The sequence below is a fragment of the Alligator mississippiensis genome, chromosome 12, assembly GCF_030867095.1.
Source record: "Alligator mississippiensis isolate rAllMis1 chromosome 12, rAllMis1, whole genome shotgun sequence".
NCBI lineage: Eukaryota > Metazoa > Chordata > Crocodylia > Alligatoridae > Alligator > Alligator mississippiensis.
In genome coordinates, this window is record NC_081835.1 from 6,336,715 (window position 1) to 6,625,072 (window position 288,358).

At 42.8% G+C, this 288,358-nt stretch overlaps 2 protein-coding genes and 3 long non-coding RNA genes across 19 annotated transcripts in view; 4 read left to right on the plus strand and 1 right to left on the minus strand.

Annotated features, from left to right (window-relative positions):
* The first annotated feature begins 1,104 nt into the window (after positions 1 to 1,104).
* Positions 1,105 to 123,378, plus strand: MITF (melanocyte inducing transcription factor). 13 transcript variants are annotated; one of them, XM_014605147.3, is made up of 10 exons: positions 1,105 to 1,285; positions 71,686 to 71,932; positions 103,184 to 103,411; positions 104,478 to 104,561; positions 106,862 to 106,957; positions 108,600 to 108,717; positions 110,502 to 110,558; positions 111,441 to 111,516; positions 115,887 to 116,034; positions 119,127 to 123,378. In XM_014605147.3, exons 1-10 carry the CDS (start codon positions 1,182 to 1,184, stop codon positions 119,523 to 119,525), a joined length of 1,557 nt encoding a protein of 518 aa, XP_014460633.1. In that variant the 5' UTR covers positions 1,105 to 1,181; the 3' UTR covers positions 119,526 to 123,378. The 13 variants fall into 13 exon arrangements, with proteins under 13 accessions (XP_014460633.1, XP_014460630.1, XP_019355296.1 ...); XM_014605144.3 differs by having other exon boundaries at positions 1,106 to 1,285; positions 110,484 to 110,558; XM_019499751.2 differs by having other exon boundaries at positions 1,106 to 1,285; positions 71,689 to 71,932; positions 110,484 to 110,558.
* Positions 123,379 to 156,249: 32,871 nt separating this feature from the next.
* Positions 156,250 to 180,913, plus strand: LOC102560707 (uncharacterized). 2 transcript variants are annotated; one of them, XR_002094131.2, is made up of 5 exons: positions 156,250 to 156,435; positions 164,176 to 164,384; positions 164,922 to 164,994; positions 177,378 to 177,675; positions 180,824 to 180,913. It is a non-coding gene; the product is annotated as an uncharacterized LOC102560707 (long non-coding RNA). The 2 variants fall into 2 exon arrangements; XR_009456077.1 differs by lacking the exon at positions 156,250 to 156,435 and having other exon boundaries at positions 164,020 to 164,384.
* Positions 180,914 to 183,829: 2,916 nt separating this feature from the next.
* Positions 183,830 to 193,806, plus strand: LOC109286178 (uncharacterized). The gene is made up of 3 exons (XR_002094132.2): positions 183,830 to 184,575; positions 189,123 to 189,200; positions 192,434 to 193,806. It is a non-coding gene; the product is annotated as an uncharacterized LOC109286178 (long non-coding RNA).
* A 6,103-nt stretch (positions 193,807 to 199,909) lies between these two features.
* LOC109286205 (uncharacterized) overlaps positions 199,910 to 288,358 on the plus strand; it is a 372,088-nt gene continuing 283,639 nt past the window's right edge. Inside the window, exons 1-3 of one of the 2 annotated variants that reach the window (XR_009455937.1) lie at positions 199,910 to 200,134; positions 264,364 to 264,581; positions 266,201 to 266,260. This is a non-coding gene — a long non-coding RNA (uncharacterized LOC109286205). The remainder of the gene's footprint in view (positions 200,135 to 264,363; positions 264,582 to 266,200; positions 266,261 to 288,358) is intronic. The other variant, XR_009455938.1, reaches the window with a different exon arrangement.
* The window catches only part of MDFIC2 (MyoD family inhibitor domain containing 2), a 51,458-nt gene continuing 1,792 nt past the window's right edge, over positions 238,693 to 288,358 (minus strand). The window contains exons 3-5 of the mRNA XM_019499643.2: positions 265,181 to 265,219; positions 246,850 to 247,068; positions 238,693 to 239,435 (exon numbers count right to left, since the gene is read on the minus strand). Coding sequence (XP_019355188.2) covers positions 239,176 to 239,435; positions 246,850 to 247,068; positions 265,181 to 265,219 — 518 coding nt within the window. The 3' untranslated portion in view covers positions 238,693 to 239,175. The remainder of the gene's footprint in view (positions 239,436 to 246,849; positions 247,069 to 265,180; positions 265,220 to 288,358) is intronic.

A 288,358-nucleotide genomic window follows, 5' to 3' on the forward strand; every position in this document is an offset into this window, starting at 1 on the left:
GGAGAGGCAGAAGTGGGAGACGTGCCCCTCAGGGGTGTGTGTGTGTGCAGGGGGAACCCATGGGGCGAGAGGGGAGAGGCAGAAGTGGGAGACGTGCCCCTCAGGGGTGTGTATGTGTGCAGAGGGAACCCATGGGGCGAGAGGGGAGGGGCAGAAGTGGGAGACGTGCCCCTCAGGGGTGTGTGTGTGGGGGGAAACCATGGGGTGGAAAGGGAGAGAAATTAGGTGGGAGACATGCCCATAACTTTTGCATATGTGTGTGTGGGGGACCCATAGAGTAGGACGGGAGGTGCAGAAGTGGGAGATGTGCCCCTCAGGGGTGTGTTTGTGTGTGTGTGGGGGGGAACCCGTGGGGTGCAAAGGGAGGTGCAGAAGCGGGAGACGTGCCCGTGCGGGGTGTGTGCATGTGTGGGGAACCCCTAGGATGCAAAGGGAGGTGCAGAAGTGGGAGATGTGCCCCTCAGGGGTGTGTTTGTGCATGTGTGGGGAACCCGTGGGGTGCAAAGGGAGGTGCAGAAGCGGGAGACGTGCCCGTGCGGGGTGTGTGCATGTGTGGGGAACCCCTAGGATGCAAAGGGAGGTGCAGAAGTGGGAGATGTGCCCCTCAGGGGTGTGTTTGTGCATGTGTGGGGAACCCGTGGGGTGCAAAGGGAGGGACAGAAGCGGGAGACGTGCCCGTGCGGGGTGTGTGCATGTGTGGGGACCCCTAGGATGCAAAGGGAGGTGCAGAAGCGGGAGATGTGCCCCTCAGGGGTGTGTTTGTGCATGTGTGGGGAACCCGTGGGGTGCAAAGGGAGGTGCAGAAGCGGGAGACGTGCCCGTGCGGGGCGTGTGCATGTGTGGGGAACCCCTAGGATACAAAAGGAGGTGCAGAAGCGGGAGACGTGCCCCTCAGGGGTGTGTTTGTGCACGTGTGGGGAACCCGTGGGGTGCAAAGGGAGGTGCAGAAGCGGGAGACGTGCCCGTGCGGGGTGCGTGCGCGCGGGAGGAGCCAGCGGGTGCAAGGGGACGGGGCGGGGCGGGGCGGGAGGCGGCTGCGGGGCCGGCGGGAGTTGTAGTGCGGAGCGGCGGGCGGACTACAAGTCCTAGGGCCGGGCGCACGGTGCACACACACGGGCACGGTGCACACACACACACACACACACCCCGGGGCAGGGGCAGGGGCAGGGGCAGCAGCCGCGATGCAGGCGGAGTCGGGGATCGTGCCGGACTTCGAGGTGGGAGACGACTTCCACGAGGAGCCCAAGACGTACTACGAGCTGAAGAGCCAGCCGCTGAAGAGCAGGTGGGTGTCGCCGGGGGGCTGCGCCGCGCCGCAGAGGTCACCCCGCACCCCCCCGGGCACCCCGGGGTGCCCCAGCTGCCCCCAGAGCCGGGGTGTCTCAGGGGCGCCTCCTTCCTTGTCATTTCATCCCCTCCCCGATGTCTTCCTCGCCCTTGGGCATCCCCCCGTGCCCCTCCTGCCCCCAAGCTGTGCCCGGGTGAGGACCGGCCACAAGCCGCCCACCTCTTTTCCTCAGTCCTTATATTTGAAAGCTTGTCTAACTTTACCCCTTCTTACATTGGTCCTCCCCCCCCCCCGAAACAAGATCACCCTGAGAAAGTCTCGCATGGTCGTGGACCACGCGCTCGGCCGGTATCACGGCGTGGCCTCGTTTTTGACCGTGGTTGTGGTCGTCGTGTCTGACGTCCGTCCTTTTTTTGTTGTTAAAGAGATGCCTGCGCCGTGGCTGGCAGGCGCGCGCGTCGCGAAACGCGGCGTTAAAAGGGAAGGAGGCTTGTCTCGTCGTAATTAAGGTCTAATAAGCAGGTAAATGTACGTCCCAACCCTCCAGGAAAATCCCAAGAAAATCAAGTGTCCAGGTTGGTCTAGAGGAAAAAGCAATTGGGGTTCATAATAGAGGCAATATCTTTTATTAACCCAACAAGGTCTTTGGACTCCTCTTGTGACATCCTATGAAATATGAACTTTCATTTCTACCCGGGAGGATTTTTACAATCTGATGCCTGATGAAGGGTGTTTGTACCTGAAAGCTTGCAATTTAAATAATTTATTTATTTTTTGCAAAAATCGTGTTGGTCTAATAAAAGAGATCGCCTCTATTATGAGCCCTGAGTACATCAATAGGCTTTGCGCTATGCTTAAGGGGAAAAAAAATCGAGTTCTTTTGGGCCTGGGAAAAGTCCTGGAAAAACCTTGCTGCTGTCGTCACTCTGTTTTCAAATCAAGGGCTTAGGGATTGTCTCTTATTGCAGCGTTAAACTGAGTGATACCATGGATGCCGGTCTAACTCGAGGCCCTTCTGCACACACAAGCTTTCACCTTGAGTGTGGTGGTACTTTTAAATCAAATTGGCTGGCCTGCCAGGGCTGTGTGCTATACAGCGTACATTAGCCCAACACCCTCAGTTAATAGTGCAACCACTGCGCTATGGGAGCTGGGTTACCTGGAGAGGCATTCAGGCTGCAGCATGGGGACCTGATTGAGGTGGTCTTTACCCATCCCCTGTGGCGTCCCAACGTGCAGGTGAGCAAACTGGTAACCACAGGGGAAAGCAGAGACAAGGTCATCCGAATGTATCCTATGCTGTAAACTTCCTAAGGAGAAAATGGGCAAAGCTACATGCTGAGGATGACCCTACTCTTCAGTGTCTTCCTCAAACCATCTGGCTCCCCTTCCAACAAACTAACAGACCCCAGCAAAGCTAGGAACAGAACGCAAGACTCATGGGTCTCCATCCACTGCTTGTCTCTGTTCACAGTTCAAACTCTTGAGACAGCCAATCCAGCAGGCCTCCTTTTCTGCCTAAAGAGAGTTTATTTCCCTCCAGAGTCAACCTGAGGCCCAGGTAGTAGAAACCAGGGGGAGGATGAGCTGGAACCCCCATGGCCTACTCTTACTGTACACAGACAAAACAGCCAGCCCCAGATAAAACAAAATCAGTCCTCCCCACTCAAAAGGTTCCTCTTTGTTGCACAGTTTAACTCAGCACTTAAATTCCCCTTCTCTTTCCTATAATGACCACTCACTGTTGCTCACTCACTGTTTGATAATTCGTAGTCTTTCTTCCTGAGCTGCAAGGGGCCCAAAAATAATAGCTTTTTGCTGTAAATACTGTACTCAAAAAAACCAAGCCACAATACAAGGGTAGAGGCCAGTGAAAAATGAAAGTCTAGCAAAAAAGTTCTAACAACAAGGCATGATGATAGGATGCAGGGCTAAAATACACTTTTTCCACCCAAACTTCCCATTGTCCTTGGGGGATCTCACAGGAATTTAGTCTGTCAGGCTGAGCTGTACGGGGCATGTTTAAGGGTTCTCTGGAATTCACTGTGGTTAAGCTGTAGTCTTTGAAAACTAAATAGCATTTGCATGTACAGTTGTTTTTCTAGGGTTACTTTGTGGTGTGAGAGAACACTGGATTATACAATACGAGAAAAAGATTCTGAATCTCTGATTTGTATGGAGTATCAACTTGACTGGAGAATACTTTAGCGGATGACTCAAGTGTTCAACGAACACTAAATTGGGTTTCTTCTCTAATAGAAATAATAATGCACAGAGATATGGGTAGAACATTTTTGTACAACTGGTTGAATGGTTATTTCCAAAAGTAAGGGCAGATTCTCTCCTACCTTCTCAGATATCATCACATTTAGCTTAAATGATATATGCAATAATGCTAACATTGGTTCTTTTAATTACTTTAACGCGTTTTTATTGTATAGATTATTCAGTGTCTGAGAAGAAAAAGGAGTTACATTTCATATTAGCTTTTTCCTTATACCCAGACTTTACGGGCCGTAGCTTTCAGCTTGCCCGGTGTTTTCTGTTTCCTCCATGTTCTGTGCCATTTAGCATTTGAGAGCTCAAACCCTGCCCTCATATGTTTAGCTCCACTCCTTTTAATGAGTCTTGTACATGTGCCACCAAAGGCAGTATTTGACCTGCTGCTTGCTGTCAGAGGCTCTGCATTTAAATTAGATCAAGTTGCTTGGTAATCCAAGTTTACTGTTGATTTCAGTGTGCTAAAAACTGCAAAAAATGTTTAGGTCCATTTGCTTTTCTTTTTTCCTCCCTGTAACACAAACCTATTTACATGATGTGCTCAGTGTAGCAAGAGCCAGCAAATTGTTGTCAGCTATTGTAGCTGACAGTCTTGATCTCGCCAGTGCCGGGTTTTTTAAGAACTTCAGGCACACTTCTAGAATTTGTGCTTTTCAGCTACTGACCTTTTCTAGCTTAAATTTATTACCCAGTGGCTAGACAAAACCATAGATGATCCTGCTATGAGAAACATACTGTAATTAGGGGAAAATGAACAGGTACTTTATTTGTATAGCCACTTTTAAAGAAGCTTTTTAAAAAAAATTGGCAATAACTTTGAGATATAGTTTGTAATATTGATGCAGTGATGATATTTTTACAAAATCATCATCACTCTAGTTTTCAAGTGCTCTTATTAGCTCCATGTGTTTTCCTCATGTAAAGTCAGGACTTCATCTCTAGCCTGTCATGCATCCAGGTCTGAAGCATGTCATGTTGGGCTGCTCTCAGCATTGGAGATTGACTAGTTAAATTAATTTTTCTTCTTGTGAAATGCTCTCTGTTTGAAAGGGTAGTTCCTAATGCATGAATTGGAGGCATGAGTTTTGTTTTTTCTTGCAGAGAATTGTAAAACCGAAATGGAACTGGGCTGTTTTAAAGAGCGTTGCTCTGCATATGATCAAATTCAATTTTGTAAACTAATTTTGCAGTGTGATTAGATTTAAACTTGATTACATTAGGACACTCCAGATTGAGTTTGTGCTTTTATTAGAGGTAGTCTTTTTCTTTGGATCTTATTCAAGTGCTTTGTATTCTTGTTGAGTTCTGCAATGCAGTTGGTTCAGACTACTGTTTATATCTGTTCCAGTTGTGCAAGAAGTGGAAAATATCCTTTATTTAGAACAGGTCACATGTACTTACATCCAGGAACAGTGTCTCAGTGTAAAAAATGTATCTTAGAGGAACACACTAAAAATCTGGAAGAGTGCTGCTTGTGTGTTAGGGAAGGAGAAATGTTGCTTGAAGAAAAAGCAAGCATAGTACCCAAGCCGAACAGTATGCAGGCTGCATTGGTATGAATCTGGAGCTTGCTTTTGAGGCCAATGGGAACAGAGTTGGACCGAAGCTGTGTTCCTTTGAAAACCTTTCTGTCAATGAGTAAATCATCTGTACCTCCAGTTCACATGGCTGCAAAGAGAATCCTAACCACAGGGGATAGCAAATTAAGGTACTTTATTTTCTGGACAGCCAGCCAAAATAAATTTGCCAGTATTGGCATGTGTGATTGCAAAGGGGGTAGCTTGTATATAGAAGGCAAGGGAAAAGTAAGAAACCATCTCTCTCTCTTTCCCTTTGTTGCAGCTGCAGGTTCTGACTGCTCTTTTCAAGTAGCCTCTGATTTCCGATTGTCGAGTGTTCTTGTGACACTTTGTTTGAGAAATTTGCAGACCCTCGTTGCTTGCAGGTCCTTGGTATTTGGCAAAGGAAATACCTCGAGGCTACAGAGACGTCCGACCAAATGCTCTTCAATGTTTCCAGTGCTGCGAAACATTAAGCATCACCATTTCTCTGCTCTCCATGCCTCTGGAAAAATGTTGGTAGCCTGCCAAATGAATAACAAATCCCAAATATTCTGCAGCCAGGTCGATACTGTTGCCGAAACAGTACCAGTAGCGCAGCAGGTACTTACTTGCCTGCAGAAAGAGAACCAGGGTTGGTGGATGAGTTTGATGGAGTCTTTCATTACCTGATCACATACTGGTTTTCCATGATCCTCATTCAGTGCTGGGGGTGGCAGGACAACTGGAAGTTGCATTCCTGAATTTTTGAGTGCTTGATTTGGCAGCATACCTTGACTTGGCTCAGTAGCATACCTTATGTCATGATGCAAACTTTGCACAGACCTGCATGGATGTTACGCAAAATCCTTTTCTAGCTGAGTACCATAAACATTGAAAGGATGGAAGTGTTTGTGTAAAACAAACAAACGGAAAGCATCCCTGTCCTGGTCGTTTGGACTGAAAAGCAGTGTAGTCCTGTCGTCTTCTGCCGAGACTGCTGTAGTGCCTCTGCTACTCCTCAGTTATAGCAGGGAGGCAGGCGCAAGGTCCTGGACTGAAACCTTTAGGCTCCTGGGAACTGGCAAGGAACTGGTCTTTTTCCTGTTTTTGCAGAGTCCCTTCTATTCTATATACTTCATTCTTCACTGAAGTATTTAAGATAAATTTTTTAGAATATTAAGTAACTTGACTGTCACGTTGTTTGACCAGGAGATTCGGAGTGGTAATGACTTGCACGTATACAATCTAACCTGTATCGATGCTGTTTCCCACTGCGCACCCTACAGTCAACTTTACTGGCAAGATTTTGAGTTTTTTGTAGAGCATGGTTATGTGAAATACACAGTTGCTTTCTGGATGTGACTTCATACAGGGAAACACATTTAAGTTGTGAATGGGCAATTTGAATACTAAATGTCTTTGAATATTTTTACATTTCCCCTTGCATTTCAAAGCAAAACCACCTTTAACATTTTGAAAACCAACCAAAGCAGTAGTTTTCAGTTCCTCTTTTTAATGTTAAAAATTGACTTTGCTAATTAAAGCCTGTCCAGCATCCACATGCAATCTTTTAAGGTCAGAAGTAAAATTAGGAAGTTCTGATCCAGTTCTCTTAGTGGTCTTTGTTGAACTTCATTACTTTTAGATTCTGAGTGCAAAGTGATGTCCTGAACTTATTATCTTTGTTCCCTAGATCTCAGGCTGACTGTTGTAGAAGTTTTGCCAGAAAGAGGACTGCCTGATTAGGTGGTATAATAGGGTTAATTTTATAATGCTACCTGCCATATTGCATCATCTTAAATATTATTGCATTAGAGCTGTGACTTTTTTTTTACCTACTTCCTGGACTTTACAGTAGGACAGAAAAAGATAACAAATAGTTTGTGTGCAGTTGCAACCTTTAATTTATATTTACAGCAAGAGGCTGTAAATCACCTGAAAGGAATGTGGTTTTATGTAGAGATATTTGAGTTTATTAGCACCTATTGCTTAATTTGCATATTGTTAATCTCTGGTGAACTGTAACCTGGTATCCTGACAGTGTCTTTCTTCCATGAAGCTTGCTGTGTTAAGAGTTGTTGAAACAACTCCTTAAAACTTTTAAGGGCCTGTTTGCTCTGCCTTTTGGAAGAGTAGGACTTTGTCCAGGGGGTGTTGGCCAGAATTTCGCCTCCTGATCCTTCTGACTACTGTGAACTGCTTTTCCCTGAGCAGTTGGCTGCATTGCAGCATGGAGTGAACCTTTTATGCGCCTGGGCCCCAATCCATCAAAGACATCTACAGACACAATCTCCTGATGTCTGTGGGAACAATTTCAGGATGAAAGATTCGCTCCCTCCAAGAAGATCAGTGTAGTGCTGGTAGGACCTTTGCCCCTTTCCTTACAACGGTACAGCTAGGTGTATGGATTAATAATGAAACATTACCGTTTGTATCAGTAGATGCTGCAGGCCGTTATTTCATAGTATCATTGCTAACATGCTTAATAGCTTAAGTGTTAGCTCTGGTTTATATTTTATTCTAACACCTGGCATCTCTGCTCTAACTACTTCTGTCATATTTACATTTGCACCTTTTTGGACAATATCCATGCAAGAGTCCAGTGAATTTGTCCTTTTTGCTCAATGGTAACTCATTACTCTGAAACATTGTCGGGGGGGTGGTGGTGGAGGGGTGTCTTTCTACATTGCTAATAGCCGCTTTGTAGATGGGGCTGGCAGGTTGAGGGACAGAAACATGTTGCTGCCATATATAATAATTACTTCTAGTAGAAGTGCATGCCATGATGATTGTTACATTTAATGCTGTGTAAAGGAGGATAAAAGTTTAATACAGGGGTTTGGGGTAGTATTTTAATATTGTAATTAACACCTTCTAACAGTAAATAAGACTTTTTTTTCTTTTCACTTGGTTCCCACGAGGAGTCTTCACTTACAGTATAACAAAGCACACAGTGCAAGACAAAGAGGAGTTCATTTTAGGTATGTTCTGTAATGCATGAAAGTGGGGAACTAACAAACATCTCATTCAGGAATACAAGCGGGCTGCAGACATTGGTACTATAGGATGCAACTGAAGGGGTTGATCCTGCAACTGGTATTCTGCATGAATGGTCCTTACTCATTTAAACAACCCCGCAAAAGTCAGTAAGCAGGGCTTACAGAATTGGGTTTTATAAATCCTTTCCTAAAACACATATTCCAGATTTCTGGGTACATTTGGATGGACTTTCCTACTCTTCTGATGCAAAGGAGGCCCCGGCCTGGCATAACAGTTATTTAAGTTGTGTTGATGGCTTTTGTGCAAAACCATATACTAAGAAATCTCTCTCTCTTTTCCCCCAAATTGCTCTATAGGATGAACTGAAGGCATATGGGCCAGGGAGAAGGGTCACAAAGCGGCCACACCTGTCTTTCCTTCATCTCTGTGCAAAGTCTGCACACCCAGTTTTCACCTGTGATCACTTGCACTCAGAATGGCCATTTTACACATGTAGATTTGGGGGATAGGGTGGAGAATGGGTTCTCACTCATAAAATGAGTGAAAATGTAGTCCTTGTGTGCAGGAAGACGTTGAGTGAACGTTGCCAGGCTTCTCTGGTTTTCTTATCTTTAAAGGGTAGGTCTGTGTTAGGGTTTGATAGTTCCTCAGGAGTCAGTCATTTCCCTGAGGATCAGGCAAATAAAAACCCTGTGCAAGAATCAGGAAACCAAGGCAGCTTTGACTTACTTGGCAGCCAGTAGCAATGCAGACTGCAATAGAAGCAGCTGAAATCTAGCAGAGTGCAGTAGGCTTTGGCAAGGACATTGGGGAGCTTAGGAGCTGCGAAGGTTGTGCGCCGCCGTGGCAAGGGAAATGGAATAAAGCAGTGGGAACCATCCGAGCAAGACGCAGCAGAGTGGGTAAGGATTTATTACTAATATTTACTGTTTGTATTGTGGTCAGATTTGGAGGCCTGACCAAGTGCAGGGCCTTCTTGTGCTTTGTATTGCAAACATCTGTATAAATGGGAATTGTTGTGACTTTTTTTGGTGGGGGAGGAGAAACCAGCAGGGAGAGTAGGCATGGAGCCAAAGCCAACGGGGATGGCAGGCTGCAGTCGGAGCAGGGCCCACTTACACTCCCGGGAGTTGGGATGATGGGGTAGATGCTGGTGGTGTTTCCAGGTAGGAAGGGAAAACAGTGGGAGCCTGTGGGATGTTTCAAGGCACTGCTTAGAGCAGGAGAGCCAGGCCAAACCTGCCCTGTGTGTCTTATGTGTTTATTGCCTGCACTTTCCTTTCAGGATTTTACGCAGATGAACAAACCCAGGGCACATTTCCAAAGTAAATGACCTTGAATGGTAGTTCAGTTTACTGCAACACATGGAGATAAGGTAAAGGATTAGAAAAGAGGGGGAAAAAATCAAAAATTCTCTTTCCTGCTTACAAACATCAACCTCCAGAGCTTGCAGGTGAAACGGGAATCTGCGCCGGATGGTTCCTGAGGAGGGGACTCATGTAGAAAAGCAAAGCCCTGCTGTTCGCAGGCTGCTATTTTGCAGCCTTCAACTGAAAGGAGGTCAGAAGGAATGCAGCAGCCCTGCTTGTGCTTCCTTTGAGATGGCACAGTCCTTTAAGTGGCATCTGTGTGGTCAAGATTCATTTGGACCGGGGCATTTTGCATTTCCCGAAACCTCAGCCAGGCTCAGGGCAATCCCCATGGTTAAAAACTCTTGCTAGTAATAAAGGGATGGCGGCTATCTGCTTATTGTGGCTTAGAAAACAGGCAGGTTATAAACCAATTAGGCTGCTGTTTCTCCTTGTTCCAAGTGGCTTGGAAGTCCCAGTACATTGTGTAACTTTCCATCTTGTTACCTCCTCCTCCCACCCTGCTTGGCTGTGTTGTCTACAGATGCTGTTGGATGCCCAGGGTGCTTTTACATGGGAAGCCTAATTCCTCTTGTAACTCTCCCAATTTTAGCCTTGCTGCTTGTTGTAACTCCTGCATCTTGGGGTGTGCGTTGGTTCTAGAGGCTATAAGGGAAGGAGGGAAGATTTCTGCACTGGTGAAAGCTGTGGATTCGTAGTACTACGGGGGTTGTGGCATGCCAGAGTCTGTAGTTCAATAGAAGAGAAGGGGCCCTGTATGCAAGCAGATTATTTCTTCTGGGATGCAAATACTGTATTCCAGGGGGAGGTGTTCATGCAGGGGAGGTTCTTGCAACGGGAAGAGGTCTGTAATTCCCACCAGTTTGTTTCTAATTGGAGGGGGGTGGGGGGTACAATGAGCAGTAGTCACTATATGAGGTCCTTTTGAAATTGTATAATGACTTTTTTGCTTTGGCTAGTTGCACCACTAATAGCTTTGCCATTGCATGGGATTTGTTCTGTCAGTGGTAACCTGGTGTATTGGTACCATTGTGGCACCTGTGTGCCATTACATTGTGTTCACTAGCAGTGCTGATTGTGTAGGTGGAAGGGGCTCTCTTTGACCTCCTTGAGCTTAAATCGTAGCCCGACAGAGAGAATTTTGTATTTGCACCAAAAGCCTTATTGTCAAGATGGCTTGTTATGTAGGGCTGTAAAGATGCCCGGCATAGAAAATAGCCTTTCATTTTTCTACTACATCCAGTTGTTTGGAGGGGCATGAAGAAAACCTCCTTCTTGCCTGGACCTTGGTGTGCTGCAGGAAGCTGCCTGATGAGGGCAGCTAGGATTTGTTACTGAAAATAATGATCTGACATTTGGATTGTGTTCCTTGATGGGTGTAACAGGCCCTGGTCACCTCGGGACCAGAGCAGAGCCCCATGTTGGAGGTGGAGCAATGTTGGTAGGCCACAGGCCTGCATTTGGAACCAAAAAAAGGAGAGACCTATTGATTTTTGCCCTGATCATTGAACCTGCTGAGGGAAGGTGCTCATTCGAGTTGTATGGGGGTAGCTGTGACCTTCTCCTCTTTGAGAGATCTGGCTGCAGAACATGCCACAACCATGCTGGCACTTGTCTTCCTCATGCTGACTCTTGCAGGGTGTCAATTTTATTTTTTTTTTAATTTAACTATCTAAATTAAATCTTAATCTAAACTAATCTTCAGTGCCTTGATTTGTGATGCTATCTATCCTTTGGCCTTTTGCCTTCCAGGTGCAGCTTTCCTTGAGCCTATAAATAGACTAGTGGAGGAACAGCTCTGTGCCTCCAAGTGCTATGGTTGTTTCCAGGTGTTTGCTTGAATTCATCCTTTTGTTAATGATGGCGGTCCTCAGACTCGTTTTTGTGCCCAGTTAATTTTAGAATTGGAAATGCTTGTTTTGGTGTGGTTTTGGTTTATGTGGGCCCAAACCAAAAAAAACACCCAACAACAGACCTGTTTGGTTTTATTTAAGGCAACTTATTTATTTGGATCTGCATTTGTCTCTTCTTCCTTTTTGTGCCTGTTTACAAAACACAATGCTTTATAGCATTCCCAAGCATGGCCTGGTGGGCCCATCTCCACCTGCTCCATGACTGAGCATGGCTGTGGTGGTACAGGCTTCAATGTCCCTCCCTGCTGATTTTGCTGCTGTCCTGGTGAGGTGTGGAGGAAGGTATTCCTGAGATCCTTGATCCTGGTTCATTAAGGGATTACAAGAGGCTCAGCGTGCTACAAGTAGGACAGATGTATGTTCCTCTGCAAGATGATCTGGGTGACACAGCCCTGGCCCAGTCTTCCCAGCGCCTGATGTGCAAAGGCCAACAGTGCTGAGTATTTTTTTCTAAAGTTTAAACCTTGATGATGTGCTGCAGAAATTTGGCTTCATGATTTCCTAGAGTTACCTCATTATTTAAATATTGTATTGAGTGATCAGACTGCTGATGTGTCTGTGACCACCAGAATGGTTAGCAGGGTTCTTCCCCCCCACCCTGCTTTTTCCTGTCTTGTCTTGTTTGCTTGCTAGCTGCAAAACTGTGTTATGCAAATTGATGACATTTTGCATTTATACCTTTGTGGGTGTTTAGCATAGCTCTCTGCTTGCTGATCTTTCCAATCAGGTTTTTGAGTTGCCATGCATGGATTTGCATGGTATGCTCTGTATATTGTATCTTACTTCCCCTTCTAGAATCACTTTTGCTTGCTTTTGAGGGACATTGTAGCTCAGGCTACAGGATTGCACCCCTACCCTTGATCCTCCGTTTCCAACGGATGCATTTTCTGAGTGTTCCTTCCTAGCTCTTTAAAAGCCCTTTTCGGTAGTCGGGAAAAGTGGTTTTTTGGGGTTTTTTTTTCTTTACTTGGAAGCATTGGGATTATGAGTTTGGGAAGCGCTGGATTTATGACCATTTACCAACTCAGCTAAAGCCTGTGGAACCGTTTGGCCCTTCTGGTGTCTGGCTTCAGGTAACGAATAAGATGTGTGTGGCCTGGCAGGACATTGAAATGGAAGTGTAATTGATATTTTATACGTGTAACATTTTCAAACGTTGCTTTTGGAAATTGCTTGCACTTCAGGATTTTGTTGAACTTACAATTGGGAAGCATCCTGGATGGCAGAATGAAGGGTGCTATAGAACTGCAAGACTGTATTGATTGTATTGCAGTTCTGTTGGAACAAAAATATAATGGGCTCAGCATTTGCACTTTCCACTTGTGTATTGTTTTCTCTTTTATTTTGTGTATTTAGAAAATGCCATGCTCTGCAAACTGCTGACTTGGTATTTTCTGTGGAATGAAAACCATCTGGACAATTTAACTGAATTTTATCTAGGTTTTTGGTAACAGGCTCTGTGTTTGTTTTCTGGTACCCTGTTCGACTAAGACTAGAATTTCATCTTAAATCTGTAGAGGTCAATAGGAGTCAAGTGCTAGTCTGTTCTCTCAAAGGTTAAAAGGACATCAGACTTTTCAGAACTTTGTTTTCTCTTTGGATGTAAATATGAGTATTGAAAATGAATGTGTGATTTCTCCAAAAGGCATTTCCGTTTTGGATAGCACTTGCTACAGTTTGCTTTTCTTATGCATTTATTCTAGATTGCCCTTTTAATTAAGACCCCATTTAAGTTAAAGCTCAGCATGTGTTGAAATGCTTTGCTGGGTCCACTCAACAAAGCACGTATGTGGGTGCTTAATTTTTATCTGTGAGCAGCAATCCCACTAGTTTTAGACTCGCAGGTTTAAAGATGTGTTTGATCCTAGGTACCTTCTTGGATCGTAGAAGTAGGGCTCTTTTTTTTTTTTTTTAATTTTTAATTATTTATTTATTTATTTATTTATTTATTTATTTTGCAGCATGCTGAGCCCTGTCCTGGACCCAGCAAAAAGTTAAAACGCAAGCTTAATGTTAAAAATGAGAATTGTACCACTGAAGGCCATTCTTGTTTAAAATTTAAGTTTATACTTAAATTCCTCGTTGGACTGGTAGAAGAGTATTCAGCACTTGGCAGGAGAATGACTTAATGCATTTACATTTGACATTTTTGACTTAAGAATGTTCCATTTTCACTGGAGGTTTCTGATTAGAAATAACATCTTTGTTTTAAAAGATTGTGAAATCAAGTAAGCAATCCTTTCCAGAAGGGTGATGTATAATGTGTTTTAATATCAAGTCACAAAAAGGAGAGACCTTCAGTTGAGTATATTTTAAGGCAGCAACTCCATTTAAAGATATGTTTTCAAAGTTGGTCAGTTTTTTTCAAAAGCTGTCTTCCTGAGTGAGAGAAATTTTCTTTGCCTTCCTTTGTGGGGGGGGAGTTGGAGGGGCAGGCGGGAAAGTGGGTTAAGAGAGAAAGTTCTCCACACGGGGAAGTTTGATATGTTCTGGAGTTTTAGATGTTCAGGCTTCTAGATGAAAACAATGCATTTTTCAGAGACAAAAGCTACATTATTAATACAACACTGGGCTTGATGTTGTAATGGCAGAAAGGTCAGGAAAATTCAGAAGTAAAGCAGCCCGAACTCCATCCCACGCTTTTTTTTTTTTTTTTTTAATGGTAAAAATCTTCCATTATAGAAGAATTAAGAATGAGGTAAGACAACATAGTTGTCTGTGGGAATACAATATAACAGGAGTCGCATAGTTTTCAGTATTGATCTTTCCAAAAGTTGACTCTAGTAGTATCTTTTATCTCTACGGCTCTCATCTATCAGAGGGACTATTGGTGTTTGCCAGAGATTACACAGTCTATTAGATAGCAGCTCTTGGTTCACAGGCCCAGTCACAGGTTGGGCAGGAGCGTTTGCCGAATGCCTGCGCCTTCTTGCAAACTGCCCCCTTCTCTTGTTATTGCTGATTGCATCTTGTTTCAAATCTTTCTGCTCCAGATGGTATGCGAGGGCTTGACAAATTGATTAGCTTGTTGCTATAGCTTCCCATGTTGTGATAGAGAGAGATATAGTGTTACATTTTATATCACTCTGCTGTATAAGTATTTCACCTCCATGGGGAGGACATGCCTGCTGCAGCCAAACTGGGTGTCTGTGGCGTTGTTCAACTTCTGTGCAATATTTTTGATGCAATCTTGTTCTTTAATGTGGAAGTGTTGGTTAAAATTATTCCAGTGCTTTGATGCACCAGTGCTGACTTGTCTGTTAGAGGTGCGTACAGTAAGGCAGGAATTACTTTCTGAGCGGCAAACATGGACTTTGGCCCTTCCTGCATTATAGTGCTCATTCTCGTCTCTGCATGGCGGTATCCTGGATGCAGAACATGCCTTTTTGTAAAATGGGCAACAGTTTCTTTGGGACGAGGAGCACATTTGCCAGCTGCTCCGAGTTAAGCAAAGTCCATTACCCTAGTGACCTGAATGTAGGTTTTCATGCTACAGCGCAGCTGCTTTTCTCTGTGCTGTCTGGAAACAAGTACTTAATTGTAGTTTCCTTCCAGCTGAGAGCAAAGCCATAGTTTTCAGGTGTATAAAAGGCTAGTGAATTAAATATGTTCAAAAGGAGAACCATGTTCAGCATGAAGAAGCTTCCTTCGGTATGTTTGGGGTGGCTTTCAATTTTCCTAGGTGAAATAAGATGTCAGAGTTGAAGACTTCTGGAAACATGTCTGGGATCATCCTCATTTATCACTGCCAAGCAGACTCCAGGGAGACAGCAGGCCAAAGTGCTGTCTTGCCTGATTCATATGAAAGTGCTTTGGTGCACTCTGCAGACATGCATGCTGGATAAGTGCATAATTTGCCTAACGCTATGCAGTCCCAAATTTTTTGCTTATGTTGTAATATTGGCTATGGGCTTATCCTTTAACTGCATCAACTGCTTAAGTGTAAAATGGGTGAGACAGACTAGCAGCTGTCTTTTTATTTCCAAGGCTTGTAGAGCAGCCCTGAACAGATAAAGTCCTTTCCTTCTCAGAGTTGCTATTAGAGGCATCAGGACCTTTTGGAAGTAAAGTAACCAGCTCTAACCAGGTGCCAGAAGCTCAGCACAGGCTGTCCCGGAGTTAATGATTGTTGCTTACACTGACTTCTGAGTAAATACTTCTGGAAAGTACATACCTCTACCTTTTTTATTTCATTTATTTTTTTAGTCCTGAGTCTGTGCACTTCAACAGACCTTGTTGCGCCTGCTATTCTGTGGTGCAGCCTGCATTTCTCTTTACTGCCAAATTCAGATGTATTTTGGTGGTCTTAGTCTGTTGGCGTTGTCAAAATGTCTGGTATGGAAAGTCAGCATTGCACGCAGGTACAGATTGTGTTCCCGACAGTTTTCTAGCAGCTGCTGAGAAACAAACAGGAAGCTAATGTTGTTTCTTTTTCTTTTCTGAAATAGTACTCCTCTGCAGAGGACTTGCCTGCCAGCAATGCTGTTATCCAGAGTCTCCTAGGAAGCAATGTGGAAAAGATCATTCCACTTTGTATTTATAGAGGGCAATGGTGGTTTCACTGGGGAAGTCCTGTCGGGCGATGCTGTCTTCATATATTGCCTTTAAACAAGAGAATAACTGACTGGTACACTGGATGCCACAGAAACTGAGGTTTGGCTACCCATTCACAGGGTGTTGTGAGGCTTCATTGTAAGGCGCTCTGGAGATGCAGACAACACCTATGTAAGTGCTAAGCATTAGTAATATAATGCATTGGTGGGTGGCCACAAGTTTTGAAGTTAGTTGCTACTGCTATCTGCGTATGATTAGATTCATAAAAGAGGTCCTGAATCGCTGGGAATGAGGGTGATTGGTACCATGCAATGCCTCTACATCCCCACCCCCCCGCCGACTGTCCCGATTGCATCTCTGGGGCCTTGTTCCTCGGAGATGCCTTGCATGTTCCCATTCTGCTTTTCCAGTCACCAGTGCTGTGACAGGCGGGAGGAGGTATTTCCTTGAGCCCCAAGTGCAGGTGGCTGTTACCGGCTGCAAAGCCCCTGATATTTTCTCTCACCTTTTGTGGCTGATTGGTAGGGATATAAAAAAATAAAGGGTGGGGGGGAGTGAGCTTGCAAGCCTATAGCAGTCCTGCTCACCATGCTGTTCACTGCAACATATCTGTAAACTGCATTTCTTTTGCAAAACCTCAAAGCTCCCGTAGTCTCTTTATCAGCGAGTGCTTGACTTTGGTGCAAATAAGATTCCCACCTGAACATTACTTTAGGTTCTTGATGGAGTATTTTTGCTCGTACGAAAAAGCTGGTGTAGTAATTAATCTCTGTTTTCTTCCAGAGTTCATAAGGTGCCAGTTTAGTGCGGCAGAACTAATGTCATGAGAATTAAAACATGCAAGATGTTCGGTAATGAAAGGTATTGAAATAGGACAGCGCAGGAATGAACAGGGCACTGTGCTAGATCCCCGGCAGTGAATGTAAAGCATTTGAAAAGGGATCGTTTTATTTCTCCTTTTGCGTGGTGAAGGAATGTTCTGAATTAGAATAGGAATTAGTAATGCCGACGAGATTTTCATTGTAGCAAACTGACTTCTCATTGTAACGGGCTGCCCAGGGACCAAACAATTATACCCCTTTAAAAGGCGGGAGGGGCTTTAATGCTCATGAGCCCACGTCAGCTGATCCATTGTCACTGTTTCATGTAGCTGTTCCTGTCCTGCAGTTTGGGAAGCTAAATTGGGCCAGCTTACACCAGAATGAAACAGCTATTACGTTACTGCGCTTTAGCTTCCACTTACTGCGGTGCGGAGCAGACACACAAACCAAGGACAACAGACCAGCTGGAAACACGGTAAGTTCCCCATCCCCTCCCACCTTTCCAGTATAATCATTTTTGTCCGGCTGTACCTTCACAATAGCACACGCACGGTTATCGCAGAGCTTGGGATGGGGTGGAGGAGGGGGGTGATGTCCAGGAGTGCTGGAACGGTCTGGGGCATTCGTACCAGATGAAAAAGGTTTAGGATGGCTTGGAGGATGAAGGAATCAAAATTTTTGTGATGCACACCTTTCATTGAGGCCTCTGGGTTTTTAATTTAGGGCTACATCCATACTGCAGCTCGGGTCAGCCTCAAGATGTGTGTATGTGGGGGGAGGAAGAAGAATTCTCCTCGCAGGTAACAGCTGCGCCGTAACGTGTGCTGATCACTTCTGCCTCCCTCATTTCGCTCTGTCCTTAAGTTGCCCTCTCCACTGCTTGTATTGTATTGTGTAGGCTGAGCACTGACTCCATGCTGCAGCAGGGATGATGACCTCTTGAGTGGATTACCTCTTACCCGGGCTTCCCTTTTGTACAAAGGATCCCAGCTGTGTCCCGTGCCCCAGGGCCCTATGTGACCGTGAGCGTAGGAGGGAGCTTTGACCTTGTGGAGGTCACTCCAGAATTGTTCAGATGTCCTTTACTTCTGTGCGAATGACTAGTTCACAAAAGAGTACAGGCCTGGTAACAGGCACTCAAAGGCATTTTCAGATGAGCAGGATCTAGTTCAGTGGGGCCCAACCTTTTTGGCTGGCGTGCTATGTATTAGCCCCGCACCCTCCCTGAGTGCCACTCCTGTTCTCTTCCTCTGTGCCATCTGCTGTTTTCCTCTCTGCTCCCTTCTCTGTCTGATTTGCAGCTCTGCTTTCTGCCCTGTGCCTCCTGCCTGATCTCTTGCTTTACCTTATGCTTCTTGCCCTGTCTACTGCTGTACCACCTGTCTCCTCCCTGATCTGCTCCGTACCCCATAGAGAGTGGCACTCATGGTGCAGGTTGGCCACCCCATTGCAGCACAGGGGACACAAACTCCTCTGATTTATAATGCCCTGCTTATGGTGTTGTTGAGTATGCTTCATTAGACTTCACAGAAGACAGGTGTTGGAGTGGCTGATAGGTCAGTTCACTGCAGCTCTGACACACTCACCAGGTCTAGAGCAATCCATGTGCAGAGACAGACTATTTGATTTTACTGGTATTAGAAAAAGTTGCCTGTGCTTTGTGCAGCTGAATAGATAATTTATGTCCTGGGTAGTAACACAGGGTGATGCTCACCTTGTACAGGAGGCTAGCACAAGGCTGATGCAGTACTTGTTCCATTAAAATGAGGCTGAAGTGGAATTTAAATTATGTATGAGTCTCATGTTAATTCTCTATATGGTGGTGAGAATTTCACTTGTCCCTTACAAACAAAGAATGGGCTGGTGGAAAGTTAACAGCTCTTACATCTGTCCTGTCTGCATCTGAAGACACCTTCACCAGGAAGTTGTATTTGATGGCTTAATGTAGTCTAGCCACCCTGGGGTGCCATGAGATCCTTTCAAGGGTGTTGTGGTCTTTGCAATGGAAAAAATAACAGAGCAACTCTTCAAAGTCAAGAGATGAGTGAAAGCTTAGAGCTGGTATTTTCTAAGGGGTACCTTGAGTCTGGAAAGGTTGAGGACCATTGATATAGACAGACACCATGAATTTAACTTATGGCATCTTTATTTAATTAGGCTGTCAGAGAGCAAGGCTAGGGATCTTGTCTAGAACTAGCTGCTTGCTCCATAGCAGTAACTTTCCAGGTTTTTTTCAATCTAGTTGTCTAGCATCCTATGTTGCAAATACTGATTGCAGTTGGTTGGTTGATCCCTAGCATCTCCAGCATCTAAATGTTCCTATTTGTCCTTCCCATTTTCCAAACCAGATTGAAAATGTAGACGACAGGTCAACGGCATTAAATCCCACATGCACGTACCCATTGCTCATCGTTCTCAGGTACTTTTGACAAAGTTCGCTTCTGCGTCCCTAGCTTTCAGAAGACAGCATGCAACCCTTTTGCAGTCACTTATCCACTCGCAGGTTCTCTACATCAGTTAGGAGAAGCTGCTTATTCACGCTGTTCAAGAATCATGCCAAAAATAGCTATTGCATTATGTCACAACCCATAGTCTCAGAACAATTCATCTGATTCCAAACCTTGTTTCTTTGCTGCCATTTTACATTTGGGGACCTTAGTATGAAGTCATTTGGACTTGGGCTGGTTCAGGAAGCCTCCCTTCTGCTTGGCACATCTGCAGAGAAATTCTTGTGAAGCAGGAGATTGTTTTCCAATGATGTGTCTGCATGGGCCAAACAACAAAATCCAGTGTGCGCTGCTTTTGTTCGGCACACAATTGTTGCCTAGTCTTAATACCGTAGCATGGAGGTTCCCTGGTGGCAGAGCTGAACCCCATCGTGTCAGGTGCTGCACAGACCCAGACCAAAGCAGCAGTCCCTTCCCCAGAGAGAGAGTTTACTTGCTGCACCTAAGACATGAGAAACAGATGGGGACACAAATGAGATGGTGTTGGTCAGCATGTTGGCAGCAGTCATGGCTCATCAGCTGCCCTCAAACATTTCGGAGGAATCCCAGCAAGGGAGAGTTTTGGGGAAGGATTTGAAGGAGGCCAATACAATGGCTCTGGAGATGTTTTGGGGCAGCTGCTTCCCAGTGTGGGAGAAAGCCTAGGCGGGCACACATGAAAATTTAACAAGTGAGTGATGGAGGTTGGCATCCTGGCGGGTCAGCCAATTTTTTTCTTGGTACTAATGAGAGAGGACTGGTGACTGGGGTGAGGCTGTGAAGGGCTGTGGACTACAAGCATCCTGTGCTTGATGAGCTGACGAAGGAGGGGCCAGTCAATGAGGGTGGCGGTGGTCAAAGTGAGCACTCGGGGAGCAATCCTGGAAGGGTGCAAGCAGGGCAAGAGAGCCCTTGGCCAGGCCAGAGAAAGGGTGCTAATAGGGAACTAATAGTCCATTGAAATGGACTTCCTTCAACCCTTTTCTTGCCTGACCTCTTCCAGCGTTGGTCTCTCTGCAGGCAGCCCTGCACTGTGCCTTATCTTGTGTTTGCTCATGTTTCCGATGGCAAGTGCTTCAGCACCTTCTCTTCATTTCTGCCTTGCGTGTAAAGTCCTGTATGCAGCATTGGAAACAGTAATTCTGTGCACAGAGATCTGCTAATCTGCTCAGTGTTTTGCTAGCCACCACAAAATCCATTGGTGAAGTTCTGGCTCTGTTGAAGCCGATGGCAAAACTCCTGTTGACTTGAACGAGATCAGCATTTCACCACACACCTCAGGAGCATGCAGTTTTGGATCCTGATCCCGTGTTGTTGGCAAGCATTGTATGGAAGCACAGATATCCAGGCCAGCAGATCTTAGTAAGGACTGGGGCCTAAATTAAGATGCAGCATGACAAGGGAGTAGTGTCCTCCTTGGTAGGGATGAGACAAACCTCCTTTGTAATGGAAATAAAAACAAATCTTTATGGAGGCTGCTGACCATAGCCAGTGCCCTGGAGATCTCTGTGCCCCCAGCTCTCAAAGTCTAAACACAACTGCCTAGTGTTGCCACACTGCGTCTCCCAGAGTCCACAGAGACTACAAGGGTGCATCAATACAATCCAGTTGTTTGCACGGGTTAACAGTGCACATGACTTGAGGATTTTGTGGTTGAAAGAAGGATACTGTTCCTCTGGTGGGAAGATTAAGATTTTTTCTCTGTGCATTGATACTCTTCCTCTTTTCTTTCGTTTTTTGGTTTTGTTTGTGTGCCAGATACTGCAGGAGGATGGAGGGGGGTTTAAAAACCAAGCTAGTAAGTGGAGCAAGTAGATAAGTAGTGAAGATAGAAGCAGTCTTTATGTGAAGGGCTCAGTTTTTAGATATTGGCCCTCTCCTCTCCTCTCCAAATACTTGCCTATAGCATAGTCCCATTTTTCATATAGCACCAATTTCAGGGGACAAGATTTTGGATGAAGTCACTGAGAGTTAAAATATACAGTGTTCAGCAGCTCTCGGGATTGGGTCCAAAAAGCGTGCCTAGAATAGAAGGTGTGTACGGCATAACAAAATATCCCGGTGCTCACACCCATGGATCACCAGCACACCCTCAGTTTTATGAACTCTCCTCCATTTCTTCTTACCTAATGGAAAAATACATGGCAAACAGGGGTTGCATATCTCAGCAGGGACTCTCCAGTACAGGAAATACCTGTGTTGGGCTAAACGACTTTCCATATCTGTTGCATCGGATCTTCAAAGAGAGAAACCTCACTCTTTGGAGAGAGGGTGAAGGGAGCGAACAGAAAGAGGTAACGCTGATCAGAAGCAAAATTAGAGAAGTGGATTTGTTATCCAACAAAATTATGGTGAGGATAAAGGCTGTATCAAATTTAAAAAGAGGATTAGGATGGGATTGAATAGAAACGATGAAAGGTAACAAAAGCAGCAATTAGCCGGTGACCACTTGGTTGCCGATCTCTCTGGAAGGGTGGCTGTTTCTCCGGGCATCGCACTTCTGCACGTCCACGTGCGTGTGCACACACAAAGCTCCTTGGGGTGAAGACTTTCATTTCTACGATTGTACAGAGTCTTGGAAGAAGGATCCCTTCACCAAAAGGTACAGTTGGGCGGTTGCACAATGCCAAGAATACCTGATTAAAAAGTAAGTCCTGGCAGATCTGGCACTTCTAGTCCTTTCTTTTTGTGCTTCCTTCAAAGCTGTGAAAAATGCCTGGAGGCTGGGCTAATGAATCATAGCAAATGCGCTATGTGTTGGCAGCGGCATGCCAACCTGCTTTACATTCTGTTCCCCTGCCATCAATTTAGGAAACTGTTGGAAGCCTGCCGGCAAAAGTTTATCTGAGGATTTGGGAGCTGATATGCCGCCCTCCCCCCTGTTTATTTGGGTTGTTTGCATGGTCCTTGATACTCATTCTAGCTGGAAAGCAGGTTGTAGTTAGGAAATCAAAAAACCCTGTGAAATTCCTCTGATTTGAATAGATGAGCTGCCTAGAACAGAGCGGATGGGGAAGAAAGAGGCATGAGCAGGTAGAAATCATTCAAAGAAGTATAGCTGTGTTTTGAGACCCTAGGAGAGACAATGTGGAGTCTTGCTTTAGTTTTTAGATTAGTCATTACCTTCCTGGTCATGACTATTTGCTTTAGTTTGGCATTCATTGAAGTGCCATTCACTTTTTTTTTCATGCACTAGGATGTTTATTACTAGTGAATAGATAAGACGGTCATTTTAATTAATCTGCGTCACTATTGCATGCGGCTCTATTTTACCTATCCATTTGGTTCACCCAGCCATATTTTTGCAGACAGCGGTTTTGACCCATATACTAATGTATGGCATTTACAAAATACCTTTAGTCCTCAGGAGGAAATGTTTCTCGGATTATCTCGGTTTACCTGTTTGGGAAGTGGCATCATACCTGTTCTGCAGAGGGTGAGGGTAAGGCAAGGGATATAAGTGACTTGGTTGATACCACCGGAGGGAATTAGTGTCAATTCTGTGGTTTGAACGTTGGTTCTGGGCCCAGACTGCTAGAACATACCCTTCTCTTTAGCTTTTCCTAATGCTTATATTGAGCTTATGGCTGGGTTAAACCAGAGGACAGTTAAGAAATAAATAGAGTATTTCTTTGCAAACCCCACTTTGCAACTTCACAGCCACCCTGATATTGCATGTCTTTGAAACAGAGCACAGATGCATTTCGAACGTGTACACAAATGCTGTTCTGGTTCTTTCGATATTCTTCCAAGTGCAGACCCACTTTGTACTTACTACTTCTATCACTGTTTTTCCAGGCATCTCAGTCCTGTGCTAACTTCGCATACTCCAAGAACATAACCTTTTCCATTATTTGAGCGGCTGCCCAATAGCTTGTAGTAATGTTCCCACTTTTTTCATTTCTGCAGTGTCAGGAAGAAAAAAAATAAATCTGTAATCCAAGTAATACTCTAAATTTAGAAGTGTTAAGTTTCAAATGGGAAAGATTTCTGATGGCTCCCAAGCTGGTTTTGTAATGAAAGGAAACGTATTTGACGTTGCCAGAATTTACGGTCCCACCAGAGGCTTGTGAAATAACTGTTATACCAAACACTCAGGGCTGCAGCAAAGCTTGCTGACACACGCAGGTTACTGAAGGGTATTTCTGATGGTTGCCATGCGGATGGGTTAGTAGGGAAAATACTCTCTGCGTGTACTAACATAGGACCACCTCAGTGCCACCAGCTTGCAAACAGACCTCTGTATTGATTACGGGGAGCATTACACTTCTAAACTGATGCTGTGACGTGTGCCAAAAAGCCCAGAACGAGAAAGGATATGCAGTAATGTAGCCACGTGCTATTTAAATAGTTGGAAAAGGGCTTGCCTCAGTTGCCTGTGACATGGAGGCAGCTCCGAGCTACTAAAGTAAGGGAGTCATTTGCTGCATGTAAATAAGTAGGAGCTAGCTTGTAAATAGGCCCTGATTTACAGTCATGAAATCAATGGGAATTAATGAAGATGCGGTTAACGAACTGGGTTACATCACCCCCTCAGCCTTTTCTTCAAAGCTGCTCTTTACTTTATTTAATGATAGTATGGTGGCACGTTTTTAAAACCATCATTAATGAGTACAAAAGGTTCTGGGTTGGCTGACCTAAAAGAGTAAAGCCCTCCCTTTTATTCAGAGAGCAATGGGCAGTAGCAGTGTCCATCTGGGGTCAGAGAGTAAATTTATCCTTTGTCCCTTCAGTCCTTGACCCCTCTGCTGCTTTGGCTGTCACTATACATCTCAATTAATGTCGAGTGTCCTGGTGGCTTTCTGACTTGAACACTAGGACCTAGATTGTGACCAATTTAATTTTGTAATGGTCATTAGGTGGTGAAATACTTCATTGCCATCAGGGTCAGTAGGATTTTAGTGCATTTTGCACATAACTGTGTGCATGCTACAGGCAGCGTTCTCAGCCTGTGGAAAGGTATTACATAGCACCAGTAAATACTTGCATTATGGCAGCACCCAAAGGTCCCAGTTGGGGTCGGTATCCAGCACAACGTGTCCCCAAACAGGCAGACCTCGGCCGGTGGAAGAGTGGTGCGATGCATCAGTCTAATCCAGCCAACACCATGTGCCCCTGACAACGTGACGGGGGTCTGCGCAGCCCCCTGGATCAGGTGGCATCAGGGAGGAAAATGACATGCGGTGTTTGGAAAGATAGCTGATGCTAGGAAAAGGTATTTAATGAGCTTTTCCCTTTTTCTTTCCTTGGAAAAACTGCTTTCTGCCTTAAGAATGTTTTCTCTGACAGTTGAAAGAAAGTATGGGAATTAAAGAATACATCATATTTAACAGAAAAAAAAAATGTCTCATTTTCCATCTTGAATAGCTGAGTGGAGGCAGCCACTCTTGTCCAGTTGTAAAATTTATGACAAAGCTTCCTGATTGATATACCACAACACCCGTAGATCCAACCAGGTCCTGCTCCCTGTTTTTTCTTCTGCAGATCTCCAAGTGCTTTCACTAGTTTTAGTTTAACTGTGTAAAATAGTCTCATGCCCATTTACAGATGGGGGAGTGGAGCCATTAAGAGGCTCTGCACCTTGTCCAAGGTAGTTTTGGTCCCAATTTCGTAAATTGGTTGAGCACAAACTTAATTGTATTCCCAGGTTGAAATGCCAGTGGGCGCATCTACATGTCGCTGTACGGCACGCTATGGCACTGTAGTGATTGTGGGCGTCTACACATGATTGCTAGCTATGTCACTGTAGCAGCGTGCTCCCTGCTTATAGCAAGCACTCTGCTGTGGTGATGTAGCAGGGAAATTTTCATGTACGGCACAGTATGGGTGTTTTAGTACATCCAAAAGTTACTAAAACACGGCGATGTGTAGACATGCCTAGAGGGACTTAATTTCTTGCCTAAAGTTAAGCATAAACTTAAGTGCTTCAATAAATACCAATGCAAGCATGAATTGTGGTCTCAGTGACTTAGTGATTCAGAAAGTAGAAGAGACTTTTGAATCTAACTCCCACTTCTGTACTTTAGACTTTCTTCCCTGATGTAGCAGTCTACCAGTTCCCTTAGTCTAGTAGTCCTTTTTCTCACTGTTGTTGTCGTAGTATGACAATATCCCCCCAAAAAAGTCCAAGTCTTGAAAAAAATAATTTTTTAATGCAAATCTTCATCAGTCCTAATAATATCATTTTGCACAATATTGAAGTACACGTTGACTAGGGCACATTTTCTCTGTAGTGCCAAGAGACTTAGCGTAGCAAATACTATGCTTTGTTGCTAAGAATAGTGAGTGCAGTTATCTTTCCTTTCCCCCCCCCCCCAAATTTTCTTGCCAAGTGCTTATCTGCACTGCAAAAGATCATACGAATCTTCATTTTGTCTTTACAGAAAATAATCTCCAGCTCTTCTGTTTCAAGACATTTATCAGAAGACATCCTTTTTTTTTTTTTAATTTTGAAGAACTGTGAATCTAAACCCAACGGTTCTTCTGCAATAGAGAGCTCCTGATGTGCTTCAGAATAAGGCAACTTAACAGGAATCTCTTTTTATTCATACTTCTTCATTTTTAGCTATTCCAGTGGTAAACAGCAACACTCACTGGCGAGAAGGGGAACAACAGACCATCCGCTTATCCCCAGTGACTGGACTATAATACAAAATGATGCCATTCGGTGGGGAAATGGTTAACATTTTAGCAGGAACCTTGTAGCCAAGGGTAAGATAGGAGTCTGTTCCTGAGTCGTTATCTTGGCTTGATGAGTGGTGAGGCAGAGAAATCTGTAGCTCCAGAACTTGTTTGCATTAATCAAGTTGAGTTTAAGTGAGCTGTCCTATTGCTCCACATTCATATGAGTGAGACCAAACACGTTCTTACAAAACACTTTAAAACAACAACAGATACATTTACCCAGAGGAATGTCTCGGAGTCGCTGCACGGGAAGGAGCAGCAGTGTGACCATCAGCCCAATAAACATGTGTAAACCCATTTACTGGGGGCTGTCTTGCTGCTGTTACTTCAAGCGCTTACCCCTGTTTACCAGTATCTGCTTGAGCAAGACACCTGTTCATGGTAACGAGAGGAGATTTGCCCGAGTAAGGAATGATGAACAGGGCATGGAGAACTATTAGTCCATTTCTAAGGCATAAAGATGGATAAAATACCAGCAGCGTGCTAAAAAGGTCACATGTGATTTTTGTCTAATTCCTACTAATTTCAGTGGGAGTGCCTAAATACCTTTACAAAAATTGAGCCCTGTTAGTCTTGTACTGAACAAAGCAAGGAGGTTCATTAAGGGGAGGCTCATTGGAAAAGGGAAAGAAGAGTGAGAACCAGCAAGGGGGATCTTAATTTTTAAGGTAACTTCATGCCACTGCTGGATTCAGCCCCTGGTTTGCATGCAGCCAGCCCTGCCTTTGCTCCCCAGCTGATTTCATCCTCTGTGCCGCCTTTTGCCAGGTCAGTCGATGTCCAAGCAAGGAGCGGCAGCCCAGGTGCGGCTTTCTCGTTTGCTCCCCATAAAAGGTTACTGCCAAACCTCCTCCCTTCCTCGGATGCATCCCGTTATCAGCTGTGGTACTTGCAGCAAGGCTCAAATCTCCTGGTTTCGGTTAGGAACTGGGCTTTTCTTCCGAGGATGCTCTGTTCCTGGTACGTAGCTGTCAAGAGGGATCATTTTAAGTCTGTATGTACAGTAGGAAGGTTGCTGGCACTTGTGTAACCAGCCCTCAGGTAAAGGTCAGCAGAGCCTCGAAGGTGAAATGTGCTCTGGTCCTCATTGAAAAGCTGCTTTGTATCGTGCTCTGCAGGATGCTACTTGTTTCCATAGGTTTAAGAAATACACGGGCAACAAGATGTGTTGTGTGGGTGCTAAAACTGGGTGCAGTGGCCAGGCTGCTGGTAGCTCTTATGCTGAGCAGTCAGCCAGACACAGGCCCCACGTAATATCTGAGCATTTCAGGTTTTCTCACCCACTGCAGCTACTGTGCTTTTTTTACTCCTCTGGCTACTGGGTGGTTGACCTGGCAAATAAATCCCCGTGTTGTGGATTTCCTTCATTCTGTACATTGCATTTTTTTTTTTTTTTTTTGGTTCTTTCTGTGCTGCTTTATGCAAGAGGGGACACTTTGGCCCTAGGCATAAGTGGTCAAGTCCAAGAAGAGCACTAGTTAACCCTTTCCGCCTCCGTTCTCAGTCTTTCTTCATGTCGGATCTGTCTCTGAACAAATGACTTCAGCATCCTGCCATATTTTTTCCTAGCTTCTCAATTCTGAGATTTCCTTTAGGCCAACTTGTCCACCTGCTTTTAGAGGCCTGTGGTGTAGACTGAGGTTCGGTTTAAATTGGTAGATGAACAGTGTTTTCCTGCAGGGAGCTTGCAAAGAAAGGGTTCCCTAGTACGGTAGGAACGCCAACTGTGAGTTGGTTGGGCTGAGCCCTGTCTTTGCACGTGTGTGTGTGGTGCCTTGGGCGAGTCATGAATAGCCTTCTGTACAAATGCTCAGTAACAAATCAATGCACTTTAGGAATCTGACAAACACTGTTTTATTGAGGTAGCAAAAGGAAGCAAAGCACGCGCCTTGCTTGTAATTGAAGAGCATTGTTTAGACTGCAATTCAAATGAAGGAAAAAATAATCTTCTAAATGCCCCCAAAGGTCCTTTTGGAATGTGTAGCATGTGATTGCGGAGTTATTTTTATTCTTTTACAGCTTTTGTAGACACGAGCTAAAGGGGAGGTGCTAAAGTGGATAAAACAATGGATATTCCTTCTCTTGATCTTGTTGCGTGAGAAACTACCCAGAAAGAAATCCCATGAAGCTGAAATATCCTTGTGCCTCGGGTCCCAAACTAACCCCTAAATGATACGGTGATGGAGAGAAGCCTCTTTTGGTTAGCAGACTATCCTAGAATTGCTCCTGCCTGCCCCTCTACCTTGAAATAGATGGTATTAGGTGTAGGAGGTCTGATCTGTCCTGGCAATGCCTATGTTTCTAATCTAGCTATTCCCATTTCCTTTTTTGCATCCAGGAGCACTGCTATGCTTACCTACGCGAGATATTGGTAGTGCGCACTTGACAATTGATTGAATGTGAATAGCAAGAGAACAACACACTTACAAAGACCTCAAATGTTTCTTGTCCTGCTAAAGTCAGAACAGCAGTCTCATTAGTTGCATCCAGGATTGTGCTTTCTCTCACATTTTCTGACTATGGTTTGGTGTTGGCTTGTCATATTCAAAAGTGGGTTTGTTTCTTGGGTGGTTGGTTTTTTGTTTTTGCTCCCGCTATTACGTGACATGAAAGTGTTATCTTTCAGATGAAATCTAATAACACACTATCACTATTTCCCTTCCCCCAGCCTTCTCTAGAGTTGAGTTGATCACAACAAACTAGAGCAGACTTTGTCCCTAATGTTGTATGTTTTTTTTTTTTTTTCCCCCCTTTAACGAGTACTAGAGCATGGGCTGGTGGAGGAAACACTGGGAACTTCCTGTGTTGTTGTCCCTCCTTTTAATCGGTGAGTTTACACAGGGGAAACCGATTTATTTATTCATTGAGCTGTAATATAGGTGCAGTCTTGTGCCAAATATCACTGAAGGTGGGACAGAGAGGGCCCAGCACCTCTTTCTGGAAATCTGCAAGTAGGCTTCCATGCATCAAAAAATAATTTCATTTTTCTGAAGCCTGCGTATTGATTGCACCCACTGGCATAGCATATGGATTCTAAATATGGAGAGCACAGAAACAATACCTTCATCAATACATGCATTGTGTGTGGTCAGCTTATCTTTTTATAACCCTAATTCCTGGCTAGCAGCCAGCTCTCAGGGTAACTCGATATTTTCCATCTCCAGGAGAAAGTTCTGTTGATCTGCCCCGTCGCATCAAGTAGCTGCGGTGACCTATCCTGATAGCAATCTTTGGCCTGCGTGCTGCTAGCCTGAGATAATTGTTGGAAATGTTCACATTTTTTTTAAATTTCTGAAACGTGAGACCCGTTTAATAATTTATGAGGAACAGTCGCAGATAAGCGATTAGCGGGTGAGTCATACGTTCCTCTTGCGCTTTCTTTTTTGGTACGTCACAAACGAGCTAAAAGCTCATTCATGCCAGATAGTTTGATTTCATGGATACGATGTGGAGGGGTGCACAGGATGCCTGCTGCTGTGCTTTTAAATGCCTTGGTGTGGGGAGGGGGAAATCTATTCTGCTATAATTTGTGGGTGAAATGCTTTGGAGACTGAATTGGTTGCATACAGTGTGCATTAGTTAAGCGCTCGCTTAGTGTCCACGCTTAGCACTTGTCAGTGGGAGGACAAGGAAGGGCACGTGTGTGTATGGGGGGGCAGGAGGGGGAATGAGAAGGCTTGGCTTTGCAGATAGGGTGATTAGGGAAATAACTAGACTGTCAAGGGATAAAGAGGAAGTGGTTGGGAAGTGATATGAAGGAGAGTTGTTCCCTAATTTCCTTTTGCAGCCTTCCATCAGGATGCCCTGCTCATTTGTCTCTCTCCTCTTAGATGTCGCACTTTCTCAGTGTTGCCCCTCTAGTCCCTCGCCAGAGAGTGTGTTCATCGAGGAGGTGATCTTTTGTTTCTCCTCCTTTTCTAAAAGCCATGCATGAGCCTGTGCTCTTTCCTGGCTGGCAAAATTGAGACCACCTGTCTCAGCTTCCTTCTGACTACTGCCTATTCACCCTCTCTTTCTGCAGATCTCTGCCTTCCCCTGGTTTTACCACGCAGCCTGTCCTTCCCTTGCCCTGCATTTTGTTCTTCTTTTTCTTTTAGCAGCCCCTCATCCTCAGTTCTTCCGCTATATCTTCCTCCTTCTGTTCCTTCTTTCACTTCTCAATACCACAACCTGCCTTTTGGAAAGAAGCCAAGGAGAGGAAATTTGGGTCCCTCTCATTGCTTTTTTTGTGGCAAATCCAGTCCTTTTATCCAAAGCCATTAAGCTGTGCTTGGCCAAGATAAGTTCCCCTTGCAGCACCTGCTTAAGAAGGTAGTGGCTTTGTTTGGAGCCTCCTGACTAGTGGGTGAATCACTAGCGTAGTAGTTAGGTGCTCTGGGGCCAGATGTTCAGCAGCTGCACTGACTTTGTGCTGCCCTGTGCTCCCTGCTGGTGCCCCTCGAGCAGAGCCAGTTCTGCTTGCTCCTGGCTATCCCTGCTGCTGGAGGAGATTTGGGGCTAGCAGTTTGCTTACCAGCAATCCAGAGCTGGTGGAAGAGACTTCTTGGGGTCCTTGTAGCCAACATAAGTTAGAGCAGCCCTTTAACTTAGAGGATCCTTTTAACATACACCAGGAGAAAAACTGGCTTACCCTGTACTGATGGCTGGGAAACATAGAGCTGTATCTGCCTCTTTGTCCTTCCTTGCACGCTTCTTTTTGGGTCCGGTGTTTAGCCTGGCTTGGTGGGAACTGAGACTCGTCACTAGATTTATCAACTTATTATTTTGTCCAGGCAGCCTGGCTACTTCTGTGTACCTTTTCTGTATCACCTGGTTTCTTCCTCTGACATAATTTGCTGTGGGGAGGTGGGCTGAGATGCTTTGTTTTTCCTTGCCTATGGTTATCTCTGTCTTCATTCCCTTCCACATCACACTCATTTTTCTTTCTTTCAAGAACTTCACATTGTCCATCCCTGAAAATGGTCTCTCTTTTAAAGATATTTTACAGCAGTGGTTTTCAACCTTTTTTTGTTTGTTTGTGGACCGCTAAAAAATTTCAAATGAAGATGTGGACCCCTTTGGAGATTTCAAATAGAGGTGTGGACCCCTTTTGAATTGTAAGTGTGGGTAATCATATACTTTCGACTGGTCATGGCTATCTTTTGTGGACGCCTTCGACATAGTCTGTGGACCCCCCCAGGGGTCCACAAGTGGTTTTACAGCATTACTCATTCCTTGTGGAAACATTAGCTACGGTCAACTTTTCACTACAGATGGCCTTGAGGGGAAGTCCTGAGGAAGAGGTTGATGCTCCATTACTTGCCAACACTTTCACTGAAAGCACCAGATGAGTGCCATACACTCTTGCAGGTGAGGAGGGGTAGGAAGGTTACCTACTCTGGCCACTGAACTTCTGTTTTCCAGGTTTTGGTAGGGATAATAAATTTTTTTTACCATCAGCTTCAGTATGAAGAGCTGTAATCTGGTATTTCTAAATACCTAATCCTATTCACAAAACTCCCTTGACAAAAGGGAGAGATGCAGTGCCAATTGCAGCCTAGTTGATTTACTGCATTTACAAAAATGAAACCAGCCACCCCCAAAAAGCAGGTGTGTACTCATGATAGTGTTTGAGTGGTTGGAGTGCAGAGGCTGCTGCCAGCCTCTATAGCTAGCATTGCCTCATTGTTTCCCTATGCACTTCCTTTTGCTGCTCCTTTGGGGCATGACCTAGGGCCCTGTTTGCCCTTTGTACAGCGCCTAGCATAGGGTGGGGGAATTATGCACCATCATGAGTACTCCCGTATGCTATCATAATATAAATTGAAGGTAGTGGTGAAGAAGCCACTTACTAATTGCACCTACTGCTTGCTTAAACATTGCTTTAACATATCAAAAAGGGAAATAAATTGGTGGTTTTGTGTGATAGGCATGCATAAATTAATCTCATTTTCATTTAGTGAGATTAACCCTAGGGTAGAGCAGGAATGTGCTAATAAAATGTGTTCGTCAGGGTGGGTAGCAACATGCTGACTGATAATCAAATGGCTTTGGTCAGTCTCAGTTGAGGCAGTCGTCATTATTATTTTAAGTCTTATTTCTTTATCTTAAACTTCTCTACTGATTTTTTTTTTTTTTCTTTCTCCCCCCCCCGACCTTACTACAAAATGACTGAAATCTCAAATATTTCACCCCCCCTGCATATATATGACAAACTTTAAACAGTTCTTACTTTCACAAGATGCTATGCATTTGTCAAGGTCTAAAGTGAGAAGCAAAATGTAATGCGGTAGAATCCTCCATGACCCAAATTACGGCTTCTTCCACACTCTCTACTTAGCTGCTGCGTCTCTGGGAAATAATTTGCAGAAAGAAAGCTGTATGATAAATAGGAGCAGGTGTGTCAAGGGAATATATTAGAAAACCACCACTAAGGAAGAGTTAGAACATGCTGCTTGGCTCAATACATTTCTGACTGATGCTGCACAATGTTTGAGTCTATATTGAAGGGACTATGATTCATATTTATTTATAATGTGCATGAATAATTATTACTCAGAAAGGGTGAGCGTTATTTTCTTGGGAAGTCCCTCATTAGAAACTCTGTCTCATCAGGGGTGAAGTGGACTATTACTTAACGAGTTTCAGTTCGCATCTGGCTGAGGACTAGAGGAAAAATTGTGAAGCTAAATACTATAAATAAGAGGGCAAATGTGTCAGCATCCCAGACGGTGTTTTATTATGGTATATTTCTCAAATTTTGCAGCTTATTTTTCAGACTAATAATGCGTTCTTCTGTGTGCACGTTGTAAGTGTATGGAAACTATACTTAGTGGTAGGGGAAAAAGTCTCATTCTCTACCTAAAGGGGGCGGGGAGGCATCCATTTCACCCTTGCTGCTTCTCACGTTCGGCATCGTTCTTTCCTGGTGTCTATCTCAGTCCTGCAGACCCTGCAACTCTCACATCCTCTTCCTCTCTTCTACAGGGGAAAAGATCCTTTTTGTCCCTAAGGATCCCTGGCACCCTCCTATACTGCATAGGACTCCCAGTTGCGAACCAGGGCCACCGCTGTTGCAAGCCGTCCTGTCTCTGGTTGGCATCAGGAGTGGTCCTGGCTTGTGTACCATTTTCTGCTGGGCAGCCCATGTGGGTAAATGATCTGCAAGGCTTGGCCAAGCCCCAGATGAGTCGCTGCATGTAGCAACACATCCAATGCATGCTTGGCACCGTAGTTGCCTCAAGCCAGCTTGGAAGTGTTCAGTCCTGTCCCTTGGTATCAAACAGGCAGCCAGCTCTGCTTCATGCCCTTATTTTATGCACACTGTGCGCCTCTGTTGAGGTGGGGAAGGGACTTCAGCCATACGGACTCTCCTCAATGATGTTACGAGGCATGGGAAAACTTGCCGACTGAATTTGAAGCAGCACGTGAACTGCTTCACTACTTTTCTCCAGAAGCAGTAATCAAAACTAACAAAGTCTGTCTTGCTTCTAAAGACTGGGCTTTGGCAAAACCCTGGGAAAAGCAGCCCGTTAATGGTCTCCTGGAGTTTTCTGGATATCTTTACAGCTGATGGCATGTGAAGAGCTTTGTCATTTGTATGCATGCGTTGCTTCATCTTCAAGTGCGTTGCTGCTCCAGTAGAACAACACCTCTTTAGGCCGGGGTCAGCAATGTTTTTAGGCAAAGTGCCGCGTGCCAGGGGCAGATGGCGGGGGAACCATGAGGGGCCCGATCCTTGTTGTGGAAGTGCAGCTTTGGCCCCTTTTTTACCATTTGCCCCAAAGTGCACGCACCAAACAAAATGCCTTCACGTGGCATGCTCTGGCTCCAGTGCCAGGGGTTGCCTATCCCTGCATTAGACTTCTCCTACAATGGACCTACTGCCCGTGTGACACCTGTTCCCTCCAGGGCACTGTCCCTGTAATTAAGTGATAAACCAAGCTTTACAACTGGTAGGCCCAGAGTATGGCCAGGCTGTTCTTTTATTTCTTTTGTAAAAATTAATTGTGCTGTGGCATTTTTTTCCCCACTTACTCTTTTTATTCCCCTCCTTGCTGGTACCAAAAGCAACAGGCATGCCAAACAAGGTGGTGTTTCAGGAAGGAAACTGGCTTCAATTTAGAGTGTTTGGAGGATTAGAAAAGCAGTAAGATCAATGGAAAATGTTGCAGTGTTGGATAAATATCTTGACAATGCTCTGTTCAAGCTGTGGGTTTAGTGAGATTGGGTATAATAGCTTTTTATGCTCTCTTCGGTACCACCTAGTGTAGCAGAAACCGGAAGCTATTAAGGCAACATTGCTTATAATTTACACCCAGCTTGATAGCTTCCTGCAGGATGGCAGGGATGTTAATTGAAGAGTGGTGAGCCTTTATTGCAAGAGTATTAAATAACCATTTGAATGTCTAGTGGATGGGTTTCCTAGAGTTTTCTGTTCTCCTATCAGGTGGTGCTTCTTAACTGGTGCTCGCTACATATTCCACCATCTCTTCTGGTGTTTAAATCAAAACGGTATCAGCAAAAAATAAGTAAAAAAATATACATGTGTTTGTGGGAGAGACATCCCAAATCTACTTCAACACAGGGTGCTCATGCTTGGTACAGATGACTAGGGGTTTCAGCAGCCTATTTCTCCTTGGCTTTATGGAGACATATGAAAATGTTTCCAGTAGCCCATTACTTATTGATGCAAACATTTTATAATGGTGTTGTGCATTATGTTGGATTGGCTCTATGGAGTCCTTAATGTATTTTCATGGTACAGTGAACAGAAACCACCCATTGACCCAGTTTGTGTATTGTAAGCAGGATCTGAACTCTGATGCTTGGCTCTGGTAACAGTACTATTTAGCAAGTTTTTTATTTTTGTGACTGCAACGGGCTATTACTGTTACTTTGCTGTTATGGTGTACTATGCCTGATATGCGCAATCTCTGTGCTAACTGTTGAAAAGTTTTCTGATGTATACAAATAACAGGATTTCAGATATCTCTGGTTTGGTGCAGGGCAAAGACTTTCTTTGGTCTTGATCCCTCTGAAATTTGTTCTCTAAAAGGTATCTGAGATTCTTCTTGGAACTAGAAGTTTCTGATACTAGGGAGCTCCTACCAAAATGCCCACTTGTCTCTCGGAGAGAAGCAGATGTTAATGGTCAAGGAATATGAAAGCCTGGTAAGAAGGCAGAGTGAATTATTTTGACTCCCCTCTGCTACTTTCACCACTTTTTTGTTTCCTGTATTCTTTTGTTTTTCCAGCTACTCTTCTACTCTCTAAATCTCTTCTGTTTATTGGGAACATCTAACTTATGTCCCGTTCTGGGGGAGGAAGGTTTGTATCCAAGTGGCAAGCAGTGCAACAGTGGAGGAGCAGAAATGTTGACCGAAGGGGCAAAGTCAGATCCTGGCTTCTGAAAAACCAGTCACTTCCCTGACAAGAACTAAAGTGTAGAAAACAAATTTAAGGTTGCTGCTTCTCCGTTTTACATGCAGGGTGCTTAATATATACCCACCTTCTAAGAATTTAATTCAGAATTGTATTTGTGGGAGTTAAACACTATGGAAAGACAGGTTCAAAACCCTGGATGCATGAGTAGGGTTGTGATGGGTGATGCATCAGGCTGTGTCCTCTGTGTTGAACACATGGCTTGCACAAAGCTGTCACCTGGCCTAAGAGACATGCTTATTGCATATCGTGATGTGTGGAAAAGGCATCACAGAGCAATTGTCCACCTTGATTTCATCTCCACAGCTGGCCGAAATCCATGGAACGATGGCTTTGCCTACGCAGGGATGTTGGCGTGGCTCACAGCACAGCAGCTGTTCAGCCTGGCTTCGTGGCCAAAAGAGATTTGTGTTTTAAAGGGGATCTGCTTCAGAGAAGCAGATGACCAAGAAAGAAAGGGGGTGAAAGAGCTTCAACCCTGGCTGAAATACTGAGAATCTCTTTCTGCAAGATTGACTCCTTGGGCCATCCATTTGACTCTTCTTCCCTCCCCAAGGCTTGTAACTCGTGTATGTGTGCACATGCACCTTTTTAAAGAGTAAGGAGACTGGTTAAACTTTATTACTAAGCCTCTGTTCTTTGCTTTGCTATGGGTTATGGATTAAAAACCCAGAGGGACCATGGCTGAGGTGACATTTTTAGGGAGAATGTATAAACCGCTAGGACAGGAGCAGGTAATTTTTTTTGCTGGAGGGCTGCTTAACAAGTTTTGAGCTGTCGCGGGCCATCTGGGTAGCCCCGCCCCTTTGCAGTTGCCCCACCCCAAGTCACCATCTTTGGACTGGAAGTCCTGCCCCTAATGCCTGCCCATTGCCATCAGAAGTCCCTCTCCTTGCCCTCTGGAAATACTCCTTTTTTAGGAGGGGAGGGTTGCCAGAAAGAAACCAAATCATACACTAAAATTCAACCACCTACTATAACATATTTCATTACAAAAAATATTTTTGTCATATGTGTTTTTGCATAGTGTATGTAGAGGTGATTGCATGATAACTCAAAAATAAAGTCTTACTCTTGTATATAGAGTGTGTGGTGTGGTGCGGGGTATGCACGGTGGGGTGTGTGGGTGGCATAGGATATGTTGGGGGGGTGTGTATATGTCAGGTGGGGGGGGTTGTGTGGGTTAGGTTGTGCAGGGTGTGGCAACCCCCCCACGGTGCACAGCCCATGCTGCAGGCAGCAACAGCAGCAGGTGGGGCGCTCGGGGCACTTGTGCCCGGTGCAGGCGGTGTGTATATCGGTCAGTGCTGCACATGGGAGTGCGGAGTTCGGTCTGGCTGGCCTGCCTGTATTGTGTAGGGCTTCACACATTTCACGTGCAGTGCTCACACTTGTGTGCCATCGGTGGGGGGGTCCTGTGCAATGGAGCCACCCCTATGGCAGGGCAGCTAAGGTATCCAGCTCCATCACGTGGGACTTCCCCCCAGTAGCACGCAAGTATGAGAGCTGCATGTGTGCCGTGCAGAGCCCCGCATGATAGTGGCATGTTTTGCCTGCCCCTTCATTAGGGGCTTGGGGAGGTCCCAAACGAAGGGCTACACACTCTGCAATGGTTGGATACCAGCCTCATAGCACAAGGAGGGCCTCCCAGAAGAGAGCCTAGTGGGGAGAGCACCTCTTAGACAGTGCTAAGTGCTCTAACCACACCCAGTTAAGACTGAGAAACTCTGCTTGGGTTCACTTGCGGCAGAAAACCATCCGGATGGGGAAGGGGCCAGTCTGCACCAGATCTTGAAGGGATAAGTCTCATGCCTGACTCGGTGGTATCCGTTGCACAGAGAAAGGGGAAAAATGGGTGGACAAGGCAAAGCTGAGTTTGGAATGGGACTTAAATGGGAATGTGGCTGCTCTCCATCATGTTTGACGTCTTTGGAAACAAGTACAGTGAGAAATAACCCATTAGTGATTTTATGTGGTCCCTATCATGAATGGAACTGTTCTCAAATCCCTGAATGTCAATTTTATTCTACAAGAGTGAAACTAATTTTTGAAAGACAGAGTATCCTAAACCATTAGCTAGGCTTATTTCTGAAAGCTTTGAACCATCACTCAAATGGGATTATTTATACGCTGAAGGAGTGTGGTGCCTCCCTGTAATAAATATTTCCTGTTGATGGAAAGGAGCGTGTAACCTACCCACTGAGGCTGGCAGGATAGCACGGTCTTCCGACGTGCTTCTGTTTTCTGGTAGGATTTGAAAACTAGTCAGTAATCGAGTGGGGCATGAACGTGACTTAATGCTGCTGCGCTTGCTTTACGGGCTTTGTAAATTGAGGGACTGATACTTTTGCAGCTTGGCTTGTCTGAAGTTGCTGGGCCTTTTTGTGAGTGCAGGGATCCTTTTTTGACCAGTCCTGTGTGAAGTGTCATTTGGTATAAAGGGAGCCAACCATCCATGAGCTGTTCCTTCAGCCTTTCTGGAGGAAGGATGGCTTGGTTTGATCTCCTAAGAGATGACCCTTTACAGATCATACCGCGAGCGTACATCTCTCTGCCCTTCCTGATTAACGTCATAAAGTATGCAGCTAGGGAAAGAGGTACTCTTTCCCACCTGAGCCTTTGTGGGAAAGGATCACCTGTTACGGTATTGAAAGACCCTTTATGTACCACATCTCATTAGCTAAGACATCTGAATATAAGGCAGCTAAAGGCTGTAGTGTGCAAAGGGACATAGAGAAGGCAGTCGGCATTTAGTTTAATGTGTAGTTTCTCAAACTTTGGACACGCAGGACTGTTCCTTACAAGCGAGGCACTGCAAAGTAATAAATCAAGAAAAAGTCACAGGCTTTGCAGAAAGCAGCGGAATGAAGAAACATTAGGAGAAGGTTGGTAATAACTTGGCTTGCATGCCACGTGGTGCTGTAGCGGGCAGGATCCAATCAGATTATTAACACTGTTTTTTTTCAGAAGTGTTACCCAGACTTGCTGTCAAGATGCATCTATCGCAGTAGCTGATATTTTGAATGACACTGCCAGATGGACTCTACGCTCAAGTGGCTCTGACTACTTGCTGGGTAATTGCATAACTACAGAGTGAGTCACCTTTGGGATTAAGTGTTTAGTTAATTTTCTTCATTTTTAATTTCCAAATAAGACTCCTTGAGTTACTTGAACGCTCAAGGACAGTTAAAGTGAAGGAGAAGTCAAAACTGTCAGAATAAAATATGCACTGAGAAATGCTCCTCCCTTGTCATTGCGTTGCCTGCCGAATTTCTTTGCTGCTCGGCCTAGTTTTGAACCTAAACATGTAATTGAATACATGTGTTCAAAGAGCAGGGAGTGAAATTGCTCCTGTGTTTATTTTAAAAGGGTGAAGGATACCCAGATGTAGCAGGAGTAGCCGCACTGGAGGCATCAACAAGAATAAACAGGACATTATTGCATTAGCTTTGGTATCCCTTCAGCCTCTTGCGCTGCAGGTCGTGCACTGCACACTATTGAAGAACAAGCTTGCCTGGAGTATTGATAGCAATATTGAAACTCCCTAAACAAGTGTAATGACTTCGTGTTTGGGTTGCTTCATTGGTTTATGCTCCATTAAGTTTAGTTGTATTCTCAGAGGCCAGTTGTTTCCTGCAGCATCCTATTTTTGTCTTTGCGTCTTTCTTCACCATCCCTGACTCTGCTGAGAAACAGGAAGACACGCCTATTTTTACTCTGGTACATGGGAAATTTGAACAGACGCATGAGCTGTTAGCAAAAGCACCCTCAGTTAGCACCCTGTGTGGCAATGCAAAAGTATCCTAGGCATTGCTAGTGACATCTATATTTAGGCTGCACGATAACTTCCGTTGTGAATAGACTTTTGGAGCCTTATTCTGAAACTTTCTGGCGCCTCCATTTTGGGCAGCAGACCTTTTAAACTCGACGGGGTCAAAGCCCAGAGGCTAGAGATTGGCCACTGATTTGTCCAACGCTATTCCACTTGGGTTTTTGGTGGTGAGTTATAAAAACTGCCTTATACTTTCTCCTTGCTGCCCCCTAAGAACTGCGGCAGTTTGCCCAAATATTGGCAAAGTATGAACGTTCGAGAAAGCATGTCCACGCTAGTGATTTTGTTCCTCGTTTTAATGACTGAGCAGTTTTACCAGAGATTGAGGGAAGTCTGGGTTGGGTCAGAACCTATTCCCAGCAGCTAGAAAATGCATGTTCCCCTGTAGCTCAGGTGGAAAGGAGTAGAAATCCACTTCTGAGCGGTGGGATTGCATACCTGCAGTTGATATGTAACTGGGTAAAGGGGGTTATCCACTAACAGCACACACAAAGCTGCACCATTCAGACTGGAGGGTGAAACAGGTGAAAAGTAAGACTTGAGAAGCATTGCTCATTTAACTCTTTTCTTAATTCTGTAATGTCCTTGCCTGCGTGTTGGAAGGCAGTCTTTAGTTGCAGAATCGCTCTCGCCCCCGGCCCCTAGCCTCAGTTGGTGGACAAGAGGGATGCGAAGAGGTTTAATGGGTAGCTGAATTTTGGACTTGCCCATCTAAATGGCATGGTTTTAAGTGCCTTTGGGAGGCCTCTAACATCACCAGCCGTGCGGAAAAACTGATTAGGGAGCTGTCCTTTACTACATCTCAATAACGAAGTAAGGTGCACTCGGTGAAATGATATTAAGCAGCAGCTTAAACAAGTGAAAGAACTGTTTTTTCTCCCCACAATACACAATTAACAGGTGGAACTCAGTGCCAAAGGATGTTGTGGAAGCCAAAAGAATAGCTAACTTCAAAAAGGGCATTAGAAACATTTGTGGGGATTAGCTTCATTAGGGTCTGTTACATTCTTAACCGATGCAAATTAGAGTGATTCATCCGACCTACCAAAAGTCACTATTTTGCTTTTCCTCTAAAGTATCTGTTCCTTGCCATTGCCAGAGCAAGGATATTGGACTAGGCTGACCACCTTTTTGGTACGACTCAGTGTAGCAATTCTTATATGTAAAACTTTTCGGCATAGGAGCTGTTGCTAGCATGCCTTCGGAGCTGGGCTGGGTTTACCCATTTTTAAACAAAAGATAAGACTTCATGGTGATATTTTAAGGGGCATCATCTACTGGGAGTGCTCAGGACAGAGACGTTGCCACAGTACAACAGTTCTTACTAGCTAGCTTAGCCAGCGATGGGTTTTGCTTTCAGCTACATTGGAATTTGATATAAAGCTTCAATTGTGACTATTATGACTACGCCAAACCTATTAGCAGCATTCAAAATTTGGAATGGTCTTAAAATGGGTAGGCATTTTACCAACTTCAAATATTTAGCATGAATGATTTTTTTTTTTTTTTTAAGTTTGACCATACAGACATCTAATTGTTGTGCATGTAGTATCTGTATCCTGAAATGTGTTTCTTTTGCATAAGTGAGTTCTTACAGCTACAAACTTAATTCTCTTGGTTATCGCTTACTGGAAAATGTGGTAAAATAGTGTCCTTTTTTCATCTGATTTGCCAGTGACAGAAATCTTTGTACTTTTGACTTATAAAATATGCCTCTCCTGTGCTTCTGGTGCATGAACACACATGCTTGGATGCAATCCCCATATCAGATGTCTACTGAGCAGTGAGCCAGCAGCTCAATCTATTGTGTTGCCTATTTAAAAGCCTTGGAGGTCCTGGCAATCCTTGCAGAGTGGCCTGAAGCCCAGTGACCTGGGGACCTACTGGATCAAGTGGAGGACAGAAGGGCCATTGGCTTTTGCTTCTATGAATGCACTCTACCCGTCCCCGCTTCCAGTTCTTGCAACCAGGGAAGATGTCTGTAGAAATTCAGTAACTAAAACCCGCACAGAAGAATCGGCCTGGAGGGTTTCCAAGAAGTAACGTCCCCGTTCATGCACAGCCCCCATTGCTGCACAGTGTTGGCTTCCCCTCCAAGTTCATTGCCTAGTAGCTGTGTTGGGATGTCATGAAAAATGTACTCGGTTTTGAAATACAAAGTACCTGTAACTTGGTCCATACTCGTATGTGTAGATATACATTAAGGGCAAGCACAGCTTGTTTCCTACTTAAGGCCTTTTAATACCGTGTAATTTTCCACATTCTTATTTCTAGAGTTTTGTCAGTGAATATTTTCCAGGACCAAGCTTTTCCAGTAACCCTTTTGGTTGATAAATGATAAGTTGTTTTTATTGAAGGTGTGTTAAAAGCAGATGACAGTAGAGGAAGGAAACTGATTTCCACAAACCTTGAAATTTGGAGGTTAATTTTTTAATCGCACCCAAAGATAGATATTTAAATGCTAATCACCACGCTTATGTGCCTGGAAGCGGCATTTGGGTGCACACAGATTAAGCTCCAGCTATAAATAGTATCTTTAGTGACCCTGCTGGAATTTTTCTTCAGACCTCGGAAATGCTGAAGTGGTATTTTTTTGTCAAGCTTGAATCATAAGGCCTGGAGACGAGTTAATTTCCCCCCCCCCCACTTCTACCTTAAAAAAAAATCTAATTGGTGGTTTGCATTAGTCAAGATTGCAGATCTGAGACTGCATTGCAGGCTGCAAGTTTTTCAGTTAACTTATTTTGCAGTTTTGCTTTGTAAGGCTATTTGCTATGACCCTTTTCTGCATCGGTTGAGGTTAATCATGTTAGGTACCCAAAGCCATGGCACTGTAACAGTTGTCATAGTCAACAGTTCACACAGTCCTTCCTTCCTTCCTCCAGATTGTAGAGGGCTTTCCTGTTCTTATATTATTTAAATCTTATTCCCCAAATGAAGAACTCTCCCTTTGTCATGTAGATCTCACGTTGGGGCTGTCTTAAGGGAGGAGTGTAATTGTGGCTAAGCAGATGGAGGATAAAATCTGTTTGATATTGCTTGCCTGGGTGCAGTCTTGGCATTGGTGAAGGGGATGGCAAAACTCCCAATGACTCTGAAGCCAGGATTTCACTGTAGGGTTTGAAAACACTCCCTGGACTTGCTCTACCTGAACTGTTCAGCCTACTCCTGCTCCGCCTTTGTGTTCTCATCCTCCTGTTTCAGTCTCCTGTTTATTTTGTGTGGGCTGCTCTTGGTTTTATCCTACCCCGTATTTGGAGTTCCCTTCCTCCAAGTCACTAAACTATTCTTATATCTTGCTGCTTTCACCACTTGACAGCTGACTTGGAGTTTTGTCTCTGTGGGGACAACTAAATCTCTGAGCATGCGAACCAGCATTTTAATGCTGAAATGTATGCCAGCTTTCTCTAACTCTTACTATCTGCCTCTTTTTTTTTTTCCACCCCCCCTTTCCTGCTTCTGAGAGTCTCTCGGAAGATTCTTGTCTGGGTTAGATGGCTGCTCGGTAAAATGTTTTTTTTTTTTTTCTCCTAAAGCTGGCTAAAAATTCAGGAAACTTCAGATTTTTCTGGTCCGTGGGGAAACGCCTGTTCCCAGCCAAGTCTCTTCCTCCTCACCCCCGATGTTCATATGTGGATTGTAGCCTTTGGGAATAGAGGGTGTTTCTTCAGGGTTTTAAATTAGGAAATTCATAAAAAAGTAAAAGGCAAGACTGAGTGTCAGTTCAGACCTCTTGAAGTTTGGTTTTAAAGCATATTATTAAAGTTATTGCAAAAGTGTGCTAAAAGGAACTGATGTGTAAGATAGCAATGGGCTATGGCAATTTTTACTTGAATGCCCAACTGTTCAAATGTAGCCAGCGACTTTGTGACTTGTGGTCATTAGTCTGTCTTTGGAAGGAGTCTGTAGTCTCAGTGCAGTGCCAAGCTTGCAAAGTGTCATCTTGCGTGTCTGAGCACACGACGCTTAGCAAAGAGTGGTGTGTAGAGCTTATTCCTGGTGTTGAATAATGCTCGGTGGTTTCTATTCATTACCTTCATCTAGCTAGTGTGGCGATGAAGTCTGACAGGTCAATACCAGCACCTTCCTCTTTCCTTTTTAGATTTTATGTGAAGTTGTGGTGATGATCTTAGTATTCATATTATTTGGGTCCACAAAGGGGAACAGTAAACCTTTCCCACACTAGTTGTGTAAGGAATAGAGAAGTCTCGCTTGCTAGCAGTTCAGATCTAGGCCCTAAATCTGTTGGTAAAGTTCACTAGTTCTTGTTACATGTGTTAGTCTTTCCGATCCAGATTTTCACCAAGGAGTTCTGTCCTAGTCGCTTGTCAGTAGGCTAATTGCAATGACCACACCGATGTCTGTCTGCCTTTCCTGTCTGTTGTTGGCAGTCCATGTGTTGCTTTAACTGTCTGTAGGTGTCCGCACACTGTCCCTTTCTTCACATTGGCAAATTGTTCTGATAATGAACTCAAGGCCAAAATATTTTGGTGGTATTCAAAGATCTTAAACTCAAAATAGAGTAGGAGGTGGGGCAGTGTGACACCTTGTAGACTAACTTGTTATGAAGATGAAGCTTGGGTGCATGAGAGAGTAAGCTTTTATAGACTAACTTAGTAAGTCCATAACATACATCACTGCCCTGCCTTCATCCTAACTTCAGACTAATGTGGCTAACTCTCTCAAAATAGATGAGTTACTCTAAAAAACTGTCTTTGCTCGTAGTTTTCCCATGCCTCTACCTTTGCTGTTTGCATACTCAGACTAGCCAGGTTGAGAGAACTTGGCTCTGCTGTGTATTTTCTTGAAACACTCCAAAAGCAGCCTCTGGTTTTAAAATTAGTCTTTAACTTTTCTCCACTTGTTTTTTAAGCTCTTTGTGAAGTTATTTGTTGGGAATGTGCATATGCTGTACAGCACTATGGCCTTTGAATGGTCTAACATATTGTTGTGGCTTGCACCTATTGCTGGAAGGGACCTCCTAGGTCACTGAGTGCAGCCCATGGTGTCACAGACAAGGACGTCATACCCTTTTGTGCAGCATTTCATTCCAATGGAGTGATACAGCAACAAATTTAGCCCCGCAATTCAACTTCCTATTTTGCAAGAGTGGGTGTTACTAAGTAATTGCAGGGTCTCATGGCTCAAAAAAAAAAAAAGGCAAGGCGTTTAGGAATACAGCGTTCAGATCTCTGCAAAAGTGACTTTCAGAAAAGTTGTGCATCCTGCAGTAGCCAAGGGGTTGCTGGGCAAAACACTAAAGAGCAGAAATTAAGGTTTGAAATAAAGGAAGTAACAATACCCTAAGAAAACATAGTTCACTTTCTATAAACAGTGAAGGCCAAGACCATCAATAATGACTAGTGACTTCTCTTGAGTGCTCTCTTTTTTTCCCCCAGCTGCCTCATTTCGGACACCCATGTGGCCTGACTCAGTCAAGTGTCTTTTTAAGCATCAGTGCCTGCACCCAAATTACTTATTACTACTTATTCTTTATTTAGATGTGCATACACATTCTCATCCAAAAAGACCTGAGTCAAAACCAGTTAAAATGGATCATGGTTGTCCCTCCCCCTTATTTTCAGTAGACTGACTAAGGTCCAAACCTATATTGCAGCAAGTTGAATACATTGCTGGGCAAAAAGTTGTACCATATGGAATAAGGCTTTCTGATTGGGTAGTGTGTGGGTTGTGCTCAGAAATGTTGTAAGAGTAGATGGCAGAATACGATTCTGAAAGCTATATGAAATACTTCGATAGCCCCAGTTCCAGCCTTTTTAATTGACTTCAAAAAAGAAAAGGATTTGCTGTCATAGTGACGTAGGTTAAGAACGAAAAGTAAAACGTCTAGCTAGGTATGTCATTTGGGACCTTCCCCATCCTATGGAGGCTTTACGGAAGCAAGCTACAAGAACCGCTGGAGTAGATAGCTTTCTAAGCTGGGTAGCAATTGGAAATCACCTGGCATGTCACCTTCCTGCAGTAAAAATGCTGGTTCCCCCTATGCAATAGAGGGGATTACTTGTGCCTAGGCATTCCTGTGATTGAGTTGGAGAGAATCTGTACGAGCTTCACAAACGGCTTCTTCCCAGCAATGAATCAGGCCTATTGCTTGTGCAAGGAGATGTACAATATATTTTTGCGCATGGCTCTCCCACTGTCATTTCACAACTTCGGTCTTTCATCCCCCCCTTTCTTGCCTCCCCACTGCTGTCACTGGGCATGAGTGTGTGCGTGGGGGTGGAGGATAGGTTCAAATCACTGCCATTAGTTAAGCAGGCTTATCATTACCAGAAAAGCTGAGTTGCCAACAGGAACCCCTTTACCCCAATTGTTCTGGAAGGTGGGATAATAGCCCTGTACCCAGGCTGGAAGGCGCTGATCTGTGTCAGGAAGTCAAACTTTTGAGTGGACCCATTGTTAGTGCAGAAAAACTGATAAGGTTTGTAAGCGTATTCGTGCTTTCATCCACGTGCCTGCTCTGCGAGGAATGACGTCTAATCAACCTGTGAATGGACAGAAACTTATGCATAGGCACAACTGGCTGATCAGGGCCTGGTATAAAGATATACTGTTATATCAGAGAGAGACTCTCTATGTATTAGCTTGTGTTTTTCATGCAAGCATTTGAAAGTCTAAATCTTTTTTAATAGTAAGAGGAACAAGGTATAGGGGATGGGGCTTGGGAGTTTCACAAAGCAGATATCGTTACTCATCTGTTTTTTCATTTGCAGAAGATTTCTAACAAGGCAGATGAGCAGCGAGGGTTAGGAGGTGGCTAGTAGGAGGAAAAGTGAAGTCAGCTTTTGGAAGTTAGTGCTTAGCAAGATCTTTCTGTGTAGCTTTTGGTTTTGTGGCTATCTGAATCACAGCTCAGTGCAAACTTCTTGCTATCGTGGGCCAGAAGTCAAAAAGAATGACTTGCAGGGGTAAGTTTTATTTTTATTTTTAATTTTTTTTTTATTCATTTTAAATTCTGATAGCATGGTATAGAAAGTTCTGCTTAGGGGAGCCATTCTAGCACGGTATTATGTTTTTGCAGTTGGATTTCACGGAGGGCATTGAAAATGAGAGTGCACATTGATCATATGTTAAAGTATTTGGTGTAACAGCCATCTGTTCTATCTGGGTGGGGAAAACAAGGTTGATAAAACTCATGGACACGAGACGACAAGTATTTGAATACTAAATAAGGGGGTTTTGCTCATGTTAACTATGCATTTCTTTGTGACCTTTTTGTAAATGGAAATGTTCACCGAAAGTTCAGCCCTGTGGGTACCAGTCTGTGATTGTGTCCTTAACAGTATAAAAACCTGCAGACTTCAATAGATGATGCCAGGGGTTTGCTGTTTCACTGTGCACTTTTCACTGTTAGTATTTGAACATGCATTGTTCCAATATATTGGGTTTTAAGGGGTGCTGGTTGATGTTGAGGGAAAAGGAAATACTCCCTCTGATTTCAGTAAGTCTGGGACTGGGGCTAGAGTTGTTTCCTGCCATATAACATGCTAAGGGCTGGATCTTTTTCCACATCTGGATCCTGAAGTGTGATCTTGTTCAACCTTGCTTCCATCCCTGAGGGAACCAACACCAGATGTGGGTGGGTCCTCTTCCTGCTCACTGCTTTTTGTATCTTTGTTTTAAGGCTGCAATGAAGGCCTTTACAAAAATAGCTGCTTTGTTTCTTCCAGGGACTTGAGCAGGGTGGATTAGACTCATGCTCGGGTACCTGAGCCCAGGTAGGCAGCGACCAGTTGGAAGGGGATCTGGACTGGAAAGCTTAGTCTTTAAGCCCTCATTGGGCACTTGCAGTATAATTAAATGAATGTGAAAATTTAAGACATAGCATTTTCTCTCCCATGACAGTTAAGAATTAGCTTTACCTTGCAACTGAATTTAAACTAAAGGATTTGATAAACACTCTGGAGATCTTCAGAAGGAGAGCGGATGTGCACCTTGCTGGGGTTATTTGACCCCAATTGTCTTCCCTGCCCAGAGCCGGGGGGGGGGGGGGGGCTGGACCTGGACCTGGTGGTCTCCCCAGGTCCCTTCCAGCCCTAAACTTTTGTGAATCGGAGCGATGATGAGCAGGGAGATGCTTTTCATAGGCAATGCAAGTGGTGTGAGAGCTAATCCTTACAAATGGCTGTTTGCTTATAGTCATGTTCTCTACTTTTCACATAATTTTTTCTAATGTTTTACATTTCAAACCAGGGAACAAGTAAAGATTCTCTAAGCTTGAAATGAAAATAAAAACTATATTGAAGATACAGAAAGAACTCTTGGAACAATCAAACAGCAGCCCCATGGGTTTCAAACCCAGTAAGTCCAAAATGACGGTGTGCTTTTTATCTGTGAAAGGATGTACAAAGCAGAGATTTGAAAAACTGGGGTGTGAAATGGCAGGCCTGCTCATGTGAAACCAGTGGACAGTGTTTCACCTATGGTTATAGTACTCATGGCCTCATGCTGCTTCTGTTGAAGTTAGTGGCAAGACACCCAACATGGATGCTAAGGCATGTTTTTCACTTTTCAACATCTAGCATTTGGTGTAAAATAAACCAACACTTTTTAATATTGACCCTCCCCCCCAACTTTTTCTCCTGCTTTTTGCTAAACTATATGGAAGAGAGGGATTGATCATATAGTATACATGTAATATGTCCGTATTATATCTGCATTCCCCATTTCATGACTAAAGTACCAATTTGTTTTTTCCTGCATTCCCAAAGTTTGCATTTGAGTGAGTTCTGTTCACACAAAAAAGTTCAAAATGACCTGGCACTGAAGTGAACAAACATGCCACCACCCTCTTTTAACAAGTGTGGAGCAGAGAACTCCTATTTAATTTGGTTGGGTTTTTTTTCTATGACAAACACTTAAAAGAGATTTAATTAATCTTGGCAAAGTAGGTTGAAAGATCCACCCCCTCCTATTTAACATCCTGCTTATACAAAGTTAATATATTGTGTTATTAATTCAGTCCTTGTGAGTGTAGTGTTAACTTTCAGCAGAACAGTATTTAGTGTTTATTTTCTATATGGTTTTTTTTCTAGCTTGTCTGATAGATAGATAGATAGTTTCCCACTAGAAAACTTAAGCTGTCACTCTTTGCATTGGTGTCTCTCTCAGTTTGGAGAATACCATTTTTCTTTATTAGTACCTCCTTGTGCATAAAACCAGCCTTGAAACGTTTGTATAAACAGGGTTTATTTCCCGTTTTACAGGATTGAAGAATAAAATGGTATTTCAGGTTTTTGGATCTTCATTTTCCCCCAGTTTTGTTTCCCTGTTTATTTGTGCTTTTAATCTCGGATTTTTTAAAACGATGCTAAAGCAGGACTTGAATGTGTATAAAATGACACCTCACAGCTACTGTTCACTTCTGTGCTGCTCTTCAAGTGGAAAACATGAATGGATATACTCATTCTTTCCAGCTAGGACTTTTTTCAAGGGAGCAAATTTTGACTGGGATCTTACTTGGTGGAGTAATTATTGCGATAATTAATGAGGAACTGTTAAGCCAGTCTTTTAAAAAAAAACACAACAAAAAACAAAACCCAGAAAGAAGTAACATGATGGTTTTGTTTTTATTGTTGTTATTATTTTGTTTCAACTTACCATCAGTTTTGGGGCCTAGAGGCCATTTAAGGCTTTTACATTTTTTTCCCAAGTTTTTATGCTTCAACCTTAAGGGGGCAGCAAACAGTGTCATAAGTCTCTTTCCCCCACCAAAAGTTGTGATTTATTGCTTGTCCGCAAGAACTGGTGCTATAAATACACCAAGTATGGCAAGAGTTGGCAATAGGGCAAGTCTCTAACTTGGTGGGATTTTTTTGATTTTTAAAGCTCCTCTAGAAACATTTAAAGAATTTTTTTAGAACACTTTTAACACTTTGACCTTGAGCCTGCAAACACTAAAGGCTGCACTTATCTTTAAGGATATTACTACTTTTTTTATTGTACACCTAGGGTTCTCATTGCCTGCTATGGTCGTTAGATTAGATGAAATAAAAACTCTTGAGATCCATAAGTTATTCACATGCTTAATTATTTATGGGCTTCAGATCTAAAAGAAGCAATGATTGCTGTAGTCAGAATAACCTTTTTTTTCACCTCCTGGTTTACTGAAGTATACTGCTGTTTCTTTTACAGTATAGATAGCCAAGTATGTAAAATTCCTAACAAATTATGATAAGATTACTTTATTAATCTTCTTTTAAAAAAATGTTTGGTATTAGAAATAGCTGCCTTGTAATGAGTAACAGCCCAGCTGTTATCAGAGTTTTGAATGTCTCTGTTACTAGTACTTGCTAATGCTTCACATGTAATTCTTTTCAAGGCCATTACCTCACCATAGTCTTTGGCCCATAAAAAATGCTTTGGAAAGGGAACTGTTTTTTCTGGCTGCTGCTGAGGTTGCAATATGCATTTACCTAGAGCTGCTGCTGCTGCCATTTACCTATAGCTCTTTGCTTTTTTCCCTTTTGTTTCAGGGAATTTTTGCTTTCAGTATTTCATTCTTTCCAGACCTTGCATTCAATGCTCAGGCTCTAGTTGTAGAGCATTTCTATTTTTGTGTGGTTTTTTTAAAATAAAAATCCATCCGTGGAATCCTTCAAACAATTGGCATGCAAAATAAGGAGCTAGAACATACTTTTTGTGGTTGATATTGTTCTATTTTTGCCTTAAAATTTTGACTCATATCTTTTTTTGATATCATTAGTTCTCCAGAAATATACCCTCTCTTTAAAGTAGCCTTTTTTTTTTTTTTAAACAGACCTCTTTAAAAGATGAGGGTTAGATTTCTTATGAAAATGTATTTAGTGAGATGACATAATGGAAATGTCTTTCCCCCCAAAAGGCTCTGTTCTTATACCATGCATGCTTTTAAAAGAAAAAAATACACATTAAATTTGGCATCAGATAGTAGAGATGTATAGCATAGACAGTGAAGTTTTCTGTCTCCTTTTCTATCACAGCATCATAATAAAATGTTCTGGAACTACTAAAAGTGTTTAATGGTGAAAATTGTAGTAATAGTCTTATGGATTGGATGGGCTCTTAGGTATTGGAATTCAAGAATATCATTGCAACTGAAAAAATAAATCTATAAGTTAATTTTAGAAAATGAACTGTGATTGCTGTATTTTTTTTTTTTTAAATGTATCCAGTTCTGACTGTTTTGCTTTCAAAATGGATTAAAAAACTAGTCAAGACTAAAATTTACTCTGGAAGTTAAAGGAAGGTTTCTAACCATCAGAGGTTTCCAGTAGGGGTAATGAGAGCCAAAACCTAGCTAGCTTCAGCTGGCTCAGCTAGCTTCTGAGAAGGAGGTTGATAAATGTGATGATAAGACATGGTCCCCAGAGAGAGGAGGAGACTGGACTTGAAGATGTGAATTGGGGGTGAGAGGATATCTTCCAACCTTGTGTGAGACTTTTATTTCCATGCCCCAATCCCTCCCCTAAGAGCTTCAGTGCTTTTTCGAACAAACATTCGTGTGATTAAAAGCGAGTGAGGAATTGTTAATTTTTTTTCATAATTGGTACATGCTTCATCTGTTTGACCAGTGGTGTTCAACCTCTCCAGCCCTGCTGGATCCTGTGTGCAGAGGTCATGCGTGACTGTTACCCCATTCTTGTAAAAATAGTATCTGGCAACTCTTAACGACTTTATTTGAAACTTAAGATCTATACATGTTGAGGGGGAAGTGGGGAGTGATTTGATTAGGGTCCTATTCAACTGTCCTTTTGTTTTTTCCAGGCAAAGTTCCTATGACTTCTGATTTTTCGTTCACCCTCAGTTTTTCCAATTAAGTCTATTCACAATGTTGAACTTGTCAGACTAATTTAGCTTCTCGGGCCAAAGTAACATTTAGGAGGAGGTAAAAAAATTTCCAAAGCTCTCGGCACATGCCTGTCGGTTCTGTTTTTTGTTTTTGCCCCATGTGTATTTTGACTTGAAATAGCAAACATCTTCTGAGATTTATTGGTAAGCAATCCGCAGTTGTGTTGGTTAGCTGAACGCTTTGGATAAATCGTGTGGTTATTGCTTATGTGTCATGATTGGAAAAGCACTTAAGCATTTCTGTTATGAAAACATGACTGAGTCTAAAATCTGGGTTTGGCAAATAATCACCTCTGATATTTGCATTCCTGTACAACTCTCTGCATGAAAAGGAAAGGGACTAAAGCAACCGTTTTGAGCAGAGTGCCAAAAGCACCCGCAACCCCAAGTTGTAAGATGTTGGCATGCCGGGGCGGGATGGCGGGGGAGCTGCACGGGGCCCAATCCTAGTTGTGGCAGCGAAGCCCTGGCCTCTTCCTTACTGTCCACCCCAAGGCACATGTGCCAAGCAAAATGCCTTCGCATCCCATGCCTGGCACCCGTGCTGGGGGTTGCCTATCCCTGGACAAAAGGAAGTGAACATGGCTGAAGGAGAACTTTTTAAGAGGTGAATGCATAATGGCTTTTTTTTTGCAACATTTTTTGAGTCATGATCTGTCATGTCTCTCCTCATACTATACATCAGGATTAAGTAAATTTAAAAGGAGTTTTCATATGTTTAAGATGTAAGGAATAAATCCCGTTGTTTGCGTGAAAAGTAGGCTCCAAAGGGGGTTTAGTTCCAGATGGAGTTGTCTGGGATTCAGGCTTGACTTGGTATGAATATTAGCCACCTTATGGCTTCTGGGACTCAACCTTATTTGTCGCTTTGTAATAGTTAACCTCACAACCAAGGCAAACTTGAATGTCCAGAAGGATTAAAAGAGGCTTGCCACTTAAGTGTTTACATGGAGGAAGGGCAGTCTCAAGGTAGTCTCCTACTAAGTCGAATGGGACAGGTGTGTGCGTGTGTAGTGGTGTGGAAGGCATGGGAAAAGAGACGTGTGTACCCACAACCCCCATGTAGGTGTCTGGATGTTTGGGTGCCTGGATGGAGCCTGAGTGATGTTTTGAAAACTTTTACCCATACATGGGTTGAATCAGTAAGAGTGTCATGATGTCCCCCCTGTTCTCTTTGAAACTTTCTTGGTAATAAATGCTGTAAAGTGAATGCTCTCTTCCTGGATTTCTACCCCTGTCTCCAACTGATATGCCCAATTCTCCATAGTGTTCCCCAGTACAGTGTAAGTGGCAGAAATCTCAGGTGTACTCTCAACTGAGGAAGGCTGAAGGAAAAAAGTGGGATCTGCCAAAACAATTATTTATTTACAAAGCGGTGACTAATGGACTCACAGAATCCCAGGAACTCAAGTTATCTATAAAATGGGTGGGAACAAGAGGTCATCCTGGAGGAATTTTCTTCTGTGGTGCTTGAATTCAACACTTTTTTTGAACTTTGGTTCACTCAGCTGGAGTGCGTTGTCAATTCTCTTGTTACCCAAGAAAAATCCCCCATAGTTCTGAGAAGTTGCAGCTCGGCAGATGTTGACACTTATTTTCCAGAAATGTAGTGAATGGATGTGAAATGTCATAGCGTCTCGATCTCTTAAGGCCTCTAGATGTAAACCAATGTTGCTGTAGCAGAACTAGATGGAAAGCCCTTTCAAATGAGTGTTTCTCATGTCTACTCATTTTCCAGCGAGAGGGCAGAGTGGCCATACCGATGCACATGCCTAGACTTCAGCTTCAGACTGGTCTGGCCCCAGATGTGTCGGATGCTTCCTCAGCAATGAAAATGCCCGTTTCTTCCTGATTTAAGAACCAGTAGTTGTCCTTTAACTTTTTTGGGTAGCTGTCGACCACTCTTTCTGCAGTATTTAGAGGGAGCAATCCCATTTGCTGTCTTCCTTTTGCTAGAGGAAACAAGACAAGGTTTGTTTGTTTGTTTTTAATTCCCCTAACAAAATAGGCTCTCCATCCCTCTGGTCCTTTTAGTTGCTCTCTGTACCTGCTACTCCTCTGACTTTGTCTGTCTTGATCGTAGGGGACCAGAGTGACATAACACTGCCGAAAACCTTACCAGTATCTTGTACAGTAGCACCTGTACTTCCTCCTCTCTACTGGGCTTACCTTGCCCATAACATCCTGGGGTCATAGTGGTCTCTGTCACTGCATCACCTTGATGATGCAAACATCTTGTGACTGGCCATCATACCTGGGGTCTTTTTCTTTTTTTTTTTTTTCACTAACTGATGCTGCAAGCATTTCTACCATAACCTTGGATTTTGTCGAGCCTTTAAGGACTTCACTTTCTCTTACTCTGATCCTCAGGTGCTTCCTAGATGATATCCCTGCTTCCTCAGTATTAACAGTGCCTCCCAATGTTGTGTCCTCCAAGTCTCATTAAGAGACCCCACTTTGTGGCAAAGGTTATTAGTACAGATCTTTGTTTGGATCAAGATTAATCCTTGAAACTTCTCCAGTAGCTTCCTTTCAGCCCAATGTGTTGCTGCCTCTCTTTTCATCTACCTTGATGTTCTTGTACTCGTTCCTGCTTTTCTCCAGCTTCACTAATTTCCCATGTGACATTATAGTACATGCTTTATTAAAAACCAGGTAACATCCATCGCATTTCTTTTCCCTAGAAAAAGAATGATGTTTGGGTTGGAGGCATGATCTATTTCTAGTAAACCCTCTGTGTTGCCCTGTGTTTTCACTTATCTCTCCATGTCTTCAAAATTTATGCTCACCCCCATGCACGCTCAGGGGCCTGTAACGTCTTAATCCTCTGTATTGGCTATTCTCCAGCTACTAGGGAGCATCCAAAGTTTGAAGGATTTTTTTTTTCTCATGTCTCATCTTTATTTATTAAGCTCTTTGAGATTTTTTTTTTTTCCCCCCCCATCCTTATTTGTCATTTTTACCCTCATTCTGACAAGCTGTTCTGCCTTTGCCTCTGTTCATTAGTACTGTCACTGCAAGGCAAAATGATCAGTTAGTTTTTGGTCAATACTTAGATCTCAGCCCCATTCTCTGTCAATGTAATTTGTTTGTGCAAGATTTTAACTCTTCTGGACTCCTTGGCAGTTTTCATTCTCTGTTCATAAAGCTTTTCTTGCTGATCAGCAGTTTCCCATTGCTCGCACTGTCTCCCCTTTCTGCGAGGTGGCTATTCCTCTGCCAAAATCTGCAACCCGTCCCTACAAGATCTCTCTTCCCTACCCTGGCTTGAAGTATAATTTGCAAATAGTCCATGCTTCAAAAGTGCCAAGTCCTGCTCCACCTTCAAGTCCTTCCACACTTCATCTTTAATAATCGGTTACCTTTAATTTCCCCAATCTTACTTTTTTTGAAATTAGACCTTAGTTAGAAATGTCTTGTCTCCCTTTGCTGTTTATTTTAACAGAATCAACTTATGACTATTCTGTTTGAGGCTGTTTTCTACAACCACCTCTTTTATAAACTTGTTACGTGCCAAAGTAAAGTCTAAAGTGGCATCTCCTCCTGTTGGTTCAGTGACTGTTTGCTGAAGAAATCTATCGCCTCCAAGATTAACTTGGTCCTATTGTTAGTAGTAGCAGCATATGTTCTCAAATCTATATCTGGGAAGTGATTCTGTCATCATGACAAGTACTACTCAGAATTGTACCTCTAATAATGAACGAGTCTATATCCAAAGCTTGTTCAATTAAATGAGAATCCTTCAAAAAGTTCACATAGCTTTTCTGATGTACCTTTATTTTGGAATATGCAATTTTTTTTGGCTGTTACCTCTTGATAGCCATTACTGTATGTCTAGAGATGGCTTGCTTCAGATGATTTCCAGCTTTTGGAGATTAAAATCATTTTGTGGGGATGGCCTTCAATCTCAAGAATTAAAGTGAAAACATGAACACCCGCACACTTCTTAGTATAATTTTGAAGATTTATCCAGATTTTATGCGTCAGTGTGTTTTTTAAAATTCAGTTGCCTTCTCTCAAAGCCTTTAAAAGTTTTTAGTATCTGAAGAGAAGCAGCTAGGGTTTGTTTGTGATTTTTTTTTTTTTTTTTGCTTTTTTTTTCTTTTCTCCCAGCTTGCTTCTCTGCTGTTAGTGCCACCTCCTCTCTCACCCACTTACACAGAGTATCCTGTTGCCTGCTGAAAAATCCTAGTGGGAGAGTGCCAACTTGCCAGAAGTGAGGTTACCTTTTGTTCTGCCATAAAATGATGAGAATAGTTTGCATGGAATGAACTGTGGGCTCTTAAAGAACATATTTTGCTTTTCCTTCTCAATGTGAAAATTGACAGAATACATTTGCTGGAATTTGGGCCCAATTTTGAACATATAAGTAAAATTCACTTTCATCTCAAAGATTTTTTTTTTTTTTTTTGGATTCATCTGACTCTTAAAATGAAAAATTAACACATTCGGATCTATTCATAATGAATCTTTCAAATATCTGAAATAGAGCGAGGTATCAATATTGAAAAAAAAATTATTGTTACTGGATAGAAGGCAGGGGGAGGATTACAAGGATTACAGGTGCAGAAGAACAGGTTCACAAAATACAGATTAACAGTGGTGCTCTAATAGGCATTTAAACTATGATAGTTTGTAGATGCAGTAAAGCCTAGGTGGAAATTAGAGCCATGGCATAGTGGTTAGAGTCCTTTATCTTTTTAGTGGGATCTGATGCTTGATTCTCTGGAAACCATAGAGTCCTGTTTGCATTACGTTTTGGAGACTTTAAGAAAACAGGTTTTAAACCCTGATATATCTCCCTTGAAATCCTGACTCTAGAGAGGTCATTGATGTTTCTGGGGCCAATGTTTCCCCTTTCACCTTGCTTATCCTTGAGATATTCGTAGTGCAAAGGAAGTAGGGAGCGAGAGACTGTAGCTTGAGAGGCTGACTGAAAAGTTGCAAGACTCCATCTAGTGTATGAAAGTATGTCAATAAACTCGGTTTCACATCTTAGCCTACCTTTTTTGCATTGCTGTATACTCTACCATCTCTCATTATGCCCAACCCTATCAACTTTGGGGGAAGTGGTGTGAAACACTTGGAAACCTCCGTGCACCTGCAGATATTAGCTGGGTGTCATTTACTTGCCATTGACGACATAACAGTGCTTGGTAAGCACGTGCATGTACCAGAGTACCTTACACATTAACTTTAACGTCTGTAAATAGTTCATAATAACTTGGCTAAACACAAATCTGAATGCCAGAACTTGGCATTTGTGTTTCAGAAATGACAGCGGTGGGAATAAATGGATACTTGAATGAAGAGTGTCCGAGACCAGTGCAAAAAGCTGTAGGATTCTTGTCCATTTCAAACAAACCCAACGTAGATATTGATGATATATGCAAAAACAAAACCAAAAACTCCCCAACAATCCCTGCTTTGTCCCTCTTTGCTTTCATTCTTGGTCAAGCTATAGGATGCTTCAATAAGTGGGAAAGATTTGTGGATGGTGCCTGTACCAGCACTAGCCAGATGCAATAATGCCTCATGACAAATTTGGAGAGGTCTGTTGGCCGAGGTTAGGCCACCCTCGATCTATTTGCGTAGTCAATAATACACGCTGACAATGACCTTGGCAGCAGTGTTGGTGTATTCTTTTGTCCAGAGATGAAAAATTTCTCCAGCGCATTAGACATAAATAGGCCATTTGACATCAAGCATATGTGATGCTGTGTTCCAACTATTTTTGTTCTTCATGGATTTTTTTTTTTTTTTTTTTTTTTTTAAGGCAAAAAGGGACCATTGTGATGATCTAGTTAGGCCTCCTGGGCTGCTGTATAAAATTGCAAGGAAGTGCAATATTTTCTTCAGGTTTTAAATGCATCTATCTCTTGCCCCAGTTCTGTAATGTAAGGTGGTATTAAAAATTGCACTTTCTTTTTTTTCAGTCCTTTGACAGAAGTTTGGTGCTAAAGAACACTTGGGGCTGATCCTAAATATCCTTTTCCACCTCAAGCTTGTTTTAAATCTCTGAAAGACCACGAATGCATGTTCTTCCATCAAAAACCTGACCTGTAAAACCAAGTCATGTAAAGTAGTTGGAAGGAGGAAGATTCACTCCTCTTTTTATCAATAGTTTTTCAGGGACTTAAACGCGATCCCATTCCATCCTGTTCAAGTGCCAGCGTCTGCTTATGTCCCCAATAGCTGAAAACTAATCCAGCCCTCTAGCAACGGCCCATGTTTTTGTTACCCGAGGAGGGGATCCAAGGGCCTTTCTGTATGCAGAGGTGCACCTGTTCCTAGCTACCACCTATGCCAAGGCCACATCTGTGAAATAAAACAGGAATAATTTTATTAAGAACAATCAGAAAACCCTCTGATGAACAGGGATCCTGGTGTTCTCCAATTAAAAAAAAAAAAATAAAAAAAAATCCACAACTTTTGGTTTAAAAAAAGTAATGCAAAATCCATATCTTTCCATGATTAAATGAAACACCACTAATATATGGGTGTATGTAGATGAGACCAGGGCCCTAAATTGAAGAGGAGGGTTTTTAAAAACACGCTTTCATTTGGGGCCGATTTTAAACCCCCGTGTTGTGCACACACCAGACTTGCCTGCCTTCCTGGCGGGGAGGGGAGGGCGAGCTTCCAGCAGGCGGAGTGGTCCCTGGGTTATGGGGGGGAGCTGGTGCTTCCCTCCGTGGAAGTGGTGGGGTACCTCCCAAGCGGCACCCACCTGCAGGCACGTGGCTCAGGCAGTCCCAGGGGCCACTGCAGCTGTGAAGGGAAGCGTTGGGCCCCTGCGCAGCTCAGGCAGGCAGCCAGGCTCTGGGGGTCAGGGCTGGGAGGGGAGCAGGGTTAGGCTCATCACTTTTCCTGGGCGGAGCCTACCTTCCCAGGCTGCTGCCAGGCTGCCTGCACGGGCTTTCTGCAGAGCCCATGAGCAGCACGGAGCCCAGTGCTTTGCTCTGCTGCTGTAGGGGCATCAAACTAAAATTCTCTTCAGAGGAGTTTTAGTTTGCTGTGCCCCAAGTTATTTAAGAAGCATTACACCACCAAATTCCAGCAGCTGTAGGAAACTAATGTGCAATACTCCACCGAGCGTGTAAACACTGATGCCATTGAAGCAGTGCAAAAGCATTTAGCCGGCTTTAAAGTGTTGTGCGCACATGCGCCTCGTTTTGTCTACGTGTGGCCTATTAGTGGTGTTTCATTTAATCACGGAAAGATGTGGATTTTGCATTACTTTTTTTGAAAACCGAGAATTGGGTTTTTTGCTGGTGGTTTTTTGTTTTTTGGGGGTTTTTTTGCATTGGAGAAAACCAGGATCCCTGCTTATGATCTTGTCATAGTAACCAAGGCAGATGTGAACTTCCGAGACCAATGATATGTTTTCTGGCTCTCGCTCCTGTTTACATGATTCAGGAGTTGGCAACAGTTCCCCAGAAAATATACCAATAACTTGGAATAGAAATAGTCATTCAAGTGTGGTGCTGTTAGCCAGGCAGACAGGATTAAGTGTGCATAACAATAGGCTTGTGAGTAATTCTCACTTGGCTGCTTTTTTCCTCTTTTTAAAAGAAATTGTTGGCAGTTGTATGCCCTTTCAGGGGTAAGGAACAATGTTTCTGCAGCACAGACATGGGCTTTGCTAATGGGTAAGAGTTGTGAGGGGTACCGGGTCTTTATTTGGTGGGCTCTAGCCACCGTCATACTGGCTTTGCTGGTGTGGCTATCCATAGTAGCTAGTCCAGTGTTCGTTTGGATACGCCTGTGTGCTGTACCTTTATTTTAAAATAAAACTTGCCAGTTTCCAGTGTCTAGGGCTTTAAGAGAGGTCTCAGCATCATGCCTAGAATTAGAAACAAGAACTTGCATTGTGTATTTTTAAAGAAAAAAAAAAATCAAGCTCCCGCATTTTAGTGCCCGCTTTGTCTTGTCTCCCTGTCCTCCTCCCCCCCATGTAATATTCATTATCTGTTAATAAGTCTCATATACTGATAGGAGACTAGGACCTTAGAGTATTGAATATAGAGTTACCATTGTGGCTTTCATTAGGGTTGTTTGGGATTTGTTAATCCATTTAAAGCATGTCTTCTATAAATATTTCCTTCTCTTGCTAGTTTAAATCCTGTTTGCTCAACACACCAGAACCAGGATGTCATTTGTATAAGAGAAAAAATTTCGGAAAGCTATGTATTTAGAAAATATTATTCGATCCAGCTCTCAGCAGCCAAGTCTGTAAACACAGGCCATCCAGGATGAAGAGGGGGATGAAGATCCTGAATTACTCTGCCCCACAGTATGCCTTGGGAGATTTGCTTAGTTTTGTTTGTTTGGGGCAGCTCAGATGAAATGAGAAATAAGGGCAGAAGCGGCGAACGCTCAACGTGAATTAACCCTACTGTCTTCAGCAGGCCTGTGGGCAGTGAATGAGACCTTGCAGTGTGAAGCGATTTACTAATGAATATCATTTTCAGTTGGCTTTAATTAAAAATGACACGAGGTTAGACCAGGGGCCAGGCAATTGTAAAACATCAAACCTGTCGTGTAGTGAAATTAAGAAACTTAGTCTACTCCCTTGGCGACAGTATTAATCTCCCCTATTTATTTACCCAGATAAAGGTGGTAAACCGTACGTTATAGAACTCCTAAACTCCAGAGATTATCAGTGCCGTGTTATCTCCTCGCTGCTCCATTTTACCACCTTTGAGTTGTTCTAGTTGTTTGGCTTTCCTTGTAGTGTGAGTCCGTTCTTTGCAAACATGGCTTTTTATCAGTAAGTACTGATAATGGGAATGCAGTGTCTGAATTGCTTTGAAAAGTCTCTAACAAGGTGATTAAGGCTTCCAAGTAAAAGGCAAGTCTCTAAAGCTGGCTCATAGCAGATACTTATTAAGAAAGGCACAAGTGTGTTCGTGCCTGGCTTTGAAAGTTTATGGAGGAATATTGATTAAAACTTAGTAATGCTGTCCGTTTGCAGGTTTTCAATTTTTGATTTTTAAAACCCCTTGGCAATAAAGAAGTGTCTTGAACTTCTCCAGTTTTTACACTTTTTTTTTCGCTTTGTTTGAAAAGCAGAACCCTCCCAAAACAGAAAAAATAGGTTCTTGATTTATGCTAGCAGTCAAATCATAATCTCTGCACAGCCCTGGATGAACAGCTGGTTACTAGGGCTGTGCGAAACAGCACTGTTTCATTTAGACTTCCGGTTCACCGTTTTGAAGGGACAGTTTCGTTTTGCTGTTTCGAAGTACTGTTTTGTTTTGTCAAAACCGTTTTGATGTGCTTTGCCTGTAGGCTGTAATGGGGAATCAAGAAACTGCCTGTAACTCGGTCGTTTCTTTTCTGATTCAAATCAAAACAGCAGGGATGGTAGCCCCTGCTGACCCCACAACACCCATCAAGTTTTAAGGAGATAAGTTCAGGGGTTTCTGGGAAACGACACCTCAAACTGCTGAAAAGCAAAAATCGTGACGTGTGTGTGTGTTAAGGTGCAGCGGGGTGAAAACTGCAGGGATGATGGCCCCTGCTGAGGTCACGAAGCCTGCCAAGTTTCAAGGAGATAGGTGCAGGGGTTTCTGGGAAATGGCACCTCAAACTTCAGAGCAAAACTCATGTCACTTTTAAGTGGGAAGGCACAGAGAAAACTCTGTTCAAACAATGCCTTTTATGCTGTTTTTCTGTCCCTCCCCCAGAGCACTGGGATTGGAAGGGACCTCAGGGAAGGATCACGGTCATTGGCCAGCTACTTTCCAGTCCTGGGCTGGGCTATGCTGTCTGCTTCAGAGAGCAGGGCTGGCCCTAGCTGGAGCAGTGAGGGCTGACTGACAAGGGGGTGGGGGGCAAGCCTGGCCGGGGATGCAGTCCAATCTAGGGGGGGGGTGGAGTGGGCAGGAAGGGAAGACTGCGCCCCCCCCCCCAGGCAAATCCTAGCTGGGGTGTGGGGCCAGGGAGGTGGGTTAAATACCCTTTCCCCTGCTCAAACATACTGGTTGCCACTCTGGACTACAAATCCCAGAGGCACTTGGAAGCAAGAAGAAGTAATGAGCAACCCTGCAGAGTCCTGTTATTGTGATCCTGGACTGCAAATCCCAGAGACCTCGGGGGCAGCACATAGCCAGAGAGCTGTGCTCTAGTGGCTCAGGCCAGAAGCCAGGGGCCACTGCGGGCACGTGGCTGCCTTTCCTGAATCAAAGGTAAATTTCTGTTCGCTTCTGTTTCAATTTAATCTGTGCAGTTAAGACTAACCTGCAAAGCCTGACTTGATTCAGCCTCAGGCTTTTTGACTGTCTGTACTTAGCCCTAAAGTTTCATTGCAATCCATGGGTTGGGTAACGAGAATAAAACTGCTAGTGTGCGGGTTTTAGAGCATCGGTGCCCCATCCTGCTAACTCCATGCTTTTATTTCATGAATTATCATCAGAGTAGATGCATCTCCTCTGTTCTGGTCTGCCGTGGTCAAACCCTTTTTGTATAGCCAATGAACAAGTTGAGGGAGGTAAGTCTAATGCCCCGAGCAGGACCCTGATTCCAAAGGTCTTCACATCTCTTTCTGCTTGGAGGTCTCCCACAGAGCATGCTTTGCTGTGTCAAGCTGCACTCTTCTCCAGGTAGGCGCTGGATTGAACAGGTCTGCTAATGCAGACAGACACCAGGGCTCCACTCGAGCGCGGAGCTGTGCTTGGATTGGAGTTGCCACGGTCTTATCTGGAGCCACCCCTAGAGACACATCCCTTGCCAGGACTCGAGTTTGACTTTCACTCTTCTCCAAGGGCTTGCAGAGCACCTTAAAGGGGGGGGGAAAAAAAGATGGAAGCTTTTAGAGTTCAGATGTTCATGCCCTGCTCCTTTGAAAGCTTGTATCTGTAAGTGCCACTTTATTTGAGAATCAGCACTCTGAACAAATGGTATGATTGGGCTTTTATTGTAATGATTTTATTCTGCGAGTTAAAAATACTGTGCTTGTTAACTTGTCATTATCTTAAAGCTACAACAGCTGTGTGTGACTGCCTACGATAAAGATAGAAACGTTCAGGAGGGGAAGCAGAAACACTCCTTTAAAAAAAAACCAAAAACTTGAAATTTTTAATGCTAAATGAATGGGGATAAAAATAAAAGTAGTGTTTCTGGTTTTGTTTATACACTGGTTAATGCCTTGACACACAAGCACATGTAGGAGAAATGTTCTTTGTGGAATCTCCTTGGCATTGTATAGCTTACCTTGCTTTCCTTTCCTCTCCTCCCTCCAGATTAAAATGGGGCAAGAAAAATATTTCAGTGTATCATTTTCTACCGATTTATATTATTTTAACTAATGTATTCAAAAAGTCCTTTCCTCAGTATATTGAAGTGACAGTCCTCTTGCTCTCTAGTGGATACATTTAAAAAAAAATCCTTTTATTATGGTGACCTTTTCAGCTTTTAGTTGTATCTTCCTTTTTTGCATTTACCTTGCAACTCAGTGAAATGGTGATCAAGCTTTTCCAAACAGTACCTAAAGCTGTGTCCCCAAGTGAATAAGCATTCAAGCAAATCAACTTATAGCATTTTATTAAGTCAAGACTCATGCAAAAACCACCTCCAGAGCTTAATAATTATTTACTGAATGTTCTTGGGTCATGAGAGAGGTTTTCATTAAGTTGGAAATGCATTATGCTCACTAGCTTGTGAAGGTGTGTTTAAAGACAGAGGGGAAAAACGGAAAAATACTAAATGGTGCACAACTGCTTGCAGAATTTTAATTAAAAAAATCCATGCTTAACAGACTCTTGAATTGGCAGGTTCTGTCTCTAATTAAACAATTATGATGCAATGAACTTCTTGTTGCAATCAAAATTAATTTTTTTTTATCAACACTTAATTCTTGTATTGCAAACATTTTTTTTTTTTTGTCTTTTCCTGGACACTTCTTGAAGGATGCTTTTTATATTCACTTTGCACCATCTGACAAAATGCACTTTCGGGTAGAATACACTTGTTTGAGTGTATTGTTGCAAATATGCCTAGTGTTGGATTTAATCTTAAATGCTGATGCTGGAGGGAAAGGGTTCAGAGCAAGAGGGGTTTGTGAAAAGTAAAGAAAGGATTGAAGGAGAAAAATACGTTCAGGTCGGTGATGAAGCAAGTGCCACGGTAAGTGGCATTATCTCCAAGAACATACGTCACTGGTAGATGTGGAAACCATACTGCTGCTTTGAAGTAAAACATTCTGAAATGCAGTAGCAACAAAAAATAGTGTGTAGACTTTATCAGCCATTATAATAGAGTAGTTTTACCAGGTTTGCTGTTCTGTCCTTGGCAGGAAAGGACAGAGCTGCGTGCCAAGACCTTTTTTTTTTTTTTTTTTTTTTTTTTCCTACATTGATACTTTGAGCTCTGCCAGCCAATGGGAATGGCGAAAGGAAGTGTCACTTGGCGCCCCCGATCATTTATTAAGGTTTGGAATGAAGTACAAAGTGCTGCGAGTGGAGCACAGCGTAGAGATTTTAGTGTAGGTAACCACAACAGTGGTCTGCCGAACTAAAAACAGCAAGGAGGAGCCAATTTTTTTGTAATCTGGTTCTTTTTTTTCACTTTTTCCTGTGGGGCAGCCTTGCTTAGTTAAGCAGCAGAGCCACTGGCTGCTCATATGCAGAGGTTTCATTATACCTTTGTGTGGATTAAGTAGTAAGAAGTTCCTGTGAAGCTTTCTTTTTTCCTACGTAGAAAGAAACTGTAAGATGGTCTGTGTGAACTTATTTGATAACCGACGTTTTATCTTGCCAATATGAAACTTTGCAGGTACATTAATTAGACTTTTTTTTTTTATAAACATCGCACCTGTGAATGAAGCAAAGTATTGAGCTGAAAAGCTGCCAGTCTTGGATCTCTTCTTAAAGTTGTTTTTCTTTTTAAATTAAGCAACAAGGGGTGCATGAACAATATACGTGGGTATCCCTCACGTACTTTATCCACGGCACAAAGAAGTGCGGTTATTACACGTAAGCCGACAAACACCGGTTTTCAGACCTTGCATTCTTTTGCACCTGCCTTTCCTAAGGGAACTTCAGCTCGGTTGGCATCTTCACAGTGCAAAATCCTAGACACTGCTGCTGCTTCTGGTAGCTTTTATTTGCCAGCCTTAGAGTCCCTGGCCAGGTAATACCTCTAATTCCAAATCAATTCTTAGTTTTTGGAGAATGGCAGGTTACTTTGTGCTTGTGCTCCCCTTGCTAGCATGGCTTTTAGTGCTTTTAGTGTGGTTCTTGAGAGCCCCCTATCCTGCTCCTGAGCAGTAGGCAGGCTCTGCCCCTGCCTCCTGACAAGCAAGCTGTTTTATAGCATCTTTATTACTCCACTCCCATCCCCTCCTCCCAGATTTTGAGCAAGGGCAGTTCAGACACCTGTCCTGTTTTCGAAGCCACTGCCTCCCTTTCCCAGGTCTTGCAGGGGTGGGTTACATTTCAACCTTTCCAATTTATGTTTGAACAAAATCCTATCGCTGCTTTTGCCTGGATTAATAGATCGGCATGGAAGTCTACCATGTTGCCGATGAAGTGGCCTCTTCAGTACTTGGATCTCTCAAGGTCATTTAATTTTTTTCCCCACCTTAAAGACTGATTCTGTTCATTGCCTGCTTTTTAAACTAAGCTGTTTGGAAGGTAAGGTGCCAGATCCCAAATTAACTCTTTGGTCTGGAGCTGTTGTAGAGCAGGGTGCAGTTTTATCCTCCAGCATTCAAACACATGCAGTGTTTTGACACTCGAAGTATAACAACAGTAACTCTCCCCCCCCCGATCAGCTTCTTGTTCTGTTGATCAACTCTTTAATAGGATGAGAGATTAAATTGCAGCCTTTTAGGGAATCCCTTTAACACTCATGCTTTCTTTTTTTCTTTTGTTCTAGAGCCTTTTCATACTTGCTGGGCACATCTACACATTCATTAATGGGCTTTTGCTACTGTATATTAAATTTACTACCTCTAATGTGAGGTACTAAATAAATGTGCATTAGGCTGCCTTAATGTGCAGTAGCAAAAGTGCACACTTTTTTTTTTAGTGACACAATGCACAGTAGCCTATTTTTACTGCACATTTGCTTATTAGCTTGGTTTTTTGACGTGACACTTTAATGCACAGTAAAATAGCCTCCTGCACATGTGTAATGTGCCTGCTCGGTAGCAAACCCAGTTAAAAACTGAAATCTCATGCACGTCTCTGTGACTGTTCAGTTTGAACCAGACTAGACTAGCGCTGTATTTTGGGTAGGATCCACCCATAATCTAGAGTTTTCACCTGGTTTCAATTTGGGGAAATAAAATGCATCAAGTTTTTTGGTTTAAGGTTTTGAATGAATTCACAGCTGAACATCAGAGTTAGCATGTGAAATGAGGGTGGGTGAGTGGGGAGCAGAAACTGTGTTTGCTGTAACCGTTGTCTCCTAAACTTTGCTTCAGATCATGCTCTGGGCGAGGAAAAAGAAATGGAAAATATGAGTGGTGAAAGCTGCGGCTTCCAACTTTGTTCCTGTCACACTTCTAAATTGTGGGACAAATTGGGAACTAAAGGTGCATTGTTTGACTTAAAGTTTTAGCTGCATTTCTTGATAAGGAGTGGATGGAGACTTGAGTGATCCCTTTCACATGTCACCTTGCTCCAAGTGACACTTGTTGTTCCAGGATCAGGATGGTTGAATGATGATCACAGCGGTGTCCTTCATGGGTGTATCTCTTGGCTGGGTTTTTAGGATTATGATGACCATCTTCCACCTCCATTCTGTCATTTTGCATGCATGGATCAACTCTTCTATAAAGGGCTTCCCAGATTTGCGTGCCACCTTAATGTTTCAAATGAGATGGATGATTAACTAAAGTTTTGTTGCAAATTTAGATTGTTGTAAGTAGGGTTTTATGGACACTCAGGGTTCTAGTAATATATAGAAGCTGTGGATATATAACGTTTCTTGAGAGTTTTTTAATCAAAGAAACTCATCTAATCCAAAACTGTTTTGCAAACCAGCCAGCATGTGAGCGCCTGCAACCAAAATTGACTTGGTATTGAGTAGCGTTTTCTATCTAAACTGAGAAAAATATTTGTATCTGAAACAAACAAATTATTGAGAGATTAAATGTAGAGCCTAATGATGTAGTGTTATCAGTAAGAGAGTAAAGAAAACTTTTTATTGTCAGAATAATGTAACTTAATCTGACTAGTGTGTTTTCCATACAAAGTCCCTGTATAGTGAGTGATATGTACAGTCACTAACCTCTTCTAAAAAGAGAACAGATTTTGGACTCAATAAAATTTAGTGATTTATAGGTATGACTCCATCTAGACTGGCTTTGTATCATGCATTACACTTGTAGGAAGTGCCTAGTAATTGTGTTGCTCATTTAAATACTGTATCCTGGAGTTTACCTCCTCCTTTGTTTTATAGATTTCATGATCACATCCGGAATACAAGATGAAGTTTTTTATTTAGTTTGATTTTATGTTGTGTTGTGGTCAAGCATCCTCATTCTTGAGGCCCACATGACTAACTCAGTGCCAGTTTTGAGAGACCCAAAGAGCCCATTCAGATGATTGGAGATTGCTGAAGAAATGAATTTGCAAAGCCCCTCCATGGTCTGTGGCAAGCTGAATGCTTGGAGCTAGTTGCACACTTTTTTTTCAGCCAGCTGCTTTGATGAAAAATTTTGTGTTGACTGACTAAAGAGATTTTTTTTTTTTTTTAATTAATTTTTTTTCTTACCCTTGGGAGAGGGGGAGGACAAAACTGTTGGCTGAATGCTGTTCAGGGAGAGGCCTACCTCTTCTGTTTATCACCCTGCACCTTGCTGTGGGTTATGGTGAAGGAGCGTGCAGATGAACTGTGGGTAGCAGTCTCTGTGGTAGATGCTTGTATGTCTTATAAAGCACACATCCTCCGACTGGTTTAGAAAGTGGGATCCATGCGCTCTTCCTGCTGCTCTGGGCAGACTGCAAGTTGCATTTCAAATTGGCACCAAATGCAAAGCTTAGAGGACACTTCCACCCTTAACAAAGTTTGTAACATGTTGTTGTCGAGTTAATCGGTCCTTAGGGGAAACCTGAGAAGGCTTCTTCAGGATTTTTCAGTTGGACTCTGCTGCTTTCTCCTGTCCCTAGGAGGAGTGAATGCGAGACCATAGCTGTTTCCGTGGGGGAACAAAGTGTAGGTATTTCCGCTATACCTGTTCCCTTTGACTTGAACAAATCTTGCAGAAGTTTCAAAGCACCTCCATGCAATAGTGCATTGAAACCATTGAGCACCTAATGCAATGGTGCTCAACCTTTTTTAGCTTGTTGGGTCAGATTGGCCATCCATCTGCAGGTTGGATCCAGCTGGTCTCCCCAGTCCAGCCCCTGGGACGGCCACATGGGGGGCAGGCCTGTCCCACTGTAGCCCTGCACGGCTTGACCTGGCTCCATGGAGGGGAAGGGGATGTGGCCTGCATGGGAGTGGGGCAGGAAAGGGAGACATGGCCAGGTCCCAACCGAGCCCTACAGGGGAAGGAGGTGGGTCTAGTAAAAACTTATCAATTGCTGAATTTTACCTCTAGATATTCCTAATGCAAAGATGACCCCTCTGAATGCTGAACTAACAAGCACGCCCCAAACACTGCCGTCAGCTTTAGCACATAGGTGTGTTGTACAGTCGTGCAACTATTTGCCAGCCCTATTGTCATTCTCTCCAGAAGTTTGTGAGCCTTTTTCAAGCTGTTTGTCCAAGACAAAACAGGGGTTGGTGGTCGTGAGATTTCCAACTCTTAGGGAGTTTAGTGAAGTGTGGCTTGGACGCTGTCTCTGGAGTCTTTCCTCCTGGGGAGGATGGCTAGCTAAGAGCCCCATGCTCTTAGCTTATTTAGAAAACTGAATGCCAAAAATGCTCTCTGGTGTACTAGTCCAACTCCCATTAAGCTGCACTGAACAGCTTTTCAGGTGGTGAAATGGGGTCTGTGTTCAGTGCAGTTCCCCAACCCCTGTTCAGCACCCACCTGTATTGTAGACAAAAGCTTGTTTCACTGAAGAACAAGCACCGTGATGAATATAGGTGTAATTATGATGATGACACAAATGATGATAAATGACCACACTGGAGTTGCCGACACTGGCTGTGCTTGGATCTTGTAATATATATTGCTCAGGATGATGTCCTACAGCTGCAGTGCACTTTTCTTTAATTTTAATCAAGCTGTCTTCTTACTTGCTTGAATTCTGGCTTTCTAAGGAAATGTGTTTTTTAACCTGGGCTGCTTTGCCTGTAGTCTTGTGAGCTAAGCAGGTTCCTATTTTGGGTTAATAAAAGGCCCTTTTCCACCTGGTGGCACTAAGGTTTAGCACTGAGAAGCGACAGGATATTGTACTGCAGAAGTACCATCTTCCTGATGGGGCTGATGCATCTTTACTAGTCCTAGCTTCTTGCTTTGCTCTTGGTAAAGACTGCTGCATCCCGTCCTCCCCTTGGCCCATTTTGAAGTCTAGATTTGATTTGCTTCTGGTTATGCGAGAGGACAGCAGGACTCTCACTACAGCAAATACGAGCAGCATCAGTTGGTTTGCTTCTCTTCCCAAATTCATGCTCTTCTCTTGCCAAATTCAAGTAGAAATCTTTTGGGCTCTGACTCAGCGTGGAATTTTTTAGCTTAAATAAAACCCACTTCAGAAAGTTGCTCGTACCTGGGGAAGGTAACCAGACCAGAACAGAAAACTGCTGCAGCCCAGACTTTCATTTGGTTTGAACTTCGCAGTCTGTGCCCAGTGACAGGATGCTGGTTTTGGGAGCAGCTATTTTGGTTCCCCATAGTACAAAGCTGTTTTGTGCATGAGTAACTGAGCATCATGTCGTCCTAGCTCGCTAAATTCTGCTGCTGCTAAAACTGTTTCTGGCTTCTCTTTAGCTTTGGGGATGGCCAGAATATTTTGTAATGTTCAGGATCGCCTGCCTCTCCTGCCTTTTAACTTTGGCGTCCAATTAAGTGTTTGGGCGTATGGAAGATCAGGCTTGTCCCCCTCTTCTTTGATCTCTGTGTGGAGAATGCGCTCTGCTCGCCCATCCATCAGAGGTTGTTGTCCGGTGACGTAGAGACCTAGACGGCCTGAAGACTGGCACACGCCACCTGATCGCAGTTCATCCGCTTCTTATCTTATGTTTCTTTGAGAGGGCTTAACTTGGCAGAGCCAGGTGGCAGTGGCAGGGTTAACGCAGCATTTGGGGGGGTGTTCAAGGAATTGTCCCTGAAGACAACAGCCCCTTCTCTTTTTCTCTGTCCTGCTTTCCACGAGCCAAATGCTGGAGCCATGGCGTTGCTGTTTGTTGGTTTGCCATGTGCCAGCTCATGCCCAGGACAGCAGCTCTATTACAATTCCTCTTGGCATTTTTACCCTTTAGCTTTTTTCGTTTCACCCCTTAGCTTTTGAAAATGGGTGGGAGGGATTTTTTGGCTATCTGTTTAAACTTACTATGTATTTGCAAGGTCTGCCCCAAGGCCATTGAGCCTACAGATTGGTGTCTCTTCTGGAGCTTCTGTACAACTAAAATAAAGGCATATTTCCATTGGCCTCAATAGGAGCAGGATCAATCCTGGCATGGCTTTTTCTGCAGAAATCCAACACAGGATATTTTAACTCCTAACCTAACTTTTTTAGTAACCATTTTAAATAGAACATCTCAGCAATTTGGAAATGTGTGAATGTCTCAAGCTCTTTCAAACTTCAGTAAAGTTAGGGAACTCTGGATTTAGGATGTGAGAACACTTCACTGTTAATTGAAAGTTTTTTTTTTTTGTTTTTTTTTTTTTGCAAGTATCACAGTCAGTGACTTGTCTTGAGCAGCTAATTAGTGCGATTTATTCCCCAGCTGAATTAGTTTCACCACAAAGGTTTTTCTCTTGTTTTATCAAAAGGATCAGTCTCTCTGGGAATGCTTTAACCTGACAGGCCTTAAATAGCAAGACGGTTTTTCTTTTAATTTTTTTTTTTCTTCCCCCTCCCTTCTCTTCATACTTTTTTAAGGACTTAAAGGGCAAGGAAGGGTCCGTGGCACTTTCAGAATTGATGCCACTCCAGTGAAACCAGTCTACACAATCACACTCCTGTACTTGCTACCAGTTAAATACTTCTCCCCAGCCCCCAACTTGGATTCAAAGTTCTACATTTTTAATGGGCTTAATGCAGTTTAGTTTCTGAGGATATTAACTCCACTTGCTTAACTTTTAATCTTGTAGGAAAAAACATGTTGTTGTATAGCAGTGAGATGTGTTGGGAAATTTTAGGGTTTGGCTTTTGGCAAGAAGTTTGATACAACAGGTGTTAACGTTCATCTTTATTCCAGAGTTATAATTGTAAGGTCGTGTCATGTTCAGATGATCTAAACTGAAGGGTGGGCTTTTCACGAATGTCAAGCAACGGCTTAAAACTGGCGTCGCTTAAGTGTCAATGGGAGCTTTATCACTGGCTTTAGTGTGTGCACGGTTAGTGCTTTGGAAATCCTAGTCCGGCTGTCAAAATTTTGTGCCATGGATTTAGTAGTATACCAGTCCTTGGCAAAAGTGCCTGGACAAGAAACAAGTATACTGTGTCTGCCTACAGGTGTGAAGCTTCCTTCACTGTTTCATGCATTGTTTTTCAATCTAACCAGTTATCTGTTTGTTTGTTTGGTTTTTTTTGTACAGTGTGTTGCATACCTGCAGTAAGCGGCAAATACAGTTGTTCGTTAAGGACCTTAGGGGGTCATTTTGGATGAAAGACCTTATAAAAAAAATCATGGTAATAACTTCCATGTGGAATCTTTTATAGAAGGGGTTGATAAATGGCTTGTCACCTGTTGTAGATCATGATATGCATATTAAGAGACGGGGTTACAGCTTCCAAGAAATGGCTTAGAGCAATCAATATAATTCAGATGTGTACAATACTTGTATTAGCCATTGGGCTGTAGCTTTATAGGTAACCGGTAACAGAGGAATGTGCATTGCAGGGGCCTTCTCCCAACTCATCTCATACCTTTCACTTACACCACCTTGCCCGGATGCAGAGGCAGTCACTGTTGGCCGAGCCTGCCCTTCAATGTGGAGGGACTATGCACGGTTGGGAATTATTGGGCTGTGTTGTGGAACAGCCTTTGTTTTCTACCTTTCTCTATTTGGACTCGCATTTTCCCTCCCCTTTCCCCCTTTGCTGAAGTCTAATTACTCATGTAAAATCCTGTGAAATTTGAAGTGATAGCTAATGGCTCATAACCTAGATGGCAGAGCAGTGATGAAGTGCCGTCACTTAAGATTGGCAGCATGATAGAAATATGGTGTCTCTTTAAAAGAACCCGGTGGTGCGTGTCATGACATTATAGGGGCTCTGTAGTTCTGCTGGGCACCAGCGAGCATTAAATGGTTGTAAAACTTGGAACAAATAGTCGTCCTCTTCCTGCTAGGTATTGATAATGTGTTTACATGTCATCAGGACAACTTTGCTTAATTTTCCTGCTAAGGACCTACGGCAGATCAGCATATTGTTACTGATTGTTTTGGGGTTTTTTGTTGTGTTTTTTTTTTCCATGTCTTAACGTAATTTTGCAAACTTCAGAACACAAGAATAATGAATGGAGTGGTGGAAACTGAGCTGTCTGTGTCTTTCTTTTTTGGTCTTTCTACAGCAGTTCAGAGCATCCTGGGGCTTCCAAGCCTCCCCTAAGCTCCTCCAGTATGACATCACGAATCTTGCTACGACAGCAGCTCATGCGTGAGCAGATGCAAGAGCAAGAGCGTCGAGAGCAGCAGCAGAAGCAGCAAGCAGCCCAGTTCATGCAACAGAGAGTCCCAGTCAGCCAGACACCAGCCATCAACGTCAGCGTGCCCAGTAGCCTGCCCCCAGCGACTCAGGTACCAATGGAAGTCCTCAAGGTATGTAGGGGGGATGTTTCTCTGGACTTCTGACTCTCTTCCGTTTTATCGTCTCTTGTACTCGTCTAAATGTACTTCATGTGCTGGTGACCTAGTTACTGACACTTTTGCCAATTTAGCAAATAAGCTGCAGGTTTGGCTTCATTTTCAGTTTGAATTCAATGTATTGGGACCAGGGAAGAACGGGAGTTTTAAATTTTAAGTTCAGAAGAAAGCTTCGTTTGCAAAATGCATACACTTCCCTCCCCTCCCCTTTTTTTGAATCCTTCCCCCCCTTATTTTTCATGTGTTCAAATATCCTGATTCAAAAGTATTTCAAACTAATCTTCCACTGCATTTTTTTTTTTTAAACTGCGTGGAAACCCATTACAAAAGACCTCCTTATACAGGCTTAATCTGCAATACAAGTGAGTTTCCAGCTTTTTGCATCTAGTCATTGTAATCCTTTTGCTCAAATGATTTGTTTGGTATTAGTAGCTTTAGGTTCCTTGTTCTAGAAACTGTAGAAGCTTGTTAGTGTCTTTCTACCAAAGGATATGTAGCTTGCTAATTTTGTGGAAAAACTGTATTGAATAGAAGTTGTCTAAATTTCACACATGCAGGGTAAGTCTAATGAGGAAGACGGCAGTGAAATGTTTTGTTAAAAGAGCATGTTTGTAAAGGTTGGGGAACAATGCTATATCAAAGCAAAACTTTGCTAACAGTAAAAAGTTGCATGCTTTTAATTTGTTTGATCTGTTACATGTAACTGTGTGGGATTTATATTTTTCTTGTTTCATTGGGCTTTATTACAGCGTGAAGGTTAGCAGCTATCTTGAGTCAATCTGCAAAGACTAACTTGCTAATACAATTGAGCTACTTTACAATAGGCTCGTTTAGCGTGTTGTATATTGCTGCCATGGTTGTATATTAACTGCATCTTCAGATTTGTTTTAAAAAGTTGTGTGGGTCTAAAATAAGCCGAACATGCACACTTTAAGATGCCACGTGAATATAGTTTAGGTTGTCTTGTTGATGGATGCTATCTATGGATTATAGTGACGCTGGGCATCCAAGATGCAAGAATTAGCAAAAATGGAGCACTTATGCAAAAAATCAAGTACGTTTGGAAATGTATGGGTTTTTTTTTTTTTTTAAAAAGGAGCAAGAGAAAAATGGTAGTGATTTTTGAGATCCATTTTTGTTTCTCTACCAGTGTCTCACATGGAAGTTAAACTGAAGAAAAACAGCTTGTCTTCCAACCAGCAATTTGAAGAAACTTATTAGCTTTTCTGAAATACTGCAACATAGTTATGCAAACCTGACTGGGTATAAACTGTGTCGTTTAAACCTTACTGTAATGCCTGACTTAAAGAAAGATTTTCCTAAAATCTATGTGGATTTTTTTTTTGGGGGGGGGGGGGGGGTGCAGTGAAGGGGTTCCCTCATCCGTGGTATGAATTGTGGGTATGCAACAATTTTGAGGAGCATTATAGCAATGTATTACTTTATTTCTATCTTAAGTGTTTCACTGCTGGAAGAATGTTAGTAGTCGGGTGCTGTTGGATATGGGACTGCTAGAGTCCTAGCAGTATCAGTAACAAGCTATATTTCGTCTGTTTTGTAGCTACCTTCCCACATGAGAGCAGTCCATATAGATACATATGTGTGCAGGTAAACAAACATGTTATAATATGACAGGTAAAAGAGGATGTAGGTAAGAAAAATGGCAGGTGGAAGCCAGTGTTTGGTTATTTTATAGACTGGGAATGGTAAGGATTAGTTCTGCCTGGCTATTTGCACTGCGAAGAGGGGTACGAGGAATGCCAGGTGTCCTGCAGAGATGCCAGGAAGAACCTAGGTTAAGCCAAGAAAGGGAGTTGGCCACATTAGTGTGAAGTCAGCAAAGCCTCGCTATTTTTTTAAAAGGGAAAATACTGCAGACCCAAAGAGGTAGGACTCTGGTCCTGTTACCATACCGTTCTTTTCATTGGCTCAAATGGCAGTCGGCAGCCTTAGGAAAGGTAATAGCAGGAAGTGTTACAAGGCTTGAAGTCCGGGAAGCATTTTGCATTCCTCCAGCAGGATGTTGCGTGGTGTCTCAAAGCATGGAGCAGAAGAGTACCAGGCCTTGCCAAGGCAGGGGTGACTGAAGTCCTGTATGCTATTCCCTAGTGCCTGATTTGCACACGGGAGCAAACCAACTTGGTGTTTGCTCCGCCTCCATCTAGGTGAGGTGTTGCTTTGCAAGCTGCCTAATTATGCATGGAAGTGGAGAATGTATGGGTTGGTTTTTTGGTGTGTTTTGCTTTCTTACTTATAGAAGTAGCCAGAACCCAATTCAGCTGTCTGTCACTTCAGTTATGTAATCCTGTTCATCTAGAACCTGGAAACTTTTAAACATGGAAGCTGAAATCTTGGCCCTGCTGAAGACCGACCTCCCATAGGCTTCAGCAGAGACTGGATTTTGCCCCAGAAGTCAGTCTGGAAAAAACCTTGCTTAAAGCGTAGAGGAATGCCCACCAGCACCTGATAACAGAAACGGAGAGGCTTCTGTATATTGAGTATTTGCCAGATAGCAGTCTTATCAGAGCTGATATTTTACACTTTATCTGTTTTGAGTTGAAGGCAATTTCCATAAGGACTGGGCAGAAGCTTTTTAATTAGGTGAGTAAGATATTACAATAGGTAATTTTATCATCCAGATGGTCTGGGCTCATGACCTTGAAGAAACAGCTGGATCGAAAAAGGGATGTTCATGCTTTCCTAAATGCTAATCTGCAAGGTGACTTTTTAAAGCAGAACTTTGGAAAATTTGTTTTGTGAAAAAGAAAAAAAAAAAAAAATGGGGGGGGGGCAAAATGGATATTTGTGAGGAAGTAAGCTTATTCATATTCTTCATGCTTTAAAAATATGATTGTCTTGGATACACGTGCTAAACTTGCCTTCATATTTTTAGAGTGAAACTGATATTCAGGGATTCATAAACCCTGTCTCTGTCACCATATTGATGAAGGTAGTGGTATTTTAAAGGCCAATACACTTTTCTAAAAAAATGCAGAATGTTACAAAAGGGATTATTATAGCATTGGCAGAATAATGCCTGTTAGTTTCTCTCACAAAGTTGCATGCTCTTCACTTATATAAGATGCGCTACACTGTTCATAGCTAATATGATCTGGGTGCCTGAGTGTGGACTCATAATTGTAAGGCTTCTTTGAGGTAGGAAGTAAATTTAGCGTAGTAGAAAATGTGTTGGAATTGGTATTTGTGAAGAATAATTAATTGATTGTTCCTGGGCGGGGAGAGAATGCAGCTGCAACGATATTGGTTTGGATCCAGGAGCAATAGTAGGATTTGCTGTGGTATCCCATGGTGCCTCTGCAAACGCTAAAGTAATTTCACAGCTAGATGGAGGTTGCTTTAGGTTTCACCACTTCCTGCCACCTTACAATGAAACTGGGAGCAAACACTGGAAATATCACAAACTAAGTTGGAGACAGATGCAAAGTACTTCAGATAAGCTGACAAGGTTCTTTGGGTGAATCTGATATCTTTTATTAGACCAACTTAAGTAGTTGGAAAAAAAATAAGATAAGCTGTACTTCTGAAATAGGACAAAATAATTTCAAAAGTGTTGATTGTTGGAGGGTTTCCAAGGCCCTAAATTCCATATGTTAATGTCGAATCAGAATCCATTTTTAAAGCGTGACAAACTCACTTACTTAAAAGAATTAACATTGTTTTGTAAGCAGGTCTAGCATCTCTTAAAATGGTTTCAAATATATTTTGGTTGATTGGGTGTCAGCACTTTATTTTTTTTAGTTAAAAATAGCAGTTTCTTACATCCAGGTGTAGTATTATTATTATTATTATTATTATTATTTTATTTTATTTTTTTGTGCAAAGTTGTGATCTCTCTCTTTCTCTCTCTCTCTCTCAAGTATTTCCTCTGGTGTCTAGCAGAAGTCTCAATAGCAGAAAGGCTCACATTAATAACCTTACAAATATTCAAAAGCTAATGCTTAGTAAATTATGATCTTCCTTGTGCAATGACCTTGTTCCAGGTGAACTCAGATTGCACTCCAGGACATTTGAATCACGACCCTGCATATACTTGCCTTGGGTCTGTAACACAGCTGGTAAATCCCTATTTTGATTCCTCCCCTGTTGTCCTGCTTTTACAGAATAAATGTTAAGCTCTTGGTTTCTAGATCACAGCAAAATTCACTAATAGATTCATAGATGTTAGGGTCAGAAGGGACCTTAGTAGGTCATCGAGTCTGACCCCAGTGTCTTTGGGTAGACCCTGTCACTTAAATTAACTCTTCCCATGCATGACTTCCTTTCATCAAAGATGCCTCTAGTTCTAGGCCACCACTTTTTTGCTTCTCCCCCTAAAATATTGAAAGGTAAATGACAGGTATATGATGGGAATGGTCACTATGCAGCTGAATAGCCCTTGGTGCTGGTTTGCCGTGTACTGTCTTTGTCTTCTTGCTGAATATTTTATCTACCCCAAGTTTCATTCAGTTCCTGAGTTGCCTTCCAGATACCAAATTTCCAAACCATGAAACATATAAGAATTTAAGGTGTGTTAAATTTTTATTTTGTGCCATTTTTTAAATGTTTGGATAAGACCTACAGCATAGATAAACTTGAGATGATTGTAGCAGGCTGGTGTGGGTTATGGGTATTGACTGCTAACATCAGCTCTTCCCAACTTTTATCTTGCTCAGTTTTCCAAGGATACCTAGAATGTGTCTTGCCAAAAAGATTTCAGCCTTTTATTTTCTTTTTAAGCACCTTTTTTTAACCCATTGGGTTTCCCATGTTGGATTACTGTAACGTGAGTTAGTAAGTAGGGGTGCACTGATTAAAGATTTTATGGGTCAATACAAATGACCAATTATTAACCAGCCATATTGGTGGATACCGATCTGATTGCCAATTTATGCATCCCAGCAGCTTGGAGAGCAGTTTCTGGCTGGCAAATATGTGAGGGAGGGCAGATTGAGGCCCCTATGGTGAGGGAGGGAGTAGAGCTGGGGCAGGGGCAGAAGCAGGTGCTGCCCAGCCAGGGCAGGGCGTGGGACAGGGCTGCGGGTGGCTCATCCAGGAGGGTTGTGGGGGGGTGGCTCCTGGCACTGCATGCACTCCTTGGAGAGGCATGGGGGGCATGTGCCCCCCCGGATTTGCACGGGGCAAGGGCAGGCTGCGTGCTGCAGGCTGGGGCCAGGAGCTGCGCCTACCTCTTCCTGGTGGTGGGGCGGGTGATAGTGGCACTGGGAGGGGGGGGCTGTGAGGTGGGCTATGGGCACCCCAAAATTTGCTCTAGCCACGCTGTAGCCCCCTTCCTAGTGCCACTGCCATGCATCCTGCGCACCCTGAGGGGCAGCCCTGGTTCAGCCCCCCTGCCAGGAAGAGACTGGTGCAGCTCCCGGTCCTAAGCCTGTAGTGCTCAGCCTGCCCTCTCCCTACACACAAATCCAGGGGGCACATGCCCCCCCATGGGGATTCACGCAGCAGTGGCTGTGTGCATGCACACGGCATTTATTGGTGACCAGATCAGCCACATTGGCCAAAAAAAGCTGATTGCCGATGATGCCAATTTTCCTTTTATTGTGGCTGATGCAGTATGAACCGATTATATCGGTGCATCTCTATTAGTAAGGCTAAATCTTCATATTGTCCAGAAATTACGGCTCTCCATTTATTTAGTGAATTGCACCTACTGATGCTAAGGTCTGAGGTGGGTAAGGAGGGGGGTGACCCAGATGGTCTTAATCCATCATATCAAGTCATATGGTCCAGGTATCCGTTGAAACTGGGTCCAACATGTTCTCTTTTGGTTCGGGGAAACATGTTTGCAGTTTCCCGACACCCATGCAGAAGCTACTGTGAACTCTGCTGCTATGACTGACTCTAGGTATTATCTCTTCTTTTCCAATGCAAGATTCTCTTGTTAAATCCCGTGAATAACAGAGTAAATAATTTCCTGGCCTTCCTATTGAATCTTTGCTACACTGTTCTTCCTGAGGAGTTGAGAGTGGATCTTCTCCGCTGTCCAGCTGCCCATGTGACTCTCTTTGCTCTGTAGACAGCATACACACCGCTCAAAACATGTTCGGTCTCTGGTTTTCTTTGTTGCGTGGAGTCCCTCTGCCCAGGGCTTTAATCACTTTACTGACTTGCTTATACAGTAGCTCAGATCACATTCTGAGCATTGAACAAACATCTTCCTGGTGGTAAAACAAAAACGTCTTGCCCAACTATTGGGTGATGAAATAAGTTTCCCCCCTTCTTTCATGTTGTTCCCTGGGGAGGAGGAACAAACTTTTCCCTTACTTTAGAGGTTGTGAACAAAGCAGGTTCCTACTTTGGCAATGTGCAAAATAAGACAAATTTGAGACTATATATTCCTGCCTTTGTCTTCTGGGCAGCACCAGCTCTTCTCTGCCAAAAAGAGTAAACCCTAAAATGCAGTCATATGTACTTAGCGAAAGGCCTTTCCTTTTTTCCTGTTGCTTCTAAATTACTTGCTAGCGAGGCAGTAACTTTTTCTATTACTTTATTACTTTATAACACCTGTCACTGCTGTGTATAAATGTCCCAAGTAGAGAGTTTTTAATAACCCTTTCCTGCACTCTGCATGCAAGAACAGAAGACAGCAGGATAGAGTGAATCTTGTCCTTCTTCTCAAAGAGCAACGTGTGTAGATCAGCCCTCTGGGGCCACTCTTTGGCTTGCAGCTTTCCTCGCTTATCTGTTTTGGTTTTAGTTCTGCCTGTCCTTGAAGTCTTTAAAATAGTGGCTGCTTTTTAATCACAATAGAATAATGTGTTGAGCATAGTATGACTGTTCTGCATCCCACTGTGAACAGCTGAACAGGAACTCCTAAAGAGACATGAAAACTCAAATGTCCTACTGATCCTGAAAATATGCATTTTCTTCCCAATGTAACGGCTTCAACAACTTATTCCATGCCTTGCAGGTTTATTTTCCATATCATGGATGTTATTGAAACAGTAAATGAATGCAGCATTATTACTTTTAAACCTGTTTCGCGCTCATCTGTTCATTGTCTTGCATTCAGAACTTGCACGGCATCGGGAACAAGATTTTTCCGTCGTTGGAAATGCCTACTTTTTTGGATGATAAATTACAGAAATAGATACCAACTGCTCTTGCCATCATGCCCTACTACCATGGAATACTGTGTGCTCTTCATAGCCCTTTTTCTACTGATGTTAGAAGTTGGTGCATCTATGTGAAAAGAAGACTTAGAGTTCACCTGATCCGCTTCCATATGTTAAAGATTTATTTTCTAATCTTAAACAGGAACATGACTTCTTCTAATTTGGTATTTAGTCGGGTGTCCTGTCAGTGATATAGTAGTTGGTGACTTTCTTGTCTGCTTACAAGCTGGTTTTGGGCAGCTGAACTGTAACGCCAGCTTTTTGTATATGATACCTTAAGCAGTTGTTGTAGTTAATATGAAGGTGAAAGTGTAATGTCTGTACCTGGCCTGGGAGTCTGTGGACATGTGGTAGAGGCAAAGAACTGACATTATGTGCTGGCAAGACGGTGCCAGTTTTGGAGGGGCCGGTGGATGGGCTTCTTGATGCTGCCCAGGGGTTAAGATTTTGCAGTAAGCCCTGAGAGAAGTGGTTTGGTGGGCAGAGGCGGGTGAAAGTGCATGATAAATTGTACTGTTTCATCTCTGACGTTGTATCGTAAATGGAGATGTGAACCAAGTGCGATCACACCCGTGCTGGGGATCAGGTGGGACTTTACAGTACGCCCATGCAGTGCCAATTTTACCTGTTTATCCTAAAATAACATCCAGCAGAAAAGAGGGCAGACCTCACTCTTTCTTTCTTTCTTTCAATTCGTGAAATTCTTTCTTTCTTTCTTGCTCTTTCACTTTCAATCTTGCTCTCAATAGATATATTATTTACACAGGCTTACCTAGTCCTCTGGAAGGCAAAAATCTGTGTAGGTTCTTGGGTTAAACGGCCTGTTGGCGTGTTGGCATTACTACATGTCTAAGGTAATATCTGTGCCTGACAACAGGTCATTTGGGGAGAACAGGATGGCTCTAGCCCACTTCTGTCTTGTCATTGGAAGTCACTTGAGTTAGAGGCACTGGATGTTTAAGAAGTAGTGATGGGGTTTATCTTGTTTCATTGCTCTAGAAGAGGAGAGAACGCCTCCCCTCTCAGGCTTGGAAGTGTCCTCTCGCTGTGGATTTTAGAAGCATTGGAGAGATTCCATAGTCCATTAACGAAAGAGGCTGAGAGCGACTGCAATGAGCCTTTAATCCAGTTGGCATCCAGTTAATGCCTAAACTTTTGCTGCACTTCTCTGTCTGAGTGGAAAAAAAAAATCTGCATATCTTTAAAGCACTCATTGCCCATCTTCCTCTTCTGCAAGTGTTCCAACATTGATGTAGGGAACTTCTGACTAACTGGAAAAGATTATAAGTTCAGACATCCCAGGGAGCAACAGGAAAGGAGCAATGTGCGGTTGGGCATCTAGCATCCTGTGTGCTGGAGGAGATGAAAGAGGAAGTACAAGGCATATAGAAAGGGCACAAAGAGAAGAGCCTCAAGGAAAGTATCCATGAAATGCACAGAGTAGAGGAAGCCTCTAAACTGCAAGAAAGGGCACTTCAGTTCCATCGGAGCAAGATTTTCCAGAGATGTTTCTTAAACAGCGTCTGAATGAGCGCGCCCAAAACTTTGTGGGTGCATACAAGTGGCCTGACCTTCAGTGCTGAATAGTGGCTGATGGAGTCAGTCAGCAGTAGGTGCCTGACTCCCCAACCCTTCCTGAACAGCCTTGCCCCAACTTAGAGGTTGCTTCCAGAACCTGGGTTCGAAACACTTCAGGACCAACACTTCCTTCTTTCTGGCTCTGATTAGCAAACATTGCATTCGCTTCCTGCAAGGAGAGATGAGCTGAACATGTTTCAACTGGTGTACTGCATTGAGCCAGGTCAGGTTTTAGAATGATGCTTTGTCCTTCGATCTGTGCAGAAGATGGTTCCTGACTTCAGCTAGGCTAAGTACAGAGAGCCAAAAAGCCCAGGTTGAATCGATTCAATCTTCACAGGTTATTCTAAATGGCATAGATTGAACTGATAAGCAAGTGAACAGACATTCATTTTTGATTTGGAAATGTGGCTACATGCCTGCAGTGGTCCAGGCCAGAAGCCAGTGGGCACTAGAGCACACTTCCCTGCTTAACTGGAGCAGACACCTTGGGCCCACGCACCCTTTGTGAGGAGGGAAGGTTTGTGGGGGGAAGTGCAAAGCATCCTGGGGTGCTGGGGGACTGTGAGTTAACTTGTGTCTGGAGGGGATCTGGGACAGAAGTTCAATAAACTAGTTTAACCTAAATCAGTTAAGTTTGATACTACATCCTTCCAGGTTTATCTTAAACTACTTTCACCCACTTTGAAAGCAGTTTATGTGCACCGAACTTCTGTTGCGTTACAGATTTGAGTGGGTTTTTGACCACTTTTATACCGGTTTATGTGTAACTTCTGTCCCTAGTCCTGGTGTTGGCCTTGCATTAATTCCTGCTAAAGAGGGAACCCAAAGACATCAACACCCAGACACTAAAATATTGGCAGCAGGTAATTTTCTAATTCTTTGGCCATGAGTCATTAAGTTGTAGACGGGACCACCTGATTCCTGCAACTTCAATGTAGGCATGCATTTTTAAAATATCCAACTTAAGGCTTTGGGCAAGTCCTTTAAGGCCTGGTACGTTTTCAGTCGTGTTCTCTTGCTTCGGTGGTGGTGTTGATTTGGAAGCTTTATTTTTTTAGATGCTGAACCTGCATAGCGAGTGAATTAAAAGTGACAAGCTACAGACATTCCTGCCATTCAGGAGAGGCTTAAGGAATTTCTTATTGGCTAAATTACAAATATGTAGCATTTTGCCCAGCACAGCATGGCAACTTCAACCTGCCTGACTGTGACAAGATTAGCTATTTTTCCTCCCCCTGCCTAACAGTAATATATTTTAAAGAAAGAAAGAAAGAATAGATTAAGAAGTACCAGGCGGAGATGCAAATGCCTGAAAGTGTAAAAACTGAACCTTACCTTGAATGATTGTCTGCCATTTGATTGGCGCGTTAATTAGCCTGGTGTCCTTTAACCTTTTGAGAAATAAGTAAGGGATAAATTTGGGGATAAAGACAAAGACGTACAGAGATTTACCACACACCACTAGGTAATTCATCAAGGAATGTTGGTAATTAGCCCTGCCTCTTTCATTTCTGGCTCATTTAATAAAACCAGTTGATTTAAAATAATGCCTGCTGGGTCATTATCAACAAGTTTCAAGTCCATAACTTGGCTCCTTAAACAAAACTAATATTGTGCTATGTCTGTAACGTGCCCTGGTGTTTCTTCGTGTGCTGTTTCTGATGAACAAGTTCAGATTTCCCTCTTTGTTTTTTTCTCCTTCCCCCCCCCCTTTAACCCCTCCCCAACCTTGGTGACTAATTATTGCATTTCTTTTTTGTTGGTTTTGTGGCTTTTTTTTTTTCCCTTTTAAATTGTGCTTTCTGGTATCCAACACTGAGAGGTATGGGGCAGAGGGGAGAGTGAAATCCAAGATGCTGGAGAGGTACCCGTCAGATTGTATTAATTAATTGTGGCTTGATGGAATTTTTCTGAATACTTTGGAGGAGGAGGAAGCAGGTTGAGGTAATGGTTGCTTTCTCTTTTTTAACCCTCTGTTTGGAAATGGGGTAGCAGCGATTATATCAATCTTGTGGCTCTGCCTTGCTCTGTAAACAATGAGTCTTACACCAGATGCATCTGATTAACTTAATGGAAGTTTAGAGCCACGCAATGAGGAAATAATGACTTGTTTTGTTTGTTTCTGTCCAAGTACCCAGTCCCTGCAGCACTTGCTGCATCTGAAGATTCAGAGCCCTCCGTGAAGGGCAACACTGACATCTATTGTCCTCTTCTGTGAAAGGGCTTAGGTAAAAGGTCAAGATTTGGGGTTGAGTTAAGGTGGAACCCAGGTGTCCCGATTCCCACTCCTGGTCCTTTCAGTGGAAAAACCTGTATATGGCAGCATTTGGTTCCTTGCAGCCATTCTTAACTCACTTTTAAGATGAAGTCTTATGGTCTCTACAGCCATGCAGATTGGAAGACTTTTAGGATGAAGTCTTAGGGTCCCTACAGCTTGGGCAGATTGGAAGACTCTTTCTAAATGGGATGAAGACAGTAGAATTGAGCAGCCTAATTAATCCTACTCGTTAAGTTTGATATTCTGTAATTCTAGCCATAAAGTTGTCCCAGAAGTTGCTTGGTGCTGCTGGGGTCTTGTCTGTGTGCTGAAAGTACCTCTACAAGCCAAGCCTAGACTGGTTTCAAGAGCAAGGGGGAGGGAGTCTGAGCTCCTTCCCGCTTTGAGACCCCAGCCTTTTGGTCCATCATCCTCCCTGGTTTTTACACGGCCATGACTTAAGATATAAGCATCCATTTTCTCTCTTGAGGGAGGGAGTTCACCTCATCTTGGGGTGACCAAGCAGATGGTCCCTTTAGTTAAAGGCATTCATTGGAGCAAAGACCACTCTGCCAGGGATTCTCTGTTCCCTCCAAAGGGGTCAAGCAGTCAGTCCCTTTATTCCCCAGTCTAACCAGTACATCCCTGAGGACCCCCAAAGATCCTCAGCTGTTTCTTCCCTAGTCTTTGAAGCTCCCCAAAACTTCTCCACTTCTCTGTCCCAGCCTCTCCTTGCTCATTGCCAGCCTGCTCTCCCACTGTCATGCATCTCCTCTGCATTTTGGGTTTTGGGCTTCTGGCCTTTGTTTCTGCCAAGAAAGGCATTCAGTGGATGCTAAATGTTCATTTTGTCCGGAGGTACTTAATCCTTTGTTCTCTGTGCACAGGCTAAAGTAAACTGAGTCAGATGTCATAACAACTTGAACATAGTTAATACACAAATATCACTGAAAACCCATAGTCCTTCACAAGTGTTTGTTAAATTGATGACACACTTCACCCCAGATCTCAACATACATGTTGAGATGCACATAACTGAACTGGATATGGTTTTCCACTAATGGCATTGGTACCAGTGTTTCCCTGCTTTTTCCCAGTATCCCCTTGCTTGCACTTCCAAGGGTCACGTTGGTTCTTGGCCACAGTGTCGCACACGGAGTTCATATCCAGTTAGTTATCTACATTGACCCTGGAAATCCTTTTTGAATCTGGTTTTCCAGAATAGTTGCTCATTGCATAATTGTGTTCTTGAAGCTGAGAATGTAGATGTGTAACTTTACATTTGGCTATATTAAATAGGAGGTTAAATATAGGCTAACATCCTGAAACTCAGATTGTCTATTAGAACCATTACTCTACCAGCTTCTGTTTCTGCAGTGATTTCCCATTTGAGTTTTCCTGTCTTCTTGCAGGTCCTTGATAATGTTATTGAATGGCTGAGAACTTTCCCAGTGGGGTCCCTTTAGAAATACCCAGTTGGTTGATGATTGTCTGTTACAATTGTTTTGAGATTGTAAATTTACAATGCTACGCTGACTTTGTATCATTCTAAGTTTTGTGACATTGTGAAATACTAAGCCATAGTCGAACAGGAATATATTATGTCAACATTTGCTAGCAGAATTTGTGATCCCACAAATAGTATAATCCATAAAACCATTGATTTGGTTTAACTACACAACTATATAATTCTGTGTTATCAGCCGTTTCAGGCTCGAAGTCAAGTTGCCCAGGTCATACTATTAACCCTTTTAGGATATTGGCACAACGTTATCTTTTCCCCACACTCTTGTTCTGGGACCATCACTGTTCTAAGCCATGCTAACATGTTAACATTAATGGCATATAGCTCCTCAACTATTTCTTCCAAAACTTTTGGGTGCAGATCATTTCTTCCTGTAGATGAAAAAAATTGAACTTTTAATCTCAGCAGCTTCCATTTAAATAGTAGCCTGCCATTCCCATTAAACCATGCTTTGTAGGGTTTTTTCCCCCAAAAAGTTGCATATGGAACAAATGGGAACACTTGGTACAACTCTAGCATTGTACTTTCTTAAACTTGCAACAGATGGCCATACAATTTTCGGGAGTTCAAATAAATCTGTGTAACAAAGCCTTCCATTTGCCTATGTCTTGAGATGGATCCTTTCTTTGTAGTTTCAGAAAAGAGAGGAACAGGAGATGTGATTTTTATTTACTTAAATATTTATTTTTTGCTGCCTGCCAAATACAAGGGATAGTAAAGATGGTAGAGAGCTTACGCAAGTTTCTATTTAAGTTCGTTACCCAGACAAACTTACCAGGGTGGGATGATGGCAAGAATGAAGGAAAATGAGAATATCTATCTTTTTAATCCATTCCTGATATAAAACAAAGCTTCTGTATTTATGCCCATTGTTTAGGGTCTCGTTGGCGTCCATGCTGCAACTTGCTTTCTAGCCTCTTGATCTCTAGATATTTGGATTAGAGTCAGGATTGGTTATAAAGCCATTTAATCCCAGGCATCTGTGAGCACAAGCAGGAGGGCATAAGGAACTTGTCCGCTGACTTCTGTTTGGCTGTCCCTTAGGGACTGTTTCCAAAGAAGAAAGCCTCATCAATCACTTTGCAGGTGCATGCTCATAGTTTTGGCTCTTTCATCTTAAAACCATTTTATGTACCTACCATCTTGCTTTGGGTAAGCACTATGCGATGCATCACAAGCCATCGGCACTGGTTAAAAGCACATTCAAGCATGCTTTAAACTGTAGATTAATTTGTTTACTGATTGGCACGCTCTCATGCCAAGTGCATTTCGATGATGAAATTCCTGCCAGAATTGGTAAAGGCGCTGCAGCTTTTGGACAGTAACATGAACATGTTTGGAGTAGGAGAGGCATTTGCAACCAGGATTGAAAGTGTGCCAGGCTGTATCCCTGGTCTCTACGCTCTGTGCCTAATGAGTCATGTACAGCCTACTCCCATCCAGTCAAGAAGCTGAATCGTTTCTAAGTCATTCGAGGTGGATGATGCAAATAAAATGGCTAAATAGAATCCTAAATGCTGCAGGCTGCCAATGAACGAACATGGCAATTATAGGTGTTCTGGATATGAAGGCAGAATTAAGATAGTTTATCTGTTCAACTAGGATATTAAATGAACAATTCCCCAGAAACATCCCGTATCGAGAACTGTGCAACCCTTCATGGCGGGGGGGGGGGGGGGCAAGAGACAAGACACACACAGGCTATTTAAAAACAACCCTGAACCAAGCCACGATTGGTAATCAGAACTGGGAGTAAAGAGCCCATAAATGTAAGACACGGTGCTGATTTGAGATGCACAGGATAATCCTTTGCAATGAAAGTCTTATTCCTCCCAGTTCACGATGCCTCCCATCACCTGTGCAGTCTGTAACCATACATTCCAGGCAGACCTTGGATGTACGAGCCGCTAGAGACCCCATCACTGAATATCTTGATAGTGAGGTGAAAAATAGTCATTTTGGTTACACAGGAAGACTAACATTGCATTTTCCTAAACTCTCAGCAGATGGCACTCGTGTTTCCAGGAGCTCTAATCAGTCTGGTTAATAAAGATTTCTTTTTGGTGGTGCAGAAACTGAGACTGCTTTCTCTTTGCAATGCTAGGCGAACACATAGACATCAGGGTACTGTACCAAGAATTGAATAGCATTTTAGAAACTGCAGAATGAGTCTATCTGTCAACTCAGGGTAGGCCTAGACTAATTATTGCATGCTTGAGACCTGTGTGAATTCACATATACAAGTTGGTGGAGTGAATGGTTGGGAGAAATGAGCCAGAGGTGGGAAAGGAAATAGGTGGTATCTGTTGCCCACTAGGAAAAGGTAAACAGGAAAGACTCCTAAGGAACAGGCGTTAAATCCTCTTCCTTTCCAGTTTTGAGTGAGACGTGAGCAACGGCAGTGGCTTCCTGAAACGAGGGTAGTGGCATCTTCATTCAGAAGGACTGCTCGTGTGGAAGGAAGGCGCAACAGTGGCAGGGCACCCCTCCAGGAGGAGCTAATTTGCCATGCCAGGGACGTTGCTGCATGGTTCAGGTAGTCTGCTTTGGATGTGGTAGGTGATGAGTTGCACAGTTCTCTGCCTGTAAAGAGGGCTCTGCATGAACATGCCCTTTATTGCCTTCTGTGTCCAGCTGTCCGTGGGGTGCCACTGAATAGGGGTTGGTACAGCTTGAAGTGTTAAAGTTGATGCTAGACTGGCTGCGTGAAATCCTCTGTTCTGTCTTGAAGTTCAGACTAGGGCTAAGTACAGACCATCAAAAAGTCCAAGGCAGAATCGATCCAATCTAGGCAGCTCCCCAGTACCCCATGCTGGGCTGCAGGGGCAGGCATCTGGCCCAGAGGACTCCTCCCTCCCTCCTGTGGCAGCCACTGAATCAATCAGCAGCTGGGAAGGGAGAGGACTGCTGAAGGTTGAAAAGCCCCCATCCCAGGGGCTTTCCCTCCCACCACGTGCTGTGTAGACCCTGGCTTGGGGCATCTGGGGGTCTGTTTTTCTGCCCCTCCATCCCTATGGGCTGAAGGATGCAAGCAGGAAGGGAGCAGAGGGGTGAGACGGTCCCTACGCCACTGGAGCTGGGCTGCAAAGCATCCTGGGATACTGAGGGACTGAGTTAACTTGAACCAGGAAGAATGGTGAGGAAAGAATTAGTTCTCACCTTGAAAATCTGCCAAGGTGTTGTCTGACAAAGAGGATAGAGGAGCTCTTAAAACATCCTTCAGAACCAATGCTGCATTACAGACATGGCTCCCAGGAGGAGAAAACTGTCCTTAAACTCTGCTCTGCCCAGAATGGCTTGCAGGACGAGATGCTAGCACTGTCCCCAAAGCAAACCCCACACGGCGTGGCCTAGCAACTTTGCAGCGCTCTCCACCTCCCTGTGATGCTGTGCGGGAAGAGACCAAGTAACACATGCAGCAACACCATTGGTTGGTAACTATCACATTGATCGATTGTCTGCACTTTCATATAAAATCACAAAAAATATAAAAAGGGCACAGTTGCACTTTTTTTTTTCTTCTCCTCATGCTTTTTCAATGTAGAAGGAAAATCTTCCCAAAGCGTGCAGTAGCTTTACCAAAAAAAATAAATCAATGTCTTCCTACACATGTAAGTTCATGTGGGTTGAACATCTTCACAGGCCCCCATAGTCTTTTGCTGCTCTCCGGGAGCTCGGTAGCTTAAAGCTTCAATTGCTCACAGCAGAGGTTTTGTAACTGACTTGTTTGGAATCTGCCACGTCTTCGGCCCGAGCGCATTGACATCAGCAGGAGCGTGTCCTGTGTGTGTTAAACAAACCAACATTTCAAAGAGATGCTTTGCTGCCTTGGGGCAATGTACCCAGTGCAGCTCGCTAGCCTCCCCCTTTTGAATGGGGAGTGGGAGAAGCTACTTGCCTGAAAGCATCAGCAGACAATGGGCGGATTGAGCAGTCTACTTGTATTAGAAAAAAGAGAGCAGATATTGCTAGAACCAAAGTCCAGATCCAGGAAGGTATTTAGGTTCCCAGCTCCCGTTGGTTTCATAGGAATCGGACACCTCTGCCTTTTGAGTGTCAGGGACCGCTTATCTCGGATGTGAGCAGCTGGGCTGAACTTGAATGCAAGGACAGAATGATCGAGCAGCGCTGGACACACACAACCTTTTTTCTTTTACCTGAAAATTGATATTGGGGTTCACTGAAAGCCCCCAGGGGCTTTCCCCTGGGGTTTACACCACGGTGAAAGCCACAAAACGACATGCACAATAAAGTAGTTACACATGCATAAAAATGGTTATAGTAATATGGCTTATTCTGGTTTTGGAGAGTAGCGTACTTCATACTGGTATAATTGTTAGTTCTAGGACATATTTCCAATACAACTGTGTCCGTAAAAATCCCGTCCCTCAAGGACATGGTCATGCTAGTAACATTTGAAGCATTGACTGGAATAAAGAGTGACCGTAAGAGTTCACAAAGTGAAACTTGTGTTGTGTTCGGAGGATGCACCAAGAGGCATGTAATGGGAATTTCTCCCTTTCAAGCAATGCAAACAGTGGCTTGTCTCTGAAGACTGAAGGAGAAACAGGAGCAGCACATTACACCTCCCGTCCCCGGGATCTTTTAGGAGATGGCTGATAGATTTTGGAGGGGGGGGGGGGGGGGGGGGGGGGGGGAAGAAGGCAGTCCCTTTTTCCTATGCAGGAGCATAGAAATTCACTCCAGGCCTCTCAGAACCAGGTCTACCTGCCCTTTAAGATCTCACTTGCCACCTGCTCTTGGTTTCTGCTTTTCACCTTCCTCTTTATGTCCACTCTTTCAGCTAGAAACATCTTTTCCATTTTCTTTGGCCGCTTCTGGACTTCCCAGGTCTGTGATTTCTGTTGCTTAGACCTGATCTGGGCCTGGCTAGATTCATAGCAGTTTAGGGCTGGAAGGGACCTCGCAAGATCATGGGGTCAAGCCCCCTTGGTCTGAGCAGGAAAGACTGCTGGGGTCAAATAACCCCAGCAAGGTGTGCATCCTGTCTCCTTTTGCAGATCTCCAGGGTAGGTGCCTGCGCCAGCCTCACTAGGAGTCTATTCCAGAGTCTGGTCACATGAACCGTGAAGAAGTTTTTCCTTATATCCAGTCTGAAACTTTCTTCTAGGAGTTTATGACCACTGCTCCTGGTTTTCCCCTGGGGCGCTTTGGTGAATAGTTGTTCACCTCACCCCTGATGCTGTCCCCTGCTATATTTGTAAGCTGCCACCAAATCCCCCCCAAAGTCTTCTCTTTTCTAGGCTGAACAGCCCCATATCTGTCAGCCTTTCCTTGTGTGGCTTGCTCTTCAGGCCTCTAAATCATACGAGCGGCTCTTCTCTGGACTCTCTCGAGCTTCTCCATGTTCTTCTTGAAGTGTGGTGCCCAGAACTGGACGCAGTCCTCCAGCCGTGGCCTCGCCAATGCTGAATAGAGCGGGAGAATGACTTCCGTAGTTTTGCATGAGTTGCATCAGTTGATGCACGCCAGCATATTGGTTGCTCTGCTGACTGTAGCACCACATTCGTGGTATGGCTGGTTCCATGTCTTGCTTGATCTCGAACTTGCAGCCTCACCATAACTTCCAGAAGAGGCCCTCTTTCCAGGGGTCATTCAAACTGTTTTTCCCCCTTTTTTTTACTCTTTGCTTAGGCCTGGTAGGACTTGCCTGCTGGGGTGAGTTTGTAGAATGAATCTGCATTGCTCCGCTGTGTATTTGAGTTATAGTTTAAAGCTTTAAAAATGAAATGTCTGAGTTACTCGAGTTGGACTCTATTTCTAGATCTCAGGACTATTGCTCTGATATTCCAAAATGAATGAAGACTAGTTTTCTACCCATTTTGTGTGTATCTCCACCCTCCCCCTTTTTACCACCTCTGGTTTCCTTGTCTGTAGCATTGCAGCAATGTATACTAATTGGGCTGAATAGAGCTGCTGCTGCTACAGGCTGTTGTGTAGCTCACCTGTCAACTTTGGCAGTAGAGCCAACATTTGCTAAGCACTTTACCCCCAGTGATTTGACAGAATCCCTTAATATCCATTCTGTTATGTGCCTGAGGTGGAGGGAGACGATGACTCTAAATGTAGGCCAGCTCTGTAAGAATGAACTTCGCAATTTAGATGCTGATGTATATCTGCTTAGGTCTCGACAAGGATGTTGCAGCACCCTGGGGTGCCTTGAGATTCTTTCAAGGGTGCTGTGAGATGCCACACAATGTTAGCACTGTTAGGTTTACACACATGATTTACAAGATGATAAACGCAGAGATTTAGAATAGAAATCTGTAGCTGGGGTCTTTCTGAGTTCTTGTCAACAGGAAAAAACAAACTGCTCTATTTTCCTGTAATCAAAAAGAGTGAAAACTAAGAGTTCAGAACTCGTAGTAGAGGTGATCTCTTTTACTAGACTAACTAGATTTTTTGCAAGGAAAAAAAAAAAATCTTTAATTGGTAAAGACTTTTTTTTTTTTTCATAATTCTTTTTGCAAAAATCTAGTTGGTTTAATAAAAGAGATCACCTGTACCATGACTTCTGATTCCTTTTTCCTCTAGACCCGTACAGCTACAAGCTGGAAAACTAAGAGCTAGCATGCTCTTTTATGTTGTGTACAAGCTAAATGCTAAAAGACTAATATGTTGCATGGTGAATATGGCTTGACTTGAAGACGCCACTCTCAGTCTCTTTAATCTCTTGGTAAGAATTTTGAGGGGTTAAACATCTACTGGCTAGGTTAAATGCGGTTTAAAATGGGATTCTTTGTGAATGAAGCCTGGAGGCCCTGAATTTCCTTATCAAAAGCTGGTTTGATCTTCTGACAAAAATATTACTTTTGAATGTGAGCATTACTTATTCACTCCTAACCTTTTGGAGCCCTGGAATGATAACACACACACACACTTCTTTGTATTTCACAAATGTGCTTCTGCTTGTGGGGTCAGTGACTCTGTGTTCCTTATTGAAGTTCAGCCTCGACGATGTTAAAGGACGTTCTTGTACTTGGAAAAGGTGGAGTTTGCAGTATCTGGGTGGCATACTACATAAAAAGCTAAGCCAAGGGAGGCATAACCCTGACATTGGGACTTTGTGTCAAACATGCATGCATCCTTGAGGTCCTGTTTTTGTAGTTACAGGCTCAATACCATGCCTAGATATTGCAGTATTCGGGACAAGGAGTTTTGATATTAACGGGTGTACTTTTTTATTCTATTAAAGTACTCCATTCACACACTTTATTCATCCAAATTAGTTTTGAGAAATGTAAAGATATAGCATAATTTGTTATACCTGAACAAAAGGTTAATGAGTGAGGTGCAAATGGTGCTCTTCAGCATCCACCCATATTGGGACCGTACTTACCAGCATCTTGGCTCGCCAAGAAGCGAATTGGCTAATGCTGTCTAAAATGGTCCAAGGCCAGGTTCAAGAAGTTTGCCTGAGCCTAGCAACCCATTGGGCTGGCATAGTTAAGCTCATCCTTTCCCGCAGTTAATGGTGCAGTGTCACTAGCATCATATCCAAGCATCTTTTATCTTCCCAGACCTCTCTTCAGCCAAGCCGCAGGGTGCCTGTTGGAAAAAGTCCAGAGCAAGTCTTGAACTTGTGCCTTTGCTGCTGTATAAGGCTGTGTCACTGCATCCCAGTTTAACAAAAAGTGTAGTAAGAAGAGGTGAGAGCAACAGAGCACTTCTGGAAGAAGTGACTTTTATTTTATTTTATTTTTTGGGGTGTTGGTATGTGTTGCCCCCCCCCCCCCCCTTTTTCATCTGTGGGGATTTAAAAAGGATTTTCCTCTGTCTAAATAGCTATCCATTCTGTGAGAGGCAAGGATTTATTTTATTTGACCAATTGCATCATTGGCATAGAGTTAGACACTTTTTTGAATGCAAGACTTTCTTCCTCAGGGGGTTCTGTGCAACTCGGTCTGGCTGACCCAGCTCTGGTCCATGGCTTCATGCATCAGTGAGTCCAGAGCATGTAATGCTTGATTCTTCTATATATTGTGGCTGCTAGTAAAGTGCCATGCTGCTGAGTCTAGGCCAGAGCTCCTTTGACCCTCCATTATGTAGGGCCGACCTTGGAGAATTGGGGAAAAAAGCCTTTCTGTGCCATTTCAGTGTGCTTAGATTAGAGTTTAAAGGGGAGAACCTTGTCCAGGTAGCTGAGTAAGAGAAGCTAATGCAATGGTCCTTCCTCTTTTAAGAAGTATCCTGTTTGTCCTCTAGAATGGAAATCTTCATCGCCTAGGAATAAAGTAAAGAGAAAAACCCTAGATTGAGATGGGGAGGAAGCTAAGCCCTCAGATGGTTTTACTTGCCAGATGGATAGTTTTGCTGTCTAATGTGTGTTAAGTGACAACCGTGGTGCTGTGTAACATAGGGCAGCATTACATTCTCTTGCTGGAAATTACCTCTTTCTTCAGCACTGTTTGCTTGTTTGCTTTTTCTTGTATATGGACCATTCAGGAATGCTTCGGGGAGATGGAAATAGCATCTCTGCGACTTAAAGATATGGGAATGCAGCTCTTGGATCAGGAGGTGTAGAGAAAGGTCCTAGAAGAAGAGGAAAGAAGTTAAGAAAGAGACAGAGGCACGAAAGGGGAAAGAGGGCTGCCCAGTGACTGCCAAGGCAGCAGAATAGGTCTGTATGGGAGGCATTTCAGGGTTTGGCCCTAAACGTGCTGTCTCAAGTAACCTTTCATGTTTAAAGTGGGGAGAAGGAGGGAGGGAGAGAGACTAATTAGAAGTGACTAAATTTTACAATGGCAGTAACTTACTTTAACACTATTTTCTTTATTTTTCACTTTGGAAAAATCTTAAAATTGGGATATGATGCATTTTAACTGATTTCTCCCACTGGCTTGAAAAGAAAGGTACATCACTAGCTATTGAGGTGGGAGTTAGGGGCACAGACTTGGAGTCGGGACTTCCTAGACACAGTATGCTGGAGGGCATAAGTAGGGGAGGAAAGTGGTCCTACCCAGTTTACACTCCCTTTCCACATGTACCCCTGTGCCAGTGTGACACAGCATACTGGACAAGATGCATCTATGGCCTGACCCAGTAAATGGCGACTCTCATGGTTTTATGTTGTCGACTGCTCTGTGAGACGGTGGTTAAATTCATGTAGTGCTGCTTAAGCAATGATGACTGCCAGTGTGGGTTTTTTTTTTCCTGTTAATTGAGCATCAAGGCCTTGAAGGGCTCCTATACATGTGCACGGAGGCTGCTTCAATGTGTTGTAATTACAGCATGTTGGAGCAGACTTGATTAACAGAGTCTGCTGGAGCATGGTAATTAATATGCTCCAGCAGAATCCAGTGTCATGTGTGTCAGCATCGCCGTGCTGAAAAATGGGGGTCGCGGTGCTTTTAGCTAAAGCTTGTCAAATGAGCTCTAGTTAAAGTACCCCCCCCCAACCAATTTTCAGTGAGGGGACATTAATACACATGATGCTCCAGGTGTTTTAATTAAAGCACCCCCCCACCTCCCGGAGCACGCTTATAAACGCACATGACACAATTTACTTTCTCTGCACAGAGCCATCATTTAAAAATTGGCATCATGATATGATAGCGGGGATGTGTAATAGCAACAGTTCGGCATTTTGGATGAGCTCCTCCTTTGGAGCACCAGAGTCCTGCCTTTTTTGTGTGATGTCCCCCTCCTGACCCTCAAAATTAATTAATAAATAAATAAATAAACCCAGCAATATTTATTGGAACAGTTTTGGTAGTGGATAGTTGCGTTTCCATGAAGGTGACTTGGATAATCTTACTCTGAAATGCTTGCTCATCATGTTCAGCGGTGTATTGAAACGGTTTTGTGATAATTCAGTAGGTTTAACGAAGTTATAAATAACACTGCAGCCCATTGAGCAGAAGTATAAAAATCAAGGAATTCACTGGTAATCTGGCCTTTGTCTCCTTCAAGTAAACTAAATCAGTGATTCCTTTCTTTAATGATCATGTTAATAGCGTGATAAAATGAAGGCCTTTAAATTGTTTTGTGTTACTGCTTATTCAACCTTTCCATATTCAGGCTGACATAAAAGCCACTATAGGCTATGAGTGAAGAAGTATAGATTCTGGCTTGCTCTTTATTAACTGTGACGTGTGATAGCTCAGGGCACTTGAGCTGCACAAAACTATTTTGAATTAACAAAATCTTCATTCTTTGTGAAATGGTTCCCGTGGCAGTTACATTCACTGCAAAGCAGATAGCTTGAAAACAGACATATTTTAAAACAAGTGTTCTTTGTGCTGCAACCAGAGCTGGTAAAATGATTTGTTACAACAAAGTAAATGGTACTTCGAAAATAGATTAATTTTGTATTTTCGGCGTTTCTTGTAAATGTTCTGCTGGTGAATGTGACAAGTTGTTCCTAAGCTGCTTGGGTTTTTGCAGGCCTTGAAAACTGACTCACGTTTTCGGTTTTGATCGTCTTCAGTATGCAACTGTGGGGGAGTGTGTGTGGGAGAGTCGACCTTTCTGTGCCTCTGCTTAGTTGTGTGTGCAATGGGTACAGCAGTTCTTGCCCAAGCCTTTATGCAAGTCTAATGGGTTTAGAGATTTGTTGGAAGAAAGTTACTGCACATCTGCAAAATGGGTGTTCATTGCATTCTTATTAGCGTCAGAGGATGGTGCTTTGGGCAATGTAGAGACTTTTTTTTTGTCTGCATTTAGTGTGCTTGGCCCAATTATGCCTGTAGGACACGATTTCTCTACACCAAGCCGTTGCCCCTGAACATTCATGCACACTTTCATGCACTATGTTAAAATCAATGCATCTTTCTAGAGCAGTTGGACCACCACCTTTTGACAGCGAGGGCCAGATCCTGTTCTTCACCTTGGGGAGGGGGTGGATATGAGTGCATCCCTGTTGCACCCTGCCCCTGTCACTGAGACACAGTAATCCAAAAGGTGAGTAGTTGTTCTGTTCCTCGCTGCTTTTTGTAACTTCATCTGCAGGCTGAGATGAAGCTGTATTGCAAAGAGATGCATTAGCAACTTTTTCAGGGATTTGAGCAGGGTGGCATAGGCACTGCCATTTCAGAAGCCTAGAACAGGACTCTACCCCAAATATCATCCTATTTTGACTCCTGCCATGCTGTCATTTCGTAGGGCATGCGGTGGTAATATGTACTTCTTGTGAATGGAAAAGCTTCAACAATCAAGAAAACGGCAAAGATAAAAGCAACAGGGGCTTGTTTCGGCGCTCGTGGAAGTCTGTAGGGACGCTGTCGGTTTGACTCCCACAGGCTTTGGAACAGAGTCTGTTTTGCAAGTGGAAATCTACAAGTTAAATGTTTTTAATTACGATTTTCTGACTTATTCAGGCCACAGTTCTGGGCACTGCCTTTCTGTGTACCAGAATAGTGGATTTAATGCTTGAAGCAAAACACAACGGGCATGTCAAAACATGCAAGCCCATGCACTTACTCGCTTCTTTGTCCAAAAAATGAGCAAACTCCTCAATGACAAGCTTGTTGCCACTTTCATAATGAGATGGGAGAGGAGGCAAGTTTTCTACCCTTTTTTTGGTGGTCTATTTTTTTGTCTATTTTGTCCCACTCCTAGTTTTGGCAAAATAACACTTGTATTTTGCTTCTTGGTGGGATTGGTGGGTTCTGCATGCTTCTTGGTGGGGGTTAGGAGGGGGGTGTGTGTGTGTGTGTGTGTGTGTGTGTGTACCAAGGCAGGCTTGTATTAATGCACACTAGACATAATTCATATGCAGAAGGGGTTGGGATTGCTAAATGAACAAAGATTTTTGAATGTTCTGACTCTTGTGAATGTAAAATGTGAGCTTGATATTTGCGATGATTTTTGGAAATACTCCAATTAAGGTAAATGATGAACCCTGTTCCGTATGTGACTTGGGCAAACCTGGCCCAGCTAAGTATCCTTTCAGGTATCTTCTCCAAAATGTATTTCCTCCTTATGGCTTCTTATAGTCACGTCCTCACAGACTATGTCCACATGTGAGAAACCACCTAGAATTGGGAGTCTTGGGAAAAGGGCACCAATAAAGTGGATTCGAACCTGTAGAACAAATTGTCCTAGGCAGCACGCGGACAGATGTGATGAAGCTTGCATTCCTGTAGGGTCTTTCTGTAGCTCCCTTGAGGACTTTCAGGGCATGAATCCAGGGCCTCTTTCCCTTCCCCTTCATCACTAAATTCATTTTCTCCGTGTTTTTTGTGGGGAGGAGGTATTATTTTTTTATCCCTTCATATGATAAGAGTTGAAGGCAGCAGCTACATCCTTGGAACAAAATTGCTCCTACTGAAGAATTCAGATGCGTGCGAAGAAAACAAATTTGCTCCGCTTCTGAATTGTGCCTGAACTGTTGGAGACGCATCTGAGGAAAGCATGGTATTTCTGGGCTTTTGCTTCCTGAGGGGGTATGAGTCATCAAGTTCATTGACTAGCTTCATTTCTGAACCAGTTAAGCACTTGAAACTTCCCTAGCAGTGAAACCAGAAATACAGAGCCTTTCACCCCTAGGTTGCTGGTTCAAAGCCTTGGGCCGTTAGTGACTTAGTTATTTACTAACTAATGAATGTTCAGTGGCTTTATGCAAACTTTTTAATGGTTAGTCTCTTTCAGCCACAGTTGGGACGTGTCCTACCCTCACCTATCGGCATGTCTCGCAGGGCCTGCATACCAACGCATGCAAAAAAGAAAAAAAAGGGTTTTTTTAGTAGGCAGCTTTATGGCCTGACGCATGGCACACAGAGCTGTAGCATGAGTGAGACTATGTCCATAGATTAAAATAAGCATTTTGCTTATGGAAAACCTGGCTGGCTGCAGCCTTGGATTTCAGCTGATCATGTCATTTAAGGGCAGGCATTTTTTTGTACACGGGTCGTGATTATTCAGATTATTCAGGCTCAGATTATTCAGTGCCTTATTATCAGCGGTAACGGCATAGCCATCGTTGCCAACAGGCTATAAAACCCTTGCTCCAATGCAGCTTGGATGTGCAGGCTTGAAAGAAATAGGAAGAACTATAAGACTGAAGAGGCCGGTCTTATGAACAGCCACTTCTACCAAGAATTAAAATAGCTTTGAAATTATCCCATAGGCTCTGCATAAAAGTCTATGGCACTTACTTCAGTTGTTGACTTCCTGATGTTTCTCTTAGTCTCTTAATAGAAATCTGGCAGGTGAGAGGGCTCTGAGCTCTGCCCCAAAAAAAAAATACCATACTCTTGTGCTATGGTGCAAAGTTGCAACAAGTTTGTTTATAGGAAAGAAGTGTGTCTAGATAGAGAGATCCTTAAAAATCAGCAGAACGCAGCCCCTTGCTGTGTTTTATTCCATCTTCATGTGCTTCTGCAGCTGAAGTACAACTTAATGTCAGTCTGCTGTTGTGTTATGCTTATCTTAAATCTCTTCTGTACAACATGACTGCTCTTCTGTGACATGGGAGAAAATGCAGGCAATCCTTGGGTAATGGGCAACTACCTTTTTAAGAAAGAAAAGGCAAATCTGTGTACAGTAGTGATGATGATTTTATACTGAATACATAATAGTCGTGTCTGTGGATACCGAGTTGCGTCAAATAAATAACTTTTTTTAATAGATGTTTCATAATCACAAAATGTTGTCGGACCCTTTTGTCCATTGATAGCAAATAGGTAATTGGCCAAGAAAGCTTATGCCTGTGTGAATCAATTACTTAAAGGGCCACTTTGCCTTCCCACCTCCTGACTTTAGGCTAACATGGCTAACAACCTCCCTACTCTTCTGTGTAAGCGATGCGATGCAACAAAACGAGGGAACTTTTGCCTTTTGAAGTGATCCCAGAAGATGGTTACTGATTTTGTTGGAGCTGCAGTGGTGTTGCTCACGTGTACCTGCCCTGGCCTTAGTACTTGGGATCTCTTCAATGGTTTTTCATTAGTAGGAGAATTAAGCAACAAGGAAATGTTCCAGAAGGATTTTTCCTGCACTTGCTTGGTGTCTGTAGTTGGATTTTTAGCTCTCCTTCACGTTAAGCAGATGAGGTTATTTAACTTGCTGTTGTCTGACTAGTCTTGTTTCAAAACTCTGATGCTGTCTCTTTTAGGTCATCAATCTGAAAAGTAATAAAAACCTTTTCAAGTGGCTAAAACCCTGAAATCCTGTTTCCGGATGGTTTTGCCTCTCGGCCCATAGTCTAGCGATCTGGGCATAACTAAATCTTCAACTCGAGTAAAGTCTTTCCATTTGTGGGGTTTTGTGGTTTACCGTTTGGTCCCATTAATTTTAAAGTGATACAGTATGTTAACCTTTCTTCAAAATCCCATGACATTTAGCTTTTTGAGCAACAAGAACTGCTATTGAGCTGGGAAAACTGACCCCAAAAGTATTTATTTGTAATTATAAGCTGCAAGTCCTAGGGCAATATAGTTAGAACAAATGCTTTCTCTCTCTATTTGTTTTAAGCTTCCTCTCATTGGATTAGTACGTTCCCTGAACTTTTAATCTGTTCGGCCCCTGCTCCTCACTAACACACAGGCTTTTCTTTAATGGTAATGTTTAAAACATCGTATCTTCCACAGAGGGTAACAGCCTGCTCCAACTGTTAGCTCCGGTAGTAGTTAATCCTTTACTGAAACCAAACCTACTATTGTTTCGTCCCGGCTATTAGGGCAGTGATTGTTACAGCTACAACCTTGGCTGCAGGACCCCCAGTAGTCAGCATGACTAATTGCATGATTTGGATTGTATTAGCATATAACTGTAGACTTAAGTTTCTGTCATGCATGGGGTTCCTGTAATGTCTTTCAATCCTAAACCGTTTAACAATTCTTGTAGATGATGACTATCAATCTGTATGCAATATTCAGCAGTTTTTGGCACCAAGTTTCTAATAAGCCTTATGTGAACATATGAAGTTGGAACTTGCTTATGAGGCCAGTTTTTCTTAGGGAAAGCAAGAGTTACCTGCCCAACTTCCACCCCCAGCCAATCCCATAACTAATCTCAAATTAGAGCTTTTAAATATGGAGCTGCTACAATTCTTCAGGGAACTAATTAGGAAAAAATAACTTTTGTAAATCTGTTTGGGGGCCTGTGAATATTGCGAGAGGCGCGTTTTCTTTCTTTAAACCGAGTTTGGGCACCCTTAGTGTCAATACTTTTTCAAGTCATTCAGACATCCCGACCACGTTAGCTGTTGGCCTTAACAAATCCAGTCTGTTGTAACTGGAAGAGTGAAATTGTCCATTTCCACCCAATACTTCAAAACACTCTAATTCATTTTCTATGCCTAGTAAAAATAACGCAAGACCAGGCATGGTTTTGTCTCCTCCAATTGCTCAAAATGCTACTAAATTATCCTGTTTTATTAGGCATGTAAAAGTTGGGGGGGACCAGGCAAAGTTTTATATTCTTGTAATAGTAGAGTCCCTTGTTTCTGTCAGAATTGGAACATCTGTCCTGAAATCCATTAATCAACACAGTGTATGCTTCAGTCATTAGCTAATGGCAAGAGATGTGTGTTTTATTTCCTGTCCACGTTGACCATGAATCAGTCTCTCTTAATTCTTATTGTATTCTTTTACATAAAAGTGCAGCATGTAAACTTCAGCTAGGCCATGTCCAAATAAAATGGTAGTGATTTTATTCTGCTGATTGATAGACTTGGTTTAACTTTCCACCAAGTTTCTTTGAGGTTACAGGCTGGAAATTCCCGGATGAGCATTAAACACCCCTTCATGTCCTTGGTGGTAGTTGGTTCAAAGGAAATTTGGATTCAGGGTATTAATTGGGTCTCTGCATTCTGCCTTCACCCTTCATACACAAACCTAAAGAGTGAAGTAGTCTCCAGGAGTCAAGATTTGCCTATTGTGTAATGCACCAATGTCAGCAGCGCCCACTCAGCACGCGAGCTGCTCTGAGGATATGGACATATGTAACACTTCTTGTGTGTTACCCCTGAAAGCAAGGCGGCAGGTTTGAAAAATGGATTTTTTTTGAAGAGGTCTACGCAGATCCTAGCACAGAACTGATTTGGAGAAGTTGTCTCCGGATCTGTCAAGCTCCTCTACCATCCCCAAGAGGAATCGGCAGCCTGGACATCCGTAAATCCTGCCAATTTGCTCTGAATCCAAAAGCAAGCCATACATTGCACCACTGTTCCCATCAAAGACCAAAGTCCTTCCCCAAGGCCCTGCTGTCCCATGATCTCCCGGTAGGACCTTTTTCCAAGTACGGTACAACCAAAGTGGAGTTGCCAGATACAGTACAAGCATCACTTTGCCTTGGATACCAGGTCCTTCTCCAGCGTTGTGCACTGAGCACCAGCAGCTCTGTGCTAAATGGATGCATTGGAGGAGGTGCCTCATGAAATTGGATGGAAAGGGTCCTAACCCCTCTCCTTAACCCCACAGAAAAAGGGGGTATAAAACTATTACAAATGATCAACATCATAAACTTTTCACTCACTCTATATTCAGAATGGTCACTTTAACCCCTCTCCATCCTTGGACCCCAACTGCAGCTCTCCTTTGTATTGGCAGTATAATTCAGGTAGAATTTACCCTTTACCCACCACAGTCCCAAGAGCTTGCAAGACAGGAAGTAAGAAATCCAGGTGTAACCTAACCAGGAGAGTCACCAATGCAGAGCTGATTCCTTTGGCAATACTCAGACTTTATATATAAAGACTTCCTGGGCTTCAAAGTGAGAAATATCTACACCAGCCCCAATACAAAGCATTAGGGCAGTGTTTTGGTGAAGATGCATCTGTCCTTGTTCTAGCCAATGACTTTGTCCCCAATTCCATGTGTGTAGAGTCCTGGGGTAAGAAGTCCATGCAACATAGGTTGAACAGCTCTCGTTGTACATGCCTGTGTAGAATATTTTAGGTGAAATGGGCTGATAAAGAGATGCAGCTTTCTCCAGCAATAGTTTATGCCAAAGGACAGGGACATGTTTGGGGCATCTTACCAGAATGCATTCACTAGGCTACCTAGGCACATGTTTCTTTGGCAATTCCAGCACGAGGGGCCAAGATCGAAGTATATTGCATACTACAGTAATGGCTGAAGGGACATGAGGACATCTGAACATGGCAGACTTGGGAAAATTAAGCCTAGAAGAGGGGTAGCTGGTGCTGGTTGGCTTCATTCCTTCCACACCATTGGGTGCATAAGGCAGATGTGGAGATACATAAACCTGGAAGCCTAGACTAGGACTGGGCAGCCATGTACTTCTGTTCAGCACATGCCCCTGACCATGAAGAGTGCATGCAACTTGTAGCACTTTTTGTGCAGTTTCTGCTTTTTTTTACTCTGGGCTTAAAATTTGTAACCTTACTGCTAAAGAAAAATACCATTGTCTAGTAGTATGACTGGAACGAAAGATGAATAGCAAGCTGGCCTTGAGCTAACTGTCAATCCTGACTTTGATAGCCCATCACTTAAAAGATCCTTTTATGTTTATGAAAAAGCATGACGTCAAAGCTGGGGAAAAAAATCATACCAATATTTAGGGCTAAACTTGCTTCCAAGAAGAGTCCCTTGTGTGAACTGTTTGTTTCTCTACATGCGTAACTAATTAGCTTAGGTTATTATAAGTGGACGGTCGTAGTAAAGTTTCTTGTGCTGTACTGGGGTAGCCTGTTTATGATGCTTCTGTGTGCGAGTCTTTGAGCTGGAATAGCAAAAAATAAAAGATAATCGGTTCCTTAGTTAAGTTTTGAACATAAAAATAGTATGCTGGAAATGCTCGAGTATAATCATTATCAGGTGAGTTATTTTGTTATCTGTTTTAAAAATATTTACCGCATATGCAAAGTTGTTTTATCAGCATACCATGTCATATTTTACCTGGTCCGGGTACACGGGATAGCGTTTAACTGTTTGAAACTCATGAGCTCCTCTGTAGGGTATTGCATTTCAGTATGGCATAAAGGCAGTAGTAGCATTCAGTGTTAGGTAAACTTTGTGTTCAGAAATGGTGAAAATTTGCCTTTTAAAAATGTTGATTTTTTTTTTTCCTTGATTGTCTGCTTTTATGGTAGTATATGTGCAGTTGGTGTGGATTTATTTTTCACTTTTTTCCACAAAAAAAAACTATGTAGTATTAAGACAGCAGGTTTAAATAGAAAATATACTGCTAACAAACACGATTAATGCATGCATTGAATTTTTAAAAATCTATTAAGCTCTTAAAGATTTTTTTTTCTTTGTGTCCGCCACTTACAATTAGCATTTTAACCAGGCGGAGATGCCTTAACAAGGTTATTTTAGTTGCACACAAATTAGACCAGGAGTACTTACGGTTTGAATGTTTTTGTCTGCAGAAGAAAACTTTAATAATTTACTTAATTTCATACAACGCTCATCTTTTCCAGGGATTAAAACATGTTAACATTTTTAACTCTAGGATTCATTGGATCGTGCACCACAGCAAAGCAACCATAAGTAGTATGGTTTTGAAAGTAAAACTAACGCTTTCAAAAACAATCAGGTTATGAGTCCTGCCACAGCCTTGCAAACTGCAGTGACTCAAATGTAAGCAAAAAAAAAAAAAAAAAAAATTATCTGATCAGGTCTTCAGCTATTATAAGGTAGTGAAACTTCAGCAGAGCTGCACAGACTTATACCCGTCAAGGAATTCACTAAACAGTATCTGGCACCATGTGCATGTGCATGCAACCACTTCAGAAAGCAATAAACTCTTGTTCTTTTTTTTTACCGTGTGTTTTGCAGGTGCAGACTCACCTTGAAAACCCAACCAAGTACCACATTCAGCAAGCCCAGCGGCAGCAGGTGAAGCAGTACCTTTCTACCACTCTTGCAAATAAACATGCCAACCAAGCTCTGAGCTTGCCCTGCCCAAATCAGCCTGGTGATCATGTCATGCCATCTGGAACGGGAAGCAGCGCACCAAACAGTCCGATGGCTATGCTCACGCTTAACTCCAACTGTGAAAAAGAGGTAACGCAGCCTATTACGATAGTAATTGTTTGCCTCTTACGAAAGATGAGATTCACTCTTGATCTTAAGTTTGTTTTCTATTCTGAAGTCCTGGCTTGAATCCATAGTTGCCAGTGATGTGCATAAAGTTTTATATAAAATATTTGGGGTGGAAAGAATCTGTGTCCTAGTTTAGCCGTGTTTCTCTGAGCTACTTTTAGTCCACTTACATGTCTTAAAGGCTTTTCTGTGCCTGGTCAGCACAAAAAGGAGCGGGTAATTGACCTTTGGAGAGTACAAAGCCATTTTTGTATGCTGTAACTTTCTGGAATAATGTTTTTGTGGCTCATTCATAGTATAAAAAGCAAAGCAGAATAAATGAAAAAATCAGAAACCACAAAGCATTGTGAGGATTTTTTTTTTTTTTTTGCAGAAAAATAAAGTTAAGTAGATCTGTCACTTGAGTAGGACTCCCAAGTAGACACTTTTTTTTGATAATTTTTTAAAATATTGCTGATTGCCATTTTGGTTGCAGCCCCCATTAATACACATTCAGAATTTCACTTGCATGCCCCTTGCAGCTCTCAGGACCATGCGTTCACATGCGCAGCCCACAGTTCCCATGACTGGGGAGTGCTGATGCTAATGCTTATAATTGGATAGTCTCACATCTGCATCCAGAGCGTGTGCACACATGTAAATGTTGGTGTGCCAGAGGCCAATGTATGGACATTTTATTCTGTTCTCCTTTTTAGGATGGAAAAAAAAATAATGGCCATGTCTTTTCAGACTTGATTTTAGGTCTAGAGTTATTTTTATGCAAGCCAAGAAAGCAGAACTGTTTGTTCTTTCTTTTGCTCCGTGCTGTTTCAGTGCTTCAAAACAAAGGGAACTTAAATAGACCTGCCCCATAATCAGCATCTCGCCCAAACTCTGCTTTTCCTTTAGGGAGTTAGAGCTTCACATTGCTGTGTCATCAGGGATGTGTGTGCATGGCACTGGCTCACTTGCGCTCTCTTCTGACAGAGAGGTTGTGCTATCAACTCAGGTCCATGCTTTGCTTTTTTTTTCCTTTTTATTTTTACAGGGCTTATATAAATTTGAAGAGCAAAGCAGGTTAGAGAGTGAGTGCCCGGCTCTGAACACGCACTCACGAACATCATGCATGCAGGTACTGGATGACACAGGACTTGGGAGCACGAGACCCTTTATAAAGAGATGCTCTGATTCTTTGGGATCATTTGAAAATGCAAATTTGCCCCATAATTCATTCAAATGTAAAAGTAAAAGAATTAAGATACAGAAACCAAATCTTCCACTTGGTAATTTCTCATAGCAGCACCTGAGAGAGTTTAATCCTTGTTCCAATTTTAGTAAAAGAACCAAAACATTTTAACCCAGCTCTATGGCTGCACTGCAATGCTTGGTTCCTAAAGAAGTCCTAGGAAGATTATCTGTTAGACGGCTCCAAAATATTGTTCTCGTCATAGGACATTGGGGGGGAAAGGAGACCTGTCTTGGTTCAGCTATGGCTTCCCCCTTTTTAGTATGTAGCATGTCCTAGTCTAATGAACGATGCTCATTTTAAATATGACATCCATACAACTGCAAAGGGTACAACGAGAAAAGTTTTTAATATTTCCTTAGGAGAGGAGGCTGCTGCTTGAGGGCTGAGGAGCTGGTTTGCTATTTCCATCAACGATATGTCCTATAATTGCCAATGTGTCTCTTTATGGCATTTCTCTTTGATCTTCTACTCTTTCAATTCATGCCATCTTGTGTGAGTCACCCATACGAAATGCTCTATAGAAATGTTGGGGGAGTGAACCAGTTAGATGCCAGTAGAGATGGAGGCAACCATTACAATTCTGGCAGCAGTGATGGGAAAGGAAGTGAGGCACGGAGTTTTATAGGATAAAAGGGGGAAGGAAAGGTGAGGACAGCAAGTCAGAGGGAAGAGATGGAAGAGGACCCAGACTGAAAGTTCAGAGAAGCCCCCAAAACTTTCATAAAGTTTCGCATCCTTGTTACTGGTGCAGAAACTAGTCTTGAGTGCCATATGTGCTTGACTAGACTTGCACGACCATGCTCTGCAATGCATGAGCCATCACTTTGCATTGTTGTTATTGATGTGGTGGTTTTATACAATTCAGCTTGTGGGAATGTCAGCTATACAGCTGCAATTTAAACCTCATCTTGCCCAGGTGCCCTAGGAACAAAATGGCAAGCAAGAACAAGCTCTCTGAAGTGGCTACAGGGGATTATTTTGAACAGCACAGAGGTGCAAAACTGTCCAGTGTCTCGATCAGTGGCTTAGGTCCTTAAAAGCATTTGGTATTGGCAGTGACACGTGGTTGTGCACGTCCAGTATTTAGGTGCCACGGATTCTCAAAATCTTTGCTCAGCTACCATGCAACTCAAAGGTGCCTAAACTTGCTAGGGTCTCTGATTTGAGAGCAGTCTCCCAGCTAAAGTTCCTGCAGAGCCCTAGTCAGTGAATATTTTCAGACTTTGCTCACTAGATCGGGCCTGCCACTAAATGGTGCCCTCTGTTAACCAATATGGCAGTAACTAGAGCGCTCATTTGGGATATGGGAGAGCCAAGCTGGGGAATGTGAGCCCACATGCTCCAACTTCCCAGAGGGCCACCTTAACCACCAGGCTACAAGGTACTCTGTGTGGGTTGCCTGCAGTTCTCTTTTTCATAGAGCAACCTTTATTGGGTGGAGAGTGAGTGGATGCTATATTTTAGTAGGATGCTTGCCTGCAAGTTGCAGTCCCCACTCCAATAAATATTTAAGCACGTTGTAAAAATGAAGCAGTTCAGCAGATGAGCTGAGAGAGGTGCTTCCTCTCAGCCTGGAGTTAGATGCCTGGACCCCTGGAAGGAAGAAGGCTTAAGCCTCATTCCTCTCCCTGGCATTTCTTACTGTCTTGCTAAGGGTACATAATGCTCTGCATTCATTGCATAGGGAGCCTTGGCACCCAACTGAGGGTTGCTGGTTTCACCAGCTGATAACGCACCTGGAAGTTAGGGCGTTGCACATTGTAAACCCTTCTGCAGATCGGACACTGATTCCTGCGCACCTTCGCAGCCACATGCTGTGGCACAGCTGCCTTGGACTTCAAAGCCACCACCTTTTGCGTGTGTTGAGTTGAGTGGATGGAGTATGCGGGGAGCAAAGGTTGCATGCTGCCGGATGCTGACTCCTGCTGATTCGGGAGTGGTGCTGATTTTGAGTCAGTCTTGGCTGCTCCTGGGTGGGGGAAGTGGTGACTAGTGCCCAGGGACTGTAATAGATGCTTCATAGATGTGAGATGGTCCCTGGTGCACGAGCAGAGACCCGCATCCTTGGCAAAAGGCTGAGGGACACCAGGGCAGTGCAGGGCCTGTTTATGTAGAATGCAACCTGGGGTTTGCTTAAAAACAGCAAAATGATACAAACTTCTCATTCCTTTTTGTCTGCCCAGATGGATGATGTTATTGACGATATAATTAGTTTGGAATCGAGTTACAGTGAAGAAATCCTTGGCCTGATGGATCCGGCCCTGCAAATGGCGAATACGGTACTACAGCCCTTCCTTTTCATGTTCCAGTTGTACAGATTGCCAGTCTAGCTCTGTGAAATTCAGGAACAAGGCTTAATTCTAGGGATTATAAGGTGATGGTTGGTTGATTCAGTTACTCACTGGGTCAAAAGAAGGAAGATGATTCTCTTACAGTGGTAACGAGATATAATTGGTGATCGCTGTTAGTGTTTTACATTGCTGTATGCAACTAATCCAGAGACCATCCTGTAAAGTGCAGCTGAGACCATGGAAGCATCCTCTTCATATCCTACTGCTCACCAGGCATAAGGGAACTGGAGAGCTGGGCATCCTGCTTCATCCTGAATTCAGCGACCTTGTCTGCTACATGCTCTGAATTTGGGACAGACCTAGATAATATTCTCCCTCTTCCCACTTGGGGTTTCATTATTCTATTGTTTGCCCCTCTCATCCAGGATAAGAGGCTTCTTGCAGCTAGTAGCCTGCTTCCTGAATTATGGTACCTGAGGTCTGCAGAGTGGGCCTGTTTTGGAGGCTGGCTTTGCACTGCACAATAGAGGAGCGCTCCGAGGTCGCAGCCACGCAAAACTTAAGTGTGTTTTTTGCTTCATGCACTGGAAGTAGCCCCACTGAATTCAGTGCTCAGGCTTGAGTAAATGCACAGATCTGCAGAATCTGGGGCCATAAGGAGTTTATAAAAATAGCTGAATGTTAAGATAAAGGCTTACGAAGTGTCACAACAGCAGTAATCAGAACTTACTCAGCACCACCGAGTTAAAGAAGTGAGAGAGCTTATAACTGCTTTCTCAGTAAACTCAGTATGAAAAATTAAAAAGGTGTGGGTAGCGCTGTATTCAGCATGATACAAGAGTGTTAAGGAATTGTCTTGATAAATCTTGTTGGAATATTACCCTGGTGTGTCTGTACACATCTATTTTGCTTTTACACACCTACGTAAATGAGTACGAATAATTTAATGGATTAGTCATTAAGAAACCCGATGCTAAAAATATGTGGAAATCTGCCACCACCACCTTGTGTGGTTTTTTTTTAGATGTTGGAACAAGAACTAGGTATGCAGACTGCTTCCCTATGCAGTACATATCAGATCAAATGGAAAAAATGTACCTGGTTTAAACAGGTCTGTCTTCTGCAAGTCTAATTTACTAGTAACTCCATGCTTGAATGCTCATGGAAGAGTTTGGGGCTCCCTCTAGTGGTTGCATCTTGACTTTTGGGACTCCCTTTTTGGTGGTGGTAGGAAAGCATAATCAGTTTTTCTTGCAACAAACAGGACGGAACATTTAATTACTACAATTCTGACGTGTCCTAACATCCTAATATTCTTTTGTAGTTTAGAGACCAAATGTCTTAGGCTATTTTTCTCCCATTTTTTTTTCCCACCAAGTTTTACATTATCTCTATAGTTTCCTTTCCATGGGATCAGGCCTTCTGCAAGAACTGCAGAATTGTCTCAGTGTCATAATTCTTTGTATAGCTCTAGGCTTGAGGGACTTTCCCCAATGTTAATTGTAAGGTGGAGAAAAGAACAGATTTTTTTTTTTAGCAGATGTTGGCTTTGTGCTTCTGTATGAAGTCTCTCGTATGGATCATGGCAAACGATCTTCTGTTTCTTCCTTTGTTGTTTTTTCTGTTTCAGTTACCTGTATCTGGCAATTTGATTGACCTGTATGGCAACCATACAAGTATGCCTCCAGGGCTAAACATCAGCAACTCTTGTCCTGCTAATCTTCCCAATATAAAAAGGGAGCTGACAGGTAAATAACACTTGAAAGAATAATGTCAAGGCTTTGTTTTATTAAGATGACTTTTAAAAATAGGTTGGAAAAAATAAAATGTCCAGATGCCTTACTCTTTTGTTTGCCCTGCACTTTAATAGGCCTGTTAGCTTACAGAATACAGCATGCAACATGTGGTTTTTACACAAAGCAAAATGATTCAATTGTTAGGTCTGTAATCGGCTTCTATTGTGATAGACAAGGGCATTATTCTAACCAGGGTTGCCAACCCAAGAATTTTTTTACTGACAACCAAATTTTTTTTTTTTTTTTTACTGACTGTTTTACCTCATGTAAATGTGACTCTTCTGCCAGGCCCTGGATGACAGCAAGGTCAGATTCAAATTTAGGGAATGAATGTCAACTTTTAATATAGTTTTACTTTGTCTGCAGCATTGGCTTTACACCCTGCTGCCTCCACCCTTGGGGTTCCCTACTCATTCCCAACTGCACCCTGCACCTGTGCTGCTTTTCCCAGCCTTACCCCTGCCAGTCCCACTCTCCCCATCCTGGCAGGGTCTCATACCAAGAAGTTCAGGCTTCTTGGTTATTTTAAAGAATAGTTCTGGTTTTTATATCAACAGGCATTTTTAGCTCTGGCGCCCGCCCCTTCCGCTTCCCTTTTTTTTAATGGACTGTCTGTAAATTTATGGAGAGTTATCAAGAACATTTATGGATGAAATCTGTGTCACGATCAAACCTGTGTGGTGGAAGTGTGCACTTTGAAGGACTCCTTGCATAGCTCCTTTCTGGGTTAGACCTACTAGACATTGGTCTCACAATAGGCATAATAGTGACTTGAGCTGTCTTAATGGTGCTCCAGAGAAGTTGCAAGGGGGGAGTGCCAAGTTTGTGGCTTTTGTAGTGGACAAGATTCGTCATTGCACAATACTGCCAGTTTTCTTAACAATGTGAGGACTTGGAAGTATGACATCGCCTCTCATTGGCAAGGGCTATGGCTGTTTGTGTGGGCAGGCTTGGGTCAGCAAGCCCTGTATAATACAAACAGATTTTTAAAAGAAGCCTTGCACTGTGGCAGCAACACCTGTATCCTTTGTTTTCTTTCTGCATGGAGTTGTATTATTTCTCTCCAATTGCAGATTTTGCTAGATACAATTGCATCTGTCCCAGTTGCATTCACATACTCAGGGAAAAGTTATTTCTAGTGGTACAGATGCCTCCTACTTGCCCTGCACAGTGTTTCCATCATGTGCCCAGGCAACACAGAGTACATTTACTTTTATTGCCACAGAAGCCTGAAATGCAGATTTGGGGTGGGGAAGGGGTGGAAGCAGGTTGCCCAGATATCTGTGACAAACTGCCTTGGGGGATTTTAAACCCTTACCTTTGTTTTGCATGATGGGGATGAGCTGTGCAGATCCACTCCAGGAAATTTTGCATTATTAGAGAATGCTTTGTCTGTAGTGTACAGCAAAAGTTCTCAAACTCTTTCTTATTGCATAGTCCTTTCCAGCTTTACCACCTGTCCATGTACCCCTACCAGCTTATGTTTTATATTTTAACCCCTGAAATTCGAATAATTATAATCAACATTAAATCCGTCATTATATAATTTCTCCCGCATGTCTCGCGTACTCCCAGGGGTATGCGTACCACAGTTTGGGACCCCCCGGTGTACAGGATGGGTACTTGTCAGTTATTTGTCATGTTCCTGCTGTTTAAAAAACTGAAATTTTGTGTTTCCTACATTTCCTTCATTCTAATTACTTCATTCACATGCTCAGCATGTATTTTTCCTACAGAGTCAGAAGCAAGGGCATTGGCTAAAGAGAGGCAAAAGAAGGACAATCACAATTTAAGTAAGTTGATTCTGCTCAGCTAACAATCATTCCCTCAGCATTTTAATTGGTAGGTCAGTGATTATGAGGGTACATGGCTAATTAAGAATTGAATTTAATAATATTTTTATTTTTAAACGTATTTGGGAAGTTGGGCCTTGTGAAGCCTTAAGAGTACACATTCAATACTACTTAATGTTATTATATCCCCATACAAGCTCCCTTGAATTCTGTTATACTGATGGCTTAAACCAACTTGGAATTCAACCTTTTTTCTTAATTCTGATAGGTTTATTAATTGATTTTTTTTTTAAAGTATTTCAAGTGTGTTAGAACATGTGCAAAATTCAAAGGAGTTGCAATTTAAGTACCGTAACTGAAAATTAGAATGGGGCTAGTGGGTTCTTAACAGTAAATGCCATACTCGGTTTTACAAGAAAATAACCTTGTGGTTTAAACTTTTAAGAGATGGGCTCATCAACCTCTTCACTTAAAGTAATGATGCATTTACTCATGCAAATTCTAAAGGACTGCTTGCTCTAGGGTCTTTCTAAAAAGATGAAGCTATCTCATCCCTTTACTTACGGACCAGACTTTCCTGTTGGTTTCAGTAGCAACTCTAAATGAAACGTAATGCCGTCTGGAGCAAGATTTCAGAGCACGACAGCATAACTGGAGCATGAGACCAGCCCTCTTAAGTTAGTTGTAGAAAACGAAAGGGCGTGACAAATTGGACACTACTCTGGATGAGTCATGCATTGTCTCTGTCTCACTTATCTGTGTGAAAAGCAGATATATATTATTTACCTTCTATCCCAGGAATGTTTAATAGCTTAAATGGTGGTTTTAAAGCAGAAAGCATTCATTTATTGCTGACTGATATATTTGTTTGTTTTCCTAAAGTTGAAAGAAGAAGAAGATTTAATATTAATGACCGCATTAAAGAACTAGGCACTTTGATACCCAAGTCAAATGACCCGTGAGTATGGTAACATTTTATTGCAAATAGCAGTAGGTGTGAAGCATTGGATGTATTGTAGTCATGGTCTGAAACATAATTTAGCCCTACCGATCAGCTATTTATTTAATGATCTGTCTTCGCAAAAGAGAGTCTCTTTTGTTTTTATCTGAGTTTGTTATCGAATGAGAGAAGTTAATAAATGCCACCACGTTGAGTGGTCTTCAGGGCAGCAGGACAATGGAAAGGTGATGCATCTTCAGGGAAACTTGTTACTTCCCGGTCAGAAAAGAGAAAGAGTCCATAACTTTATCTCCGTTCTCTGTATCTTTTGCTAACTTGCCACAGGCATGCCAGGCCCATGGGCAAAGAGAAGTATTTGTTAAATGGTCTGTAGCTTTTTTAGCAACTTACTCTTTTTTTACCTCCACCAGAGTGACAGTGGAAAGGATAGGAAACTAGGCTGGTGTGAAGCAGCAAGTATTCGATTTGGCTTTGGATTTGGCCAGTTTGGAGGGAAAGTGATTCGATTCAGTGATTTGAATCACTGTTCCAATTTTATTTGACTGATTTTTGGATTCGGAGATTTGGCCGCCAAATCTCCTCTGAAACAAACAGGTGGTGGCAGCAGTGTTGGCAGCGGGGGCATGGTGGTGGTGAATGGGGCCCTGCCTGGCCCCAGCATCCAGGCACTTAAAAAAAAAATTAAAAAAATAAAAGCCCTGCACTCACCAGTTGCAGCAATGGCAGTCGGGGCCTCTGGGGGCCCCCTGTGCAGCACAGGGTAATGGGGATTAGTCCCAGCCTGGCACCTGCATGGCAGCTGTTGCATCGTGTGAGTGCGGAGTTGTTCGGCAGGGCACTGCAGTGCTCCACATGCTGTTCAGAAGCTGGGGCCGCTGAGGCTGAGTGCTGGTGGGCTCTGGGTGACTGCTGGAGCTGCAGCTGGTGAGCACAGGGCTTTTTTTTTTTTTTTTTTTTTTAAGTGCTGGGATGCTGGGGTTGCTGGAGTGGGCAGGAGGTGGGGCTGGGTGGGGGTCCCCCCAGAGTCCCCTCCTCCAGCCCCCTTCCCCCTACTTACTGGCATGGTCCAGCTCCCTATGGTGGCGAGTAGGGACCGCCCAAATCTATGAATTGATTCGGAGGCTTCCAAATCTATTGGGAAGCTTCTGATTCAACTCAGACCGTCTAATGGGTCTGATTCAATTTGGGAGCTGAAACTCTGAACCCGAATCGGGCCAAATCTCTTCCAAATCAAATCGGTTACCGAAGCTTTGCACGGCTCTATAGGAAACTCCTTGCTTCTGGACATAAGCATATCCCTAAAGGCTGATTTAGTGCCCCTGAAGCTCATGTTAATGTTTCCATTTGTTTCATGGGCATTTGAGGCAGTAACTGCTTGGGGTAGGAGAATTTTCTCCTCCTGATGTTAATACGTTATTGTCGATCACAGGAGTTTTGTTGTCCTCTGCAGTTGCTGCTACTAACCACTTTTCAGCAGAACACTGGATGAGCCTGACTATATTCTAGATGGAAAATAGTGTTTCATAGTTGGTAGGTTTGGAAGGGACCTGAGCAGATCATTAAGTCCGACCCCCTGCCATGGCAGGAAAAAGTACTGGGGTCAAACGACCCCAGCAAGGTGTTCGTCTAACCTCCTCTTAAAGACCCCCAGGGTAAGAGCCAGCACCACTTTGCTTGGAAGTTGGTTCCAGATCCTAGCCGCTCTGACAGTGAAGTAGCGCCTCCTGATGTCTAGTCTGAATCTACCCTCTGCCAGCGTGTGACTGTTATTTCTAGTCACTCCTGGTAGTGCTTGGGGGAACAGGGACTCCCCCAATGCCTGCTGCTCCCCTCTGACTAGTTTGTAACAGGCCACTAGATCCCCCCTCAGCCTTCTCTTGTGGAGGCTGAACAGGTGCAGGTCCCTTAGCCTCTCCTTGTAAGGCCTGCCCTGCTGCCCCCTGATCATGCGGGTGGCCTCTTCTGGCCCCTCTCCATGCTGCCCACATCTCTCCTGAAGTGTGGCACCCAGAATTGGACGCAGTACTCCAACTGTGGCCTGACAAGTGCCTCACAGAGGGGGAGGATCACCTCCTTGGACCTGCTCGAGATGCATCTGTGGATGCATGACAAGGTATGGTTGGCCTTCCTGACCGCATCTCCACACTGTCGGCCGTGTTCGTTTTGTCATGACTAATGATTCCAAGATCCTTTTCTGCCTCTTCACTGACGAGAAGGGAATTCCCCAGCCTGTAGGGATGCTGCTGGTTCTTCCTCCCCAGGTGCAGCACCTTGCACTTGTCAGTGTTGAAACCCATCCTGTTCTCATCTGCCCACCCCTGTAACCTGTCTAGGTCCAATTGCAGCCTACTCCTCCCTTCTAGCGTGCCCACATCCCCCCACATCTTTGTGTCATAAGCAAATTTGAATAGGGTGCTTTTTACCCCCTTGTCCAAGTCACTGATGAAGATGTTGGACAGCGTGGGTCCGAGGACCGAGCCCTGGGGGACCCCACTGCCCACATCCCTCCAGGTCGAAAATGACCCATCCACCACCACTCTCTGGGTGCGGCCCTCCAGCCAGTTAGCGACCCATTTGACTGTGTAGGTGTCGACACCACAGTCCCCTAGTTTTTTAATGAGAATGGGGTGAGAGATGCTTCTAGGTGCTTAGTCCTTTTAAGGACCACCGCACCCCCCCCCAACCCCCCCCCAAACCCCCCCCAAAAACAAACCCCCAAAAATAAAGGGAAGCAAGGCTTCTGCTTACCAATTGTTTGGTTGCATGAATGGACAGTTCTTTGGTCCCCACTGGAGATACCTGAATGTGACATTTACTTGACCACTGAGCTGACTTGGCTGATGCCTCATGAATCCTATTAAGCGCAGGAACATAAATCCTTATTCTGATATACCCCCCCTGTCCAGTACAAGTGAGAGGGAGCTGTAACCAAGTAAGGAATACAGATTTCTAGTCATTTGTGCTTGGATATCTCATTTAGTTCTCCATTAGCAGCCCAATGTCACGGATACTGAGGCTCTGTCCATTCATGCTGGTACCAAAAAGGGAAGATTGCAGATGGGCTTTCTTTTATAAACGATCACAAAGTGGTGAAACACTGTCACTTCATGTTTTGTTCTGTTACTGGTATAATACATTCTTGGCAGAGATGTGATAATGTAGAGGCAGCCCATTTACGTCCTTTGTCATAAAGGATGGAACTGCTACAAAGGATGGGAGATATAACAACCTTCTCAGTGCCATGCAGTAATTCATAAAGTACATACCTGTTTTGTGCATTATCTTGATAGGCATTTATCAAGTGGTTAGATATATAGACAAAGTGATTTTGCTGTGGTGATTAATACTATATCAATGCACTGAAGTTCTTATGAAAAGCCAGTCTGTCTTCTTACTAACAGCTTCAGAAGTGTGCCGAAACACTTTCTTCCAGTTCTGTTAATTCTTGTTCCACTTGTGTGATGTAGGGCAAATCACACATTTCCTACCCTTCCCAATGGCATCATCAGATGACTGTGGTATTCTGTACCATCAGGTTGGTTCTGAGATTTGCCATTGTGTACATATTATAATAGCTTGATAGCTATTAATATTGGGGCTAGATCCACCCCCCACCCCCAGTGTAATTGGTGCCATCACTGAGAGCAGGGAATATTTCCTAGGGCAACTTTTGTTTCTAGTGTGAAACAAGTCAGGGTAAAATACCGTGGGATAACTTACTTGCAAAAGGACTGTTGTGCTCTTCTTCAGGACACAGGTACTGTCACAGCTGGTAGTAGATATGACTGTATTCCCTAATCAATAGGTCACCATAATGTGCTGGCTTGGTGGAATTGGTCACTCTAATACCCCACCTGGGTATATTATTGAGGCCACAGGAATTTTGCTAAAGCCTCCTAGACTTTACTCCCCTTGCAGCACGTCCCTGCAGCACAGGTCCTTAGGAAATGTGAGTTTAATTGTGTGGTTAAAAGTTCCAAGGTGTGACAAGGAGCACTGGTTATTCAGAGGACATGACGCTTGCTAGAAGTGTTGTGCTCTTAGTCAAGCAGTCTTTTTACTGATGCTATAATTGGGCACTAATGGGCACGCCATTCCACATGAGAAACTGGTGGGGAGCAAACTCGCACACAGCTCGGTGTCCTTCAGTAATGCTGGAATAATGAAATCTCTAAAGCGCTCTGCTTGGGAATGAGTGACCTTCTAGCTCCCCCTAGTGTATTATTGCAAAAGGCTTTTTATTTTTTATTAAAAGCTGTCAAGAGCCTTGCTCTAATATTGGGAGTGTGGTTCACCCCTTCTTGTAATCTGTGTCCCTTTGCAAAGAGGCTCATGGCTTTTTTTTCTTTTCTTTTCTTTTCTTAAAGGGACATGCGCTGGAATAAGGGAACTATTTTGAAAGCGTCGGTGGATTATATCCGCAAACTGCAAAGAGAACAGCAGCGCACAAAAGAACTTGAAAACAGGCAGAAGAAATTGGAACATGCCAACAGGCACCTCTTGCTCAGAATACAGGTTTGCTGATGAATACGTTCTGAATGATTGATTTAAGATGCATGTCTCGTGTGCACAGTGTACTGCAAAGTGCCATTGTCATCTGTCTCTAACCCCTTGGACATCTCTGTCTGGTGTCCCCTCTGTCTGGTGCTGTAAGGAGACCCTCCTAATGGCTGCCAATCACTAGGGCCATTGTAGCAAGACCGAAGTAGAAGTCATGAATGCTGACAGCTCCTGTATGCAGGGACCTGGGCTGTGTTTCCCCTCTGAAGCCTGGAGTCTGCAGGGCTGGGCAGCTTGTTCTTCTCCATTTAAAGGGACACTCTGCAGGTACACCTTGTTGAGCATCTCTGCCCTGCTTTCTAGTTGATTTTGCCAGAGGACAGGATGCTTCGACTACATGATCTGCATCCAGAGTCCTAATGGCTTAAGTCCTCAACTTGAGGAGTTGGTGAGGGGTAACCCAATGTCTCCAGCTCTACAGGTCTCACCACAAGTCTCATTAATGAGCACATTGATATAGCAGGGGGGGTCAAGGGACAAAGAAAATGTGCCTGGCTTGGTTTTCTTCAGTGACAGGTCAGATACCTGAGCACAGCAGCAAACATCCTTAACAGAGAGGTATACATGTTGGGTTTGACTCTGCTTTCATGTAAGTGCATTAGCTGTTTTGCTGAACAGCCTCGGGATGCTCAAATGAGAGCACAGGAAGGCATGCTTCTCAAGAGCATGATGCCTAGTGGTTTGATCTGTCCCAGCCTTGACATAAGTCTAACAGTTTCTCTCCTCTCCTTTCACACTCTCCATCAATGCTTGATCCCAGGTGAATCAGAATAGTTTAAATAGCACACCCTCCCACAAGCCCAAATAACAGCCAGAAGCTAATAACCTGGAGATGCTTTCCCCTTGGGTTGGTTTGGACCCCTACATAATACAGTGCAATCTTTATCAAAATAAAAAGAGCAGCAAGTCCTCTCTTAATTTTTCTGCTTTTGACCCCTGGGGGTTTCTGCTTTTCCTTTTGGTTCTTTGATGTCGTCTTACAAAACTTTCTTGTTTTCAAGCTAAGGAAATAACAACCACCAGTCGTACTTGGGATCCTGGGGCTGCAGCTGCATTGTTCCTGCTGTGTGGAGCCTGGCTGGCAGCAGAGCACAGCTCCTGCTGGGCAGGCTCCATCTTTGCATGGCCATACCATGTGTGCCACTCAACTTTTTTTTCTTACTGTTTTTTTTTGACCCCTGGATAGTCAAGGGTCAAAAAACCCCTCTGAGCTGCTTCCTTGCAGCACTGAGTGCAACTGAACCTGCAGTACATGGCACCACAGACATGTCTGTGGAGCCGTGTGCTGGGTGCATCCAGGATGCCTTTTCCATTGACCATGACAGGGGTTGGCTCGGGTCCTCTGTGCAGGCAGAACTTGGTGCGTGTATTACATCAAGACTGTATGTCCATTTTTTTTTCTTGTTTTAACTGTTATGAGCCCAAACTGCATTTCCAACCTGAGGAAGGGTACCTTGTGCCTGAAACCTTGTCTAAAGTCTCCTAACTATACAATTGGTTCAATAAAAGATATCACCCAGGGAAAAAACCCCTCAACTCTTGCGTATTTCCTGAACTGCCATGGCTACAGCATTGCTTCAACACTACCATTTTCTTTTTCATATTTAAATGCCTTTTTTCCTTAGGCATAACACACCCCTCCCTACTCCCCACCTCCAACGTGTCACTACATACTTTGGATTAAAATCGAGGAGATAGATAGGTTTTTTATTTTAAAGAATTGGTAGTACATTAAGCAGCACACTGATGAAAACCATAGAGGTTTTTCCACCAAAGAAAATGAAATCCTGTAGAGACACCTCTGCTCTTCTCCAGACCTGCGATGAACAGCAGAACTTCACAACCATTGCTGTTTTCTCCCTGAGTTTCAGTTTCTGCATAGTGTTGATTCTAATAATACGTAGCAGTAATGGTTTATTTACTGCTTTTGCTAAACCAATACAGTAAAGTGAACAATAAAAATGATCAGTAACATTATGCTTTTAGCCATAAGTATAAAATTAGATAAAAGTAAGATTATCTGTTCTACCAATTGATGCAATTTATACACGGTTTACAGTACATGGCATGTGATGATTCAAAAATAGATAAAATGAAGCAATGGACAGTAAAATAAAACAGGAGAATTCTTCTTGTCCTTTATTCTTTTTGCAGGTAATAGAAATGCACCTAAGGAGTATAGGCCAGGCTCCAAATTGTTAGAGAGAATTTTATGTTCATTATAGCTCACTATTTAAATTTCTATTAATGGAGAGAGAATTTTTTTTCTCTTTTTTCTTTAAAGAATAAACAAATTACTACTTGTGGTCTTAACTTATCCATCTCATTCTTCCCACAAGACTATATAGAGTTTGAATATGGGATCTGACCCCAGCTGCCCATGACAATGGCTGATCTCATTAGAGTGAATTGTAGTCTAGTAGTGGCCCCTCACTGCGGTTTTTGTACCACAAATTGGTGGATTTATAGGCCAAAGGAATACTTAATTAACCACAAAAAAGGGGGAGTTTGAGTCTCACTGCTTGCATATCTGTCTATATGTTGGCATCTTTAATATTTAAAGCCTGAATTAAGTTGTTATAATAATGTGAGACGGCCTTGTGGTGCTGGCATCGTAACACATCATAGTAAAGCTTTGCCCTGATTTATTTTAGCCGCCCCCCCCCCCCCCCCCCCCCCCCCCCCCCCCAATCCGGGGATCTGTTGAGAACTTTAATTCATGGTTGGCTTGCAGATGTGCTGCAGGTCTTAATAGTATAGCATGTGAATGCCTTTTGGCACAGGCTAGATACCTGGGAGAAAGTCAAAGGGCCTGGAAAGGAAACCACTCCTTTTAGAGCATTAAAAGCATTATTGAAGAAGTGATCTCGAGTGAAATGAGACAATATCTTGCTGCAGGTGGTTTTTCCTTGGTGTTAAGGGAACTGCTGGGATGATGTTGTGTTCATCCATTGGAAATCAATCCTATATATCAGCATTGCCCAATATTTTGCTGGGTCTCTATATTCAGGGCTATCTCATTTGTATCTCTGTTTTCTTCTTCCTAGGAGCTTGAGATGCAGGCTCGAGCACATGGACTTTCCCTTGTTCCATCTACCGGCCTTTGCTCGCCTGACGTAAATCGGGTCATCAAACAAGAATCTGTTATCGACAACTGCAACCCGGATATCGTACAGCATCGCACAGATCTTTCTTGCACTACTACCCTTGATCTTACTGATGGTACCATCACTTTCAGCGATAACTTAGGAAACGTGACTGACTCTAGCAGCGCCTACAGCGTTCCCACAAAAATGGGATCCAAACTGGAAGATATCTTGATGGACGACACTCTCTCCCCCGTAGGCGTAACCGACCCGCTACTTTCTTCGGTGTCACCTGGCGCTTCAAAGACGAGTAGCAGGCGAAGCAGCATGAGTATGGAAGATACTGACCATACTTGTTAGCAGATGATGCTCAGCAGTCTTTCATAAACTGCACCGTTTCCTGATCAGTAGATGAAATAATTGACCTTTTTAGGTTTTCTTGATTTATTTTTTTTTCTTTTAATATAAAACTACTTGTGCTTCATCAGTAGCCCAGTATGTATGTATGTATATATATATCTATATATACACATATATCTACATACACAATTTCTTTTTTAGGATTTTGTGAAAAGACTTGTATATTCTATTTTAAAACTACCAATGCCTCCAAAATATTGTACAACACGTGTACAGTGTCTGTGAACTGGATTCACCGAGAACTTTGAACTGCTCGAATCTACTCAAGCAATAGAATTACAAATCAAGGGGCTGTTTCTATTCAGGGGGGATTTTAGGTATCGGTGTAATGCAGCCTGCTTGCTTGGAAACAAAATGTAAAGTTTAAAAAAAAAAAAAAAAAAAAAAAAGAATGTAAAGAAACCAAAAAATGATCCACTCCGTAATCATGTCGTGTTGATTTGATAGTGCTGCCTTAAAGATACAGTGTCCTTCAAAGTTAGTTTAGTCTTTATATCACAAGGTGTTTAAAAATATTACTATTCCACTCAAAAGTGTTTAATGCATCCTGATTGTGTTGATTCTGATATCAAATGTTCCTGATTATTGTTGCTAAAAAAGGAGAGAGAATGCAGGGAGATGTAATCGTCTCCGTTTCTTGGAGTGCTGTTATTTTTACGCTCGACTGAGTGGCTTTTCTTTCTGGTCACGGTTCGCTTTTTCTTTTTTTTTTTTTTTTTTCTGAGGCTTTTATTTTGGAAAAGAGATTTATAACCGTTTATCAACAATAAAGCATGAAGGAGCACTGTATAGCTGGTACACATTTTTTTCAGACAAAATTCAATGCATTTTATCAAGGGGGCACATTTTGTTGTACATTTCTAATTGGCTTTACTTTTTTAAAAAAAATGGTGTTGTACAGTTTATTTTGATTTGCATGGATTCTTCAGTTTTCCTCATTTTTGTTTTAAATATATTTGTATTTCATTTCTAGGAATTTTGCCTCTTAATATTGCAACGTTTTTAAAACTCACTGGAAGTTTTCTGCATTCTTTGCAAACACTTGAAAGGAAGCTTTTATGCAGGGTCCTGTGTTTTAAGAGAGATTTTAAAGAATATTTTGTATATTACAGTCTCACATTGGAAATGTTTTTAAACACGGTTAAGGTATAGCACAGATTTAGACTAGGAAACAAAGCACAGCTCTGTAGAGAAACTGAACTTACATATTTATTTTTAGTGATACAGAGAGAATAGTAATATGCTTGAGAACCTGATAACTATGTAGTTAATATGCCCGTTCTAGTAATTGGTGTTTTATTTCAGCAATGTGGCTGGTTTAAAAACAGAGCAAATTACTGTATCTGCAAATAACTGTTACTTGATAACCATGTTATTAATTTTTTTTTTAACATGCAACAATGTTGTAAAAGTAGTTTTGGTGCATTATCTACTCAAGTGTAGTCCTATGCAATACCAGTAGTTATACTTGTATTATATCAAGCCTACTTGTTTTTACAAAGATGGCCTATGTGGTGGTGTTACAAGCCAGACGGATTGAATGGATTTCTCTATAGCAGCCTACAATTTAACTTGCAAGTGGCAGAAAAGCATATCTCATTCAGAATGAAGTGCCTTAAATTCTAGTAGTAGTCTTCCTGGACTAGCACTGACTGAAGTGTGACATAGGAGAGAGTTTTGGGGTGATATTTATAGGAAATTGGAGTGTGGCCTGGTGCCCATGGAGGAAAGGAGAACTGCCCATTCTCCCTCCTTGTGTGCTACACTGGAAATATTTAATCAATCAATCATCGGACGTGGAGAGCCAACTTGGCTCTCCATGAGGAAACCTTGAGCGTGGTAGTTAGTGTTCAGAAATCAACTGTGAATCTAGTAGTAAGGAAAGATGGAGGACAAAATGTCAGGTGTTGGAGTGGCAGGTTCACATGGTTTTTAATCAATGCTGCGTCTGTCGCATGAACATCTGGTTATGAAAAATCCTTGAAACCACTGCCCAGTCCTGCTTCCATCCAAGTCAGCAGGGTTTTGTTGACGGGGGACTCTGGCTGGGCTTGCTTTCTGTTTTGCACCTTCTCATGGTACTTTGGCATTGGGGGCTAAAGTTGCTCTGGGCATTTTTGACGGTCTCCTTTATTTGCTTAGCTCTTCCAGCAGTTTGCTGTGCTATCCCATGTCTGTACTTGCACAGCTTGCTGTATGTTGGCATCAATACAATCAGTGTCGCTATCTTGGGGGAGGACAGGAGTCGGATTACATCGGCGCCTGTCTTTTTACATTGTTTTCTAGCCAGCTTGGGGATTGTTTGCTTTCTGAGTTACACCAGGAGTTGGCCCAGAGCACTTTCATCCTATGGGTCTCCAGCACTCTACATCCAGCTCTTCATAGTACTCAGCAATGCAGTAGAAACCTCTTTATGTACTGTGTGGCACTCTGCCCAGCATCTGTGCCATAGTGTAGTGACCATGTGTGCAGTTGCGTGCTCCTCTTGCAACATGTTAATGGTGCCAGATGAAAGGAAGAAAGGGCAGTCTGAACAACGATTCATATAACAAAGGGTCACTTGCTTCCCTTGAAATGGTAGAAGTTGAGCAAAGGCAGTAACCACAGCGCTGTACGACAGAAAAGGATGCACGTATTAATGCACGCAGGTTAGTAACCGTTAAAGATGACCATGGTGGTATCTGAGGTGACCAAGCTACTCAAGTGGGAGCTTGGATGAAGGTACGTATGCATGTGTCCAGCTTATCTGATCTCTCTGCTGCCTAGAAGATGCAGTCCCCTACTTGCATGCAGTTTGCAGCTGGTCCTCATACGCACAGAAGTCTGAGGATGCTGGAGCTTACCAGAGGCTGGATTTTCTTGTTAGAAGATCTGTGGTCTGCAGCAACTAAAGCAGGCTGCAGTGCTGCACCTGTATGTCGTGCTCCTCCAAGATAGCAGACCATGCTGAACACTGCACTTCAACCGATTCCTCTCTTTTATCCCAGACTCCTTTAGCAAACACCGCCGCACGCCCAACTCCAATTTTCTGCATGGAAACATCTGAATGTCCCAGTTTGGGGTGTCAGTAGCAGTTATGGCCGTTTCAGGAATGTCTTAATTTCTGACGCATTTATTCTCTGTACAGCATGTGTGTCATGGAGCTTATGGCCTTCAGTGTTTTTACATAGAGAGTAACCAGAGTGAATAGACAGGCAAAGTCATTGGCCTGAGGCAGGACATGGCATCAGCAAGATGAATAGCAGCCCAACGATAGCGATTTGTGCAGACGTTTGATGTGTAGCGGCTGTGGCCCGCCTGCCAAAAAAACATGGGTCAGCCCTGGTTAGCTGGCCGGGGAGTTGGAATACCAAGCAAGCTTCACTTTGCCAAAACCGTACAACAAACGTGATCATCCTGGATATGATGAAGTGCTTCCTGATTGTTTTTAGTCTATTAAGCAATATTAATTCTGCAACCTATAAAAAGCAAGAAAGGAAGTGAACAAGGAAAAAAAAAAAGAAGCAAAGCACAAAATTAATGCACTTACATTTGTTTGACATAAGATGCACTGGGGAGAAGCTGATGTTGATACTAGTATAAAATGACCTATATTTCTTGAAAAGGTGACATTAATTACTGCCTCTTGCTATGATGCTTGGTACTGTAATGTTGTTATTCACCTGCTGTTGACTACAGCAATAATTCGTGTCTGGTCCATAGCACTGTAAATTATGGATCAATATTAATGTATCCAATGAAATAATTTGAACTGTTGTTCTTGAGAGATGGATTAAAGCATTTTGGTTTTTCACATACTGTGTGTACGCTACGTGTGTTCAGTGTGAGTTGGTCCTAGTTCTGAATGTCTTTTCTTTTAAGGATTCCAGCAATGCATTTCATTCTGTCTTGTGATTTAGTCGGTGACAGATTCGCCAAAGGTATTTAAGCTTATAATTAAACCTCCTTATGTATTGCCTGTATTGCAGTAGCACATAGGAGCCCTAGTCGGGGACCAAGGCCCCTTTGTGCTATAAATGCAGGCGCCAAAGAACATGCTTGTCCCAACCGTGCCACCTCTGAGCCTACTCGATCTTTCCCATGAGAATGGAAACTTGTTTTCCCAGGTTTCCCCTTCTGCCTGGAGGAATATTTCCCATCAAATATGTTCTCTTTTTAAAATTACAAGTTGCAATTTTTCTTCTATGCATTTCAGCATTGGGCAAATGATGCACTGTGACTGCTTACAACTTTGGTGCACGGTTTGTTTAAAAAAATCCTGTCTCTGCCATGCCGTCTTCCTGTCCACCCTATCCACCACCTGCTTTTTTGCTTCGTTTACTCATGATGGTTTTGTCTTTTGCACTATGAGCTCTTTCAGGTATCAGCTTAAGCCTGTATAGTTGATGGCCCCCAAACGAGCCTCTGGATGTCACTGCAATATCAGTGATAAATATCATAACCCTTCTTCTACTATTGGAAAACAGTAAAGGGATGCCCAACTGCAAAGGGATATGCTATAAGGGTCCTGTGCCTAAATATGCAAGAACACTGAACCATTAAGAAAAAGTTACTGGATTAAGTCGATTAATGTAAATAAAATCAATCTTCTCTTTTTATGTTGTTGCATTTAAGGACATCACTTCCTGTTTTACCTAGAATTGCATTTCCCCAGGTTTGTAGTTTTCTGTTTTGTCTTTGCATGCTCTCCTTGATTTGAGTCTGGATCCGTTGGAGATTAAGTCAGACTTTCTTAAGGAAGCTGCTCATACTGTGGCATGTTTGAAATGGGTAATATTACAAGCTATTTTAGCAAGATCTAAATATTCTTCTACTCTGACCTAATTGATAAAAATAAGCCAACCCAGTATAACACCTTAGAGCTGAAATGTTCTGATTTATAGGTAACAATTTTGCTGCCCTTTCTCTCCTGACTAAAGGATTTTGCCTCTGGTAAATTTGATCCTTCTCTTAAAATTTAAGAGAGCAAATATTGGCAGTTTGCCAGTGGGAGAAACTGCATCCTCAAGATGAAGTTGCTTGCCCAGAGCAAGTCGGTAGCAGATGTGGGAATTGACTGGGTTTCCTGGTTTTCAGTCCGAAGCCTTGCAATGAGATCAGTAGTTTTCTCCGAAGATCATTCAACCTGAGCAAAGGAAACCTCTGGAAGCATTTCTAGAATTAGTTTGCCTTTTTGTGTGAATAGCAATAGAAATACATGACTCTGCAAAGTGAGACTTATTTTGTGTGTGCATTACAGCTGCTTCTGGAAGTCTTGGGAAGCTTGAATCCTCATGAAGTAATCCTAGATGGGTGGGTAGCAGTGACAGTAACAGTGGTTTATGGACTGGCATAGCGGTATTTGATTGCAGAAACCAATTTCCTTTCCAAATAATTTAGCATGAACCTATGTGGTCTTGTAACTGTCACCTGCCAAAGTGGGGCTCGGTGTACATTGGGATCTAGGTTAAGAATGAGTTTTGACTTATGCTTCAGTGTTAAATATTTAAAATGCTTCATTTTCTCTAGTGAGCGGTCAAGTAATAATCCCCGTCAGCAAATCCAGCCCTTTTCATGAGATGTCCAGCCACCTTTACAAATGGCAAAGGAGGATCTCCTGTCACAAGAGGTCGTGGCAGCTATAATATACAAGTAGAAACCAGTTTCAGGTGAGGAGGATGAACAGTTCTCTTCAAATACCTTTTTCCTTCAGACGATGTCTGAAAAGCTGGCAGGGGCTAAGCTTAGGAAAAATGAGAGCTTTTACTAGCTGCCAGCTGACAAAAGGTCCTGTGAGATGAGTGGCTTAGACCTTGCACCTAAACTTGGTGCATGGCTATGAAAACAGGCCTCTGTGTGGTTCCCAGGTCTAGGATGATGCTATGGCCCTTGCCCCTCTGCAAATTTCTGACTCGGTGCATCCCAGTGCAGATCTGGGCTTGCTTTCTCACTCGCCACCTCTTACTCTATAGGATGAGGTGGTGACCTCTAAGCCAGACTTGTCCAAACCTGGGGTTGAAAACAGGTACACGCTTCCTCTACTTCTGGCAGGTGGGGGTAACAGTGCTTTTTTCCCACCAGCTTTTCCCTTGCTGTAATGTGTGCCTGCAATCTAGACTGCAGGACTCTGAAATACCTGGCTTTTCAGATACTTTTTGAAGTACAATCTCTTGGTGGTATGCTAGGGTTTCCTGAAGGGCATCCTAGTACGTTGAAACTAATGTTTGAGTCCCTTTCCCGCACACCTTAGTCGTAACATAAAAGATGCGGTGTGTTTCTGATCGTTGTCTTTTGCCATCTCGTGGACGTGTGTGAGAATTGCACCCATGCTCCAAATTGTTAGCTAATTACTGTGCTATGATAGAGTAGGGCATGTGTTTTTGTATGTGAAGGCAAGTGGGGAATGGACACCGGCTCAGACTCTCAAATCTGCCGCTGAGCTGATGTGTGAACTGAGGCAACTTCTTCTTCTTCGTGGGCCTCAGTTCTACTTCCAGGTCCCAATTTGCCTTTCTTTAGACAAGTGCTTTTCAACCTTTTTCATTCCCTAAACAATGTTGAATGAGGTGTGGACCCCTTTGAATTGTAAGTGTGGTTACTCATGTACTTTTGATTGATCACAGTCCTCTTTCACGGACCCTTTAGCCATAGATTGAAAACCACTGCTTTAGATTATAAGCTCTTGGGGGAGCAAAGACCCTTAGTACAAGTGTATGTAGATCATCCACCACTGGAGGTCCTGATCTCCGTTGGGGTGGTCACTACTGCTACTGGAATTGTGATTATATACCTTTTTCCCTCCCCCAACGTGCCACCGCCCCTGGCATCCTGAAGTAGAAAATGCTGCGGTAAATCTAGAATAATGGCAGATATGTCACAGTGGATGGTGCCCCTTTTCTCTGAGATTCTCAAGAAATGAGCCAAGCCCAGAGCTTGGATTGCCCCTGTGCCCAAAGTGATTTCTGTTGTTTGTATTGCAGTCGTGTCTGGATCTTGCTGGGATCGGGAGCACTGTTGCACTGGATCCCGTACAAGCATGCAAGAAAAGATGAGACCAAGCATGCTTGCAACCTATATGAGGATACGAGCAGACTCGACGGAGGAGGGAAGCACAAGGTAACGATCTCTTACAATTACTCTAATAAGCAGTAGTCATGGCACACTAACCACCTGGTCCTTGTTGAGATGTGGAATAGCCTCATCCAGGGTTTTTGCCTGGCAGTTGATTTTTCTGTTTTGCTTAATCTCTAAGCACTATTGTATTCAATACGGCATTTGAGCCCTGTAACCCTTGGAATAACTTTATACGTTGTGTTTTGAAGGCTGGAGCTACACCCTGGGTGTAACACACCAGCCATGGGTCAACCCAGTCCCATGCCACAGACCCTGCCTGGAGGACACTCTAAAACAAAGGAAAGAAACCATTAAAATGTTACTGACTCTGCTTTAGCCTCCCACCACGATGTACTAAGAAGTATGCCTCAGAGGGAAGAATTGGGTTTTTCCAAGCGATTCCCAACAAAGAATCCAAAAAGCTACAATTTGGGACAACTCTTTTAAGAGACCTGCAGGAGACTTGGATGGGGTGGGGCAGCACAAGGAGGAACAGCTTGACCAGGGCAATGAGACCATTAGAGGTGGGTCTGAACCTAACATCCCACTCCTTTAGCTTTTGAGGGTCGTCTGTCAGGCTGAGAACTTCACCCATTTTCTGGTGGGGAAAACATTCAGATGCCAAAAGACCCGCGATAGATTTGAGAACAAAGACTCTTTGTGGACAGAGAGATCTATGTCTTGTGAGATGATCCTTATGAGAGTGTGCATTGCTAGCAAAGGGATGATAGGTTTTGAGGGCTGACTATACCTACTGGGACCCTGTGTCCAGGAAAATTCAAGCGATGAAGGTTGGTTATTGTGATGGGCTGAGGCATCGTGTTATTTTAATGTTAATACCATTATTTGGGAAACCCACCTATCTATGTGCTGTTTCCAGTGACGTTGCTATTTTTGGTAATACCTAGATCCCTGTGTAGTGGATCAAGCCATATTGTACCAGATGGTCTTCAAACAACGTAGAGAAGATCCCTGCCTCAAAATGTTCTCAGGGTAAGGTCCTGGACAAATGAACACATTGCAGGACATTGAAAGGGAGCAGGGTCTTACCAGGCATCAAGTGGCCTGTGGCTACTGCCGTGTGCCCCCTCTTTATCACAGGGTAGGTGAAAGTAATGTAACCTTGCTTTATTGAGAGCTAAGCCCACAGAGTTTAGCTTTCACCTACTGCACAGTAAGAGCAGGCATGTAGCGTGAACTGGAGAATGCAGTAGACCACTTCCTTGTAACACTGTATAACTCATAGGTGTGTCTCTAAAGTATGGCTTGTCTTTACTGCTAAAGTCAGGCATGTCTTGCTGTGGGATAGCTAACATGGCTATATTTGTCTGTGAAACTATAAGTAGAAACCTAGAATCATAAAAAATGAGCATTAAAGGGAGCTCAGGAGGTCACATCTATTCCAACCCCCTGCTCAGCGCAGGACCAGCCCCAACTACATCATCCAGCCTAGGCTTTGTCTAGCCAGGTCTTAAAAACCTCCAAGGATGGAGATTCTGTAATGTGAATAATGCAAGGTCAGTTAGAAAGGAGGTTGTAGTGCTGGTCTTGCCTTGCCACCGTGCCATCAACAGAACAATTGCTTTGTTTCTACTTCAGGGTTTTGGAGTAGGACAGCTCTGGGTTAATCTCGCTGTAAGAAAGACGCTTTTTTCAGCAGGGAAGAGAGCCGAAGCAGACAACAGCTCTCCTGTCCAGCTACAGCCAACGACTTTCCATTTCCTCTTTGGTGAGAGGACACTAACAGGCTGATGTTCATTCAAGAGGACCGACGTCGAAAAACACGCAGGCTTGCAAACTTCATTGCAGCATGCCGAGCTTTAACGAAGGTCCATTTTCCCTGGGCAGGTTTAGATCCGTACGCCACTCTCCCGTGTTTATTATTTCTATTGCAAGCCGGCGCTTTCGGGAATCCTATAACAAATGCATAACTAACGTGACATCCACACGCAACATTACATTAGTTCCATACGATCAGTTCCGTTCGGATGAAGACTGAGTGAATTCATGTTGCTCTAATGTGAGCCAGGATTTAATACCATAATTTGCAAGTAGTTTTGCCTGAATGTAGCATGTAATTTGCATCAGCGGTCGTGGCTTGAGACAGTCAGCCAGCGAGCGTTTAGCTGGGTTACATAATACACGGGAGAGCACGTATTCTCAGTTCAGATTCTCTTGTGTGCTCTACTATTTTCCTCCTCGCTTAAAAATTTGAATCAAAATCTTTTAGCATCCAACCTGCTAATCTCTGGCTTGACTCTCATTTATCCTAAGGTACCTCTCTGCCATCACAGCCCAGCATTGAAATGTCTCTCTATGGATCCAGGGACATGAGTTTGAATCTCACCAAAGGCTGTTTCCAGTTTGACCTAGGTGTAAATGAGTACCTGATCCTTTAGAGTCAAAGTCGGCTAGACCTTAGGATGTCCGTATCACCCCCAGATAAACCATTGGCATGTCCTAGCCGCACCAACCCAATGGGCCTCCTCGGTTCAAGTAGGACTTTGATCTTCTTTTGCTATTTTAATAATGCTGTGAAGTGCCTGTGAAAGACCAGGCAACTTGATGAGGCTTCCTTATATTGCTAAATTTCTATCCAGTGACCTTGTAGTAAATGACAATTAGCGTCCAGAATCTTTTCTCTGTAGGATATTGAATTCATATGACAAAGTTGCTATTTGCAGACGAGACGCTTGCAGAAAGTGTAATTCTGGAGCCCCAGCACAAGTGATATCAAATATCAAAATAATTTCTCATTATCTTTGAAGAAATATTTGCCACAAATGAACGTGCTGAAATTTCAGCCGATCAGCACCTTGATGGGAACGGGTGATACTTTGCATTTTCTCAGTGGTGTAATATTTCCTTGTGGGTAATAAGGGAATGAGCTGAGATTTTTAGGTCTGGCAATAATAGCTCCATTTGAAAAGCAAGAATTAAATCAAAGCTTTAATAAATGGAAAAGAATTACATTGATGGTAGACTTAAAAAAAAAAAAAAAAAAAAGTCTTGCAAACAATGGGAGGGTATTTTTAAAAGTCTCTGCTTTATTAATAATATTTTCCACCTCCTTTCCTTGATCTTTTGATGACAAGCCTGGCAGAGGCACTCTTTATCAGACACTAAAGCAATTTAGTTGCTGTCATATGCCTTTCTTGATATACATGTATTAGTCACACAGCAGTTTTATGTTCTTTAGCATATTTTAGTATATAATTAAAAATGTGGCTGTCTGCTACTAAGCAACCAAGCATGGCAGAGGTTGATTGTATTCTGTCACCTGAGGTAGAAAGAAGGGAAAAAATAATAATCATGTGTTCAGTTTTCAATCTTAACTGTGCTCTAGCTCCTTTGATATGTTGTTATACCCATTGTTGCCTCGAGACTGAAGCAAACCGTGCATGTAAGCAATGGCTGGGAGATCTACAGGTGACCACAGCAGCAGAGTTGACAGTGTATCTGGTCTTAATGGTGGATCCAAAATCTGTTGAAATCAATGAAAGTCTTTCTGCTGTCTTCAGTGGGCTTTCATTCAGGCCTTGTTTTTTTTTAAAACAGGCTTTTCCTAACTATGATTGTCCTTGGCAAGCTTTTTAGTTTAATTTCAAAGGAGTCATGAGTACCAAACTGCAGTTTGGCTTTTGGAGAGTTGGGTGTCAAAATATCCATTGTCCCTCTGCAAATCCTTTTGCCAGCATTTAATATTTTAATCCTTATGCTAGTGCCTGCTATGTACCTTTTCCTGGCTCTGCAAACCAGAATTGGCTCCACAACTATTGCTTTCCAAGATGGCATGAAACACACCTAAGTACTTTGCTTTACAGCCCAGTAATACACCTAGTTTATGCATAATATACAATTTTATGTGACGGCATGAGAAGCTGTATCAACCAAAGCCTAGGATGGTCACATAACTCCTAACTCACTTGTAGCTGCACTGTATATGCAGGTAGTCCTGCTCCAGAAGTAGGGAGACTATAGTATTCACTTCCCCTAAAACTTCCTGACTCTGGTGAGCATAGACCTTATGCTACATCATTGACTTAGAGAAGCATAGAAATGACCAGACTGGCTCTACCCTGTGCCTCCATCTAATCCAGAATCCCATCTCTCACGATGGCCAGCCCACATCTTTTGGAAGAAGATGCAATAAACCTGTCAGGAGGGTGATATAGGCCAACATGTGCCCCTTGCAGCAGAACTGTCCTTCCCCCTCCCCACCAGGTAAGAACAGTTGGTTTAAAATGAGCATTATAAGTTTTTCCTGTCTTTTTAACATTTCCTATATAGTATTCATGGTTATGATCCTGGTTATTATTGATCACTATACATGCCCAGTCTCTCTCAATGAACCTGGCTAAATATTTGGCTTCCGTAGCCAAGGGTAATGAATTCTTGTGGTTAATTAAGATCATTTGCAGCTGCCTCATGTTTTGGAAGACCTTCAGAACCCGGCGTGGACCTAATGCTCAGTCCAGAAACAAGGACTTTTAGGCAGAAACCTTCTCGATGTCCAGCATCCAACCCTCCTGAGCTCCGTCCCTGGGTGTCATTAACATTAAGGATCCAACCGAACCCCCACCAAAACCAGTAGTCTTGTTTCTCTTAACTTTTCAGTGGGCATTGGCTGAACTGGGCCCTCATAATCATGATATGTGGTTTTGGGATATTGTTTCAGCCTTCTGAAGGCGATGTCAACACCAGGGTGAAGAGCTTGAAGGCCACCAGGTAGCATTGTAAATGGACATGAGTTCACTGGGCTCTTATAATAAGGGCCCATCTGGGCTCTTATAAGCCTCCACGTCCTTATAATTGTGAGCACTTGAATGCATGCCTGCTCATTTAAATGTTTTAATGTAATGGGCATACATATTTTATGATCTGGCTTAGCAGTGCTGTTTCATCTATGCTATGCTCATCGCAGCTTTTCCTAGTCAGGAGTATAGAGAATTGTTTCTCTGTTGGATGAGGTGGCTTTCTGAATTCAGGCTGCAGCTGAGGAACTGGAAGTATTTCTGGAAGTGTGCACCACGTGTGGTTAATGCGCAGCTTCTTGCTGCCAAATTAATTAGCGGCCTGCACAAATACAGACAGCTGATTTATTGCTAAACCTAATAGAGGCAGCAGAGATGATGGGGGCAGTATGCATAACATGCCTATGCTTCTCAGCAGAGTAAAGTAGCCCCTACAGAGCTCCAAATTGCCAGGGTAAGATGGCTTCTGGTATCCAACCTAGCCTGTGTACTTCTGCACTACAGTCCTATCCTAAGGTACTACTGCACCCAGTGCAAACCTATCTTAAGTGTTATCTGCCCCCTGTGCTCACACTGCTGGTTATAGTGCTTTCTGTGAACATAGCATATTGGAGCTACACAGTCATAGTGGCCTGCAGCTATGCATTGGGAGACAGAAGTGACCACCGTGCAGGGACAGGTTGAAGCTTTTCAGTGATCAAGTCCCTAGTTAGACCTCCGTCTTCTGGACTTCATCCCCACCAGATTGACCTAGGACTCGTTTCTGGAGGAGAGAGACTATGACATTTGCTTCCTCCCAAAACTTTCTGGTCCTGGCAAGGTTCCAGATCCTTGAGTTATTCCGTGGTTGTCAGAGGGAAGTTCCTCTGCTTTTACCCAATGATTCAGAGAATCATCTCACAGCATTGGTAGCCCTACCTCCCGTTCTGCCATCCAGCTAGTCCTGTGTAGATTAGCTGCAAATAATTAAAAAAGCCAATTAAATGTTGATGACATTTACATTGCATTGACTGTCTAGAAGAAGCAATAAGCCCCTTACATTTTTGTTATTCATTGTCTCTCTCTCTATATATAATATTTTCTCTGACTGCCAAATAACTTAGACATGTTAGGCATTTATACACATGCTCCAGGAATGGGGGGCAGGAAGGAGTGCTTTAATTAGAGTGGCCACTCTGAGAGCCACTCTAATTAAAGCACCCAGAGCATCATGTGTATCAGCATCCCGTTGCTGAAAAATGGTGGTGGGGGTGCATTAATTAAAGCTTGTCCAACAAGCTTTACTTAAAGCACCCCCATTGCTATTTTTCAGCGTGGAGACACTGATGCATGTGATGCTGGAGTCTGCTGGAGCGTGGTAATTAAGTGTAGTAGACTCCAGTCTGCTCTGGTGCGCTGTAATTACAGCATGTCAGAGCAGCCTCTCTGCACATGTATAAGTGCCCAATGTTGTTGCTGTTCAGTGATGCTAATCTTCCCTGGTGTTTTCCAGTTGCCAAACTAATAACTACTGGAGAGCTGTAAGTATGAATGCTTTATGACTTAAAATGAGCCAAATCCATCCCAGGTGAAAGTGGGTGTACAGCTACCCCTACTGATTTCAGTGGGAGTTGTTTTGGGGTGTACCAGTGCTCTCTTCCAGGGTTTCTTCTTTTGTTGTACAGAAATATTCAATGATACAAGAGTCTGAGTTAATCTGGCATCCAGAGGCCCTTTTATTTTACCTGGATAAATTAACTTCTTTCCAAGTGCAATTCAGTCTCTATAGCTCATGAGAGTTAACTGGATTTACAGTGCTGTAATTAGGGTCACAGGCTCACTCTCTCTATTGTTATTACTTTACTTATTGTTTTTACTTCTGGATATTATCACTCTGGGCAGGCATTGGTGATATTCAGGATATATGCTATTTAGTTCTAAGCATGTTCGCTGCATATTACGCTAGCTTCCTTTTTGGCAAGAATTACTTCCAAATGGTTTCAAGCACGACAAAGGAAAGTAGCAGGAAATCTTCCTGCTACTATTTTTAAAAACAGATATAGCGCTGCATTTGGATTGTCAGCTGACATACTACCAAGTACGCTTTGTAACGTGTTTGCAAAGTGAATTAGCCAGCCGTAATGCAATTAATTAGCGCTCAGTCCTTAATTAAGTTCTGGCGGTCAGACGATGGAGATGAATACTGTCTCTGTCGAGGTTTATTAAGACATTAAAATAAAAGACTGACTAAAACCATAAATGCACAAATGCAAACTGTAGGGCAGGTGTGTTAGCATATTTATGCTATGTTCTTCAGTGGGCTTATTAGCTTTATTTTTCCCACTTTTGCAATGTTGCCAGGACAATTGATCAACAAAAAAGCTGGCAAAGTTCCTGGGGGGGGAAAAAAAAATAATAAAAATGTTTATATCTCCCAGGTTTCCATGAGGACGGCCTAATTCGAACCCTGCTGGAGTTTGCGACAAGTTCAACAGGCATTTGTTCAGATGCTCCAGACCACAACTCTACAGCTGTTTGAAGACCTAAAAAATGCATGTGGCTGCCTGGTGGGAGTCCAGAAGTGCCTAGATATTTCCTTCCTACTGGATTGCTAGGAGGGGTTGATGTCACCAGGTACCTAAATTATGCACAAAATGCAAGCATGTCTGGGTTGCTCTTTCACTTGGGAATGAATGTGGAAACACCCCTTCTGCCGGCGATTCCTGGTTTGGTTGGGCGTTCTTCTCTGGCCTCCCCAGTGTCTCAGCCTTTCCACCAAGACCTTTTCGACTGGAAGCTTATTGCAGTCAACGTGCCATACTGAAAGGTCTAAACTCTTCATGCAGTGAATAATCTTGGCTTTTTCTTCAGCGAGGAGAAGCCCTTTTATATCGGCCATGTAAGTCATAAATGCCATGTCTCTGTTTACAGCTTCCCCATACAACAGTGACGGTAAAACTCTCTGAAATGGAAATGAAAATAAATAGTTATTTTCCTGAGAATAAATAATAATTATTTTTGAGTTAAGCTGACATTGCTAATGGAAATTACTATGTTGTTCTCAGTAGCAGAGCTCAAGATATGCCAGATGGCAGCATCTTATGTATTTGTGAGCAGCGGGAGGAAATGGCTTTGTCACATGATGAATTGTACATAAAACCTCCCACAAAGATTTGGAACTAGATTCTGCTCCCATTAAAGTCAATGAAGTCAAACTCTCAGGACCACCACAGAGAGGGAGAGAAAGTTGCTGAGTGGCAAATGCTTCACGAGACTATTTCATGAAGATAGTCTTCCTGATCTCCCATGCTAGCCATGTCCAGCAACAGGGTCTGTAACCTTGAAACCTTGCAATGTTAGACTGGTGGAGCAGAAATGGTGGTTTACATTATGGTCCTGCCTAGCAGTTTCACCCAAATAAATAACAAAGCTATTTAACTGGCATGTAAAATATGCATGAAAATTGTTCCAAGTATATTGTTTGTTCTTATGTTTAAAAAACATCTATTTCTTTAACAGAGCACTGGAATATCAACCCCATAACTTAGCATTTCCATTTCTGGGCTGTTGAGGTGACCAAAATCTAACTAGTCTGTCCAGGTCATCCTCCCAGAGGTTGAGAGCAAGCTATTTTAACATTGTTTCTGTGGCAGGGCTGGTTATTCTGAGTCCAGCACCATTGTGATGAGCCAAACTATAAGAGACTGGATTTTGTGTCGGGCAAGTATTTTCCATGGCTCTTGAGCAGATCAAATAATGCCTTGTGTTTCATGAGCACCATCTTGGATGAAGACTGGAAAGAAGGAATAAAAAATAATTATGTAGATGGAGTAAGTTGTTTCAAGTTGGTTAACTTGAAAGGCTTATTGGAGCCTTGTGAACTACTCCAGTGCAAATGGTTTGTGAAGGGCTTTTCTGCCATTTGTATCTAGCAAGGAATCTGAGGCTTTTGTAACAGGATGTTCAACCTCCTTAGGATAATTGAGGCCTATTTCCCAGAATATTTTTCAGGAAGGAGAGGGGGAAGATGGAAGTATACAATAAAACAGTGTTTGGGGATTGATGAAGTCTTTTTAGCTTCATGATCACTGTTTACATTGTATAGATCTTACTAGAAAGTGCTCAGAGTAGTTTCTTTTTTTAATATACTTGACAGTATATTTTGAACTATGTTTCCTCAGATGCATTTCAAAACCTCATTTTTGTTTGTCTTCACTGAAAAGCTAGAGAGGAATAGCTTGTTAGCAACTGGTTCTTCAGTAGATTTCAACTTGACCATCAATCAATAGCACGATGGTGGGATATATAAATGGGAGTAACTTATGTAAGAAATATGAAGTAATCTCACCACTCGACTCAGTGCTAAACAAGACCTCAGTCGAAGCATCGTGTTCAGTGGGAGTACTGTGTTTGGAGCATCACACTTCAAGAAGATGTGGGCCAAATGGATAAGAAAGCAGTAAAAATGGTTGGTAGTCTAGAAAGTGTGATCAATGAAAGAAGTGGTTTTGTTTAACTAAGCGAAGAGAGGAGATGTGGTCAGTCTTCAAATGTGTAAGAGGTTGTTGCAGAGAGGAAGGTTATGACTTTTATAGGCTGTTCTCCATGTCCACTGAGTACAGGACAAGAAGTAACCCTCTTAAATTGCAACAAAGGTGATTTGGTCAGACCTCATAAACTTGCTAAGCATTGTCAAGCACTGGAATAGATTACCTAGGGAGGTCATGGATTCACCAGCACTTGAGAAGTTTAAGAACTGATTAGACAAGTATCTGGGTAGGAGTGGTTTAAATAGAATTGATCCTAACTCAGAGTAGGGGAATGGACCCAGATGACTTCTAGATGATATCCCCTCAAAACTCCTGTTTTCTAGGATTTTTGTCTTCATAAAGATACAACAAGGTGCCTACTGCCTACATTCTCTTAATCAATGTTACAGGTGTGTAACGTGTGTGGAAGAGTCATACCCTTAAAATTTCAACAGACCATTGGAGATATGTTGCTATAGAATGGTTTTGAGGAAGATCTGTCCAGAAAATTATCCTGCAGGAGGAGTACAATCTCCAAACTTATTCTTACACTGGAAAAATGTACTCCATTCTTTGCTCCTACACTGGCACTGACATAAGACAAGAGGGTTGTTGGGGCACGAATGTAAATGGTACGTCATCTTCCCTGGGAGGCCACTAGCCCTTCCATATCCAAACTTACTTCTCCTTCACTCAGTCTAATAAGCAGTGTGCATCTATCAATGATAAAGTTGTGAACTTCTTGCAACCCACTTAATACCTGATCCATGGATGCTGTCTCTTTAGAGGAGGGCAAGGAAAGGATTTTATAGTAAATGCTATGGGTCTCAAAGCACTTTCTTACTTTTGAGCTATAGGGTAGGGACAAAAATTACACAAAAAACAAGTAGAAGAGATTGGAAACCAGTTCAAATCTGGAACACAACAGAAGTTCAGCGCACATAAACCGCTTTCAAAAAGGCTGAAACGGGTTTAAGGTAAACCTGAATGGATAAAGTATCAGACTTTAACTGGTTTAGGTTAAATCGGTTTATTGAACTTGTGTCTCAGATCCCTTGCAGATCCGAGTTAACCAAGTCCCCCAGCATCCCATGATGCTTTGTACCTCCCCTGTAGCCCCTCCCCCTTCCCAGCCCCCTACAAAGTGGGCGGACTAGCCTTGGTCCAATCTGTCTGCTCTAGCTGTGCAGGGTTGTGTGCTCTAGCACCTCCTGGCTTCTGGCCTGGGACATCGTAGACATCTGGCTGCATTTCTCGAATCAAAAGTGAATGTGTGTTCACTTGCTTATTGGTTCAATCTACGCAGCTTAGACTAACCTGTGAAGGTTGAATTGATTCAGCCTTAGGCTTTTTGACTGTCTGGACTTAGCAAAAATGTTCATCAACTCTTGTATCCATGACAATAATATATCTCAGCTTTCTTTTAGTGTTAATAGTCCTTTCTAATTACTGGGCACCTGTTAAGTGCCCCCAAAGGAATCTAGCATTAAAGGGATCCAGAAAGTTGTATGTTTCTTTTACTTTGTAGTAGAAATAGATATGAACTTCAGTTGTCCTGGAAATCCCATCACCTGGAACACTTTCACCCCTGTCAGGGATCAGAAAGCAAGGTATGAGATCATTACAATAGTACCTTGGATGTCTGAAAGAATGTAAGTCAGGCTGCTGATAGAGATATGGAAGATCTCATTAAAGTTGACTGCTGTATCAGAAATCTGTAGGGTTTCCAACGCTGTCCTGATCTTTACAATAGGCTCTATGGATGACCTAGGAATTACAGATGAGTTGGCATTGCTTCAGGCCCAGGAATCTTGGGTAACGTTATAATTAAAGCTATTACAGACTGTCTAGTCCCTGGGTACAAAAATCCTAGTGAACTGGAGCTTGAAATCACCGATTAGTTTTTCTTTTTAATTTCAGTTCTTCTTTGCGGGCTGTGCACTAACTCCATCAAGTCACTGTCTGGCCCTGATCCTGTCAGGTCTGCGTGTATTTGGGCCTAGATACAGCCCCGTTATATTCAGTTTGCTTTAACCATGCTCACCGCTTATGATTTCAACCTGTTCTTGGTTAAGTCAAAGGTTTGGTATCTTGTGGGAGCCAGGCAGGTGGCCTGCTCTGCTGTTCTAAGACGGCAGTAAGGCGTTAAGCACCCCACATTGATATGGGCAGAAAAACCAGACCTTATGGAGTAGAAAGCAGAGTGCAGCATGGACTGTGAACAGGAACAGCAGCCTACCATCTCTGGTAGCTGCAGTGAGGAGCTCTTCCTTCAGTTTAGCCAGAGCTGCTGTTATAAAACGATAGGAACAGAGCTCTCCTGCTTGGTTTAGCCCCAAGTATTAGGAAATCTGATCATGCAGAACCATGTACTCGTGCTACCTTCTCTCCCAGCTTCAACCCCCTCAATAGGTCAGGGCCAGGGAGAGAAGGTTGCATGCCTGATTGGATTCCTCAGAGTTTCATTTTGCTGAGCTATTCGCATGCTTACCTGAACTTGTATCCAATCCTTCTGAGGTTGATCCATCACTAATTTGAACTGTGTTCAAGGCAAACCCCAGTATAATGACTAGCTCACTGTCCTGTCCAACTCATACTCCATCAAGTTTCTTATGATGGAGCAATACAATTAGAATCCAACCTGAGCACAAGGCATAAAGTGAGACCAGCAGAATGCAAGAACAAGTGTGTACATCTGTGTGTACATGTGTATGTATAATGACACAATTAAGGCAGTGTTTGAGGACTTCTCTTCCTTGTTGTCTCTAACAAACTTACATCACCACTTAACCTATGGTCAAATTCTGGTAGAAACAAAGTAGATACCCTAAAGCAGCATAGATATATTAGAAAAGGACCTGGCATGCAGTTTGCAGAGAGAGGGGAAATTAAAAAATATAACCAGGCAACTGCAGTTCTGCTGCTGAAGAAGGAGGAACCAACTCAATAGGGAAATGACAAATAATTAGCAAAACAGAGCAGGCCATCTGTGTTACCAAAAGGTTTTATTTGGAAAAAGAAGCAATGATGACATCGTATAAGAGATGGGGGGGTTGCATAGCAACTTAGTAAACAGAGACCAAGAACGTTCAAAACAAGCAGAAATGCGCAGACTGGGAAAATGGGTTTTCAAGAAGGTGTCAATTGACAACTGCTTCACAGCTTGGGGAAAGCTGAAAGCCTCCTGAACTCAACCTGGAAAAGCCTGTTGGAATAAGGATATTGTCCAGGGCAAATTCATCTCGAGAGGCTTGGCAGTGCCAACGGTCTAATGGGACAAGTGGAAGGGCCAACTGACTATCGCAGTAATTGATGAAACCCAGCTCTCATAGTGCTTTTGCTTCATTGATCTTAAAGCACTTTCCATCGGTCCCATTTGACAGGTGGGGACATTGAGGCATGGGGAGGAGACATGACCTGCTGAATGTCATTTAGCAAAGCAAAGTGGGGAGAGAACTGGAGGAACCACAGAGGACATCAGCTCTTATCCCCTCCCTGTTTACTAAACCCTACCCAAAAATGTGTCCGGTATTTCATACTGCATAGCTATGAGGGTATGTCACCACAGTCATCTGCCCCAGCACTTGGAGCTTCACCAGGCCCAGACAGGACCACTCAAGCTAGCACTCAACTTATGTAAGAGAAAGGTACACGAGCTCAGCTGCTTGCTGAGTGGTGCTGTTTGCTCTCCCTAGCCCATGTTACAAATGTCTGGAGATGGGGGGGTTTAGGCTAGCCTGCCTTGTGCAGCTGGACCTGCAAGTCCAATCCATGCTTGTGGCCATCACTCCATAACCAGCAGTTGTCTCAGCCTATGTGTTCACAGTGCCAGCCCTACCCTTGTGTGGAGAGAGAAGCACTTTCCCAGTGGGATAGCTGAACCCTGCTGAGATGGTAGCAGCACCAGCGCTACCCCTCCTTACCAAAGCTTAGAGCAAGCTGGAAAACTATGCATTGCCACATAGATAAGCTCTTGTCGTAGCTCTTGGCCCAAGCCTTTACCTGCATGCAATGGCAAATCTGAAGAGGTAATGAGATTCACTTATTATGTGCATTTCTCCAAGATGTTAAAGCCAGAGCAGATCGTTGTCTCAGGGGCTGGCTGGAGACAACACTGGGGCTTGGAAAGGTTGCTTGAACTCACGGCACTTTTCTGTAAAGTGCCATGAGTTACAGCTGCATGTCTATCAGCGCCCACATAGTTTTACCGATTTTTAAGAGAGTTGTTTCTTTCCTTTGCTTTTAGATCTAGATGTCTCCGGTCAGTCTCACCTCCATCCTTGGTAAAGTATTTGAAAAAATTATCAAGGCTCACATTTGTGAGAGCCCAGCAGGACAAATTATGCTGAGGGGAAACCAGCATGGGTTTGTGGCGGGCAGATCGTGCCTGACCAACCTAGTCTCTTTCTATGACCAGGTTACGAAACGCCTGGACACAGGAGGAGGGGTGGATGTTGTATACCTGGACTTCAGGAAGGCCTTCGATACGGTATCCCACCCCATACTGGTGAACAAATTAAGAGGCTGTGATGTGGATGACTGCACAGTCTGGTGGGTGGCGAATTGGCTAGAGGGTCGCACCCAAAGAGTCGTGGTAGATGGGTCGGTCTCGACCTGGAAGGGTGTGGGCAGTGGGGTCCCGCAGGGCTCGGTCCTTGGACCGATACTCTTTAATGTCTTCATCAGCGACTTGGACGTGGGAGTGAAATGTACTCTGTCCAAGTTTGCAGATGACACAAAGCTATGGGGAGAAGTGGACACGCCGGAGGGCAGGGAACAGCTGCAGGCAGACCTGGATAGGCTGGACAAGTGGGCAGAAAACAACAGGATGCAGTTCAACAAGGAGAAATGCAAAGTGCTGCACCTAGGGAGGAAAACTGTCCAGCACACCTACAGCCTAGGGAATAACCTGCTGGAGACATGGAGGTGGAAAGGGATCTTGGAGTCCTAGTGGACTCCAAGTTGAACATGAGTCGGCAGTGTGACGAAGCCATCAGAAAAACCAATGGCACTTTATCGTGCATCAGCAGATACATGACAAATAGGTCCAGGGAGGTGATACTTCCCCTCTATAGGGCGTTGGTCAGACCGCAGTTGGAGTACTGCGTGCAATTCTGGGCGCCACACTTCAAGAAGGATGCGGATAACCTGGAGAGGGTCCAGAGAAGGGCAACTCGTATGGTCAAGGGCCTGCAGACCAAGCCCTACGAGGAGAGACTAGAGAAACTGGACCTTTTCAGCCTCCGCAAGAGAAGGTTGAGAGGCGACCTTGTGGCTGCCTATAAGTTCATCACGGGGGCACAGAAGGGAATTGGTGAGGATTTATTCACCAAGGCGCCCCCGGGGGTTACAAGAAACAATGGCCACAAGCTAGCAGAGAGCAGATTTAGACTGGACATTAGGAAGAACTTCTTCACAGTTCGAGTGGCCAAGGTCTGGAACGGGCTCCCAAGGGAGGTGGTGCTCTCCCCTACCCTGGGGGTCTTCAAGAGGAGGTTAGACGAGTATCTAGCTGGGGTCATTTAGACCCAGCACTCTTTCCTGCTTATGCAGGGGGTCGGACTTGATGATCTATTGAGGTCCCTTCCGACCCTAACATCTATGAATCTATGTCTTATGTTCCCAGAAATACTCCAGGTACAATGTTATTGCTACAGCTCTGCAAAACAGTACAAGAATTCATGTCAGTTGTACCCATTTTGTTTTCAGTTGGGATTAAAAGAAACTACAATAATTTTGTTTCAGGAAAAGAAACCCATGACGCTTTCTTTTGAGCATTTTCAAAACAAGGTGCTTCAATTGCGGTAGATTGCATTTGGAAAACAATCAAGTATTCAAAACATTTTGTTTTGCGACGGCCTAAAATGTTTCTTTCAACCCCAAATAATATATATATATTTGTTTCACTCTCAGGTCATCAAACACTTCCACTGCAGGTTAGCACCAAACTCTTTCTTGTGATGAGAAAATTAATCCATTCTCAGCACCCAAAATCCTGCTGAGTTCTGAGGCAGGGCTAGGAGCACGACAGCAAACCAAGAAAGGTAGTTCCCATATGATTTTCCCAACCCTTTAAAATAAAAAGTAAACCTCCTATATAGGATCCTTTCAGGGCCTCTGAGCATGAAACCTGACCTTTCACCCATGCGTGTTTGCCTGAGTGAGGAGAACCTGGCAATTCCATATTACAATAATAGCCTTCATAGGCACTGGAGCTTTTATCTCCAATGTGCTTTACAAACATTAATTAATCTGCTAACTAAATTACTCTAGTAACTAAACTAATTAATTAAAGTAATTTTAGGTATCATTAATTCAGAAGTCCAATTGATACCCTCATTATTCGTCTTTGAACTGCACTATATTACCTGGGCACGTGAGGTCTGCTAAGCAGTTCTCATTTATCAGTGTAAATTTTGATATGTGGGAAAAGTTGGTTCTTTCTGAAACCGACAATGTGTAAACTGTTCCAGTCTGTGGATTATGGGAAGGCTGTTGCTGAAATAATAGCTGATAGTTGTTTGACTTAAGCTAGCTGTATGATAATAGCTATACATTATCTTATTAAAGTTGTTAAAGCATTTGTGAGGGGCAGAAAGAAGGTTATAGGAAATGTTCTGCTCTTCAAGTCTCGGATTATTGGAGTGTGTCTGATACAGGTTCTGAAATCTTTCTCATTTCACTGAAGATTGGTCAGGGGAGAACAGATTTAAAAAAAAAATCAAATGGCTTAAAATGCTGATGTGCAGAAGCATCATGAATGTTCAGGGACTGAGAGCTGATAGGGTTGCTTTCTTCACATGGGGACCTCGAACCTGTCTGGAGGCTGGTGACTACTTCACCATTCTGTGTTGTCTTCCCAGAGCACAATCTCTCGTTTAGCTCAAACTGATCCCTATATGCTGTACCCTATGGAATTGCTCTGGAGACCCCTTGTCTTGTGATTCAGGTTTCTTCTGCTGATCCAAGTAGTTCTGGATGGGAAATCCTAGAAAATGAGGGTTGGAAAGGACCTCAGGAAGTCATACATAGTCCAACCCCCTGTTCAAAGCAGGACCAGCCCCAACTACATCATCCCAGCCAAGGCTTTGTCTAGCCAGGTGTTGAAAACCTCCAAGGATGGAGAGTCCACCACCTCTCTTGGTAACCTGTTCCTGTGTTTTACTACCTTCCTAGTGAGAGGTTTTTTTCTAATATCCTACTTAACCCTCCCTTGCTGCAACTTGAGCCTGTTCCTCGTTCTGTCATCTGCCCCCACTGAGAACAGTCCAGCTCCATCCTTTTTTGAACCACCCTGCAGGGAGTTAAAGGTTGCTATCAAATCCTCCCTCAGTCTTTTCTTCTGCAGACTAAATAAGCCCAGTTTCCTCAGCTTCTCCTCACAGGTCATGTCCCCAAGGCCCCAAAACCATTTTTGTGGCCCTCCTCTGGACTGTCCCCAACTTGTCCACATCCTTTCTGTAGCAGGGGACCCAAAACTGGACATAGTACTTCATATGTGGCTTCACCAGTGCAGAATAGAGGGGAAAAATTACTTACCTCCAATGTAAAATGTTTTTTCCTGTCCCATTACACTTTTCAGGATGTCCAGAACGTAACCTGTCTGCATCTTTGGAAGTGTTTTCGTGGGAAAACCAAAGACCCAAGTCCACTTCTCCCTTCATAGCAAGCAGCCTTGGGTGTTAAGACACTGACCCGGGGTAGATGTGGAATGTGGCGGAGAAGTAACTTGAACCTGGGTCCTTTTACATCCCAGGTTGGCCACCTAGTTATCAGACACATTTGAGCAGGGGCAAGGATGGAGGGTGCATGTATGGGAGTGCAGCCAGACTCGCATATTTAGTTGCGAGTACATATACCTGTGGGTCTCTCACACTTTCAGTAGGAAGTCCATCCTGGAACTGAAAAACCTTCCCAAAGAACTCTCTATGCCCATAAAATGTCTCTGTTTTGTCAAATAGATTTTTTTTTACTCTTCCCCCCCCCCCCCCCAAAAAAAAAAACAACCCAACAACAAACACAAACAAAAACCCCCATTTCATTAAAAAAATCTTGATCAACTCTTGTCCTAGCATGTAGCATGGACTCTTCCCTGGCTACGGGGAGAATCTCACGTGAGTTCCTGCCCAAAGGTAATTGGATATTTTTGACCTGAAGCTGTCAACTGGCAAATGCAATGAGCTATTGCAGTCACAAACGTAGTATTACATCGGCAATTAGGAAGGTCTTTACAGAAGTTCTTAGTGAGGACTCTCCCTTTCTTCCTAGATGTCCTGTTTTATCATTCAAGGCCAGTGCTTATCGTGTGCTAAGAGAGCTCCTTCCAATAGCATTGCCAGATTGTCTCCCACGAATGCTGCGGCTCACAGTGTATGAGAGGCTCTGGACTATACTGCAGCTGAGAAGGGTCTACCCTCTCCCTTCATCTGATTTTTCTTTTAAATGCTGTGAAGTTGAGATGTTTCAGAGCCCTGAGCCCTCTTTGAGATCCAGTTCAGAAAACCTGCTCTTGTCTCATCTCGTTTGCTTGCTCATCATGCCAGGCTTTCTAGGGTTTCTCTGTTTCATACTGTTGTGTTGGGGGAGTCAGGTAGAGGGGGAGGCATGGGAATAGGGGGAGCTTTGCAGGTATTGTGCAAGACTGTAATGTCGAACTGTTTGTTTCCTGTTTAGAATAACCTCACCTGAAGGCTGGTGTCTGCATGCTGAAGGAGTCGGAAGGATGGCTAAGCCTCATAAAGAATGCACCTCTGGCTATCAAAGGCAAGACCATCAGGATGTGTAATTAAATGTTACAAGATTTGAATAACAGTTGCCAGTGAGACCGTGATGCTTGTCCTTCCCTGTCCCATCCATTCAGAATGGGGTTTTAATGGCTAGTGGGTGGACACCATGAAAACATCTAGGATCCATGGAAAAAAGAATTTAAAATGAGAGATTCTTTTTATGGCAGTGTTCTGCTTCATTTTGCATGAAAAGCTAATTCTCCATGCGTGACCTGTCTCTTCTGCAAACAATAAAGAGATCAGATTAATGAGGTGAACTGGAGGCTTTTTTTTTTTTAAATGCCAAGTTTGAAGGGGTTGTTTGTAGAGGTTTGCGGCGCGTGGTATGAAACACTGTTCTTTTTCAAAATAGCAACACCCGGCTTTGTGTTCACATGGAAAGCTATTATATTATATCTATTCCCAGACTCATTCTTCCCAGATGTTGCCATCTTTTGAGTAATACATCATCACAGAAAGTACTCTTATAATGTATTGCACTAATACATTGTTCGAAGGACACCAGTGATGATAAATTCCTTAAATGCTAGTGCTGTCTGGGGATAACGACTCTAGGAGCAAACGCAAGGTAATGTAATGATTTTTTTTTTTTTTTACTTGGTCCCGGAAAGAATACAGGAGGCATCTTAAAGTCATTTTCACATAGGAGGAATATTAAAATATGCAATATTTCAAGCACTATTTAACAAGCACTTGAACAATACCAGTATTAACGATAAAGATTTCACATTTAAAACCATTTGCTTTATTCTGTTGTCTTTACCTGCAGTTCAGTTGAAATTCTGTCTAATTCTGTTGTTTAGCCCCAATTTTAGTGTTTTGAAATGGGATTTTTTTTAAATGACATTTGTTTAGAGGGTAGATTTAATGTTCACTGTGATCATTGTGCAATGCAGTGTCTTTATTATGGCTGTATTTCTCACATTTTATCCTTTTCCTTAAATAGGCCAGGTTTTCAGGATGTTAGTTCATATCATTGGAGCCAATAGGATTTTATTCATTGGCAGGCTTAAAGGCTAGTGTCCTTGCTATGGCAGAGGCAATGCCAGATGATGGCAAAATAATTGCATGTGTAGAAGTACCATATTTTGGAGTGAATGGCCAAGAAGCTTTATATGACGCATCTCATGGGAAGAAAATACTTGAGACCAATAGCAGTCTGGAAGTCAATTCGTTTGGGGGGATATTCATGTTGAAAGTGAGTTGAATAAATTTACTTCTGTCTTCTGTTTGCAAACTGTTGGCCAGTGACCCTGATTTCTTTGTTTGCATATTTGTGAGCAAATATTGCAGCCTGACATGGTCACAGTCTATTTGTTTCAACCATTTATCTGGGCCTGTTTATGAATGCTTTGTTAGTAGACAGCTACATAATATGGTATTGTTTCTTCTTCTTAACTAGAAAGCTGCAACTGCTTAATCGAGAGAATGATTAATTTCTAAATCCAGCGGGGTTGAATCGGGCCCATAGAAATCCAAGCTTTTTCATTGACTTCAATTGTCCTTGGATCAGACCCTGTAATTCCTAGGTAACGCATAAGATGACTAGCTATGTGCTTCTCCATGACTGTCCCCACAGAGATCCACCAGCTACTGTTAATCATTGATACACAAAGCCTTGTGGCTACCATAGCTCGTGCATTGAAACACAACCTCTTGTTGTTTCGCCACTGATTTAATAATCAGGGAAATGGTTCACATTTCCCACTTCCTGGGTGACACACTTGCTTAGATACGCTTTGCTCTTTCTGTTGGCCTATTACCAATAGCCACTAGTAGAGTTATTCCTTTCGCTCTAGTGTTAGGGACCCTGGAAATAAAATCACAGACAATGAGGGTTGAAGGGACCTCAAGAGGTCACATCTAGTCCAACCCCCTGCTCTAAGCAGGACCAGCCCCAACTACAGCATCCCAGCCAAGCCTTTGTCCAGCTGGGTTTTGAAAACCTCCACGGATGGAGAGTCCACCACTACCTCTCCGGGTAACCTCTTCCAGTGTTTTACTACCCCCTTAGTGAGAAGGTTTCTCCTAATATCTAACCTCAACTTCCCTTGCTGCAACTTGAGCCCACTGCTCCTTGTCCTGTCATCTGCCCCCACTGAAGACAGTCCAGCTCCATCCTCTTTGCAAACTCCCTTCGGGAAGTTGAAGGCTGCTATTCAATCCCCCTCAGTCTTCTCTTCTCTAGACTAAATAAACCCAGTTCCCTCAGCCTCTCCTCATCAGTCATGTCCCCCAGCCCCCCAACCATTTTTGTTGCCCTCCACTGGACTGTCTCCAATTTGTCCACATCCTTTCTGTAGTGGGGAGCCCAAAACTGAACACGGCACTCCAGATGTGGCCTCCCCAGTGCTGAATAGAGGGGAATAATCTCTTCCCTTGACCTGCTGGTAACACACCTACCAATGCAACACACCTACCAATGCCAGACATGCAGTGTGGAAGCTCTCCTGGTTTCTAATCTCAGCTGATGACCCCTTGAAACGAATCCGACCAGACTCCCATTTTCAACTTGGAAGTGTCAGTGTGGGCTCAACTAAGTTTATTTGCACTCACAGGTGCTTGTGTTCATTTCTAAAATTATATGGCTTGGAGCTTTCTGACCTCTGCCTTCTGTGACCTCTGAGACTGCTCGGAAACAAACAAAGACCGGTGGCAAATAGCCTGCGAACGCGGTGTTACAGATCACCTGCGATGTGCGGTGCTTAAAATCCTTGCTCCCTGCAGTGAGTGTGAAATTAATTGAATTGCTGTTGCTCTCTAGTGCTCGTTCTGTGCAACTGACTTGCTGTGACCAAATTAAAATATCTAGAGGCAGGCAGAGTCCATGCTGGGGAGAGATTAAAGAAGGGACCAGCGCAAGAGTAGAGACATGGAAATTAAATCCTGAAAACGTAATGCTGTGCTGGATTTTATAGCTGATTCAAAGGCTGTGTGAAGCAAAAGAAGACTCTGAGCCCGGTCCTTCATGGTACTTGAACTCCTTTTTAACTTAATGGGTGCGCAGGACATGGCTATTGGCTCGTTGCTTTGTTGCAGAATGATTGCAGCATGACTGTAAAAGGTCCCACCCTGCACCACTGTAGTTCATGGATGTTTTCTCGTTGGCTTTGGCAAAACCAGAATCTGCTGGAAGATGGGCTTCTACTTCATTTAATCAACAGGCCAACCAACCTGGCCAAGGAATCCCAAGCAACAGGGATGACAGTAGCATTCCTGCTACCACAAGAGCCTGGCAGCACTACACGTGTGGAAGGAAGGACTTGTGATAGGCTTTCCACATATGACTTCTTGGACACAATAGGCCGCAGCTGAATGTGTGCTGATCCTAGGTTGCCTTTGACACTCAGAGTAGGTCCTAGTTGCTGTTTCTAGAGCTAGGAGCTGGCCCAGTACTATGCAAGGGCTATGCTGTGATGAGGTTCAGGGTGACCTGGGAGTGAAATTAATGCTTTTCCTCCCCGCCGTGGCTGCAGGAGGCCTTGCTGGTAGCAGAAGCACTGCAGACCCTCTGGTTGAGAGAGTTGTTGACATCTGCTAGGATGTGGGGAGGGGTTTGGGTGTGTGTGTTGGGGGAGCTGTATCCTTTTATTCACCTGCAGACTTAGTTCTGCAAGCTCAACTTCTCAGGGCCCAGCAGAGCAGGATAAGGGAGGAGAAGTCAGTTCTTCACCAGTAATTGCATAAGCAGATTGAGGTTGTAACCTCAGTAGTGGCTACCAGCGCCTTCATGCTATGGACTGGCACACTGCAAGCCCTGGGAGAAGTGGATAATTCCTTCCTTCCCAAAAGCTCCTGGCACCAACTCAGGTGGTTATTGAGGGGGAGGGTTTGCCTCCACTGATTCTTGTAAAGAACCATCTTAGTGCATAACTAACTCCAGGTAAAGCCAAAAGACCTCCTCTGTCAACCGCAACAATCACTCCAAAAAGTGTGAGGAACCGATTATATAGTCATATCACAGGTATCATGTTTTTAGCAGCTGCCAGGCTTGGCCATCTGGGAGCTGTGTCTGTAAATGCTACATCCCCTTGGCTGCATATCGGGTGCCAAGCAATTGATGCCAAATGCACGCTGTGCTGCATCTCTAGCTGGCACGCAAGTTTGACAAGGAACGTTGCCAGCTGTTGCAGCAGCAGTCGGCAGAGTGTGATGTAAGCATCCTGCCACATCTGGGCCAATGCAGCTCAAGCTGCAGGTCATTATAGCCTCCATGTGGTTCTGGCTCCAGCACAGAGTAGTGTTGTGATGAAAGGGGATTAGAACAGCAGTACCAAATCAGTTAGGTATGGGCTAACAAGGATCTGAAGCAGTGTCTCCAAAGGGAAATGATACCCTTGCTGTTACTGCTCCGAGTGCCAGCCCACTGCATCAGCACGGTTTGTGTTTTATTGACAGCAACCGAAGAAGCCTTTTCCTGCGTTCTGCTGGAAATAGGAAGGATCCTTGAGGCAGCTGCTTAATGCTCAACATCCTGAACTGTGCCCCAAAACAATGCTTTAATACTGCCTTTTGCATACAGCTGAGCACAACGACTTCAGTCATTTTAGTGCATTAATGTTTGGGGGCTTCTCTTCCTTATGGTCAGGATTTTTGGAAGCACGTTTGCCCTTTAAGGCTTAGACCCATTGATTTTAATGGGAGCTAGACTAGAAAGGAGTGTAAGGTGCTTCAATGTGTTTGGGAATCAGGGTCCTAATGCTTATTCCATATTTTCTCATGTATAAGACACTCCACTCCCAATAATACATAAGATAAAATTGTGAAATGCAACTTCTTTTGCATCAATTTGATCAAATTTTGGTCTATTTTAATTATAATGGTTTGGGTCTGGGCTGGGGCTGGGGTTGGTGTGGTTTTGTAGCTTCACTGTACACAACACACCTTCATTTTAAACTTCCATGTTCAGGGGGAAGAAAATGTGCCTTAATCCCCAGAAAATATAGCAGTTGTCTCTTCTGGGTAAACCTTTTAAAATAAGGTTTGATTGTCAGTAATGGGCCCAATCCAGCATACCAGTGGCTACTGCGGATGTTATTACAAATTAAATGCAAGATCAGGATCTGTATAAATGCAAAGTCCTGGGAAATCATCTGAGTTCATTATTTTGACCCTTCTATTTTAAGATCTAAAATACAACGTAAAAAAGAAGATAATGCACTTGCAAAGATCCTGCTGATTGCAGGACATCATGCAAACATGTAGGAGTCTTTTTCTTTTTCTCTTTTTTTCCCCTCCTTTTACCAGACAGAATAGGTGAAGAGGTTGAGTTGCAGATCTCATTTCCCCTGTTTTGCTGCTTGTGAAGTCTGCCAACAGAATCCACCTTGACAAAGTCAAGGACTCTGCGTTTAATGTTGAACTGAGTGAATAAATTATGCATGAAATTGTGTCGGAGTCTCTAGTGTGCAGAATTGCTCCTTTTGATATGAAAGGTTAATTCAGAAAGGAGTCCAAAATAGCTGGAAATTGTGGGGATAAGTGGATAGTATTCACTGTTGTGAGCTGTTATTACTAGAAATTGCATTCCCTCTCTAGCTTCCCCAGAGATTTAGCTTTGCCAGTGAATATAAACTGTACTCAATAGAATAGCATTTAGGAGTAACAAGAGTGTATGTCCACATACAGTAAAATATTCTAATGGTGTTTTAAAAAGAAGCTGTACTTTTTCATGTATACCATGTACCCTAAGGATAGATTACTATTACATTTAGGTCAAGAACAAGGCATAGCAAAGGTAATAGGTTTTGAGCACATCTTTATTACCCTATACTGGCTGTATGATCTATTCCAAAGGAATTGGACCGTCATTCTTATGATTGGGTTTGGGTATGTCTAATGCAAGTGGTGGTTCCAATCAAGACTAAATCAGATTTTCCTTAGCTTTGGCAGAAGATTCAGTTTTGTTTTGCCAGGATGTCTTGTCCCTAGTCTTCTCCCATAACCTTCATTAGCATTGTTATGATCTTCAACCCATTGTCTTTTTAGTGGGTATTCTACGTACAACACAGCAATATGATTTTATTAAGGAAGTAGGGATTTGCTGCAAGTAAAAGCATAAACTGTAGCCAGGTTATCCCTGGGTGAAGACAGTTTTTCTTGCCATTTATTACATGTATGATGCTTCTGTGGTAAAGGATGTTCCAGTTCTCTGCCAATGGAGAGATGATCCAGCCCTCCCTCTTTTGTGGGTTTAGCAGCGAGCATAATTCTCCCTTCTCCCCTATCTTCTCTTTTTAGGGTGCCAGTATTTCTAATACTCTACAGGGCTACCCCTGGGGCTCCTTCCTTGTGCATGGATACTTCTCGCCGGTGTGTGGAGCAGGCCAAAGAGAGAAATCAGAAGGCTTCATGTGTGCCCGGGGCCTGCTAACAGGACATGACAAACTAGGTGTCCATCCATGCACCTTTACCTCCAGCTTCTGAACTCCTAATTTTGTGGGCAATGCTGGGACTGAAGGAATTTCATGGCTTCCTCTTACAGGTCAAGAACCATCTCCACCTACAGACATAAAGAGAGTCCCCTAGATGTGTCCTTAGGGATGACAGGATCCTCCCTTCACAACACAGACCCCAAACTTCTGATTAGAGGTCCCAGTATTTCATGGGAAACAAAGAGCACCACCAGATACAAGGCATGTAGTTGGGATGAGGGTCTTCAGAGCACCAAATTCTTGGGGATGGAAGTGCTTAGGCTGACTGCAAGAGTTGAGGAACCGGTGGAGGAGGAAGCACGTTTTTCGGTCATCCAACATGATGGCCATGATAGGCATGAGTGGACAAAGGAACGAAGAAGTCCTAGATGCAGAGCCTTGACCATTGGGTTACCGAGTGACAAGCTTTGGCAAATTGAGATGCTCTAACAAAATCGTTTAGCTTTTCCAAGCCTCCTGAAGCTTTTCCACCAAATCAGTGGATCCATGCTAAGAGTGAAGCTCAGCTTTCTGACCTCTCACTGGACTGCTATGCCGTGAACTTTCTCAGCCTATCTGTTCACATCCTGGTCATCTCATGCCCTATGCTTCTTTGCTATAAAGACAAGCTCTGTGCTCCTAATCACCTCATTAAAATGATCTCCAGTAACCTCTGCATAGAGGTTACTTCACATTCCCCAAGGATAAATGAGGTCTTCATACACCAGAGCTACTTGTTACTGCAGTTAGCTCTTCCTTTCATACATCAAGGAAGGATCACTCTTCCTTCATCATGCCCAAAGCTTCAGCACACAAAGAAAAAGCTGGATGTGCAAAGTGCTGTTAAGAGACATAGCAGAAACAATCCATCCAGGAAAACATCATTATTTGTCTCCTCTCACTCTGAATGTCTACTCTTGAGAGCATTTAAATCTGCCACAGACGGGTGGATGAAATGTTGCTCAACAGAAACACATGCTGCTTTAGTTAAATGATCCCAGATGGACTTTGAAATGTTCCAGAGATGTCTCTTGAGCAACAGGGGCATCAGCCACTGTCAGGGGAGCGCAAAGCCACCCACCTGGTCATCCATCAACACCTTTTACCTGGTGTTCAGCAGCTTACTTGGAGGAAAGGTGCTCCATGTTTTTGAGGATGCAAATAGATCAGAGCAGCCAGTTCTCTTTCATCCTCTGCTTTGCTGAGCTGTCCAAAGACGTTTTTCTAATCTACCAAAAAAAAAAATAAATCATTGCCTTCATAGAAGCTGTGCGTCTTTAGCCTCTCTCCTGACCCATTTTTATGCATGTTATAATTCCATCATTAATTAATATTTCAACCATCCTCCTAGTACTTGGAGTGTAAGGCTCACGAGCCTGTTCCCAAGATCATACTTCTTCCTTTTGTTTTACAGATGGATATAGCATTTGTGCCTCTCCAGTCTTCTAGCATAGTACCGTATCTTGATGAGAGCTTATATGCGATACAGCTGCTTCATTCTTAAATTTCCACATAATGTCTAAGGGTGTCCTATCTCTGTTTCCCCCCTTTCCCCCCTCTTGATTTAATTCTCTTGGACTCTATATGCATTTCTGCTGTAATGCAAAGCAACAGAAGTTCAGTGGAGTGATCATCTGACCAGTTCTTGCAGCCTCTGAGTTTCCTCCTGGGTTCTTGTTGGAAGGCAGAGGGATTTGCTCACCACTGGAAGTGACAGGATTGCTTCCTAAAACCCAGGAATTCCTCAAGGTCTTGGGGTGCTACTAGAAAAACCAGAGCCCTTTCCCTGTGCACCTTTGCTCGTCTTTTAGGCTCCGTGGCAGCACAATTCCTCCCTGCCGTCCAAAAGTCATTGACAAAAGTCCCTTAGGAAGATGCCATAAATGAAACTGAGGCAGCCAACTGCTCTCACTTGAGGCACAAGACCGCATTAAGTTTATGACAACTTTTGAGCCCTGCTGACACGGACCAAATTGGCTAGCAAAAAGCTTGTCATCCCAGTAGCAATCTCTTGAGTTTTGCCTCTTTACACAAACTCACATGGTGAGTGTACAATATTCTGCACATACATAGAAGAAAAAGCTAGTTACCAGCTCTTCAGATTATGGTAAGGGATTGAAGTCTTTGGGGTTGAGTTGAGGTATTCCTTTGTTTCATACATTTTTTAAAAATATTTTTGAAAAAAAAAAGAGGTTGTTTAAAAAAAAAAAAGCAAAAAAAGCTCTCTTTTCATGGTAGTGCACATAAGTTGTAAGTGGGATTTTTCAAAAGCATTCAGCCTGGCCTTCCTCTGCTACCCTTGAAGTCCATGGTAAAACTGCCATTTGATTTCAATAGGAATAAAGTTAGAACAACACAAAGGAAATCTGAAATGTTTACCTTATATACAACTGTTGCACTCCCCTTTTGAAATGTACTGAATATAAATGCAGAAGCCCTCCTTAGTGAAGATGTACCGATTTATTTTAGAGCAGTGTAAGATATTTGGCCTTTTATGGGGTGTGAAAATACTCTACCCTGAGTGGTTCACTTGGCTCTAGGCACTGGTTTTGGTGGGTGACCAAAGTGCTTGACCTCTCTCGGGTAAGCAGACAGTCAAATATCCAAGAGAATCTGTATACAGAAGTATCCCACCCAGTTCAATCTTGTTTGGTGTGAAGCAAATTGTTTTCAACCAGAAGTGACCTTCAATTAACAATGCTGCTTTAAAAACATGTTTTCTGCTCTGTGTTTTCCTGAGTTTCATGTGTAGGATGCTTTATTGTACAAGATGCTCAACCTGCATGTAAACAATACTGTTTTCTTTGACGCTATCTTTCCAGGGTTACATGCTGTGGGCAAACACTTTGATACAGTTTTTATTGATGCTGATCAAAGAGAGCCTGCTAACTACTACAATTTTGTCCTGGAGAACCACTTGCTGAGAGAGGATGGAGTGATCTGTATGGAGAATACACTCATGAAAGGACAAGTCTACCTGGAGAACATATCTGATGAAAATGTATTAGCTGTCAGAAAATTAAACACAGTAATTAATTCAGATCCTTGTGTTGAGCAGGTTAGTGTTATGCAATTAGTTAAGGGTAATATTGGTATTTTAAGCACCTCTGGAATTTCATCAGCCTAAGTGTTTTGTTAGGGACTTGGAAGGAGGCTGTCTCAGTTATCACAGTTATTTCTAGAGAAGTCATCATACTCTAACACTGTTCTTTTATTAGTTGCACCAGGTTATGCCAGCAAAATGGGGGGAGAAAAGCATATTATTACAATTCACTTCATGGAAAGCTAAGTATGCTTTACTAGATCCAAAAAGATTCATAGCATGCATCTTCATCATCTGTTTTTATATACAAAATAACTGTGAACTGAAATATCAATAACAGATGCTTAAGTTTAGATGGTAGTATTGCATCTATAAGGATAGCCTGGATTTTTTTGCTAAGGTATGGTCTCCTGATAGTGCCTCTGGACCACTAATTCAGGTGCACACATCATACCGATGGAGATCAAGCTGTAATGTGCGAGCAGAAGTATATGAACAAGAGTAGGAAAAATAGTTCAGGGAATAGTAGATGTCACAAAACCATAGTAATAGTATGATTTTGAACCTCCAAGGCAGATTTGGGTACAATATGCAGTCAAGCCAATATCTCAAGGAACTTAAAACTCCATTAAACCGATAATAGGAATCAAATGCACTCGAAGTCGAGAGATTGAGCCTTGTTTATAAAACTGAAAGGAAAAAATGGCTTTTGTACTGGCCGCACATTGTAGAGGTAATGAGTCTTGAATAGAAGTCTACAGAAAGATGGGGACCTGGCATGTTTGGATAAAAAGTCCACCAAAGTCCACTGAAATTCATGGAAAGACTTCTGTTCTTTTCAGTGAGCTTTGGAGAGGCATGAAGTGGTGGTCCTCATTTAAAAAAAAAAATGATAGCACTTGTTCATCTGGGCACATGTCTTATTTTCCAGGCTATTTCAGCCATGCAAGGTAGAATGAGTGGCATTCAAAGGAAGTGAACACCTTCAGATGTGGCAATTGATTCAAAGGTGAGAATTTCCTCCCCATAAGCCTGTTGGATGACAAATATCCCATGATTTCCCGGGGACTGGGAATCGGCTCTGTTTCCATCCCTATGCGCTAGGGAGAGGAGTTGGATGAATGGCTTCTGTTTGCATAGAAGTAAGAGGCAATAGTGAGAGAGATCAAATTATTGTGTGCCCAGGAAGGGAGAGCAACTAGCTATTTTCCTTATACTATTAATTATGGTAATTCTTTCCCTTTCCTACTCTGCCCCTTTGAAGGTCACCTCTAATACTCCTCAATTTTCCTTCCCCTCCCCAGAGATCAAAGCTCAATGAAGTCAATGTAAGGTGTTTGCATGAGGCCCAGTTTCAGATCCCGCACCCCTTAAAAACCTCAAGTCAAATTATCCAAAGAGTGGAGGGTGCAAATCCCTCCAACACCCGCCAGGCTTAGCGTCAAGCTAGCTAGAGGGGTTGCAGCGACGGTGGTTTGCCAGTGTTAACACTGGATGATGGTCACAAATAGTGTTAACACAGTGTTAACACTGTTTAACTTAGTGTTTTACTTAGTGTTTAACTTAGTGTTAACACTGTTTAACTGTTAACACAGTTAAACAGTGTTAACACTAGATGATGGTCACAAATAGCAATAAACACAGAAGCCCCCTGCATGGATCCCAGAACTTTTTTAATTAATTTTTTTTTCTACACAAATATTGGGATCTGTATTCTATGTTGTCTGGTAGCCTGTGCCAACACATCTCTCTGTCTAATTCCACAATGAGCATTGTACTCCACCCTCTAGATGCCACTTGTGCTGCAGAAAGGGGAGAGTCCACGTTTTATTCAATGGGCCACCGTACTGAGGCATTTGAACAAGAGCAGCCAGTATGTCTTCCAACAACACAGACGCTCGGCTCTATTGCCAAATCCCCCTGCGAGTCACTTGGGGCTAAGACTTTTGATGCTGTTTGTGTTTCCCAGCACTGAAGCGCACATGTGCGTGCACACATTTAATAGTTTTATACCACTGGATTTTTCATCACTGCATTTGGCTTTCCTCCTCCAGAAACAAGTGGTGAAAAGCAATGTCTTTTGGGGCTACAGAAGATATTGCATTCTTGATCACTTGCGATGTGATGGCAAAGCGGCCGATGTAACAGGCAGAGGCCGGAAGAGCATGCATTGCAGAGGCAGGTGCTAAGATGCCCAGTGTGAATCTGGTACTTGCAAAGGTAGAAGCTGTTGCATGTGAGCTAAGCCTGAAAGGTAAGCAGTGAACTACCAGTAGTTCAGATGTTCCTGTTGTGCAGACACCCTACAGGGCTCATCACTGGTCTATCTGTTACTGTAAGCTCCGTACACTTCTTGTTGGTACAGATATCTTACTCGTATCTTGGTGGAAAATAAGTCCAAAGAGCAAAACAAAGATTTTTGCAAAGAACAAAGTAGTAAGCCACAGGAGCAGAGCACAATCTCAGCGCTGCCTCCACAAACAATAACCATCCTCACATTGTCTGCTCATGTTACCTAGCAGAGTAAGTGCAGCCAGGAAGGCAAATTACCCGGGGGGGGGGGCCACGGGAAGGAGAAAACAGCATACAATGAGCCATGACTGACAGGAACAGAAGAGATCGATCTTTTGTAAATAAGTTCCATATAATATACATCAATCAGGGAGAAAAAGAGGTGTTGCATACCGTAAATCATGTGGCAGCTGAGGCACTTAAGACTTCACTAACAAAGAACAGCCAGGTGCAGCCCACAAATGCTTCAGCATGTCCCTCCCTTTTCATATGCAGCACCCATTGTGGGGCTGGGACACATTGGTGGCTAGCATAACACTCCACATGGCACTGATCTCTTTCCTGCGTATTGAATACCCATGCCCCAAAGTCTTCAGTCACTTGGGACCCATTAGCTTCATTTGTTGCCTATGGAGAGACTGCCAGGATTTGGTTCATTTGAGTGCCCCCTGCTTCTGCTTGCTGGGTCCGCAGAGCTGCCTTCACTCGGGGAGTTTCTGTTTTCTGGACAAAGAGTAAGGCAAAAGAGCTAGAGAAGAAGCTTAAAGGAAGCAGTGCTGGCCACTTCTGGAATTTTTTAGTGGGCCTTTAGCATCTAATTTTCCATGTCAAATGCTTAAAAACCAAAGGCCAAGACTTTCAAGGGTGACTAGTGATTTTGGATTCCCGACCTGTGATGGGTAGGAGCATAATTTTTCCAGAGGGCGAGAATTCAAAAAATCTGAACATCAGGTCTCTAAAATCCCGGGCGCCCAAAGCCTGAAGTATGCAAGGCCTATGTCTTTGGAACAGGTTTTGAAACCAAGCATAAGCAAAAGCCGTAGGGCCTGGATGTGAAAACAGAATAATAATCTACATCATAACGTAAACTGCAAATAAGAAGTAAAAATCTTCCACAAACCATTTCTGTTTTAGCTGTAAAAATGTAAAACGTGGCATAAAAGTCAATTTTCCCGAAGTCATTTTCAAATAGGTGAAAGCATAATTATAGCTTAAGTAGACCATTGGAAAGCTAGTTGTGACAAATGTGACTCATTTTGTAATTCCTCTTGTGAAATTCTGTTCAAGTCATCTGCTAGGCTACACCCTTCACATCACTCAAGACATGGCTTCATTCAGGAAACTAGTATAACTTGGACCCAAAGATTAAAGTTTATGTCAATGGATAGATGTCTAAGCAATCTGTTGATGGAGATATTTTAGCTGACCCACTGGTTGGGAAATAACTACTGTTTTGTTACCTGGTGTGGCTCTTTCCCTGACTAAAATGACAAGTAGTTGTGAAAGGCAAATGTTAGCCCGCAGAAAACAGTTACAGCACAACTGGCAACTGTAAAACTTTCTATAGCCCTGCCATGGCACCCGCAACTGACTTCCTGGGGAACTGCTCTGCAATGGTCGAGGGTAACTTAGCCTCCATGTGAATATTGTTCTTGGTCTCTGCAGGGACTGTCCTGAGTGACTCTAGTTTGTGCAGAAGTAGCTGTAATAAGCAGCATGCGGCTTATTCCATGGAGGCCTCTGACCACCGGTTTAATGGTACGGGCTCTGTAGGTTTTGATCCCCAATCCATAATAGTGCCCTGCAACTGAAAGCTTCCAGCTCCTATTACAAATTCTCGAGTCATCCAGTTTCTCTTTCCCTGAAGCTTCTCATTTCCTATGCACTTAAGCCATATGGTCTCAGTCCACAATAGCTATGCCCTGTAGGTTAACTTGCCTTTTGGACATATTGTTTCACAGTTAGATTCTGAATATCAAGCAGAGCTATTCTGAAAGAAATGAACTACTTGAAGGAGACGCGGCCCTTCGGCAATCTATTGGAAGTCTAGTGTAACTTTTCTCCAGGGCATTGTTCTTGGAGGAGTTTGAATATCCATCCTGCAACTGGTGCAGTATAGCAACGTTTCTCAGCTGGTGGGTAGCGAGCCCTGGGGCATGTCATGAAAGACGGTCAGAGCCGTTGAAAATGTTCTTGCAATCCAAAGCAATTCAATGCACACCTTTACCCCTCAAGGTCAAGTATTCCTTGTCAACCTCTTAAACAGAGTTAGCCCTACAAGAACAATTCTTGTTCATGACAGTTTTGGAAGGTTTAAAATTGGGTTGCATTCCACATTGGAACAGAAGCTTTTGATTGCTTTTGTGAAATAGAATTGAGTTCAAATATCTACTCTTTTTCATCGGAAAAGCCAGGCTTCCATTTTTTCTCAGTCTTGCTCATCAGAAGTGACCACAGAGTCCACCCGCACCCTCAGAAGTGTTCCCTGTCAAAGAGTTAGACTAAATCAACGTCTTGATGGGAAATTTGGCCTCCATGAAATATCAAACTTTGGTCATATTTTAGTGAAATGAGAGTTGTTTGCACCATTTTTCTGCCACTGCCCCCTCCCACATGCACATTCCAGACCTGTCATTTTTCACATAGATTTGTAGATGTTAGGGCTGGAAGGGACCTTTACAGATCATCAGGTTCAGCCCCTCTGCACTTGGGCAGAAAAGACCGCTGGGGTCAGATGACCTCAGCAAGGTGGGCATGAAGATGGTTTTTGAAGATCGCCAGGGTAGGTAACCGTACCGCCCACAGCTGACCCAAGCAGGGTGCGGGTCCTGAGGCAAATCAGCCCATATGGGGCACCACCCCAGCCCTGATCCTGCATGCCCCAGATGTGAAGAAGCCACCGCCGCCATTGGTGGTGGCGCCAGTGGCTGGGGAGGATAACGAGTGGCCAGACGCAAAGCAGGTGACATGGAGTCACTGTGGCTCCGGGGCCCCCCAAAGTGTGGGGCCCAGGATGGTAGCCCTGATTCATTTCCCCCCCCCCCCCCCCAAGGGACAGCCAGGGTACCACCGGGGGGGGGAGGTCTGTTCCAGACCTTTGGCGCTCAACTTGTTAAGAAGTTGAGTGCCAACATTGATACATTTTTCACTAGTACACTAAGTGGAAAAGGTTTATGAAATACTTTCACATTAAAAAAGGAGTCAGCACCCTGAAAACCTTAAAAAAACACTTGATTATTTCAGAATATTTTATTTGGTTCCCAATAAGAAGAGCCCCTTACACTTGCTTAGTTTGTATATTCTTTTTTCAGGGAACATGTTGTTGTCTTCAGTGATGGTGCCCTCGCCAAGAGATGAGCTTTAAATATTAGAAACACGGTGATCCCAAATTTGGACTTGGGCAAACAATAAGATTTATCCTTGGTGTATCTTCATTGACTTCTTGGTGTCTATAAATGTCCTTTTTTCCTTTTGTAAAATCTAAAGTAATATGTATTTTTCCAAACAGCTGCAGATGTCGCTATATCCTTGTAGAAGAATTGAAAAAAGAAAAATTCGGAAGCTTAATTAAAAATCCCCAAGGGTAGTGTCCTCTGATACCTGCTACCAGTAATTTCACTGGAACATATCTGCTTGTTACTGAGGGAAAAAATTAGCCCAGTATATTTGGAACCTGTTTAAAAAGGGCATCTTCACTGTAACCCCGCGGGGGCCTTTTCCACAGCTTTGCTTTTAGATCTTCTTGCCTTATGTGCATTTGATAACACTTTTGTTATTTATAGCAATAGTAAGGAATATGGCCCAAACCTGGTAGGCGCTGTGGGCATCAAACACCTCCCCCCATATGCCAGTTCCTGTCGTAAGGAGCCACCGGTCTAAATAAAGTGCTTCGTTCCTTTCCAGCTGCATGTGTTTCACCTGAAAACTGTTTCTGCATAATTAATCCACAGGGGGGGAAAAGCATGCAAAAATACTGCAGTGCAGATAGTATTCAAGAGTTAAAAGAGAATTTTGCAATACCAGCCCATCACATAAAATGTAAGCCCTCCTTTCTATAAATACCGACTCCTATGAGTGACTTGGTATGTGGGGAATGTCCCACTGATGGCCTCACATGAGAAATTCGATGTATTAGATGACCAAACACAATGGGTCCTCTCATAAACAAGCATTTGCAGTATCAGGGCCTAAATATGATGCATTCACTTGAACTGCTTTGGGTTGCATCCTTAGAGCTGGGCTTCCACTTTTAAATAAAGCATTTAACTTTTTAATATATCATTTTAAGGGCTTGTTTGCTCATTCCAGATCTAGAGCCTGGAAATAGATTTAATCAGTTCTGACTAAAATTGATGCATAATTTTGAATGAGCATCCATTTACCAGACTTCCTCTAGATGCCTATATGCAAATCCCATAATGTCTAGCAAAAGCTACAAGTACACAGCTAAGGGAAAATGAACCCCCTTCGTTGTTTAGTACCGTACTTGGGTGCCAAGGAGGACTCTTCTCTCTCCCATATATGTGCCCAGTCCCTATTAACATTAGCAAGAGTTGCATGCATGCATCAATGGGAGAACAGACCCAGATGTTAGTCATTTTTTTTCCCTGCCTTTGGTTTGTCTTTGATAATATCTGTTATCAGCAGTCACTGGGGAAAAAAGTCCATTATTTTATTGTTGATTTAACATGGCTCTATTGCACGAATCCATTATTTCTGAAGCAAAAGCAGATGTATGGATGGAGCTGGTCAGCATCTTCTCTTTGAGTTTTCAACAACATTTGTCCTAAAAAAAAGAAAAAAAAAGTGCATTTTGATGAACACGTTCATTAGTCCATGTGGATTTAGCCCAGCTCGCTAGTACATTAACACTTTATTGTCACCGAACACGAAAAGTCATTACAATTTTGGAAATTCTCCCCATTTTTTGTAGATCCATGTGCTTGATGGAGCTATCGGCGAGAGCAGAGCTTAATCAGTCTCATTCTATTAGCACTGGTTATATAATCAGGCCAATTTTGTTCTATAAAATTAATGGGAAAGTTTACTGTAATACTCCATTATTTATGTGCTTAGAAGACTGTTAGGAGGAGACAGGGTGTCAGGTATTAATTGTTATTTTTTGGTGTATTTGTGGCACTCGTGATAAGAGACAAATGTGTTGTTTTGCAGCAGGTACATGCATTTGTCTTTGCAGGTTCTCAGATGGTAAAACAGCCCTTTTTCTGCACTGATACCGGTGCTGGGAAACATTGAGACACTAATAGTTTAAGGCTAGGAGGGACTATTAGATCGTGTAGTCCGACCTCATTCCTGATTCTGGTAGGAGGCTCACCGTACTGGCAGAAGTGGAGGGGGATTACCCAGAAAGCCATGCTGAAATGGCAGCCATGGCTGAGAAATGCCCTCTTCGTTCCAGCACTCGGTGTGCTGTCACTTCATCTGATAATTACCCTTTTTATTTTTTGCTAAACTTTCTTAGAAGTCTCAATCCAGAAGCTAAATTTCAGTACAAGTTTTCATAAGAGTACAGGAAATGTCATTTACTGGGTCAGACCATAGGCCCATCTTGCCCAGTATCCTGTGTCCTTCTAGGATGGTGTTGCACTATTTTATTTATCTGGAAATCACCTGGGCATGCAGGGAGATGATAACGTGCTAGCGAAAAAGTCCCTGTTGTCTTTGTATTTGATTGAATTGGAGAAAGTGATTTCCAACTTCATGTGTACAATATCTTGGGGCATTAAGAGCAGAACTTTTCTTGGTCTTGTTGAAAGATATTGGGTTTTCAAATAAACCTCTATGGAGTTGCTGTGTCTCCAGCAGTTTCCTACACTTTCATGTTAAGGCTGCTAAATGAGGGCTTGATTTGGAGCTTGCTGCAATCAGTGGGAATCTTTCCCTTGACTTTGGATCAGGTCTTAAACTCTGCCAGATGCTACACACAGATTTTAAGGGTGGAGTGGGGATGCAGTACTCACCTGAGAGTTATGAAGAAAAGGGCATGCAGAGACGGTCCTCCTCACCTCTGCACCTAGGGATGAGATGCAGGGTCTCTGCTGGAGTGGAAGTGCTGATGAGGTCTGGAGTCACGTGGAAACAAACTTCAGAGCTTGCTCAGTGAAACACCCCGTGGTCTGGGTTTAACTTTTTGGATGGCTGGCTGATGATTTATGGCTTTGGAGACTTTCACACACAAATATCCAAGACGCTGGAATTCATCATGCAAATCTATGTGAGAGAAAAAGAAAAAAAAGAGGGGAAGAGATTAAGGGCACTGTTCGAATTCCACGATGCTGAATTGATGTCTAGCTCCTTTTCACCCTCCTGCACATCCTGTGCAAGCCAACAGTACTATTCACGTGCATGTACTTTAAGGGCAGGCTGGCCCAGTGGGGTGAAACAACGGCACAAGCCATGGCAGAGTATGAGCCAATGAGTTTGACTTGGGACAGCATGTAAGGACAGCCCTTGCCCTCTATCATATAACCTTTCACTTTCAGCACGTGTTGCATTTACATCTGTGCCTCTACAATTGTGTCGTCTTTTCTTGGATGATGGCATAATATATGGACCAATATGCATTGCTACCAATGTGAAACCCTTTGCACGTATAGAGGAATAAAGAAGTCCAATATTCTTTACAGGACATATTTTTGATGCTGCCTTCCCTGCCCTCTGGATTTGGCTTCTTGACCTCTGAGCAGTGCTATAACTCAAAAGGTCACCTCCCTGCTTGTCAATGAAGGCTCAGTCCACCATGCTTAACCTTAAGCACATGTGCATCCCTATTGATTTCAAGCACTTTGCTGGGTTAATTGGGACCTTATAAAATATAGTTCTATATTTTTATTTAATAGAAACAGATTATATGCAGTAATAAAAAATTAAATGCAATTTAATTGGGACATTGGGGATTTTTTTATTGATATTTTACATGGGGAAAATCAAGTTATTATTGGGAAAGCAAGTGTATCAGTCCATTGTTATGTCTGCAGAGTATATATTTTATTTTATATCTGTATATTAGCTTTTATTCTTTAAATTGGGAGCTCAGTGAGACTGAACATGTTTCTATGGGAGCCATAATTTTTAATATTTTAATTTTCATATTTCAAGCGCAACTATTATTCTGGATAGATTTTCCTGTGCCATCATGCATTGTGGCAAGAGAGCCCTTAAGAGCTTGACACTAGTTTATTCAGAATCGGATAGCCTGATAAATTGCTGCGATTTCCGTGGCATCTGGGATCCGACGTAAAAATAGATCTACTTGAACAAATGATATATTTTGTTGTATCTTGTTTATGAGCTGATACCAGTCGTCTGAAAGTGATACCCCTTACGCTCCACAGGACTCGGAGAACTGCCGAATGAACTATATAGGTAGTCATTGAGCTGCAGTTAATCTTTTGACCAGAAGATGGTGTCATGTTCACAGATTCGTTCAATTTGGAGAGCCAGAACTCTTGGTTTTAAATGTCGATTGCATGTTAGATTAGAGATAATTTAATGTTCAAGAGTTAAAGGAAAATTTCCAAAAAGACTCATTTTTTTAAAGCTTTGTGCTTCTATAAGAAGCGCATAACTCACTATAGTCGGGGGAGTGGACCGGTTTGTTTTTTGTTTAAGTTGCACAAGAAAGAACACTTTATTTTCTGTGAATTCCTCTCTTTACTTAATCCGTCTCATTTTAATCTAGGGATTAAAAGCAATGCATTGGCAGCAGATGTAAGCAAACCTGAAGTTGTGCAAAGGATAGCTGAGGCCGTGGTAGCTCGGTGGGGCACAATTCATATCGTGTGTAACAGTGCTGGGCTCAATGTGAATTTTGCAAGTGAAGGGACTCCATTAGAAGAACAAGACGAAACTTTTAATGTTACCTTATGAGGCTTGGTTTTATGCTGCCAAGTAAGTATGAGACCCTGTATTGTTTTCTACAGAAAAGTAGCTGTTTTCTGAGCATTTCCCTCGTAATATGGAACTGTTGCTAATTATCATCATAAAATGCATCACAGAACGGTGGGTGTTAATAATGGTTTTGTGGTGTATTGAATCTACATTTAAGTCAAGATGTTCAGAAGTAACTAGTAATTATTGGATCCGAGAGGCTTTGGGGGGAAAAGTCCTGATTTTCAGAGGATGAGCACTCAACACAGTCTGAAAAACCAGACCTTGTACAGCTCAGGCCTGGTGACCCCCCCACCACCAAGTCCCGTCTCACTTTTCGGTAAACCTTGCCAATGTTGTAGGTGAATTCAAATGACAGTGGAAGTTTTTCTGCATCAGCCACTTTTATATCAAGTTTTTATATCCAGCACTTTAAATTAAAAAAAAAATGTGTTCGCACATAAACTCTTCTGAAAAGTGAAGACTAATTTATTATCATGTCATTATTAGCACAATCACAAAAGGGGTCACTGGTCTTTCCTTTAATTTCTGTCACAGGCTGCAGGCCGCATTATGCTGAATCAAGGATATGGGAAGATAATTAACACAGCATCTATGGCAAGTTTAATAGGTGAGTGATGAGAGCTAACAGTTGTGCTTCAGAATCCATATTTTAATTACTACCAATGCTATTTGAATCAATTAAACCTGTATTGGGAAGGAGTAAATCACTGACACTTTGTATTAGGGGAAATGTACTACAAAATTTTTATTGATATCATTTTTCAACATTTATCTGTCCTCTCTGTTTTAGAGCACTTATTACTTTTTATAGAAGAGGTGGAGCTTCTCTCCTCGAGCCTGACACGTTTATTGTATAAGAGAGGTGTTAGTTTAAGCTCTAATAATTTCAGGAAAATGCATCAACTTTCAGAAAGCGGTGCCCTTTCCGTGTTTACAGTCCTTCCAAACGCTTTTGCTGGAAGACCCTTTGTTAGATTTCATTATTGCTGCCAACAGGTGTCTCCACTAACGCTGCTGGATCAGCAGTGTCGTCAAAAGAGCCAATAAACTATTGTAACATATGGAATGAAATCCCAACTGCTGAGCTAATCTGGAAGGCAGTTACATGCTGGTGAACTGAGGCCCATGTAACAAAAATTGATCAATTACACAAATTAAGCATAGCCCTTTAGGAATTTATTTTATTGGTCTGGACATCTGTTGCAGTATTGTCCAAATCCAAAAATCAAATGGTGCCTTGGGTTGCCAAGTTAGGCAAGAAAATCTAGTAGCTATAAAAGTACAACTGAAACCCCTCTATATTAATATCAGGTCCATCTGCTGAATGTTACATAAATATTCAGCCTTTTTATTTTCCTTGGGAATAACATTTATTTTTACGGTGCCCAGTTTGACATTCTATGACATTCTGTTCAGTTTATTGCACAGTAACTTTGAATGTTTCTTCAAAAATGCCTTTATAATGTTGTTGTTAATCTTTTTTTTCAAGGGTCTTTCCCAGCTGTTTTACTTATGGCTCTCCAGAAGAGCGGCCCCTTTTCCCCAAGTCGGTAGGGTTGCAAAGCTCGCAAACAAAAACACCAATAATAATAATAACGGCAAGAATTTACGGCGTTTAAATATTTTCAACTTTTGCTCTGGGTTACGTGCAGTGCTTAATACAATGGGGGTCTGTTCTGTACCTGGGCTCCTCTAATTCATATTCTCTTAATAAAGTATAATTTACTGGTTAGCACTGGATATGGTTAAATGTTACTCAGCGCCTCTGGGACAGATCCTCAGCGGGCATCAAGTGCCAGAACGCCAATAACCTGGCCCAGTGAGGGCTGGAGTATTTTCCTCTGCTTTGCCTCTTTGTTCTGAGGCATCCATTATTTAAATAAGCAAGGGATGTTCATTCCCAAATAATATCCCATTACAACAACCTTACTGAAATAGTGACATGAAGGTCGACTGCTTAGTAAGTGTAAATCAGCCTAGTTTACTACATTACTACAGTTTTATATACAACTATATGCGTAGTTATACAAATTAAGGTCTGGGCCTCGGTATTACTTCTCTGAGTCTGGTTGCCCATCTGTAAAATGGGGCTAATAGTACTGACCTCCTTAGTGAAGTGCATGTATAAAACTACGTATTATTCCGCCTGTCACAAAAGAGTATTTCTAAATGATGCTGGAAATAGATTGAAAAATGCGATGGAAGGTGCACTGAAATGTCAGTTAAAGTTAATCCAAGTGGGCACGATTAGATCAGTCGTTAGGACAAGGTGGAATGTGTTTACCTTGTGAACCTGTTTGAAGCTCGGCATTAAAAAAAATTCTAGCAGTTATAAAAGTACAACTGAACACCATGATGTTCATATCGTGTCCATCTGCTGAATGTTAAATAAATATGTTGGTTGGTTGGTTATTTAAGTATGTTGGCCAACTGGCATAGTATGGAATGTTACTAGAAATAGTTAGTCAATGCTTCTTATTTTATTTTTTTTCTTGGTTGAGTCCTTCTGTATTGATGCAAAAAACGAAGAGAAGCTTAGTGGGTTCATTCGATTGCATAGGTTCTAGACTGGTTTCCCCTGTCTGTTGCTCTAAACCAATCTAATTAGCTGGAGATAATAGAGGCTGAGATGCTGCCTGCAAATTTTGAGCAACGCCAAGCACTTCACTGCAATTATTCCATATATACAGCTGTATGGCAGAGAATAAGTGCTGCTGGATTTATATAGGGGTCACTGAGGTCCTTAATATTTACAGTGAATAGCTTGATTGGTAAGAATATATGTGTGTACGTGTGTATATATATGTTATGTATGTATACACACACATACACACACACACTTCCCACTCATATTAGGTGACTATGATGAGCAGGACAGAACCCCTCCTTTATTGATCCAGGTTTCGGTAGCCCAATGTCAGGAATTTTAAAGTACAACACAGCTGATGTGGGCTGTATTTTTCTAAGCTTTGTCTTCCTATCTCTGCAGTGTGTGAAACGCAAGTGAATTTCCCCTTAGTGCCTGGAGTGAGATTTGAATATTTCTTAACTTTCTTTCCTGATACGCTGGTCCAGAGGACTTGGTGATCCTAAAGAGGTTTTGTCCCTTTTATGATAGGAGTTTGGGGCAGAGGAGGACGGTAATCCTGGTGTCCCTGGGCCCACAAGAGATCCCATTGAAGATGATAGCATAAGTAAGGAGGTTGCAATGTGATGCTCTAATAGAAAAAGACTGCCCAGCATGTGAGCCATCGGCTTTGTAACATCCTTCGCCTCATTCTCGAGTGTTTTCAATTAAGTGTCTCAGGAGGTGTATACTTTATCTCCTAAATTACCTTTCGGCACCATTTTTGTGAAGACAAAAGGCAGTTACAAGAGGGGGACTCTTGAAAATATCAACGGAGCTCCTTTCCCAAAATCAGAAAGCTAATACTGATATCTTGCAACCATGCTCTCTTTTATCCTATTTGTACAACCACGGCAAAACCTCTGCTGAGGAAGCTGTGAAAGCCCTTGTCCTCCTTGCAAAGTGCAAGTGATTTATCACAAACAGGCAAATTTGGAAAGTTTAGCAAATACCTGCATTTGGGAGGTGATGAGGTTAACTACCAAAGTTGTACGTAACTTGGAGCTGCTGCATGGCAATTAATCAAGAGTTTATATCCCACTCCTTTTCGACAGCCCACACAGAGTGCTGCATCTGTGGTGTGATAGCCAAAAATAAATAAAAAAATAAGTAAAATGTAGTATTTTAACTAATAAAACCACTAATACATTTTAACTGTTTTGTTTTGAAAAAACCCTTAATATTTAATGGATGTAGGTTTGAATACAAAATATTTTGTGTGTAACAAGTGAGTTAATCATAAGTCATCTTTACATGCTCGCTATGCACATGCTTAAATCTAATATCACATTGAAAACAATGGACTCTATGCATATATTTGAGTCTTTTCAGGATGGGGCCTATGCCATTGCAGTGCTTGTATAAAATTCTGCAGCATTGTCACTTGTTTACCACCTTCTTCCCATGCTTTATATTGCAACACTTAGACTCAGTGGGTTTAGACAGCCAAAATGCAGCTGTATAGGGGAATTTACCAAAGATGGTGATGTAAAACTAAGCCAATTCCACTCTTCTTTTCAAACTCTGGATGGTTTGCTGTATTTTCTGTCCTGTATTCTCCAGTTATTGCCATTCCTCCCATGAAACTAAAGCCAGTTTTGAGACGTCAATACGACCAACATAGTGATGCGCATACCTTCGAAAATACAATGTCACTGCGCACAGGCTGTTTAAAAGATATGTTTTGTTATCTCATGGATGATATTTAGTGCTGGTTCTCTTTCCTGTGTGTGTACAGTGTGTGTGTGTGTGTGTGTGTGTGTATATAGACAGAGAGAGATGTCTATACATAGACAGATAGATAGACATCTCTATCTATATGTATAGATAGATAGATATAGGTATTGATTGATCGATAGCTTGATAGATGTAGGTATCGTTCAATAGATATAGGTATTGGTTGATAGATGGGTAGATATAGGTATCGATCAATTGATACAGGTATCAATTGATAGATATAAGTATCGATCAATAGATAGATAGAGATCAGTAACATCTAATATTAAAAACCAGGTATTTACATTTCATGGCTTTTTAACAACTTTTAAACAGGTCACAATGACAGCCAGGGAGCTGAAACCATGAAGCAGCAGCAGCTCTTGGGGGATGCAAATTGTGCTAGGCGCGCTGACTTCATTTGAGCAGGGTGGAGTTGTGACAGTCGACACCAACTCAGGATCCGTCTTGAAGGCACTTTCTTGGGAACAATGCAAGTCTGAGAGCTGAGGAAAGGGGTAGAACCAACAGAACACGCTGCGCTAACAAGTTTGAACATTGTAATTAGCAAGCCGATCATTTTCCTGTGTGACTGACATGTGACATCTTTGGAACAATTTCAAAAGCTTCAGATTTTAGTGCTAGGAGTTTTGAATTTTTTGGGACACCCATCTCCACACACACCTGATCAGATAATATGGTGTATTCACATCAGAATATATTTGGAAGCTATATATTAAGTAGGGTAATTGGTTCCAGACAGTTACTTGAGTGCATGTAACGTACATGTGGGGGGCTGTTTGTGCCTATTTTATCTATATTTATTGGATGCAGCAAAATGTTTGGAGTTTGTATTTTTAATCTCTCTTTTTTTGCTGCTCCAAAATCTGCATCTGTTTTATTTCTCTTGTTTCTTCAGTTTCTTTTTCACTGTCCAGCTGTTGATGCAAAAATACTAGAATGGGGAGAAGAGAAAACCCAAAACAGATTTAGAGGTTTACTATATGTTAACTGTTTTCTTTATGATATCTACCAAGCACCAGGGGAAAAGGACAAATCTTTCATCTCAGTGTTGACAACTCTCCTTGCTGTGGTCATGGTCCCCTGTACACAGTAATACACGGAGAAAATATCTTTTATGTGCCTGAATTTCTTCTAGTTCCTCACCCACAGAAGCAGTTGGCATATAATGCATCAAGAGCTGGAGTTGTAAAATTAACACAGACATTAGGAACTGAAAGGATTGACAGGGGGTAAGAGTCAACTGCATTTCCCTGTAAGTAAAATGTAGTCTCAATTTATAAAGTACAGAGGGGAATGAGATGTTGTAAGAAGTGTTCGCTGCTCAAATTAAAGGAAAATATCTAGGAAAACAAAGTTCCTAATTAGCAGGTGGATTGCATCCCTTTTTATTTTGTCTTCTGCTTAACAAAGGTTTAATCACTTGGAACCCGAGTCTGTTCCTTTGCTGTGTATACTCCGGGATTTGAGAAGAGGTTTTAGCATTTGATAATAGGTTTTCCAAGAACATGAAGGGTGGTTTTTAGCATTTCTCTTCCAGATGAAATATTTCCTTAGTTCTGTCCAAGCCTTCTGTGGTGAAAGAAAAGGCTTTTGACACTTAATAGACAATACTTTTTTTCTTTCTCTTTAGACAAATATATGTGCACTTTAAATGCTGCATTGTAGTGCTGTAATTGAGACAGCAGTTCTGGCAATTACAGGATACCTACCAATAATTTTGTTTAAAAAAATGCAAATGACATTTTACCTAATTTTTGAAGGCTCAAAAATGTATGAAAGTATATGGGTTTTTTTAAAAAAAAAAGGAAAAAAAAGAAAAATTGTGAAGCATAATTCTTTGCCTCACTTCTTTCTCACGCACACACACATCACCCATACATATTATTAAACAATTAACGGTTCGTGTTAGTACTAAGCAGAAACCCAAGTGAGTAGCGTTAATTGGAAGTGGTCATATTATGTAATCCACTGAAGAAAATTGGAGTAAGAAGGAAAGAGAGGATTTTAACCTGGGAGTTAAATTGCAATAATGGAGATTATAATATACATCGACACAGGAAAAATAAATTAAACATCTTAATCTATAAACTAAAGAAAAACATCACAGAGCTCAGTTGCCGATATCTTTTATTTTAACTGTTTGCCTGCTCTAGTCAGAGCTGAAACCGAAAAATATTTTGGTAACCTTTATTAATGTAGCTGGTGCATTAATGTCACATCTACAGTAATTATGGTTGGAAAGGCACCAAAGTTAGAGGTTACTTTGTTCTAAAAATTCCTGTAAAGTCTGTTTTTTTGTGGGGGGGAGTTGTATATCATGGCAGGGGGTCGGACTTGATGATCTACTCGGGTCCCTTCCGACCCTACAAACTATGAAACTATATCCATAATATATTTGTAGTTAAATGGATTATATTTTTGGAGCGAGTTTGGAAAAACCTGGCTTTGCCACACATGGTCTTAGCACGGAGAAAAAGACAGTCGCCCTTTTCTTCTACTTCTTAAACCAAAGTAGGGGTTTAATTTTATTAGTTCTTATTTGTACTAGACTAATGGTTGTCAACCTTTCAGCTTCATGGGACCCCTTGATAGACCCAAGGCACCCACTGGAAAATGTCAGCTCTTAGTTTTCCCTTGATTTTTTTTTGACTACAGAAAAATATGAGAGCAATTCTTCCCTGGTGATCAGTGAGAAGACCTGCAGAGAGCCCTGCTGTAAAGCTAAATGGTTATAAACTATTTGACAGCCACATAGGCAAGACCAGAAACCTGTTAAAGAAGTTCAGTGGGCTCTGGTTTAGGCCTGTATCTTCCACAATTATCCTGGACACTTATTAACAATATTCTAAGGCAGTGGTTTTCAACCTTTTTCCATGTACAGATCCCCAAAACATTTTGCACAGAAGCACATACCCCTTTGAAAATTTCAAATAGAAGTGCGGACCCCTTTGAATTGTAAGTGTGGGTATTCACAGATTGACCGTAGTCATCTTTTGCAGATCCCTTAGACATAGTCTTCGGACCCCCAGGGGTCTGCGGACCGCAGGTTGAAAATCACTGTTCTACAGTAAGGAGCAATAGACACTTAAAACTGCTGGTGCCGGCATGTTTTTGGAGCACTGCCCATCAAAAGCAAATGTGCACATGCTCCTTTCAGTGATTGGATTTCTGAACTCACTTTACCTCCCTGAAAATGTGAACAGATACACCGTGGCCTTTAAAATAAGCTGTAGGTTCAGGCTTGTACTCAGAAATGCAGGCACAGCTAGTGAGGGAAATCTTGGAGTCCTGGCTTTACATGGCCCTGGACATTTCGAGGTCCCCAGTGCATAGTGTGAGGGCTCAGTAGCTAGATAGACCTGTCACTCAGTGTTTTGCTGCTGTTGGGGGTTGAAGATTTGGTCGACTTGCACAGGTTTCTCTGATTGCTGCAGCTGAAATCCTGGCACAAAGTCCTCATTATAATGTACAAAGAGTTCAATAAAAGAAATTGTGGGAAGTCCCTGAACCATTTGAATTGGCCCAATTCAGCAAAACACATGCACATTCTTGGGCAGATCAGTAGTTGCATTGAAATGGGACAGTTTGCAGGTTCATAGTCAAGAAAGTGGTCCCCATCTTATCCACTGTTTTTCCTGAACAATGATGAAGATGTAATTCGAGTCAGGGCTACCCCAACTTTGGACTCTATTGTATTCAAATCTGACCTTCAACATCATTTCAACATGCAAATGTTGCCTCCCCCCTATTTCTTGTCATGTTTTATCAACTTAATATTCTAGTGAGTGCATAAAACTTGGGCATTGCAATACATAAAACTTATCAATGCATAAAACGTTATGGCAGAGACCTTAGCATAATTTATTGCATTTATAAAATTTAACATACAGACCTTTCCTCCTGATCAGGTAATCCTCTCATTTTAGATAATTCTCTAATACACTCTAGTTTGGGTTTTTTTTAGAGAGAAACGTTCATTTCTAGCTTGGGGGTATTTGTATTGTGGAACTGGTTAGGCAAACTATTTTTGGATTTGAACCAAATCAGAAATGGCCAGTGCTAGTTCACTAGTCCACAAAAGAATCTGTTACTTAGTTGGCACGTCTACATGAGCTGCCCACTGTGCAGTTGTTACTGCGCAGTCATTTAGTACTTGCTTACGCACATGGTTTTTGCCCAACGCTACTGCGCGGTAGCATCTCGCCCAGTAGTGTGAAGAGCCATTTAGCTCTATTGGTGGAAGGCTGACATCTTATCAACAATTTAAGCTTTGATACAAAATGTAACAATGGTGACATAGACTTGATCCTGATGGCATTGACATCAGTGGTCAAATTTCCGTGGGTACCAGCAGATATTGAGCCATACCATTTAAGGTATTATACGTTCTTTGAATTTTAACTTTAACAAGGAAGACGTTGATGGAGAATACTGGGCACGTCAGCATGTGATGCTATGTTGCCACAGCAATATGCCACGGTGACATAGTGTCCATAGGCAAGAACCATGATGCTGCAACTACATTGCCGTAGCAACGCACGACCTTGTTATAGTGTCACTATGCCGACATAGAGCCTAAAAATAACCTTGCACGGCATGCACGGTGCAGTATGGGCTATTACTGCACCATCATTTAGTACTTCCAAAAGGAAGTACTAAATGATGATTCAGGAACAATGGCGCCATAGCAACATGCGTAGATGCACCCACTGAGTACGTGCAATTTCCCTGTTGGTTCCTGAAGGAAGAAGGCACTATGTTCCGAAGCTCCTTGATTTGGGCAGGGTGAGCTCACAATCTGTGTTCCCCATTACCTGGATTATCTGATCCCTGGTGAAGGGCTAGTTTTGGTCATCCTGTGCCATGCTAATCTGTGCTCTCCCTGTGGATTGCTCAGGTAACGCTGGATTGCTAACTGTCCCTGGAAGACCTTGTCAGCTCCTTCAACGGGAGCACCATGCCCCATGTAGGGTTATTCTACTAACCAGCTCTACTTGCTTCCTCCATGGTATCTTCAACTCCTTGCTCTACAGCTAATGTTTATGAAAAATCCAGCCAGCTCTCTAGCCTGGAGCATTTACAAGCTCTATCACCCCCCCAGGCATTGAGACTCTCAAGCTTTTGACCTCCTTTTTCACCTGCAATCCAGCAAGTGGTAGAGTTTGTTATATTACTAGATTAGCTAATGGAACCACTTCCTGCTCAGTGTTGGAGCAGGAGCAAACTGTAAAGATAACTATTGGGTATAAATGGGCAGAGGTGAAATCAGTCAACATTTTCCAAGTATGGAGGGACTGACGACCATGCACAGTGAAGAGCCAAAGGAGAACAGGCACAGAACTGTAGCAGGGGAAGAGCTAGGAAGGCCTGTATCACCTGAAGGCGTCGCAGTTAAGCAGCATTACTGGTCATATACAGACATTACACTTGGACTGGTCTAAGTGATCGGAAGTTGATCTAAGCCCGTAGCTGTACAGAAGCTTGGTGCACACCGACCAGTCTAAAAATGCACAAGCAGTCTAAGACGGACCTGTTTCGAGGTACACTAGGTTGATCTAGGTTAGACTGGTGCATCAAACTTCTATACCAATTCGCTATCCCTATTAAGCAACAGTCATTCCTGTTACGAGTCTTTGGACTTAAATCTAATACCTTGGGAGATGTCCCAATTAAGTGGATTTCTTGATTAAACACTTCCCTATTAAGTGGAGTGTACTTAACTCATTCAAATTAATAACCCATCTGAAAGAAATCAGCTTACATGCAGATGGAAACTTCCCTCCCTCCCACCCCCATATGGGGATTGAACGCACGTAACAATTCAAGTTAAGTATCTAGTAAGTGATATTTTTCCTAATGTGTCTCTCGGAGTGGAAATGTTTTAGGCAATTGTTTTTTTATCCTAATGTCTCAAATTGTCCTGTATATCAATAATGGAATATTGATGCTCATGTCTAATGTTAAGGAACCAGCAGTTTGATATAACATTGACAAGCAACAGAAAGTACTGATAGGCTCAGCACAGCATACGAGATGAGGTAGGGAATTAATGCATTGGCACTTGTCTTTGCTGGAACTGATCGGAAGCCAACTAAAATCTGCCTAAAAGGGTTCTACAACATTAGATTGCCCAACTTGGCACCAAACCTTTTCCAGAAGATGTCGTATCAATGACATGCCTAATATTTATAGTGTCATCAGTATGTGTGTTTGCAACTTTAAGTTTTCTGCTATATTTTATTCTCATTATAAAAATTGTCAAGGCTGTTTTCTTTAAAAGCAGACCTTTTACTACTTGGAACAAAACCAAAGAAAGGGCAGCTGAAGGCAATGCTCAAATAATCTGTAGGTTGACATGACTGTGTATGTATTCTCCAGACTGTTTTTCTAAATGGATTAAAAACATATATATATTTATATTTGAAATCTATATTTTCTTTATGGATATCTGTAATGACACATATATATACCATGAAAAATGAAGCATATATATATACTATGTTTCTTTGATCTCTGTTTCTCTTTTTAGAAAAAAAAGGTTAAAAAAATACTTGTAATCCAGAAGAGCAGGACATTTAAACATAGGAGCTTGAGGCTGCACACATTTGCCATGAAATTTAGTGCTAACTGTAGTAGTCCTGCTTGAATCAATACAACTCTTCATTCTAATAAGCACTTTGTAGGCAGTAAATGCTGGCAGGATCACGGTCTTTTACTTCTATTATAAAAAGGGTGGAAAACAGATAGGGCCTTACTATCATCTCACTTACTTGGGTTTCCATCCAGAATAACCTCATTGCGTTCAGTGAGCCTAAAACTAGAGAAGAGTTAGGCCTATAGATGTCATTTCTATAGATAAAAGCATGCTTTTTCTCTGCAGAAAACTGGTTTTGAAAAGGTTTGTTGGCGAGGGACAGATTGCGCCAGGAGAAATAAGGAGACTGTCTGCACGGTTATATTGGAATTTATTACGGTTTATTACATTGCCAGAGTGCAATTGAGTTGCCATTGCTCAGCATTTCCGAGTAGTTACATTGCTTATTGACAATTACAATAAAAAATAAAGCTGGCGTTTAACGCGTGCCCTACTGGGGAAGTTGGAAATATTTGGGGGAAAGTCTGAATTAGTTCCACTGAGTAGCATGGTAAATAGAAGATTTCAGACTTCATTTAAAACAAAAGGGTAAGTCTCATACCCAGAATCCCGTGCGTCTCTAAAACCTATTTCCTTGGAAGTATAAATTGGGATGACGAAGAAGTTTCAGAACAAAACGGTATTTTTATACTTTGTTCATTTCATATTTATCACTAGCTTGTTTGCTAATTTTCATTTGCAAGAGGCAATTCTTCCAGCTAACTGGGTGCCTCAATGGGCCACTGATTTCTTTGAAGTGACAGTCTGTAAATATGCATAAAAAAGAGATGCAATTAGCGTGTGTGTGGTTCAGTGCAGCCTGATTTCATTGGCAAGTTTACCCACAGTGTTGATAAGCTACATTATCTAGAAAATTGGCCGCTGAAAAACAGCACCTCTGATTGCCAGCAAAGGTTCCAGATAACAGGGTGCTGAAGAGAAATATAATTGAGGTTGAATATGTTAACCAAGGTGTCACATGCTCCTTAGAAGCGCTAATTTATCAGCATGTTGGAATTTTTATTAACATTTGGAATGCATTTCTACCACACTAATGAAGTAGAATTGGCAGTTCAGGTTTTAGTTATTGTCATTTCTGAGAAGTTAAATGTAATTTCTCGTTAGACACAGTTATGTAAATATATTTGTTCAGGGTCTGAAAAAAATTATACATTTCACAAAATACAAATATGTTGTTAAAGGAAGAGTATGACAAATCAGTCCTAGTTAGAGTCATAAAAGGCAGCCAAATGTTAGCATTGTATTTTGTTTTCTACAGGTTCAATCATTTCAGGGCATTTGAGGGAAACAAACTTAGCAGAGTTTTAATTAAATTTGTAGTTGCCTATTAAAGTGAAACAATCAAGATAGGTAAATGTTTTGTCATTTGTCATGTTATTTATTTAATGGGACTTCTATTGTGCTATATATTTTTTTTTTCCTTTCCTCCGTCTTCATTACCCTTCATTTTGAACTGAATTCAGAGCTTTTGTGAAAGACTCTGGGTTTTGTTTTCAATGTTTTTGACATATGGAAACTTGGACTGTTTTCAGTTTCTGAATTGTATGCAAAACATGCTGTGCAACATTATGCGGTGCATTGATGAAAAAGAAATTGGTAAGTGGAACAGAGTTGCAAAGATTATAGAGAGAGATGGTTGTAGTCGCTTTCAATTTTTATGACGCGTTTGTTTTCTGCAGGAAAATGTAAATTGGATGTTATGGTAAGTAACCTAAGTGAAATGGGACACCTACCTTAGCCAAGGATCCAATCTACAAACACTCACTTCAAGCGGAAATGGCAAAGTCTGCCAATCGACAGTAAAAGAGAAGTTTGCGTTCATAACTTTTAGTACATCTATATGAGGTCTGATTTGTGTGTCATTTCTTGGTTTTCTTTTCTGGCTAGCATTTCACCCTCCTATCAGGTCTTGTTTTATTATTACAAGTGCTAAATAAAAAGCCTGTAATGGGGTGCGTTGTGTTTACAGGGCAATTGTAGACATGGCGTGCGTCCACACTGAAGATCTGAAGCCTCTTCGGAGGTGGTGCCTTGCTGATATTCCTGCTGGAAAGCTGGCTCAAGCAGTGGATCTGCAGGCTGCCGTAATGTGCTTGGCCTCCAAAGTTCCAGATGACATGACAGACCATAATTTGGCCTTTGTTGGTGGTCAGAGCTTGTGGTAGGAAGGAGCAAAGAACTTCCCTGCTTTGTGGCATTTTCCAAACCTGAAAATGAGGTCTGTAAGCAGCCAGAAAAGACCCTTCGTTCCAACTGAACTTTGCAAGGTGAGTGTGCTTAGCTATACCCAGAAAAAAAGCTCAACATTTCATAAGATTAGGCCTCTTATGTCACAATAAACAGAATTGTTATCTTAAAGTATCATCACACACACAACACTTCGCCACGTATTTAACAGAGTTTGTATTAGTGTCGATTTTGGCCCAGATGGTGTAAATGACCATCTTCGAATAAAATGATTGCTTGCTTGTTTCAAATCTTGCTTGAAGACCTGTCTTCTCATTTAGTACACAGATAATATTGTAGACAATAACATATGTCATCCTTCATTTCAACATTTAAAATTTTTTTTTGCACTTTGCATTCAAATCTGTTACATTAGTCTATATAGGTATGTTTATTGCAAGTAAGGTTTCAGCTGTTATTTAGTTTAACAGGGGCACGCTTTTTTTTAAAGCAAACGATATTCCTTGGTCCTGGCAAAACACTGTTTTTTGGCTGTTTTGTTATTTGAGGCATTTCAGTGACATCTGCAAAAGGTAAAAACAAACATAAAAAAGAACAAAAAAACCCAGTTGGATATAGCATTAAGAAAATAAATCAATTCATTGCATTTGATCCTGAATGTTACCAGTTTATATTCACTGGTTCTCTTCTAGTTTTTGATTTTTATATACACACCCACAATATAGGTCCCTGCAAGAAAAGTGCTACATTTAATGGAGAATTATGTTTAGTAATTACAATGGCTCAGATCCAAAGTCCACTGAAATAAATGGGGAATGCTTACATACTTAAACATATGCCTAATGATTGGTACAATTGGCCCTTTGTTTTTGGGGGGTTTTTTGGGTGGTGGTTGGGGGCGGGGGGGTTGGTGCTCTAACATTTGCAAAAGTTTTACTTTAACATTTTCCTGTGAGTTTTTGGAGAATTGCCAGTTATCTGGTGTAAATGGGGAATAACTCCAGTGAAATCAATGTAGTTGAACAAAGGGAAAAACCCATATGGATTATAGAAGGGGGCTTGTTGTTTAGAGGCAGTAACGTACAGCATAATTATGATGTCGGTGATGATACTCTGCATTTCTGTAGCTTTCCATCTGAGGCCCTCTAAATGTAACCTGTTCAACCAAGGAGAAGTTACTGGAAGGAATTTCCTAGCAAGTCCTTGTCATTTGCTTTTCATTTGGCAGCCATATGTTACCGTAACATAAATAACGGTGGATGAATGTCATTACTTTTATTAAGTGCTGGAATTCCACACATTGGCTGTCTGTTATTGTGGTGAATTGCCATAATTGTTTCAGACGTAACATTCAGCACCACATTGTTAGATATGCATCTTGCTTGACGTTCCATCACCCTTTTTTGTGGCTAAAATGCAAGAAGATACTTGTCTTTATTAAGTTTTCTATTATGCCACTGATAATTAATACATATCGCATGTTTCATATGGAGTTATTTTTCTAGGGCCTGTTGTTAAGCAACTTAAAGCTCGAGGTTTTTTGGCTTGGAAATCTTGATTCATGTGCATGATCTAATTTATTGACAGTGTTCTGCAAACGCACAAGCTTATGCAGAGCTTAATTTGGGAGAAATCTTCAAGCAAAACAATTAAGGGTTTAAGCGTTTTATTGCTTTTCTGGGCTCACGAAACCTCTTCTCTCTATTAGCTGCCACACTTGCATCATTTTGTGTCATGCTCTGGAGGACTTGGTACAATTCTCACATCTCTCTGGCTGGCTTTTTATCGCAAGGTTAATGCGCAAACATTGGTGAACTCATCAGGACCTCTTCCAAGTGATCCTAGTGGGGCTTATATACCATGACTTGGACAGCAAGTGAACAGTGCATTGCAGTTCTTAATGCCTAAAATAGCAAATTTTAGCTAATTTGAAACATGAGCCACTATCACAAATGACATTATAATTAAAACCAAGGTTCTCACTTTCTCACTAACAGGAGGAAGGACTAAGCAGGCTATCAAGAATGAATTAAGCTTTCCTGCCTAGAGATGATCATGCCAGTTCAATGCTGGAGCACATTGTCAGGATCATTGTGGAAAGCTTGATCTTTTACCGCCTAAGATGTATGCATGTTAGGGAAAGGAGATGTCGGTGAATAAAGTGGTCACTCTGACATTTTGCACTGGCTACAAGCAAATTTTAAAAAGAAAATTAAGGCACCCAGAGAGACTTGGTCTCTGCACTAGTCAAGTCCTCCTTTGTACTTGTGGGTATGGAGATAGGAAGAGGTGCGACCACGTGAGGTTTATCTGAAGCTGGTGCGGAAGCTAGAAATAGAGTACCTTAGGCTGGCTTTTGTAGTCTCCTCCGTTTCCAATTCTAGACATCCTAATAGGGTGTAGATCTGTCTTTGTCAGCTCACTTTTAAGTCTGAAAGGCTATGGGAAGCTGTCCCAAAGCAACGAAAGGCATTCTTGTTCTAGATCCCAGTTAAAGGAGCTTGCTGGGTTTGGTCCATTTTTCCCTGGTCTAATTAAAGTAAGACCCCCCCCTCCCTTTTTTTTTTTTTTCTTTCTCTCTCTCTTTGGGTCTATATAATCTCATTAGTCTGTGCAGAATGGGGTTTCTCATTTCAGGGATCTTGGCTTATGTTCTGGATAGGGAGTTTTCCCCAGGGTGCAGCATTCCTCAATGGCTTTATCGCCTAAAGGGGTTTGGTATCATCTTACATTTTTTGGGAGATCTCCTGAGTCCTTTAGGTAAGAGTCTCCCTTATCTGTAGGATCTGTCACGTGGAGTTTCAGGGGGAGTGGTCTCTTACTGGGGCTTTTGCAGTGGGCTTTAATAACACCCAGCCAAGCTCTGAGCACCCCATTGAGTGTGACCCAGTAATGATTGTCCCCCAGGAGGATCTATTTTACATGCCTACGAGTTTACAGGTCAGGGTAGGGGACCCACTGGGATTTGTTCTACTTTATAGGGTTAACCGAGTACTAAGTCAGTCGTGAAAGTGGAAGAAAGTCCTGAAGCCTAGAGGCAATGGGGAGTCGAGGAGAACATGTTCCCACTGGTTTGGATTTGCACAGATTCTTGCTTTCTTCTGTAAAAAAGCAGGTGTCCCAGAACAGAAATGTTTCTGGTGCTCCCCCCTGCCAGTTGCTTCGTTACCTGAACTTTAATATTGAATGTAATAAATGTAACTTGCTCATTTATACTGCTCCTGTTAGGCTTTATCCTGATGTGACCTGACTGGCTCCTGCCCCCGCTCCCTTGTTTATCATCTGTGCTGGTGGCAATGCTACATGGAGAATCCTTGAAAGCAGGCAAGTTATCTTCATGGTCTGAGGAATAGTTTGGTAAGGGAAAACAGCCTGTATTCAAGGTCTGCAGTAGCTAGGTCTGCTGTGACTGTCCTGTTGTGCAACCATGAAGCTGCCACTGACCCCCGCTAAGCCCCCATGTCCTTAGGGGGAGACGCAGGACCTCCAAAGTTCACAAGGGGCAATGACCTCTGGGTGCAGCCTCTTCAGGCCCTGTCCCTCAAAAAGATGGTTTTGGGATTTGGACAGGGGGTTGGGGTCTGGAAGAAGTGGCTTTCATCCCTTGCTCTGCCCAGCATTACTTACGGTATGCTAGTTAGCTCATTTACACCGGTATTTCCGAATGCAGTTCAGTGGCTTGGAAAACGCAGGAGTTAAGGTCAAATGTTTGTAGTCCCTCCTGACCTAAAACAGCCTTAGATTTAGTAGCAAATCCATGTTTCCTTTCACCAGGGAAAAACTGAAGCTTAGATGGGATGATAAGAAATGATTTTTCCTTTAAAAAGAAAAAAGAAAAAAACCCAAAGCGATGGAAAATTGCTAAGCTTTTGGAAGAAGATGCCTATATTGTAAATGTCAGTGAGTTTGCAAAACAAAAACAGCTGCATTTCAAGTCGAGATATTTATGAAAGCAGCCGGTGTTCTGTTTCTCCAGCGTTCGGTCTTTAAGATATATGCTCTGAATTGGTGTATGTAGCCAAAGCCAGGTGGCGTTGTTCCTTATACTACCTCTAGGAGGAAACCTCAACCTATGTTGTGTCTGCAGCACTGGGTTTCCCATTTTATCTATTCAACTTTTTATATTGTATTTAAGTTAGTACTTTTGATATTTCTAAGTTTTTTTTTTTAACATTTATGTAGAACACCACATAATTGCAGAAAAGATAATAGTCACATACCCTAGGGCTTGCTGTACACTTATGTTAAAAGTACAGCTTTTATTGGCAACTGAAGTAATAACCTTTCCATGTCAAATTGCTTTAAATTAAACTTAAAAAAAAAAAAAAACACCGGCTGATACCCACACTTAGTAATTGTCAAACATTAGCATAATGTGGAATACTAAAGCTGCTTAAATCTTGGGTTTAAAAATAATTATTTACTTAGGTAAATTCTGTATTCAGAAGCATAATATTAGATTTTTTTTGATTTTTTTTTTTTTTTTTGGGAAACGCATTCTCTTTGACGCATGTGTTAAAATCTAACTTAAAGTTGACATGAAAGTGGAGCTGGATTTTATGCTGGCCTCTGAGGCACAAGGTATTCTTGCATCTCTGCTCATCCATCCATCACTGGTCACATTGAAAGAGCATGTTAAACTGACACCTCCGAATGCTATCGATACCAAAGGTGACATCTAGTGACCTGAGACCAGTGACGTTGTAGAAGTCTGAATTCTGATTATGCTGCTGTCCTGAAGTTTGCATAATTTCCAACTGCTTTAGGACACCCAGGAATGGAGCTTTTAAAGAAGGGCGTAGATAAAGTCAAGAGACTACAAGTCAGTAAGATGCTTCATATGTATGTTTTCACCTTCCTGTTTCCACACACTTCTTAAACATGTATCCTGAAACCTATTTAAATCTCCTGCACAGAACAGGAGAGACAAGCCCTGGGCTCAGGCCTCCCAGGCTCTCTACTGTACAGCTATCTCCTCCTCGGTGGGCACGTCTACATGTGACGCTACATTGCAGTAGCAATGTGCTATGGTGACATAGTGACCCCATGCGTCTGCATGTGACCAGCAGCTACTTCGCTGGAGTGGTGCACTCTCTTGTTATAGTGCGTCGCTATGGCGAAATACCGGCTAAAAATAACCGTGCGCCCAGCATACGGTGCAATATGGGCTACTACTACACCATGCTTTAGTATAGGGGTTTTCAACCTTTTTTAATAAGTGTACTCCTGGTGGCCCTCCTCTTAAGTGTACCCCCGGGGGGAGGGTGGTGAGCGGCTGGATGTGGAGCTGGGGGTTGGCGAGCAGCGGCAGTCCTGCTAGTTGGGGCAGCGGCGCAGGGTGGCGGCGCTCCATCCCCGCATACCCCCGAGGACCTTCTAGGGGTATGCATACCCCCAGTTGACAACCCCTGCTTTAGTACTTCCAAAAGGATGTACTAAAGCAGAGCTCAGTAGCAACATTGCTGTACAGGCACGTGTAGACGCAGCCAGTGGTCCTGTCACAGCTTTGCCTCTCGGGCCTTGCAATGGCAGGGAGCCTGGAAGCTCCCAGCCTCTGACTCCAAAGCAGGGAATACCCCAAAACTGGACACTAAGAAGCTCAGACTCCTGCACAGGCTGCCAGGTGAGCTAGCAGGACACCAGGAGGTTTCTGTAGAAACCTTGCCCATGTTTCACTGGTTAAAACAACATGAAAACTGGGCGTTTTTGATGAAAAGTTCCACTGGCCATTTCCCATCTACCTCTCATTATTGGCACGAGGTTCTTGGGCTCTTCCTTTACTAGCAAGGAGAGAAACTTAAGGGAAAGGAGATGGCCAAGCTGCCACTGTCCTACATTGTATGAAAGCTTTTAGTGTTGGCAGGTTTATACAGCAAGTGCACCTCCTTAAAGCACATCTCTTCCCTAGCACCGAGTGATTCACTCCTTAGAGCACATTACTCTATGTTCATTTTCAGTATATTTGGTCAATTAAATTAAAATTTCAGAATTTGTTTGAGTCAGGTGTCCAGGTTGTAGCTATATTGGTCTAGAGGCAAAGGAAATCAGAACTTGTGGTAGAGGTGATATCTTTGATTAGACAAACTAGATTATGAAAGGTTTTTTTGCAAAAATCTAGCTGGTCTAATCAAAGATATCACCTCTACCACAAGTTCTGATTCTGTCATTTCAAATTTTCAATGTTTCAAATAATTTTCCACCAATTATTTTTTTTTTGATTGGCTCTCAATTTGACTCCCTCAGCCCTCCTGTTATCTGGCTTCCTCCCTGCAACAGCCTTATTCTTCTCCTCAGACATCCTTAAGCCTCCATACATGAGATGGTTCTTGGAGTCACGTGGGAAGTTGCATCATTTTTACCTTTCTCCTGGTCTCCTGCCTTGTCTTGCTTTGGATGTTTATCTCATCACATCATCCATCTAATTCTCTGATGGGACCCTCCCAATTCTCAGAAATGGTCCCTGGACTTACTTCAATATTTACCTGTTGACTTAGCTGTTTGAAGGGCCGAGGTGCCTTTGGTGTCCCAATGCCTCTGTACTGCTCTTCCCTACACTGTTGACTCCTTTGCAATGGTCAGCTTAGTTGTGAGACTGCTTTCAATTTATTATTTATCTTCAGACAACAGATAGAACTAGTTGCTATCACAAATAAAGCCACGTTACTGGGTCAAATCCAGAGCTACTCTCCCAAATAATCTAGATGGCTTATCCTGGTGAACCGTTTAAAATGAACCACAAGCCTTTATCCTGATGACAGACTCTAGTTTTCTTTAAGTCTTAAACATGGAACGTAAAGGATTTAACACATCATGCTAATATTGGCACATAAGTGGCTTTTATTAATTTTAGGTGTTCAGTTTGAATGCAATTTATTCTTTCAGATGTTTTCATTTGATAATTTTCTCTTTCTCTTCCAGAAACCTTTTCTCCAGGAAGTAACTGAGAACTCAGTCAGGAACTTGGTTCTGCTAAATTAAGTGTACGTACATATGTGTATATACTTATATATTACACATGCACACCCCCTCCCACCCCACCTGAAGGATGGTCCCAAAGAGGATGGAGCTGGACTGGTCTCAGTGGGGGCAGATGACAAAACAAGGAGCAATGGGCTCACGTTGCAGCAAGGGAAGTTTAGGTTAGATATTTGGAAAAACTTTCTCATTAGGAACAGGGTACTTGGAGAGAGATTCTGAAATTTCCCTCCTTGCAAGTTTTTTTCAGCAGATTTGTCCTGGTTAGACAATGCCTTGGCTGGGATGATCTAGTTGGGGATGGTCTGCTTTGAGCAGGGGTTTAGACTAGATCAGGGTGAGCAAAATATGGTCCAGATCTGGCCTGCCAAGCAAGTTCATCCAGGGCATCTGCCCACCAATTAATTGTACCCTGCCCTGCCTGCACAATTCATTCCTATGCTCATGCATGGGAAAGTCCTGGCCTCGGCCAGCACACGCACCTGCCAGGCAAGGCTGCTGCTACCACTGCTGCAGCCATCGGGGGACTTGCTCAGCTTCCCTGGCCTCCAGCAGCTCCTCGTGTCCTCGCTGCAGCGCTCACTCCAGGCAGCAGGTAGGGAAGCTGCAGCTGGGCAGGAGCATGGGGCTGGGGTGGTGGGAGCAGAGAGCCTGGGGCCCCACACCCAGCCAGAGTTGAGGTGGGCAGGGTGTGGGGATCCCTGCCACATGCTTTCCCCCATGGTGTGCAGCCTCCATTGCCAGCAGCGGCAGCAGCAACAGCAAGTGGTGAGCTCCCGGGGTGATTGTGGCCCATGCAGGTGCAGCTGCAAAGTGGCACATGGCTCCAGACAGTTCTGGGAGCTACATGTGGTGTCAAGGAGTAGAGTCAGGCTGGCCTGTATTTATCATGTAGAGCTCATGTGCAGCTCCCAGGACTTGTGCACTACTTGGGGAAGCCCTGTGCAATGGATCCAGCGGCCTTCCCTGCTCCCTACTGCCACGTGCACCACTTGGGACTCTGCCAGAAGTGGCAGGGAGCTCTGCTTTCTGCTTCCCAGTGAAGTCCCATGAACTGAACATGGCAGCAGGGAGAGGGGCCAGGCCACCAGCTCCATCATGTGGGGCTTCCCCCCCAGTGGTGTGCGAATCCCAGGAGCTGCACGTGAGCCCCACACAATAGAGGTGGGCCAGCCTGCTTCTGCTCTATGCTGCCACGTGCAGCTCCCAGAACTGGCTGGAGCCGCGCACTGCCTGGTGGCTGCACCTGCACAGCCCACGAGCACCCTGAGGGCTTGCTGCTGCTGCTGCTGCTGATTCAGCTGGCAGGTACTTTGCACCATGGTGGGGATGTGTGTGGGGGACTCCACACACCCCCCACCCTTCCTTACACACAACCCTCACCCCTCAACATACCCTACACACAGCCACACCCACACACACCCCACCATACATACCCCACCCCAACCACACCCCACACTAAATACAAGAGTGAGACTTGATTTTTGAGCTATTATGCAATCACTTCTATATACACTACACAAATGCACACACATCAGGACAAAAATATTTTTTGAAATAAAATTAAAATACTTTATAGTAAATGTTTGATTTTTAGAATATGTTGTGGCTTTTTTCCAGTTCCAAGATGGCAACCTCCGCAATAAAGGAGTACTTCTGGGGGCAAGGAAAGGGATTCTGGTGGATTCTGGAGTTAGGGGGTGGAAATTCCAATCCCAAGATGACAACTAGTGGGCAGGACGCGTGTCAAGGGGCAGGGCTACTGCCCTCCACAGCTCACCAAAGCTCATTAAACGGCCCTCCAGCCAAAATAATTGCCCACCCCTGGACTAGCCAATCTCCTGAGCTCCCTTCCAACCCTAATGCTGTATGATTCTAATAGGGGGGTGTGTGTGTGTGTGTGTGTGTGTGCGCGCGCGTGCGTGCGTGCGTGCGCGCACACACACACACACACACACACACGCTTTAAATTCAAAGTGCAAATTAGCTCCTTTACTAAATGTGTGATTTGTTTGCTTATCTAAAAGGATTCTTCCAAAACAGCTGACAACAGCCCTGGCTGGAAAGAATTTATAAACTAAGGCTCATAACCTGTTAACCCATTTATGTGCAAAATCAATTAAAAATATGTAATTGGTCCTATTCAATTCAACGGGGCTTTTCACTATTAAGCTTGGGCACAAGTACAGGCTCAGTGCCTAATATTTTATATGATGCAAGAAATAGGGTTAGCAAAAATTAAGTAAGAAAGAGGGCTCCAGGAATATGATCTCATGATTATTTTATTTAGGCATGTGTTAAGCATTATAATAGTCAAATTTTTAAGACATGCTTGTAGCAAATGGGCTTTTAAGCAACATACAAATTTCAGCTGGGACACACTTCCATAGAGATCATTAGGGTTATTGCTCTTCCTCATTTTCCAGGGTCTGCTCCGAATCATCACTGAAAAGATGACAAAGAGCAACAACAGAAGAACTTGCCAAAGCTGCCCCCAAAACTGAGTGGCTCAAGCCATTTCTCTAAAGAGCTTTCCTAGGAAGTTTTTAGGACAGGTTCTTCTGTTGTTGCTCTTTATCATCTTTTCAGTGATTATTCAGAGCAGACCCTGGAAAATGAGGAAGAGCGGTGCCCCTCATTTGATCTCTATGGAAGTGTGCCCATGAATTCACCCCCTTTATCCTCCTCTTTTCAGTCGAGCACCTCACAAGTACTGTTGCAGCTAATATGACTTCCCTCCCAACAGACTTTGGATTAAGAATGCCTTGCAGTCTTCTTAGTTTCATGACTGTATATTTCTGATTATGGTACATCCTGGGGAATTTTTAGATTTTTTTTCCTGTATTCCTTGGTGGGGGAGCCTGGAAATTTCAATAAAAAAAACATTCTGCAATTTTTGGGGGATTTCTTCAAAGAAACCAAAACATTTTCAATGAAAAAAAAAGATTAAAAAAACCCCCCATTGGCCACTTCCATTTGCCTGCTGCTCATAGACAAGAGCAGAAAGAATACAGGAATTGGAAAACAGGGTAAGAATTCCTCGCTGAATTTTTTTTTAATGAAAGATTAATCTTTGACGCATCCCATTGTTTCAATAATAGACAAGAAGTTAGTACATGTTGATAAATATTTAAACACAAGTATTGACACTGACTCATTTCCTCAATAACATATTGATTACATTGCTTCAACTATGCATAGGAATTATTAGGAGCTTTCCACAGAGTCCATCCACATCTTAATGGAGTTATAGGAAGGAAGGTAGTTGCACAAATATTTTTTCAAGTGTTGGTCTAAGAACACACAGCATACTTAATCCTCTAAAATGTTTCTCCAATATAGAGGCTGTTTTGCCTGTCGATCCTTATAGCTAACCCTTGATATCACACTTAATTATAGTGTGTAATAAGTTAAAAAAAGAAAAGAACAAAGGTTGGTGTTGTAATGCAGACTTCCAACCAAAGTTTCTGAAAGGTAAAGTTGGTTATCACTTGCACTTAGAAACAGACAGTTTCAACCCCTGGTATAATTTGGGAGGCTTTGAGAAAAATCTCAAACACAGACTTAGTTCATCATAATGCTCAAAAATCAAAGGAAATACGGTTTGGAGAAGACAGTAGTCAAAAATAGGCCCTGAAAGTAAAAATGGGTCTGGTATTGTAATGTACTGATCAAAAGTTGGAGGCGTTATTTGCCCAAATGAAGATACTTGTTTTATCCTAGGGCAGGTTTTCCTTATAGTGTTGATTCCTTTTGATAGCCAGTTCTATTAATTCCCCCATGCTTGGGTAGTTTTGGGTATAGAGTACTTGTACGAAAGGCTATAGAGTACTTGTAGGAAAGTCAACCTCCAAGAACTGTCTTTAGGCCAGAGACAGGAAATCCTTGTTCCAGCTATGCAGGCCCAACCTTGGAAATGAGGCAACGTAGCCAACTTTACAGTGGCCCCAAGTGCATGTGTGTTGGCACCAGTCTGTCTCTGGTGCTAGCCAGACTTGTTCTCTTTGATGCCATGTATCTTATAAACATAGCTGTCAACATATCTCCCACAACTCTTGCTTTGCTTTGAGTGTGTCTATAGAAACACTTTCTTTGGGGTACAGCTATGCAGGTTTGTAACTTCTAGAGCATTTTTTTTGACATCTGCCTCAAACCCCACATCTCAAAGCAAAATCACTTGGTATCACACTGAAAACCAAAGACATGAAGTTGTGACATTCATTCAGTGCACATGCATATAGCTATGCGGGTTTGCTTTAAATTAAATGCAGGCCCACTTGAAAGGTTCCTGAAATTAGAAGATTTAGCAAAGACTTATTCACAAGGTTCATGGTCTGAGTTTCATAATAGAGCTTCCAAAACAGATGGGTTTTACACGGCTTTGGCTTTTGAATAGTCCGTAAGGACAGAAAAATGATTAAGTATCCGTACATTTTCTTTAGCGAATGTGCGTGTCTGGGTATAATGTATGTGTGTATATATGTGTGTGCAAATACAGTCACACTTAAAAGGACATCCCGAGCAGTTTGCTGAGATTCTCCTTGTATTTCAGTGACTTGTCAGTTGTGTGTCAAGATGCTTTCCAAGTGAAGTGTATGATGAGCTGTACGCTACGGATGTAAAAGAGCAGGTAGGACTTCTTTATGTACAAGGTGTTTTTAGCAGCTGGATCCCAGCTCAGTCCCGGTGAAGCTTGATGACATTTCATCCTTACAAGTGCACGAGAATGCAAGGATACGTTTGAGCAATTTTACGTCAGGACATCAAGAGCCACAATTATAGGTGTTAGTACAAATGGGACGCCATGTTCTCTAGGCCCCTCAGCTCTGTTTGAGCTATCCTTCCTTTTCTGTTTGAGTTTAGAGACACACTTTCCTTTCCTAGAAGGTTTAGATCAGAATATTTGAATTTTATGGCCATCCCTCAATGCTTCTGCTGTTTAGATTTTGTAAAGTTTTTTTGCTTTTGTGTGTGGGCGGGGATGGGGTGTGGGGGGGGGGGGAAATACCACATTCCCATTGTATTAGTTACTATATGATTTAAGTCATGATCTGTTGTCAAATTACTGCATATCTAAGGAGTTGTCAACAAACTGAATAATTCGTTTTACTTTTTGCAGCACATGGGTTGAAATGTGAACTGGTTTTGTGTATTAATCAGCAATATTAATATACATTTGTCAAAAATTAATATTGAACTGGAATATTAGGAATTCCCTACGTTAGTCACAGTCCCAAGGTTGCACCGATCATTGGGACACCTTTGATGTAGCAATAACTTTCCTCCATTCCTCCAAGTCTCTTGCAATCCCTGTACAATCGGTCAGGTTTAAAGTCCTTGGATTGGCTTGTACACACGTTGCTCTCCCAATGAGGGTTTAGTGAGCAGCTAAATGCACTCTCTCTCCTCTGCTATTGATTCAATTATGCAATCTCAGGACAACCATTTGATCACGCTTTGTCTCAGTACAAACTGTTCACACTTCTTATCCCATGAATCTTTTCATGGTTTGTCTTGGGATGATGGACATGGACATCTGAACAATCACGTTTCTCCCAGGACAGATGTGATATTTGTAGCCTATCAGGTGCAAATTGATCCTGCCTTCTAGTGATGCACTGTCTAGTGAGCCAAGGAGCTGGTGTTTATACTAGCTTGCTCTACCAGTCCTGGTTACCTGTGAAAGTCGGATCAAGCTGCCACCTGAGATCCTTTACAAAAACAATGAGCAAGAAAAAGCACCAAACTGTGCCATTCAGTGCATAGACTTGGTTGCTAGTGACTCTGGTAGACCACCGCTTCAGTGTACATGAGTTTGTGCTTCCTCAAGGGTCGTCTGTTTTCAGAGGGCAAGAAAGCTCTTGCACAGTGTGAACTGCATGAAATAAATGAGACACGCAATGCAGAAAAGCAGTATGCCGTGGTGCAGGAACCAAATTCATGCTTCTCTTGCACAGAGCCAAGGCTGCATTGGAGATATACCATACTCTTAAACAAAAGGCCCATTTACCTTCCTGTGGCAATGTGAAGTTCTCATTGTGGTTGACCTCTGCAGTGGTATAAAGGAGCTGTGCTGGAAGGGTGAATCAAATTTGATGAGTTCACTATACCACTGGAGCCAAGAGCTGGTTTAAAATCCATGACTTTCCAAGGGTCTCTAAGGAAGAGCAGTTAAGGATCCATCTTTCTGGGCTGGGAGGGTATGGGTGGGATCCTCCTTCTCCTGGAGATCCTGCTGGAGCGGTGCATCTCTGTATTGTCCCTACCGCATATCTCCCAGCTATACACCACTATCAAACCTTAAAGGCATAATTATGCTAAAACTGATTCATAAGCAACAAAAGCCTGTAGGCATTGAGCCGGGTGTAATCTGACATTAGACTAAACATGATAAAGAAGTTGTTTTCTGCAATACATGGATTTAACTTTACATAGCAGGTGGTAAATGTTCCAACAAATACATCTATTTCAAATCTGTAAGTGCCCAAATATTTACATCTTCAGCCAAATAAAGGCTGGAGACTCCTGCTGCCTGAGGGAAAGATTGTTTGAGGAAAAGAAATGGGGAACCAGAATTGCAAATCTTCTTTTGGAGTGCACTGGACACATTCGGGGACAGTGCTGCTGGGAAGTGCTGGCTTGCAGGGAGCCATCATTCATTGTGGACAGGACCATCCATCTGCTGCAGTCCTGCTGCTTTGAGGGCAGCGCATGTTCTCCTCCAGTATGGGGCACCTGGGACCAGCCAGGGTGGATGTGGCACAGGTTCCCTCAAGGTGTCCTGTCTCCTTCAGGGGCCAGTACCAGTTGCTTTTTGAGGAAGTGCGAGAAGCCCACAGTAGGCAGATGTGGGCTATCTGCCTCCTAAATTCATCTTCATCTCTACCAGCTAGAACTTGGCTAAAGCCCTGAAGTACAAAGGGTTATTCAACTTAATAAACACCCAGGGAGCGCTCAGGGGTCCTTGAATAACTGTTCCTGCCAAAAGTGCATGGGTGCTCCTCCTCACTGTGTTTTGTGACTTAGTCTTGAGGCTGAGAGGAAGACGTGTTAGTCTTTCGAAGTCTTGAGCAGGGGGCAGGTAAAATTATGTTTTGGGGCCAGAGACCTAGAATCCATCCGAGGTTCCAAAACTAGTTGTTATTTTTGATAACTCTGGCTATTTGTGAAATTTATATACACCTCCAGCTCCTTCTTGCATTTTGGTGACGCTCTCTTGGCCTCAATGACTTCTTCCATGGTGGTGTCTTCCATAGTTGAGTATGTGAGAACTTCTCGACTTGTACTGATTTGTCAATGTCCTGCCTTTCAGTCTCATTGAATGTCTCTCTTGTTCTTTGGGTAAATCCGATATCTTTTGTTCTTGGATTTTGAGAAGACAAAGCCAGAAAGCCCGGACTGACTTGCCCTGGGTCATTCTTTCTTTTACAGACTTCTCTCTTGACCCTTCTTGCTTGCCTCGTCTCAGGTAAACTATCACTTTTTTGGTTCTATAGTTCTTCATACGAGTGGTTTGGGGTTTGTTTTTTTTTTTCCATGCACTTAATCTTTCTCACCCCTCTTCTTTGGGCTCATTGTGCAGGTTTCCTAATACTAGTCTTTTTGTTTATTCTTTATTCCATCATGATGTCCCATCAGTCCATCCTGGAGGAAATCCAGTAATTCGGACCTGGAGACAGATGGCATATTACTTGGACTCCTATTAGTCTCCAGTTGTGATTGCTATACATCCATGTTTCTCCTGCAGAGCATTAGTGTAACGCAAATACACATTTTCCTGAAGAATGGAAATTGGGATCGTGATGCCTTCTCTCTGGGTGGCTTTTTTTCATGTATTGTCTCTTTTTTTTTTTTTTTTTACAGCTGAAGACAGCTGTGCATGTGGCTGGGACATTTTTGCCTAAACTGAAGGAAGCCAAGACAAATGCTGTTGGAATACCAGCTGCAAGGGACAAGGACTATCTCTGTGTTTGTAGACTATTTAATTATAACAACCTATCGCAAGACTTGCACATGAACTGCATCCTTGAGGCTGAGCCAGGAACAAGAGGAAAATTGCCAGGAAAGAAACAAATTCTTTGCAGCATTCCAGTTACATTCGCTAGTGGAAGCTGACAATTTAGGGGACTGCAAGGACTGACATGGCAGGCTGCAAGTTGCTAATAGGCTTTGGTTTACTTTTTAAGTGCAAAGAGAAATGTAACTGTAAGGAACTGCAGAAAAGCCCAGCAGAAGCAGCATTCCTCAGAGGCCAGAAGAAGAAAAACTTAATTAGTGAACAGAGCTAAGTAAATTATTCAGAGTGAATTTTTTGTAACCCTTTTTTGGCCATTCTTCACTCACCCGTGGCTCTGAACTCTCACTTTGTGTCTCCGATTCCATCCTCTTCCCTTCACCATCGTCCCCTCTACTCACCCTTGGCTCTTTCTTCCACTTTTCTACTGCTTACTGTCACCTGTCTACCATTCCCACTCATGTCTCACCTTGCCATTTGCCCCAACCCACCTCATCTTCTGTGTGGACCGTCTTGGAGCCCACTCTTACCGGCTTCCACTCTCTCCTGGACATCATAATTCAAATATGATTTTGTTCCTTCCATCCTTAAAAGAAAAATGGGTCTTGTCTTGCCCCCACTAAGTCTCCCAACTGCTGGCTTTGAAATGGTATTTAAAGTTCTGTTTTTTGGGGAATTGGCTTATAGGGGTGTGTATATGTGTTTGCATTATAAGGGTTCGGAGATGGGCAGCAGGGTTTAATTGATTTCTAAAGAGCTTGGGTCTAACGCGCACAAAGCTTCTCATAGCCCTGGAAGCAGACTGGCTGTGTAACACAACAAGACCAATGGATGGACATAGCCTAAGAATTGAGGCTGGCATGCCATAACACAAGATCACAGCCTTCAAGGCAAACAGGTTGTCTAACACAACAAGGACACACAGCCTGGGAACCAAGGAAGTATGTACCATACTGTCCCATAACACAAGATAAGTGATACCAACTACAAGGCCTCGGAGCAGAGTGGGGCCCAAGTCCCAGTTTTGGGGGAACAGACCAAATTAGGAAAAGGCCTGGAAGGCTATGTAGATATGTGACCACACAGAGACAACCAACTGGAGATAGCCACAGATGAAGAGTCATCAAGAGAGAAGGAGACTGGAAGATATAGAATTGCTTGATTGTTTGTATTGTGGCTTTTCTGTTATCACTCTGCATCAATAAATTTGCCTATTATTGAATGGAAAAGTGTGGTCGGTCTGAGGGTTGTGCTCACCTGGTACAAAGGTATAAAGGTTGGGTCCTAAATGCAGTGCAAACACAACTACGCCTCTTCCTTCTCCCTTGCATCTTTGGGCTTGTTGAACGTGTTGTCTACAACTGTCTCTAGTTTCTCTCCTCTTCTTTCACCCATAAACCTTCTCCAATCTGGCTTCCCACTCTTGTAGTCTACTGTAACTGCTCTGGCCAAAGCCTCTAATAACTTCTGAGTCAAAGGTGAGAGAGCCACCTTTGACTTCATCCTCATTTTCCTTGACCTCTCCGCCACCTTTGACTCGAATGACTTTTCGCTTCTTGAAATCTTGTCATCTTTTGGCTTCCATAACTCTGTCCTCTTCCTGGTTCTCCTTCTTCCTCCCCATTGCTTATTCAGTAGGTCATTCAGAGAAACCTTCAAAATTATGGGTGGAGCCCACAGGTTTCAGTCTATGGTTGCTTTGTCTTTTCCCTACATTATCTCAAGGTAATCTCATCCATACACTGCAACTGGGGATAGACTTCAGAGACCTCGCCTCTTGCTTGTCTCCTTCTGTCCAAAATGAAATCTCAGCCTGTCTCTTTGACTTCGGCTTTGGCTTGTAGATGCCCGGCACTCTGCTCCAGCTCAACAGGACTAAAACTCTTAATCCATGTCCCCATCCACCAAAATCTCCATCTCATTTCCTTTCTCAAATCCTATTGACAACATCCTATTATTGAGATCCATGATAAAGGGATCTCCGTCAACTCAAACCCCTGTCTATGTCTTCATATCCAGGCTATGCCTTGCAGCTTGTTTCAGAGCAAAATCCTTACTATCAATCTGCCCAGCTAAATCTCTCATCTAGGATCCCATTAAAGCAGTTTTCAGTTGCTTCTTAGACTTAAAGCAATCAATTATTGTATCTGTCTGAAATTAGACAAAAAGCAACACGACTGTACAAGTCAACTGTTTCTTCATTTTTATTTTGTATTTCTTTTCCTGTTTGCAAATAATATTCAAGTCTTTTGGTATCTTTATGCAAAGAAATATCCTGGAATTTATTCTTTTAGTTTGTCACATTTGACTATATGACTGACTTTTAATGCTCTGGTGGATTGGATATGTTTTTTTCCCATTGAAAAAGCTCTTGTAAATGAACTATTTACTTACATGAAAGGAAAAGATCCCCAGTGAGCCCTCTGATACATTTTCCTCTAAACTTGCCTTGAAAGAAGGCTGCCATTTCTTATTTGGCTCTAGCTCTCATGTTCTGAAAAAGAAAAAAAAAAAAAAAGTATTCTTAAACTAAATACAAAATATATCTCAGGATTTCTGGCAGTGAATGGCAAGCACTTTCTCTGAATAGACCTACTGGAGTGGCCTCTCTCTGTTTTGTTAGGAAGTATATTAAAAAGTAGAAACAGCATGCTGAATGAGGTAAGGGACTGAAACAAACTATGAAATATGCCATCAGGAAAGAAAAGGCACCTTATCCAACAAAATCTTGGTGCAACTCTAAATGGAAAAGTGACACTCATCAAAAGATTTCTATATCGTCTTCACTGAATAAATTACTTCTGGGTGAGATTCACTAACATCATTGCAGGGAAAGTGTAATTGAAAATTATAAAGCTGTATCTTCATTGTGTATTGCAGCACATGCATTTGATACTGGGCTACGTCTGTCAGAGCCTTATGTGTTTCTCAGGGGAAGAAGAAAAATCTGTGGGCTGAATTTTCAGTGGATGTGAGCCAGTGTTACTCCATTCGAATCCTCGTGGGTGTACAAATGCCTGGCCCTATGACCGACTCCTCGTGCTCTTGGTCATAACTGAGCCACATCAACAACTTGGCTTTGGAGAAAGCTGTGCATTAGCATCATGTAAATGAGGAACTTCAGGGTTGGCTCTTAACGAGCTACTCCAGTTCTACGGAGAAAGAGACGCTCCCCTTTAAGCATCCAAAAATCTCTCCTGGGAGGTTTCAGAAGGCATGCTTTCTAAAAGTATGATTTAAGTCATTATTGGCATTCATAAGTGTACGTGGCATTGTGCTGGTGGCCCTCAGTGCATCCTTGTCCTGAGGAAACTGCAACCTCAGGCTTTGCTCCTGCATTTGATTCAATAGCCTGGACACTTCCAAGGGGATTCATAAAAGCAAAGGTTAGTGCCAAACTGTTCAAGATCCAGGTAGGCACACGAGTTATCCTCAGGTACTTTACTGTTCTCCAGTAGGAAGTGCGTGCACATGGACCCACTGCGGCTACTTCTCTGATCTTTTCTTTAGATGTGCATTTTTCGGTTGCCTGTACCGGGAGCCGTGGAGAGATGTTGTGCATTTTAGATTACACCTCAGTTGCTCAGTTGTGTTAATATATTGTACCATGTAATGAAAGAAAAACAAAAAGAAGTAATTTTTTTGCAATGCTTTTTGAAGGTTTGCATAATATGTCTGTACTATTATTATTTATAGAAGGCCAACAAGTGCTTCGTTACAAGGTCCCCATCCATGACAATCTGGGACACTATCTAAGTGGGATGTCTAGTCATTAGAGCCAGAGGGCTGACAGCCAGGACTCCTCGTGGTTTATTTCTGGCTCCTGCAGTGACTCACTGTGCGACTGCATGCATTGCCACAAAATGAGATTCAGAAGGAGTTCCACCTTTGCATGGATAAATGTGTTCATCCTGCAACACCTGGAATGACTCGGTATGGAAATGGGACACTGTCCTGAATAAGTGGCAGTGCAGCTGTGCAAATGGCCATTCACTGGCACACAGCCTTGATATTTGTGCATTCCCTGGGAGGAGTTTGCTACCATATAAATATTTTGGTCAGGCAAGAGGATATTCTTAAGAGCAGCCGTTAAGCAAGTCTTTCTGTTTGAGCTGTACTCCTCCCAAACATACTGCCCAAATCTACACTTCAGTGTTTTGCTAGCTTAGCTATGGTAGTTAGGAAGGTGAAAAAAATCACCCCTCTTACTGACATGGGCATGGTAGCAGAAAATCCCATGTAGGTGCCGCTTATGTGACACAATAAATCCTTTTGCCGGTATTTCAGTTGAAGAAGCAGTTCAACTATCCCTGCAAAGCAATTCTTATAAGCGGTGTCTTCACTAGGGGGCATTGCTGATACATAGCAAGGCCTTTATGCTCTCGTCTAGCCAACGACAGTAGGTATGTTAGTCTCTTCCAGGAGTTTTTGAGTCTTAGTCGATGTTTGTGCAGAGCTTTGGGATCTTTGGAAGAAAGGTAAAGTATTATTATTACTTTTAAAGAATCATTGACTTTTTTTAATAATAAATGTTTGTCATGTACAAAGACTTTCCTTGTTGGCTCGGTGTCAGTCACAACTTCGGTCTTTATCATTAAACTATCAACATTTGCTAAGAGATAACACACAGTCACTAGACGTATTTCTTATCCTTGCCATGTGGGTGAGGGTGATGCAGGAGGGGGGTTAACTCTTTCAGGGGAGCGTGCTGCAGGACTAGGGGCTTCAGTATTTCTCCATGGTAGCTACTGGCAAAGTGTGTCTTTTTCATTGGCGATCATTGCCTGTCACATAGGAAACTATATCTCACATGTTTTCCTGCGATGCTTTTAATTCGTCACCACAACTGACTTCATCATTTCGTAGTTAAGGCATCGAATACTGAAGGCTTCTATTTTTTAACTTCCATTCTGCATTCTGTATTGCATTTCATATTCTACCCATTGGTCTAGTCTTGCTTCAACTGCAAGGTCCTTGGGACATGGACTTTCTTCATGGACTCGGCAAAGCGCTTTCCACAACATGCCACATCCATTGGGAATCTCTGGGCATTACTGTAATATAAATGACAATACTTGAAAGAGTTTGAGCGTTTTGCTTTTCTTTTAGATGTAACCGGTTTTGAAGTTTTCGGTACTGAATAATTTCTCACTGAGCATGTCTGCTCCTTAAAAACTTTCCAAGCAATTAAATGAGGTTTGATCAACAATGACAAATTGTTATTTGTCGAGACTCATGCAAAATGCCACCCCATCTCTATTCCAGCCCCTGAACTGTTAAAAACATCTCATAGGTGTTTTTTTTTTAAATGTAATACATTTTCAGATGCCATTAATAAATGTCCAGTGGATAGGATTTTTTTTTATTATTTTTTTTAATTTCCTTCATCTGATCTAGGTCTTTGATAAATACTACAGACAAACTGAGTGCTGTAGGATCAATCTTGACAGTTCTTCAATAAAAGGCTGTGTGGTTCTTCGTCAGTGTCTTCCTTTCAGTGACAGCTGCTTTGTTCTTTTTCAGTCAGATTTTCTAGTTAACACATCAAAAGTGTATCTGTGTACACGCAGTACTGAGAAAACAGTTCAAAGAGGCAGGAGATTCACTTTTAACTCTTCATTGCATCTTCCCTGCTCTTGTCGCCGAAGATAGCTCATATAGAAAGCTCCAGCGAGAGGTGAGGAGTTCACTGAGGAGCACTGTGAAGTATAGCACATGTGGATTAAAGTCTTAAAACACAAATTGGTCAGTCAATCCACTTACCATCCCAAATTAGCTCTAAGCGATAAGAAGTTTTGAGTTTTCAGCAGCAAAGGCTCGCATTGGAGACAGATAAAGCTGTGCATTTGATCGAGTGCTGAAGTTTGGTCTGATGCCTCTTATTATAGTGCCAGTACTTTGGAACTAATTAAACTGATGGCGGTGTTCAGCTTAACCTGATTTAATTGAAAGGTTGCTTCAATTTCCACAGCAAGGTAAATAGGCGGAAAATAAGTTTTGGAGCATCCCGTTTCCCTCCCTCATTGCGGTGAAAACTTTCTTCTCTCTATTCTTTTTTTCTTCGTATTTTTTCATGTTTTTATCAGTCATTCCACCAAGCAACTTCGAACGCAGTTCATTAGCACGTGGCACTTCCGTGTAGCTTGGGAGAAACAACTAAATCCATGAAGTTCAGGTCCAGGAATGCGTGTGCTTATGTCGAAGCTAATTGAGGATGTCTCTCCAATACAGACTTGTATCTTCACTGGAAGCAAGTGAAGGTAAACCCTGCTCCGAGTTAAGCACGTGTGCTAGTGTCCTTCCTGGATTAGGCCTTGGGAAAGGGAATTGGTACTGCATGGTATCCATGCAAGTGTTCTTAATGGCCCATTCGTCTCTGTCCCCCGGTGCCACAGCATTTCATTTAACATTGCTATCGTTTGCAGCCTTATGTATACATCATCCATCAGTCTCGAGTGATGTTTGGATAGGTGGATATAGTACATAGACATCAGCGGAGGCAGTGCTGACACGTTTGCTGCTTGTGCGTGCCTGCTACAGCGGTGAATCGCTCTCAGCCTCTGCTGATGGCGCAGCTCTTTGAACCACGATGCAGCAGCAGTAGAGCAGTCTTTAAGGGGGATGTTAGGTCCACTCAGCTCTCTGGGCTGAATCCCATTTTGCTGGGGTTATTCTTACCACCACGTGAACTAGCTCAGTTAAATCAAGCTCATGTGCATGTATGCACGCTGCAATGCACCTCCAACAGCAGTGCAGACATAGCCTTAGTCTGCCTTAGTACCAGGCAGCAGGAGGCTCTTTTTTTCCTCTCGTTATTCCCTTTGCTGATCATACTTCTTCCTCTCGGCAGTTTGTTGCACCCGTTTGCTTGTGCAGCTAAGTTGCAATTCATTGTGAGCCAGAGGGTTTGTCAGAGGGTTCGTTCTGGTTTGCCCTTGGTTTCTTTTTCAGGACTTGTAGCCTTCCCGAACATGGGGCTGTTTGTGGATCCTTGGTACTTAGCACAGAGCTAGGCTTGTGAAAGACCTGGGTATACACCATGTGTTCGCTGTCCCAAGGCAGGCTAAGCTGCTGTGGTTTGATTCCTGCTCAGGGTCCCAGGGGAGAAAGCTCTGCCAGTGGATCTAGTCCTAAAGTTGCTAAGTTCCCAGTCCTTGGTATGCGATCTCTCAGCTTTTTCTCACAGCTTCTCTGTGCTTTATTGCTTTCTTTCTGTAACAGGAAACCACTGCCCCATTTACTATGGGAGGCTTGAGAGGGTAGGAAAGTTGGGTTGCAAAAAAGGCAGTTGGAAATGAGTGCAGGTGCATCCAGCTTGGGACTGATGAGGCCAGGCAGCTAATGGAGCAATTAGCTGCACCTGGTGACTGGGTGGGGGTGACTGGTCTGGTGATGGGAAGGAGACTACACTGAGGGATTCAAGCTGAGCAGGGAGCCATACTGGGGGAGCCTGGGCTGCTGGGAGAGGGGCTCTCGAGAGTGCAGGTGCTGCTGGAGACGAATGGGCATCCAAGCTGCCTAGCGAAGCTGGGAGGAAGGCTCCCGGGAAGGTAAGGTCTGCGAGTAGCATTTACCCAAGGAGGAAGACTGCTGTTTTTGTTTTGAAGAGGCTTTGTGTTTTGGTTCAATTTGGACTTGTAACTGGAGGGCTGGACTGTAGCTCTAGGGGCAGAGGAGACCACGAACCAGGGTGCTGGGGTGTGCCCCGTTACAGGGGCCAGGAGACAGCCCCGTGCTTTTTTTTTTTTTATAGCAGAAAGTGGTATATTGAGGCTGAACCCCAGGGCTGAGGTTTTAATTGGTGGACCAAGGTGGGGCACAGCCAGAGAGGAAAAAGGGGCCTAGTTTATAATAGCCAAAGCCCTGACAAGCCCTCAGAAACCTGTGAGAGCAAACCCTTAAATGGGGAGCGCTGTATGAGATGATGGGGTGACGGGCCTGATTGGATGGGCTGCTACCGGGCCAAGGAGTCCCCTCTTCCCTTTCACTCCCAACAAACAACATCAAAGTTGTGGTAGGTGATAAATGGGAGATACAGGGAGGCTGGGAAAAGGAGCAGGCAAGTTGGGTGGACCCTATCCTATATCATACTCTCCCCTGAGAGCCTCAGATGTGAAGCCAAGAGAGAAAAGAGAGATCCACAGTTTGTAGGTACTATAGGTCTGGTCCAGATACCGAGGTGTGCACCCAGGGGTGCATCTTCTTGGCAATGAGCTGAATCCTCAGCTGGCATGAATGACTGTATCTCCAATGAAGGTACCGCGAACCAGCCAGGAGTCTGGCACAGCAATTCAGGTAGGCAGGAATTGCAGATGAGATGAGTAGGTAAGCAAGGAAAGGCCTGTGTGCAGGACTGAGCACAAAGCAGCAAGGACTTTTGCAGAGTTTAGGGGAATGAGGACCAGGTAACAGCCATTTATTTATGCAAGAGGAAAATCAGACAGACATTTGTTTAGGGAGAGTAAAAAGTGAAGAGCTCCGTCAGAAGAGGTTGTTAGCATGTGGGTTCAGCTCTTCATCGGCCCGTGTCAGAAGCAGCAGAACCTGGAAACTGCAGCTCCAGATTCTGGGGAGAAAGGAATCGGGAGTCGCATCATGCTACAAACATCAGCAGAGTTTCATCTGTACGTGGTTTAAATACCATGTCATGGCTTCAGGGGAAGTGGGTGCTCCCCACTTTTCAGTTAGGGAGATTGAGGCCTAGAGAGTATAAGGGACTTGGCCAAGGTCATAGACTGACACAGTTGCAGGATCTGGAATAACTCCTCGGACCCCACTAATGGGAATTCTAGCTGGATTGCTCCATATTTTTCCATAATGAGTTTTCATCATCATCTAAGGGATCCTGAATGAGATCTCTCTGGTCGCAATGGCCTGTTCTGGCAGCCAAATCTGGGTGAGCTGAGTTCAGCTGTATGAAGTTTGATCCGCTTCGCATGTCACAGCCCCTCACATCCATTGGAAATAATTCCTGCAGTCTAGAAAACTTTGCAGGTCCAGGAGCATTTTTGACATGCTAGTGAACGAAGGGCAGGGGTCTGAATGTTTACAATGGTATCTGATTTTTACACTTGGGCTCTACAAAGATGCAGAAGCTGATGTTGAGATTTGTCTCTAAAAGATGAAGACAGAAGGTCCTAGCAGGGGGTTAACTTTGCAGTTGATATATGTATACAGGGGGTGTGCGTATCTCTTGCAGCTATAATGTTCCCTTCCTGTGGTCATAGTAGAAGAGGTGTGTAAAAGGAGGGTGAAAGGTTGGCAAGCTGGAATAGAGTAAATATATTCCAAGCAATGTGGAAAACTTGAAGCAATAGGGGGGGAGGAGAGATTCAAGCAGCACAGCTGACCAGGTCTGAATGACAGCCTATGAAATTGCTTTTTCTGGGTGAATTTTGGCTAGGACGTAGGGAGCAATGCTACTATCGGCGAGAGCAAGACATTGCAATAACAAAGCCAGGAGATAATCGGGGCAGGGATGCGTGTTGAAGCTCTTGGGACCAAGAGGAATGGTTGGCTTTTTGAGAGTCTGAACTGCGAGAGATGCGGATAGATTTAGCTGGACGGTTTCTAGCGTAATGCTTTAAGAACGTATTCTGCTAACTGATCGGTAAGCACCGCTCCATGAGCAAACCGCTACATTTTGTAGGTGCTAATGCGCCATGAAAATTTTGCTAAAATCAATCCTATAAAATGCACGGTGAGTTCAATTATGAGTGGAAAGATTGGCTTCAAACAGGCGGTACAAACAACTTTCAGGTGAGAATGGCCCAACCTAAATTGTTGGTTACCCTTCTTTGCTCTTCCTCTCATGTGGTGTTTCTTTTCCAAATGGAAGGATCAATTTGTGGAGGGCTGATGGAGACCGAGAGTTGCTGCTTGAAATACAGCGGTAAATCTGCAAGACGGATAACTCCTTTAGCCTCTATGTGCAATTGCCGTAGAGTAGATAATACATCCTCTTCCTAGCAGATGGACTGAATAGCAGATGGGACCCGTGGAGGTGAATGAGTACATTGCAGTGACCTCTTACTGAAGCTGTTGTAGCAAGGAGTTGGTCTGCAGGAGTTGGGTCACAGCTGCCCCTCTATAGATAGTGTGTTTGAACAAGGCACGGTCTCCATGAGCCCTGCCATTCCTTGTTTCCCCTGCCCTGAAAATGCCTTGTCCATACTGAGAGGACCTCTGTAGAGCTGGCTATTGTGTGGGATACTGCACCTGCTCGGCAGGCTCCTTGCACCCTGCTCCCACAAGCAGTAGATCTGCACTGGTTTTGACCTGCTCAGAAATCCTCAGCACTAGCTCTTTCATAGCCAGATTGCTGGAAGCCTTCCTCCCATTGGAGAGAAGCTACAAGAGTAATCCCATTAGCTTCAGTGGGACTCCTGGCCTGAGTTAGCACTCTCAAGGGTGAGTAAGAGCTCTGCAATTTAGCACTAACTTCTCATAGATTGTCAGTCAAGTAGAAAGGTGGCAGGAGGAGCGTATTTACCATTCTGCATTTATTTGTCAATATAAAAGCGTGCACTATCGGTGACCTCTGGCTTACGTTGCTTTATCATGTCAATATTTCATAGCATCATAAGGCTATTATACGGCTGACTAATGGGGATGGCTATTAGCAGTGTTGATGTAGTTTGAAAATAGCAATCCATATTTTATGGACCAGAAAGAGACCAAGCCTTTACCTTAGATCTTAGCAAGCGTAAAAAAAGGAGATAATGTAAATGAAATTTACCTTCTCATTTCCATCCTCCCACAATTAGTTCATAATTCACATATTGTTCAGCTGCTTTCATGCTTTGAATATACTTACGCACATTAAACTATCCTGGTGAAACCTCATCCCCTTCTAGCCTCAAAATAACAGGAGGCTCAAACATGTCCCCTTCCTCACTAGTAGAGCTCCATATTAAATCTCCCCTTTCCCCTTCCAGGGTGAGTCAGATTATTTTTTCAAGAGATTTACCGCTTGCAATAGTTCTCTGCAGCCGATCTCCACGCCCCGACACACCAGACAGCAGAGTCTCCGGCCATGTAGGGATGCAGGGCTGAGCTTTTTCCCCACAAGAGGAAGATGTGGTTTCTGTGACAGCTGAGTCATGTACATCACACTTATACGTGCATTAATGTGCTTTAGTTAACATGCATTAAATATAGTACTAGATTTAGTAAATATAGTACTAGGGCAGTAAATATAGTACATTGTGAGGCGCTATAAAAATGCGCATTGGCCTATTTTTATGCCCATTAACTAAACAGCATGTTTTTTTTTTTATTGGGCGCCTATAGACGTGCAGAGAACCTGCTCTGATGCATTGTAATTGCAATGGGTTGGAGCAGACTCGATCAAGTCTGCTGGAGCGTGGTAATTACCGCACTCCAGCAGGCTCTGGGGTCATGGGTATCGGTGTTCCCGTGCTGAGAAATGGTGGCAGGGGCTCTTTAACTAAAGGTGGTTCAATGCGCTTTTGTTAAAATGCCCCTGCTGCCATTTTTCAGCGCAGGGATGCTGACACACGTGATGCTTTGGGCACTTTTAATTAGAGCGGCTCTTGAAGGCACTCTAATTAAAGTGTCATCCCTCCCCACCTCCTGGAGCACATCTATAAATGCCTATCATGCAGGCGCGAATGAATTTGTGTTAAATGAAAGCTTTCCATGCTGAAGGAAAGCAGCAGCATGCCAGCTTCTGATCCGGCTAGCCTTACTGAGCCAATACCACTAGTTAAATAACATGGGATCTCTTGTCTTGGCTTATCCGCCACCTGTCTCGGGGCTTGAATCCTGGTGTGCTGAGGCACACGGGCTGGAAAGCCAAGCTGTTCTCTGGAGAGCTCCTCTACTGGACATAATCTTCATCTCCTGGCCAAGAAATGACAGCATAGTATTTCCATGTCTGCTTTCCTACCTACGGAGCTGCAGCTGACTCCTTTGCCCCTCAGCACATGAAGGAAATGCACGAAGAAGTGATCCCTCCCGTGGCAGATGAATTGTGCCTGTCCCAGGGCTGCAACCTATGCTAATGAGTTAGATCCTTATTCCCAACTCTTCGCTCCGCAACCTTGGAGCGTAGTGGAGCTAGTTTACGGAGGTAAAGAAAAGAAGTGGAACTGCAAATGAGCCTGCCATTGAGGAAGGTGTCGTCATGCACAGTTTTCATATGGGCCGATTAAATATATTTTAATAGTTACCTAATGGAAAAGTGAATTAAATATAATCTGTGTTAATTGGCTACCAGTTAACGCAATTATTTCACTTCATTATTCTTCATGCTCAAGGTAAATGTTCCCCTCTTGAAAACTGGGAAGCCATCTTCTATTTCCTCAGACTGAAAATCATCCTAGCGTAGGTGGCCTGAACAAGACCCCGTGCATCACTTATGCACCGCTTTAAGCGTGTCATGGGGCTTAAGCTCTCTCACTCCTAGCGAACAATTGGAATAACACACCTGAACTCTGCTCCTTCAACAATTTGTAGCATATTATTAGTGCTTTATGAACTTGTACTTTTTTTTTAAAGAAAAAAAAATCCCTCTGAAGTAGGAGATGATTAATAAAGTATTTAGAAAAGGTGATGAGGACCTTTCATCGAGCCTTCCCATTAAGATGTTTTACATTTTTACCTTGGCCTTTATTGTCCTCATTACACAACATGCATTATTTATTAAAAAGGCCATCCACACAGTGATGGGCAGCAAATTGCCCTTTAAGCTAAAATGTTAATGAACAAGCTTAACTGCTCAATGGGAAGGAGAGCATTTTGCATCTTTGTTGTTATCCTATTTAAACCTGTAGAGGGACATATGTTGTTCAAGCCAGTTTTGTAGGTAAGGACACAAAGTCAAAATTACCTCCGTTTTTGACCTCAATCATAAAGTAAGCTGGCTGAAAAACAGATGTCAATGATAAGGTAGAATAAACTGGAGAGAACAGGATTTGCTCCAATTATCTTTAAAACTCCTTTTCCATTTCCACTTCTCATTTTCAGATGCATAACATATGCAAGCCACTCCTTTTTGAGCAATTGCTGCATGTTGAATGAGTAAAAGTCATGCATTGGCACTCGAACCAGTTGGAAATTGGAATAAAAACAGTTGCAAAGTTCAGTCCTTTCTTTCTTTGATGTAATTGGGATTTCCTTTTTTTTCTGAGAGTTATCTAGTGCATTAGCATAGCATGATTTTAAGTGGCATTTTCCACATCAGTGTGTCCCTTTCAACATTTTGTACCTGGTTTAGTTACCATCTTTCTCTTAACTTACACTCAGAGGTCTGCCTGAGGTTACCATTGGGCCAGCGCAGCTTTTTAAGTAGATGACAGCACACAAAGGACTAATGTCACATCTAGCTGCCTTTGACTCTCCCGCCTGAATGACCAGGCACCTGTTTATGGCTGGGTCTCATACAGGCAGCCTTCAGTGCGAGTCCAAACAAGACTCAAACTAATGTCCCTAGAGCCCTAGCAAGGCCACCATAGCCACTCTGTACACCTCCTTCTAGCCTGGAAACCCTCAATCAGCTGCTTCCTGACCCTGTGGGTCCCTACATTCGGGACGTTTTTCAGGTTTTGACTATTAAGTTCCCCCTTGCCATTTCTTGGCATGCCCAAAACCACATCATTCCTGATGGGACTGAGCAGCTGAGTGTGGAGCCCATGCCTGGTTACAATCCAGAAGTGAGGCATGCCCGTCTCCCCCAAGGGACGTTGCTCCTCTTGAACCCGAGTCTCTCCACCTGCCGGCTGCGTGCGGTAGCCGCTGATGTACTCTTCAAGGAGGAAGAGCAGCAACAGCCTTCACCAGTGGCTGCATTTAAAATCTGGTCCTCTTTCTAAAGACAGAGGTGCATCCTCTAAAGAGGTTTCTGGGCTGTGAATCCCAAGGGAGCGGAGATGCCCCCGGAGCTCTGCAGCGAGGGGTGTCACTTCAGTTGCACGCTGTTTGGCATTAGCTTTTCTTAGTGACTTCCTTAAGCAGTTGCTCTCTCTGCATGCTGGTTTGCCAGTGCTGTTCTCAGGTGCTCAGCTCTCTCCATGCTCTGCATAAGGAGCCAAGGTACCCAATACAGGGCTCTGGATTCCCTTACAGAGCCAAATGCCTCCAAGTTACTTAAGTCCCTTTTTCTGGATCTAGGCCAAACTGAGTTAAGTGCCTTTTTAAATTTTTTGGGTTGAGGTCAACCCAGAGGAGACTTGCTTATTTTCTTCCATGTCCATTTTATTATTAGACCCACTTAAGCAGTTTTGATGTTTATAAATTATGTGGCCAGACTCGATTTCCTTCACAGACTTAATCACAACCTTCTTGGCATGCCTTAAATTTCAGTGTCATGGCACTCGCCAGGCTAATTCTAAATCTTTCCTTTGTTACTCGGTGTTTTGTTTGAACATTTTCGACTTGTCCCTGGGACAGAGCTGTAAGTCATCTTAAGCAGTGGTTTGCAGAGTCAAAGCTAAATACTAGTGTTGCCTCGGTGAGGAAGGCTTAATTAGGCTTTCATAAATTAACAACTGTATAAGAAATAATCAGATCAGGTGTATATGTGGGTTTGTCCAGAGGAATGGTCAATGCCCGCTACTTCAGAGCAAGAAACCCTGTAGGAGTGATGGACTAATGCACTCAAAGAGAGAGTCTCTTCCTACTGCACAGTAGCAACAGATTGACTTTTGTCCTGTGATTTTCCCTTCCAAACTCTCAAAGTTTTTTGGGGTTTTTTTATCCATGTTTTTATAACCCTAGATTCTCTGCAGCTACTGTAGTTTTAGTGATATTTTGTAGCAATGCGATCCAAAGACTACCTTAGATGTATGGAGTAAAAAAACCCCATGTCCTTCCCATCAGTTCAAAGTATGCAGCACCATTTATTGCCGTCTAAAACTACTGAATTGCTTGCAGTCTATCAAAGAGTTGATAGTCTATATGGGAAAACTTGTCTTGGTCATGGCATGAGACTTACAAATTATATAATTCCTTTTATGAAATATAAGGAATTTGAATGGAAATACTTACAGTCAGTAGTTCTACTTTTCTCTCTGGACTAAAAGGAAATGGAAAATGTTAACAGAGCAGAGTGCAAAAGAGCAGAGTGCAATATGAATATCTCTACAACATAGGCAAATTATTACCATGTCTGCTCTGTGAAACAGTATTCATACGGTTTTTAAGAAAAAGAAATTGTGAACATGAATTTATATTCCGATACTTACTGGCCTAGGCTTCCTTAAAATATACAGCTTCCAAATTTGTATTTAAATATTTATGCAGTGGCACATATTCCTGTTCTAGCTAATATAAGTAATATATTTATCTTTCATGGCAGCAATATTTTTTCCACTCAACTTTGACTTTGTGTTTGAATATGTGGATAAGGAGAAGTGTTATCTCAAAGTTGTTGTCACTTATTGCTATGTACAAATCAAGATAATTCAGGCTTCTATTTTAAGAGGTAGCATTTTTATTTCTGTACTCCAGCTGATCAACCAGATTATGATGATGAATTATTGTCACTTCACTTTTCTTCCTTTGGTTAGGGACATTTCTGTGGGTAATTCAAGCATTTTGGGGGAACCTCCATTGCAAAGGAGGCAGAAAGTCTGTCCTAGATTTTCACAGTGAATCGGATGCACCCCTCTAAAATACTGGCCTAGAGGCTTATTTAGGTTAAGGTTGCTTTATGCCACTCAGGCCATGTGAAATGGGTGGAAATATAAGAGAGAGGGGAAAAAAGGGGCTTTGTGTAACTGAGAATCTATCTTGTTCCTCCCTTTTGGGAATGCATGTGTATTTTAGAAATATCTTCAGCAGATCTTGGACCAAATCCTCCACTGACCCCAGACATGACCATTTATCCCAGCTGAGGATCCATCTGACCCCTGTCCTCTTCCATTGCTTGTTCAGTGGGTTTTTCATTCCTGTATTTTGAATCTACGTTGAATTTCCTTCCTACTAGATGAAATCAGTAGGTGACACATGGTGACATTCATTTTCACTTTATCTTCTTAAAGCTAGAGTGAGTCTGGGTAATTTATCTTTTATTCCAAGTCTTTTATTCTCCCTCTCTCTCTGTCTCTGTCTCTCTCTCATTTCCCTCTCCCCAAAGTATAGTAAAAGTGGGTGGCAATAGAGTATTTTCCCCCTCTGGGACATCAGGGAAATAGGCTGCTTTTGTGCACATCCATTTCTTAGTGGATGGGTTTTGAAGACAGGACGATATCTATGTGACTTCTGCTGACTTCTTTCAACAGGGAATACCTTTCAGGGAATTAACTGGGCTTCTAGAGCATTTCTTCTGTAGCCTTTTCTAGTGAAAATAAATAGGTCCGTGAGGTCAGCTCTACCATGGGACATTTTAGTGGAAATGCTCCAATGAATTACTAAAGAGAAATGTGACTCCTACATAGATCCTTGGCCTCATTCTCCTACTCACAAAACGCAAACAGGGCCTGTTTATCATAGATGTGGGGTTTTCAATGAAAGTTTTCCTTGGCTTCCATTGACTTCTGGGTACACAAGCACCCTGGAAATCGAGTCCTAAAATTCAATGTGGTTTAACTAGAAAATCCCCATCTGTGGCCGAATGCCAAGGCTGTGTCACTTTATATTATGCATCATCCATAGTGGTTCCATTGACCACCGTACCCGGGAACCGCTATGTGCTGAGGACAACGGGAGACTTTTCCCCCACCTCCCTCAAAAGGAAGGTATCTCGTACACTGACATTGTAACAGAAATATTACTCTGTCGATACAATTGCCCTTGGGATGTCACTGGGAGGAGTTAAAAAATCTGAAGGAGCTGTTACAAAGTCAGGGAAGAGCCTAACACCGTAGCACTGACATTGCATATGCTTTCAATGAGCCGTCAGTGTCAATCAAGTGTCTAAGACTGAGAAATCTCACAATGTCAATGCGAGTGCTGTGCTCAAGTCAATGGTAGGGTTCCTATTAATATTTGGAATTTCTATTTTCTGAGACTCTTAAAGTTATTTTCATATCTTTTGAATATTCAGTAATGCAGGTTGGAAACACTGCTGCTCTTCAGCACTCTCTGCTTTCTGCATTGCAAGTGGTACGATAGTAAAAGATTGCTTGCCAGTTACTTTTTGAATAAGGATTCTTTGATAAGAGCCCTGGCTAGCTCTAGGGATGCCTAGACTCCTGTTCCTGGCCATATAGAGGGGATAGAAATATTTCCCTGAGCATGCATTTTGCGAACAGGTCCCTAACCTCAGACAGCATGAAGGTACTATGCCAGCACTGCTCCCTGCCCCCAGGGCTGAAGGGTAGAAATGCATCCCCGTACTGTTTTCTGCTCTGCTGGGTCCATAGATTGCAGCATGTTAAGTCAGAGCATTTAGGGATGCTTTAGCTTGCAAGGGAGTTTGGCACTGCAGGGGACACGTGGTTAACAGCTGTTTGTCGAAGCATCTACAGACAGTCTACCGCTCCTCCATCATGTCCCAGCAATATTTGTAGAAGCATCTTTAAAGCCCCCCTATTTCACATTGCATAGGTCTCTGAATAGTAGCAGAGTGATCTTCGTCCTACTGTCATCTCCCTGTGTCCTACTGCACGTTCCAGTCCCAAGCACGAGGAAGGAATAACTGAGAGTCAGGCCCTGTGTCTTTTCTTTAAAGAGCTGCAATTCATATTGCTGTGCTCCTGAGGAGCACAAACTTCTCTCTCAGCATGCTGTACTCAATGAGTGAACTTAATAGACTGGAATTATCTGACTTCTCCTGTAATTTTGTAAACTATAGGAGGACTTATCAACGGATTTAAGCCATTATCGTTGCTCCATTAAATCCCACTACCGTTGAGTTATAAACCAGGAAATAAGATGTGGCAAATGTAGAATCTCATTCCTCCATTTGGGATAGCCACTTACTGTACTGAAAGATCAGAAGGCAAGGCAGGAGTGGCTTTCTGAAGATAATGCCAGTACATCAGCATTAGGCAATAATGGAGAATATATTCCTCATCCTTCTTCTCTTGAAGACAGCCATGGGTGATACATCTTTTGGCACTGTCAGCCTAATCTAGGTCAGTTCTATTGTCGGGCTCCTCAAATAGTACCTGTCCGTGGTGGGAATTTATGTTGGAAAAGCATTAATGCAAGCTTTTAATAAGATGAAGAATTTAACAGTATGCTGCTATCTGGAGATGATATATATTATGTACAGGAGACTTATTTAATTAGCTTTGTAATAGTCAAATTGGCTTGTGTGCTAACCGCGACAGCCTGCTCTCCTTCCCTTTCCTGTCTTGTAATGAAAGGCAGCAAATGCAAGGCACATATTAACTTTCCTGGTAGCTGAGCTGCCTTGAATAGACCTACAAATATCCTACTGTGCCAATGTAATTTAGCTTCTGGAAATCAAGGTTGTTAGATAAATAAACTGGAGCTCCCACCTTCTCCCAAAGCATCCTATTGTTAAGGTAACAATAAATTAGGGAGAGGCCAGTATGTGCCCATCTCTTTGCACAGCACAGGTGGGAGAAGTTGTCTTATAGCACATGAGGGTAGCAGGACAAATGGGGAAAATGCCCATGTGGTAGACGTGCCCTTGCCTTGCTTTCATCCTCATCACTGTTATAGAGGAGGTGAGCTCTGTAATAGAGGGATTTTGCTGAAAGCAGTATGGATGCTCAGCCTAACTTTCCAAGGCATTTACATCATATCTGCTACTTCAGCAGCAGAAGCATGACATCTCTAACAATGCTGCTGTTCCTGAGGGAGCCCAGGGCAATGGGGAAGGCCTGGTGGAGTTCGATTTCTTCGGAGGCAAATCTTGTGCATGGAAAAGGGTATAACATTTACATAAGTCCACTGGAGATCTGAATATAGAAGCGATGTAAGGTTGGTCAGCTTGCGTGATGGAGGCTACTTGGAAAGTCTTTCTCCTCAGCAGCAGAGCCACCAGCAAGCCTGTCTGAAGGTGGCAATGAACAGACCAGTGGTTTTCCAACAGCAATGGACCTGATGTCCTGCACAAATGTATGCAGAAAAAAGAGAGTATATTGTCCAAGGTAACAAATATGACACCCAGCTCCTGTATGCACTGCTTGTCAGCAGTACTGTATTTATATTTACTTGAGACTATAGCCATGTTTACTCAAATAAATAGATGACCCCCCTCCCATAATTAGATTCTATATATGGAAAAATGATAAATTTGTTATAATTTTACAGGTATAAAATCCATTTATTGGAGGTTTGCCTTGAATTTGTACAGCTCCCACTGCTATAGGAGGGAAAATAAATCTGGGGGCTCGGGTAGTCCTCTGTCTTCTGCTTCCCCCGCAACTGTTTCACCTGGCAGCTCTTTCCCTTTCTCCTTTGCTCTCCCTAAGCATGTGGAAGTGAGGAGACAGTATGAAAACAATAACCTTGAAATTAAACATGGGTGTAGCAATTTGCATATAGTATTCCTAGATTTAATTCATCCTGAATTGCTGCATGTTGCCTTTTTTGGAATTGCTGCAAGTTTTTTGTACAGGTGTTTCATAAACACATGTTTGAGCAGCATTTTAGCATTTACTTATACCTAGTCTGTATTGAATCCCATCCTCGGCCCACCTCTGTAACCTGTCCAGATCTAGTTGTAGCCTGTCCCTCTCTTCTAGTGTGCTTACTTCTCCCCACATCTTAGTGTCACCTGCAAACTCGAACAGGGTGCTTTTTACCCCCTCGTCCAAGTCACCAACGAAGACAATGAACAGTGCAAGCCCAAGGACCAAGCCCTGGGGGACCCCACTGCCCACGTCCCTCCAGGTCAAAAACGACCTGTCCACCACCACTGTCTGGGTGCGCCCCTCCTCCCCCCCCCCAGAGGCGAGGGGAGTTGGGAATCTAAGAAGAGAGGTCGTTCCTTAAGGAGACGATCCTCCAAGCCCAAAAGATGACAATCCCCATGCAGATCAAAGGGGGCAAGAGCGTTCAAAAGCCCCCATGGCTCGCCAAAAGCATCCAGGAACATCTCAAAGCCAAAAAGGAAGCATACACCCAATAGAAGGGAGAGGCCATCATCAAGGAGGACTATACCTCTACTGCTTGAGATTGTAGGGGGGCTATTAGGAAGGATAAGGCAGAGATGGAACTGGGACTAGTGACCCGCATCAAAGATAACAAGAAGTCCTTTTTTAAATACATAGCGGGTAAAAAGAAGGTACCAAGAAACATGGGGCCTCTGCAGGACATGCTTGGTAATCTGGTGGTAGCACCAGATGACAAAGCTAATCTCTTTAACAGATTCTTTTCTTCCATTTTTCTGAGCAGGGACAGGAACATCCCCACTCTGGGAATCTGGACGGACCCAGGGGAGGCACAGCCAGGCCCGGGGTCAATGAGGACCTAGTCAGGGAACTTCTGGAGGGACTGGATGTGTTCAAATCAGCAGGTCCTGATGATCTCCACCCCAGGGTGTTGATAGAATTGGCAGAGGTCATTGCGGGACCCCTGGCACAGCTTTATGAGCACTCATGGTACTCTGGTGTGGTGCTAGAGGACTGAAAAAGGGCCAATGTGGTCTCCATTTTCAAAAGGAGGAAAGAGGACCCAGGAAACTATAGGCCCATTAGTCTTACCTCAGTCCTGGGGAAGCTTTTTGAGAGAATTATCCAGGAGCACATCTGCGAGGGACCAGCAGGGGAGATCATGCTTAGGGATAATCAACATGGGTTCATTTGAGGCAGGTCCTGTCAGACAGACCTGGTGAACTTCTACAACCAGGTCACACAAGCCTTGGACACGGGTGTCGTGGTGGATGTAATCTTTCTGGACTCTAGGAAGGCCTTTGACACTCTCTTATCCCATCCTCATTAAAAAATTAGGCAACTGGTGTTGACGCCTACACAATCAGATGGGTCGCTAATTGGCTGGAGGGCCTCACCCAGAGAGTGGTGGTGGATGGGTCTTATTCGACCTGGAGGGATGTGGGCAGTGTGGTCCTGCACGGCTCGGTCCTCGGGCCTGCACTGTTCAACATCTTCATCAGTGACTTGGGCAAGGGGGTGAAAAGCACCTTGTTCAAGTTCGCAGATGATACTAAGATTTGGGGAGAAGTGGGCATGCTGGAGGAGAGGGACAGGCTACAACTAGATCTGGACAGGTCATAGAGGTGGGCAGATGAGAATAGGATGGGATTCAATACAGACAAGTGCAAGGTGTTGCACTTGGGAAAGAAGAACCAGCAGCATACCTACAGGCTGGGGAACTCCCTTCTTGTCAGCACAGAGGCAGAAAAGGATCTTGGAGTCATTATTGACTCCAAGATGAACATGGGCCGCCAATGTGGGGACGCAGTCAGGAAGCCAACCGTACCTTGTCATGCATCTATAGATGCATCACAAGCAGGTCCAAGGAGGTGATCCTCCCCCTCTATGCAGCACTGGCCAGGCCCCAGTTGGAGTACTGCGTCCAGTTCTGGGTATCGCACTTCAGGAGGGATGTGGCCAGCCGAGAGAGTCCAGAAGAGGCCACCTGCATGATCAGGGGTCAGTGGGGCAGACCCTACAAGGAGAGGCTAAGGGACCTGAGCCTGTTCAGCCTCCACAAGAGAAGGCTGAGAGGGGATCTGGTAGCCATCTGTGAAGTGGCCAAGGGAGACCAGCAGGCAACGGGAGAGTCCCTGTTCTCCAAAGCACTACTGGGAGTTGCAAGGAATAATGGCCATAAGCTGACTGAGAGTAGATTCAGGCTACATATCAGGAGATGTTACTGCACAGTCAGGGTGGCTAGGAGTTGGAACCAACTTCCAAGGGAAGTGGTGCTCGCCCTTGCCCTGGGGGTCTTCAAAAGGAGGCTAGACAATCACCTAGACAGGGTCGTTTGACCCCAGTGCTCTTTCCTGCCCATGGCAGTGGGTCGGACTTGATGATCTGCTCAGGTCCCTTCCGACCTGACCAACTATGAAACTATGAGGGGAAAAAACCTTGTCTTGTATTTGAATAAAGATGGTGAGCTATTCTAAAATTTTTGCTTTGCCTGATTGTAGTCCTCCATTGCTTTTTTGTCTCTTGTTTTGTGATGAATGTCAGAATCTGCCGCCATCACTCACATTATATTTACTACTGCTTCCAAACAGTGGGACTAAACCTCCATCAAGTCAAGCCTGTTCATAGATGTTGTGCTGGAAGTCAGTGGGAACAATCACATGCTTCAAGTAAAGCGGGTGTGAACATATTGGTCTTGATTAAGACCTAATTACAGACCAAATTATATTTCAACTGAATCAGAGTTTTGAGGTGGGAGGATTGGGCCCAGATTGCTGCTGGACCCCTGGAGCAACCCATTGCCCATCTCTGATCCCCCATCATTTGTCAGCTCATAGAAATACCTTGCCAATAACAAGATACCTCTTTTTTGTTGTGGAATATACTTAAAAGTCTTAAAATGCTTGGTGAGGAAGGAAACCTCTATTTAGTATATTTATTAATATACCAAGACTTATTAAACACTGGTAATAAATAGTTTGCTTCACAGGAGCAATATTTGCTAATGCCTAAAAATCAAACATTTAAAAAAAAAGGGCAAATAACTGCTTTATTTCTCTCCATAATAATGATATAGCTGAAGTTAAACAGATAAACAGGCTTTATAAATATATTCTTCTTTGCTTTTATTTTTTTTCTGGCTGGAAAAATAGCGGAAATCACCACAAGCTAACTAAATTTAAATCGTTTCTGTTCCAAAAAACAATTCACTATTAATAAGTTGTTGAATAACAGGCATTTAAAGGGAGCCATAACGATGATATTAAATAGATAAATGTAAAATACCCTGTGTGCATTTAAATGTGAAGATCACATTAGGAGAAGAAAATTATGAAAATTTAAATACTGTAGGAGGTTGTTATGTAGGCAGTCTATAAAAACAACAGGCAATTTGGAATTCCTCTAAAGAACATAAACCCTTGATAGAGCTGCTAGTTCCTTTGATAAAGACAGGTCTCAGGCTGAAGGTTTGATGTTTAAACCCCCAAAAGGTGTCTGAGCTTTCTTTCTCTCTCTCTCTCTCTCTCTCTTTTTTTTTTTTCTTTAAAGGATTATATAAGATAAAAGCCTGCACTCTTAACTCCCTATTTTAAGAAACAGAGTTGCTAAGAAGTTGTTAATCTGAGGGGCTAATTGTGCATGCAGTAAGAGTATCATTCCATTCACAAAGCTAAATTCTAACATTTTTACCTGGGTGGAGCAAGTTCAACTTGGTAGTTACCTCCCGACTTGTGTCATTTGGAGGCCTTCACCGCCCAGATCTCTAATTAGTAGCAACTCCTATTCTTATTCTTCCAGGAATCTCCACTTAACATCAACTCCAGAACCAATGTGGCAACTTTATTGTTGTTAATGGACAAGAATTGTGATATTCTTGGAACAAATTGCCTTTCAGAGCTGGAAATTGCAAAAGGATTCACATCTTCATCTTCCTCGCCTACCATCCACATTGCAGCCATGATGGTTCAGAGATGCAAAAGAAGCAAGATTTGTTAGGCAAGACAATATCATTTATTGGAGATACAGGGAATGAATTTTTGGGCATCAAACATTTTTGAGATCTCTAAGTAACTTGTATTCTGAAAGCAGCTGGAAGAAAACATGACGCCAACCATCACCGGAAGCAGGCAAACTGTCATTCTGGTTTAGACAGGGTTGATCCTCTGTAGAGCAAGGGGTTGGGCTAGAAATAGTGTTTCTCAACAGACACGAAGGTTGTGTAGGTGGGACTTCAACTCATTGCCCGATTGAAAAAAATCAAAGTTGTTTGCACTTCAGATAGATGAATCAACAGATATCTCAAACTGCAAAAATTGGGGTTTTGTTTTTATCATGGTGGAACAGAGTTTTTTGATAAAATGGTTGGTGGGATGTAAGGTGCAGAAGGTTAAGAACCACTATGCTAGATAACCTCTTGAAGGCCCTTTGAGCTCTACTTTTTTTATGATTTCATGAAAAACCACATCCCGTTACCTAAATGTGAAACAAAACAAAAAAAATTCAATTTCTGTCCTGGAGCCTGCCACTGTTGAGCTTAGTGGGCTTGAAAAGAGAGACTTTCCCATGAAAACTCTGCTCTCTCAGGAGCCAAAACATCTCAAACAATCTTAACAGTTGCCATGGTGTCATAGATGACCTCTAAAGTTATTAGTTCCCAATCTGAGTGTTAAAAACAGGTTGAGCTATAGCAATTTGGCCCTCACCGGCTACTTGAGTGGGTCTTAACCAATCCTTCTTTGGTAGTACGCCACCTCTCCTTTCTGATACTGTTAAGTGTGGTAGTCAGCTTTTCTGTAGTCGTTTTTACAGTTGCAGGGTCATTGCATTGCTTGATGTTAAGAGCTTTTCGCAGTGCTTGTCCCAGAATGGTATCTAATGGATTCTGTAGCCTCTAGGTACACAGGCTTAGCTATTTCAATTGGGCAGTTTGTATTGTATCCTTGATCAATGTTGGTTTTCGACAGGTCTTCTACATATTGGTCGCTTTTGGTATTTCTGCCGATCCCCCTTGTGACACTTCCATCTTGGAGCTGGTCTGGACTGATGAGTGAGGGTCTGGGCTGAGAGGATGGAAACTCGTCAAGTACTTTTCTTATCAGTATTTATGCAAGTTGTCCTTCCATCATGGAAGATGATCTGGGTTTGTCCGCATGTTCCAACGTCCAGAGTGGAAAGTACGTGGCTCCTCAGGCCATATATGAGGGTTATATCATTCAGGCTTCTCCAGAGACCAAGTTTGTCTTCGTTGCTAATGTTACTGGAGTGTGCCCCATCTTGATGTTGACAGTTGGAGTCACCTGCATATAATGTCATCTGGTTGTAAATAGGCAGGGACGCGATTGATAACACAGCAGAGGGTGGCTTGTATATATTGGCAATGACTGTGTCATTGACCTGGAAGGTGCTCCGTTCTGTTGCACTCTGAAAGATGCGAGGTCCTTGGGTAGTGTATGGCGGGTCGTTTCTGATGAAGTTAGCAAGGCCATGGATCCTGCTGGCTACAGTGTTTGCAAGGCGGGAGCCTGAGAGCTTCATCTTCTGCAGCTGCTCTATATGTGTTTCTTGCCGAAGGACTACATGCGGTTTCATTTCCCTGGTGATGCGTTTCAGCATTGATTGCTTGAGCAAATTATAGCCTTCAACATTAAGCTGAAGAACAGTCAAGCTTCCCTCTTGTAGATAGGAGAGGTTGCTCTGGCTCATCCTGTAGTTAGTGTATCGAAATTGGAAAGTAATGTATTGAGTTTTTGGAAAAATCGAAAGTCCAATTGCCTTGGCATTGACTTTATTTCGCTTTACATCTACTCATAGAAGGTACCATGAGAAGGTAGTTGCTGTCATCCCTCACAGGCTGTAGGAAGACATCACGCTCCAGCTGGAAACTCTAGGTGAATTTCAAAGTCTGTGCAAGTGTGATTAGTGACAGCCCACTAACTGGTCAAGGTAAGGACGGAGCATTACTGCCCTGGACTAGGATCTTGACACCGTGGGCATGTAGCTGCAGTACATAGTGAGTGGGTGCATCTACATGAGATAACGTGCAGTAGACTAATTCTACAGTGCATTAGCGTGTCATGGCAAAAACTGTGCTGATGCACCATAGAATTTGTCTACTGCACATTAAGCATCACAAAAAAACCGTGCTGTTGCTACTGTGCATTAGCACCGGCTACTGTGCATTTATGTACTACCTCATATTAGAGGAACTAACTTAATGCACAGTAGCAATGGTGCATTAATGCACATGTAGATGCGCCCAGTGAGGATGAAACCCCTTCACCAATCAAGCTGCCGGTCCAGTTTATCTATGTTGCCTAGCTTGGAGTTTGTTTGCACTGAGAGACTTTTCCTCACTGAGAAACTTGGGCAGTGGATGCAGAGTGGGTATGAACTGATGTCGATCCATCAACTGTCTATAGAGGCCGAGGACTTAGCTGTGGGAGAACACGGTGTGGTAGGGTTTGCCATGGTGTAAAAGGGGAACGAGAGCCAAGTATTCTCCAGACAAGGATGATACTGTAGCTCAAATCATCTTATTTGTGTCTCTCTTAACAGGGAGGCAAGCCAGGAATCTTAACTCATCATGATCTTTTCATCCTCTTGGGGAGAATGGGAACTTTCCAGAGCAAGCCATTTAGTTTTCATAAAGGGAATATTGACGTTTTCTACTCTTTTTGTACGTATGCTTGTTCTTTTTTTTTTAGGTTGTGCTTATGTTGATTAAGTGTGTTTAATTAGACCTTTTTTTTAGTTATCCAAGTATAAAAATGATCACACCAGCAGCTGAAAGTCAGCATATCTCCCCTAACATCAGCACCTTTTGGGAGCAATGGAGCTTTTCTTACACCAGTTGAAAATTTGGTCCCAGAGCTTCCTTTCATTAAAACATTCTAGATGGGTAAAATAAAGTAGAGCATAAGGAGATGATGACAGAAGGGGCTAGCCTGCCTTGTAATACCTTGTTTGCTAAGATTATAAATGATATGGAAATGTAGTTGATGTTTTGCCTTTAAAATATTAGTTAAATCATTCTGTCAACACACATTTTTAATGCATATTCCCCCTGTCAGCTTTTACACTTAATCTTGGAGTCTGCAGACAGCTCAAGAGCATTGCTTTCCGTGCAGGCTTCTGCGTGAAGGGCTCCTTTTCTGTTATGTTCAGCTTGCATCTGTTTAACCACATAATACTAGATAAATGATAGTGCCATGCGTAACCATACATCATCAAGACTCTGATGTGAGACTCTGGAAACTAGAGGACAGATGGTATAACAAAAATCAGACATTAGAGTTTGTCATGCAAAGCTCTTGTCCACTCTACTGGAAATGGGCTTCCTAGCACATTTGGTCAGCCGCGTCTCCGGTGGCCAGAAAGCAGCCGTCAAAACAAGAGATGTCACTAAGCAAAGACTGCGTCCCCACTCTGCAGCTGTTCGAGCTTTCAAAACTGGGTAGTGCCCTTTTCTGGGGACAAGGATGTGGAGAAGCACACCGTCTGCCCGTTGCCACCGGGTCTGAAGAATCGCTTTGCAAGTGGATAGGAGTCACAAAAGCATTTTGACTTCGGAGAACAAACCTATCGTGACGGTGCTCAGGAAATAGCATATTGAAAGCAATACCGTCTTGAGAGAAACACGAGCTTTTGGGCAAGTAAACGGTCCCATATCTCAGGCTCTGTGGTGTTCAGTGTATAAGGATTATGTGAATGTGTCTGGGAAAAGACTAGTAGGGATCATTGCTGTGTTTTACAGGAATTAGATAATTTGGGAAGAGAGGGGTATGTCAGAATAAAAATAAGTTTATTAGCTTTGCTTGAAGCCTTTGGAGACTGATTAAAGTCAGCATGATGGACTAGGGGATTTGGCCCAATTTGTGTATATTATATGCTTTCAACCTAAGGACTCTAAGATCATCTTTCAAATCGAATTCTATTTGTGCAAAACAGAGTCGAGAGAATTTGTATCAAACTCTGAGTAATGATGTTACTGTGTGTACATTAATAATCTTAATATAAATACTCTGGCCCCGATTAACGACTACATTATCCCAGCATCTCTACTGAAATCTGATAGTACCACTTTCTTCAAGATCATTTGAAAGCCATTTTCTCCCTTATATTTAGCCTCAGAGGATCTGTTACTCTAGTTTTACGGTCACGTGTATCCTGGTGTTAGACCATTGTGAAGCCGAGATAATGTGGCGGGGAATCCAGCCTCCCTTTTGTTACAGGCACGAGAGAGAACAGGTTGTGGAGGAACTCGGAGCAAGTATCAGCGCACAAAATATATTGTAACCCCCTAAACTCAGAAGGTTATTTCTAGTTACCAAGAGAGCATATGATTTATTATGCAAGGTGGGTTTGTTTGTTAAACTCTGCAGACTAGTGAAAAAATGTCAAGGCAAGAAATGGTCTCATTTAGCACAATGGGTTATTTTCCACCGTAACATATGTGCACTTTTCCACTAGAAAAGCACAGTATTATAACACATGGCATTTGTCTACATGAGGTTCTTTTTTTTTGTCTAGCAGTGAATGGAAAGTACAAGGTTTTCAAAGTAAAACATTGATATTTTACCATTAGCTTAATTTTACCACTCTTTTGATGGGTTAAATTCAGTTCAATGCAGAGGGCCAGCTTGAATGAGACCATTAAGTTCTCTTTACCATTACTGAGCTCTCTGCTATGAAACCTTTCAAAATAGTGCTCACGTGCAATGTGTATGGTCCGCAAGACAGGTGTTGGCTCTATGCACGGTAGCGTATTTCATCCCGGCTGAGCACTCCAGCAGAAATTAATAGAGATACTTGTATGATAAGGTGCTATTCAGTGTGAACAAGGACAGAAGGCTTGGCCCATGAATACAAAGTGTGGAGCAATTGAGTTTTTCATTCCTCCTGTTGATAAAGGCAGAAAAGGGGTTTTGGAGGTACAGTCGGATGATCTTTTGTCCGACCAGGCCAATAAATTCAGAATGTGACTCTTTTGGAAGCACGGCGTTAGACTGAAATGTATTTTATGGGCATACAACACCAAGAGCCTCTTGTTACTTTACAGAGCTTTGATTCTATAGGTTATTGATTTTGGCTCCAGGGTGTATCGTCCATGTTGAGAATGTATCAAACGCACCCGGAGTAAAATACAGTCAAAAGCTTTAAAACCAGTAGTGAGGCATTGGCTGGCTCAAACGGCACTACTTCAAATGGAGTGGGGAGATGTGCCTTATTGCCTTTAGACCTCTGGAAGCAGTTATGTGTATTAAATACTGGAATAGCTTGATATTTTAAAAGCTTATATGCTCATCCAAGTGAAATGGTTTTAGAAGACTGCTGGGAGTTTCATTATTTTATGACTAAATCGATACCCAGATTTATGCCTTTTGGATGTAGAAACTTGAATTTAATGAAGAAAATGGATCTAATGAGCATAGACATATTTTATGCAGATGCTTTTCTTTTTTTTTTTTTTTTCCTTGAAAAAACACTTTGCTGTTTGAAAAATGAACCAGTTAGTTTTGAGAGTCAAATAGATATAACCTTTGAAAAGAAAGATAAATGTGAAAAATGTTGGGGATAGGAAGAGACGTGCTTCTAAAGACCCGAGGTCCAAGATAATAGCTGATAGGTTATTTTTGTTCCTGCACATAAAATTCATTAATTTTCTAGAAAAGCACGTTGTATTTCAATATATGCCGTGCAACGAATGGCCGAATGGCATGAAGCTGACGATCAAAATCAGTACTGATTAAGATTAGTACTGATCTAGATGCAGCTCAGTTTTTCTTGCGTGCCCACGCTATAATGCCGAAGGGATACTTTGCAGTTATTATACACTCGTCGGAAAGTTGGCAGTTGCTGCGGCGATGCAAAAGAGATTCATAAGGTAATGCTAATGAGCCAAAATCTGTTTGCAACTAAAAATAAAGTCCCAGGTCAGAACAGCACTTAGACGCTTGCTAAATCTTGTGCCTCTGCCTATGTCTCGCCCTCATGCTTTTACTGAATCGGAGTCAAACTCCAGAATAACGGTTGACTTCAGTTGCTCAAGAGTCACTTGAACATATCCAAGATTAAAATTTGGCTCGGCGAGTATTTCACTGGCGCTAATAGGCAGAAACTATTTATGCTGCACATTTCCTGAACTTTTACAGGCCCTGTTAGCACTTTGTAAGGCAGAGGAGAGCTGGTGAGAAAAGTTAAAAAGTGCAGAAACTTAGATGAAGGACTTATTAACAGTTCATTTTCTTCCAAAAATAATTCTCACAGAGGCCATGTACATCTTTTTAAAAGAAATTACATTAAAACAAATGGTGAATTTGTTTGTATTAAAACATTTAACGAGGAAACTTCAAGTATATAGCTGGCAAGAAATTAATATGCACCATGTAAAAAGAAAAAAATTACAGACTTTATTTTATCCTTCCATTGACATCAATAAAAGTTGTGTAAGGAGAGAGTAGGAGCTATTCCTGTAAGCAATAGTGATAGTTGATGTGCTCATCTGTATTAAAATAAAATGATGGTTTAAAAAAAAAAAGCAGTGTTTATCTTGCTGAAAAGTCACCATCGGTAGAATTTTATTTTCCCTTTTGTCTCCGCAGTAAATTTCCCTAAAGAAAATCTCACGTACCCACTTGATTAAATGGAAGTTAAACAAATACTTTGAAACCTAAAATCCCTTCGCTCACCAAAGGTAGGTAGGAAGCACGGCTTTATGGTTTCATTTCTACCTAGGAGAACTTTTACAGGTTTTGCAATCTCCTGTGCCTGATGAAGGGTGACTGTGCCCCAAAGCTTGCAAATAAAGACTTTTTTTTTGCAAATATGTAGTTGGTCTAATACAAGATACTGCCTCTGCTATGAGTTTTGATTCTGTTTGCCTCTAGACCAATACAGCTACAACCTGGATACCTGTCACTGTGTTTGAGGTGCTTAAGTATTTTTGTGGATGGGGACAGAGACGATGCATGAGCCAGCAAAGTCAGAGATGCTGCCCGGTTGTAAAAGAGGACAGAATTAAGCTAGAGAAGACTGAGAGATGCTTCACATGCAGGAACTGCATTGGTCCTCAGTAAAATCTTTCCCCCACCTCTGCCCTCCCATGCACACCAATCAAAGTTTTCCTTACAGTGCATAGCTGGAGCTCTAATTAACATTAACTTTAATGGGATTTTTGCATGTGCAATTCATTAAGGGTAGTACAAACCTTATCATGGCACATAATAGGTGCCCTACCCCAGTGCACATGGTTCCTGAGCTTGCATCCAACTGTGAAGTTAATGGCATAGAGAATGCACCATATTCCTAGAAGATAGATACAGTGCACAGACTGCAGGAGACAGCAGTGCACAGGAAAGCCAGTGTGCCTACTATTGCACTTGTGTTCACACTTGAAGGAGCAATGGGTAATTTAGGCTGGGCACAGAGAAATTCTCAGGTGTGCAGCTGCAGATACTTCTATAAATAGCTCTCAATAAAAATAAATCTGGGGAATTAATAACTTCAGGCTGCATGCTCTGTGTCTGTTACTTCTCCTTTTGTAGGGAGAAATTCTGCAGGAAGTCCTCCTTTTTTATTCAAGGGGGAAGAGTTCTATTGAAGTCAATGGAATGACTGTCACGTGAGCAGGATTTGTGCATAATTTGGACTTAAATTATTTTATAGGAAAGGACCACTGTGATCATCTACTCTGACATGCTATATAATACCGATCATATAACTTCAGCCAGTGGTTTTTGCATGAAGTTCAGCTGCTATTAATTCTGGAGGTGCAGAGAACTTTACTGAGGAGTTAGCTGTGGTTTCAAATCAATTATTTCCTGCCCTATGAGTTGTATTCTTACCGAGCATTTGTCTCAATTGTTTACATAAGTGTCCTGCCGCTCCTAATATTTGTCAGGAATTTATTTTTTGTTAATATAAACAACATATGATAAAAACCTTGGGTCTTAATCTGTGAGAACATTGCCAGACCCCCTGAAGGAAATGGGAGCATTTCTATATACGGGTGTGAAACCAGAACCGGTCCCTGAAATGTTTCCATAGCATTCCTGTTTCAGTGCAAGGATACTGCTTTGAGAGCGAACGTGCGGAAGATGAAATCACTTGGGCTGTAGAGGGGGAGGAAGGGTTTCTTATGAGGCTAAGGGCCTAACTCTTTTCTCCATGCATGGTAAATGTTGGGCCAGACCTTGAGCTGCTGTAAACTGGGAAAGCTCTGTGGCGGAGATGAACAAATTCATATCAGCTATGGATATTATGATTGGGCTGACAGGTTAAACAAGAGCCCAAATCCTACCGCTCTACGTACTTGTGGGACAAAAGGGAAACGACTGTGCAAGGAAGGGCAGACTTAAGGGGAGCCTAGACCTGTTCTTCACATCACAGAGCTTTGCTCTGCAGGAAACCTGTAGGGAGTTTTGTTGTAGGGTTGCAAGAAACAGTAGAAATGCAGCCAATGGATCGTTGACTGTGATAACGCTCAGATTAGGGTCGGAGCAAAATTTATGGCTTCTCCCACTTGAATTCAAGCAGTAGTCTCATTAGCTGACAGCTATAGAAAGCTAGAACCCTGTAATTTTAACAGGTCCTAGAAGGGAACATGATGCACACTCCAGAAACGTATTACAAGAACTCCCAACACCAGCCATTCAAAAGTCAGGACCAGACCTCACCAAAATGCATGGGTTTATTTAAAAAAAAACCTCTGAGTTTAAAAATAATAATAAAAATGCAGAATTTCTGGGGTTTGAACCTTGAGGGGTCACACTTTTGAGCCTTTCAAGTCTGAGACGTAGAAATTTGCACCTTTTTTAGGGGGGAAATAAAAAAGATAACTCTTTGGACTTGTAACGTGACTTTGGGAGCTGAAGCTTTGCAAAATGCTACAGTCTCCCAAGATGCACACCGAAGTCTTGAACTGGTCGTACTAGTAGGGCGTGTGCAGATTGGTCCCAAATCAGTCTGAAGAGGCATCTCAAGCCTTTGGCAATGTGGGAAACAGCGATGCTAAACCCATTCCTTTTGCCTTTTCTCAGAAGGGAGGCTTTTGCCCAATTTGAATCTATCCAGATGCCTTTAAAAAAAACAAACCCAAAAAACTGCACTTTTATTCTAGGGCAATTTGGATTTGGCTTTAGCCAAGTGAATTTTTTCAAGTGTGTTTTTCCCCTTATTTTGTATGTGAATGGAGTCCAGGTAAAATATTTTTTAATTCATTTCAGGTTGGATTAGCTATTGGAAAAACAGAGAGATATTTTTTTTTCCTCCCCTTGTTGTTACTTTATTTAATTAGTGCTCTGTTTTTAAAGTGGCAGGCCCAGCTTTGCCAAGTCTGGTTCTCTGACTCACACTAGGAAGGTTTTATAGCCCCACCTGCATCTAATAGGAGGAGGGAAGACAAAAAAAAATCCTGAAGCTTTATTTTTTTAACTCTATGCGCAGACCTCATATAGTTGAGGAAGTGAGTGCGACTGCCAGCTCCTACTGTCGATGTCCCCTTGTGTGATGGGGGGCCTGATTCACGTTGCGGTCAGTAGTAAGACTCTCGCTGAAATCAGTGGGTTTTGGATTAGGCTTCTCTGAAGAGGGATGCAAAATTCACTGAAGCACTCGGCTTGTCTACCTGCTACCTCCTGGTATCTCCATCTGTTTTAATTACTCTTGATAGGACCCTTCATAAACGTGCGGAGGGGAAAAGAAATGGACTTCCCCTTGGCTGACTTGGCACAAAGTTGTCTGCCCTTTCCAACCTGGACCTCGGCCCGAGGGTGAGGGTGACCGTGCCCAGGATGCCTATAAGGGATCCTTGGAGATTTGCGAAGGCACAGAGTCCTTTGTGAAGATCTCGAGACCCGAGGTCTTTCAGACCCTTCCCGGCTGAGCCACGCGGTTTCTCCCAGCAGCAGCCATTTGCAGGATGAGAGCTAGCTGGGAAAATTTTCAGAGGAAAAAATCCCCCCCGAAATTGTTGGCAGCACAGGAGTCATTTTGGTGAATCCCTGCTTGAAAAGGGTGTTGAAAGTGTCAAAAAGGCTCGTGTGGGTATTTTCCAAATGAAAAGCTGCCTTTTCTGATTCGAAGCAAGTTTTTTATTTAAATATTTTATTGGAAGTTTTGACTCAATTTCTTTCTTTCTGGATTATCAGCTCAGGAAACATTTTGAGGTTTTGACTCTTTAATTCTGGATGGGAACAAATACCGACAGCTGAAGCACTCTGGTGGGATGAGATTGCTTTCCTGTCTGGCTTCCCTTGTGAAGGCAATCTGGGTATTCTCCCTATGCCAAGCAGTCTCCAGCTCTGTTGCTGTAAGACCCTGACAGTGTTTTGCTGGAGTGGAGAGATGGTTATAAGGGAACGATTATTTTAAAGCATTTTTTATGTTGCCCCATTGCATGAGTTTCTGTATAGACTTTGGCCCTGTGAGATGAGGAACAATGAGCATGCACCTGTCTGCTCCTTCCCCCATCCTCAACATCTCAGCCACGTGCCTACAAAGCAGCTGACTCCCTGTTTCCACTCTTGTCCGTGGTCCAGAGCAACCCATGCACAAAGGGCTGGGGAATGAGCGCCAGGGCTAACGATGCTCTCTTTAATGTAATTTCTCATATTTGGATTCTTTCCCACCACATCCTACAGTTTTGCAGAGCTTGGTTTGGAGCACAAACCTGTGCCAGCACCCATGAAATCCTGCATCACATCCGGGTCTGGTCCCACTCTTTTGAACGTCACCAGCAAAATCTCTCCTTGTCTTTGGCAGGTTGCTGCCTTTACCTGTCGCGTCGTTCCTTTGACACGGCGCACTTTGAAAGGCTGCGCGATGTTATTTTTGCTTGCAAATTTTAAGTGCGAGCGTGAACTTGTAAGTGCAATAATATAGGGTTTCCAGATAATGTATTGTTAGCAAATGGAGCACATTGGTACTGATGCTTCCTGGCACAGACAGCTTTCAACCTGATGCCAGCAAGAATCTTGCATTTAAGAGGGGGCCTCGGAGGGGGTTGAGCTCTCCAAAGCTGGTTGGTTGGCTCACCACCACCCCCTGGCATCAGGCGGGCACTTTCTCCGAAGAAGTCTGGCGTGGGAGGTTGCACTATATAGCTCTCCATCTGGAGAGCTGAGGGTCTCTCCTGCTTCCTGGAATTGTCTTCTTGTACCCGCTTCTCAGCATTTCTTAAGCTGTAACAGCCTTCTTGGAAACGTTGTTGTGTGACATGCCCGGGCTGCCTGTCTTGGGGAAAATAAGAATACAGTAAGGCTCATGTTTTTCCATTGTTGAAATCCCAGCATAAATCTTTCACTAATGCACTGCTGTCTTTTATTATAACAGTCACTGCAGCCTCGAAAAGTATGTCAAATCCCTCCTTGTTGGTACAGTCAGTTGTTGGCATAGCCCTGACATGTTGCTTCTTTCCTTAAAATGGCTTTGTAAAAGGACTGAAATGAGTTCCTAATCCTCTGGCAGTGCCTCTCATGTTTTGACAAAGCTCAGCGTTCAATGTTGTCTGGAAGGCGGTTCGACACAGTTGGGAGAAACAACATCCTGCTGACAGGTTGTGACAAAATCCAGTCCTGCGGCAGAAGTAACAGCCCCAGATCGTCATCCGGAGGCAAATTCTTGCTCTCCTCCCACCCAGGTTGTGTCGCGTTCGCTTCCTGAACGCCGTGCAGACGTGAACGAGGGCAGGCTTTGGACCAGGCCGAGTAACTTCCCCATGACCCCAGTTTGCTTGTCTCCCCGCTTTGAAATGCCACTGATGGGAGCGTGTTGCTACACCTGCTTTTTTGGGGGAGAGGAGAATGGTAGTGCCTATTGGTAAGCACATCTCCAGTCCAGACAGCAGCTTATACTCAAAAGCTCTGATAAGGGGGTCGATGATAGAGTAACTTGTGTCCGGTGCTGGAGAAGCCCCCCGATCTCCCAGCGCGTGCTTAGATTCCCAACTGGTAGAAATCCCCCTAACTCCATTGTTTTCAGTGACAATAGGCATCAGGCCAAGTGCATTTGAGTATAAATGAGATGCTCTTTTAAAAGACGGGGTCTGGCGGAAACCCAGGTTTTGGTCCTCACTGCAGGAATCGCCGAGTGAAATGCTGTCGCTGACTACCTACAAATCCTTCTGGTCACTCGTCCTTCTGGCATATAGCCACACCTGCCCCTATATTGCCCCCGTTTTTGCTTAGCAGGGCTCCCTCAGATCTCAAGATCAGAACCACAGTGGCTTTGTAGCATACGAATGCTTCAGTCTTTCTTTTCACCTACGTTAAAATTAAAAAGAGGGAGAGCGAGCAAGCCAGTGGTTAAGTAGGTGGAGAAGTCATTGAGAACAATGAAATCAATGACTTATGCAAATCAATACCGAACAAACCAAAAAGGTGGAAGACTTTTAAGAAGACTGCGTTCATCCTTCCCTTCCCCATTGGGATCTTGCAACTGTCTCCCTGCCTTTTTAGTTATATCTTTGCATGCTCTAAAGCAGGTGAGGACTGTGTCTTCGGAGATGTCTGTATGGCACCTAACCAGTTGTGAGCGGCCTCCCTCTCCAAAATAATTATTCTTTCATTTCCCCCCTCTTTCAGTTCTGCTCAGGGGCTTGGCCTGCCTCGTTGCAAGGCAAAATGAGGCTGTGACAAAAGCTCGAAAGGCTTTGACTAGTGTTGCCAAGAACAACCTACAGAGAAGAGGAAAACAGCCCCGAAAGCACAAGATGCAGGTGAGAAAAGGAAAAGGGTGTCCAAGGAGCTGCTGCAGTAAACCGATCCCTTTCTCTTTAGCTATGCAATCTTTCATGTCGGGGCAGGGCACATTTGTTTAAACCATTAGCAATAGCTATGATCGGGGCAAAGGCAGCGAGCCAGCCTCTTGCTGCTTTCATGTCCAAACTGCTTGTCTTCACTTCTCTGTGTGGCTTTGCCTCCAACCGGTTCTTGGCGTGCTGCTTTCTTTTCTCTTCTGCTCTGCGCTCAGTCACTTCACTCCCCTTCCCTCTTCTTCCTCTCTGCAACGCCAGCATCTTGGTCATGCTACAGCCCCCTCCTCTTGCCTCTGCTTTCAGCTGCTTCTTTCTCCTCCTTTCTGTCTTTTAAGCATCCTTCTTCCAACCTGCTTTGCATCTGTAAGGAAAGGGGCTTCATGGTATTGGTGTGGCTACCATACTCCCATCGCTGTTGCACCGGAGCACTGCCCCTCTATACAGTGATCTGGAGCACTGTATATGGGGTGGATGGAGGAAGGGGTCCCTTCTTAACCCCCCAGTCTCAGTTTCTCCAAAGTCTTCTGGTTTTTGAGGGGGAAGCTAAGATGGGTTTTCCCTTTGCTATGATCTCCTTTCCCCCTTCCCTGTTATACACTTCCATACAAGGGCCTGAGAAGAAGATCCCTTCCTAGAGTCAAAGTCAGCCGGCAGTTATTCTGAAGCTATAACCAGGTTTCAGTTCTTTCCCACCATGTTTTTCCCTCCACTTACGGATGCCATATTTCAGGAAGATGTCATTTTTAACTTCTTGATACTCATTGATTCATCCTCAGGACAGCTTTGCAGGGTAGGAGTGAAACCTTCCTTTTAGAAAAGAAAACAGAGGGAAGAAGGATAAGTAATTCCCTCAAGGCTATGGATGGATGCCATGTTGGGACAAGCAATTACAAATCGGATATTCCTGTTTTCCCAACTTATACCCCAAAGAAGGAAAAAGTGTTAACTGAGGTTCAAGACGTCTCAGTTCTCCTCTGAAAATAACATAGAGTTTATCAAGTTCAAGGCAGAAGACTAGTCAGGTTGTCTCATCTCAGCGTTGCTGACTAAAGACCATCTGTGTATCTTTTCACTTCCAGGACCTTATACAGAATAGTATTCTGATGCCCCCGGAAAAGGTTTCAAAGCATCTGGCATGGGTGCAAACCAATGCACAAGGGCTAGCAAAGCTTGCCAGCATCACTCCTCCTCCAGCTGCCCATGCTGCAGAAAATGTTTTACAGCCGTTGTGAGCCCGTAGAGGTCCTGGTTTCTGGTGAGTAGCTAGAAGCTGCAGGGTGAAAGAGCAGCCTCAGAAATGCAGCTGGTCATTAAAGTCCACTTTATAAGAAGGAAACTCTCCAGTTCTGTAGGAGGGAGGCATGATCCATGGACGCTGGATGGAAACAGAGCAGGCTTGGTGGGAAGAGGGGAATTCCAAGGAAATGTGGGTTTATGAATAGACTTCCAAAGGCAAGTCCAATTCCAGGGGTTTTTGGCTTGCTCCTCTTGGGGTCATTTATGAGGAAACTCCAAGATGGGGAAGCAGGACAACTTGATTCCCCCTAAAAATGATGAGCACCAGTCTGGAAAGCATTGCACAGAGAGCTGCAAATGTTGGTCTTGCATGAAGTCAATTGATGTCCATTTTGAGCAACAGCTTTCACAACTGGTTGGGGATTTCATCCTCACGTCTGAAGTGCTAGTCAAGGGCCAAGGTATAACGATAAATAATGCATGGCATAGAATTGGGATAGTTTCAAGGAAGTTTTAGTACTGTGTCACCATCTGCTGACCTTCATGTACCTTCCTCCTATTTTGCTTCTCTCCTGAACTCTAGCATGTCGGTCACCTCTGGGCGACATTCGTGCAGCCTCTTTTCCTTCCTGTTTGCTCTCTTAGCACCCTTACAGCTTTATTTGACGACATTCAGATAAAAAGCATGGCTGCCAGCTAGTAAGAAGAATTCCTGCTGCCTAAATTGCAAAGCTTACCCCCTTAAGAGTCCATGTTCATGTTGTGTCCCTACTGCCAGCAATTTGGGGGTTGAACCTGAGCCTGTGTCCTGTCCTGACACGCACACAAATCTAACTCCTCATCTGCCAGCTCTGTACATTTTCTGACTGCCAAGACTCTAGACGTATTGTTCGAGATTACTGCACGATGCCATTAGGGCAACCAGGTTAATGACTCGATGTAATGTTAATCTCGGCATTGACTAGGAGCGACTGCTATAGCTAAACTAGTATCACTACATTTAGGCTGCTTAATGTGATTCAGATTCATCAAATGAATCTCCTTGCTGTTGCTATGCTGAACATGATGCTCCATCGTACAACCCTTGCTATTGGTTAGAAGTCCCTGGAATAAAACAGATTTAAGCTGCTTTTCGTGCTCAAATACTATACATACGGTAATAAATGCAAATAAAAATCTCCCTCAAATCTTGCCAGCCTGTGTCCTCTCTTTCCTATGTAGCACCTAAGGACACTGCTATTCTTCTTCATATCTATCCCTTTTGTCACAGTCTCTTTAACCTCTAAAATATATATGTAGTCTAGATGGGCAGTGATGCCCAGACCTCCAAGCAGCTGCCTCTTAATTGGTGCATCCAGTGAACTTGTCCTAAATTTCTTGCAGAGCCTTTGCTTTGTTTGACTTGGCAAGTGATACTGGGAGCTTGTTTTTCATGTGTCAAGTCTGCTAGTGGTGATTTGGGGGATGGAGGGGTGTACTTCTGGAAGATTTGATACTTTTACTTCCCCTCAATAGATGCATTCAGTCTTTGCCCTGATTTGCAATGAATAGGGCAGCAAAGGCTGTAGTCACAGGAGGGAGGTCAGCATTGTGTATCTTTTTTTGAACCACTTTGTCGACTCAATAGAAAATCGTCCCCCTGCTCTGAAATTCCATGGAGTATCTAAGAAAAACTTGTAGAAAGGACATTTATTACTGTAATTTCTCTACAGCCCAAATAATCAAATTCTTGCTAAATCACAGGAATATAAATAAGGCACCCTGTATTTACCCAGAAACAGCAGATAGAGACAATTACTGTGAGAAGTAATTATAGTTCATGGTAATGTCCACATCTTCCCAGTCTAGGTTTTCAGTCAATGAACTAAACTAGAAGAGTTTAACATTGCCTATCTCAGATGATGAGTGACCTAACTACCTGGAACTTGGAGTCCTTATGTTGCTTAAACATGAGTAAGAGGAAAAAGAGGGGCTGATGTGAAACCACCTCTCCCGAAGCAGATGGTTGTCTGTCTCTTGAGGTGTCTTTACACATGCTCCGAGGGTGCGGGTATGGGGGGCGGACTTTAATTAGTGCAGCTTTGAGAGCCGTTCTAATCAAAGCACCCCCCAGCATCTCGACTATTCAGCATCCCATGCTTCAAAATGATGGTGGGGGTGCTTTAACTAAAGCTCATTCAACGAGTTTTAGTTAAAGCATCCCCCACTGCCATTTTAAAGTGCAGGGATGCTGAATATATGAGATGGGGAGGTTGCTGGAGTGTGTTAATTAGCACGATTAATCGAGTCTATTAATGGACCAGGCATCTGGCTGGGGTCATCTGACCCCAGCACTCTTTCCTGCCCATGCAGAGGGTTGGACGCGATCTGTTGAGGTCCCTTCCAACCCTAGCATCCATGAATCGATGAGTCTGCTCCGACTTGCTGTAATTACAGTGCATCGGAGCAGCATTCCCACACATCTGCAGGCACTCCAGGCAATCCAAATGGCCTCTTTTGGCCTTAAATCTACCAATCCATGTCACTACAGGATTCTGGCTCTGAGCAAAGTTCAAAGTCCAAAGAAGTACGCGTTGCTAGAAAAAAGGCAATTGCACCTTTCCAATATCACTAAACAAGTTCTACTAGCACTTGAATGCAGTCCCAGGCACATGCAAAAGAAATGAGGGAGTATTAAGGAAAATCAGAGGGAAAACGAGTCCGCGTTACAGCTGTCCCCACAGGAAAGTTGCAATCTCCGTTTGGAGGAGAATGCAAAAAGCACGCGGCATACCTGTTACTGAGAGGAAAGCCAGGTTTGGGCTTGATTTCAAGTGTTATAGACACTGTCCTGAAGGTTGCGTGCTGAGCAACACGGTTTTTCCACAGAGCTGATTAAGAGGCCGTGCCACCAAAAATCCTGCTTTGGGGTTGCTTAATTTTTCCAACCTCTACAGGGCAGACAATTGGTTCAATGACTGCCTAAGATGTTTGGAGAAGCACTAAACTAAGGGAGCATTTTCTTGGCCATAATTATAATTGCGATTGTACCCTGAAGCCTCCCAACAGCAGCTGAAGTTTTTAACGTGAAAATCGAGTTCTAAATTGCTAAGAGAAGGACTCTGGAAATCCACCTCGTCTCCTCTGTCTCAGTCCTCTGTCCTCGCCTTTCTTTTACCCAATTTAAATGGCAAATGAGCACAAGGGCCTGTCCCTTCCAGTGTGTGTGTAGAGTATTTGCCACAACAGGGCCCTGATTTAGAGCTGGTCGTAACTAGGGATTTCTCTTCTGATGCTCTGAAACATTTCCTGTCGATTCAGGATGAAAACGAGATGTCAAGCTTTCTCATGTAGAGGAAATTCCAAAGTATTATTATTACTTTTTTTCTTTATTTTAAATGAAACATAGTAGCCAGGTATTACCATTACCGAGGACTTCCTGTGCTGTCCAGTCTCAAGAGAAGTGTTCAAGGTGCTCTAGCACAGAGGAGCTCCAATGTTGCTCCCAACTCCCTGGGAAGCCCACCAGGTCAGCTGTCAAGAAATGAAATAGGTTCATTTCCCGTGATTGAAAAATGCTTCCACAGCCGTTTGGGTGTTTGACAAATGAGCAATTTTTGATGAAAGAACCATTTCTGTTGGGAAGTTCATAACCACTTCTAGCTTTGCCTACATTTGGGGCCTGCATTTTGAATAATAGCCATAAGGCAGCTTGTTAAGCTTTGAATTAAATGCCCATCCTTGGTTTTTCTGTCCATGATTTCCAGTGCACACATCCGCTCTTCATGCTTTGGCTTCCAGTCGCTTCTTACTGCTCTGACCCACTGAAAAGGAATTATTGCATAGGCACTTTCCAACTGTCATATATAATATGTGTATGTATGGATGGTTGTGTATACATATTACATATTTCAGATCCATTTTTCTGGCCTGAGTTGTCAATCAAGGTGAGGTATCAAAGGTTAACTTCTTTCCAACTAGAATTTGCAAGAAGTAAGTTAGATTTGACTTTACTGTGCCATGATAAACTCTGTGTAGTCTATCTTTTATGATGGTAAAATACATTTTCCATGACTTAAACCTTTGTGGATTGGTGCTAGGCTAAGGGCAATTAGATTTAACATCTCTGGAAGCTCCAAAGGCATTTTAAAGGACTCAGTCTTTTGTTCCAACTCTAGCTCTCAAAGAGACTGAGACATTTTTGGAATGAGTTTTGATGGACTTGTATGAAAATTTATATGACTAAGAATTGGATTTGTTCCTCTGGAATATTACAGATTATTTTTATGTTGGAATTACATAAGTGTGCAGAGCTTCATACAGTTGGCTTAATGTAGCTAAAAATATACCTCGTGCTTTCCATTTGGAAGGTAGCTGAAATTTTCCAGTTTCCCCCCTCATTTAACCATGATTTTATGGTGTGTATGGGTTATAGATGATAGGAAACTCTGAATTATATAATAAAGCGAGGGTTTGAAGATGGATTAATAGTTGATTATATCACTGGGGAGATGAATGTTGATGTGTGTTTTTCTGCGTTTCTGATTTTTAAACTCAACTGAAATGATATATTCATAGAATTTTTATTTTTTTTTCAAAAGGATCTATATGCAAACTAGGACATTACTGGGCAGCTCATAAAAAATGATAATGAAAGAGGAAGCAGGAAACCATAAGAATGACTGACTGAAAAGGTCTGGTTTTGCTCATTCTTCTCCAGTGCATAACACAGCACATTGATCTCTAGTATGATACAAAAGGGTAGAGATTATGCAGCCAAGTGGATTTAGTACCTAGAACTATTGTTCTAAATTACAGACCACTTGCAATCTTTGCTATTGCCTAAAGCAATTGATATCCATTACACATATAAAAACTTCCCCGGTGTCTGTCTGTCTGTCTGGAATGTATTTTTAGTAGGCTTGACCGACTGGGTCATTTTTTTTGGCAAAGCCAAAAGATTTAATGGAGTCTCTCCAATCAGTTCTCAAGAGAGAGAAATTACATGAAATCCTGCCTTCTTTAAAATTAAAAAAATGGACGTTTTGATATACTTCCATTCTGCCAAACAATTCCAACTGTTTTGTTTTTGCCTCAACACAGAAGAAAAATATAGTTCAGCACCTTAAAAGTTGTCACAAAACAAAATTGTTCTCAATATTTACCGTATATGTGCATTACTATATCAATCAATCATGAAGATTATGATTTTGAGGAGATGATGGATGCACAAATTTCTGGGATTAGGATGAACAGAGAATATTCCTATTAATTAGCCATGCTCTTATTACTCAACTACAGCAGGTATGGTATCAAAGGGGAAGCATTAACAGGGTGTTTTAGTGTGAGAGTTTTAAATGTGTATAAGATGAAACCTATTTTTACACCATGAAATGAAAATCTCTGCTCCTTCTCCCCGTCCCCCCCGTTCTGCCTTTCCTAAGATGGACGTCACTTTAGCTTATATAGTTTTTTCATATTTATATTAGATTTAAATTCTGTCCTTTCTCAGCTATGCTGTGCTAATGGATTCCACTCTTGCTCTTTGTACAGTTGATCTAATAATATTTTCCTTTCTGTTCTCTGCCATTATTTTTATTTCTTAGAAAAACATGGCAAAGTTGGCAATATAGATTCTGTACACACTTTAATGACATTGACAGTAATTTTCTTCTGCACTTATATGATTCTTTTTCCTTTTGTGTCATGTTCATTTTAATATAATGCTTCTTGGGGATGAGCCTAAATTGCAAGATTCTCTAATAACGTAGCATAGTTTTTCAATATTACTTTGTCACTAAGGTGTTCTGTTCTGGCAGGCCACCATCTAAAGGTTTGTACAACACTTGATTTTTAGTGTTATAAAATACAACATGATCTAGTGGGCATTGAATAAGACTAGGAATTCAGAATCCAGATTTCTCTGGCAATATTTGTGCGTCTCTTTCCCCTGCTGCACAACAGGGATGATGAGGGTTGTTCACCTTTGCAAAGCAGTTTGGCATCTGCTAATAAACTCTGGTATATGAATTCCATTTTATGTCCCTATTTACACCCATGCATTAGGTTTAATGGAAAGGGGGCAAGCTTGGTCATTCATTTTAAGAATTATCCTTATTTTTATTTCAAAGTGGTTACAAGACACCAGCTGATAACTCTGGAGAACAAAGTCCTTTATCAACATAGCACATGAAGCACAGGAACTGTTTTTTGTTTTTTTTTCAATTGTGCCTAAACCCTGTAGATAAGTTGATTTGGGGGCAGGAAAGGCTCTGTTTACATTGAATCCTTGGCATCTTTTCTGGAAGGAGAAGGAAGCAGACAATCATAGGGTGCTTTTTGTGCTGGGGCACATGTTCATCAGCAGTTGACGTAGACCTACCGACTCATTTTCCATGGGCCATGGAGCACGCATCAAATGGCAATAAGTCTGACCCCTGGGCCGCAAAAGGAAATCTAGGATTAGGATGTAGGATAAATTATGGGTATTTTGCCTTTAATTCTTATGTCATATTTATCTATACTGGATAGTAAGATAATGTACAATTTCTGGAACGAAGTCTGCCTTAATAGTAGTGCTATTGTGATTTATATTAGAAGAATGCCTGAAGGTCCCAATCCATTTGATGTTCCTATAATAAGAAACTTACTTTGAGAGCGAGAAGTCTAAACTGCACTTGATACAGGGTAAAATGTAGGCAGTAGACATCAAAGACCCAACTTGTTTGGTTTATTTAAAAAAAAAATGTAGTTCTCTTACTTAATATATTGGCATAGCAATAGAGGAATATAACTCCAAATATTTTCCATGGCATATTCCATGTTTTGCTCTATTTCGGATAGCAGAGTCCCATCATCATGCATGATGTTGGTCATTTTGGTAAAATTAAGCATGTCTGAGAGGGTATCAACTTTCCCAGAGCTCCAGGGCAAGTAAAAGAGTCAAGAAAGTAGCATGTGCTCCTCTATGTACCTTGAGAGTTTTATGGGCTGAGCAAATTCCCCAAATAATTTACAATATAATCTATGCTGTGTTTGTCTTGGGGGGTGCAAAGACACTTCCTCCTTGGAAATGATCCAGAGTAATGAAGCTCCTGAACGTGTTCTTGAATTCCACTTCCCATGGTTTTAACACCTTCACTGAGATGTGAAATACAGCATGAAGACGACAATAGGACACCTGAGCCCAGTTTTACAAAGCCCCATACATGGGGGGCCCCAGCCTTGCTTTGTGATGCATGTGCCTTTGAGTAGTCCCATGGTGGTCAATATGGCTGAGCTGTTGCTGTGTGTATTATATTGCTTATGCTTGTTGAAATCAGTTAGACTGATGCATACTGTAACTGCTCTTGTGCAAAGGGGTTGAAGGATCCAGCCTTTTCTTGCTAAATCCCTCCCACCCCATTATCCTGCTCAAAGTCTACCCCACAGTAGCGCATCTGGCTCAAGCAAAATGTCTGTGAGGTTTGGTTGGCGCTCTGTCCTCTCATGCGTCTCAGGACTTCAGACCCAATGCTGAGATGCTGGAACTCAGTGCAGCTGCTTTGAAGCTTAGCTGATTTATACCATCTGAAGAGCTTGCCCTGCCTACCATCTACACTTTCTGAAGTGATTCCTATTTTGGATGCTGTGGGATTTTTTTTTTTCTCCTGAAATTGGTAGGAGATCTTGCGTGGAGATCTGTTGGTGCACGTGGAAAGTAAACACTGCCTAGAGCAGGCCAGCTTTCATTAACCTTGCACTGGGCACATCTACACGTTCATTAATGCTCCATAATTATGGCACATTACCTATAATAACAGGTACTAACTTAATTGGCGATACTGCGCAGTAGCGCTGGTGCACTTTTTTTATGATGCTAATGCGCAGTAGACTCATTCTACTGCACATTAGCACAGTTGTTACTGCACATTAGTGTGGCAGGCAGAATTAGTCTACCGGGCCTCTAGCAGCTCGTGTAGATGCACCCAACATGATCAAACAACTTTCGTATTTTCTTTTTTAGCCCCTGTGTGGGTTCCCCATCCCTTGGAGCTGAATTTGCATTCTTCTGTTGTAATGCATGTTCATTTTTTATTAATTATCAGACCCACTATCAGAAAGCAAAGATTATAGAGGCGATTTAGGGGCTAAACTAAACACAGTCAGGATCAATATTGTTGTTTTTTTTTTTTTAATCTCTTGAGCACTGGTAGAAATGTCTGGTTTCTGATGCTGGGAGAGATCGCACTGTTCTGCTGTTTATAAAAATCATATGACCGAAAAGTGGGCCAAAGACCAAGAGTTGTTGGCTATCTGTAGGGTATTTCTCCCCTTGCAGTGAGCACTCGGTTTCCATTAATGCTAATTATAGTTAAGGAGCTCTTTCCTACAACTAATGAATGATACATATAGCCTCTTATTATATAACACACACACACGCACACACACACACCACACGCATGCGCGCGCGCACACACACACACACACACACACACAGAGTAATATGCTCTTGAATTGCTGTACCCTGTTAAAATGCATCCTCTTCAAAATTCACTGGAGATTTTTTTTTTTTTTAGAGACATTTGCTGTAATTACCGCTAGCAGTTTCTAATTCATTTAATTTTCTTTTCTACCTAAACTGAGCACATAAGTATGCTTTAAGAGATTGAATAAATAAATTTTTAATTATAAAATGATGTTATATCATACATTATTAATAATAACCAACAATGTGTAATACATGTTTATGTATGAATCCATTAGGAAGATGAGCTAATATATATCAATCCTAAAAGAATGGTCTAATTTGTCCTATGTTTGTGGATTGGGGGAATCCACGGTGGATGCAATAAGAGAGGTTTATAAAAATGGAAGATTGACACTGGGTAAAGCATTTAGCACGCTTGGTCCTTAAGAATTTTGTTTTCATGTATTGTGAAGTAGGAGGCAGGTTTTTATTCCTTATTGGCTTCTGCAGGTTCTGAAATCATAAACAGAATTTTCTTTGGGAACGTTATATTGTATTTCCAAGGGGATGCAGCATAATGCATACAACCCCGGTTAGCAAATGCTGAAAAATCATAGATCCTTTGTACCGTGCCTGTTTCCCTTCAGACAGTTTTGTGGAAATTCTGTCAATTGTTTTCTATTAGCGATAACAAACTTCAGAAATCTCCAAGGCGAGTTCCAGGCATTCGCCAGTCTCATGGCAGGATTCAAAAATGCTGCAGTCAATATCACAGTCACAATTGCAGTCGTTGTTGCTGTGGTTTTCATTGGAGGTCTGGTAATACCTGTTGGATGGGCAGCATGTGTTTGTCAACCAGTTTTCACAGGTATTGGGCAGCATTATAAGAAAGTCCCAAAATTGGCAGAACAAGCAGGCCAGGATAAGTGTTGCACATTCATCTAAGAGAAACAAAAAGTAGTGAGAGGCAATTAAAAACAAGAAGATGTGAGTCATTATTCCGGATTTAAGTTTGCGTGACCGTAATCAGAACGATGCACGGAAGGAAGAAATGTTGCAAAATACAAGCAAAGGTTGACGTATCATTTTGAAAACCGCACCGGTAACAATATTAAACAAAATGATCTATTGTGGTGCTTGGGCCGGGTAGAAGAATATTCTGATGTTTTCGGTGAAAATCTTCAGTTCGAATGAAACCCAGTTTTGTATCGGGCCTCCAAGTCCTTGTTGGGGCTTTGGCCCTCCTGGTTTCTGCCCCTTTTCTCTCTAGCTGGGTCCGTAGCACAAGGCCCACTATTTTGGACCTCAACTTGTGGGACCCAGCCTTTGTTTCACCTATCCCGGGTTGGCCTTCTCTGCTTCAGGCTGCTTTTGGTGTTTTCCCTGCTCCAGGCCATGGCCCTCCTGGCTTCAGCCTGCCTCTGCTCTCCCCTGTGAGCTCTGGGGTCCTGGCCCTGGTCTTGCCCTACTCAGGCAATGGGCTCTGACCCTCCTGGCTTCAGCCCATCTTTTTCTGCCCCCTCTCGGGCTATTGGCCCACGTGGCCTGAACTACTCATTACTAGTGTCTGAACCCCGTCAGGACTTCAGGCTCAGCGGGCCACTCGGGCACCCCACTGAGCCTCGCACCCCTGCCCCCTGGAAGGTTCAAGTCTGGGGTGTGCTGCTCAGGTCATCCCTGTGGCTTAATCCTGGTACATGCTCAGGCACCCCACTGGCCTCCTCATCACCCCTTGCAGTCTCCCCCAGTCCACCAGTTAAACTGGAAGCAAAAAGGCCAATTCCCACTTCAACAAAACTTTCCCTGCTCAGGCAAAACTTTTAAATTAGACCAAAACGCACGCTACTGCTTTAAACAAAAACCCTCCCCGCACTGGGTAAATAAGCACTGGAGCAGCCCTCAGCCCCTGGGGCTCTCCTTTCTCGGCTCATGGAGGATCTAGCCTCTGTCCCTTAGCCGGTCTCTTTGGAGAGCTCCATTCCCTTCCTGCACTGCTCCTTCCAGGCCGCTGGCTTATCTAGCCCTGGGGCGCTGCCCTACCTGGGCCACGCGCATTGGTGATGCGTAGGGGGTGCACATGTACCCCATGAGCATGGCAGTGCACCCCTGGGAAAAGGCACCACCAACACTGCTGGCAGCGTCTACGGGCAGTCGCTCCTTGCCACCCCCCCCGCCGCCAACAGCACCATGGCTATCGCTGCCACGCTCCTGCCACCAGCAGCGCCACCACTGCCTGCAGGAGCCTGCCATGACCCCCCAGCCTCTGGGGGCATGTGGCATTCATGGTCATGCAACTCCCTAGCCCACACAGCGGTTCCCTTTTTTAATCTAAAGGACAGCTCATTTTTCCCCATCTCAGTTTAGGTCTGCTACGTGCAATCTCTTGCCCCAGCTCTGTATCTGTCTACACAGGAGGCCAATGTTTCCTCCCCTTTTTAGTAACGGGAGCCTCAGGCTCCTCATTACAGGGACTTATGGACTACAGGTCTCTTTAGCTGGTCCTCCACGTAGGAATGCATTTCACTCAGGGAAGAGATTCTGCACTGCGTTCTTGCAAAAAACCGTTAAGCATGGCTTCAGCGTGGTGATGGGAACATGACATCTGCAGAGGCTACGGAGTAGTAGATTTCAATTTTTCATACAAGAATTTGCAATTATACATAGAAATTCTCAGAGGCAATTTGGCAAACTCTATGCAGAGAGAACTTCCTGTGGGAATTTTTTCGCCTACAAGTCAAGATTTCAGGATTGTGCCCTTCGTATTTAACTAATACCCTCTGGGTTGTCAGCACTTCATGGTCTGAACCAATGCTCATGTCAGTCAAGAGGAAAAAAAAACAACCCCATGCACTTCAACAGTGTTGGTTTAGGCCCTAAAAGTCTTCTAAGCGATTAGTTATGAGTTTTTCATAAGGAAAAGGTCAGTTTGGACTCATAAGAGTCTGTATATCTGATTCATAAAATTAGACGTGGCAAATAGATGAGAATTTAAATGAGCTGAGAGGTGAGAGCAGAGCTCACTTGTGGAACGGGGAAATTCAGCACAGATTCATCATCTGCTTATAGTTTGATTTTATAAGGAGTCTAATTCAATAAAATGTTTAATAAGCGCTCGTTTGCCACGTTTGCCAAAGCAGTGGAGGAAAAGGAACTGTACAGGAGAAAGTGTATGTAGCGCAGCATGTGTCTGCTCAGGCCCCTGTGCTCAGAGCTCAACCTCCCTCTGAAATGGGCTTTTCACCTCCTTAATCAGGTACCTGTTAATTTTTTAAAAGGAGAGAAAAATGTGGGGAAAAAAATATCAACCAGGAACGATACTTTAGAAGGAAGCCTTTCTGTTTCCAGCATTGAGTTAGGTACACACTTTCTTACACGTTAGTATGCATCAGCCCCAGCAAGTCTAGCTCATGACTAGTGTAATTGTCCCATAATGCTGCAGGTGCTTTGGCAATCATTCCGTGCTTGCAGCATATATAATGTCCCCTATATGGCTGCTATAATATGATCCCTCAGGGGTTGATTGTAAAAAAGCTCTCCGCACCCACAATTGGAGCCAGAGTTTTTAGCAGCCAAGCTTCCATTTAGGTACCAAGAGTTTCTGTGCCCTTAGCAACTACCATTGTTTCCATCTCCTTCAGCTGGAGCTGCTGGGAGCCCTTCAGAAAAACTGACCACTTGTTTGGGTGCTGCCCTCGTCTGTCCCTAGCCCAGCTGTTCAAACGTTCAAAAAGCCCGAGCCTGAATTGATTGAATCTTTGCAGGTTAGTCTAACCTGCAGAGATTGAACTGATTTGCAAGTGGATAGACATTCATTTTCCATTCTAGAAATACAGGGGCATGCTTGCAGTGGGTCAGGCCAGAAGGCCAGGAGCACCAGCAGGCCCAGTAGCCACCCACCGTGGGGACTTGCTGCAGATGTGCAGGTGGGACAGGAAGGGGCAGGAAATAAACTCCTTCTGTGATCTCACTCCCTGGGGCAACTTGACAGAGGCGGCTGCCCCCTCCCCCTCCTCCTCGCTGCTCCAGCGGCAGAGGTCAGGGCATGGCCCCATTAAGAGGAAGGGGCTTAATTCCTCCCTCCATCCCTTCTGGCCCTGGGGACGTAGCTGGGGTCTGCCAGCCTTGGCCACTGCCTCCGCCTTGGCTGCTCACCCACAGACAGGCAGACCCCAGCTACGGTGGGGTGGGAGGGGAAGGAGGGAAGAATGAATCCCCTTCCTGCCCACTTTGCCTTAATGGGACCATGCCAGGACACATCTGACCATGTCCCCGCCCCCGCTCAGGTTAGAGAGCAAAGGGGCGGGGTCAGCCCTGTTCTTTGGAGCAGCCAGCACAGTCCAGTCCAGGTCTGTGGAGCATGCTGGGATGCTGGAGGACTATGGTTTAACTTAAACCAGGAAGGGGTCTGGGACAGAATTTGCATAAATCGGTTTGACCCGAATCAGTTAAGTTTGATATTGTTCTCAACCATGTTTTATCTTAAATCGACGTCAGCCATTTTGAAACTGGTTTATGTGCACTGAACTTCTGTTCTGTTACAGGTTTAAACCAGCTTCTGACCAGTTAAACCGGTTTGTTTGTAACTTCTGTCTCTAGTCCTGGACTGTGTTCCCCCTCCCTGTGTCCAATATTTGGGACTTTCTTCTATTTTACATACAGAAACCAGGAACATAGCCACCACTATGCTACTCTCCATTCTTTGCTGCTCAGCGAAGGTGGGAGTCTCAAATCTTTAAGTAGTCCTTTCAAGTCTGTCAGACTTCCCCAAGGATTTGCCCTAAGGTTTGCTAGGAAACCTGCTCACATGAGGTTCGAAGGTGTGAAACACTGGAGGATGCAGCCCGCAGAAATACCCATATATAGATTCCAATCCTATGAATGGAGAAACCCTGGCTTCGTGCTGTGTTTTCCCACTGACTTCAGTGGACCCAGAATTCAGTCTATAAATTGTACTCTGAGGGCCTGATCCTGTGCTTTATCCAGCTTATATGAAAGGACCAAATCAAATGATTCAGGCTCAAATCGTCTCAACATCTCATTTTCTATTTAGGAAACTATGCATCATTTTGAACTGGTTGCAGCTTAACTAGATGGACTGGGAAAATGTCATGCATATAAGACCCGAAAAGAAGTCTTCAACAATGAACATTTCTTCCTGCGGTACTTTAAAAAAAACCTATAAATGTTCCCATATTCCTTGTCAAATTATTGTGAAATAACTTATTCGACTGCATTGATTCTAACGTGACATTTTGTATAGCATGTAAAAAAAAGTTTACTGGTAGAAGTTTCCAGAATAATTTTTTTAAAAAGGCTTCCATTATAAAAAAACCAAAAAACCCCAAGAAAAGCAACCCCCCCGCCAACTCCTTTATAAAAAATAATCTATCGCAGCAGGTACAAGAGTAAATAACGTGATTGAATTTCTTTCTGTAAGTAATGTATCACCAGCAATGTTATCAATTTTAATACTTATTTAAATATGTCAAGATCTATTTAAGTTCAGACAAGCACAACTAACTTCCAAGTCAGTTCTTTAGAATGAGAATGACTAGATTTTGGTGATACTTAGTAAATTCATGCTTATATTTTTTTCTGAGTAAATGAACTGAAATAATTATAAAATTGAAACATTTTATAAGGTGACACTGCTGCATTTAATTGTATGAAATTTACAGTGTAGAAAATGTAATCATTTTATCCAGCAGTCCATGGTGTAATTAAGACTATTCTTTTTGGGTATCTTATATTTATTAAATTCCCCCCTTACATCTAGGTAAGATATATCAAATTCAAAATTATACATCAATTAGGGATCTTTTCAGCTTTTTTTTTTCTTTAAAGATCTGTTTCTTAATAACACTGATTTCCCAGGTTTTATTAACCTTAGTGATGCTCACATAATTTTAAGAGAATAGATGTAGTTCTTTGGGCTTTATCCAGGAAAAGGAGCACACAAAAAGCACAAGATTTTAATAATAAAGTAATGTTTCAGCACATAGTCTGTGATGTGCAGTAAAGATGCTTTTAAATTCCCATCAGAGCACACACCATGAACTGTGCTAATGGATGTAACACATTTTGCAAAATCTGCATGTGTGAGGCTTTTTTGTCCTGTTTTAAGTGAGGTAATGTATATAAATAATAGATATTAGCAATTAAGCATCCATTCCTATGCGTTCATTTATATATTTGAAAATAAATTAGCCACAAACTGCATAAAAGAAGATGCCATCTCCTGTTTTCTCTTCTGTTTCCCCTGCTGTTTGCGAAAGGCATTATTGCATTTATCTCAGTGAGAACAATTGCCTCGCCTCTCAATCTCCACGTTATTAGATTAATTACCACAAAAGAACTATTTTTAATAATGTTGTGGGTCTGCCTTTTCTCTAAATTTACTTGCTCTCGGGGGCCTTTGGCAGTCAATTTGCTCTTCTCGCACACTGCTAAGCCTCAGTACGAGCCTGCTCCGAAGCCCGTGCAAGTCTGGGCATCTTCTCCATAGAGCGCAATAGACTTTGGTTCAGACCGTCTCAGAGTAGTTTCTATAAAATAAGCCAAATTGTCTCAGTTTTATATTTGCGTAGCCCAAACAGCCTCGGGCGATTGAGTTTTTTTGGAGAGGTTTGCCTCGGTTGATTCCGAGAACCCGTTTTCGCCGTGTACGTGCGAAATAAACAGCTACAGTAACTCGTCAGGATGGATCGAACGGAGCGTGCGGCAACAACCACAAATCTGGGTTTGCTTGGTTTTCTTGGCTTACATCCAGCCCTTAACATTATTAATTGAGCACAGATTGTTTTTGTTAATTCCCTTTGCTTTTATTTTTTTTTACCAGTGTGAAATCTGTTGTTTACATCGCGGGGCACACACCTGTGTGCCATTAACCATTCGTGGGCCCGCTCCTACCGTCGTCACACCGGCAAAGCACCCATATGCGTCTGGCCTGCCAGAACATGCGTTAATAAAATAATGACTCCATTTCCTTTATTGAGATCAAATGCATTCTAGTATCTCTGGAAGTACATGAAGCACTCCTATTATTACAAGATCAGTGATACAATAGCTTATAATGGTTCCTTTGGAGCAATGTGGTTTATTGTGTTGATCTGTATTTAGCAGTTCTTAATTCAAGGGTCATTAACATGATATAGATGATATGTTTCAACTGTATTGGATACAATACACTCTGGTGCTTTGTTATAAAATGCACACTAAGTCCATGGAATAAGAGCATCATTGCAGTGTTTCCTGTCTATAAGTACTCAGGAGTAGAGTCTCGGCTACTGCAAATCATCCTAAATGCATTAATTCAGTTGAATGATGCTGGTTTACACCAGATTAAGATATGGCTCCTGGTCTGTAAGAAGTTTGCCCCACGTAGGCATTCTTTGCATGGCAAAACTAATAGGAAATTCTTAAGAACAGTAATTATTGTGTTGGCACATTAACTACTTTTCTCTAATGCAAGGGAAAGAAATGACTTGTTTTGTCCATTTTGAGGACAAACAATCCTAGCAGTGAAATACCATAGCTCCTTTTAGAAAGCACAGGCATTTTTAAACAGATTGGCCAATCCATATATGCGGAAGCCATGAAGTTCCTATAAGCACATTTTTGCACCCTTTTGCTTTCCAGATAAGTTTTAAAAGGTTGTGTGGCATGCTAATGGAGACAGCATAGTCATATCATCTGACAAAGCCATAAAAAAGGCCCAAAGACATTGTTCGCTTAGGTCCAGCACCGCATGTCTAAGTTTTAAGCACACGAACAGGAGCACTGAAGTCAGTGAGACTACTCTCATGCTTAAAGTTAGGTAAGTGTTTAATTAGTGAATTAGCAAAAGTAGGATGCTGGATTCTGCATAAGGAAGGGTAGGTATAAAGGTGACTCTGCTCCACTGTAAGACTTAGCATCAGGTTTGGAGAGGTTAGATTTGGGTTTGGAGGACAGTCAGACTTGTGATTGAGGGTGCAATGACTATGGCCAAAACCAGAAAGCATAGGAAGGGTTCACAGACCATGGGTGCTTCTGCTGTTTGGGGAGGAGGATTCTGTTCCTCCAATACCTACAGAGTTATCCCTGTGCAAACACAGTTTACTATAGCATATACACATGTCTATACAGATCTCCCCTGGTCTTAGCCTCTCCAGTTTTGGTTCAGCAATAAGACCTCTTATCTCCTTGCTACTTCAAAGCAATCCTCCACAAATGGTCAGCAACACAGGAATGGCTTAGGCTGGGTGCTTGAACTACTTTTCAGATGTTTTAAGCATTTGTTTTAAGTATACGGTGCACTTTAAACAGAGCTTACTTAAAAATGTGCTGAAATGTAATACGTTTTACAAAACATACCATCGCTGTCCCTCTGATGAACGGATGCATCGTTTTCAATGTAGCTGAATTTTCTGCATTTCTCAAGGGAAGCCAATGTTGATGTACTAGATTCTGACAATTTCCTCTCATTTTTGGCATCCTTTGAAGCGTCTGTGATGTTGAATTCAGATACCGAACTCATAATAATCTCTTTCATAGGTTTCTCATCTTTATGTTTTTCACTTGTAAGCTGATTATCTGGAAGAGGTGAGAGAGTTTCATGTTAGTTCGAAAGCCTCGCACCCAAACCAAAGGCACGTTGAAAATTTACCAACCCAGTCCTAAAATGCCTTGTTCCGAGAAAATAATCCTGTAAGTGGTACCTATGTGACAGCATGGGTTATTTATGTGCCATGGCTCCCAGTTTTGGTGCAAAAAAATCCAGATGGTCTTGTTTAAAACTTATTCCATGTTTCATGACTTCATTTTCATTTGTGCTGTTGGCCGGGAATCTGACTAGGAACTGGTGTGATTCATGAGCTGCAGTAATGTGAGACATAGCTCAAAATCTGAGGGAGGAGGGCAGTTATGCCTTCCCCAAAAGATCGTAACCTTTCCCTAACTGGTCTTGAAAATTAAGGAGTATTTGGCACTCCACCTATTTTTCAGGAACTTCTCAGGTATGGGAATATATATAGTTTCATACCGATGTGATCAGTAGGGCAGGAAACCTTTAAAAAAAAATAGCCAGTCTCAATGCTACTGGGCTGACATAACCTCATCAGCCTTTATCTCCTCCTGATTAACACTGGCACCACACGTCAAACACAGCCATATTTTTTTATCTAACTTAAATCTCATGATACACTTCCTCTTAAGCTATATACAGAAAATCAATCCTTACAAACAGCTCAGTTTTGCAAACATTAAATTCTGAGAACAGCAGTAAGTGCTCTAAAGAGGCCAGGCTGCCTTCTGCGTAAAGAAACCAGAACCAAAATCCTATGCATCTTTCTCCCCCCCCCCCACCCACCCCGATGCATTTGCCCTGTACTGTATATTAAAGAGCAGCCAAGGGAAAAGGGTGATAGATAGAGAAACCTTGATGATTATAGAGATTGCAGTAGCTATTTACTTACAGAATTAATTAACAATCAGTTTAAATTATCGCACATAGTCAGATTCCATGCAATTTAAATTGCCTTCGTGTGAGGCAATTCGTAGAGATGAAAAAGTTGGATAGAGGTTAGTGAAGTATAAGAGCATGGGGAGAATATAAAGCTGAAAGACAGGACTATACTGTCTTCTTTTAAATGTGGAGTCATTGTTTTAGGAGTGTGTGTGTATATATGTGTGCATAATTTTTTATAGTGAATCTCATCTCATAAAAAAAAAAATCATTTTTATTTTATACCTATCTATATAGATAGATCTCTCTCTATCTCTATCTATAATTTTTTTTCTTTTACGAGATGAGATTCACTATCAAAGGACCCTGGGGTGGAAACTGTTTCTGTACCCAGGATCCTCAACCTTATTGGTCAGCCGTTTTCTGTGTAGTATGATTATGTATGTGGTGGGAGAGCTGGGAGCCTCAGGCCTGGTTCAAAGCTAACTGCTCTGGGCGCTGTACAGGCTCCGATCAAAAAGTCTCTGCCCCAGTGCTCACGCTCCAAAACGAGCCATAATAGCTGAATACCAACCGATGGCGGAGTCGAAGGAAACAGTGAAATGGTCCTGGGCGGTAGGCAGTGCTCATTGATCAGCCACCAGTTAGTTGGTACACAGTTTTCTTGTAGGCATTACAACGGGCGGCAGTTTTCAAGAGGGACTAGGAGGAGGACAGTGAAATCGTTTTGCAGGTGATTATGGGGGCTTTTGCTGAGCACGAGGGGGCTTCAGAGGAAGCAAAAAGGTATTTATAAATGTAACGAGTTGCCAAAAGAAATGGCAGCATGGAGGTGGGATGTTGCTAGTTTACTAATATATTTGCTTATAGCCTTTATTTTTTCCTTATCTTTTCTGGCAGCTGCAGTTGATTGAACCCATTCATTGCCCAGCCTGTGTGGCCTACAGCACTTGGTTATTACTATAATTCAGAAATGCTGGATGTAGTTACAGGTGCAGTAACTGGCAGTTTCCTTTTTTCGACTCACAAATATCTCTGACCTTTATACTGGACCACACTGTGCTGTGCAGTATGTCCAAGAATCAGATCCTTGTAGGAGGCAACATAGCGTGAACGTTTGGTTTTGAGAGAGGCCTTGATTTCTGGGTGCAAAAGTAATTTAATCCCTCGGGCCAAATACTTGCATCTCCTGAGAGCAGCAGTTGTCAGCAGAGCTGTGTGCAGATCCAGAAGCCCATCCGGAGCATATTGCCTTGAATACTAGTACTTAAGTATGAATTTCAGCTTTTCTTATGTGCACACCCACTTGTTTGCGATCACAGAGAATGTGCAATCACCGACCCTTTCAAAACTCGGCCCTAAAACCTAAGCAGAATTTTACTTTTAATAACCAAAATGTGTGTCAAGTGCTCCTTTTGCCCCATTATGTGGTGATACAAAGGCCCTCAGAGTACATTTAAGCATTCAACGGCATTTGACTGAAAAATCAGATGGAAACAATCAGCAAATGCCAGACGAACATTTACTACATCCAGAGACTTCTACTATTCATGCTTCAAGTCAAGTTTTATTCTTGAAGTGCTGTTGAAGAGAAATCAAAACTAGAAATATAAAGGCATAGATGCAACCTGAATTTCTCAATACAACACCATCAAACAAAAGGGTAACAAAAGCTGTCATTCAAGGACTCTTCTGTTTGTTAAAGCATGCTACAGCTTGGAAAATACAATGCATTTTTAGTGTCGGGTTCTTAGTTTGGAAAGCTCCCTTTAAGTAAGGTTATACATGTCTTGCACAGCTAGATCAAGTCCTGGTGCAACCACCTGAACAAGCAACTTGCTATGAGAAGCGAGATCCTTGCTTCCAGAAAACGGCACAGTAGAGGCTAAAGCAGTGCACAATTATAGGTCTCCATTTCATTTTTATGCAATTACCTTCAGTTCAGCTGTAGGTCCATCTGCATTATGTCCTTTATCAATTTAATGTTTGCACAAAGTGTCTAAAGAAATAACGATTATGCTAGGCCAGCATAAAAAAGTGGTTAGCATTTCTTTTTTATATAGTTTGATGCCATATAGATTGGTAATAGGTTTAGAGATTGGAAAAAATGTATGAAGCCAGATAGGCGTTAAAATAGATATTATATACAGTTGATATTATTTATGATCACTTTTAAATTTGAATGTAAAACAATTAAATGATAATTAGAGATGGACAGAAGGTCAAACTCTACTATGTCATGCTAAAAGCCCATGCACATTGCAAAACTACTACATGCCCAGAAATGTCCTCTGATTTTAGCAGTCAAACCTCCTGAAGGTAATCAGGATGGGGAAAAAAGAAATGTATTCTGATGAAGAAATCTCTGGCTATTCCTTTTACCACTTCAAGTTATGATGTTATAGACCACTGTAGAGGGAAGGTGTGAGCCTTTCACAATAACATCCCTATGGAGCAACTTTCCTATTAAACTCAGAAATTTAGTGCTTGGCTAATGCTTGCCAGCATTAAAGGGTTGGGATCTCTTAGGCATTTTAAGATTAAATCTGTTAATATTCTTCTAGTCACAAGAATGACCAGTCCTTTTAGAAATCAAGCTAAGTCCGTAGCACCATGTGGCAAAGAGTCCCACCGATGAATGATACGGTACGTGAAAAACTCTCTATCAATTTGAAATGCATTGCCTTTTAATTTCATTGAGAGTTGCCTTGTACTTGTGGTAGGAGAAAAGGTAAAAAACAAACAAACAAACAAAAAAAAATGCTTAATTGATCTCCTCTATGCCGTTCGCTACTTCACATTCCTCTGTCATCATCTGTTTGTCTAATTTATCATGTGCCGATCACTCTAATAGCTAGCTGGCATGCCTGTTCGCTCCCAAGATGAAGCAGGCAGGACTACATCAGACCTGAAGGAAGATAAAGTCTTGTATTTTTAATGGTTTGAACTCGGGCTCCCTTGGTTTGAAAAGATTCACCATAAAAGTGAAGGCCAAACCGGAGTCTTTTGTTAGAAATGTGAAACACTCGTACTCTTTTAATTGACTTTGTCCATCATCTCACCAGCCAAATATACGTGGTTTTTGCATGAAAGAGACAGCAGGAGGTAAAACTCAGGGACTCATTTAGCTTGGAGCTACTCAGTTTCTGAGGCTGAACCTTACCTGGATGGTCCACCGTGTTTGGGATTACAACGGGGAGAGCTGGGAGAGGCAGGGCGCTTGTGCAGCTATCTTGGTGGAAAAAAACAAGAAGAGAGAGAGACGCCATGAACAAATGTGGTTCAGGAGAGAGACCCGTCAAGCCACTTAACGATAGTAATGTGTTTTAAAGGCTGTCCATTTGGGGTAACAAAAGACAGGCGTGGTTGCTGTGTGTGAGGGGGGAGGGAGGGTTTACAAGGAAAGTGCAGACTGCTTTGATATCCTGTGTTTCTTGTTAGGAAAGGAAGCAAAACCAAAATCCTAAGGAAAAGAGTTTAAATTGAGGAGCGAGGGTCAAGGGTTGCAGGCAGCAGAAAGGGAGGTACACAAAGCTTGCAGGGCTGAGGTCAGCAGGTTTGCAGTTGGAGGCCATCCTAACCATTGTCCATCCCCAGCATCAGATACAAGAGGAACTTTATTTGAGGTTTGGAAATATTCAGCAAAAAAGGCTCTAGGAGAGAAGGGGCAGGCCCTACAATTCCTTGCTCAAGTCCCCGTCTCCACTTCTTACCTGTTGTGCCTACTTGTGGTTATGGGGGGAGCAGACCCATTGGGGCCAATCTGTGTGGGGGCTGGACCTTCATACTGGGAGGAAAAGCTGCTTTCCAGTGCAGGGAAGGGTCTGGCTAAGCATTACCCCTCCCTTCCCCGCCCCAGCATCAGAGCCGGGAGGTGAGGCAGTCTTGTTCTTATTCTCTCTAAAAACTTACAGTGCTGTTGCCTGAAAGCAGTCCCTGTTACCTCACTGACCCTGGTTAGGGGCCAAACTTTAACTGAATTGTTATGAAATATTTAAAGGAAGTCTAGGAGAGTGAGAACTGCTCTAAAGCTGACTGGTAAAGCACGGTATGTTTGCAATCGGTTCTACAGTCTCATGCCCATCCTATTTTGCTGGGCTTGGGTATAAGGATGAGAGGCATTTAGATACCGTTTAATTTTTTTGTAGTGTGGACACAGAACATTGTACACAGGGCGATAAATACATAGTGGGTATCTTGTAACATCATGAAATGATGCTTTTCTCCTGATTTATAGTGGTAGACTGGTGATTCCCTGGAGCATTGAGTTGACTTTTCCAGAAGTGATAGTGGGGCAAAGCCAACAGTGCAGTCCTGGGAGGACACGTCTTATCACTAGTGGATTTTTGACCCCCATGTGTAAGTTCTTGATTCAAGAATTAGCGATCCAGTGGCCCGTAAAGTCTTCTATGAATTCATTATGAGTCTATCATGTGCTGGCCAAATGGTTTGGCCTGGATCCTAAATTCTGATCTCTGATGGAGGATGTGTTGATGGACCACATCCCATCCAACTCCATTAATATTTCTTCCCAATTATGTCATATATTATAGAAATGAATGAAGCCGATATTTGGGCATAACTTTCACTGGTTATGAAATATGAAAAAAACAACATAATCTCCCTCATTTTGCCACTCTCAACATTTTTTATTCATTGTGGATGCCACTGAGGTTTGCTGTGATGGTGGGGGAGAGTTGCCTTGAAATCTATTTGACACATGATTTAATCTACTTCCATTCACCAACTTGGATACAGGAAGAAGGGAACTGGTAAGCACAAAAGGGAATGGAGACAGAAGCCAAAGGGAGAAAATGGACAAGGAATTGATAGCTGCAGGGAAGGTTAAAGGTGGCAGTCAACAGGAATGAGTCGTACCAAAATCGCTTCACTCAAACCATTAGTGGCATGAAAATGCACTTTCACCATGGGTCAATCCCATGGGTCAACCTCTTCTGAGTTTATTTGCTTCTGCCCTCATGTCCCATGATGACAAAATGTTTATAGGACCAGATCCTACATTTATTTAGATGCTGTCCCTGCCCAAATTTTCTCTCTTCTTTTTCTCCTTCTGTTCCTCTTTGTCCTTTTGGTCTCCACTTACTGTGTCCCCACCCATCACAAAGTGTTTCACTAGGACATCTTCTCTTTGGTCTTCGTCTGTCTTCACCTACTTCTCTTTTTTTCCTCCTCCCTTCATCTGATAATTTTATAATTTAGTACCCTGATGACGACCTGTTAAGGTTCCCCAGCGACATCGAGGTCCAGATTCAGAAGTGATAAATTAGATTCTCCTAAATACTCGTTCAGACTCCCTAACCCACCTCAAGATCCTGAGCCTACTTGCACCTTTCCAACACGTGAAAGAGTTTGGGAGGCGGTGAGCAGAATGATGGGTGGACCTTTGTTACTCGTTGTTTCTTAATCTGGCCCTAGACCTTGCCAGGATGGTGTGCTGAATGCTGGTAAACCTCCCTGCAGTGAATATGATGGTTAGGACAGGAAGTACGCGGGGGGCAGCAAACAGGGCAAGCACTTTGCAGGGAGCAAGAGATGGGATGGGAAGGGAAGAGAAGGCACCAGATCCTGCCCAGGGAAGATAAGTGATCCAGAGCTAGCTGTGCCTTTGGCTTGGTGCATGTTTGTTTGGTGGACTGTGTGCATTTGGGGGGTTTACTTTGAGAAGCTGGGAGTGTTGCTACCTGAGTGATTGCTGCCTGTGCCTGACAGAAGCCCTAACGAAGGAGTGGAGCCGGTCCAGACCCAACAGGTATAAAAGGAGACTTTCCAAGTGACCAAGGAGCCAGCAAACAGTTTGCTGGGCAGTTTGCCCCCCCCCCACCTTTGAGAGGAGAGCCTTTCAGTTTGGTGTGAGGAAGCAGGGAAAAAGAAACCCTTTGGGTGAAGCTCCCAAAGCATCCTCTGCCATGAGGAGTTCATCGATTCAATGCTGGAGGAGACCTCCGGGACTGTGGAGGAAGAACTCCCCAAAGCAGTGCTAGAGAAGGGAGTGGAAATGGACTCCCAGGAAGGTCGAAGCTTGTGACCTCAGATGGCAAGCAGAAATCTTCATCTCCACCTGCAGCAATTCATCTGGAGAATAGACACGGAGCCCTAACCAGAGGGAGAGGAGCACGCTCCATTGCTGGAGGAGGACAGACCAGGCCTGCCCAAGGTGGGAAGGATTGAGACGACTGTCACCAAGAAGAAGCGATGGGGGTAGTGATTGGAGACTCCCTTTTGCGGGGGACAGCAGTGACCACAAGATGATTGAGCTCAGGATCCTGAGGAAAGGAAGGATGGAGAGCAGCAGAGTAAGGACCCTGGACTTCAGAGACATTGACTCACTCAGGGAACTGATGGGCAGGATCCCCTGGGAAGCCAGTCTGAGGGGCAGAGGAGTCCAGGAAAGCTGTCTGTACTTTAAAGAAACCTTACTGAGAGTGCAGGAACAAACCGTCTGGATGCACAGGAAGATTAGCAAGCATGGCAGAAGACCAGCTCAGCTTAGCAGGGAACTCTTCAGTAAACTAAATCACCAAAAGGAAGTTTATAATAAGTGGAAAATTGGACAAGCAACTAGGGAGGAGTATAAGAGCATTGCTCGGGCATGCAGGGATGAAGTCAGGAAGGCCAAAGCGCAATTGGAGTTGGTCAGCAAGGGATGTGAAGGGTAACAAGAAGGATTTCCCTTCTTGCAAGTATGTCAGTAGTAAAAGGAGGATCAGAGAAAGTGTGGGTCCTTTCCTGAATTGGGGAGGCAACCTAGTAACAGAGGATGCAGAAAAGGCTGAAGTCTTCAATGCCTTTTTCACAAGCAAGGTCAGCTCCCAGACTACTGCCCCGGGCAGCACAGTTTGGGGAGGAGATGAGCAGCCAACAGTGGCAAAAGAACAAGTTAGTGACTGCCTAGAAAAGCTGGATGTGTACAAGCCTTGGGGCCAGATGGGATGGGATGCTGAGAGAGTTGGCTGATGTGATTGCAGAGCCATTGGCCATCATCTTTGAAAATTCACGGCTATCAGGAGAAGTCCTGGATGATTGGGATGAGTGGTGATTAGGAACAGTCGGCATGGATTCACCTGGGGCAAGTCATGCCTGACCAGCCTGATCGCCTTCAACGACGAGGTGACTGGCTCTGTGGATGTGGGGAGACCAGTGGATGTGGTGTACGAGATTTTTAACAAGCCTTTTGATACAGTCTCCCACAACAATCTTGCAGACGAGCTAAGGAAGTACGGGCTGGATAAATGGCCTGTAAGGTGGAGAGAGAACTGGCTGGAGCATCGGGCTCAGAGAGTAGTAATCAATGGCTTGATGTCTAGTTGGCAGCTGCCCCAGGAGTTGGTCCTGGGGCCCCAGAAGTGCCTCAAGAGTCGGTCCTGGGGCCGGTTTTGGTCAATGTCTTCGTCAGTGACCTGGCAGACGGCATAGAGAGCATCTGCAGTAAGTTTGCAGATGCCACCAAGCTGGGGGGAGTAGTAGATACGCTGGATGGCAGGGCTAGGATTCAGAGAGACCTAGACAAAGTGGAGGATGGGGCCAAAAGAGATCTCATGAGGTTCAACAAAGATAAGTGCCAAGTCCTGCACTTAAGACAAAGCAATCCCATGCACCGGTGCAGGCTGGGGCTGACTGGCTGGGAAGCAGCTCTGCAGAAAAGGACCTGGGGGTGACAGTGGACAATAAGATGGATACGAGCCAACAGTGTGCCCTTGTTACCAAGAAGGCGAACGGCATCCTGGACTGCATCAGTAGGAGCGTTGCCAGCAGGTCAAGGGAAGTGATTCTTCCCCTCTGTTCAGCACTGGGGAGGCCACATCTGTAGTCCTGTGTTGTTCTGAGCCCCCCCACGACAGAAAGGATGTGGACAAATTGGAAAGTCCAGTGGAGGACACCAAAATGGTTTGGTGACTGGGGCACATGACTGGTGAGAAGAGGCTGAGGGAACTGGGCTTATTTAGTCTGGAAAAGAGACGACTGAGAGGGGATTGGATAGCAGCCTTTCTCTCCTTGCAGGGGCGTTGCAAAGAGGATGGAGCTGGACTGGTCTCAGTGTGGGCGGATGACAGGGCAAGGAGCAATGGGCTCCAGTTGCAGCAAGGGAAGTTTAGTTAGATATTAGAAAAACTCTCTCACCAGAAGGGCAGTAAAGCACTGGAACAGGTTACCCAGAGAGGTGGTGGACTCTCCATCCTTGGAGGTTTTCAAGACCTGGCTAGACAAAGCCTTGGCTGGGATGATGTAGCTGGGGTTGGTCCTGCTTTGAGCAGGGGGTTGGACTAGATGTGACCTCCTGAAGTCCCTTCCAATCCTAATTGTATACCTTAATGGCAATTCAGATGACTACCCGTACTGCTGGCCTTATTTGCAGTAAGTAATGTGTCCTTTCTAACTAAAGTCAATGAGACCGCTGCTTCAAACGAGGGAGTTCCTGCACTTCACTCCACGACAGCTCTTCCTAAGTGGGCATGGAAGCAGACAGTGGCCGGGAGCCAAAATAGGGTTTGGCAGGGCTCCGAGTGTCACCGAGATTGGAACTAACTGGCCATAGAGGGGCTGCCCAGTCCCCTGCTTTTCTATTGAAAAGAGATACTCATTTCTTTGAAAACTGTGGCTAACTTGGGATGCCTAAAAGGAGACCTTTGAGGTTTGGAAAGCACTGAGCATCTGCGCTCTGAGATGTCTCAACCTGCACGTACACTAACCCGGCAGTCCATTTTGGAGCGTGGGCTCTATATCCCTCACTCTGTTTAAACTGCCTGCACTTAGCTCATTGACTCTAGCTTTGTGCAGGCTGGAGGATGGAAGAGGTGCAGGTCAAATTCTGGGCATGAGTGCAGCTCCCTTTGAAGTAAATGGCAGCCATGTGCACAGATCTGAGGGCAAAGCTATGATTTTACAGCTGGCCCCCAGCTTCACGTAAGCCACGGCACTAAAAGGTGCAACTGGAGCGTTCAAATCAATGCTGCGCTTTTTCTTCCTTATTTAAAGGGCGTACACAGACACTGTTTGCCTCTCTCCAAATCACCCTCCTCCCTCAGTTGATAACATCCTAAGGAAAATTTGCTCTCATCCTACAAATGAGAGAGAGATGGCTGAAAATACCCGTCAAATCAAATGCACAACATTTCTTCTTTTTTTTTTTTTTTTAACTTTTCAGTGGATGTTTTTGGTTTTTTTTAAAAAAAAGAGGGTTTGTTAATCCTGACTGAATAAAAGGTTCCTTTAAAGGATTTCAATAAGTGACATGAAAAATGTTAATGCAAGTGATCAAGACAATGGAGGTTAAAACTGTTTTGAAAATATGTTTCTTTTATAGATCTCAGCTGTTGGAAGAGTTACAGAATAAATATATGGTAGTGCTGACATTCAGTGCTGTTTCATCTTAGCAAAAGAGTTTTTAATAAAGAAAATTCTTTTCAAGGAATATGTTCTGCAGCCCGTTTTCAAAAAAGAGGATTCCCCCCCTTCCTAGTTTAATAAAATTAAAGTAATTTATGTCATATTGATATGTCGATATGTTTTTCAATAAACTTTTTCACAGTTTTTTTTTTTTTAAATTCTCTTCACTTTAAAAATTATAATTATATGTCTTCCTCCCACTTTGAAAATGGCGCAAGGTGTTCATTTGCAGAGTTCTGCTGTTCAAATCTTCTCTGAGAATAGAAATGTCATGACTCAGTTAACAATGCTTTATTATTCACATTCATCTTTTTTTATAGTGTTCTTTATCTCAAAAACATTGTAAATCAGATATCTTCCTCCCACTCTTTTGTTCACTTGCAAATTTTTATTATTCTAGTTTAAGAAAGCAATGGAGTGTCAAGAGTCAGTGTATATTGTTTGTGTTCTTTTTTGCTTAAAATTACTTTTAGCTGTAAAAAATAAGGATGTACCATAGAAAAAACAGCCAAATTTAAAGAGGCTTAGGAACAAGTGTGGTTTTAATTGTGTGTTTTTCCTAACAGAAGATAACTTCAGTTGTAATGGACTTCAGAAGGTGGAGCAAACGTTTTATAAACTTTGTATTTGCTAATCCGAGAAAAGCTTTCATGGTCTCTATCTTACTCCCTTCAACTCGGGGCTGCAACTTCTCAAAATAAAAATCTGGATAACATTTTCAAATGCGTTTGCACTGTGAGCTCCTGTAAATATATGCACGTGTCTATTCAGAAGCCTGTGTTTTCCATTCCTTTGCACCCACAGGCGATGCCAGATTTTCAAAAGCCCTCTGCTCCTATGTCTGCATCAAAAGAAGTGGTCAGTTATCATAAGAATACCGCACATCTGGTGCGGACCCCCTGTGGAGATGTGGCCTGTGCTCAGCAATTGCTTATGCAATCAATGAAACAGCTTGTGCAGACAATGATCTAAATTTGTATGCATTTTTTTTTGTGGGAAAGAATACAGATGGGGTAACCGCATCGTTTGATTTAGAAATGATGCTACCATATGGAGGTCAGAGTGGACTTAAACCTGGACCACAAAGTTTTGTTTCTGGATCAGAACTTCTGTACCGTGGGGAGGGTCTGGCCTGGGATTATGTTCTGGGCCCATCTCTATTTCCTACTAGCTTTTCCTTTTGGTTCACTTTTTTTTTTTTTTAGATCGCAGCTGTTGTGATGTTGGGTTGCAGTAGTTCTGGTGTCTGTGTGAAGGTTTTAGAAGTAGTTGAGCTTTTTGGGGCAGGGGCTATCTTGGTTTTGTGTTAGCACTGTACCCAGCCCAGAGGCAGCCCAGTGACTGGGATTTTGAGGTAGGACCACAGTACACAGTAATTATAATGAACAGTAATACACTGCTTGGCCTTTCAGATGGTCTCTGTTCTTCTGTTACGCAGCATTCATCTTTCTTGCACCTTGCAAAATAAGTAAATTTTTCTGTCCTGGAGTTAGTCCAGAGAGCGGCCTGACGAAGGGTTTTTGAACCCGAAAGCTTGCTTAATAACTATTCTCCAACCGTTTGGGTTGGTCTAATAAAAGATATCAATTTCACCCAAGGAAACTTGTCTGCCTATGTCCTTAGACCAACATGGCTACAGCCCAAACCCCTGCAGGCTCCTGTGGCATTTCACATACTGGCTAATAGCATGTAGTCTTGTCTTTCCACTCTTTTAAATTTATTTCCTCCTGTTTACGATCAAAACACATTGGCATCACACTAGGGCTGCACACATTAGAAGGTAATCGTTCTCTCCAGGAGACTCCTACAAGGAGCGTCTCTGTTTGGGAAGCTGAAGTTAAACTCCTATGCTGTCTTTTTCTGAGAGGCAGCCCAAGGGTCTTTGTAAAGAAGCCGTACTGTTTCTTTTAGCTGAAATGTTCTGACTTTTTGCCATCAAAGATGATTGAACCAGTTCAAATCAAATAAGAATCAACCTGAACCTCTGCCTGAAACCACAACAGTCTTCTTCCTTGCCCAAATCCAGAACTAAGGTTTTGTATTTATTTTTTATTAATGGATCCTACATAGCAACAGAAGGGACATATGGAACCCTCTTACTCCTGTGCACTGGCTATCCATAGTGCATGTAGCGGCATGAGATGAAGCCCCTTCAAAGACGCTGTTAGTCCTTTAGATAAATGGGTGGGAGAATTCCCAGAGCTTTGTGCATTCCCCCATAAATGCACCAGGGAGAACAGCTGCACCTGTATGCATGTGCACACACATTGCACCAGCTACGCAGCTGGGACAAGCTATATCTCTTTCCTGCAGTAGAGGAAGATTAAGAGGAAGGTTGTGACTCAAAGTTGCAAAATGCTTCCCTGAAGTAGCTCAGCAATGCACTGTCCTATAAACAGGTCTTACAGCAAAGCCTCCACGATGCCCAAACGAAGGACTGGAAATGTTAGACTTGCAATGTTTCACTGCACATTGCACAACTTTAGAGCATGGCACATTTTTATCTGAACTGATCTGATTGTATATATGTGTGTGTATGTGTGTGTGTGTATATGGATATAGATATATGTATGTATAGATATAGTTGTGTGTGTGTGTGTGTGTGTGTGTGTGTGTGTGTGTGTGTATTTAAAAACAACCCTTTGATATTATAATCTTTGCTTCTGCAACTTTCCTATGTTAATTCATTTTCCCTTCCTTCCTCTGAGGGTTAATTGCTTATCCGATTGGTGAGGTTAGACTGTCTGCCAATACGATCGAGTTTCAGTAACAAAAATCTGACCAGAAGAAGGGAGCCAGAAATGGACATTGCTTTACGTTATTAATTCATTACAATGTTAATAAGGGCAAGTCTCCCTGTGGACAAGCTCTGTTTAGTCTTTTAGCGTATTAAGAAAAGGAAGCATAATGGTGAGTATATTAGGAGGGGAAATGCTTCCAAAAGCCAGGGTAATGAAATCTGCTAAGATACTTAAAGCATTAGACCTAATTTTGAGACAGTTCTGTCTTGAAGTGTTAAAACAGTTGCATAAATCACAGGGCAGAATCTGTGAATTTTCCCAAGAAAAGTTAATACTGCTCCTGACTTTCCTGTCCCTTGTTCCTTTCTGAATGACACTGAAGCTATATGGGTGAAGTCTTTTTCTCACAGCAGGTTTTTTATGCATCTACCATCACCAAAATGCCCTGTGCACCAGTTCTAGTAAATATCATCAAATCAGGATATTTTCCTAAAACTTATCCAAAGTAATTGAATATTTTTAAATTGCTAAAACTGAGCTGCAAATCACAAGAGCAACAACATTTCTCACTATTGTTGAGTTGCACGAAAAAAAATTCCAAGTCTTTCAATATTTAACAAGGTTTTTCTTTTTTTCTTTTTTAAATCAATATGAATTTTAAAAAGCTATAAAGTACTTGGGGTTTTTTTTATATCTTCTGAACAGCGCAGTCTCAACCGATATTCTCATTCTTACCTGGTCAGATGCCCAAAAGAGTTGACTTTGCTTACTGTACTGAAGGCAATGCCACTACCACCTGATCATCTTATTGGCTGCTATTCAGCAGCCCTCATTAGACTATACTGAAAAGTACTTGTTCTGTCTAGTCTCCACATAGGCCTGATTCAAAGCTCGCAAGTCAATAGAAAGACTCCCACTGTTTTCCATGGACCACGCTCCGAAACGTTTGCCACAACTTCAGCTTGCAACACGCTTTAATTCATTTCTGGTTTAGCAGTGCCTGTCACTAATGGAAAAGATGTACCAGTCTACACATCTTTTCTCCAAACTATCCAACATGCCTGAGTGCTTTCTGCAAGAAAGAGTTCCAGTTTGGGGGCAATCTATATGTATTGTATCATTCTTAATTCATGTAGCTGTAGCACTTACTAAAAAATGCTTTATAACACAATGCACCCTGACCTGCACTGACCAAGGACATCACAATAACATTTTGCTACAAAGAACTGTATTTAAACAAGCTCCTGGCTCACGCAGTTCAAATATTACTGTGCTGTGTAAGAAAGTTTGTTTAAAACCTGCTCCTTATCTCTCTTCTCACATAGTGTATTAGGGACCAGAGAAATTCATACAGAAGTGGGATTTCATTATGTATATAAACTTGTTTGGGATTAAAGAGTGAAGCCAGGTAAATGGATCCCTGAGGTTGCTTGAAACTGTGTTTGATTGTTACACTAGAGAGGTTATCCAACTGCAATTTGTCCATTTTAATGCATGAAGTATTTTGTTATTATTTGATATATTTGTTAAATGACAAGAGTACATTTGGTGCATGGTATACAAAACCAACCAGTAATATTAGTGTCAAGGTAGGTTTTTTCCCCAGGACACATTTTAAAGCCAGTTTTCCCATCCTTTCTGAAACATTAATACTGCTAAGTGTGCTTGATTTATTAGTGATAAAGTCTTCCAGAGGAGTTTAAGGGTGTTTAAAATCTCCCCAAGTTCGGTTGGATTTGAATGCTGAAATCTCCTTATAACACTAACAACTCTCCTTTATAACAGCTGCTTGTGCAAATTCAGGTCTTGATCCTGAAAAAAAATCAGATGTGAATGATTTTGCTGTTATATATAGCACACTAATATGTTGTAGGGAGCAGTCACCGCTGTGGCATTTGTACGTGATTGAACAGTGCCCTGGAGGAATCAAAGACCTCCAAACTTGTCCAAGTAGATCCCAGCATCGATGTTCTTTATTCAGAAGTACTCTAGCACCGTCCCTCTGTCAGCTTCTACACTTGCTTTAACCTTAGTAATGTGCTGGGTTTTAACTGTGAACACTTTGTTTCCACTGGCTAGGGACAGAAATTACATATAAACTGGTATAAGTAATTGGAAACCGGTTCAAATCTGTAACACAACAGAACTTCAGTGCACATAAACTGCTTTCAAAATGGCCCAAACTGGTTTAAGATAAATCTGGAAATAGTATCAAACTTAACTGGTTTAGGTTCAATCAGTTTATTGAACTTTTTTGTCCCAGATCCCCTCCAGATTCAAGTTAACTCACAGTCCCCCAGCATCCCAGGATGCTTTGCACCAACCCTGCACACCCCCCTTCCTCTTTGCAGGGTGGGTGGGATAGCCTGAGCCTTCTGGCCTAGGCCACTGCAGGCATGTGGCTGCATTTCTAGAATCAAAAGTGAATGTCTGTTCACTTGCTTATTGGTTCAATCTACGCAGCTGAGACTAACCTGCAAAGATTGAATCAATTCAGCCGAGGGGTTTCTGACTGGCTGTGCTTAGCCACTGTGAACAGTTACCCACCTGAACAAGCGCCACTAAGCATGGCATTAATCCTTCTCGAATATGGCCCTTGGCTTATTCCTCTTTGAATCTATTCTGTATTCAAAGCAAGTACATTTCTTTTTCTGTCACTATACCGCTATTGTTAACAACTATAAATGTATTAAAAACACAAGGGCATTTTGGTATGTGTATTGTGCATGAGAAATATTGTTACATGACAAGCTCCAATTGGCAAGTGAAAAGAGGTTTTATTGAAGGAAATAGCAGTAGCAAACAGTGAACTATGCAGAATAATGGTAATTGTTCCTTTAACATTGGCAGCGCACGTTCACTTAATATGACTGCTCCTCTGTCTCTGCCTCATCCAGACCCAGAGGACCTGTTAGACAAGCAGGCAGCCACCTCTCTCTGGGATCAAGCTGTCAATGCAAACTTGCTTTCTTTCTATTTCTCTGAGCTAAGCTATACCCCCAGAGCTCCAGAAGCTTTTCCTGAGTGAAAGCTTTAAAAAAGCTCCATTCTAAATTACATCACATGAGCTGTTCTCTTCAGACTGACAGAACAAAAGGGGGGGGGGGGGGATGCCAAAAGTACAGTCTGAATGATTTCTTAGTGGCACTGAATGATTTACCTCTTTGCAGTTTATTGAAACAGATTAAACTTGCCTTGACCTTGCCTAACCAACCCCGCACGAGCTCTCCAGTAACTAGTTTCCTTTCAAAGAAAGTTCAGTTAGTGGATGAGGGAAACAATAAAAAAAAATGTAGCATAAAGCTACTCTGCAGAACCCAGTTCATTGCAATGTCTTAGCATTCAGAGCCCCATGCAGGTGATTACTATCTTTAGAGAGTGCCAGAAGTGTGCCTGGCTCTTTGCAAATATTTTAGATGACGTGGTCTGGGCTGCGGGCAGCTCCTCCTTGAAATACCCCAGTCTTATGTACTCACAAGCTAATGCAGATGTATGCAGCTAAGCAGTGCTGTAGCAACAAAGTTTGGCACCCAGGGCAAAGCCTGCAGAGGCAGCCCACCCTCGCCCCGCACACAGATCCGAGGGGCATGTGCCCCCCCCCCCCCCCCATGCTTGCCTGGCAGGGCATGCAGTGGCAGGAGTCACCCTTCCCCCATCCCCATGCCACCCCAAAATGAGGCACTTGTAGCTCCGTCCTGTGCCCTGCCCCAGCTAGGCAGCACCTGTTGGCGTCCCTTTGCTTTGGCACCTAGGGCAGTTGCCCTGCTTGCCCCCTCCCCCTGCTACAGCACTGCAGACAAGAGAGGATTACATTGGGATAGGGTGGCAAAGTCATTTCAGTGATCTCAAAGGATAAGTACAAACAGTCAAAAGGCCCAAGGCTGAATTGATTCAATCTTCACAGGTTAGTCTAAACTGCATAGATTGAACCGATAAGCAAGTGAACAGATATTCACTTTTGATTCCAGAAATGCAGCCACCTGCCTGCAGTGGTCCAGGCCAGAAGCTAGGGGATGCTAGAGCACGCCTCCCTGCTGGGCTGGAGCAGACAGCTTGGGCCAAGGCTAGCCTGCCCGGGTGGGGGGGGTTGCGGGAGGAGTGCAAAGCATCCTGGGGGACTGTGAGTTGACTTGAATCTGGAGGAGATCTGAGACAGAAGTTCAATAAACCAGTTTCAATCAGTGAAGTCTGATGCTACATCCATCCAGGTTTTATCTTAAACTGGTTTTGGCCATTTTGAAAGTGGTTTCTGTGAACTGAACTTCTGTTGTATTACAGATTTGAACCGGTTTCCAATCATTTAGGACATTTGGGACATCTCCAGCTAAAGGCTACGAGCAGAAGTAGAAGGACTAACTGAATGTTTCCCAGTCCTGATGTCACTGTGCGGGGGAAGAAAAAGTAGACAGCCTCATTCTCTCTTCAAAACACCTCAGATCGGATGAAGGAGGTAGAGAGTCTCTGTACACAGCAAGTATTGGCCACCTGTGAAAAAGGTAGGTGGTTTCTGTTTGCCCCCTGACTAAATAAAGCTAGGAAGAAATATTCCTTGGGGTATGTGGTAGTTAAAGTCTCTTGTTGAAGCACAAAATAAGCTTGTGATATTTGCTTGCAGTTTTCAACTTTGCAACAACCCACGCAAACCACTGGGTTTAGGCCACCGAAGTCCTACACCCCAAAGCAAGGGAGTTTTACACAGCTCACATTCTGAGCCCCAGGGCTATTTCTTAAGAAATCCATTGCAATATTCACAAGATTTGAACTTGGGCGTCCTAGCAAAGTTTCCAGCTCAGCCAAATATACCCTACTGTGGCCCATACCCATTTGCCCTTTAGGGTTGAAGTGGATACGTTTTTTTTTAATGCATATCTTAAGCTGATGCTAATAAATATATGCACACGTTCTACAGCTGAGCCAAAACCTGAACCAGATGACAGATCAGTAATAAAGACAAACAATAAAGACAATCAGTTCCCTAGACCATAATAGTAAAATAATTAAACATTCTCTTCTGCATGAGAGGCTCCATTTAAATGGTTATAATTACAGCAATATCAATTAATATTCACCACGGAGAAGAGCAATTCAGACTTACCTGAGTCTCCGAGAGCCTGTAAGATAGGACTGCCCAATTCTGGAAAACAAGAATCAGACAGAAGGAACTCAGTATGTAAGAAACGCTTGTATATGTGTGAGGCTGGATTTTGTAGCATCATTAGTGCAATGTGGATGCCAGCATGTTGGTAAACAAGAACACGTGTGCTAAAGTCCCACTATTATTATTACAGAAGCAATGTATTATTATTACAGAGGCAATGTATTATATCCATAAAGAGAAGGGTACTGCTACATTGAGCATTGCTGTGCCCAGCATTTTAGGCTCTTAGCCAGCTAACTCAGCTCACAAAATCAAAGTTAGATGCCTAGGGTCTCTATTCAATGTGTGGGGAGCATTAGATGCCTATTGCCAGAGTCTAAAAAAGCTGGTATGCCAAATGGGGAGCTACCTAAGGTACTCAGTAAGTAATCCTAAAGAAAGAAGTATGTTTTGAGCCCTGCCTATCTCCAGGGCTTAGGTGCTTGCTGTTGCCTGCAGGGAAGCATCTCCCTTTTCAAAGAGAATCCAGAGCTCAGAGCCCTTTCCTGGAGTCAAAAACCTACACATTTTCTATCAGGGAACTGCAGAGAGGCAAGTCCCTGCTTTCAAAGTAGTTGTGTCGAACAGTGCAGTGGTTGCCACACTCAGCCAGGGTCGATTCTGCCTGAGAGGGAATTGAGTTCACATCTTCGCATCTCCCAGGAAAGGGCCTTAATCATCAAGGTAAAGAGTATTCTGCAGAGGAGCACTCGCAGTCCCTCCTGGCGAAGCTGTTCTGTACACTTACTGAGAGAGCGTGAGGGCATGACTATACCTAATGTTATGGCCCTTATCTGGAAGGGGCAAAGATGCAGATCCCAGTCTTTGCTGCACTAAGTGCTTAACATAAAATTATAAGGTGCTCACTCTTTGCCCAGGAAAACTTCCCTTGAACCTCAGTGACAAGGGAAGGGGATTTCACCAGTATCCCACAAGTGAGGATAAGTGTAATGAGCTGGCTTCCCTTTCCTTTCTCAGTGCTTCAAACCTGCCTATGGTGGAAGATTACATAGCAGAGCTCACTGCCAGTTGGAAACTGTAAGTCTTACAATTTAAAATTGAGAACTATTATGTTACTTTAAATGCAAACCTGGGAAGTTCATTTAGCTATGGCAGGCCTCGATTTACCTTCTGTAAAATGGGCATAATATGTACATACTGTATGTGGCAAATGAAGGGTAAATTCATATGTTACATGGTTGTTTTTTTTTTGTTACACCACACAAATGAAATTATCAGTCGTTTGTAATGTCTTGCTTTACTTAGCTCCAGAAAGTTTAGCCTGTGATGAATTATGCTGCTTGTTACTTCTGGAGCTGTTACAGTTGATGGCCACTAGTTAGCTGCAAGAACTGGGTAAAACTCGATGGGTTCCTGAATATCTTTCCAACCTGCAGGTTTTCTGGATTTATTTTAGCAATCTTATTTTTACGCTTGCCAGTACTCAGAGCATTAGTAACGCCAAATAAAACTCCGGGTGTCCGTTACGTTAGGTAAGTTGTTTCCATTTTAACCAGAGAAAAATCTATTGACTTTAGCACGTTTGGCATGAGGAACCCGTATTCATATCTGCTTTAGGTCACTGGAAGCCAATTGTTCATCAGAGAAATACTGCAGTATGCCTAATTTTCCTTTTTGCTGTACATTTACAGGAATCTCCTGTTTGGAAAGTTGGTTCCAGCTTCTGTAATCAAATTTTTGTCTGGTGGGTGGCGATGGAAATATGAACTATGGGAAACAAAATGTTATTGCCATATGTGTTGCATTGTGGTTTGGTAGCAGGAGTTGTCGGTACTCAAGCGGTCATCAAAGCGTCTCTCAGGGGAGGTGAAATATATATATAAATAAAAATATCAGTTTTCAAAGAGTAAAGAAAGGTACAACAATTTTTGTGACATAGGTTTTCAGCATGTTTCTGATTATCCTCTTGGCTGGAGAGTTGGGGTTTCTAATTGTAGGGTTAAAGAATCCTTTTTATCTATCTCTTGCCTCTTAATCCTATGCTAGACAGTATTGTTTTCTGAGCCTTTTGTCTTCTAGCGAAGGAGACAATCTCTGGCTCATGTGAACATCTTGTTAAAGTCTGTTGAGGATTAGGGGGTGTGACAGTTTTCTCGCTGAGCCTTTTTATTGGGGATTTTTATGCCTGCTATTCTGGGAGGTCTTTGAAATGTCTTCTATGTAGCAATCGTTTCCCTGTTTCTTTGTTGTCCCAAAATGTTGAAGTTGTATTTTTCTCATCTGTTCCTCTTTATATTTGGTACTATTTAGACATAGCACTGCAACTTGAAACACAGTGCTTGTCCATCTCTCTTCACACCTCTGAGTCTCAAAAATATTGCTATAACAGCTGCAGTGCAATCGCGGAGCTGATTTTTGTTTAGAGCAAATTGAGTTTTAAAATTGCTGGTGTCACTTTGAGCAGAAAGTCTGAAATGTTGGGAAAAGCCTTCCTCAAAGAGCCTGGTGAAGACAAGAAATATAAAGAAACCAGGCAAATTTTCAAGTGCTCGGTGCCTGAAAGTTGAAGCTAGGCATTCAGAAGTTCTCAGGACCCACTACCTACCGCTGCCACGCTTATTAACCAAACTTATCAAATGGACTCGGGGGAACAAACTGATGGAAAAATAACTAGTTTAAAGCTTTTTAATAAAAACAGATTTTTCTCTCGAAAAACTGATCCTGTTTGTTGATGGGCCAGAAAGCCGGTAGTAAATCTCAAATTCTTTTCCTATCAAATCCAGAGAGAGACATTTTTTGCTTAAATCGTCCCTGTTTTTTTAACCAGCTCTCCTGAGCGTGCAGCGTATTTTAAAAATCTGGCCAATTATTTTTTATATGAAGCGACAGCTGAGTCCTGAAAATTTGGCTCTGATTGCAAGCGCTGATCTTTGGGAAATCTGGCCAATAGGGCTCTGCTGTGGAGCTTACATTGGCAAGCGCTTTTGCATTCTAGTATTCCCAGGGCAAAGATTAAGCCCCCAGCCCTCCAAACTGAAGTCAAATGAACTTCCTGCCACTTGGGCATCTACCCACGCAGTTCCAAAATCAGGGGTTACGTGTTCACCGGTATAAGCCAGAGTTGAACAGTGCAGTCCGTACTGACAGCATCTGCAGCAACGAGCATCTGGCTCTCGTATAGAGAAACTCACTGCACTATTTCTTCCTTGGAGAAGATGGGGAATTTTTTTGGTGCAATGGCAAAACTCCCATAGACTTCAGTTGGAGGAGGAAGGGGGAAGCAAGGGATGGGGATGGATTTCATCGTAGGAGTTTTCTCCTGCAAAGCTTCTACTTCATTCAATATGTGCAGAATCACATCCTTCTTAATGAAAGAAGAAAGGCTCACCATTTAGTTGGTCCGCTTTGATTTAGTAAACGCCTATTCGCTTTTGTCTCCCTTGCAAGCAATTTGGCCCATGTTTCCACTTGTTTCACTTGAAGCTTCCTTGATCATTTTTTTTTTTACTCAGTCTTGTGCTTCTATAATCTTATTTCGTTTCCCGCTCTCTCCTTAAAATGCGCTGCTCTGAATATGGCCTTATCTTATTTTATAGTACCTAATGCATTCTTTTAAAGCAGTTTATATGTGCTAATGTGCATTGATATGCCACTGAAGTTTATCAAAATTGACTTTCATCCTGTGTTTATTTCTACTGATATTTTTAAGCCTATTCCTCAAATGCAGCACTGCTGTAGATTAACACCGTCTTTATAAAAGCAGGTGCAACATGTTTATTGTTTCACTAACTTTGCTGTAACAAATTACTTGCATGGAGTATGTTTAATGGGAATCTTGTGGGACTATCAAAAGGGCATTTATTTGCTATTGAAATATCAATTAAGATAACATGCACACTAATATAGTAATCAAATAAACCTGATGGATAACAAAAAACTTTTTAAAGCTACAGAGGCATGCTAACAAATCTATTTGATCAATATATGGGATGAAAAAAAGAGAAGACAAGATTGACTGATGAATAAAATGAAGCTGACACAAATAGGCTGACAGCCAGTTGCAAGTCTCTTTAGGGCAAATGCAATTAACTTAGAATAATAGACTCAAATGTGATGGTTAGAAATGCATTTTTATTAACAATCACAGCCCGAATCATTATGCACTCTTATGAATAAAATTGTACTTATATTGAATATCTGTGTGTATACATGCATGTATGTATGTACAAAAAAAAATATATCTCACTGGAGGAGACCATTATTTATGAGTGCCAGAGAGAATAAGAGGATGGGGTTTAAAATAAAAAAGGAACACACGGCTACAAACCTAAATATTCAAAACCATGACATAAAAATCAAGTGTACAGTATGCCGGTATTAAACATAAAGGCAATAAGCAGTGGTCCCAGGACTGCTTGTTCTTTTGGGATGTGAAATTGCAATCGGGGATTTACAGATTTCATTTTGAAGAACAGAAGTCATTACTAGAAACATAAGCTCATTCTCTTTACTTTAATAGCTATTTTAAATCATTCATTTAAAAAATACATTAACTATTTATTGTATTGGCAATATGCTTCTATTGGCATTCAGTCTCCATGCTTTTAATATAATCCTTTATAAGAAATTATTTCATTAACAGAAGATTAGAATTAGCAAAATGATGCTCCCAATTTCTGATAATGGTCGTCTTGAAAAGGATATTTCCCATTATTAACAGGTATGAGGCATTAAAAGTTTAAAGGGAAAGAAGATTTTCAATTGCTAATGTCCTTTTTCTTTTGACTTTCATTGCTGAGACTGATTGCTATTTGTAATTTACTTTAAAAATGATTACATCTTATTTAATTTCTGAATAAATATAATTTCCACTTTTTTGCAGACACCCCACAAAAACTAGATATAAAAAGAGCTGCTTTTAGGATACACGTACAGTGACAAAGTTCCCTTTTTGTTGGAAACACTACACGCATGATTTGTTGCACAGAGTCTCCCAATGATGTGAACGAACAGTATAACACAAGTATGATAACACCATGAGTGTGATATAGAGGTATGCACAGTGCTTGGTGGTAAATCAGTGTAAAAATCATAACTGGATGACAAGGGCTACCGACAGACAACAAACTTAATACTGAAAGTTTCTTTGGGTCAGTCGTTCTCCGTGCGGCATAGATTTCATAGACATTAGGGCTGGAAGGGACCTCGGAAGATCATTGAGTCCAGCCCCCTGCCCAAAGGGCAGGACGTCAGCTGGGGTCATAGGATCCCAGCAAGATAAGCATCCAGTTTCCTCTTGAAGGTGTAAGGATGGGTGTGCTGGAGCAGTGGATGGCAATTAAATCAACTGAAAGGAAGTAGCATATTCTCTACTACCCTACAGTGTATCGAAGCGCTTGGATATGAATGAATGCCATGCCGTTGGTCCTGGAAATTTAGGTAGGTGGGTGTTTTGGGCTGGAGACAGGGGACAGACCGTCTGCTATTCTGGGAAGATGGCTTAAACCTTCTTCACTCTCAGGAATAAAGCTAACGATGCAGTTATGCTGGGAACTGCAGTTATACTCCGGTGGCACCCTGCTGCTGGTAGAGGGGGGCATTCAGTGGGTTTACAGACTGCCCTATCGCATCTGCAACTCATTGGGCACTGGTGGGTTTACAGACTGCCCTATCGCATGTTTCTTTTGTATCCCAAGGACCTGGAGCCCAGAGGTGGGATACCAGGCTAGACCTGATGTGGTCTTTCAATTCATATTCATACCTTGCCATATCTTCACTGTGTCCGGCTCATTGCTGCAGATAGAGAATGTCAATAATGTGCCATGATGTGAAATTAAGCTTGATCGTGTTTAGCGATTTGGATGGTTACGGAGTCCACACAGGGGTTTGATTTGTAGACCCAGTGTAGGCAGAGCGGTCGAGTTTGCACAATTGGTGTGATTTGTCACGTAGCTCTTCAATGCGTATCTGACAATCTTACTACTTGGCCGTGATATCAGAAGATAGCTGCATTTTGTGATGACAGCATAATTACAGGTAACTAAGAGTTTAATTGATGAGAGGGCCCTACATAACGTGTACTGGGCTTGCAAATGTAAGTAAATGAAAGATCACGGGCCAGTTCCTTATCTGGAGCCGCGGAAGTCAATGTGCACGTTTATTCCAGCGGGGTATCTGGCCTGGTGGACTTAATTCTCCTTTCACATCACAGGTTTCACACTAGTGCGACTCCACAGATCTCCATGCAATTAGTGTTGATTTGCAGTGGTTTAAGCAAGACGAGAAGCAGGTCCAGCATGGTGGTCAACTCAGTCTGTACTGACATCACTATCCCACCAGAACAGGAATGATTTATTGTGGCCAAAAAGGTTTCCGGGTCTGATCACACAAACCAGTAGATGTCTTTGATAAGCAAGCATTTCTCACGGTGTTTACATGCCCTGTTTCCCTCACTCACTTTAAAGCTTTCAAGCTCTCAGCTCTTTTGGCTTCACCCTCTGAGGATCTGGGAATGTCAAATGTTGAATTTATTTTCCTTTCACAGCTTGGATTTTTCCATGTTTCTGCAAATGAGGTGTTAGCTGAGCTATGATGAAGTTGGAAGAAAATAACTCAAAGCCATTTTCTGGCTTCCCTGAGCCCCAGCTGGACACTGAGACATACACCTGGTTGTCTGTGGTGTCAGGTGTGTGGGCCACGCTGATGTGCAGGAACACCTGGGCTACGCCCCTGCTTCCATATACAGGTGGCATAGGAGTGCCCCGCCAAACCCAAGATGGGAAATGCTCAGGTTGGCCGACTTAATGATAGCAAAAATCAGCTTGTCAAATTTAGGCCAAGGACAGCAGAATCTTCCTGACTGAGGATTAAAAAAATTACTTTTATCCAGTTCCTCCTGGTGAGATACAGGAAGCCATGAGTGCCAAGGGCGTATGCCAGTAGTCCACCCTTCCCATTAGCTATTCCAGCCTTCTTTCTTATTAGCGAGTAATGCGTCTGGCTATGAAACAATACACGGCCTGACTGCTCACAAAAGCCATATTTTTATTACTAGCTTCTGTTTACTTAAGGGCTGCCTCGCCGATCAGCTTCGCTGCATCTGATTTAGCACCAGCCCTTAGGCTGACTTGCATGAGACATCATGTTGTGTTAGCGCCATCGGCACCAAGTGGGTAAGCCTGGATTCTGGATGTGAAGAACAATGCCAAAAAGCATCACAGATGATGGAGCTAGAAAGGATCTCCTGGTTCAACTCTCCGAAGCCCCTGCACGGAGCAAAATTTTCCTGTCGGCTATTCCCTTAGGTGTTTTCTCTAACCTCCTCTTAAACCCCTCTAACTGACAGCCCCTGAAACACTTCCTTAGGCAGATCATTCAGTCGACTAATGGTGTTTGCTCTGAAGACGTTTGCCGACCATCCTAGCTATTTTTTTTCCTCTTTCCTAAATAAGCATGAAGGCAGGTACCCTACTGAAGAAACGGAAAGTAACTGGATGTATTAAAAAAACTGTTCTGTCAAGACACCTGTGCTTAGACGGCAGCAACCCGATGGCTTGCAATGATTCAATGCAAACCGCCCCATCCTGTTTTTCTTTTGCAAAAGAAATATTAAAAGGCCCAATTTTTATTTTTATTTTTTAAACTGGAGTAACTCTTCGAAACACTAAGGCATCCGACCCTAAGTTGCCAAGAGTTTGTAGATATTTTATTTGCATTCGACTGTGCCGATGGGACTAAGAACAAGGGATTGTATTACAGTAACTCTAATGAGAAATTCCTCTCAGGGGCTCAGCTACTGGCACCCAAAGACACATTTCATATACCAGATATTATAGCACAAAGCTACATCCAAGAATCAAGTGCTGGATGTTGAATTCAGCCCCCCATGAGCTGAGCACAATTGTGCATACTGATGTTCCCTGCCCCAAAGATTTTGTGGTCTAAATAAACAGGGGAAGGATTATGGACTTATAGATGGAGAAAGATGCAATTAAGGTCTTTAAGGTCCCCCAGGAAGTCATAGCTAGAGTCAGGAATTGAGCACGACTCTTTTGAGTTTCAGACCAGCGCCTTGTCCTCAAGACTTTACTTTTTCTTTAGTTTTTCAATAGTCTTGAAAATTCAGATCATCATTCCCTGTATTTGCTGCTGTTCTCACTCCACCGTGCTCCCTGTTCCATGCAAGAGCTGACGTTTTTTTCCTTTCTGGTTTCTCTCCTGCATAGACTATATCCTAAAAAATGGTGGAGCACCGTTTCATGATCGCCACATGATGATCTTTCCTTCCTAAAAACAAGCGCTTGGGGTAGTCATGCCTTCTTTGCAGTCCACAATCAGAGTTCATTTCTGGTTCATTCCTGCATCTGCACCTATATTTTTGCCTCTAGACATTTGTATAATTTCAGTGAAAATCCTAAAATTCAATTGAGTGAGTGTGGATTTGTGATATTTCAGAGTCGGTTTATCTTAAAACAAGTTCCCTGTTAAAATCTTCAGGAAGCAAGAAAAAAAAAAATCCACTAAAAACAAAGCAAAATCCAGATTGGAAATACCAGTTTCCTATCAAATGAAATGGGATAAAATTAAATAATCGTGACAACCTTGAAATTCACCTTGGTCTATGTAGCTTCATAGATTTTCAGGAGAGCGCACACCACTACGATCATCTGCTCTGATCCTAGGCAGAACAGGCCACAGATCTTTGCCCAGTAATTCCTTCAGTGTAGAGAATAATTTTTTACTCATTAGCGAACACTGTCAAACCTAACAAAATGCTGTAAGGTCAATTTAGGACCCATATTTAGGGCTGAATCCTGCTCTCCTGAAAGTCAAAAGAGTTTTCAAAGATCAGGAACAAGCCTTTTATTTGTAACTTCAGGCATTATGAAGAATGATAATTTAAAATAGCAATGATGTAATATCAGTGTCAATTCCATTATTTTAACAGATGTAAATTTGCTCTGCTCTTGAACTCTGGTGAATTTTAATGGCAATATTAAAGAGATACTATTAAGAGTACTTAAAAGAACTATTTGTAAAAAAAAGTGTTTCCAGTTTAAAAAAAAAAAAAAGTTTAAATTGCTCTTTATTCAGTCTGTGCAATTATTTATTCGAGTGGGTTTGTATGTTACAAATTAACATGAATAAGCAGCTAAAATAATCATACTAATAATACACTGAAAAATCACATGTCAGCCGGGCCCTCTGAAAATGAGGGAAGCGAGATGAGCGGCCATGATTTAAAGTTTTCATTTCAGTAGCACCTCTAGTTTCCAGCCAGTTAAATTGGAATAGTAGTTGGCAATGAGAGCAATCAGCAAAGCATGATTTGAGTTGCCCCAAAGTTTGAAAGTTCAAACTGAGGTTTAGCGTTGGTCTGTTGTAGAAATCCAGATTTGGGGGGACTTCGTTTTAGCTTCCAGAGGTTTTGAATCGGGTAGGCTTCTATTCATAATACCATCTTTACAAGCTATTGACAACACGCTATGAGACTTAGTTGGTTAAAGGCCACCAAATACTCCGAGATCGTGAAACGGATGGCGTAAACTAGAATACGTTCCTTTTCACCTGCTCTATTAGGAAAGCGAATCCGAACTCGCTAACTCGGTACCACGTGTAGTCAGTCGAGCTATGCAGAATTACCAAGCGTTTCCCCCCACTGAGTATCCATGTGCCCAAGCCGAGGTAGTTTTTCCGTGATTATGCTTGAATTTGCTTAAAGCTGAAATGTCTGTTTCCATTAGCAAAGGCTCCTCCCCCTCCTCCCATCCCCCACCCGCACTCGATAAAATGAAATATTACAAAGGACAAATCATCGATGCTCTCCCAATTGCCCCTCCCTCTCCCCCAGGGTTTAGAGCATCTTTTTCATGCTAACACGGCAGCCTTTCAGTTGAGCAAAATTGCCTTTACTTTTTGTAAAAGCTGCCAAATAAAAAACACCGGCACAGACATGGACTAGCAAGGTAGGAAGTTAAAGTAAAATCTGAAAGCAGGAACTTTTTCATGCTTAACCAAAACACCAGCTCACTTCCAAGTACCACCCTCTCCCCCCAAGCTAATGGTCATTATTTCCACCTGATTTGATCTATCTGAACCAGGACAGAGCACTCCATGAAGCCTGGTTGCAAGACCCTTGGCTGCAGCAGTCCAGAAGTCAGGCAGCCCAAAGCTTTAAAGAGGAGCCAAACCAGCCCTTATGGGTAAACAGCAGCAAGCCGGGAAGGTCTCATCTGCCAGAGCTGAAATGCCTGCTCTGCAGCTTTGCTCGTACCTGAATGATACAGTCCACACCGGGCTCTTGAGAATAATAAATAGATGATCCCATATCCCACAGTCCATTACCACACCAAATTTTCCCATTAACAAAACACAACACACACAGGTAAAAAATATCAATGTCTCTCATTAAAGAGAGAGAGAGAGAGAAAAAAAAAGGAAACTTTCTATTAAGGCCAAGCCTTGGGAAACTGGGCAAACCCTAAGAAGAATGAATTTTTGTAGGCGATATTCTAAGTATAGGGAAAAGATATAGATTCTTATATCTTCTGCATCTAGTGGCAGAAACATTGATGATGGCCTTGTTGATCTCCCTATTTTATTAGACCCAGATTCGGTAAAATACTTAGGCATGCATCTAATTTACTCTTGAGTATTTTAATACTAATAAAATACTTGGTTGAACCACAGTCTCACTCACAAAGCTCTGCATAAAAAGACCATTTCAGTTCTCATTTGGTATCCCTACAATTCCCCACTCAAGAGCCCTGCATACAGCCACCACTGACCGCTGTCAGGTGCCATACAAGTTGTGCAGTCTCTTGTGCTGACCCTTCCTGCTGGCACAATATTACAAGTTCTTTATTTCAGCTGCATTTTGAGCTTTGCACATCTGCCAAAGCTCAAAACCAGCTAAATCTCAAAGGCTCTAAGGGTAATTTAGCGGTAAAGCGAAGTATAGGTGGTCAAAAAGCCTGAGGCTGAATCGGTTCGATCTTAGCAAGTTGTCTAAGCTGTGTGCATTGGACCAATAAACAAGTGGACAGACATTCACTTTTGATTCTGGACATGCAGCCACATCCCTGCAGTTGCCCAGGCCAGAAGCTGGGGGGCGCTAGAGCACCTCCCAAGGGAGCGGTGAGGAACAACCTGCCCCCATATAACACCTGGAGGAAGCAGGGAGTCCCTGCCAGTGCAGCCAATTGAGCAACCAAACCGGTGCCCTACAAGAGAAGTAGCAGCCCATGTTCCCAGGCACCAGCCAGGTGAGATGCCCTGGTTATTAGGAGCCTAGCAGTCCCTCGTCTTCCTACCGCCCTGTCCATCCTAACTTCTGCCAGGCAGGACAATCTCCCTCCGTGTGCAAGTAAACCAGCATCCATTCAGCAGTTCTGCAAATCAGGTACATGAGCCAATTGCATGAAATCTCTATGTATTTGAAGCTCTGGCCTTCCATGAACACGCTTCACTGGGGTCACCCAATAGCACTGCCAGGTAACAGGAGGCTTCGGAGAGTGCAGGCAGGGGCAGCGAAGTGGCTGGTTTCTTCATTTAAGGAAGCCCTTTTCCAAACTGGTTAGGGAAGCAGTGCTGGCATCCCTGGAAACTTGTTAGTCTCAGATATTGCAAGCACAGGCCATTTTTGATGACCATTTACAAGCTGGGCAGTGCCGTTCGAGTTTCCATGTGGGCAAGGGTTCAGAGGCTAAGGTAGGTGGCTGAGGCTGGACTTAGTGGAGTGGGACTCCATTATTTAGGGGCTTGATTTGCCTCTCTAAAGCCGCTCGGTACGGGGGTATAAACCTACCCACACCTTGTGTCTGTGTCTGGTGGAAATCCCAGTCGTACTCTCTGGATGCTTCTGTCTACAGGCAAGTTGGCAGTGGGTGGGTGGAGAGTGGCTGGCAACGGTCTGAGCCTTGGCTCCTTTCCCTTGGTTGTTTGGCAGAATCACTGGTCATCATAAGGGAGGAAATCAGCTGCACCCTTTCAAGCATTGCAGTAACGTATTTTCTCATCTGGAGCAAGGAGGAGAAGTGGTATCAGTAATTCCCTGCTCCTTGCTCAGCCTGGGCCTAAATGGCCAATCTCACCTAAAGTATTTTGCAGAGCGGAGGTGGCTGCATTCCTGCTACATTTCCAATGGTTGTGACATCTAAGAATTTTTGGTGGTCTGAAAATTATACACAGATAAAAGGACTTGGGGAAATTATGGCATTTTACATATAAAACTATTTTATTGTAAAACTAACTGAAATTATCTTAATGACTTATGTAAAGTGAAATATTGGGTTTTCTTTTTTCTTTCTCTTTTAGCCCTGGCCTCACACAGGCATATTAATGATTATTTGTCAAAGTCACACTGTTTGCTTACAAGGTACGAAGGCTTTTTAGACATTATAATGACAGCTTTTGATTCACTTGATAATATTTAGAATAAGCCATAAAAGCCAATCTCTGAACGAACAGACCGCTTTTATTGGCTTTTAGTGCTATTACTGCTATCGTAAGTGGTAAATTGGCCTACTGCAAGTAATACTGCTGTGTCATACTTGTAAAACCACTGCTTAGTTTGATATTTTATTTATTTTACATGAAAACATTTTAAAGCATGGAGACTGTACTGTCCTTCCACGACAACTGGGGTTCCCTTCAGGTCAGGACTGGAGCAATGAGGAGAAACATCCACTGTTGCTAGTGCTGGATTCGTTAAGAGGATAAATCTTCTTTGGAGACTGTAAAAATCACAAAACACAGGGCAAAGCACTGGGAAGTCGGGGACGAAGCATTCTGAGCTGAGGGGATCCAGCAACAGAATAAACTTTCAGAAAAGTTTAGACAAATCCAGAAACTAGCCACTTGATGATGTAGATGGGGCTGGTTCTGCTTTGAGCAGGGGGCTGGACTAGATGTGATGTCCTGAGGTCCCTCCCAGCCCTAATTTTCTATGATTCTACATGCTGAAGTCCTTTAGAGACTTTGCTATTGCTAATCTGTATGGCACAGAGGATGCTCAGCTGTTCTGGTGGTGAGTAGCAACATCACTCAGAAAATAGGATGCACTGGGCACATCTTGAAAAACCCTTTTTGACCTTTAATTTGCAACTTTTTAAATTATACAAATTCAGATGCCGGTGAGCAGGCCAGTAAATATTTTATTTTACCTGAAGAAGACCTTAAAATACCCATGAATACCTCAGAGACTATAATTGATGTTATTCCCAGAGATACCCCTTTAAAAGCTGGCACTTCCTAGAGAGATCTCATGGTGCCAGTTAGTCATATTTCTATACTAAATAATTTCATGCTCATTAATGATGGGGGCTTTTGATATTCATTTGGTCTCCTGCTCTCAGGGCCAAATTTGAAGGCTCTGAGCATATGGGCCCAACTCAATAAATTGTTGAGCACTGCCTAGAAGGTGCTGAGTTCCCTTGGGTCTAGTTGGCTTTCATAGGTGTTGAGGGCACCCAGCAACATCTCAGGAAACGTTCAAAACCTTGGACAATTGGACCCATATTCAGGGAAGTGGGGAGGAAGAATATATCTGCCTATAAAGCAGCTATGAGCTAAAATTTAAGGCAGCCAGAGGACTGGGCAGGAGGGGGGAACTACTCTCCCACCATGCTGTTGCCACTGCCTCCAGCTGCAGTTGAGCCCAGCTTCAGTGCAGTCCAGCTAGGATAGGCAGAAGCAGCTCTAGTGCTTCCCCTACCCTGGGACAACAGGGATAGCAGCAGTGGCAGGTAGGGGAGGGCAGGGCAGGGGACCTGCCTCTGAGCCAAAGGGGAAGGGATGGGGGGACTTAAAAAAGTTTAAAAGTCCCTGGAGACTTCCGCAGTGCACTCCAGTGCAAAAGGGCGATGCAGCCGCACTACTGAACCCCCTCTGGATTCACTCATTAGGGTCCATACAAGTATAATGGTTAGATCGCCCTAACCAAGGTATCTAAATATCCCAGTGTACAAGTGTTTACAGGGCTTAGGTTGCTGTAAAAATGGTGCATGATCTAAAGTTAGTTTCCATCTGACCTAACAAGGGTTAACCCGGCCTAGTGAATGCTTACCTGCGTTCACGGTACAGCCCCAGGTCTCAGAAAACCTAGCCACTCTCTACCGCCTTGGGTTTGTGCTGTTTTTACCCTGCTGATAAGCCCTGGATTGGGCAGCCCTCTGGATGGACACGCCAACTCTCACTGCAGACCCGACAGCCTCTCCTCACCTTCAACTCAATTGCCCCTGGCTGCCCACGCCTCCTCCCAGCAAGCAGCAAGTGATTGCATGCATGGATCCCAACTCAGGTTTAGGTGGCTTAAACCAAGCTGCCTAAACTTGAGCTGGGTTAGGCTACAAAGGCCTGTGTAGTTGAAGTTCACTGCTGCAAGGATGGCCAGCATGGAGCTTTAGTAGCAGTTTACTGATAAGAAGCCCTTGTGCAGATGCTTAGCACCTACAGGTTAGTTATGCTGGGAAGAACAGAAATGGGTCATGGCAACCTGATGCTGGTTTTGTCTTTATCACATAAGGATGTAGGTTTGGGTTCTTTTTTTTCAGAATAAACAAAAATTGGCAAAGGGACAACAGAAATGATTGTGGTTCAAATTGAATGAAAGTTTGCAGGTCCCAGATCCCTTGTATTGCACTGAAAAATCATGTAAAAGTCAGTTCTTGCTTCTAAAGACTGAATGATGATCACCAGAGAAATATGCAGTTAGCTAAAGCAGTAATTTTGTGTGATATAATTGACTTCTTTTATATAGCTACAGGAACAGGAGGAAGTTTTTCAGAAGCAAACCTTGGTTTTGGCATTCAAATATTTGCGGATTCTTGCATGTTATGCAATCACTTTTTGTCTGCATATTTTTTCTGATTTCCATTTACACACAGCTGTTTTTGGTTTGGGTTGTATTTTTTGCTCAGTAACTGATTTTTAGCATGCTGCTTGATCAAATACTTTTTATTTAGAAAATAGGCTTTATATGGATTGCCAAAGAAATAAAACTTCTCTGTCTTAAACGTTATTGCACGTTGGTTTGCTTCAATGAAAGGAAATAAATCTGATCAGTATTATTTTACACTCAAGAGCCTATTTAGGTGATCATATAAATTTTACCTTTTAAATCTGCAGTGTAGCAGTATTGCTAAATGGTGTTCTTATCACAGTCATTTAGTCTTTAAAATCCTCAGGAAACTTGGCACCTGCATCTTCTGGTGATGTTTTTTTTCCTTTGAAATTGCTTGTGGGCATATTTCAGCAAAGATGCAGAGCAGCTTAATTTGTGTTAGTAATCAGTTCACAGATGCATCATCATTGCTGCAACATTTTTTATTTGGCTGTAGGAGCTCAACAGAGAACAGCACATCTACTTTTCTATCTCTGAAGCCTGTCAGCTCTTGCAGAGGGTGCTTTTTTGTTGTTGTTGTTGTTGTGACACACATTTCTGGAGTGTGTGCATATATGTGTCTGAGAGAATATAGAACATTATCATGCCTAACTACTGCAATCATAGGCACATTAAGTAGACAGATAATAAACAATCCATCTAAATTTATGATTTACTTAATTTTGTTTGCTGCTTTTCTGAATGTGTTCATTGAGATTAAAGACTGAAACTAGAAGTGTACTCCATAATCGAGAGAACTTCATCAGAGGTTGCTGCCGAAGTAGGGTGAAATTCACCCAGGACAAGGGGACGACAGAGGCCTTAGGTTAGTTCAATTCCCAAGGCTGAATCTCACCTGTACTCAGGAAGGACTAGAGCTGCAAAGCTAGGTGACAATATTCAGAGTTGTGACACCTATGTTTTGGTGTCCTACTGTTTAGGGCAATTATTTTGGCTGAAGGGTTGCTTAATGAGTTTTGGTAAGCTGTCGAGGGTCACAAGGGCAGCCCCACCCCTTGACAGGTGCTCCGCCTCCTGGTTGCCATCTTGGGACTGGAAGTCCCGCCCCTAATCCCTGCCCTTTGCCACCAGAATTCCCTCCCCTTGCCCTTGGAAGTGCTTCTTTTGGGAGGGGGAGAAGGGGGGTTGGCATCTGAATCAGAAAAAACCCCAAATCATATACTGAAAGTCAGACATCTATTATAACGTATTATAATTTTATTACAAAAAATATTTGTGTCCTGATTTGTGTTCATGTAGTGTATATAGGGGTAACTGCATAATAGGTCAAAAAGAAAGTCTTGTATTTTGTGTGCGGGAGTGTGTGAGGTGTGGCTGGGGGTGGAGGGGGTGCATGGTGGGGTGTGTAGTGTTTGTGAGGGGGTGTGGCTGTGTGTAGGGGGTTTAGGGTATGTTGTGGGGTGTGTGTATATGTCGAAGGGTTGTGGGGGCAGGGTGTGTGTATGGGGGGTTTGTGGGGTGTGAGGGAGGATGGGGGGCTGTGGGGACCCCCCTACATACCGCCCCTCATGGTGCACAGCCCTGGCTGCTGCAGGGAGGTCCCTTGGGGTGCTAGGGGCCCATGCAGGTGCTGCTGCCCAGCAGCAGGCAGCGTCAGCCAGACAGAGCTGCACATGGCGGCAAAGAGTGCAGCCAGGCCAGCATCCCTCTATTTCACAGGGCTCCCCACGGCCCATGTACAGCTCCTGGCACTTGCATGCCACCAGGGGGAAGCCCCATGTGATGAAGCCAGCTGCCACCATGAAAGCAGGGAACAGGGCTCCTCAGCCAGCTGCATCATGTGCGGCTTCCCCCAAGTGACGCAAGAATGCTGGGAGCTGCATGTGCACCACGGGGAGCCACGTGTGATAGAGGTGGGCTGGCCTGGCTGTCGTTGCCGCCATGCGCAGCTGTGGCTGGAACTATGGGTTCAGCACTCATTGGTCTATTTGTGGAAAGATTGAGTGCAAACTACACGCTAATACTGTAGTTTAGAGTAGGCCCCAGGTTGCTCTGACCTATGCCACAGGTTGTATGGAGCTCACTTGGGGATAAGGGAGTTGTCACTGGGTGTATGTACATGTGCATTAAATTGCTTTAGTTAATGCACATTAAATTTAGCACCTCCATTGTGAGTGCACTTTTATGCATGCTCCAAGGATGCAGGGGGAGGGAGGGTTTTAATTAGAGCTGCTGTAAGTAAAGCATCACTGCATTTCATGTATCCACATCCCCATGCTTCAAAAAGACAACGGGGCGCTTGAAATTTAGTTTGATGAGCTTTAGTTCAAGGGACCTCACTGCCATTTTGAAGCGCAGGGACGCTGATACACAAGTGCTCCATGCTCCAGCAGACTCAATTAATCAAGTCTACTCTGACAAACTGTAATAACAGTGCACTGGAGCAGCTTCGCAGCACGTCTATCGGTACACTGAGATACTAGGAAAATGCGCATTAACCTGTCTTAATACTCATTAACTAAAGAGCACCGTTTTTATGTGACAATGTGCATTAGTCTATTTTAATGTGCATTAACTAAATAGCACGGTTTTCCAGTGATGCTTTAACGTGCATTAAAATAAGCTAACACACCCGCTGACTCTGTTTTCAGCTCTCCTTCAGGCTGACCTATACTGATGAGGAATCTGTTAAATACTAACAACAATTTTTTTAAGAAGCTTTACTGAGATGATGACAATTCTCACAAGCAGGACTAGGGCGCCTGAATTTTTATGATGGTAAAGGGTCAGGAGCACACCCCTGGCTTTAATGTGCCTTCTTCTACACCAGTAGAAATCAGGAGTAGCCTCACTGAAATCATTAGAGTTACTGTAGAGTAAAACTAGTATAAAATACTTGTTTGGAGACGGATGGACTTTCATAACAGTTTCCATTGGTTAATTAAAGTAATTGTGTGCTGCCTTTACATGAGAAGAAAAGCAAACAGCTTACTAATGCTAGCTGTGCTATAGTCAAACGCCAACAAAACCCTTTTGAGAGGGAACAAAATCAGGATCTTTAACAATTCTATTATGAGCCTTCTGCAATACTCACCATCTTTATTGGGAGTGAATGTTCGTTATCATCCAGCATAGTTATTCTGTTTATTCACATACATGCATCTTTCTGGCTTCTACTGCCGTATGGTGGACCTGTTTTGCAGAGAGTTAGGGTTGTGTTTAACTGTATTGCATTTAACAGGTTTTTGTAAGATCTGAGATAGGAAAACGGAGATATCTCATGACTGGAATGTCTGTCTTTTGTTGCCTCGCTTTGTCTTAAGCTTGCCTGTGTTTATTCTCTATCTGTAAAGTAGAGACGATTACAACGCTTCAGACATATCGTGAAAAATGTAGATCTGGTACACGCTCGCTCAACTGCGTTCCTTACGTACACCATTTTTAAATGGAGTTGCACCTGCTAACATTAATTTTTGGTCAAGGAGCTGATGTTCTTGACTAACTGAGCCAAACCTACTGCCTTTGATTGTTAATACCCTACATGGCTATGAGAGAGCACGCTGGATTTAAGCATCGAGAAGAAAACATTCAGCTAAATTATAGATGTAGAGCGATATCCTGCCCTTGGTTACACTTTTACAACAAAGGGTAAGATTTGAAAACAAAATTACAGATGAGCCCGGGAGCAGAATTTGGCCTCCCAGAATCCCTAATACACAAGACAGGAAGAATACCTTCAGATCTCAGCATATTTGTAGTAATGTTAGTTGGATAAACTGGCTTTTTTTTATTTGTATTTTTAATTTTTTTTTGGAAGTGGAACAAATTTGAACACTAACCCAATAAGGCATTAAAAAAATCCCCACATTGAACCCACTTTTATACAGTTAATTTTCAGAAAAGAAGTGTGCTTTTAGATATCACCCTACCGCTGTAGCAAAAGTACCTTCTTCAGTCACTGTGCATTCCTGCTGTATGATTGTAATTGAAATCTTTTCATTTCCTAGAAGTCTGCAGTGCAGAGATCAAGGACTGCTCAGTTTATAAAACAGCAATTAGTAGAAGCAAGCTGGGACCATTCTAGATTTCATGTACTCTGTCTCCCTTGGAAAAGAGTCTTTAAATCTGCTGGTTTACAACTTAAAGGAAGGCTTGTCTTGATTAATTCATTTGGTCACAGTCCTGAAGCTGACATGGCATCTTCCAGGAATTCCACCCCTCTGGGATCAGTATCATCAGTTTTCAAATGCATTTTTTCTTGTGGTTCTTATCTGGGAAGAGTCAGCTATGATTACAGTGTTCATTTCTAGGCATTTTTGGCATTTTACATGGAAGTTTATATGAATAGACCTGAAAGATATGCCTGGACCAGCTGTCTTTTACAAAGCTCTCCAGACCAATGATCGTAATTCAAGCTAGAAAGAGAGTGAAAAGGCTCCTGGCCCCGACCCCTCCCCTCAGCAATATTCAGGGAACAAGTTTATAGGTGCATGAATGGATGGAAAGGGGCAAAATTTCACTGCATTTACACTGCATCTTGTACCTTTTCTGCTAGAAGAATTTGACATTATCCTTTTAGAAAGAAGTAGGTAGACATGCACTTTGCTGCGGAGTTGGCTAATTAGCTCCACAGTAAAGTGGCACCGTGTACATGTTCAGCACTATTAGCCTGGAGTAAACTAATTAACTCCACTATAAGACAATAATGCCCGACACAAGTACTGTCCCAAGGTGGAGTTAGTTATTCCACCACAGTGCATGTGTAGATGGTGACTGGGGCTGGCTGGGGCACAAGTGTGCTACAGTGGGTGCTGGCTGCTGGCTAGTCCCACACTGTAGCACCCTTGTGCCCCAGGCACCCCCTCCGCAGCACCCTGAGCTAGGTGAGAGCAGCTTCAGGCTGGCAGGCTAACCCCTTAGGCACCTTGCCAGTCGGGGCTTTGCTGCCCCGGGGGCTCGATGTGCTGCAGTCCCGAGTGCACGTGTAAACTCGGTGCCTGGGAGCAATTAACCCTGATGCAAACTCTGCCAGCGTTCATTCAGGCACACTGGTTTCATGCGCAGATGCGCCTGTAGTGAGTCAAGTTGACATGAGCTGTCTGAAAACAACAAAGGGAACGCAGAACTGTTTTTGCTGTTTCGGTGCCTGCATTTTACAAGACAAAGTACATGTTCTGTTGTCAGTGTGAAAGCCTGTCGTGCTTATGAAACAGGTTTACCTCTCCTTAGTATCAGGCCTTTTTTTGTTAAAAATAGCATATGCTTCTTAAATCTGTGCACCATAGCGAATATTTCTTCTCAAATGAGCCCATTTTTCATTTTTTTTAATAATAAGCATAAATCCTCAGATGCTGAGGGGCTTATATTTTGTTACAAATAACGTCTACATATAAGGTCCTGACAGTACAATTGGATTCACCTGGGTGGGTATGTGCAGATTCCCACTGCCTTCAAAGGAAATCTGTAGGGAATGAGATTTGTTTCTTTGTGCATTCCCCGTCCTATAGCAATGAGTGAGAGATGCAAATTACAGTATCTCAGGCTGAGAGGAGTTAAGAAAAAAAGTTGTAGCAGATCCCTGGTTCCATTTTTTTTCTAATGCAGTCTGGTAGATGCGAGTGGTTATCTGGCAGACCTGTGTCAAGCCTATATGAGCTTTCCGAAGTGTGGTTGGAGGGTTAGGAGAAACAAGAAAAGGAAAGAATAGTCATGGTCTGTTCTGGGACCATCTGGCAGTATCCTGGGATGGAAAAGTTCATCAAAAAAGTTCACCTGTAGGACCATGTGGCTCTAGCTCCCCACTCCAGCCCGTTGGCCACTGCACTGGGAGTTTAAAAGCAGCTGAAAACTACCATTAATGGAGAAAGGAATCATCAAAGGTCATAAAGCCTACATGTCCGGTTTTCTACCCTCCACGAAGGGCTTTGGATAGAGTGTTCTTGTTTCTTGTAATTTAACCTGCTATTCCCCTTAGATCTTAGCCATGCCCAAGATCAGACAAGCAAACGGATGATTTGGAGCCCCTTTACCCCGCATCTTACCCGGGTCCTGCTCTACATGTGGCTTGGTTACACCTGAGATTTTCATCCCCAGACTTATAATGGCATGAATTTCCATTCGAGCATGCAAAATGAGGGCCGCTTAGAGCAATGTAAAGTTGCAAGAAGTGTCACACATTCTTCACATCATATTATCCCAGAGACTGATCAGCATTGTCACTGTAAACCTACAGCAGCTTTCATTCAAGTTCCAGGTTTGAAATTATACTCCAAAGTGTGACAGATCTAGGAGCACAGAAATACATTAGACCCTTTTAACAAGCTATCCCTCCTTGCTAGTTTAATTTTGTCCCATGCTGGTTCCCTCTGCACAGCGTTCCATCAAATTAACACGATCATTTTTGTATTATCAATAATGCTTGCTTGTTAGAGTTATGTTTTCGTAGGTCAGAGGTTCCAGCCTCCATATAAAGTTTTGATGTAGGAGTCAAATGCTCAGACATCAATATAGCATCAAGACTATGCAATACTGTTAGAAGTGCCATTCTTTCAAATTAGTCTGATGTCAAGGCTCCTTTCTGCTTCCAGCGGCTGGCAAAGCGGAAGTTAAATATCATCTTCCAAAAAAAGCAAATCCTAAATAATGCTGACAGACAGCTCAACATTTCCTCTGCCAATTAGGCAAGTTCTAATGCTCAAGGCCAATGAAAACAATAGGTACCTCATTTGCTATAGGTCTTCTGACCTACCAACACGTAAGTTATTACTTTGTAAACACTTTGGGAAGGCTAGTTTATGAAATACAGTAAAACCAAATTCTGGTCTATATTTCTTGCGTGTATTTCTGCTACTATGTGGTTCATGATTGCTTCTTTTAGAAGGCACAAAAAATCAATACAAAACCTGAATAAAAATAACTTTTCCTTAAAACTGGATGCTAAAAGAACAGACAGTTTGTTTATGTAATTTTTTTTACACTGCCTGAAGAAAACAGTAGAAGGATACAGATCTACTCTACGTTGCTTACTGGGATGCACAAATCCATGATCATTATTATATTTAAAACCTGGAAAATCTGAAATGATGCACAGGCTCAATGCAAACAATCTACACCCAACATAAGTGGTTTAAAAATAATAAAAACAGGGAAAAAAAAGAAAAGAAATTATGAACCATTGTTTCTCAGTTATAACCTGTACAACAAAATATCCCTCCCAACCAAGCTGCCTTTCAGCCATTTACTAACTCAGCGATTATACAAAACTTTCCAAGCCCAATTGTGCTACAGTCCACATTTGTGACCAGTGGGCAGAATTTGAATATTGGTTTCTACAAGAGATTGATTCCCAAGAAAACACAACAATAAAAATATGAGTAGGCTGAACTTAGGATCTTGGATCTGCCTATGCGACTGTCAGTGGGATCCCTATGAGATGAATCTCAAGTGAATAGAGTAGGGAAATGATAAACTACTGTTGATAAGAATGGCCAAAGCTACAATGAACACGAGCAGACGCAACGCTTTGAGGTCTCATGGACCAATGAATGAACAAATAGCTGGGGCTAAGAAAACACCAGCTTTTCCCACTGGTGCTTTGTGTGACAGTAGACGTTAGCTCCCTTTGCCTTAGTTTTCTCATCTGTAAAAGAGTAGGCAACGATACACCGCTTGTATCGCTGCAAATTGGGCATTCAGGAATAGACATGGGCTGTTTCACGTTGATTCCTGAGATTTACAAGGTCTAATGCAAGACTCTTGCCACGGGAAAAGCTTTTTTGGTTGTATTGCTTTCTGTGACGCTCTTATCCTGACTGTACAGGACGAGCAAAGCTCCCACTAAAGTTAATTGGAATTTTTTGTGTGGCTGGATGGAAGATGGACACTCAAAGGGCACCTGTGTTAGTAAACTGGTTTTGCTTGATGCGATGATTTTGTTGTTTGGAAGTATGACCTCGACATTGATCTAGTCAGTAGAGTGAGTGAGAGACCAGGACTGGACCTCAGATTTTACTCCTCTTTACTGCAGGTATAAAGTGGCAATAAAAATAAAGAAATATCACAATTTACAAATTATACAACAATTGTTCTTATGAATGCGGTCTTTCTTTTATATGGACATACTTAATGCAAGTCTTCAAAATATGAAGTCACTTTTTGAAACCCTCCCAACATATTTGTTAGAATGAGAATGTAATACTATACTATAAAAGCCAGAAAATGCATCTGAACAAGCAATATATAACAAATGCCTTTAATAAGTCTTGTAACATTTTGTTTTGGGAGTTTAAGTCGCCTGATGGGTATCATATATGTCCTATATATAATCCCTATGT

Excerpts from the sequence above, each read along its gene's own strand:
- MITF (XM_019499747.2), top strand. The coding sequence starts at position 63,953 with ATGAACAATATACGTGGGTATCCCTCACGTACTTTATCCACGGCACAA. Across the intron at positions 71,933-103,183 it reads TACCAATGGAAGTCCTCAAG|GTGCAGACTCACCTTGAAAA; the intron begins GTATGTAGGGGG and ends TGTGTTTTGCAG. Across the intron at positions 108,718-110,483 it reads TATAAAAAGGGAGCTGACAG|CATGTATTTTTCCTACAGAG; the intron begins GTAAATAACACT and ends TCACATGCTCAG.